At 45.0% G+C, this 288,358-nt stretch overlaps 1 protein-coding gene across 1 annotated transcript; it reads left to right on the plus strand.

Moving 5' to 3' along the window:
* Positions 1–55,158: 55,158 nt before the first annotated feature.
* SLC6A5 (solute carrier family 6 member 5) lies at positions 55,159–197,811 on the plus strand. The gene is made up of 15 exons (XM_088458953.1): positions 55,159–55,644; positions 57,001–57,136; positions 82,590–82,721; positions 112,978–113,151; positions 123,157–123,298; positions 125,837–125,969; positions 134,323–134,457; positions 139,732–139,835; positions 151,360–151,484; positions 156,973–157,085; positions 157,767–157,898; positions 159,893–159,992; positions 193,314–193,414; positions 195,196–195,363; positions 197,435–197,811. The coding sequence occupies exons 1-15, from the start codon at positions 55,168–55,170 to the stop codon at positions 197,588–197,590; spliced, it is 2,328 nt and encodes a 775-aa protein (XP_088315079.1). The 5' UTR covers positions 55,159–55,167; the 3' UTR covers positions 197,591–197,811.
* The last annotated feature ends 90,547 nt before the right edge of the window (positions 197,812–288,358 follow it).

Raw genomic sequence — 288,358 nt, forward strand, 5'->3', positions numbered from 1 at the left:
AGCAGTCTCCCCCTTGTAGTGACCCCAGTAGTGGTCCCCCCCTACCACCACCCACAGCAGACACACACACACGTAATAAAATAAACACTTACCTGAATCCCCGCTCCTGCTGCCGCCGCCGAATCGCCGCTCCTCCGTCCGTCCTCCCGGGCCAGGCCGCTCAACATTATGGGAGAGACGTCATGATGTCTCTCCCATTACCCACTGCAGGAGCCGGAAGATGTAGCGGATCCTGCAGTGGGCGCAGCAGCAGCTAATGAGAGTCTGACAGACTCTCATTGGCTGCTAATTATACCAAACACACAGCTGCTGGCGCCTGTGTGTTTGTGACTGTGTAGTGCTGACCGAACTCCGACCAGGCAGCGCTACACACAGGGCCGGATTAATGGTGGGGCGACAGAGGCGATCGTCCCTGGGCCCCCACACCTCAAGGGCCCCCACACCTGAAGGGGTTAAAGTGAACCGGAGGAGACGGAACCAGTTACGCCTCCTCCGGCCAACCTAACCCCGCCGCCGCAGGGAGGCACCATTTGCCAGACGGCCACTGAGATTGTAACCAGCGGGTGCCCGGCTTTCTCCCCGCAGAGCTCAGTCTCTCCCATGGTGCAGAGGAGCAGCCGAGCGGCCTGGACGTGGACGGCAGTGGGAGCGGGCTTAAGGTAAGTAATAGCTCTTTTTTTTTGTGTGTGTGCAAGCGGCTATTGTACTGGGGGCATTACTCCGGGGGAAGGGGAGCATTACTACTGGGGACATTACTCGTGGGGGGGTGGGGCATTACTACTGGGGGGCATTACTACTGGGGGCATTACTCGGGGGTGTTACTATTGGGGGCCCCACTTCTCGGGGCATTACTATTGGGGGCACCTCTTCTGGGGGCATTGCTATTGGGGGCTCTACTACTTGAAAGCGGGGCATTACTACTGTGGCACTACTACAGAGGGAGAATTACTATTAGGGGCACTAATACAGGGGCATTACTACTGGGGGCATTTATACAGAGGGTACTACTACAGGGGGCATGACTACTGGGGCCACTACCACAGGGGCCATGACTACTGGGGGCATTACTACAGGGGGCAGAATTACAGGGGTATTACTACTGAGGGCATTTAGACAGGGGGCATTACTATAGAGCACACACAGGGGCCATGACTAGTGGAAACATTACTATTGGGGGCACAACTATAGTGGTATTACTACTGGGGGTATTTATACAGGGGGCATTACTATTGTGGACACTACCACAGGGGGCATTACTACTTGGGGCATAACTACAGGGGGCATGACTACTGGGGGCACTACTAATGGGAGAATTGCATAGGGGGCACCACTCCTGGGGGCACTACTAATGGGTGCACTGCATAAAGGGCACCACTATAGTGGGCACTGACACTACTGAGGTCCCCATTAAGCATACGCCCAGCACGTCACATTTAATAGGGGCCCCCACATGTTTGTTGCCCAGGGGCCCCCACAGACCTTAATCCGGCCCTGCCTACACACGAGGCACAGCTGTGTCGCAGAGACACAGACTGCTGCGGCCCCCCGGCCCAGCCCGCCTCTGCCTGCACCCATTATAGATATTGCCCCTGGGCGGGATGCAGAAAAGGTAACAATGCGATCAAACCCCCAAAATGCAGGTGTGATCACATCCAACCCCAGAATGTGATGCACTCCGGGGCTTGGGCTCGGTGGGTGACGCTATCCTCCTGATGGTGTTACCCTATAGAAGCCTATGGGCTTCTATCGGGAAACTGCTGTGAAGGATCCAATCGGATCCCTCCCAGCCCCCCTGCGGCGTGCTTCCTTCATACACCCGGAAGCCCCCTATCGCAAAGGGCGCTCTTACCGAGAGAGTGGTCCTTTGCGGTGTCCGTCATGCAGAGCGGTATTGCTAATGCCGTCATACATGTGAGGGGTGGCGGTAGCATCACATCCCATGTGTCAGGCGTCACGTGTCCCTCCCGGGGACTTTTTCTGAACCATGATTTAAAATAAAAGAATTTCAATGTGTATCTGCTCACACTGCCCGGAGCGTTTCTCAGGGCTCATCCCAGGTGATTGCGATGCTGGCAATGTGCTATGACAGGGTCCCACAACAGCACAGAGTACAACAGGAAATGAGTGATGTGTCACTAAGAGCAATCCCCTCCTGATATACTCTGTGCTGCTGGGAACATTCCAGTGAATTGGTCAGCTACAGGTAATTCCATCCTCACAAATTAATGAGAAGAGCGAATACAATAAATGAGACAGCACACATCACACACAGATAACCGACTAATGCAGAGTAATCATCACACATCACACATCACACACAGATCATCACACACAGATCACACATCACACACAGATCATCACACAGCACACATCACACACAGATCATTGCACATCACACAGCACACACAGATCATCACACATCACACATCACACACAGATAACCGACTAATGCAGAGTAATCATCACACATCACACAGCACACAGCACACATCACACACAGATCATTGCACATCACACAGCACACACAAATCATCACACACAGATAACCGACTAATGCAGAGTAATCATCACACATCACACATAACACATCACACACAGATCATCACACATCACACATCACACAGCACACAGCACACATCACACACAGATCATTGCACATCATCATCACACACACATCATCACACATCACACACAGATAACCGACTAATGCAGAGTAATCATCACACATCACACATCACACAGCACACAGCACACAGCACACACAGATCATCACACACAGATCATCACACACAGATAACCGACTAATGCAGAGTAATCATCACACATCACACAGCACACAGCACACAGCACACACAGATCATCACACACAGATCATCACACATCACACACAGATCATCACACACAGATCATCACACATCACACACAGATCATCACACACAGATCATCACACATCACACATCACACACAGATCATCACACACAGATCATCATACATCACACATCACACATCACACACAGATAACCGACTAATGCAGAGTAATCATCACACAGCACACAGCACACATCACACAGATCATCACACACAGATCATCACACACAGATCATCACACATCACACACAGATCATCACACATCACACACAGATCATCACACATCACACACAGATAACCGACTAATGCAGAGTAATCATCACACAGCACACAGCACACATCACACAGCACACATCACACATCACACACAGATAACCGACTAATGCAGAGTAATCATCACACATCACACAGCACACAGCACACATCACACACAGATCATCACACACAGATCATCACACATCACACACAGATAACCGACTAATGCAGAGTAATCATCACACAGCACACATCACACATCACACATCACACACAGATCATCACACATCACACACAGATCATCACACATCACACAAAGATCATCACACATCACACATCACACACAGATCATCACACATCACACACAGATAACCGACTAATGCAGAGTAATCATCACACAGCACACATCACACAGCACACATCACACACAGATCATCACACATCAGACACAGATCATCACACATCACACACAGATCATCACACATCACACATCACACACAGATAACCGACTAATGCAGAGTAATCATCACACAGCACACATCACACAGCACACAGCACACATCACACACAGATCATCACACATCACACACAGATAACCGACTAATGCAGAGTAATCATCACACATCACACATCACACATCACACATCACACAGCACACAGCACACATCACACAGCACACATCACACATCACACAGCACACATCACACACAGATCATCACACACAGATAACCGACTAATGCAGAGTAATCATCACACAACACACATCACACAGCACACAGCACACATCACACACAGATCATCACACATCACACACAGATCATTGCACATCACACAGCACACACAGATCATCACACATCACACACAGATAACCGACTAATGCAGAGTAATCATCACACATCACACATAACACATCACACACAGATCATCACACATCACACATCACACAGCACACAGCACACATCACACACAGATCATTGCACATCACACAGCACACACAGATCATCACACACAGATCATCACACATCACACACAGATAACCGACTAATGCAGAGTAATCATCACACAGCACACATCACACACAGATCATCACACACAGATAACCGACTAATGCAGAGTAATCATCACACATCACACAGCACACAGCACACAGCACACAGCACACACAGATCATCACACACAGATCATCACACATCACACACAGATCATCACACACAGATCATCACACATCACACACAGATCATCACACACAGATCATCACACATCACACATCACACACAGATCATCACACACAGATCATCATACATCACACATCACACATCACACACAGATAACCGACTAATGCAGAGTAATCATCACACAGCACACAGCACACATCACACAGATCATCACACACAGATCATCACACACAGATCATCACACATCACACACAGATCATCACACATCACACACAGATCATCACACACAGATCATCACACATCACACACAGATAACCGACTAATGCAGAGTAATCATCACACAGCACACAGCACACATCACACAGCACACATCACACATCACACACAGATAACCGACTAATGCAGAGTAATCATCACACATCACACAGCACACATCACACATCACACAGCACACAGCACACATCACACACAGATCATCACACACAGATCATCACACATCACACACAGATAACCGACTAATGCAGAGTAATCATCACACAGCACACATCACACATCACACATCACACACAGATCATCACACATCACACACAGATCATCACACATCACACAAAGATCATCACACATCACACATCACACACAGATCATCACACATCACACACAGATAACCGACTAATGCAGAGTAATCATCACACAGCACACATCACACAGCACACATCACACACAGATCATCACACATCAGACACAGATCATCACACATCACACACAGATCATCACACATCACACATCACACACAGATAACCGACTAATGCAGAGTAATCATCACACAGCACACATCACACAGCACACAGCACACATCACACACAGATCATCACACATCACACACAGATAACCGACTAATGCAGAGTAATCATCACACATCACACATCACACATCACACAGCACACAGCACACATCACACAGCACACATCACACATCACACAGCACACATCACACACAGATCATCACACACAGATAACCGACTAATGCAGAGTAATCATCACACAACACACATCACACAGCACACAGCACACAGCACACATCACACACAGATCATCACACATCACACACAGATCATTGCACATCACACAGCACACACAGATCATCACACATCACACACAGATAACCGACTAATGCAGAGTAATCATCACACATCACACATAACACATCACACACAGATCATCACACATCACACAGCACACAGCACACATCACACACAGATCATTGCACATCACACAGCACACACAGATCATCACACACAGATCATCACACATCACACACAGATAACCGACTAATGCAGAGTAATCATCACACAGCACACATCACACACAGATCATCACACACAGATAACCGACTAATGCAGAGTAATCATCACACATCACACAGCACACAGCACACAGCACACAGCACACACAGATCATCACACACAGATCATCACACATCACACACAGATCATCACACATCACACACAGATCATCACACACAGATCATCACACATCACACACAGATCATCACACACAGATCATCACACATCACACATCACACACAGATAATCACACACAGATCATCATACATCACACATCACACATCACACACAGATAACCGACTAATGCAGAGTAATCATCACACAGCACACAGCACACAGCACACATCACACATAACACATCACACACAGATCATCACACACAGATAACCGACTAATGCAGAGTAATCATCACACAGCACACAGCACACATCACACACAGATCATCACACATCACACATCACACACAGATAACCGACTAATGCAGAGTAATCATCACACATCACACAGCACACATCACACAGATCATCACACATCACACACAGATCATCACACACAGATCATCACACATCACACACAGATCATCACACATCACACACAGATCATCACACACAGATCATCACACATCACACACAGATCATCACACACAGATAACCGACTAATGCAGAGTAATCATCACACATCACACATCACACAGCACACAGCACACATCACACATCACACAGCACACATCACACATCACACACAGATAACCGACTAATGCAGAGTAATCATCACACATCACACAGCACACATCACACATCACACAGCACACAGCACACATCACACACAGATCATCACACACAGATCATCACACATCACACACAGATAACCGACTAATGCAGAGTAATCATCACACAGCACACATCACACATCACACATCACACACAGATCATCACACATCACACACAGATCATCACACATCACACAAAGATCATCACACATCACACATCACACACAGATCATCACACATCACACACAGATAACCGACTAATGCAGAGTAATCATCACACAGCACACATCACACAGCACACATCACACACAGATCATCACACACAGATCATCACACATCACACACAGATCATCACACATCACACACAGATAACCGACTAATGCAGAGTAATCATCACACAGCACACATCACACAGCACACCTCACACACAGATCATCACACATCAGACACAGATCATCACACATCACACACAGATCATCACACATCACACATCACACACAGATAACCGACTAATGCAGAGTAATCATCACACAGCACACATCACACAGCACACAGCACACATCACACACAGATCATCACACATCACACACAGATAACCGACTAATGCAGAGTAATCATCACACAGCACACATCACACATCACACAGCACACAGCACACATCACACAGCACACATCACACATCACACAGCACACATCACACACAGATCATCACACACAGATAACCGACTAATGCAGAGTAATCATCACACAACACACATCACACAGCACACAGCACACATCACACACAGATCATCACACATCACACATCACACACAGATAACCGACTAATGCAGAGTAATCATCACACATCACACAGCACACATCACACAGATCATCACACATCACACACAGATCATCACACATCACACACAGATCATCACACATCACACACAGATCATCACACACAGATCATCACACATCACACACAGATCATCACACACAGATAACCGACTAATGCAGAGTAATCATCACACATCACACATCACACAACACACAGCACACATCACACATCACACACAGATCATCACACACAGATCATCACACATCACACACAGATAACCGACTAATGCAGAGTAATCATCACACAGCACACATCACACATCACACATCACACACAGATCATCACACATCACACACAGATCATCACACATCACACACAGATCATCACACATCACACACAGATAACCGACTAATGCAGAGTAATCATCACACAGCACACAGCACACATCACACACAGATCATCACACACAGATCATCACACATCACACACAGATCATCACACAACACACACAGATAACCGACTAATGCAGAGTAATCATCACACAGCACACATCACACAGCACACATCACACACAGATCATCACATATCACACACAGATCATCACACATCACACACAGATCATCACACATCACACACAGATAACCGACTAATGCAGAGTAATCATCACACAGCACACAGCACACATCACACAGCACACATCACACACAGATCATCACACATCACACATCACACACAGATAACCGACTAATGCAGAGTAATCATCACACATCACACATCACACACAACACATCACACATCACACAGCACACATCACACATCACACAGCACACATCACACACAGATCATCACACACAGATCATCACACATCACACACAGATAACCGACTAATGCAGAGTAATCATCACACAGCACACATCACACAGCACACATCACACAGCACACCATCACACACAGATCATCACACACAGATAACCGACTAATGCAGAGTAATCATCACACATCACACAGCACACATCACACAGCACACATCACACATCACACAGCACACATCACACACAGATCATCACACACAGATCATCACACATCACACACAGATCATCACACATCACACACAGATCATCACACATCACACATCACACACAGATCATCACACATCACACACAGATCATCACACATCACACACAGAACATCACACATCACACATCACACACAGATCATCACACATCACACACAGATCATCACACATCACACATCACACACAGATCATCACACATCACACACAGATCATCACACATCACACATCACACACAGATCATCACACATCACACACAGATCATCACACATCACACATCACACACAGATAACCTACTAATGCAGAGTAATCATCACACAGCACACATCACACACAGATCATCACACAGCACACACAGATCATCACACATCACACATCACACACAGATAACCGACTAATGCAGAGTAATCATCACACAGCACACATCACACACAGATCATCACACATCACACACATCACACAGCACACAGCACACATCACACACAGATCATTGCACATCACACAGATCATCACACATCACACACAGATCATCACACACAGATAACCGACTAATGCAGAATAATCATCACACATCACACAGCACACATCACACACAGATCATCACACATCACACATCACACAGCACACAGCACACTTCACACAGCACACACAGATCATCACACATCACACATCACATAACATTGTTTTTCCCCACAAGCTAAGAGCATTTAATATCATAGGGTACAATTTTGCATATTTGTGTATGTATGTGTGTGTGTGTATGTATGTGTGTATGTATGTGTATGTATGTGTGTATGTGTGTGTGTGTGTGTGTGTGTTACAGCAGCAATGATCAATAGGGATAATGTATGGGAACAATACACGGATGAACCATAATGGTTTTGCTGATGTCATGTTATAATGAGTGACTCGGCTGTTACACGGATGAGTGAGCGACCGATGGAGCAGGAATAGGGCCCAGATGCTCCCCTGCTACATTGTTACCATTAGTACCGGGGGGCCGCATATTACCTCTGTGATGTACACTGCAATATCACCCTATCTCCTCACCCCAGCTATCAGACACTTCCCAGCTTACCAACCTATGGCTCTTCAGCGTCGGCAGAACTGCAAGTACCAGAATGCCCTTATGATGCCAGGTGAAGACTGTGAAATGTAGTGGTGGCCTCTATGGGGGAGATGTAATAAGCCTCGGAAAGTGATATAATGGAGAGTGATAAAGTACCAACCAATCAGCTCCTATCTGCCATGTTACAGGCTGTGTTTAAAAAAATGACAGGAGCTGATTGGTTGGTACTTTATCACATTTCAAGGCTTAGTACATCTCCAGTGCCCTCTCTGAGATGTACCCATAGGAGGATACAATGGGTGCAGCTCACATGTTATTACAGCACACGCATGATGCCAAGCGTGAGAGTTATATAACACACTAAGGGGCCTATTCATCATATTCCGCATTATAAATGCAATGTGAATATGATAATAATGACTAAATTCATGAAAATTCAAATGTTCATGCAAACTTAGCAAAAAAAACTCTTGGTGGAACATGGACTCCGATAAGATCCCGTCCCATAAACGCTGGATCTAGAGGCCGGGTCACCGCGCATACATCAGCCGGGGCAGCCAATAGGAGTTTGGTAGATACCGCAGCTCGGCTGCCCTTATAGAGAATACATTTGCGGTCAGACATGGATGGACTGCTGCAGATATCGGCGATGTTCCTTCATATTGTACATCGGGGGATCCTTTATATTAGCAGGTACGGACCCTCTTTCTCCTTCCCCGATGTGTGTTTTTAGGGGGTTAACACATTATGGCCCTGATTCAGAGCCGGACGCTCTGACAGAGCGCTCGCTCTGAATCAGGGCCGGTCTTTTTTTTTTTTAGAACGGCCTCCTGGCCGCTCGCATAGCTGTGGGAGACCACCCACAGCTATAGCGAGCGGCCAGGAAGATGGTCGCGATGGTCAAGACCATCGTGACCATCGGGCTTGCGACGAGACCGTTGTGGTAGGGTCTCGTGGCCGCAAACCCCAGAGAGATTTCGGCTCTAACATCACGAGTGAAGTCAGTGGGGCCGCCCCCAAACGGAGGCGTTCACATGGGGACGCCTCCGTTTGGGCAGCCACTCCCCCGGCCCGCCCACCAAAGGGGGCGTGCTGTCACTCAACATCGACAGCTCGTCCCCTTTGTTGTGAGGCCCGGAGCGACGACATGCCCGTCGCTATCCGGGTCTCGCGCATGCATAGCGCTTGCGACCGGGTCTGAATCAGGCCCTATGTACACTATGTATTAATCAGTACTGTCATACCACAATTTATCAAGGGGTTTATAATGTTTTTCTTAACACAATTATCCCTCTCACATACGCACGGACAGTAGCTGCGAGAATACGTTGGGCGGCGCCTGCGTCAGAGTTGGACGCTATTGCTGCTGCAGCTGTGATTTTTGTCAGCTGAGGATCTGCAAAGATATACGCTAATGGTGCAGCTGCCGGGACTTGTACTGAGACGCCCCCAGGAGCCATCGCAGCTGTCCGCAACCGCGTACACATACGCAGCATCGGACGCAGATCAGGCAAACATCGACTTCTCAAGTAAGTCTATGGTCACTCAGTATGTGCGCCGTAAGTGAGACACCGGAGCCGTGTTATCTGCGGGATTGCAGATACAGCAGGCTTGCCTACCCTCCCGATTTGGTCCGGAGCCTCCTGAATATCGGGTGCCGCTCCCAACCCCCCGGAAAGGCAGGCAAGCCTCCCGGCCCGTCGGGGGGACTACCTAATAGAAAACCCCGCAACGGAGGGGCCCCGATGACGCTTGTGTCATCATAGCTCCGTACCCTGTTTCACAATGCCTTTATTTTTGGCACTGTGAGGAGGGGGCGGGGCCACGATGACGCGATCGTCCACCTTCACCATTGACCCATTGCCCAGCTATGCCCCCCACTGTTTGCAGGCATTCAGCTCCCTCCTGGAAAGAGGGAGCTGAATGTCGGCAAGTATGAGATACAGGATGTGACACGCCCCCAAAATGGTTGGGACGCCTGCGTTTTTAGCTGACAGTCCCCGTAGCCACCTCCAAACGCTCCCTGCCCGTTACTCACACTGCAAATAATGACTTTTTTTTTTACCTAAGGGGGCGTGGCCATGCCTCCTGCGATTTGGCCACTCCCCTTTTAACCAGGCCCGGCTCGGCTCTTGGTGGGCCTGGGCACAGCACACCACACAGAGAGAGAGAGTGGGGCATTGCGGTGTGACATTGTCATGTAAACTGTGGGTACTGTACATGCTATTGCTGGCAGTGACTCTGCTTATAACAACTGAATAAGGCAGGGAACAAACTAAGGCCCTCATTCAGAGCCACTCGCTAGCGGCAGTACGCTCGTTCCGAGCGATGTTCGCACATCTGCGCATGCGTACGGTTTTTAGTACGCATGCGCGAACCAGTCAGTGCGGCCGAAAATCGTTGGTACGCAATATAGCGAGGGCCTGCTATTTTGAGTGACAGAATGAGGCATATGTGGGTGGTAACAGGGGAAGGTGCTTGAAAACGGGGAGTGGAGATCCGAACGCAGGCGTGCTTAAAGGTCAAAACGGGCGTTTTAAGGGAGTGCATAATTAATACAGCAGCGTCATTGACCACGTCACTTGGTTTTTTTTAACTCAGAACTGCTCGCAAAATAGCGGTTGAAAACACCAACCACAAGAATAGCGAGCAGTTCATACGCTGTACGATGTACTCGATTAATCTAATAAATAGCGGACATGACGTATGGTGCGTGCGGCCAGGGGGCGTTTTTATCAAAAAAACAAGCGTATGTTTTGCTCGCTCGTTCAGACTTAGAGGTGGGAACAGACTGCAATTTGCGAACGGATCATTTGAATAGCCACCCCTTGTTTTTGAACGAACGACCACAAATAGCGAACGGCTCTGAATCAGGCCCTAAGTATGGAGATGTTGCCCATATCAACCAATCAGATTCCAGCTATTATCTGTTACAAGGTGCTAGATAAATGATAAAAACTTCTAAAAACTCTCTCTTTAGTAACTATACCCCTAGGAGTGGTAGGGTGTGCGCTCGCCCACAGTTACTGGCTGTAACAGCTGCAGGAACTAGACAGGAATCTTACTCTCATATTTTATTTATGTAGCAACGGGGGGGGGGGTTCTTGCACTTTGCTACAGCTCATTGAGTTGTTGTGTAGTGTTACTGTCTATGTAACTTTACTTGCAAACTACTTATCAGTAATATTGTAGGAGGGGTGTGGTGCGGTAACTGCGACCGTGCAGGTGTACTTCTGTTCCTTACCTTGCGACGCACTCTGTCACCTTCAGGCCGTAGGTTTAATAGACGGTCCTGGAATCCCCACACAGAACACGGACACGATGACCTAGGAGGAAGTAGATGATGTGAGAACTGTCCTTCCTCACATCGACCGACACGCCCTACCGGAATGAATGGATAGCTTCGGGTGTTCAGTGAAGATCATCACTGGCACTTTTGGCCTCAGAACCCGAGTTTTCACCTATACTGTAGGTACTCGCACACCAGGTGAAGACCTGACCTTGCACCGGGGTGCAAGACCCACTGCATGCCCTGAAGGAAGGTAGACAGAAAAAACCAGACAGACAGTGAGAGACAGTACGTACACAGATATTGCTCACCGTGTTCACTCTTGCTCTTCGTCCGCTCACTCGCATACAGGTCCCTGTAAGGACATACACACCACAGCCGTGCAGGGCCTAAACCTGTGTCACGCTACTACACATATTACGACAACATCGCCCTCAACCTACAGTGTGCGTAGAGCGGCATGTACAACAACAAACAACAAAACGTTTGCCGTGCATGGAACAACATTCACAGACGGTAATCACACAAGAGTAAAACACGGTGCTGTCCCTTTAAATGTTTGTTACCTGCCTAACTAGAGATGGCCAGCTCCTCTTCTAAATGACGGGGGAAACACTATCTTATGGTGGGAGCCTGACAGCTCTCCACTGGGTATTTAGAGGATGAGAGTCGCACAACTGCTCACACCTCTGTAGTTTTACACAGGGGGCTACCTACTTGTTATACCAGTGGTCTGGGCCTACTGCCCACAACCACTCTCAATGGGCTGGCAGCTCAGCTTGTGCCTGCCTACTGCGGGGCACAGGAGGGACTTGGGCCTACTGCCCAGAGTCCCTTTTCATAATGATGGCTCGGGCCTATGGGCCTGCCTGACTGTGGGACTCACTTAGTGGCCTGGGCCTAATACCCAAGCCACCTTATGGTTTGGGTGGCTCTGGCAGGCTGCCCGCCTACTTTATTCCTTAGTGACCTGGGCCTAGTACCCAGGTCACTTGCACCTAATTGAGGCAATTGATCCCTATAGGGCCTAATGCCCGCTACTGCGCCTGGGCCTTGTGCCCGCCTATATGGCCACAGGCCTAATGGCTTAATATGCCCCACGGGCCTAGTGCCAGACAACCCTGGTAGTCTAGGGAGTGGTTAAATATCGGCGGCCCAAGGCCGCATACCGGTACATTGGGAGAGGCTGCGTTAGCTCTTTTTCTTCCCACCGCTGCAGCACTTCTCTGGTCCTCAACATCCTTCTTCTGCCAGCGGTGCTGCCTCCTCTTTTCCGCATCCAGCCGGCCCCTTCTGTCTTCACTCTTGTATAGGGCGTCTTCTGGCCTCTTCCGCGGCTGCTAGACCTGTTGCCGTGACGATCTTCTGTTCTTCGGAAGGTCTTCTCTCCTCCCCCTCCGCCGCCGGACTGAAGATTCCCACTCAGCGGCATCTAATACAAAACGCCATGAGTGGGCGGGGCTATGACGCAGCGAGCTGCAATTGGCTCATCGCGCCTGCCTTCTATTGGCTGCTGACCCGCGAGCCAAACAGCTTCTTGGCTGCCGGGTGGCGAGCTCCGCTTAGCTTGTGCCCGGAGCCAAGCTTCTCCCGCCGACGCTTTATCGCTGCCGCTGGTGGAAGGGACCAGGCGGTCCCTTCAGCAGCTACCCGCTGCGTCTGCTTAGCCAGCGCTGGGAACAAACATACTGTCCCAGAGCCGGCCACGCTGAATCAAGCTCTGAGTTTGAGTCAAGAAACTGTAAGACTGCTACTGTGGTGGAACTACAAATCACAAAATGCCCAATCTACTGCCGACTACTTCACATGCTGGGAAGTTGCTCCACCAAAGATCTGCCCCCAGACTCAGTCATGGGTGGCCCAGGCCCCCGCCTCCCATGCCCTCTTACCCACAGCTCCGTCTGGTGCATCCTTGTTGACATGCAGCTCCTGGAAGATCTGCAGCCGCGCTTATGCTCGAGTCTGCCGCACAGGGAGGAGTGGGACGGGGAGTTGTGGGTGAGAAGGGGGGGGGGGGTGCCAGAGTCACACTGGCATACGAAGCTGCTGAGACCCTCAACAGCGCCCCTCAAGAGACGGCACCCCTAGGCAGCTGCCTAATGGCATCACTGACTATCACCTGACTAAATGCGCCTCCGAGTGTCACTGATGATGAACATGCCACCCAGAGAGGTGTGCGGAGACTCCTGACAACATTATCCACCGCATGCTGGAAGGTGATTGGAGGATTCTTCATCCCAAATATCATCTTCATAAATGCTGACTCCTTAGTCAGGGGCAGAGGCGTATCTATAATGGGTGCAGGGTGAGCGGGGCACACGGGACACTCTGCACCCATATTTTTAATACTTACCACTCCGGAGTCCCACATCTGCGGTATCAGCGCTGTAAAAATCTCTTGGAAAATGGCAGCCGCGGGCATTTTCCTGGCGTTTTGCACATGCACATTAGGAAAATCGCCAGAATAATGGCTGCCGTGTCATTTTCCCGATGACCTGCGCATGCGCTGTAGACTCTGGGCACAGACTAGTGCCCAGAGTCTACTGACGCAGCGCTGTGCTCAGTGCGCTGCCGGCCGCCGGAGTGAGAGGAGGGGGCCCCGGAGGGACATTACATATGGGACCCCTCCTCTCTTACACATTTACTGACAGACAATTTTTTTGTGTGTTAGTAAATGTGTGATTTAGCCCCAGAAACACAACATGGATTTGGATCAAATTAAATAAAATCGCCCTTTAGTAAATACACCTATTATTGTGCTCCACCCAGCTGGTCTACCAGCTCATCAATTCACTGCACAGGGTACACACCGGCCACTGTCATCGCATTTAGCTTCCTGTAATCCACACAGAAACTAGGGGTCCAGAGCTTTTTGGGGGTCCCCAACACTCCAGCTGCACTTGGGATACACGCTCAGACCAGAGCGCTCGCTCTGAATCAGGGCCCTCCTCCATGAAAATGGAGCGGCCTCCTGGTGACCACCCACAGCATATGCGAGCGTCCATGATGATGGTCGCGATGGTCTTGACCATCCCGACCATCGGGCTTGCGAAGGAGACCCTGCGGTAGGGTCTCTCTGCCACAAGCCCTGGAGTGATTTTGGCTCTATTAGAGGCAAAATCACTCCCACTGACATCACTAGTGATGTCAGTGTGGCCGGCTTCAGATGGTAGGCGTTCCCATGGGAACGCCTCCGTCTGGCAGGCACGCCCCTGGCACGCCCATCAATCAACATCGACAGCACGCCCCCTTTGGTGCAAGACCCGGAGCGATGGAGAGCCCGTCGCTCGCCGGGTCTCGCGCATGCGCACGACGGAGCTCCCTCCGTCGTGCGCATGCGCAGTGGGGGAACATCGACCCGCTTGCTAGCGGGTCTGAATGACCCCCACTGGGTGGGACAACGGCTCCTAATTGCAACCTGTCACCTACTGTATTTCTGCCTTGATTTGTTTCTGTACATAAGGGGTCGCTCTATAGGAGACGTTTGGCCTCTCCCGTCTGTACGTAATGTGCAAAATGTTAAATTTTGTTCATGGCTAAAATTATTATTAGTTTTTTTTTCGTTTTTGCTGTAATTTGATCTTAATTGAAATAAGAATTTGTTTAAAGCACATTTATAGAGCAGATCACTTTTATTATGGACGCAGGAATGATCGGTGCAGCGTCTTTGGCCGCAGTGGATCTGACAACCTATATTAATGCAGCACGAGGCGCCTTTTGTAAAAAAAAGATGCTTACTGTCAGCTTCTCGAATCCGCCGCCTGCGTCCAAAGACGCAGCATCGGATCACCATCGTGACCATCGGATATTTTCAGATGCTGAGGCTAGAGAGCTGCGCCCAACGAAACTGTCACTGGCTTTGGTACGACCCTAAAATGCCAGCAACACGCCAGTGCTTTACACGCTTCACTGAGGTGCCGCTCCCAAATGGTCATACTGCGTCTGGAACCGAGGGCATCATTACGGCATATGCTCATTGCGGCTCTAGCGCATGTGTAGTCCTGAAAACATGGGTCAATAGGCCTGGACGTCCAGGGCAGACAACAGTGGGGGGTGATCGCAGGATCCTTTCCCTGGTAAAGAAAAACCCCTTCACAACATCCAAAGTGAAGACCCCTCTCCAGGAGGAAGGATATCATCATCCAGGTCTACTATACAGAGAAGACTTCAGAAGAGCTAATACAGAGGGTGCCCCTCAAGGTACAAACCATTAATAAGCCTAAAAAATATAAAGGCCGGATTAGACTTTGCCAAAAACATCTAATAATAAGCCAGCCCAGCTCTGGAGCGTCAGTCTATGGGCAGATAACACTGAGATCAATATGTACCAGAATGATGGGATGAACAAAGTACGGCGTTGGCTTGGAACGCCCATGGTCCGGAGCATGCCACATCCTCCTTACCACACGGTGGGGGCAGTGTGATGGCATGGGCATGCAAGGCTTCCCGTGGCACTGGGTAACTAGTGGTGATGTGACAGAAGCAGCCGCGAGAATTCTGAAGTGTAATTCAACAAAGTTGATTGGACGACGCTTCACAGTACAGATGGACAATGACCCGAAACATACTGCCGAAACAACCTGGGCGTTTTTGGATGTGGGTTGAAAGATCTACAGTAAAAAGGTATACAATGTCTAGATAGACACCAGATGTTAGACACGCCAAAGGTTGACAGGGACAACAGGTCGACATGTAAGAAGGTCGACAGGTACAAATTGTCAACAGTGTCACAAGGTCGACATGTATATGGTCAACATGAAAATGGTCAACACATGGGTTTTTTTTGTTTTCTAACCCTAATCTTCACCCTAACCCTCCCTCCTGGTGCCTCATCATAACCATCGGGGTAGGTGCCTGACCCTAACCATCCCTTCTAGTGCCTAACACTAAACCTAACCCTAACCCTAACAAAACAAAAAAAATCATGTGTCTACCATTTTCAGGTTGACCTTTTGACCATGTCGACCATTTGTACCTGGCAACCTTCTTACATGTCGACCTTTAGTGTGTCGACCTTTTGTCCCTGTCGACATTTTGTCCCTGTCGACCTATTGCCTGTCTAACACCTGGTATCTATCTAGACATGGTCTGCCTTTTTCCTGTAGATCTTTAGACCGGATCCCGTATTGAATATGAACATGTTATTTATGATTATGTTAATTTGTCCAATTACATTTGAGCCCCTGAAAATAGGGGACTGTATATAAATGGTTTCATACTTCAACCCCTTGAATTAAAGCTTAAAGTCTGCATTTCAAGTATTCTCCTTAGTTTAATTTCAAATCCATCGTGGCGACTACAGAGCCAAAATAATGAAAATGGTGTAAGTGTCCAAATATACATATATATATATATATATATATATATATATGGACCTAACAGTGTATTTGTTTTACCAATAGAGCTTTATAGAAAGTCATTTTTAGTGGCCTATTAATGTTCTATTTTATCACTATTTTATTGTTAATCTCAGGTATTTTATTTTCAGTTATTGTATTTTTATGCTATTGGTTTGTGTTACACAGTGAAAAGTCCCCTCCAGTACTCCCCAGGTGTCACCAGCCCCGGTCCCCAGTCCCTTCTTCCAGCAGAGCTCTTGTCTCTTATCTGTGAGCAGAAAGAGATGGGAAGTGATCAAGGACTGAATCAATTACTATTTTTCATCTTTGACAAAGTAATTAAGACTGCGGCGTCTTGTTCATGTAATGTGAATGGCTGTGCCGGTGATGGATGCATATTAAAGCCAGTTCTGGTGGAGGATTGAAGCAGATTATCACAGATCATGGAGCCGAAATATTATAGAATACAAGAACCCTGGGACTGGGGTAACAGGGTCTCATGGTTGGTTCGCAGGTATTATACGCAGCATTTTCCTGTCCTGCTCAGTGCAGATAGCTCGGGCCTATATGTACCACTATAGCCTATGCTACAATTAAAGGATAATTCCAGAAACACATAAATATTCAGTTTTGGGTGGAAAATCCTGTTTAGAAACACGGTACCAAAATGTAACCCCAGCCCCACTCGCTCCTGCACCCTTCTGCTGGCAGTGCCCTCTTGGTAAGTCCTGTGAGGTCTGGCAAGCAGAACCAGAGACGGGCAAACGTATTACATCGGGGAGACCTACTGGATTGGCTGGAGGAATTTTTGGGATCAAAGGTTTGAATATTCCAACCAAAAATGTATTTCTGTGTTATAATTTATTACTTTCCTATCCTGTAAAACATGGAGGGAAAGTTTATCCGTCTGTAATAAAAAGTTTTTCAGTACTTTACCGCAATAAAACTCAAACCACCATATCTGAGTCTATCCAGCTGTAGGGGCTCATCCTGAGTCACATGATCAATTTGGAAGGACGCAAATAGCGAGTTTTAACATCTAGCGCAGAAGCGAATCTACAGGTTTTTTTTTTGGTGTATCTGTCTGATTTAATGTGATCTTTGCCGGTTCTTTCTTTGCGTGACGTGGATGTGTGCACCTCTGCTATGAGCCCCCAAGGAGCTAGTTATGCCCCTGGTACCTATCATGAGATATGCGCGGTTCTGCGTATATGCGTAAATACATTATTTTTGCATGTTTTTGGTTTTTTTGGTCATTTTACACCCATTTTTCCATCATCTCTGCATTAAGACACAACTGCGTATGGCAAATAAGCGCTAACTCTGCAATTATTACATGTATCAGGAAAGAAAGAGATTTAAATACATTTTACACAAGGTCTCAATTTACTAAGAATGGCCCTGATAAAATGCGCTGCCCCAAATGCCGCTGCCGAAGACGACGGCCTCAATCTGTGGTCACGCAGGTCTGACCCCTGACCCCATGTTATATTATCATTAACATCATCATCTAACCAACATTACTGTCAGCTGTATTATTGTACTTTGGGCACTGGTGGGGTCTGGAGATAATCCCCTCGCACCTTCCTCCAGGGGGTGATTCATTTACACAGTGTCAGATCATTGTCTCTTGTAAACAGTGAATCACTAAATAGTCTCATTATCTCAGCAGTAGCCTGAATTATTACCCCCATCCTAACACTTCTACCTCTGTGTTCTCCCAGGGGTGCTGGGGCCTGGACAGAAGCTGATAACCATGAGCTATAAATTGTGCTAGGAGCCAGAAGATACAGCAGCCGGTTGCGTTATCATTTTACTTCAAATACATTTAGGCTTTATTTGCTGAATATATATTGGCCAGCCTGAGAGCTTTAGGTAATGGACTACAAGTCTCAGCCTTTTGCTACACTGAATATATATTGGCCAGCCTGAGAACTTTAGGTAACGGACTACAAGTCTCAGCCTTTTGCTATACTGAATATATATTAGCCAGCCTGAGAACTTTAGGTAACGGACTACAAGTCTCAGCCTTTTGCTACACTGAATATATATTGGCCAGCTTGAGAGCTTTAGGTAATGGACTACAAGTCTCAGCCTTTTGCTACACTGAATATATATTGGCCAGCCTGAGAACTTTAGGTAATGGACTACAAGTCTCAGCCTTTTGCTACACTGAATATATATTGGCCAGCCTGAGAACTTTAGGTAACGGACTACAAGTCTCAGCCTTTTGCTACACTGAATATATATTGGCCAGCTTGAGAACTTTAGGTAACGGACTACAAGTCTCAGCCTTTTGCTACACTGAATATATATTGGCCAGCCTGAGAACTTCAGGTAATGGACTACAAGTCTCAGCCTTTTGCTACACTGAATATATATTGGCCAGCTTGAGAACTTTAGGTAACGGACTACAAGTCTCAGCCTTTGGCTACACTGAATATATATTGGCCAGCTTGAGAGCTTTAGGTAACGGACTACAAGTCTCAGCCTTTCGCTACACTGAATATATATTGGCCAGCCTGAGAGCTTTAGGTAATGGACTACAAGTCTCAGCCTTTTGCTACACTGAATATATATTGGCCAGCTTGAGAGCTTTAGGTAATGGACTACAAGTCTCAGCCTTTTGCTACACTGAATATATATTGGCCATCTTGAGAGCTTTAGGTAATGGACTACAAGTCTCAGCCTTTCGCTACACTGAATATATATTGGCCAGCTTGAGAACTTTAGGTAATGGACTACAAGTCTCAGCCTTTTGCTACACTGAATATATATTGGCCAGCCTGAGAACTTTAGGTAATGGACTACAAGTCTCAGCCTTTTGCTACACTGAATATATATTGGCCAGCCTGAGAACTTTAGGTAGTGGACTACAAGTCTCAGCCTTTTGCTACACTGAATATATATTGGCCAGCCTGAGAACTTTAGGTAATGGACTACAAGTCTCAGCCTTTTGCCACACTGAATATATATTGGCCAGCCTGAGAACTTTAGGTAACGGACTACAAGTCTCAGCCTTTTACTGATGAGCAATGTTATTTAGCATATCACTGCATAGTATATTAGTTTGATGTTTTTTGTTTCTTTGTTAGTTAACTCAATGAGCCTGATATTAACCGAGTGGTATGTGCTGTTTGTTTGTTTTACTCAATTTATTGCTAACCATGTTAGTGGAGGGTGCTGGGCTTGTTAGCAGTCAGTAATTTCACATGTCAGGTCTCCTACTGTCAGGACTGCAACTATTTCAGTACACAAAGATAGACTACTTTTTCCAAAGTTCCTTTGTGATCGTTGGAGTAGCTATCCTGGTTGCTGGCGTTCTTCACATACAGGGAATAGAGAGTTAAAGTGATCATCTGTTTCCAAGGTGTTGTCAGGCTGTGGGATTCCTAGATTGCTCATTATTTCAAACCTGATTCCATTTGATTCACATGTTCTTAACTTCCTATGGATCACAGACCTCTAGTATAAAGCCTGTTACTAACTGTGTCTCAGTGTCTGTGCAACGTTACTTTCAGGTATTTCTTGGACTCCTGCCAGATCCCTGCTGTGCCTGTGGGTTGCTGTGGAATTTGCTATATCTCCGCTCATGTTCCAGCTAAACTTCTGATGCCAGTTACCAGCCGCACTACAGAGCTCAGCATAGCCATTGCCTAAGTATTGCTTTTGCTCCACTGCTGTGGTTTCACCTTTTGCTGCACTATTTACTTTGCCTGTTGCCTCTCACTCCTGTGGACATCGAACCCATCTTCGTTACAGTTGTCAACTGCACCGTTACAGGTATCATCACCGCATCGCGGGGCTCAACCCCATTCCGGATTCTAGTTACATCACAGGGCTCAACCCTGTTTGGAACCACACCGCTTCACAGGGCTCAACCCTGCTTCAACCTCATTGCTTCACAGGGCTCAACCCTGCTCCGACCTCACCGCATCACAGGGCTCAACCCTGCTCTGAACTCACCGCATCACAGGGCTCAACCCTGCTCCAATCTCACTGCATCACAGGGCTCAACCCTGCTCCGACCTCATCACATCACAGGGCTCAACCCTGCTCCGACCTCACCGCATCACAGGGCTGAACCCTGCTCTGACCTCACTGCATCACAGGGTTCAACCCTGCTCCGACCTCACCGCATCACAGGGCTCAACCCTACTCCGACCTCACCGCATCACAGGGCTGAACCCTGCTCCGACCTCACCGCATCACAGGGCTCAACTCTGCTCCGACCTCACCGCATCACAGGGCTCAACCCTGCTCTGACCTTACCGCATCACAGGGCTCAACCCTGCTCTGACCTCACTGCATCACAGGGCTCAAACCTGCTCCAACCTCACCGCATCACAGGGCTCAAACCTGCTCCGACTTCATTGCATCACAGGGCTCAACCCTGCTCTGACCTCACTGCATCACAGGGCTCAAACCTGCTCCAACCTCACCGCATCACAGGGCTCAAACCTGCTCCGACTTCATTGCATCACAGGGCTCAACCCTAATTCGTCTTTCACCGCATCACAGGGCTCAACCCTGCTCCGACCTCACCTCATCACAGGGCTCAACCCTGCTCCGACCTCATCGCATCACAGGGCTCAACCCTGCTCCATCTTTCACATCACAGGGCTCACTCTGCTCTGGATCTCCATCACTACAGGGTTTCACCCAGGTGAAGCTCCTCTATACCATCCTGAGGTGTTAGCCTCATACTGGACTCGAGGTTCCCTACCATATTAACTCTTCTGTGTTAAAGACTATATGGGAGGTTTTCTCCTATACTCGTTATTGCTTATGTGAACCTCAGTGTTGTTGAGACTGTATGTGAGATGTTGCTATTATATTTCTCCTGTGAATAAATTCTGTTTACTTTTATTCCATGCTATCGAGATTTCATGAAAAGGTCATTCCTAAAGCCACCCCAGTTTATTGTGCTTAGTAGGCCTGCCTCCTCCCAGGAGTCTCAAGTGTGGGCAGCCGTGACACCTACATATGGGTCATTAGTATGCTAGAAAGCCTGGCTGGAAGTGCCCTGTATCAGAAGTGCACAAATCAAAAGTGCTTTTTAAAATTAACACTGGTGTTAGACCGGCGTTGAACCGAAGTAGAACAGAAGGGAAACAACCTATCTACACATCCAAAGCAACCTAATCTAGATCTGGAGTAAATAACATCCGCAAAGGTATCTCCCCTTCTCTCTCTGCCTTCCTCCCCTTCTTCTCCCAGTACTTCTTTTTCTTCCTCTTATACCCCCCAGGATCCTACTACCCCACTGCTAATCTCTCCTCCCTCACTTCTCTCCCTGTCACTTTACCCCACTTCCATCCACGTCTCCTTAATTTCCCTCCCTGCCCACCTCCTACAGGGTCCCCCCCTAGCACAGGAGCACGCATGATCCCTACACTCTATTCATCTCGGTCTCCCAATGTAATCTCATCTTCACGCTATACCAACCCTGATAATCTCATTCACATCTCTCCTATCAACTCTGTCACTCTATCCTGTGCCCTCTGGAATGCCAGATCGGTCTGTAATAAACTGGCCCCCACCCATGACCTTTTCATCTCCAACTCCCAGAATCTACTGGCTATTACTGAAACCTGGATTTTACCCTCTGACACCACTTCTCCTGCAGCTCTCTATTATGGGGGCCTCACCTTCTCCCACACTCCCAGGCCTGGGGGTCATTATAGGGGTGGTGTAGGGGTCCTTCTATCCCCTGGTTACTCATACCAACTCATACCCTCAGAACCATCCCTTACATTCTCCTCATTTGAAGTTCATGTTATACGCCTCTTCCAACCAGTACACCACAGAGTAGCTGTCATCTACCGTCTCCCCGGCCCACCCCCCAAGTTCCTTGACAACTTTGTTTCCTGGCTCCCTCACTTTCTTTCCTCAGACCTTCCCTCTATTATCCTAGGTGACTTCAATATTCCAATTGATATCCCCACAGATTCCTCTGCCTCCAAACTCCTCACCCTCACATATTCACTTGGTCTCTCCCAATGGACCTCCTCACCGTCCCATGTGAGTGGCCATTTGCTTGATCTGGTATTCACTAACCGTTGTGATATTTCTGCCTACTCCAATTCCCCATTTCCCCTCTCTGACCATCACCATTTTCCTTTTAACCTATCCCTCTCTCCTTCCCCTCCTCTACCTCCGATAACCACCATCACTAAGCGTAACATTGAAGCTATCGACACTGCTTTCTTTTCTTTCCTCCTTGACTCACATCTGACCCCTATCCTCTCTTTCTCCTGCGCTGAACAAGCTGCTTCCCTATACAATGCCTCCCTTACTTCTGCTCTTGACTCTGTTGCTCCGGGGATCACTACTCACCTTCGCAAATCTACTTCTCAACCCTGGCATTCCAAATGCACCAGATACCTGCAAAAATGTTCACGAACCACCGAGCGACAGTGGAGAAGATCACGCTCTCAGGCAGATATTCTCCATTTCAAATTCCTCCTGTCATCCTACAGTGCTGCCCTTTCCCTCTCTAAACAGTCATATTTCAAGATTCTCATCTGCTCCTAGTCCTCAAATTCCCAGCATCTCTTTTCCACCCTCAACTCCCTCCTCTGTCCACCCCCTCCTCGTCTCCCCTCCTTGCTCTCTGCCACTGAGTTTGCTACATATTTCACATTTAAAATTGATTCCATATGTCAGGACATCATATCCAACCAGTCCTCCAGCTCTCTACCTCCTCCATTCCCAGATCACCCCTCCCCATCCATTTTACCGACTCTGACATCCTTCTCCCCTGTGACTGGAGAAGAAGTTAAGGCCCTCATCCACTCCTTCCACCTCTCCCCTCGACCCTATCCAGTCCCGCCTCCTCCGCTACCTCTCTCCTTCTGCCTGCTCCCATTTTGCCCACCTCCTTAATCTCCTCTCTTCTGGCACTGTCCCTTCTGAATTCAAAAAACATGCCCTTGTCTCCCCCATTGTTAAAAAAACCTAACCTTGATCCTAACATTCTCTCTAACTACCGTCCAATCTCTCTCCTCCCTTTTGCCTCCAAGCTCCTTCAACATATTGTTTACAACAGCCTCACCACCTTTCTTTCCTTTCACTCCTTCCTTGACCCTTTTCAGTCTGGCTTCCGTTCTCTCCACTCGACTGAAACTGCCCTCACAAAAGTCAGCAACGACCTCCTTGCTGCCAAATCCAAGGGCCACTACTCCTTGACCTCTCTGCTGCTTTTGACACTGTGGACCACCATCTCCTGCTGTATATCCTTCACTCCCTTGGTCTAGGTTACACTGCCCTCTCCTGGCTGTCCTCCTACCTCTCTGACCAATCTTTCTCAGTTTCCTCTAACAACTCCTCTTCCCCCCCACAGCTTCTTACAGTAGGTGTTCCCCAAGGTTCTGTTCTTGGACCTCTCCTATTCTCTCTCTATACTACCTCTCTAGGTGAACTCATCAGCTCTTTTGACCTCCATTATCATCTCTATGCTGATGATACTCAAATCTACCTTTCCACCCCTGATCGCTCCCCCTCTCTTCTGACTCGTATCTCCAACTGTCTCTCTGCTATCTCTTCCTGGATGTCCCAGCGATTTCTTAAACTTAATATATCTAAGACTGAGCTGATTGTCTTCCCACACTCCCACATTACATCATGTCCCACTATTTCTTTGTCAATAGATGGCATAATTATCTCATCTAGTCCCAAAGTGCGCTGTCTTGGAGTCATCCTGGACTCTTCCCTCTCCTTTAAACCTCATATTCAGAACCTCTCGCAGTCCTGTCGTTTCCATCTCAAGAATATTTCCAAGATCAGACCCTTTTTCACCCAGGCTGCCAGCAAAACCCTCATACATTCACTAGTCATATCCAGATTGGACTACTGTAACCTCCTCCTATCTGGTCTCCCCAAATCCCATCTCTCTCCTTTCCAGTCTGTGCTCAATGCTGCTTCTCGGCTCATCTTCCTCTCCAAATGCTCTACATCTGCCTCCCCTCTCCTACAAGCCCTGCACTGGCTCCCCTTCCCTTCAGAACCCAATTCAAGGTTCTTACACTCACTTACAAAGCCCTCACCCATTCCTCTCCATTTTACACATCTGATCTCATCTCCCTTCACTCTTCTGTCCGCCCTCTTCGTTCACTTAATACACGCTGCCTTTCATGCCATCTGATTACTTTCTCCCACTCCCGCCTCCAAGATTTTGCCCGCTCTGCTCCGCACCTTTGGAACTCTCTCCCTCTCCCCATCAGACTCTCCACCTCTTTACTATCATTCAAACGAGCTCTTAAGACCCACTACTTTATTACAGCCTTCCAGCTCTCATCCTAACTTGCTGCTACATCTTCCTTTCTCCCGGCCCACCCCATTCTGTGTCACTCCTTTTTGTCTGCCCCTCCCTTAAAGAATGTCAGCTCTTTCAAGCAGGGCCCTCTACCCCCTTGTGCTTCTCCCTACTGTAATTTAAGTCATCTCTTACTCCCCACTTGGGCAATTAACACCTGGCTGGTTATGTGGGTGTAATGGTTGCTAATATAGCAATGTTTATTATACATGTTAAGAAAAAATATCCAATGGCGCTGATTGGAGTACAAATAAAAATAAAAAATGTGATAAAATAAAATGACCCTCACACAGCTGTCAAAATCAGGTGGCAAGCCAATGAAAAACTACTATAAAAATTACATAGACAGCGCTGAAAAAGGGAACATATAACTTTAATGAAAAATAGATGAGCCCATATATATATATATATTAAAGTGCAATAGCATTTAATAAATATTGAATTGCTAATCTGACAATTATATTACTAAAACATGTGAAATGCGATGTACATAAAAATGGTAACACAACCTTAAGTATAAATCTACATGTATTTAATGTTACATCAAAAGATATTGGCATGTGGAAAAAAATTATTTAAAACATTTTTTTTTGAGATAACCACAACAGTATTCCTAAGAGAGGATTTATAACATCAAGGGAAAAACCCTCAATATAACACTTGTGTACTGAGCTCCCTGCCAGCTCCAGTGATCGGAAATGGTTGAAATAATCAGTCCCACAGTGTGAATTGAGCAATAAAATGTTCCGTATAATTTATGCTGTTTAGCCGGAGAAGCAGAAAATGTTACTAAAATGGTGACAATGTTCCAGCTTATATAAATAGAAACAAGTTGTTTGTTCTTCTCACTACTGATATATAGAGCCAAGCTGTACAGAGAGGTGCTGAACAAACAGATCTGTATTAGCTGATAAACAGTTATTGAATTTTAACCTCCATATTTTTCACGAAGGGACCCGCCTGGGTGAAGTGTTCCGTGCGCCTCCTAATCTCCGTATCTGTGTAATCACAGCAGGACGGAGGCGGAGATCAGAAGTCCCGTCATTATACTGGACATTCCCGACTGGAGTAGTAACCCCCTTCCCTGGAAAAAGACACGGAGACCGGTAGTAAATTGCACTAGGTCTCTCAAAACGGGGCCTTACACCGCGCATTCTCCGATTACACAGATACGGAGATTAGGAGGCGCACGGAGCACTTCAACCAGGCGGGTCCCTTCGTGAAAAAGACGGAGGTAAAAATTCAATAACTGTTTACAGGGTCAGACTGGTCCACAGGAGTACAGGGGAAATCCCCGGTGGGCCCCACTGCCTGTGGGCCCACCCCCTCCTTTAGGTGTCAGCTTTCAGACCTCAAATTATAAATTGTAACTCTATTAGGCAGGCAGTTACCTGGTGGAGCAGGACCACTGATCGACATGGGGGCTTGGTTCCCTTCTATAGAAACTACACCAAGATTTGCATAATGGTTAGACAAGGGACTGTGGTGGCTGGCCACACCCCCTCTGGTGGATGACCATACCTCTTGAGCATGGGCCTCTACCACTGATTCCCCAAGGGGGCCCCTCATGCCCCAGTCCGACACTGACTGTTTATCAGTATAGATTGGCTCTATAGATCAATAGAGAGTAGAACAAACAACTTGTTTCTATTTATATAAGCTGGAACATTGTCACAATTATAGCCACATTCTCTGCTTCTCCGGCTAAACAGCATAAATTATACGGAACATTCCATTGCTCAATTCACACTGTGGGACTGATTATTTCAAACATTTCCGATCACTGGAGCTGGCAGGGAGCTCAGGGCCTGATTCAGAGCTGGACGCTCTGACAGAGCGCTCGCTCTGAATCAGGGCCGGCCCACTGTTTTTTTTAGAGCGGCCTCCTGGCCGCTCGCATAGCTGTGGGTGACCACCCACAGCTATAGCGAACGGCCAGGAAGATGGTCGCGATGGTCAAGACCATCGCGACCATCAGGCTTGCGACAATACCCTTGTGGTAGGGTCTCATTGCCGCAAGCCCTAGAGTGCTTTCGGCTCTAACAGAGCTGAAAGCTCTCCCACTGACATCACTTGTGATATCAGTGGGGCCGGCCCCAGACGGTAGGTGTTCCCATGGGAGTGCCTCCGTCTGGGCAGCCATGCCCCCGGGTGGCCTACCAAAGGGGGCGTGCTGTCACTCAACATCGACAGCACGCCCCTTTTGGTACGAGACCCGGATCGACGGATTGCCCGTCGCTATCCGGGTCTCGCGCATGCGCACGACAGAGCCGGCTCCATCGTGCGCATGTGCACTGGGCCACCATCGACCCGCTTGCGAGCGCATAGCGCTCGTGAGCGGGTCTGCATCAGGCCCTCAGTGCACAAAAGTGTTATATTGAGGGTTTTTCCCTTGATGTTATAAATCCTTTCTTATGCTGGCCATACGCGCTACATTTATCGGGGCGATCCGCCTGATATCGGTGGATTGCCCCGATAATTGTAGTGTGTGGTGGGGTGACCGAGGGTTAAATATTGCTCGGTCGGGCATGCTGGATTGTCCAGCATGCCCGTCCGATGCGATATTTCCCAGTAACTGTCGGCCGCATCGGGCAGTGTATGCCCAGCGCGGCCGACAGACATTTCCTGTGTTCCTTCCTACGGAAGGAACAGGGAAATGTCTCCTCCCCTGGGGGCGGAGCGCAGATGTCGGGCTGATACACTGTGAGAGAAATCTCACAGTGTATGCCGGCGACATCTGCGGCTGGCAGGCTGCCAGATAAAATGTCTGTCGGTCTGACAGACATTTTATCTGGCTGTGTATGCCCAGCATTAGGAATACTGTTGTGGTTATCTCAAAAATATTTTTTTTAAATATTTTTTTTCTACATGCCAATAACTTTTGCTGTAACATTGAATATATGTAGATTTATACTTAAGGTTGTGTTTCCATTTTTATGTACATCGCATTTCACATGTTTTAGTAAAATAATTGTCAGATTATCAATTCAATATTTATTAAATGCTATTGCACTTTAATATATATATGGGCTCATCTATTTTTCATCTAAGTTATATGTTCCCTTTTTCAGCGCTGTCTATGTAATTTTTATAGTATGTTTATTATACAGGCCCATGCCCTGCTTTGTATTGTTTTGTATTGTGTGTCACTGGTTACTTATATGTTTATATATGTTGTAAGATGCTGCGGAACACTTTTGGCGCCATATAAATAAATTATAATAATAATTTGCGGGATCAACATTTTGAACACTACCAAAGCATGTAAGGGGGGGGGGGGGGAGATGGGATGGGGTATTCATATTACAAATGGGGGGAGGTATTGCAATTAGAAATACCTGTATGGATCATATGTAACAGAATTCCCCAGACCCGACCCCTCAATACGTAACATTTGCCAGTGATTATCTACTTGGGGGCTGATTATTTTGTAGCGAAGTGGACGAGCATCTATCATTAACCTATCACCTTGTCTGCTGGAGATTCCATCTAATATATGTCAAGCAAGTTTGACAGGTTAGAAGTCTAACGGCATATTCAGGAAGCACCCGGCCAGGACGGGTGTGGTATATAGGGTCGATATTCATCATTTGGACATGAAATGTGAAATTCTACAATGTTGACAGACAGTCCCCGGTGGTCTATAGGTAACCTACATGCTTCTGGCAGCAGCGGTGGCTTCCGAATCTTGGTGGTCACATATGAAGCATTTCCATTCAACTCAGACATTTGACTGAGTGGTGGTTCCAGTTAATATTCTTCCCCCTACCCCAAAAAACCCTCCCGCTTGTGCCTAATCCTTCCCGCAGAATAAATAAAACATTCCCCTAGTGCCAAACTCTAACCCTCTCCTCCTGCAGCCAAACCCTAACTTTCCCCTAGTGCCTAACTCTAACTCTCTGCTCCTGCAGCCTAACCCTAACATTCCCCAAGTGCCTAACTATAACCCACTCCTCCTACAACCTAACCCTAACATTCCCTAGTGCCTAACCCTAACCCTCTCTTCCTGCAGCCTAACCTTAACATTCCCTAGTGCCTAACTCTAATCCTCTCCTCCTGCAGCCTAACCCTAACATTCTCTAGTGCCTAACTCTAATCCTCTCCTCCTGCAGGCTAACCCTAACATTCCCTAGTGCCTAACTCTAATCCTCTCCTCCTGCAGCCTACCCCTAACATTCCCCTAGTGCCTAACTCTAACCCACTCCTCCTACAGCCTAACCCTAACATTCCCCAAGTGCCTACCTCTAATCCTCTCCTCCTGCAGCCTAACCCTAACATTCCTCTAGTGCCTAACTCTAATCCTCTCCTACTGCAGCCTAACCCTAACATTCCCCTAGTGCCTAACTCTAATCCTCTCCTACTGCAGCCTAACCCTAACATTCCCCTAGTGCCTAAACCTAACCCTGTCCTCCTGCAGCCTAACCCTAACATTCCCCTAGTGCCTAACTCTAACCCTCTCCTCCTGCAGCCTAACCCTAACATTCCCCTAGTGCATAACTATAACCCTCCCCTCCTGCAGTCTAACCCTAACATTCCCTAGTGCATAACTCTAATCCTCTCCTCCTGCAGCCTAACCCTAACATTCCCCAAGTGTCTAACTCTAATCCTCTCCTACTGCTGTCTAACACTAACATTCCCCTAGGGCCTAACTGTAACCCTCTCCTCCTGCAGCCTAACCCTAACATTCCCCAAGTGTCTAACTCTAATCCTCTCCTACTGCTGTCTAACACTAACATACCACTAGTGCCTAACTCTAACCCTCTCCTCCTGCAGCCTAACCCTAACATTCCCCAAGTGTCTAACTCTAATCCTCTCCTACTGCTGTCTAACATTAACATTCCCCTAGTGCCTAACTGTAACCCTCTCCTCCTGCAGACTAACCCTAACATTCCCTAGTGCTTAACTCTAACCCTCTCCTCCTGCAGCCAAACCCTAACATTCCCCTAGTGCAAAACCCTAACACTCTCCTCCTGCAGCCTAACCCTAACATTCCCCTAGTGCCTAACTCTAACCCTCTCCTCCTGCAGCCTAACCCTAACATTCCCCAAGTGCCAAACTCTAATCCTCTCCTCCTGCAGCCTAACCCTAACATTCCTCTAGTGCCTAACTCTAATCCTCTCCTACTGCAGCCTAACCCTAACATTCCCCTAGTGCCTAACTCTAATCCTCTCCTACTGCAGCCTAACCCTAACATTCCCCTAGTGCCTAAACATAACCCTGTCCTCCTGCAGCCTAACCCTAACATTCCCCTAGTGCGAACTCTAACCCTCTCCTCCAGCAGCCTAACCCTAACATTCCCCTAGTGCCAAACTCTAACCCTCTGCTCCTGCAGCCTAACCCTAACATTCCCCTAGTGCCTAACTCTAAACCACTCCTCCAACAACCTAACCCTAACATTCCCTAGTGCCTAACCCTAACCCTCTCCTCCTGCAGCCTAACCTTAACATTCCCTAGTGCCTAAGTCTAATCCTCTCCTCCTGCAACCTAACCCTAACATTCTCCTAGTGCCTAACTCTAATCCTCTCCTCCTGCAGCCTAACCCTAACATTCCCTAGTGCCTAACTCTAATCCTCTCCTCCTGCAGCCTAACCCTAACATTCCCCTAGTGCCTAACTCTAACCCACTCCTCCTACAGCCTAACCCTAACATTCCCTAGTGCCTAAGTCTAACCCTCTCCTCCTGCAGCCTAACCCTAACATTCCTCTAGTGCCTAACTCTAATCCTTTCCTACTGCAGCCTAACCCTAACATTCCCCTAGTGCCTAACTCTAACCCACTCCTCCAACAACCTAACCCAAACATTCCCTAGTGCCTAACCCTAACCCTCTCCTCCTGCAGCCTAACCTTAACATTCCCTAGTGCCTAACTCTAATCCTCTCCTCCTGCAGCCTAACCCTAACATTCTCCTAGTGCCTAACTCTAATCCTCTCCTCCTGCAGCCTAACCCTAACATTCCCTAGTGCCTAACTCTAATCCTCTCCTCCTGCAGCCTAACCCTAACATTCCACTAGTGCCTAACTCTAACCCACTCCTCCTACAGCCTAACCCTAACATTCCCTAGTGCCTAACTCTAACCCTCTCCTCCTGCAGCCTAACCCTAACATTCCCCTAGTGCCTAACTCTAACCCTCTCCTCCTGCAGCCTAACCCTAACATTCCCCTAGTGCATAACTATAACCCTCCCCTCCTGCAGTCTAACCCTAACATTCCCTAGTGCCTAACTCTAATCCTCTCCTCCTACAGCCTAACCCTAACATACCACTAGTGCCTAACTCTAACCCTCTCCTCCTGCAGCTTAACCCAAACATTCCCCAAGTGTCTAACTCTAATCCTCTCCTACTGCTGTCTAACACTAACATTCCCCTAGTGCCTAACTGTAACCCTCTCCTCCTGCAGCCTAACCCTAACATTCCCTAGTGTCTAACTCTAACCCTCTCCTCCTGCAGCCTAACCCTAACAATCCCCTAGTGCAAAACCCTAACACTCTCCTCCTGCAGCCTAACCCTAACATTCCCCTAGTGCCTAACTCTAACCCTCTCCTCCTGCAGCCTAACCCTAACATTCCCCAAGTGCCTAACTCTAATCCTCTCCTCCTGCAGCCTAACCCTAACATTCCTCTAGTGCCTAACTCTAATCCTCTCCTACTGCAGCCTAACCTTAACATTCCCCTAGTGCCTAACTCTAATCCTCTCCTACTGCAGCCTAACCCTAACATTCCCCTAGTGCCTAAACCTAACCCTGTCCTCCTGGAGCCTAACCCTAATATTCCCCTAGTGCCTAACTCTAACCCTCTCCTACTGCAGCCTAACCCTAACATTCCCCTAGTGCATAACTATAACCCTCCCCTCCTGCAGCCTAACCCAAACATTCTCCAAGTGTCTAACTCTAATCCTCTCCTACTGCTGTCTAACACTAACATACCACTAGTGCCTAACTCTAACCCTCTCCTCCTGCAGCCTAACCCTAACATTCCCCAAGTGTCTAACTCTAATCCTCTCCTACTGCTGTCTAACATTAACATTCCCCTAGTGCCTAACTGTAACCCTCTCCTCCTGCAGCCTAACCCTAACATTCCCCTAGTGCCTAAACCTAACCCTGTCCTCCTGCAGCCTAACCCTAACATTCCCCTAGTGCGAACTCTAACCCTCTCCTCCAGCAGCCTAACCCTAACATTCCCCTAGTGCCTAACTCTAACCCTCTGCTCCTGCAGCCTAACCCTAACATTCCCCTAGTGCCTAACTCTAACCCACTCCTCCAACAACCTAACCCTAACATTCCCTAGTGCCTAACCCTAACCCTCTCCTCCTGCAGCCTAACCTTAACATTCCCTAGTGCCTAACTCTAATCCTCTCCTCCTGCAGCCTAACCCTAACATTCTCCTAGTGCCTAACTCTAATCCTCTCCTCCTGCAGCCTAACCCTAACATTCCCTAGTGCCTAACTCTAATCCTCTCCTCCTGCAGCCTAACCCTAACATTCCCCTAGTGCCTAACTCTAACCCACTCCTCCTACAGCCTAACCCTAACATTCCCTAGTGCCGAAGTCTAACCCTCTCCTCCTGCAGCCTAACCCTAACATTCCCCTAGTGCCTAACTCTAATCCTCTCCTACTGCAGCCTAACCCTAACATTCCCCTAGTGCCTAACTCTAACCCACTCCTCCAACAACCTAACCCTAACATTCCCTAGTGCCTAACCCAAACCCTCTCCTCCTGCAGCCTAACCTTAACATTCCCTAGTGCCTAACTCTAATCCTCTCCTCCTGCAGCCTAACCCTAACATTCTCCTTGTGCCTAACTCTAATCCTCTCCTCCTGCAGCCTAACCCTAACATTCCCTAGTGCCTAACTCTAATCCTCTCCTCCTGCAGCCTAACCCTAACATTCCCCTAGTGCCTAACTCTAACCCACTCCTCCTACAGCCTAACCCTAAAATTCCCTAGTGCCTAACTCTAACCCTCTCCTCCTGCAGCCTAACCCTAACATTCCCCTAGTGCCTAACTCTAACCCTCTCCTCCTGCAGCCTAACCCTAACATTCCCCTAGTGCATAACTCTAACCCTCCCCTCCTGCAGTCTAACCCTAACATTCCCTAGTGCCTAACTCTAATCCTCTCCTCCTACAGCCTAACCCTAACATACCACTAGTGCCTAACTCTAACCCTCTCCTCCTGCAGCCTAACCCTAACATTCCCCAAGTGTCTAACTCTAATCCTCTCCTACTGCTGTCTAACACTAACATTCCCCTAGTGCCTAACTGTAACCCTCTCCTCCTGCAGCCTAACCCTAACATTCCCTAGTGTCTAACTCTAACCCTCTCCTCCTGCAGCCTAACCCTAACAATCCCCTAGTGCAAAACCCTAACACTCTCCTCCTGCAGCCTAACCCTAACATTCCCCTAGTGCCTAACTCTAACCCTCTCCTCCTGCAGCCTAACCCTAACATTCCCCAAGTGCCTAACTCTAATCCTCTCCTCCTGCAGCCTAACCCTAACGTTCCTCTAGTGCCTAACTCTAATCCTCTCCTACTGCAGCCTAACCTTAACATTCCCCTAGTGCCTAACTCTAATCCTCTCCTACTGCAGCCTAACCCTAACATTCCCCTAGTGCCTAAACCTATCCCTGTCCTCCTGGAGCCTAACCCTAATTTTCCCCTAGTGCCTAAATCTAACCCTCTCCTACTGCAGCCTAACCCTAACATTCCCCTAGTGCATAACTATAACCCTCCCCTCCTGCAGTCTAACCCTAACATTCCCTAGTGCCTAACTCTAATCCTCTCCTCCTACAGCCTAACCCTAACATACCACTAGTGCCTAACTGTAACCCTCTCCTCCTGCAGCCTAACCCTAACATTCCCCAAGTGCCTAACTCTAATCCTCTCCTACTGCTGTCTAACCCTAACATTCCCCAAGTGCCTAACTGTAACCCTCTCCTCCTGCAGCCTAACCCTAACATTCCCTAGTGACTGACTCTAATTCTCTCCTCCTGCAGCCTAACCCTAACATTCCCTAGTGACTAACTCTAACCGTCTCCTCCTGCAACCTAACCCTAACATTCCCTTAGTGCCTAACCCTAACATTCCCCTAGTGCCTAACTCTAACCCTCTCCTCCTGCAGCCTAACCCTAACATTCCCCTAGTGCCTAACTCTAACCCCCTCCTCCTACAGCCTAACCCTAACATTCCCTAGTGCATTACCCTAACCCTCTCCTCCTGCAGCCTAACCTTAACATTCCCTAGTGCCTAACTCTAATACTCTCCTCCTGCAGCCTAACCCTAACATTCCCTAGTGCCTAACTCTAATCCTCTCCTCCTGCAGCCTAACCCTAACATTCCCCTAGTGCCTAACTCTAACCCTCTCCTCCTGCAGCCTAACTCTAACCCTCTCCTCCTGCAGCCTAACCCTAACATTCCCTAGTGCCTAACTCTAATTCTCTCCTCCTGCAGCCTAACCCTAACATTCCTCTAGTGCCTAACTCTAATCCTCTCCTACTGCAGCCTAACCCTAACATTCCCCTAGTGCCTAACTCTAATCCTCTCCTACTGCAGCCTAACCCTAACATTCCCCTAGTGCCTAAACCTAACCCTCTCCTCCTGCAGCCTAACCCTAACATTCCCCTAGTGCCTAACTCTAACCCTCTCCTCCTGCAGCCTAACCCTAACATTCCCCTAGTGCATAACTATAACCCTCCCCTCCTGCAGTCTAACCCTAACATTCCCTAGTGCCTAACTCTAATCCTGTCCTCCTACAGCCTAACCCTAACATACCACTAGTGCCTAACTCTAATCCTCTCCTACTGCTGTCTAACCCTAACATTCCCCTAGTGCCTAACTGTAACCCTCTCCTCCTTCAGCCTAACCCTAACATTCCCTAGTGACTAACTCTAATCCTCTCCTCCTGCAGCCTAACTCTAACATTCCCTAGTGCTTAAGTCTAATCCTCTCCTCCTGCAGCCTAACCCAAACATTCCCCTAGTGCCTAACCCTAACACTCTCTTCCTGCAGCATAACCCTCACATTCTCTAGTGCCTAACTCTAACCCTCTCCTCCTACAGCCTAATCCTAACATTCCCCTAGTGCCTAACCCTAACCCTCTCCTCCTACAGCCTAACCCTAACAATTCCCTAGTGCCTAACTTTAATCCTCTCCTCCCGCAGCTTAACCCTAACATTCCACTAGTGCCTAACCCTAACCCTCTTCTACTGCAGCCTAACCCTAACATTCCCCTAGTGCCTAACTCTAACCCTCTCCTCCTGCAGCCTAACCCTAACATCCCCTAGTGCCTAACTCTAACCGTCTCCTCCTGCAACCAAACCCTAACATTCCCTTAGTGCCTAACCCTAACATTTCCTTAGTGCCTAACTCTAACCCTCTCCTCCTACAGCCTAACTCTAACATTCCCCTAGTGCCTAACCCTAACCCTCTCCTCCTGGAGCCTAACCCTAACATTCCCCTAGTGGCTAACTCTAACCCTCTCCTCCTGCAGCCTAACCCTCATTCCCTAGTGCCTAACTCTAACCCTCTCCTCCTGCAGCCTAACCCTAACATTCCCCTAGTGCCTAACCCTAACATTCCCCTAGTGCCTAACTCTAACCCTCTCCTCCTACATCCTAAATCTAACAGTCCCCTAGTGCCTAACCCTAACCCTCTCCTCCTGCAGCCTAACCCTAACATTCCCCTAGTGCCTAACCCTAACCCTCTCCTCCTGCAGCCTAACCCTAACATTCCCTTAGTCCCTGACTGTAACCCTCTCCTCCTACAGCCTAACCCTAAGATTCCCCTAGTGCCTACCTCTAATCCTTTCATCCTGCAGCCTAACCCTAACATTCCCCTAGTGCCTAACCCTAACCCTCTCCTCCTGCAGCCTAACAATAACATTCCCCTAGTGCCTAACTCTAACCCTCTCCTCCTACAGCCTAACCCTAACATTCCCCTAGTGCCTAAACCTAACTCTCTCCTTCTACAGCCTAACCCTAACATTCCCCTTGTGCCTTACTCTAATCCTAATGTCCTGCAGCCTAACCCTTTTATTACTAGCTCCAACTTTCATATGTTCCTACTACTATCCCCACTCAGCTGCCATATGTCATCCTACTTCTACCCAGAGCTGTTGTCTCCCTAATTCTGCTATTAGTACCACCACACAGCTATCATATATACCAGCTACTACTGCCACCCAACTGCCATCTGTCATCCTACTTATACTCCAGCTGTTATGTTTTGTATCCCTACTTCTGCTATTACTACCCCCACTTAGCTATCATATTTCCCTGCTACTACCCCCATCCAGCTGTTATCTGTCTCCCTACTTCTACTACCAGATACAGCTTTCATATGTCCCAGCTACTAGTGCCACCCAACTGTCATCTGTCATCCTACTTCAACTACCAGCTATAGTTTTCATATTTCCCTACTACACTACCACCCAACTGCCATCTGTCATCCTACTTCTACTATCAACTACAGCTTTCATATGTTCCAACTACTACTGCCACCCAATTGTCATCTGTCATCCTACTTCTACGACCAGCTACAGCTATCATATGTACCAACTACTACTGCCACCCAACTTCCATCTGTCATCCTACTTCTTCTACTAGCTACATCTTTCATATGTCCCTACTACACCACCACCCAACTGCCATCCTACTTCTACTGTCAGCTACAGCTTTCATATGTCTCTACTACACCGCCACCCAACTGTCATCCTATTTCTACTACCAGCTACAGCTTTCATATGTCCCTAATACACTGCCACCCAACTGCCATCTGTCATCCTACTTCTACTATCAGCTACAGTTTTCATATGTCCCAACTACTACTATCACCCAACTGCCATCTGTCATCCTACTTCTCCTACCATCTACAGCTTTCATATGTCCCTACTACACTACCACCCAACTGCCATCTGTCATACTACTTCTACTATCAGCTACAGCTTTCATATGTCCCTACTACACCGCCACCCAACTTCCATCTATCATCCTACTTCTACTACCAGCTACATCTTTCATATGTCCCTACTACACCGCCACCCAGCTGCCATCTGTCATCCTACTTCTACTATTACTACCCCCATACAGCTATCATATTTCCCGGCTACTATCCCCATGCAGATGTCAAATGTGTTTCTACTTCTATTACTACTATCCCGAGCTTTCATATGTCCTTACTAATACACCCCCAGCTGCCATCTGTCTTTCTACTTCTACTACTACTAACCAAAGCTGTTGTGTTGCTACTTCTATTATCATTCACAGCTGTCATATGTCCCTACTACTACCTACTACTCCACCCAGCTGCCACCAGTCTTCCAACTTCTATTATCATCTCCAGCTATCATATGTCCCTACTACTACCTACTACTCCACCCAGCTGCCACCAGTCTTCCTACTTCTATTATCATTCCCAGCAGAGGAGTAGATTGGAACCACTATGCCCGGAGAATGTGAATGCCATACCAACCCCGTCCCTGTACTGAACTGTGCCAGTGGGATATGGCCAGCCTGCGGAAGAATACTGAAGTGGAGAGAAAAAGAGCAAACAGTGCACTTGGCATTGATATCCCATTGGGGGACCGATGGGACCTGGATGGTGCCCTCTGTCCATTTTGGTGCCCAGAGCTCATGCTCCACTGGAACAAACCTCGCTACTCCCCTGTATGTCCATACTACTACCTACTACCCCACCCAGCTGCCACCTGTCTTCCTACTTCTATTATCATTCCCAGCTATCATATGTCCCTACTACTACCTACTTCTCCACCCAGCTGCCACCAGTCTTCCAACTTCTATTGTCATCTCCAGCTATCATATGTCCCTACTACTACCTACTACTCCACCCAGCTGCCACCAGTCTTCCTACTTCTATTATCATTCCCAGCTATCATATGTCCCTACTACTACCTACCACCCCACCCAGCTGCCACCTGTCTCCCTACTTCTATTATCATTCCCAGCTACCATATGTCCCTACTACTGCCTACTACTCCACCCAGATGCCACCAGTCTTCCTACTTCTATTATCATTCCCAGCTATCATATGTCCCTACTACTACCTACTACTCCACCCAGCTACCACCAGTCTTCCTACTTCTATTATCATTCCCAGCTATCATATGTCCTTACTACTACCTACTACCCCACCCAACTGCCACCTGTCTTCCTACTTGCAAAATTGCAAAAATAGTTCAATGCTCTTTGCAAACAGACATTTTTCCAGAACCACTAAAGGAAGCAATTTTTTCTTAAAAAACCTAATTTAGACCCTGACTGCATGACCAACTATAGACCAGTATCAAACCCTCCTTTTCTAGGAAAGGTCATTGAGAAAGTGGTGGCAATGCAACTGGAAACCCACCTGTCTACCCATGATATTTATGATCCATTCAAGTCAGGATTCAGGAGAAGACATAGCACTGAAACAGCCCTGGTATGTGTGCTTACTGATCTTCTGATGGCAAGAGACAGAGGTGATTGTTCAATCTTAATCCTTCTGGATCTCTCAGCAGCATTTGAGACTGTGGACCATGGGATTCTAATTGAGCGCCTGAAAAATTTCTGTGGACTGGGTGGCACAGTCCTTAGATGGTTCAAATCATTTCTCACTGGCAGGTCACAGAGAGTTTCTTCTGGAGTAAACTCTTCATCACCAGTGTCACTTCCATGCGGTGTCCCACAGGGTTCTATACTATCTCCCATGCTTTTTGCAGTATACATGCTACCATTGGGTGAAATAATCAGACGTCATGGCCTGGTCTACCACTGCTATGCAGATGATACACAACTGTACCTGTCCTTTGCTCCAGGTACAAAGGACCCCATAACAACCCTAAATGGCTGCCTAGCTGAGCTTCAGGAGTGGATGATGCCAGTTGGCTGCGACTGAACCCTGATAAAACAGAGGTCAGTCAGGGTTCAGCCTAGGATCAGCTCTTACCTCTGTGCCGGCTTCCCCTGACTTCCTTGTGGTCAGACGCCTGGTGCAGTGAGGGGTGGGATGCTGAGTATTCTACCTTAGGTGCTTTTGCGGACTTCCATGGTCGGCTGTGTGTTTTGGGGATCGGAGTTCCCATCATGGGCGCCGCCATGACAGTTCCTCTCATCTGACAGTCCTCCTAACCAATGGTAGCATGATCTCAGTCAGCTGACGCTGTGCTCCAATAATCTGCTACCCCTGGGTATAAATCCGCCCCCAGAACTTCAGGAAGATGCTGTTCAACTTCGTTATTCCAAGTGCCTGTGTTACTCCCACTGTTGCTCTGTGCTAAATCCTTCAGCGTGTTGCTTCAGCCTGCTCACAGTTTACCAGTTTCCTGTATTAGCTTCCATGCTAACCCTTACTCTGAGACTTTAGCTTTCTCACAGTACTTCAGTGTTTCATGTCCCTTCCCTGTGTGTCTTTGTATATGTGCTGCTAATTCTATTGCAGCTTTCCGGTGGCTATTACCCTGTGTCACTGAGGTGTCAGATTACCTGCTAGTTCTATTAGCTCACAGCTGGACCTCCAGCCTTTGTCCAATACCAGCATTACTAGCTTCCCCAGTTCATTCCTGTCTTCTCTCTGTGTTTTACTGTGTTTATCAGCTCCAGAATCTGTTGCAGTTCCTGTACATTCTTCTGTGTTTCCAAGCTAGCCTGCGACTGGGATTACTACATGTGCCTGTGTCCACTTCTCTCTGTGTCTTGTTTGTGTAGTCAACACCTACATTTATAACTTTCCAGTGCATGTTTGTGTTCTTTGCTCTGTGTCTTGTCTCTGCAAATCAGCTCCAAACATATCTAGCAATTCCCAATATATGCCTCTGTTTTTCTGTGCAATCAGCACTTGGATTTCTTAGTGATTCTCAGTACACTTTCCAAGTATACCTATGCTAGCCTGTGATTAGGATCCCTAACAGCGTTCAATATCTAAGCATCCAGTTTACCTCCTGTGCTCTAGCATTTGCTTCGTTAAATATAGTTTCCGGTCTTCTGCCATTCCCAGGTACCTGTCCAGGGGGCCGCGACCTGCTCACTTGGTGCAGCGGAAAACCAAATCCCAATTGGAGGGGTCACTGGAGAAAACCACCAAGTGAGTTAGACTCCGCGCCTCTGGGCAGGTCTAGCCAAACCTGTGTTCGGCCGCAACTAGGAGACCTAGTCCAGTCACTTCCCAGGTCACCCGAACCCCCCAGCTTACTGTCCTCCACAGAGGAACATTTGCACCGGATCGTGACAAGGGCCTTATGATAGGTCACAGGACAGGGCTACAGAATAGCCAACCAACAGGACTTATGCTTGGGGGTTCAGAATTACAAAACACTAAACATGTGCAGAATCTTGGTGTTGTCCTGGATAGTGACACTTACACATCAGGTATCAGCCACAATCACAGCCTCATTCTTTCATCTGAGGAACATTGCCAGAATCTAAGATCTTAATTACCTCAGAAGATCTGCCTAAAGTCATACATGCATTTATATCATCACGCCTAGACTACTGCAACGCCCTCTACCTCGGTCTCCCAGCAAAAGAATCGCGCCGCTTGCAGATGGTACAAAATGCATCTGCCAGGCTATTAACCAACCAGCCACGTTCCAGCCACATAACACCCACTCTCTACTCCCTTCACTGGCTGCCTGTCAGATGGCGAATTGCTTTCAAGATTGGATTACTAACTTACAAAGCCCTTCATGACCATGGCCCAGGGTACCTGAAGCAGCTTCTGATTCCTTACTGTCCAACACGATTACTGCAATCCGTTGACAAAGGACTATTAACAGTACCTAGAATCTCCGGGAATTTGTCTGGGGGTTGAGCTTTCAGTTTTGTGGCTCCAACCTTATGGAACTCACTTCCCCGACTCACCTATTCACCCAGCATTTCACTAATGTCCCTTGTTTTAGCTTATTTTGTATTTTGTACTGTAAATGTAAAGCACTTTGAGTCCTTTAGGAGAAAAGCGCTATATAAATAAAATTATTATTATTATTATTATTACTTCTGTTATCATCTCCAGCTATCATATGTCCTTACTACTACCTACTACCCCACCCAGCTGCCACCAGTCTTCCTACTTCTATTATCATTCCCAGCTATCATATGTCCCTACTACTACCTACTACTCCACCCAGCTGCCACCTGCCTTCCAACTTCTATTATCATTCCCAGCTATCATATGTCCCTACTACTACCTACTACCCCACCCAGCTGCCACCTGTCTTCCAACTTCTATTATCATTCCCAGCTATCATATGTCCCTACTACTACCCCACGGAGCTGCCACCAGTCTTCCTACTTCTATTATCATTCCCAGCTATCATATGTCCCTACTACTACCTACTACTCTACCCAGCTGCCACCAGTCTTCCTACTTCTATTATCATTCCCAGCTATCATATGTCCCTACTACTACCCCACGGAGCTGCCACCAGTCTTCCTACTTCTATTATCATTCCCAGCTATCATATGTCCCTACTACTACCTACTACTCCACCCAGCTGCCACCTGTCTTCCAACTTCTATTATCATTCCCAGCTATCATATGTCCCTACTACTACCCCACGGAGCTGCCACCAGTCTTCCTACTATTATTATCATTCCCAGCTATCATATGTCCTTACTACTACCCCACCCAACTGCCACCTGTCTTCCTACTTCTATTATCATTCCCAGCTATCATATGTCCCTACTACTACTCCACCCAGCTGCCACCTGTCTTCCTACTTCTATTATCATTCCCAGCTATCATATGTCCCTACTACTACTTACTACCCCACCCAGCTGCCACCAGTCTTCCTACTTCTATTATCATTCCAAGCTATCATATGTCCCTACTACTACCTACCCAGCTGCCACCTGTCTTCCTACTTCTATTATCATTCCCAGCTATCATATGTCCCTACTACTACCTACTACTCCACCCAGCTGCCACCTGTCTTCCTACTTCTATTATCATTCCCAGCTATCATGTCCCTACTACTACCCCACCCAGCTGCCACCAGTCTTCCTACTTCTATTATCATTCCCAGCTATCATATGTCCCTACTACTACCTACTACTCCACCCAGCTGCCACCAGTCTTCCTACTTCTATTATCATTCCCAGCTATCATATGTCCCTACTACTCCACCCAGCTGCCACCTGTCTTCCTACTTCTATTATCATATGTCCCTACTTCTTCTACTACAACTCCAGCTCTCATGTGTCCCTACTACTAATACAACCCCCACTTAGCTATCATACATCTCTATGCTGCGACCACGGTCACACAGAGGCTTTGCACAACAAGGGAAATGATGGCAGAATGATGCATTGTGTCAGTACCGATACTTCGTGTTACACTGCGCCAGCAACACCCAATATGTGTGCACTAATAAAGTGCTTGGAGCCCACAGCCATGGGGCAGATGGGACTATAGCTCCAGGTCTTCACATAACAATAGGCCCATCAACACGATAGAATGATAATGACCAGCCACCCACCTGGCCACACAGACAGCTCTAAATCATAAGCATTAACATTGTATTGTTCTTTTCCTCACAAAATGATGCAAATTTTCTGCTTTTACGTATTTAAGGAGAGACTTTGGGGCTGTTAGTGTATGGGGTGTACATGCCCACTTGACACTGGCCGCACCCACACAACACTGGCCACACCCACATAGCACTGGCCGCACCTCCTCAACTTCTCACTATAGGTCCTTCATCACTTTCAGTCCCGAGCCCAAGTGGTCCTAAATTTGGCCCTAGCCACAGTTACAGACGTCTGTGCTGATGCGTGTTATACTGCACCAGCATGCTACAATATTGTGCAGGGAGCCCACAGCTGGCGGGCCTGGGTGCTTTACATGGCACACACAGACAACCATTAACCCTTCAGCACACACACACAACCATTAACCCTTTAGCACACACACAAACAACCATTAACCCTTCAGCACACACACACAACCATTAACCCTTCAGCACACACACACAACCATTAACCCTTCAGCACACACACACAAACAACCATTAACTCTTCAGCACACACACAAACAACCATTAACCCTTCAGCACACACACACACACACACACAACCATTAACCCTTCAGCACACACAGACACACAACCATTAACCCTTCAGCACACACAGACACTAACAACCATTAACTCTTCAGCACACACACAAACAACCATTAACCCCTTAGCACACACACAAACATTAACCCCTTAGCACACACACAACCATTAACCCCTTAGCACACACACAAATAACCATTAACTCCTTAGCGCACACACAAACATCCATTAACCCCTTAGCACACATACACACACAAACAATTAACCCTTTAGCACACACACAAGTAACCATTAACCCCTTAGCACACACAACCATTAACTCCTTAGCACACACACAAATAACCATTAACCCCTTAGCACACACAACAATTAACTCCTTAGCACACACACAAATAACCATTAACCCCTTAACACACACACACATACACACACACAACTATTAACCCCTTAGCACACACACAACTAACCATTAACCCCTTAGCACACACACATACACACACAAATAACCATTAACCCCTTAGCACACACACAAGCATCCATTAACTCCTTAGCACACACACAAACGACCATTAACCCCTTAGCACACACACACACACACATAACCATTAACCCCTTAGAGCACACACAAACAGCCTTTAACCCCTAAGCGCACACACAACCAACCATTAAATCCTTAGCACAAACCTGAACAGAGCCATAAATATGATTCATATGATTCGGTCCCAATTAATTTTTTTTTACATATTCATCTTATCATCTTCACAGAGTTTCCCTGAAAAGAAAGATGATAGTAAATCATAAAGTAAAAAGGATTAAAAAACAAACTTATTGTCCAACAGTCCAGGTCTTCAGGATATCCATGTTAATGCACAGGTGCTCAAATCAACAGGAATGAGGCATTACCAATAATGGTGACTTACACCAATGGGCTATTGTGTCCAATTCGCAGGTAGAGCCAGAAGGAAAGTTCCATCAGCCGGCTCTTCAATAATAATCTATATGGTAGATTGTAGGGGTCCTGAGACGATGGGTTTCATGGTGGAAGCGGGAATTGTAAGACAGTAACATGGGGTATGGCGTGTATTTTCACAAATGGATTGTGATAAAAGCACACTGCCCTCCCCTCTATACAATATTGTGTAATGCTTGGGGGGCCCTGGTTGTATCTTTCTGTTCACTGCTGTAAATTCCTCTTTATGGTGCGTACACACGGTACGATAAAAATGCACACTATGAACAATATCTTTATAGTTCATTTTTGGGTGCCTTCCAACCCTCAAACGACCAGCGAGGTGCGGGCATGTATGGACGATAACGATATCGACCATCGCCCGTGCATACAGGCCAACCTGGTCGATATAGACCAGGTTACATAGGGACTCGCGATCGTTCATTGCTGGCCTGTCATTGGTGGGTTGGTGGTGTGCTGGATGATCGATATCGATCATCCAGCACACCAGGAAGGTGCAGCGAGATTAGTCAGCAATATCATTATAACTGACTGATCTACCACACTATTAGTCTTTTAGTGTGTACTCCCCCAACCCAAATAAGGATAGCAGACAGTAATGCTGAGTTTATGTTGGGGAATGGTGAGATTTCATGTAACACTCAGATCATTCATAAGTGAGACAGACATGGCAGCTGGGATAATCACTGACCCTGCAAAATAGGTGTACTCACCTGTGCATGATTAAAGCAATCCAGAAAACCTGTTGGGGGATACTTGAGGACAGGCGTTGGGGATCACTGTTCTATGGGATCTTACAATAGGTTTCTTGTGTGGCGTTTGCACATGTTTTCATGTTTTCTTGTATTAGTGGGAGTCTCTTATACTGTAACTGCACAGATTTTTATTATGGCTGTAAGGAGTACACTTGGCGCCACTTTCTGTGAAGCACCGCTAGCGCCATCTTGGTGCTTTTATAAGGGAAGTCGGAAGTGTATTAATATGCACATGTAACCTAATATTATAAAAACCTACAATGGAAAATTCTAATTAAGTAGCCCTGATATGTTCCCTTACAAACGAGGGGAAAATAAGCAGGAATGTCGTAGAAAGATAAAGGAAATGTTACAGTAACTAAAGGTGACATCAATTATGGGTGAAATAGACACAATTACACTATGCTCCATTACATGTTATAGCATCATCAGCATCTCTATATTCTTCTCTCTCCCTCTCTCGCTCCCCCCTCTCTCTGGGCCTGATTCAGAGCTGAACGCTCTGACCAGAGCGCTCGCTCTGAATCAGTGCCCTCCTACTTGTTTTAGGAGCGTCCTCATGGACGCTCCTATAGCTGTGGGTTACCACCCACAGCTTATGCGAGCGTCCATGATGATGGTCGCGATGGTCAAGACTCAAGACCATCGCGACCATCGGGCTTGCGACGGAGACCCTGCAGTAGGGTCTCGCTGCCGCAAGCCCTGGAGTGATTTTGGCTCTAGCAGAGCCAAAATCACTCCCACTGACATCACTAGTGATGTCACTAGTGATGTCAGGGGGGCCGGCCCCAGACGGTAGGCGTTCCCATGGGAACGCCTCCGTCTGGCAGGCACGCCCCCGGCACGCCCACCAAAGGGGGCGTGCTGTCAATCAACATCGACAGCACGCCCCCTTTGGTGCGAGACCCGGAGCGATGGAGAGCCCGTCGCTCGCCGAGTCTCGCGCATGCGCACGACGGAGCTCCCTCCGTCGTGCGCATGCTCAGTGGGGGAACATCGACCCACTTGTGAGCGTACTGCCGCTCACGAGCGGGTCTGAATGACCCCCTCTGTCTCTCCCCTCTGCCCCTCTCTCTCTCTTCCCCGCTCTCTCTCTATCTCCATCTCCCCTCTATCTTCCCTCTCCCTCTCTCTCCCCCTCTCTCTCTCTCCCCCCTCTCCCCCGCTCTCTCTCTCTTCCCCGCTCTCTCTCTCTTCCCCGCACTCTCTCTCTCCCCTCTCCCTCTCTCTCCCCCATCTATCTCTCCCCTCCTTGCTCTCTCTCCCCCTCCCCCCTCTCTGCCCTCCTCTCTCCCCCTCCCCTCTCTCTCCCCCCCTCTCTCTCTCTCTCTTCTATGCATAGCTCCATCTTCTTTCTTCTTTCAATTCCACTTCCAACAGTATGGGGGAATTCAATTGGCCATGATAAAAAGTTACTGTGCGTTAATGCAATGGACCTATCGCCCATTAATGTCACTTATCGCCTGCATGCGCACTCCCGTTTTACACCAAATTCAATTTGAAAAGTGGTCTTCCAGTATTTGGGCGATAATTCTTGCAGGTGTTACAAGCGTTAAGTATAGGTGAAAATGGGGAAATGAACCTGCAATTTAAGCAAGTCTTTTCAGCAAATGCTGTAGTAGAATAGGGGGTGCATTGCCTGTCAGTTTATTTTCATGTCATTTTAAGCCACTAAACACACCTGTAACTGCCACCTGCAATGTATAAAACACTGACCTGCCCCATCCATACCGCACCCCATATAACTGCCACCTGCAATGTACAAAACACTGACCTGCCCCATCCATATCGCATCCCATATAATTGCCACCTGCAATGTTTAAAACACTGACCTCCCCCATCCATACCGCACCCCATATAACTGCCACCTGCAATGTATAAAACACCGACCTGTCCCATCCATACCGCACCCCATATAACTGCCACCTGCAATGTTTAAAACACCGACCTGCCCCATCCATATCGCATCCCATATAATTGCCACCTGCAATGTTTAAAACACTGACCTCCCCCATCCATACCGCACCCCATATAACTGCCACCTGCAATGTTTATAACACTGACCTGCCCCATCCATACTGCACCCCATATAACTGCCCCACAGGTTTTAACCCATTATTCTGCACTTTGCAGAATTTCACGCAAAAAAGTGGCGTCATTATTGGCCAAATTAAGCTAATTAAAAACATCTACGTGCCTAAGTAATCATTAGGGAGGGTATCCCGGTGGTTCTGAACCAAGTCCGGACATTTTTACATTAAAATAGGGGTTTTCCTCTCACCTCATCGTAGGTATTTGATAGGGTTGGCAGAGGATCACTCCTGTCCCAGATGTGAGTTTTTGAGGGCAGATCTGTTTCACTGTCTCTGGACATGTCCTGTGATACGCTGATTTTGGACTCAAATTTGGAACTATGTTACTCGCCATTTGGTTAATTATTTATCTTTAACGACTGAATGGGCTATATTTGGTATCCTTCCAGATGGTATGTGGCAAAGGGGGTTTGTAAGTTACTGTTGGTGATATCTGCAGCGGCTACGAAATATACCCTCCATTTGTGGATACAGCCCACCATCCCACCGTTTTCACTCTCTTTGGAAAAATTATTTGATGTTTTTAGGGTAGACTGGCTGGAATCTTCCCTTAGAAAAGCAAACTTCACTGAACGACTCTTTAGTACATGGGAGAGTTATATTGACCCTTTCCCCATTACTCAGGGAACAACTTTGGAGATGTTTCCGAGGTACAGCGTGGAAGACCCCCCAATATTCATTGATATGATCTCTACTCAAGGTGATGGTGGTATGCAGGTTCAAGTCTAATTGTTTCAATTACTTTTTGTATTTCTCTATATATGAATATTGTCTATACTAAAGTGTTATTTAATTTTTTCTTTTGCTACATAATGTTGATTTTTATATTCTTACTGTTACTTTTGCTATATTGTTAGTTACAACTTTATTGTACTGTATATACATGCTTCAATAAAGAAAAACTTGTGTAAAAAGAATATATATATATATATATATATATATATATATTGGTTTTCCCCAACTTTTTACCTGCTCTGGTTGTTCCGCTACAAAAGAAGCATTTTCCCCGCTATGCAGAATGAAGGCACTTTAGGGAGAATTAGATTTTTTCCACCAGAAATGCACTTTTACAAGTGAAAACGGATTTTCGCGGCTAATTGAATCCCCCCTTATTTCTCTTTATTATTGCACCCTCCTCTGTGTACTTACAGAACCTGCTTATTACCCAGTGGCTTATACAGAGAGACACGTTTCCATTGCATCCAAATGAACACAAATATTCCAATTAGCCCCCTGGCCCCATGTAAATGACTACACACACTTATAGCATAATCCTTCTGACCAGGAGAACGGACCAGACCAGATGGAGCAGCTCCTCCCGGCAGGCAGAGGGTTAATACATCTCAGTGTAATTATAATAACGAGGGTTCATTGTACATGACGTTATTATTGTCCTTCTAAGCGGCAAAAGATGTGATGGAGTCATTATGCCCGGGGTGAGGAAAGTGACGCAAATCCGCAGTCAGCAAGGACAGATACATTGTAACAGATGCCTCTTACTTATTACATTGTAGCAGATGCCTCTTACTGGTTACATTGTAGCAGATACCACTTACTGGTTACATTGTAGCGGATGCCTCTTACTTATTACATTGTAGCAGATGCCTCTTACTGGTTACATTGTAGCGGATGCCTCTTACTGGTTACATTGTAGCAGATACCTCTTACTGGTTACATTGTAGCGGATGCCTCTTACTGGTTACATTGTAGCAGATACCACTTACTGGTTCCAGTGTAGCAGATGCCTCTTACTGGTTACATTGTAGCGGATACCACTTACTGGTTACATTGTAGCGGATGCCTCTTACTGGTTACAGTGTAGCGGATGCCTCTTACTGGTTACAGTGTAGCGGATGCCTCTTACTGGTTACATTGTAGCGGATGCCTCTTACTGGTTACATTGTAGCAGATGCCTCTTACTGGTTACATTGTAGCGGATGCCTCTTACTGGTTACATTGTAGCGGATGCCTCTTACGGGTTACATTGTAGCGGATGCCTCTTACTGGTTACAGTGTAGCAGATGCCTCTTACAGGTTACATTGTAGCGGATACAACTTACTGGTTACATTGTAGCGGATGCCTCTTACTGGTTACATTGTAGCGGATGCCTCTTACTGGTTACAGTGTAGCGGATGCCTCTTACTGGTTACATTGTAGCGGATACAACTTACTGGTTACAGTGTAGCGGATGCCTCTTACTGGTTACATTGTAGCGGATGCCTCTTACGGGTTACAGTGTAGCAGATACCACTTACGAGTTACATTGTAGCAGATGCCTCTTACGGGTTACATTGTAGCGGATGCCTCTTACGGGTTACAGTGTAGCGGATGCCTCTTACGGGTTACAGTGTAGCAGATGCCTCTTACTGGTTACATTGTAGCGGATGCCTCTTACGGGTTACAGTGTAGCAGATGCCTCTTACTGGTTACATTGTAGCGGATGCCTCTTACGGGTTACAGTGTAGCGGATGCCTCTTACGGGTTACAGTGTAGCAGATGCCTCTTACGGGTTACATTGTAGCAGATACCTCTTACTGGTTACATTGTAGCGGATACAACTTACTGGTTACATTGTAGCGGATGCCTCTTACTGGTTACATTGCGGATGCCTCTTACGGGTTACATTGTAGCAGATACCACTTACGGGTTACATTGTAGCAGATACCTCTTACTGGTTACATTGTAGCGGATGCCACTTACTGGTTACATTGTAGCGGATACCTCTTACTGGTTACATTGCGGATGCCTCTTACGGGTTACATTGTAGCAGATGCCTCTTGCGGGTTACATTGGAGCAGATGCCTCTTACGGGTTACATTGGAGCAGATGCCTCTTACGGGTTACATTGGAGCAGATGCCTCTTACTGGTTACATTGGAGCAGATGCCTCTTACGGGTTACATTGGAGCAGATGCCTCTTACTGGTTACATTGGAGCAGATGCCTCTTAATGGTTACATTGGAGCAGATGCCTCTTACTGTGTACTTTGTAGTAGATATCTAATTGTATATAAGCCCCATGCTCATTGTTGTGTATATATCAGATACATAAATGTACTATATTGATATAGCTCTTTATAACAATAAAATACTTCGACATTATAATAATCCTCAGCAATGACAGCATTATAAGGTCATGTAACACATGTAGAAACCTGACATACTAGACACATAAACGATCACAATTGTATCATTATTGCTGCTTACGGGATATAACGTAACAATAACGGAAAACAGAATATACAATATAATGGGAGTAAATGTGTCTCGCTATTCATATAAATAATATGGATCTTACATTCAGATGTGACCATAATAGCGCTGTGTAATATTATATAATAATTCCGTGTAAAGCACAAAGATCAGACGCAGCACAGAGCAGACGAGGAAGCGGATTTCGTTTCATACATCAGAATAAAATGTGATCAGTGTTTGGTCCAAAGCGTCATTTTCTTCTGATGTTTTTCTTAGCGGATCCGGCTGCGCAAATAGCACCGAATATGCACTAATCCAGGGGGACAGCGATAACATTGGCAATAATTATTTATTTTATATATAATATAATATAAATGTTCTGTGTTCGCAAACTCAGCATCTATCTGTCTTATTCACTGTACTGTACGCATACATATGTGTGTGTGTACAATGTCTGGAATATAAAAGTAAATTTATATATATATATATATATTTATATATATATATATTTATATATACACACACACACACACACACGATATGTGATATTGTGTAAGTATTGTCGCTTTATAACGAATCCCCTGATTCAGGTCCTCTCAGGCCGGTCAGCATTGTCCCTTGGCAGAGAGTGTGGCATTGTCCGATGCCCAGATGTGCCCAGGTGTTATAGAATAATAGCCCCGGTGCCCTGCTCGCTGCAGATCCAACAGAAGACGGAAAGCGCTGAATACAAATAGGAAGTGATCAGGCAGTGTCAGGGTCCTTGTTTGCCCCCTGTAATCACTGCCCCCATATGAGTGACGCTGGATACCCCATCCCCCGTCTGACTGACAGCCTGCGGAGCGCTAGGAGGACGCTGCTGTCCCTTTAACAGCCGAATGTGAGTGTAATGATTTATCAAATTCTTATTATCAAGAAAATGTCAGAGGAAGGGCACCTTGCTCTGTACTGACGCAAAGCCCACTCTGTCCCAGCTAGGTATAGAAGCCAAGCTCCAGCCCCAGCAACTCAGTCTACCCAAACCTCCGCTGGCACCTGGGCATGGTGAGTACAGTGTCATATATATATAGGGGTAAAGTTCTCATGGTGCCATGCCATCTATAGTATATAGTGGGTACAGTATTACATCCATATGGTGCCATCTATCTCATCTCATGTCAAGTATATAGAGGGTACATATAGATTTGTGGTACCATCTCATTTCTAGTATATAGAGGGTAGTGGTATTTACCATTATGGTGCCAACTCATCTCCAGTATATAAAGGGTACATTTATATATGTATGGTGCTATCTCATCTCCAGTATATAGAGGATACAGGTATGTATTAGTATGGTGCTATATCATCTCCAGTATATAGAGGGTACATTTATATATATGTATGGTGCTATCTCATCTCCAGTATATAGAGGGTACAGTAATATATTAGTATGATGCCATCTCATCTCCAGTATATAGAGGGTACAGTAATATACCATAATGGTGCCATCTCGTCTCTAGCATATAGACTAGGGTACAGATTTATGTTCGTATGATGCCATCTCATCTCCAGTATATAGAGGGTATAGTTATATATTAGTATGGTGCCATCGCATCTCCAGTATATAGAGGGTACAGTTATATATTAGTATGGTGCCATCTCATCTCCAGTATATAGAGGGTACAGTTATATATTAGTATGGTGCCATCTCGTCACCAGTATACAGAGGGTACAGTTATATATTAGTATGGTGCCATCTCGTCACCAGTATATAGAGGGTACAGTTATATATTAGTATGGTGCCATCTCGTCACCAGTATATAGAGGGTACAGTTATATATTAGTATGGTGCCATCTCATCTCCAGTATATAGAGGGTACAGTTATATATTAGTATGATGCCATCTCATCTCCAGTATATAGAGGGTACAGTTATATATTAGTATGATGCCATCTCATCTCCAGTATATAGAGGGTACAGTTATATATTAGTATGATGCCATCTCATCTCCAGTATATAGAGGGTACAGTTATATATTAGTATGGTGCCATCTCGTCACCAGTATATAGAGGGTACAGTTATATATTAGTATGGTGCCATCTCGTCACCAGTATATAGAGGGTACAGTTATATATTAGTATGGTGCCATCTCATCTCTAGCATATAGACTAAGGTACACGTTTATATTCGTATGATGCCATCTCATCCCCATTATATAGAGGGTACAGTTTTATGTATATTCGTTTGGTGCCATCTCATCTCCAGTATATAGAGGGTACAGTTATATGTATATTCGTATGGTGCCATCTCATCTCCAGTATATAGGGGGTACAGTTATATGTATATTCGTATGGTGCCATCTCGTCTCCAGTATATAGGGGGTAGAGTTATATACTGGAAGGTGCTGAAATCACTTTACTATAGTGCAATATACTTAGAATCTAACTATAGTGCAATATAGTAGTGATTTCAGCACCTTAGACAGCTCTAACTGATAGATAGATATGAGATAGATTATCTATCTATCTATCGATCGATCGATCGATCGATCTATCTATCTATCTATCTATCTATCTATCTATCTATCTATCTATCTATCTATCTATCTCATATGTATCTATCTATCTATCTATCTATCTATCTATCTATCTATCTATCTATCTATCTATCTATCTATCTATCTATCTCATATGTATCTATCTATCTATCTCATATCTATCTATCTGTAATGTATATGGGTAGGTATTTATAGATTGTCCATCGCTTTACGCGTATATATTTGTAGTATAATTTGATAGTAATTAATTATAAGACTTATCCTATTAATGTAGATAACTGTATAGCTACAGTATGATGGTTGCATACAGTGGTAGAATGCGTGTTTCTCCCTATTTAAATGCTTATACTTTATATACATCACTCAACCCAGACCTCTATTCTGTCTGTACCTGTGTGTGTATAGAAATATAGATTTCTAGTATATACATACATAAATCATACACACATACATATACATATATACATACATCCAGTTGTCTGTGTGTGCATTAGGAGGGATTTGCACTGGGTGAGTGTTATACATGTCAGTACGCACCTGAGGAAGATCACCTGAGAGACGGTTCCAGCAGCTTCTTACCCTGCGGGGAAGCAGCTTGTGTCCATGGAGCCTGAGAATGGTCTGTGCTGAATGACAGAGACTAAATGGGGCGTAAAATTAAAGAATCTTTGTGCAATAAGGAGAGGGGCAGAGAGCCTGCTCCAGCCGTGATATGAAACCCAGAGAGGCTGGAGGAGCCCCCTCACCTAGCACTATCCCGGCTACCCACACCTAGACCCCCCTGGCCCAGGTGCTCCCTCTTCTCCATCCTGTACTCCTCTGATAGACTCATCTGCAACCCCTGGCCCAGGTGCCCCCTCATCTGTACCCTCCAGTCCTCGGATCGCATCACCTGCTCCCTCCTGGCCCAGGTGCCCTCTCATCTCCATCCTGTACTCCTCTGATAGCCTCATCTGCACCCCTCTGGCCTAGGTGCCCCCTCCTCTCCATCCTGTACTCCTCTGATAGCCTCATCTGTATCCCCCTGGCCCAGGTGCCCCCTCACCTGCACCCTGCAGCCCCGCGGATCGCCTCCTCTGCAACCCTCTGCCCTGGCACTCAGTCAGTCTCATCAAGTCATGTACATAGTAAATGATTTGTAGACTCAGACATTGAGCAGGTTGGACGGGGCTATGAGCACATGTTATATTATATGGTATATACTGTATATAGATATTACCTGCTGCCAGAGTAATAGAACCTGTCTGACATCTTGCAGGATTACGGGAACACAATGGACCTGGGGCAGAAGACTATGAACAGCCCAGAAGGTGCTGCACCAGGACTGATCGGAGGAACAGGAGTTACCCGGCACAGTCCAGACAATGATGTCCCTCAACAAGCCTCCTGTAAGCTTGCCAGGCTGCCCCAGTCTACCTCCAGTGACAGCAAAGGTTTTGTGCCCGAGGAGGGCAGGGCCAGCCTGCTGGAGAGGACAAGGACTGGGGGGTCCTGCAAGGGCACCCCCACCCACTGTGCCAGGAGGAAGGATTCTGCCGACACTTTCTCCTTGAAAACCCAGAACATGGCTGAGAGCAACGGGCAAACCACCCCGCTGCCCTGCAGGATCGTGCCCCTTCAGAGCGCAGAAGGAGAGACCGGCCCGGGCACCGGGAATAATGGCAAGGGTGGCTGGGTGCCCATGAACCAGAGCACTGTGGTGCTGGGCACAGATGGGAACACGTCTGTCCTGCCTGGCAGCCTGACTGGGGTGAGTCCCTATTTTTATGCCTATGCTCATATAGTGTGGGTTTGTAGCCTAATATTGTGGCACAGGACTGGCATATACACAGAGGGACATGGTGCTAAACATGTAACAGTGCTGCATCCCCATGGTCCGATTAGGTGTATGGTTGGTGGTCCATGAACTTACACTCTATTTGTTCGATTTTATAAGGAGAAACTGTCACCAGTGAAGTCTGTGTGGTTACATTACTCCGGCAGGTTACGATACATTAGGATTAAATGTTACTATATTATGATAGAATGTTACTAAATATTAGGATAGGAGGTTAATGTACAATAAGATAAAAGGTTACCGTATATTTGGATACAAGGATACTGTATATTAGGGTAGAATGTTACTCTATATTAGGATAGAAGGGTAATGTACAGTAGGATATAAAGTAACTGTATATTAGGATATAAAGTTACTGTATATTAGGGTAGAAGGTTACTGTATATTAGGATATAAAGTTCCTGTATATTAGGGTAGAAGGTTACTGTATATTAGGGTAGAAGGTTACTGTTTGGATAGATGCTGGATGAGTCTTTGCGCTAATTACTGGGTGAGAGAGTTGGGGAGTCGGGGTCCAGACTACACGGTGCAGGAATTGTCCTAGTTCTTAATCTCTAATGACCGATGTGTGCAGGTACTGTACTATGTATGTATGTCGGTCACTTTAATTCTGATACATAAGGAATAATCCGCAATTACATTAATTGCTCTCAGTATTTTGTTGCATTGAAAGAAAATTTTATTAAAGGACTGTACACATGCTGCGCCCACCCCCTTGTACAGGCATGTATCTGTATCTGTTTAATATATATATGTATTTATATATGAATTTACCATTTGTAAGAAATTATACTCAGAGACTGTACAGTGCCTCTATAGGTGGTGGCTTATGGAGGATGGGTACAGTATTTCCCCTCTATGGCGCAGAATTATTTAAGCTTATTGCTGTTATATCAGATTTCTCCTCCCTATAGATAAACACCTGAACAATACGTTTTGTCAGCGCAAACAGGCTTGCCCTATGTGCCTACAGGTGTCGGGGAACTACAAGTCCCAGCCAGTGGAGAAACAACAGCAGCTGTAGACCAATGAGTTGCCCACTTCTGGTTGAGCAGCTATTACCCATCTATTTCTGCCGGATTGTGACTTTGGCCCAACACAGTTCCTGGTGTAATATCCGCTTACTGACACAACTCCTGGTGTAATATCCGCTTACTGACATATGTCAGTCAGTCCTCCTGCACCATGTAGGGCCAGTGGTCGGGGTGGGGGGTATGAGGGGGTCTCAGGAGTTGTGTGATATGTGACATATGATTCTCTTTCCTTTAGGAGGATGATGGTGATGAGAATAAAGCCAGAGGGAACTGGTCCAATAAATTGGACTTTATTCTGTCCATGGTGGGCTATGCGGTGGGACTGGGCAATGTGTGGAGGTTTCCTTACCTAGCATTTAAAAATGGCGGAGGTACAGTATGTGTAATGTGATGTGTTACTGCCACACTGTTATTGTTACCGGGAGATACAATGTCCCATTCAGTGCAGTCATTATCCTGTGTGTGTTACTGTTATTGCTGCCGAGAGATACAATGTCCCTTTCAGTGCAGTGTGTGTGTGTAGTGTTGTGTTGTGTTCATTGTCTACAATTCACATAGTGTTACTGATTGCAGTCACACATTGCTGCATTAAACAATGTTGTGTTACTGAATACAATCACACAGTCCTGCAGTGTACAGTGTTTGTATATATTATCCTATCACACAGTCCTGCAGTGTACAGTGTTAGGATAATATATACAATCACACAGTCCTGCAGTGTACAGTGTTTGTATATATTATCCTATCACACAGTCCTGCAGTGTACAGTGTTAGGATAATATATACAATCACACAGTCCTGCAGTGTACAGTGTTAGGATAATATATACAATCACACAGTCCTGCAGTGTACAGTGTTAGGATAATATATACAATCACACAGTCCTGCAGTATACAGTGTTAGGATAATATATACAATCACACAGTCCTGCAGTGTACAGTGTTAGGATAATATATACAATCACACAGTCCTGCAGTGTACAGTGTTAGGATAATATATACAATCACACAGTCCTGCAGTGTACAGTGTTAGGATAATATATACAATCACACAGTCCTGCAGTGTACAGTGTTACGATACTGCAAAATCTTGCAGTGTTCAATTTAATATTAATAAACAAAATCACACAACGGTAGTGTACGGTACAAGGTCATGCAATTGATACAATTACATCACATAAATACAGTGTACAATTTAGTATTCAACGATACAATCTTGCAGTTTACCTTATTGTGCTAATAGATACAACCATACATTACATATATTTGCGCACTTTTATATTATACTATATTGTTTTAATGAGTGCCATCACACAACCCTTCAGTGTACAATCTACTACAATATATACAGTCACACAGTACTGCAGTGTACAATCTACTATATTATATACAGTCACACCACTGCAGTGTACAATCTACTACAATATATACAGTCACACATCACTGCAGTGTACAATCTACTACAATATATACAGTCACACAGTACTGCAGTGTACAATCTACTACAAAATATACAGTCACACAGTACTGCAGTGTACAATCTACTACATTATATACAGTCACATCACTGCAGTGTACAATCTACTACAAAATATACAGTCACACATCACTGCAGTGTACAATCTACTACAAAATATACAGTCACACATCACTGCAGTGTACAATCTACTACAAAATATACAGTCACACATCACTGCAGTGTACAATCTACTACAAAATATACAGTCACACATCACAGCAGTGTATAATCTACTACATTATATATACAGTCACACATCACTGCAGTGTACAATCTACTACAATATACAGTGTATACAGTCACACATCACTGCAGTGTACAATCTACTACAATATATACAGTCACACATCACTGCAGTGTACAATCTACTACAAAATATACAGTCACACATCACTGCAGTGTACAATCTACTACAAAATATACAGTCACACATCACTGCAGTGTACAATCTACTACAAAATATACAGTCACACATCACAGCAGTGTATAATCTACTACATTATATATACAGTCACACATCACTGCAGTGTACAATCTACTACAATATACAGTGTATACAGTCACACATCACTGCAGTGTACAATCTACTACAATATATACAGTCACACATCACTGCAGTGTACAATCTACTATATTATATACAGTCACACCACTGCAGTGTACAATCTACTACAAAATATACAGTCACATATCACTGCAGTGTATAATCTACTACATTATATATACAGTCACACATCACTGCAGTGTACAATCTACTACAATATACAGTGTATACAGTCACACATCACTGCAGTGTACAATATACTACAATATATACAGTCACACATCACTGCAGTGTACAATCTACTATATTATATACAGTCACACCACTGCAGTGTACAATCTACTACAATATATACTGTCACACAGTACTGCAGTGTATAATCTACTACATTATATATACAGTCACACATCACTGCAGTGTACAATCTACTACAATATACAGTGTATACAGTCACACATCACTGCAGTGTACAATCTACTACAATATATACAGTCACACATCACTGCAGTGTACAATCTACTACAATATACAGTCACACATCACTGCAGTGTACAATCTACTACAATATATACAGTCACACATCACTGCAGTGTACAATCTACTACAATATACAGTCACACATTACTGCAGTCTATAATCTACTACAATATACAGTCACACATCACTGTAGTGTACAATCTACTACAATATATACAATCACACATCACTGCAGTGTACAATCTACTACAATATACAGTCACACATCACTGCAGTGTACAATCTACTACAATATATACAGTCACACATCACTGTAGTGTACAATCTACTACAATATATACAATCACACATCACTGCAGTGTACAATCTACTACAATATACAGTCACACATCACTGCAGTGTATAATCTACTATATTATATACAGTCACACATCACTGCAGTGTACAATCTACTACAATATACAGTCACACATCACTGCAGTGTACAATCTACTACAATATAGATAGTCACATATCACTGCAGTGTACAATCTACTACTATATAGTCACATATCACTACTGTGTACAATATTATGTTATTAGATACAATTACTCAGCTAATTTATATAATTTGTGTTGACAAATGCAATCACACAACCCTGCATTGTACAACTATATTGATTAATACAATCACACACTGTATATATTTTGTTACTAGAATTACACATTACTGCAGTGTATAATATTGTGTTATTAGAATTACAGAACACTTTACTGCAATTTTCAATATTGTGTTACTAGAAATACTACACACATTACTGCAGTGTATAATATTGTGTTACTAGAATTTCACGTTACTGCAGTGTATAATATTGTGTTACTAGAATTACACATTACTGCAGTGTATAATAATGTGTTACTAGATTGACACATTACTGCAGTGTATAATATTTTGTTACTAGAATTACACATTACTGCAGTGTATAACATTGTGTTATTAGAATTACAGTACACTTTACTGCAATTTTCAATATTGTGTTACTATAATTACATGTTACTGCAGAGTATAATATTGTGTTACTATAATTACACATTACTGCAGTGTATAATATTGTGTTACTAGAATTACACGTTACTGCAGTGTATAATATTGTGTTACTAGAATTACACGTTACTGCAGTGTATAATAATGTTTTACTAGATTTACGCATTACTGCAGTGTATAATATTATGTTACTAGAATTACTGTACACATTACTGCAGTGTATAATATTATGTTACTAGAATTACTGTACACATTACTGCAGTGTATAATATTATGTTACTAGAATTACTGTACACATTACTGCAGTGTATAATATTATGTTACTAGAATTACTGTACACATTACTGCAGTGTATAATATTATGTTACTAGAATTACTGTACACATTACTGCAGTGTATAATATTGTGTTACTAGTATTACATATTACTGCAGTGTATAATATTGTGTTACTAAAATTACAAATTTCTGTAGTGTATAATATTGTGTTACTAGAATTACACATTAGGGCAGTGTATAATAGTGTTATAAAATTTACACATCCCTGCAATGTATAATCCTGTGTTACTACAATCTCATGTACAATATATGATACAATACTGCAGAGTATAATATTGTGTTACTACAAATACATTTTACTGCAGTGTATAATATTGTGTTACTTTGTGTTACTATAGGGAAGTGGTTATTATTGTGTTACTAGAATTACAGATCCCTGCAGTGTATAATATTTTGTTTTAGAATTACTGTACACATTACTGCAATGTATAATCTTGTGTTACTAGGACTACAAATTAGGGCAATCAGTGTATAATATTGTGCTACTAGAATCACACGTTACTGCACTGTATAATATTGTGCTACTAGATATAGACATTACTGCAGCATATAATATTGTATTAAGTCATTGACACGTTACTGCTGTGTATAATATTGTGTTACTAGAAATACAAATGACTGTAGTGTATAATATTGTATTAATTGAATGACACGTTACTGGTGTGTGTAATATTGTGTTACCAGAATTACACATTACTGCAGTGTATAATATTACATTATTGGAAGAACACGCTACTGCTGTTTGCATTATTATGTTAGTAGAATTACACATTACTGCAGTGTTTAATATTTTTAATAGAATTAGACTTTACTGCAGTGTATAATATTGTGTTACTATAGTTACAGGTTACTGCAATTACTGCAGTGTATAATATAGTGTTACTAGAGTCACACTTTACTGCAGTGTAAAATATTGTGTTACTAGAATTACACATTACTGCAGTGTATAATATTGTGTTTCTAGAAATACTATACACTTTACTGCAGTGTATAATATTGTGTTACTAGAATTACAGGTTACTGCAGTGTATAATATTGTGTTACTAGAATTACACATTGCGAAAGCGTATAACATTGTGTTATCAGAATTACACCTTTTTGAAGTGTATAATGTGTTACTAGAATTACAGGTTACTGCAGTGTATAATATTGTGTTACTAGAATTACACATTACTGCAGTGTTTAATATTGTGTTACTAGAATTACACATTACTGCAATGTGTAATATTGTGTTGCTAGAATTACACGTTACTGCAGTGTATAATATTGTGTTACTAGAATTACACTTTACTACAGTGTAAAATATTGTGTTACTAGAATCACACATTACTGCAATGTGTAATATTGTGTTACTAGAATTACACATTGTGGAAGTGTTTAACATTGTCTTACTAGAACTACACAATACCATAGTGTATAATATTGTGTTACTAGAATTACACGTTATTGCAGTGTATAATATTGTGTTACTAGAATTACACGTTACTGCAGTGTATAATATTGTGTTACTAGAACTACACCTTATTGAAGTGTATACAGGTTGAGTCTCCCATATCCAGAATGCTTGGGACCAAGGGTATTTTGGATATCGGAATATTCCGTATTTTGGAATATTTGCATACCATAATGAAATGTCTTGGGAATGGGACCCAAATCTAAACACAGAATGCATTTATGTTCTATATACACCTTATATACACAGCCTGCAGGTCATTTTATACAATATTTTTTAATAATTTTGTGCATCAAGAAAAGTTTGTGTACATACATGAAATTCATTTATGTTTCATATACACCTTATATACACAGCCTGAAGTTTATTTTTGTGCTTCAAACAAAGTTTGTGTACATTGAACCATCAGAAAGCAAAGTTTTCACTTTCTCAGTCATGCTAAAAATATTCTGGGTTTCGGAATATTTGGATATGGGAGACTTAACCTGTAATGTGTTACTAGATTTCCTATTACTACAGTGTATAATATTGTGTTACTAGATTTCATATCACTACAGTGTATAATATTGTGTTACTAGATTTCATATTACTACAGTGTATAATATTGTGTTACTAGATTTCCTATTACTACATTGTATAATATTGTGTTACTAGATTTCACATTACTACAGTGTATAATATTGTGTTACTATAATTACACATTACTGCAGTGTATAATATTGTGTTACTAGAATTACACGTTACTGCAGAGTATAATATTGTGTTACTAGATTTCATATCACTACAGTGTATAATATTGTGTTACTAGATTTCATATTACTACAGTGTATAATATTGTGTTACTAGATTTCATATTACTACAGTGTATACTATTGTGTTACTAGAATTACACATTACTGTAGAGTATAATATTGTGTTACTAGAATTACACATTACTGCAGTGTATACTATTGTGTTACTATAATTACACATTACTGCAGTGTATACTATTGTGTTACTAGAATTACACATTACTGTAGAGTATAATATTGTGTTACTAGAATTACAGGTTACTGCAGTGTATAATGTTGTGTTGCTAGAATTACACATTACTGCAATGTATAATCCTATGTTACTACAATCTCATGTACAATTTATGATACAATCACACACAGTATACACTTGTACTAAATATGCAACTCCACAGTGTACAATGTCAAGCAGTGGATAATAGTCACATATTAAAGAAGTGAGAAAGTTAATGTTAAAGCAGTAAATCACACAACCATCACTAATATCAGATACAATTACAGATCTCTTCAGTGTAACATTTTGTGTAAATAGATACAGACCCACAACCCTGCAGTGTTCAGTCCCGTGTTACACAATATTATGTAGTGTATTAGATACAATTACAGTGTATAATTTTGTGTTAATGTGTCTGTATCTAATAATAATACAAGACTGTACACTGCAGGGTTGTGTAATTGTATCTGATACACTGATATATAATGTGTCTGTATCTAATAATGACACAGGACTGTACACTGCAGAGTTGTGTAATTGTGTCTGATACACATATATATAATGTGTCTAATAATAGAATAGGACTGTACACTGCAGAGTTGTGTAATTGTGTAAGATACACTGATATACAATGTGTCTAATAATAACAACATAGAACTATACACTGCAGGATTGTGTAATTGTGTATGATACACTGACATATAATGTGTTTAATTATAATTATATAATATTTACATACTGTAACATAACATAACAGGGTTGTGTAATTGTGTCTGATACACTGATATATAATGTGTCTAATAATAACATAGGACTGTATACTACAGGGTTGTGTAACTGTGTTTAATACAATGATATACAGTATAATGTGTCTACTACTACTACTACTACTACTACTACTACTACTACTACTACTACTACTAATAATAATAATAATAATAATAATAATAATAACAACGCAGGACTGTACACTGCAGGGTTGTGTAACTGTGTATGATACACTGACATATAATGTGTCTAATAATATTAATAACATAATAAAATATTGTAACATAACATAACAAAGTTGTGTAATTGTGTATGATACACTGACATATGTGTCTAATAATAACAACATAATAATTTCAAACTGTAACATAACATAACAGGGTTGTGTAATTGAGTGTGATACACTGACATATATTGTGTTTAATAATAATAACAACATAATACTAACATACTGTAACATAACAACCAGGGTTGTGTAACTGAGAATGATACACTGACATATAATATGTCTAATAAAAACATAATTACATACTGTTACATAACAGGGTTGTGTAATTGTGTATGATACACTGACATATAATGTGTCTAATAATAACAACATACTGTAACATAACATAACACGGTTGTGTAATTGTGTATGATACACTGACATATGTGTCTAATAATAATAACATAATTTCATACTGTAACATAACAGGGTTGTGTAATTGTGTGTGATACACTGACATATAATGTGTCTAATAATAACAACATACTGTAACATAACATAACACGGTTGTGTAATTGTGTATGATACACTGACATACAATGTGTCTAATAATAATAATAATAATAATAATAATAATAATAATAATAATAATAATAATAATAATAACAACAACAACACATGACTATAAACTGCAGGGTTGTGTAATTGTGTATGATACACTGACATATAATCTGTCTAATAATAATAACATAATTACATACTTTAACATAACATAACAGGGTTGTATAATTGTGTATGATACACTGAAATCTAATGTGTCTAATAATAATAACTTAATTACATACTGTAACATAACATAACATAACATGGTTGTGTAATTGTATATGATACACTGACATATAATATGTCTAATAATAACAACATAATAATTTCATACTGTAACATAACAAAAGATAACATGGTTGTGTAATTGTGTATGATACACTGACAAATAATGTGTCTAATAATAACAACATAATAATTACATACTGCTACATAACATAACAAGGTTGTGTAATTGTGCGCGATACACTGACATATAATGTGTCTAATAATAACAACATAATAATTTCATACTGTAACATAACATAAGATAACATGGTTGTGTAATTGTGTATGATACACTGACAAATAATGTGTCTAATAATAACAACATAATAATTACATACTGTAACATAACAGGCTTGTGTAATTGTGTATGATACACTGACAAATAATGTGTCTAATAATAACAACATAATAATTTCATACTGTAACATAACATAACATAACAGGCTTGTGTAATTGTGTATGATACACTGACATATAATGTGTCTAATAATAACAACATAATAATTTCATACTGTAACATAACAAAATAAAAGGGTTGTGTAATTGTGTATTATATACTTACTGTATAATGTGTCTAATAATAACAACATGATAATAACATATGGTAACAATACAACAGTGTTGTGTAATTGTGTATGATACACTGACATATAATGTGTCTAATAATAATAACATAATAATTACATACGTAACATAACATAACAGTATTGTGAAATTGTGTATGATACACTGACATACAATGTGTCTAATAATAATAATAATAATAATAATAATAATAATAATAATAATAACAACAACACATGACTGTACACTGCAGGGTTGTGTAATTTTGTATGATACACTGACATATAATGTGTCTAATAATTATACCATAATAATTACATATGTAACATAACATGACAGAATTGTGTAATTGTGTATGATACACTGACATATAATGTGTCTGATAATAATAACATAATAATTACATACTGTAACATAACATAACAGAGTTGTGTAATTGTGTGTGATATAATGACATATAATGTGTCTGATAATAATAACATAATAATTACGTACTGTAACATAACATAACAGGGTTGTGTAATTGTGTAGGGTACAATGATTTATAAAGTGTCTAATAATAATAACATAATGATTACATACTGTAACATTACATAACATAACAGGGTTGTGAAATTGTGTATGATACACTGACATACAATGTGTCTAATAATAATAATAATAAAAATAATAATAACAACACAATGCTGTACACTGCAGCGTTGTGTAATTGTGTAAGATACACTGACATATAATGTGTCTAATAATTATACCTTAATAATTACATACGTAACATAACATAACATAACAGGATTGTTTAATTGTGTATGATACACTGACATATAATGTGTCTAATAATTATACCATAATAAATACATACGTAACATAACATAACAGGATTGTGTAATTGTGTATGATACACTGACATATAATGTGTCTGATAATAATAACATAATAATTACATACTGTAACATAACATAACAGGGTTGTGTAATTGTGTATGATACAATGACATACAATGTGTCTAATAATAATAATAATAATAACAATAATAATAATAATAATAATAATAATAATAATAATAATAATAATAATAACAACAACAACAGATGACTGTACACTGCAGGGTTGTGTAATTGTGTATGATACACTGACATATAATGTGTCAATAATTATACCATAATAATTACATACGTAACATAACATGATAGGATTGTGTAATTGTGTATGATACACTGACATATAATGTGTCTGATAATAATAATAACATCACAGGACTGTACACTGCAGGGTTGTGTTATTGTGTCAGATAGACTGACATATAATGTGTCTGTGTATAATGTGTCTAATAATAATAAGATACTGTAACATAACAGGGTCTTGTAATTGTGTATGATACACTGATATATAATGTGTCCAATGATAATAACATAATAATAAGATACTGTAACATAACAGGGCTGTGTAATTGTGTATGATACACTGACATATAATGTGTCTAATAATAATAACATAATAATTACATACTGTAACATAACATGACAGGATTGTGTAATTGTGAGAGATACACTGACATATAACATATTAATTACATACTGTAACATAACTTAAAAGGGTTGCGTAATTGTGTTAAATACAATGACATATAATGTGTCTAATAATAATAACATAATACATACTGTAACATAACATAACAGGGTTGTGTAATTGTGTATGCTACTCTGACATATGTGTCTAATAATAACACAATAATTACATACTGTAACATAACAGGGTGGTGTGATTGTGTAAGACACACTGATATATATAATGTGTCTAATAATAACAACATAATAATTACATACTGTAACATAACATAACAGGCTTGTGTAATTGTGTAGGATACACTGATATATAATGTGTCTAATAATAATAACATCATGATAACATACTGTAACATAACATAACAGGCTTGTGTAATTGTGTATGATACACTGACATATAATGTGTCTAATAATTATACCTTAATAATTACACACGAAACATAACATAACAGGATTGTTTAATTGTGTATGATATAATGACATATAATGTGTCTAATAATAATAACATCATGATAACATACTGTAACATAACAGGCTTGTGTAATTGTGTATGATATAATGACATATAATGTCTAATAATAACAACATAATAATTACATACTGTAACATAACATAACAGGCTTGTGTAATTGTGTATGATACACTGAAATAATGTGTCTAATAATAACAACATAATAATTACATACTGTAACATAACATAACAGGCTTGTGTAATTGTGTTTGATACACTGGCATATGTGTCTAATAATAATAACATAAAAATTACATACTGTAAAATAACATAACAGGCTTGTGTAATTGTGTAGGATACACTGATATATAATGTGTCTAATAATAATAACATCATGATAACATACTGTAACATAACATAACAGGCTTGTGTAATTGTGTATGATACACTGACATATAATGTGTCTAATAATAATAATAACATAATAATTACATACTGTAACATAACATAACAGGCTTGTGTAATTGTGTATGATACACTGACATATAATGTGTCTAATAATAATAACATAATAATGACATACTGCAACATAACATAACAGGCTTGTGTAATTGTGTATGATATAATGACATATAATGTGTCTAATAATAATAACATCATGATAACATACTGTAACATAACATAAAAGGGTTGTGTAATTGTGTATGATATAATGACATATAATGTGTCTAATAATTACAACATAATAATTACATACTGTAACATAACATAACAGGGTTGTGTTATTCTGTCTGATACACTGACATATAATGTGTCTCTGCATGTGTGTATAATGTGTCTGATAATAATAGTGTGTCTGATACACTGATATATAAATATTGTGTTTGTGTATAACCAAATATCACATTGCTGTGATCACTGACTTATTGTGTGCACTCCCCATGGTCACATGTAACATATCACTGACTTATTGTGTGCACTCCCCATGGTCACATGTAACATATCACTGACTTATTGTGTGCACTCCCCATGGTCACATGTAAGGTCACAGACTTATTGTGTGCATGCCCCATGGTCACATGTAACATGTCACTGTCTTATTGTGTGCACTCCCCTGTAACATGTCACTGAATTATTGTGTGCACGCCCCATGGTCACATGTAACATGTCACTGTCTTATTGTGTGCACTTCCCTGTAACATGTCACTGACAAATTGTGTGCACTCCCCATGGTAACATGTAACATGTCACTGTCTTATTGTGTGCACTCCCCTGTAACATGTCACAGACTTATTGTGTGCACTCCCCATGGTCACATGTAACATCACTGACTTATTTTGTGCTCTCCCCATGGTGACATGTAACATGTCACTGACTTATTGTGTGCACGCCCCATGGTCACATGAAACATGTCACTGACTTATTGTGTGCACTCCCCATGGTCACATATAACATGTCACACTCCCCATGGTCACATGTAACATGTCACTGTCTTATTGTGTACACTCCCCATGGTCACATGTAACATGTCACTATCTTATTGTGTGCACTCCCCTGTAACATGTCACTGACTTATTGTGTGCACTCCCCATGGTCACATGTAACATGTCACTGTCTTATTGTGTGCACTCCCCTGTAACATGTCAGTGACTTATTGTGTGCACTCCCCATGGTCACATTTAACATGTCACAGACTTATTGTGTGCACTCACCATGGTCACATTATTATTATTATTATTATCCTTTATTTATATGGCGCCACAAGTGTTCCGCAGCGCCTTACATAGTACATAGAACTAATAAGTGAACAAGAAACAAGTAACTTACAGTACATTACAGTGCAGGACAGGGACACAACTTATATACATTGCTGAAATAGTGATTAAAGCACTCACAATAAGCTGCCGGGAGTTGGCGGTCCCGTGTTAGGTGCCCTAATGGGGAGTAGAGAGTAGAAGAAAATGTAAAGAGAAGCACATGAGGGAAGAGGTCCCTGCTCATGAGAGCTTACATTCTAAGGGGAGGGGCAGACAGACAGGCGTGACACAGAAGGGGAAGATAGGAAGGAAAGAGCATGAGGTGGGTTAGGAGGAGTGCTGGAAGGCCTTGATGAAGTAGTGGGTCTTGAGAGCCCGTTTGAAGATTTGTAGAGAGGTGGAGAGTCTGATAGGGAGAGGGAGAGCATTCCAAAGGTAGGGAGCAGCACGGGCAAAATCTCGGATGCGGGAGTGGGAGGAAGTAATCAGTTGGCAAGAGAGGCGGCATGCATTAGTTGAGCGAAGTGGGCGGGTGGGAGTGTGAAGGGAGAGAAGGTCAGAAATGTATGCGGGAGAGGATTTGGTGAGGGCTTTGTAGGTGAATGTAAGAACCTTGAATTGGCATCTGAAGGGGAAGGGGAGCCAGTGTAGGGCTTGAAGGAGAGGGGAAGCAAATATAGAACGTCTGGAGAGGAAGATGAGCCGAGCAGCAGCATTGAGAACAGATTGTAGTGGAGAGAGGTGAGAGACTGGGAGGCCAGCTAGGAGAAGGTTACAGTAGTCCAATCTGGATATGACCAGTGAGTGGATGAGGGTTTTAGTGGCATCCTGGGTGAGGAAGGGTCTAATCCTGGAGATATTTTTTAGGTGAAAACGGCAGGACTGCGAGATGTGCTGAATGTGCGGTTTAAAGGAGAGGGAGGAGTCTAGGATAACTCCAAGACAGCGCACTTTGGGGCTAGAGGAGATAGTTGTGCCATCAATAGATAACGAAATTGAGGAAAGTGATGTAGTGGAAGAGGGTGGGAAGATGATCAGCTCAGTCTTAGACATGTTAAGTTTAAGAAAGCGCTGGGACATCCACGAAGAGACAGCAGAGAGACAGTTGGAGATACGGGTAAGGAGCTCAGGGGTGAGCTCAGGGGTGGAAAGGTAAATTTGAGTATCATCTGCATAGAGATGATATTGGAGGTCAAAGGAGTTAATGAGTTCACCTAAAGAGGATGTATATAGGGAGAAAAGGAGAGGTCCAAGAACAGAACCTTGGGGAACTCCTACCTTTAGTGGAAGTGGAGGGGAAGAGGAGTCATGAGAGGACACAGCGAAGGAACGATCAGAGAGGTAGGAGGAAAGCCAGGAGAGGGCAGTTTCACGTAAACCGAGAGAGTAAAGGATTTGCAGGAGGAGAGGGTGGTCTACAGTGTCAAATGCAGCAGAGAGGTCAAGGAGAATGAGCAGAGAGTAGTGACCCTTGGATTTGGCAGCAAGGAGGTCGTTGCTGACTTTCGTGAGGGCAGTTTCCGTGGAGTGGAGAGATCGGAAGCCAGATTGAAATGAGTCAAGGAGGGAGTGGGAGGAAAGAAAGGTGGTAAGGCGGTTGTAGACAATACGCTCAAGGAGTTTGGAAGCAAAAGGGAGAAGAGAGATGGGTCGATAGTTTGAAAGTATGTTAGGATCAAGGGTAGGTTTTTTAAGAATGGGGGAGACAAGAGCATGTTTGAATGCAGAAGGGACAGTGCCAGATGATAGGGAAAGATTAAGGAGGTGAGCCAGATGGGAACAGGCAGAAGGAGACAAGTGGGAGAGGAGACGGGAAGGGATAGGGTCAAGAGGGGAGGTGGAAGGAGGGGAGGACCGGATGAGGGCCAAGACTTCCTCTCCAGAAGCAGGGGAGAAGGATGTCAGAGTTGGTGAGACAGAAGGGGAGGGGTGGTAAGGGCAAGGAGGGAGAGGAGTGCTAAGGGTCTGATGGGATATGATGTCCTCACGTATGGAGTCAATTTTAGATGTAAAGTAGGTGGCAAAGTCGAGGGCAGAGAGCGAGGAGGGAAGGCGAGGAGGGGAAGGGCAGAGTAGGGAGTTGAAAGTGGCAAAGAGACGCCGGGGGTTTGAGGACTGGGAGGAGATGAGGTTCTTGAAATATGTTTGTTTGGAGAGAGACAGGGAAGCACTGTAGGAGGAGAGAATAAATTTGAAATGGAGGAAGTCAGCCTTAGAGCGTGACTTTCTCCACTGACGCTCCGCAATTCTTGAACACTTTTGTAGGTATCTGGTGCATTTGGAATGCCAGGGTTGTGGTGTGGATCTGCGAGGGTGAGTGGTTATTGCTGGAGCAACAGAATCAAGAGCAGAAGCAAGGGAGGAATTGTACAGGGAAGTAGCTTGTTCAGGACAGGAGAGAGAAGTGATAGGGGAGAGAAGAGAGTCCAGCAGGGAGGAAAAAGCAACAGTGTCAATAGCCTCAATATTACGCTTAGTAATGGTAGCCTTAGGAGTTAGAGGAGGGCAAGGAGAGAGGGATAGGTTAAAAGAGAGAAGGTGATGGTCAGAGAGGGGGAATGGGCAATTGGAGTAATCAGAAATATCACAACGGTGCGTAAAGACCAGGTCAAGTGAGTGCCCACTCACATGGGAGGGTGAGGAGGTCCATTGGGCGAGACCAAATGAAGAGGTGAGGGTAAGGAGTTTAGCTGCAGAGGATTCTGTGGGAATGTCAATAGGAATATTAAAATCACCTAGGATAATGGAGGGAAGATCTGAGGAGAGAAAGTGAGGGAGCCAGGAAGCGAAGTTGTCAAGGAATTTGGAGGGAGAGCCAGGGGGACGGTAAATGACAGCTACTCTGAGGTTTACTGGTTGGAAGAGTCGTATAGCATGAACCTCAAATGTGGGGAATGTAAGGGATGGTTCAGAGGGTATTAGCTGGTATGAGTAACTGGTGGATAGAAGGACCCCAACTCCACCACCATGGCGACCCCCAGGCCGGGGGGTGTGGGAGAAGGCAAAGCCCCCAGAGGATAGAGCAGCAGGAGAAGTGGTGTCAGAGGGTGAGATCCAAGTTTCAGTGATGGCTAGGAGATTCAGAGAGTTGGAGATAAAAAGGTCATGGGTGGGGACCAGTTTATTACAGACTGACCTGGCGTTCCAGAGGGCACAGGATAGAGAGATAGCATTTGTGGGGGAGATGTGAATGAGATTGTCCGGGTTGCTGTAACGTGGAGGTGAGATTAATTTGGGGGGCCGATATGAATAGAGTTTAGTGATGGTGCGGGCACCTGAGCTGGAAAGGGAACCAATAGGAGGTGGGCAGGGAGGGAGATGTGGATGGCAGTGGGGTGAAGTGACAGGGAGAGGAGTGTAGGAGGAGGGTTTGGTGGTGGGGTAGTAGGACAGAGGGGGGGTAGAACAGGAAGAAAGTGGAGTAATGGGTGAGGAGTGAAGAGTAGGCAGACAGAGGAGGGGGGAGAAGGGGAGGAGGAGGTGGAAGAGATAAGGGGGAAAGGATAAAGGTGGAAGCAGGGGGCAGAACAGAGGATTAGGTAGAGACAGAGGGAAGGAGGGAGTTGACGAAAACCTTGTCATGGTGTTTATAAGTAAACAAGAGGAAAGAAATTTGGAAATTTAAATGAGATATGAGTGCAAGAGATTTGTAGGAATGCAAGTAAGAAAACAGTGACGTATCAAAGAACAGTGTATCAATATGTATGCAGATTAACAAGATTGTTATAGGGAGAAATAAAAGTGGGGTTCTAAAGTGTGCAGAATGTGAAAAATAACGCAGATTGTAAGCAGACAGAGGATGTGAGGCTAGGCAAGAGAGCTGAGATAAAGGACAGTGTTTCAAAGTTGATAGATATAAACTGACATGGGGAAAAGTACGATAAGCATTGAATTGTATGCTAGAATCAGTAGGCCAGCATTATTAATAGCATTAGAAGTGTTCTTGCCGTGATTGTACAGGGAGTCCAGTTGTAGTCTGAGTCTTTAGATTGTTGGGGTTTGTTGCGTGATGGACCTTTTTTCTCCTTCTGTTTTTCCTCGGTTTAACGCAGGTCTAACGCTAGTTATGCACTTAAAAACCTGCACTTAGAAAAAAAGCTGCACCCAGCCAAGGCTTCCCCAGCCAAACTACTGACACTTATACAGGGAAGCAGGCAAGTGTGGACACTAATTAATGAAAACCCCCATGTAACATGCCAGTGACTTATTGTGTGCACTCCCCATGGTCACATGTAACATGTTACTGTCTTATTATGTGAACTCACCATGGTCACATGAAACATGTCACTGTCTTATTGTGTGCACTCCCCTGTAACATGTCACTGAATTATTGTGTGCACGCCCCATGGTCACATGTAACATGTCACTGTCTTACTGCATGCACTCCCCTGTAACATGTCACTGAATTATTGTGTGCACGCCCCATGGTCACATGTAAAATGTCACTGTCTTAATGTGTGCACTCCCCTGTAACATGTCACTGACTTATTGTGTGCACTCCCCATGGTCACATGTAACATGTCACTGTCTTATTGTGTGCACTCCCCTGTAACATGTCAGTGACTTATTGTGTGCACTCCCCATGGTCACATGTAACATGCCAGTGACTTATTGTGTGCACTCCCCATGGTCACATGTAACATGCCAGTGACTTATTGTGTGCACTCCCCATGGTCACATGTAACATCCCAGTGACTTATTGTGTGCACTCCCCATGGTCACATGTAACATGTCACAAACTTATTGTGTGCACTCCCCTGTAACATGTCACTGACTTATTGTGTGCACTCCCCATGGTCACATGTAACATGTCACTGTCTTATTGTGTGCACTCCCCTGTAACATGTCACAGACTTATTGTGTGCACTCCCCATGGTCACGTGTAACGTCACTGACTTATTTTGTGCTCTCCCCATGGTGACATGTAACATGTCACTGACTTATTGTGTGCACGCCCCATGGTCACATGTAACATGTCACTGTCTTATTGTGTGCACTCCCCTGTAACATGTCACTGACTTATTGTGTGCACTCCCCATGGTCATTTGAAACATGTCACAGACTTATTGTGTGCACTCCACAAGGTCATTTGAAACATGTCACAGACTTATTGTGTGCACTCCCCATGGTCACATGTAACATGTCACACTCCCCATGGTCACATGTAAAATGTCACTGTCTTATTGTGTGCACTCCCCATGGTCACATGTAACATGTCACTGTCTTATTCTGTGCACTCCCCTGTAACATGCCAGTGACTTATTGTGTGCACTCCCCATGGTCACATGTAACATGCCAGTGACTTATTGTGTGCACTCCCCATGGTCACATGTAACATGTCACAAACTTATTGTGTGCACTCCCAAGTAACATGTCACTGACTTATTGTGTGCACTCCCCATGGCCACATGTAACATGTCACTGTCTTATTGTGTGCACTCCCCTGTAACATGTCAGTGACTTATTGTGTGCACTCCCCATGGTCACATGTAACATGTCACTGACTTATTGTATGCGCTCCCCATGGTCACATGTATCATGTCACAGACTTATTGCGTGCACTCCCCATGGTCACATGTAAAATGTCACCGACTTATTGCGTGCACTCCCCATAGTCACATGTAACATGTCACTGACTTATATTGTGCACTACATAGGGTCACATGTAACATGTCACTGACTTATTGTGTGCACTCCCCTGTAACATGTCACTGTCTTATTGTGTGCACTCCCCATGCTCACATGTAACATGTCACTGTCTTATTGTGTGCACTCCCCATGGTCATATGTAATATGTCACATACATATTGTGTGCACTCCACATGGTCACATGTAACATGCCAGTGACTTATTGGGTGCACTCCCCATGGTCACATGTAACATGCCAGTGACTTATTGTGTGCACTCCCCATGGTCACATGTAACATGTCACTGGCTTATTCTGTGCACTCCCCATGGTCACATGTATCATGTCACTGTCTTATTGTGTGCACTCCCCTGTAACATGTCAGTGACTTATTGTGTGCACTCCCCATGGTCACATGTAACATGTCACTGGCTTATTCTGTGCACTCCCCATGGTCACATGTATCATGTCACTGTCTTATTGTGTGCACTCCCCTGTAACATGTCAGTGACTTATTGTGTGCACTCCCCATGGTCACATGTAACATGTCACTGTCTTATTGTGTGCACTCCCCATGGTCACATGTAACATGTCACTGTCTTATTGTGTGCACTCCCCATGGTCATATGTAATATGTCACATACATATTGTGTGCACTCCCCATGGTCACATGTAACATGTCAGTGACTTATTGTGTGCACTCCACATGGTCACATGTAACATGCCAGTGACTTATTGGGTGCACTCCCCATGGTCACATGTAACATGCCAGTGACTTATTGTGTGCACTCCCCATGGTCACATGTAACATGTCACTGGCTTATTGTTTGCACTCCCCATGGTCACATGTATCATGTCACTGTCTTATTGTGTGCACTCCCCTGTAACATGTCAGTGACTTATTGTGTGCACTCCCCTTGGTCACTTGTAACATGTCACTGTCTTATTGTGTGCACTCCCCATGGTCACATGAAACATGTCACTGTCTTATTGTGTGCACTCCCCTGTAACATGTCACTGACTTATTGTGTGCACTCCCCATGGTCACATGTAACATGTCAGTGACTTATTGTGTGCACTCCCCATGGTCACAGGTAACATGTCACTGAATTATTGTGTGCACGCCCCATGGTCACATGAAACATGTCACTGTCTTATTGTGTGCACTCCCCTGTAACATGTCACTGACTTGTTGTGTGCACTCCCCATGGTCACTTGAAAAATGTCACTGTCTTATTGTGTGCACTCCCCTGTAACATGTCAGTGTCTTATTGTGTGCACTCCCCATGGTCACTTGTAATATGTCACTGTCTTATTGTGTGCACTCCCCATGGTCACTTGTAACATGCCAGTGACTTATTGTGTGCACTCCCCATCGTCACATGTAACATGCCAGTGACTTATTGTGTGCACTCCCCATGGTCACATGTAAAATGTCACTGACTTATTGCATGCACTCCCCATGGTCACATGTAACATGTCACAGACTTATTGTGTGCACTCCCCATGGTCACATTTAACATGTCACTGACTTATTGTGTGCACTCCCCGTGGTCACATGTAACATGTCACTGACATTGTGTGGACACCCCATGGTCACATGTAACATGTCACTGTCTTATTGTGCACACTTCCCGTAGTCACATGTAACATGTCACTGACTTATTGTGTGCACTCCCCATGGTCACATGTAACATGTGACTGTCTTATTGTGCGCACTTCCCGTAGTCACATGTAACATGTCACTGTCTTATTGTGTGCACTCCCCATGGTCATTTGAGACATGTCACTGACTTATTGTGTGCACACCCCATGGTCACATGTAACATGTCACTGTCTTATTGTGCGCACTTCCCGTAGTCACATGTAACATGTCACTGACTTATTGTGTGCACTCCCCATGGTCACATGTAACATGTCACTGTCTTATTGTGCGCACTTCCCGTAGTCACATGTAACATGTCACTGTCTTATTGTGTGCACTCCCCATGGTCATTTGAGACATGTCACTGCCAGGTGTCAGCCATCCTGTAATGTGTCTGACCCTGATATACCCGTCACTCACACACAGACACTACATAGAGTATATGCTGCCCTATGTGTACTGCGGGTAATACACCACCTGCACCGAGCTCCCAGCACACTGCATGGTCCCGTATATAAAACACAACACACACACATAATATATATATATATATATATATATATATATATATATATATATGGGAAGGAAGTTCATACAGTATATAAATTTATTAATTGATTTATATAAGACAGGAACTGTAGAGTGAGGAGTCTCTGGGCCTGATTCAGACCTGGTCGCAAGCGCTGAGCGTTCGCAACCGGGTCGATGGTGGCCCACAGCGCATGCGCACGACGGAGCTGCCTCCGTTGTGCGCATGCGCGAGATCCGGCTAGCGGCGGGCACTCCGTCGCTCCGGGTCTCGCACCAAAGGGGGCGAGCTGTCGATGTTGAGTGACAGCTCACCCCCTTTGGTGGGCGGTCCAGTAGGGTGCTGCCCAAAACTGAGGCGTTCCCATGAGAACGCCTACCGTTTGGGGGCAGCCCCACTGACATCACAAGTGATGTCAGTGGGAGAACTTTCGGCTCTGTTAGAGCTGAAATCTCTCTGGGGCTTGCGGCCACGAGATCCTACCACAAGGGTCTCGTCGCAAGCCCGATGGTCGCGATCGTCTTGACCATCGCGACCATCATTCTGGCCCCTTGCAATAGCTGTGGGTGGTTACCCACAGCTATTCGAGCGGCCAAGAGGCCGCTCCAAAAAAAAAAAAGCCCGGCCCTGATTCAGAGCGAGCAGCTCTGAATCAGGCCCTCTGTCAGAGGGGTTCCAGCACCAGGGACAGCTCTCAGCCCTCTCACACTACACGTCAGACACTTAGGACCTGATTCAGACTTGCTGGCAAGATGCGATCGCTCGCTGGCAAAAAGGGTCCGGATATGTAAAATAAGCGTTCACACAGCGTCGCGTAAGGACGCCCACTGTGTGTTAGCGAGCTATGGCAAAGTGCGATCGCAAGTGTCTGTAGACGCCTCCTTGCCACTTGCAGCACACGTCATCTCCGGGAAATGTATGATTAATTGAAACCAGCATTAGCCATCGGAGCTGCTCGCAGCCCTTGGGGTTGCCTTTCCCCGCCGCAAGCACTGCGATCAGTGCGGCCTGAAATACATGCAAGTGACGTGTACAGTGACACTACTTTGCTAATTATGCATGCCCTTTAAGCGGCGTTATGGTGGGCAGACACGTCTGCGTTCGCACATCCACTCCCCCATTCACATGCACATTCCCCTGTTACCACCAACAAACGGCGCTATCTGTCACTCAAAGCAGCGACCTGATAGTGGCTTACAAGCTAACAAAACCAGATCACGAATGGCTTGCGCACGCGCACTGCAAATTATACGCATGGGCAGATGGGCAAAAATTGCTCACAGCGAGCAATCGCACCTTAATGAGTGGGTCTGCATGAGCTCCTTACAAAAACATGCTGCCTTGTAAAGACACACAGAAAAAATACAGCACATACACGTGTATATATACAGTAAATATATATAACACAAGACTATGGAACTCATTTAGACCCGCTCGCAAGCACTATGCGCTCGCGAGCGGGTCAATGGTGAGGGCCTGCGTACACGCAGCACTCGCTACAAACGGGGCGGCTGTCGATGATGGACTGTCTGTTTTGTAGGTGGGGTGGGGGGGTGGCCAGACAAACTGAGGCGTTTCTAAATATATGTGTGTGTATAAATGTACAGAATCTAGATGCTCCGCTAATACATACAGAATAATACAGTGACTACAGTACATTGCGTGAGATGCTGCGATAATACCTACAGAATAATACAGTGACTACAGTACATTGCGTGAGATGCTGCTCTAATATATACAGAATAATACAGTGGCTACAGCACATTGCGTGAGATGCTCCGCTAATACCTACAGAATAATACAGTGACTACAGTACATTGCGTGAGATGCTGCGCTAATACCTACAGAATAATACAGTGACTACAGCACATTGCGTGAGATGCTGCGCTAATACCTACAGAATAATACAGAGACTACAGTACATTGCGTGAGATGCTGCGCTAATACCTACAGAATAATACAGAGACTACAGTACATTGCGTGAGATGCTGTACTAATACATACAGAATAATACAGTGACTACAGTACATTGCGTGAGATGCTGCACTAATACATACAGAATAATACTGAGTACAGTACATTGCGTGAGATGCTGCGCTAATATATACAGATTAATACAGTGACTACAGTACATTGCGTGAGATACTGCGCTAATACATACAGAATAATACAGTGACTACAGTACATTGCGTGAGATGCTGCACTAATACATACAGAATAATACAGTGACTACAGTACATTGCGTGAGATGCTGCACTAATACATACAGAATAATACTGAGTACTGTACATTGCGTGAGATGCTGCGCTAATATATACAGATTAATACAGTGACTACAGTACATTGCGTGAGATACTGCGCTAATACATACAGAATAACACAGTGACTACAGTACATTGCGTGAGATGCTGCGCTAATACATACAGAATAATACTGAATACAGTACATTGCGTGAGATGCTGCACTAATACATACAGAATACAGTGACTACAGTACATTGCATGAGATGCTGCACTAATACATACAGAATAATACAGTGACTACAGTACATTGCGTGAGATGCTGCGCTAATACCTACAGAATAATACTGAATACAGTACATTGTGTGAGATGCTGCGCTAATACCTACAGAATAATACAGTGACTACAGTACATTGCGTGAGATGCTGCGCTAATACCTACAGAATAATACTGAGTACTGTACATTGCGTGAGATGCTGCGCTAATACATACAGAATACAGTGACAACAGTACATTGCGTGAGATGCTGCACTAATACATACAGAATAATACAGTGACTACAGCACATTGCGTGAGATGCTGCGCTAATACATACAGAATAACACAGTGACTACAGTACATTGCGTGAGATGCTGCGCTAATACATACAGAATAACACAGTGACTACAGTACATTGCGTGAGATGCTGCGCTAATACCTACAGAATAATACTGAATACAGTACATTGCGTGAGATGCTGCGCTAATACCTACAGAATAATACTGAGTACAGTACATTGCGTGAGATGCTGCGCTAACAGTGACTGCAGTACATTGCGTGAGATGCTGCGCTAATACCTACAGAATAATACAGTGACTACAGTACATTGCGTGAGATGCTGCGCTAATACCTACAGAATAATACTGAATACAGTACATTGTGTGAGATGCTGCGCTAATACCTACAGAATAATACTGAGTACAGTACATTGCGTGAGATGCTGCCCTAATACATACAGAATAATACAGTGACTACAGTACATTGCGTGAGATGCTGCGCTAATACATACAGAATAATACAGTGACTACAGTACATTGCGTGAGATGCTGCGCTAATACCTACAGAATAATACTGAATACAGTACATTGCGTGAGATGCTGCACTAATACCTACAGAATAATACTGAGTACAGTACATTGCATGAGATGCTGCGCTAACAGTGACTGCAGTACATTGTGTGAGATGCTGCGCTAATACCTACAGAATAATACAGTGACTACAGTACATTGCGTGACATGCTGCGCTAATACCTACAGAATCATACTGAATACAGTACACTGCGTGAGATGCTGCGCTAACACCTACAGAATAATACAGTGACTACAGTACATTGCGTGAGATGCTGCGCTAATACATACAGAATAATACAGTGACTACAGTACATTGCGTGAGATGCTGCGCTAATACATACAGAATAATACAGTGACTACAATACATTGCATGAGATGCTGCTCTAATACATACAGAATAATGCAGTGACTACAGTACATTGCATGAGATGCTGCCCTAATACCTACAGAATAATACTGAATACAGTACATTGCGTGAGATGCTGCGCTAATACCTACAGAATAATACTGAGTACAGTACATTGCGTGAGATGCTGCCCTAATACATACAGAATAATACAGTGACTACAGTACATTGCGTGAGATGCTGCGCTAATACATACAGAATAATACAGTGACTACAGTACATTGCGTGAGATGCTGCGCTAATACCTACTGAATAATACAGTGACTACAGTACATTGCATGAGATGCTGTGCTAATACATACAGAATAATACAGTGACTACAGTACATTGCTTGAGATGCTGCGCTAATACCTACAGAATAATACAGTGACTACAGTACATTGCGTGAGATGCTGCTCTAATACATACAGAATAATACAGTGACTGCAGTACATTGCATGAGATGCTGCGCTAATACATACAGAATAATACAGTGACTACAGTACATTGCGTGAGATGCTGCGCTAATACATACAGAATAATACAGTGACTACAGTACATTGCTTGAGATACTGCGCTAATACATACAGAATAATACAGTGACTACAGTACATTGCGTGAGATGCTGCGCTAATACATACAGAATAATACAGTGACTACAGTACATTGCGTGAGATGCTGCGCTAATACATACAGAATAATACAGTGACTACAATACATTGCATGAGATGCTGCTCTAATACATACAGAATAATACAGTGACTACAGTACATTGCGTGAGATGCTGCCCTAATACCTACAGAATAATACTGAATACAGTACATTGCGTGAGATGCTGCGCTAATACCTACAGAATAATACTGAGTACAGTACATTGCGTGAGATGCTGCCCTAATACATACAGAATAATACAGTGACTACAGTACATTGCGTGAGATGCTGCGCTAATACATACAGAATAATACAGTGACTACAGTACATTGCGTGAGATGCTGCGCTAATACCTACAGAATAATACAGTGACTACAGTACATTGCATGAGATGCTGTGCTAATACATACAGAATAATACAGAGACTACAGCACATTGCGTGAGATGCTGCGCTAATACATACAGAATAATACAGTGACTACAGTACATTGCGTGAGATGCTGCGCTAATACCTACAGAATAATACAGTGACTACAGTACATTGCGTGAGATGCTGCTCTAATACATACAGAATAATACAGTGACTGCAGTACATTGCGTGAGATGCTGCGCTAATACATACAGAATAATACAGTGACTACAGTACATTGCGTGAGATGCTGCGCTAATACATACAGAATAATACAGTGACTACAGTACATTGCGTGAGATACTGCGCTAATACCTACAGAATAATACAGTGACTACAGTACATTGCGTGAGATGCTGCGCTAATACATACAGAATAATACAGTGACTACAGTACATTGCGTGAGATGCTGCGCTAATACATACAGAATAATACAGTGACTACAGTACATTGCGTGAGATGCTGCGCTAATACATACAGAATAATACAGTGACTACAGTACATTGCGTGAGATGCTGCGCTAATACCTACAGAATAATACAGTGACTACAGTACATTGCGTGAGATGCTGCGCTAATACATACAGAATAATACAGTGACTACAGTACATTGCGTGAGATGCTGCGCTAATACATACAGAATAATACAGTGACTACAGTACATTGATTTTATGTGTTCCGTGTCCTCTCAGGTGCTTTCCTCATCCCCTACCTGATGATGCTGGCTCTGGCTGGGATCCCCATTTTCCTTCTGGAAGTGTCCCTGGGGCAGTTTGCCAGCCAGGGGCCCATCTCTGTGTGGAAGGCCATCCCCGCCTTACAAGGTAACTGTCCTCCTCACTATTACATTACTGTCATATAATAACTTTCCTTATGTACACACGTGTGCGTGTTATGGAGGACAGGAAACATGGACTGTCTGTGTACGTGGGACACACTGATGTACGCTGTAGGATACGTGTGATGTCTTATATGTGTTATCTATGTCACATACAGCATATTGTCATTGCAGATAATCTGCCGTATACATCTGCGGGATTCTCCTGTAATATGTGGGAAATGTTTTGTACATACACTGTCCAAATGTTCTGCCTGTTAAATACATAATGTACCAATATAGTTATATAATAAATGATGTGTTACTCTATAGTGTAGCATGCCCACTGATCTGTGTACTATATTACACATATGGTGATACAGTGGGGGTCATTCAGACCCGGTCGCAAGCACCGATGTGCTCGCAACCGGGTCGATGGGTAGCCCTACGCACGTGCTGCGGCCGCACTGCGCATGCGCAAGCCCTGGAGCGAGAGAGAAACTCTCTCGCTCCGGAGCTTGCTACAAAAGGGGCGGCTGTCGATGTTGATCGACAGCTCGCCCCTTTTTGTAGGTGGGCCGGGGGGGTGGAACGCCTACCGTTTTGTGGGCGGCCGCACTAACATCAGCAGTGATGTCAGTGGGGAGCTTCCTGCACGATCACCATCGCGACCATCACCCTGGTCGCAAGCTAAACTGTGGGTGGTAACGCACAGCTTAGCTTGTGACCAGGAGGCCGCACCAAAAAACCAGAAGCGGCAGCCCTCATTCAGAGAGAGCGATCGCTTATAGCGACCGCCTCTGAATGAGGGCCTGTATGTGTGTAATAATACATATACATATACTCTCTGACCTGTGTTTTACATTACACAGACTATCTGATTTTTGTTCTAGATTCTATACGATCTCAGACATGTGCATTAGACTAATCATACACACTGACACGTGTTAAGAAGATGCCTACACGCGGTCAGATGTGTCAAATTAACAATTTGAACGATTTTTACCAACGATTTGAACGATTTCAGACAGTATTAAAATTAATTAAATCGTCAAAATCTGACTGCAAACACATCAGATGTCAGATATCGTTATCTGACCAGCGGGAATGCACATCGTTCATCGTTGCAGGCTCACATGTCAGATTTTCTTTCAGATATGACGCAAAATCTGACCGTGTGTATGCACCATTAGATTACATATGATCTGATATGCGTTCTAGGTTACACATACTGTATATATTATATCACAAACATAGACATCTGATCTGTTTGCTAGATCACACACACTGATTGACATGTTACATCACATACTGTCTGACTGGCATGTTAGATTACACACAGACTGTCTGACTGGCTGTTAGATTACACACAGACTGTCTGACTGGCATGTTAGATTACACACAGACTGTCTGACTGGCTGTTAGATTACACACAGACTGTCTGACTGGCATGTTATATTACACACAGACTGTCTGACTGGCATGTTATATTACACACAGACTGTCTGACTGGTATGTTATATTACACACAGATTGTCTGACTGGCATGTTATATTACACACAGACTGTCTGACTGGTATGTTATATTACACACAGACTGTCTGACTGGCATGTTAGATTACACACAGACTGTCTGACTGGCATGTTATATTACACACAGACTGTCTGACTGGCATGTTAGATTACACACAGACTGTCTGACTGGCATGTTATATTACACACAGACTGTCTGACTGGAATGTTAGATTACACACAGACTGTCTGACTGGCATGTTAGATTACACACAGACTGTCTGACTGGCATGTTAGATTACACACATACTGTCTGACTGGTATGTTATATTACACACAGACTGTCTGACTGGCATGTTAGATTACACACAGACTGTCTGACTGGCATGTTAGATTACACACAGACTGTCTGATTGGCATGTTAGATTACACACAGACTGTCTGACTGGCATGTTAGATTACACACAGACTGTCTGACTGGCATGTTAGATTACACACAGACTGTCTGACTGGCATGTTAGATTACACACAGACTGTCTGACTAGCATGTTAGATTACACACAGACTGTCTGACTGGCATGTTAGATTACACACAGACTGTCTGACTGGCATGTTATATTACACACAGACTGTCTGACTGGTATGTTATATTACACACAGACTGTCTGACTGGTATGTTATATTACCCACATACTGTCTGACTGGCATGTTAGATTACACACAGACTGTCTGACTGGCATGTTAGATTACACACATACTGTCTGACTGGCATGTTATATTACACACAGACTGTCTGACTGGTATGTTATATTACACACAGACTGTCTGACTGGTATGTTATATTACACACAGACTGTCTGACTGGCATGTTAGATTACACACAGACTGTCTGACTGGCATGTTATATTACACACAGACTGTCTGACTGGCATGTTATATTACACACAGACTGTCTGACTGGTATGTTATATTACACACATACTGTCTGACTGATATGTTATATTACACACATACTGTCTGACTGATATGTTATATTACACACATACTGTCTGACTGGCATGTTAGATTACACACATACTGTCTGACTGATATGTTATATTACACACAGACTGTCTGACTGGCATGTTATATTACACACATACTGTCTGACTGGTATGTTAGGTTCATTACACACATACTGTCTGACTGGCATGTTATATTACACACAGACTGTCTGACTGGCATGTTAGATTACACACAGACTGTCTGACTGGCATGTTAGGTTCATTACACACATACTGTCTGACTGGCATGTTATATTACACACATACTGTCTGACTGGCATGTTAGATTACACACATACTGTCTGACTGATATGTTATATTACACACAGACTGTCTGACTGGCATGTTAGATTACACACATACTGTCTGAGTGATATGTTATATTACACACAGACTGTCTGACTGGCATGTTATATTACACACATACTGTCTGACTGGCATGTTATATTACACACAGACTGTCTGACTGGTATGTTAGATTACACACAGACTGTCTGACTGGCATGTTAGATTACACACAGACTGTCTGACTGGCATGTTAGATTACACACAGACTGTCTGACTGGCATGTTAGATTACACACAGACTGTCTGACTGGCATGGTAGATTACACACAGACTGTCTGACTGGCATGGTAGATTACACAGACTGTCTGACTGGCATGTTATATTACACACATACTGTCTGACTGGCATGTTATATTACACACAGACTGTCTGACTGGCATGTTATATTACATGGGGAGGGGCCCTAGATTGCACACCCTAAGCACAATGTTAGGTGCTACCTGCTGAGACTTGTAGTGCTGCAAGCAGAAAAAAGAGAGACAAATGCAGGTGCACACTGTAACCATGCTGAACCTAATAATATAACTACTAAACAGCATAAGAGGTTCTTAGCATAATAATGGCCATAATTATGGGCCTGCCTACCGCATCCAGGTGACCTCTATCAGGCAGGTCCCTAACACTCCTATGGTCAAATACAGGGCACGGGACCCCCCAGGCCAACCCAGCAGAACCGCCCCATGGCATCACACTAGTGTGAGATTTGAAGTGAGGGTTAAAGAATAATAAAGAAGACTGTCTGACTGGCATGTTAGGTTACACAGACTGTCTGACTGGCATGTTAGATTACACAGACTGTCTGACTGGCATGTTAGATTACACAGACTGTCTGACTGGCATGTTAGATTACACAGACTGTCTGACTGGCATGTTAGATTACACAGACTGTCTGACTGGCATGTTAGGTTACACAGACTGTCTGACTGGCATGTTAGAGTACACAGACTGTCTGACTGGCATGTTAGATTACACAGACTGTCTGACTGGCATGTTAGGTTACACAGACTGTCTGACTGGCATGTTAGATTACACAGACTGTCTGACTGGCATGTTAGATTACACAGACTGTCTGACTGGCATGTTAGATTACACAGACTGTCTGACTGGCATGTTAGGTTACACAGACTGTCTGACTGGCATGTTAGATTACACAGACTGACTGGCATGTTAGATTACACAGACTGACTGGCATGTTAGATTACACAGACTGACTGGCATGTTAGAGTACCCATATTTGAGATTTGTACTAGATTACACAATCTCTCTTCTATCTATGTGATAAGGATTATATGTGCTCTCCCTCACCTGTACATCAGATAGCATGTGTCCTATGTTACATTACTCTTGTCTGTGTAAGGATTATATGTGCTCTCCCTCACCTGTACATCAGATAGCATGTGTCCTATGTTACATTACTCTTGTCTGTGTAAGGATTATATGTGCTCTCCCTCACCTGTACATCAGATAACATGTGTCCTATGTTACATTACTCTTGTCTGTGTAATGATTATATGTGCTCTCCCTCACCTGTACATCAGATAGCATGTGTCCTATGTTACATTACTCTTGTCTGTGTAAGGATTATATGTGCTCTCCCTCACCTGTACATCAGATAACATGTGTCCTATGTTACATTACTCTTGTCTGTGTAAGGATTATATGTGCTCTCCCTCACCTGTACATCAGATAACATGTGTCCTATGTTACATTACTCTTGTCTGTGTAAGGATTATATGTGCTCTCCCTCACCTGTACATCAGATAGCATGTGTCCTATGTTACATTACTCTTGTCTGTGTAAGGATTATATGTGCTCTCCCTCACCTGTACATCAGATAGCATGTGTCCTATGTTACATTACTCTTGTCTGTGTAATGATTATATGTGCTCTCCCTCACCTGTACATCAGATAGCATGTGTCCTATGTTACATTACTCTTGTCTGTGTAAGGATTATATGTGCTCTCCCTCACCTGTACATCAGATAACATGTGTCCTATGTTACATTACTCTTGTCTGTGTAATGATTATATGTGCTCTCCCTCACCTGTACATCAGATAGCATGTGTCCTATGTTACATTACTCTTGTCTGTGTAAGCATTATATGTGCTCTCCCTCACCTGTACATCAGATAGCATGTGTCCTATGTCACATTACTCTTGTCTGTGTAATGATTATATGTGCTCTCCCTCACCTGTACATCAGATAGCATGTGTCCTATGTCACATTACTCTTGTCTATGTAAGGATTATATGTGCTCTCCCTCACCTGTACATCAGATAGCATGTGTCCTATGTCACATTACTCTTGTCTGTGTAAGGATTATATGTGCTCTCCCTCACCTGTACATCAGATAGCATGTGTCCTATGTTACATTACTCTTGTCTGTGTAAGGATTATATGTGCTCTCCCTCACCTGTACATCAGATAGCATGTGTCCTATGTTACATTACTCTTGTCTGTGTAATGATTATATGTGCTCTCCCTCACCTGTACATCAGATAGCATGTGTCCTATGTTACATTACTCTTGTCTGTGTAAGGATTATATGTGCTCTCCCTCACCTGTACATCAGATAACATGTGTCCTATGTTACATTACTCTTGTCTGTGTAAGGATTATATGTGCTCTCCCTCACCTGTACATCAGATAGCATGTGTCCTATTTTACATTACTCTTGTCTGTGTAAGGATTATATGTGCTCTCCCTCACCTGTACATCAGATAACATGTGTCCTATGTTACATTACTCTTGTCTGTGTAAGGGTTATATGTGCTCTCCCTCACCTGTACATCAGATAGCATGTGTCCTATGTTACATTACTCTTCTCTGTGTAAGGATTATATGTGCTCTCCCTCACCTGTACATCAGATAGCATGTGTCCTATGTTACATTACTCTTGTCTGTGTAATGATTATATGTGCTCTCCCTCACCTGTACATCAGATAGCATGTGTCCTATGTTACATTACTCTTGTCTGTGTAAGGATTATATGTGCTCTCCCTCACCTGTACATCAGATAGCATGTGTCCTATGTTACATTACTCTTGTCTGTGTAATGATTATATGTGCTCTCCCTCACCTGTACATCAGATAGCATGTGTCCTATGTTACATTAGTCTTGTCTGTGTAAGGAATATATGTGCTCTCCCTCACCTGTACATCAGATAGCATGTGTCCTATGTTACATTACTCTTGTCTGTGTAAGGATTATATGTGCTCTCCCTCACCTGTACATCAGATAACATGTGTCCTATGTTACATTACTCTTGTCTGTGTAAGGATTATATGTGCTCTCCCTCACCTGTACATCAGATAGCATGTGTCCTATGTTACATTACTCTTGTCTGTGTAAGGATTATATGTGCTCTCCCTCACCTGTACATCAGATAGCATGTGTCCTATGTTACATTACTCTTGTCTGTGTAAGGATTATATGTGCTCTCCCTCACCTGTACATCAGATAGCATGTGTCCTATGTTACATTACTCTTCTCTGTGTAAGGATTATATGTGCTCTCCCTCACCTGTACATCAGATAGCATGTGTCCTATGTTACATTACTCTTGTCTGTGTATGGATTATATGTGCTCTCCCTCACCTGTACATCAGATAGCATGTGTCCTATGTTACATTACTCTTGTCTGTGTAAGGATTATATGTGCTCTCCCTCACCTGTACATCAGATAACATGTGTCCTATGTTACATTACTCTTGTCTGTGTAAGGATTATATGTGCTCTCCCTCACCTGTACATCAGATAGCATGTGTCCTATATTACATTACTCTTGTCTGTGTAAGGATTATATGTGCTCTCCCTCACCTGTACATCAGATAGCATGTGTCCTATGTTACATTACTCTTGTCTGTGTAAGGATTATATGTGCTCTCCCTCACCTGTACATCAGATAACATGTGTCCTATGTTACATTACTCTTGTCTGTGTAATGATTATATGTGCTCTCCCTCACCTGTACATCAGATAGCATGTGTCCTATGTTACATTACTCTTGTCTGTGTAAGGATTATATGTGCTCTCCCTCACCTGTACATCAGATAACATGTGTCCTATGTTACATTACTCTTGTCTGTGTAAGGATTATATGTGCTCTCCCTCACCTGTACATCAGATAGCATGTGTCCTATGTTACATTACTCTTGTCTGTGTAAGGATTATATGTGCTCTCCCTCACCTGTACATCAGATAGCATGTGTCCTATGTTACATTACTCTTGTCTGTGTAATGTTTATATGTGCTCTCCCTCACCTGTACATCAGATAGCATGTGTCCTATGTTACATTACTCTTGTCTGTGTAATGATTATATGTGCTCTCCCTCACCTGTACATCAGATAGCATGTGTCCTATGTTACATTACTATTCTCTGTGTAATGATTATATGTGCTCTCCCTCACCTGTACATCAGATAGCATGTGTCCTATGTTACATTACTCTTGTCTGTGTAATGATTATATGTGCTCTCCCTCACCTGTACATCAGATAACATGTGTCCTATGTTACATTACTCTTGTCTGTGTAATGATTATATGTGCTCTCCCTCACCTGTACATCAGATAGCATGTGTCCTATGTTACATTACTCTTGTCTGTGTAAGGATTATATGTGCTCTCCCTCACCTGTACATCAGATAACATGTGTCCTATGTTACATTACTCTTGTCTGTGTAATGATTATATGTGCTCTCCCTCACCTGTACATCAGATAGCATGTGTCCTATGTTACATATCTCTTGTCTGTGTAAGGATTATATGTGCTCTCCCTCACCTGTACATCAGATAGCATGTGTCCTATGTTACATTTCTCTTGTCTGTGTAAGGATTATATGTGCTCTCCCTCACCTGTACATCAGATAGCATGTGTCCTATGTTACATTACTCTTGTCTGTGTAAGGATTATATGTGCTCTCCCTCACCTGTACATCAGATAGCATGTGTCCTATGTTACATTACTCTTCTCTGTGTAAGGATTATATGTGCTCTCCCTCACCTGTACATCAGATAGCATGTGTCCTATGTTACATTACTCTTGTCTGTGTAAGGATTATATGTGCTCTCCCTCACCTGTACATCAGATAACATGTGTCCTATGTTACATTACTCTTGTCTGTGTAAGGATTATATGTGCTCTCCCTCACCTGTACATCAGATAGCATGTGTCCTATGTTACATTACTCTTGTCTGTGTAAGGATTATATGTGCTCTCCCTCACCTGTACATCAGATAGCATGTGTCCTATGTTACATTACTCTTGTCTGTGTAATGTTTATATGTGCTCTCCCTCACCTGTACATCAGATAGCATGTGTCCTATGTTACATTACTCTTGTCTGTGTAATGATTATATGTGCTCTCCCTCACCTGTACATCAGATAGCATGTGTCCTATGTTACATTACTATTCTCTGTGTAATGATTATATGTGCTCTCCCTCACCTGTACATCAGATAGCATGTGTCCTATGTTACATTACTCTTGTCTGTGTAATGATTATATGTGCTCTCCCTCACCTGTACATCAGATAACATGTGTCCTATGTTACATTACTCTTGTCTGTGTAATGATTATATGTGCTCTCCCTCACCTGTACATCAGATAGCATGTGTCCTATGTTACATTACTCTTGTCTGTGTAAGGATTATATGTGCTCTCCCTCACCTGTACATCAGATAACATGTGTCCTATGTTACATTACTCTTGTCTGTGTAATGATTATATGTGCTCTCCCTCACCTGTACATCAGATAGCATGTGTCCTATGTTACATATCTCTTGTCTGTGTAAGGATTATATGTGCTCTCCCTCACCTGTACATCAGATAGCATGTGTCCTATGTTACATTTCTCTTGTCTGTGTAAGGATTATATGTGCTCTCCCTCACCTGTACATCAGATAGCATGTGTCCTATGTTACATTACTCTTGTCTGTGTAAGGATTATATGTGCTCTCCCTCACCTGTACATCAGATAGCATGTGTCCTATGTTACATTACTCTTCTCTGTGTAAGGATTATATGTGCTCTCCCTCACCTGTACATCAGATAGCATGTGTCCTATGTTACATTACTCTTGTCTGTGTAATGATTATATGTGCTCTCCCTCACCTGTACATCAGATAGCATGTGTCCTATGTCACATTACTCTTGTCTGTGTAAGGATTATATGTGCTCTCCCTCACCTGTACATCAGATAGCATGTGTCCTATGTCACATTACTCTTGTCTGTGTAAGGATTATATGTGCTCTCCCTCACCTGTACATCAGATAGTATGTGTCCTATGTCACATTACTCTTGTCTGTGTAAGGATTATATGTGCTCTCCCTCACCTGTACATCAGATAGCATGTGTCCTATGTCACATTACTCTTGTCTGTGTAAGGATTATATGTGCTCTCCCTCACCTGTACATCAGATAGCATGTGTCCTATGTCACAATACTCTTGTCTGTGTAATGATTATATGTGCTCTCCCTCACCTGTACATCAGATAGCATGTGTCCTATGTCACATTACTCTTGTCTGTGTAAGGATTATATGTGCTCTCCCTCACCTGTACATCAGATAGCATGTGTCCTATGTCACATTACTCTTGTCTGTGTAAGGATTATATGTGCTCTCCCTCACCTGTACATCAGATAGCATGTGTCCTATGTCACATTACTCTTGTCTGTGTAAGGATTATATGTGCTCTCCCTCACCTGTACATCAGATAGCATGTGTCCTATGTCACAATACTCTTGTCTGTGTAAGGATTATATGTGCTCTCCCTCACCTGTACATCAGATAACATGTGTCCTATGTTACATTACTCTTGTCTGTGTAAGGCTTATATGTGCTCTCTCTTGTCTTTGTGCTAGATTACGTGTTTTCCCTCACCTGTATATTTTACTACATGAGCTCTATCTTTGTTGTGGTGAATATTATGTGTTTCTATATAGGTCACGTGTTCAGTCTGTTAGCTCATGTGACCTCTCTGTTGTTGTTAGGCCTGTTCCCTGTTATCTTAGGTCTACACAGTGGGGTTAATGCAGAGTATCATGTATGTCTGTTCTGCAGATGGATCTTGTCATTGTTATTACTGCACAGGCTCTGTAGGCAGGTACATGCAATGAATCTAGTCATACACATCTCAGTTGCATTTCCACCTGCCGCTGAATGGGTGGAAACTGGGTGTTTGCATGTAGATGTCATAGCGGTGTGACGGAAAGGTGTCATAGCGGTGTGACGGAAAGGTGTCATAGCGGTGTGACGGAAAGGTGTCATAGCGGTGTGACGGAAAGGTCTCATAGCGGTGTGACGGAAAGGTCTCATAGCGGTGTGACGGAAAGGTCTCATAGCGGTGTGACGGAGAGGTGTCATAGCGGTGTGACGGAAAGGTGTCATAGCGGTGTGACGGAAAGGTGTCATAGCGGTGTGACGGAAAGGTGTCATAGCGGTGTGACGGAAAGGTCTCATAGCGGTGTTACGGAAAGGTGTCATAGCGATGTGACGGAAAGGTGTCATAGCGGTGTGACGGAAAGGTCTCATAGCGGTGTGACGGAAAGGTCTCATAGCGGTGTGACGGAAAGGTGTCATAGCGGTGTGATGGAAAGGTGGCTCTGCAGGTTTGTGCGTACGCAGAGCTCTATCTGATCCCTTACACCAGGTATAGGGCTGATAGTGATGCTAGCTACTTCCACAAGGATATGGGGCGTGCAAATAAGAATGCATAGATGCACCAAGTCTGACCACAGACGGATACCATATTTATTTCCCAGCATGCAATGCATCTGTGTAGGGGTGTATTTATAATGGGTGCAGGGTGTGCATTTAAAACTTACCTCTCCGAGGTCCCACATTGGGTCTCTCAGTGCTGCTCAAAAAGCTGGAAAATGCCCACCGCAGCCATTTTTCCAGAATTTTGCACATGCGCTGTGAGGAAATCGCCGGGAAAATGGCGGCTGCGCCATTTCCCTGGTGATCTGTGCATGTGCAGTAGACTCTAGGCACACTCTAGGGCCCAGAGTCTACTGATGATGCGACGGCCCGCCAGCCACGACAGTCGGATGCCGGCCGTCGGGGTGAGAGGAGGGGGCTCTTGACGGGGAATGCACACGGACCCCCTCCTCTCTTAAGAAGCCCTTGCGGTGTAAATAAGAGAGCCATGTCCTAGGTGTATGGTAGATGGTGGCCACGGGGGAGAGTTCTCCTGCTGCCGGAAGTGACTATGACAGTATTTCTCCTTTATTTTCAGCAGATTGGAAATGATCTCTCTTATCTTCTATATCGTTTTTGTATATTACAGAAACCAGCATTGTCTGCTTAGTAGATATTGGATCATTGTAGTTTTGAATTACTAGATCACATGTGCTCTCATCTGTTCATTATATTACATGTGCTCTCATCTGTTCATTATATTACATGTGCTCTCATCTGTTCATTATATTACATGTGCTCTCATCTGTTCATTATATTACATGTGCTCTCATCTGTTCATTATATTACATGTGCTCTCATCTGTTCATTAGATTACATGTGCTCTCATCTGTTCATTATATTACATATGCTCTCATCTGTTCATTATATTACATGTGCTCTCGTCTGTTCATTATATTACATGTGCTCTCGTCTGTTCATTATATTACATGTGCTCTCATCTGTTCATTATATTACATATGCTCTCATCTGTTCATTATAGTACATGTGCTCTCATCTGTTCATTAGATTACATGTGCTCTCATCTGTTCATTATATTACATGTGCTCTCATCTGTTCATTAGATTACATGGGCTCTCATCTGTTCATTATATTACATGTGCTCTCATCTGTTCATTATATTACATGTGCTCTCATCTGTTCATTATATTACATGTGCTCTCATCTGTTCATTATATTACATGTGCTCTCATCTGTTCATTAGATTACATGTGCTCTCATCTGTTCATTATATTACATATGCTCTCATCTGTTCATTATATTACATGTGCTCTCGTCTGTTCATTATATTACATGTGCTCTCGTCTGTTCATTATATTACATGTGCTCTCATCTGTTCATTATATTACATATGCTCTCATCTGTTCATTATAGTACATGTGCTCTCGTCTGTTCATTATATTACATGTGCTCTCATCTGTTCATTATATTACATGTGCTCTCATCTGTTCATTATATTACATGTGCTCTCATCTGTTCATTATATTACATGTGCTCTCATCTGTTCATTATATTACATGTGCTCTCATCTGTTCATTAGATTACATGTGCTCTCATCTGTTCATTATATTACATATGCTCTCATCTGTTCATTATATTACATGTGCTCTCGTCTGTTCATTATATTACATGTGCTCTCGTCTGTTCATTATATTACATGTGCTCTCATCTGTTCATTATATTACATATGCTCTCATCTGTTCATTATAGTACATGTGCTCTCATCTGTTCATTAGATTACATGTGCTCTCATCTGTTCATTATATTACATGTGCTCTCATCTGTTCATTAGATTACATGGGCTCTCATCTGTTCATTATATTACATGTGCTCTCATCTGTTCATTATATTACATGTGCTCTCATCTGTTCATTATATTACATGTGCTCTCATCTGTTCATTATATTACATGTGCTCTCATCTGTTCATTAGATTACATGTGCTCTCATCTGTTCATTATATTACATATGCTCTCATCTGTTCATTATATTACATGTGCTCTCGTCTGTTCATTATATTACATGTGCTCTCGTCTGTTCATTATATTACATGTGCTCTCGTCTGTTCATTATATTACATATGCTCTCATCTGTTCATTATAGTACATGTGCTCTCATCTGTTCATTAGATTACATGTGCTCTCATCTGTTCATTATATTACATGTGCTCTCATCTGTTCATTAGATTACATGGGCTCTCATCTGTTCATTATATTACATATGCTCTCATCTGTTCATTAGATTACATGTGCTCTCATCTGTTCATTATATTACATATGCTCTCATCTGTTCATTAGATTACATGTGCTCTCATCTGTTCATTATATTACATATGCTCTCATCTGTTCATTAGATTACATGTGCTCTCATCTGTTCATTATATTACATATGCTCTCATCTGTTCATTAGATTACATGTGCTCTCATCTGTTCATTATATTACATATGCTCTCATCTGTTCATTAGATTACATGTGCTCTCATCTGTTCATTATATTACATATGCTCTCATCTGTTCATTAGATTACATGTGCTCTCATCTGTTCATTATATTACATATGCTCTCATCTGTTCATTAGATTACATGTGCTCTCATCTGTTCATTAGATTACATATGCTCTCATCTGTTCATTATATTACATGTGCTCTCATCTGTTCATTAGATTACATGTGCTCTCACCTGTTAATTATATTACATGTGCTCTCATCTGTTAATTAGATTACATGGGCTCTCATCTGTTCATTATATTACATATGCTCTCATCTGTTCATTAGATTATATGTGCTCTCATCTGTTCATTATATTACATATGCTCTCATCTGTTCATTAGATTACATGTGCTCTCATCTGTTCATTATATTACATGTGCTCTCATCTGTTCATTAGATTACATGTGCTCTCATCTGTTCATTAGATTACATGTGCTCTCATCTGTTCATTAGATTGCATGTGCTCTCATCTGTTCATTATATTACATGTGCTCTCATCTGTTCATTAGATTGCATGTGCTCTCATCTGTTCATTATATTACATGTGCTCTCATCTGTTCATTAGATTACATGGGCTCTCATCTGTTCATTATATTACATGAGCTCTCGTCTGTTCATTATATTACATGTGCTCTCGTCTGTTCATTATATTACATGTGCTCTCGTCTGTTCATTATATTACATGTGCTCTCGTCTGTTCATTATATTACATGTGCTCTCGTCTGTTCATTAGATTACATGTGCTCTCGTCTGTTCATTATATTACATGTGCTCTCGTCTGTTCATTAGATTACATGTGCTCTCGTCTGTTCATTAGATTACATGTGCTCTCATCTGTTCACTAGATTACATGTGCTCTCATCTGTTCACTAGATTACATGTGCTCTCATCTGTTCATTAGATTACATGTGCTCTCATCTGTTCATTAGATTTCATGTGCTCTCATCTGTTCATTAGATTACATGTGCTCTCATCTGTTCATTAGATTACATGTGCTCTCATCTGTTCACTAGATTACATGTGCTCTCATCTGTTCATTATATTACATGTGCTCTCATCTGTTCATTAGATTACATGTGCTCTCATCTGTTCATTATATTACATGTGCTCTCATCTGTTCATTAGATTACATGTGCTCTCATCTGTTCATTAGATTACATGTGCTCTCATCTGTTCATTAGATTGCATGTGCTCTCATCTGTTCATTATATTACATGTGCTCTCATCTGTTCATTAGATTGCATGTGCTCTCATCTGTTCATTATATTACATGTGCTCTCATCTGTTCATTAGATTACATGGGCTCTCATCTGTTCATTATATTACATGAGCTCTCGTCTGTTCATTATATTACATGTGCTCTCGTCTGTTCATTATATTACATGTGCTCTCGTCTGTTCATTATATTACATGTGCTCTCGTCTGTTCATTATATTACATGTGCTCTCGTCTGTTCATTAGATTACATGTGCTCTCGTCTGTTCATTATATTACATGTGCTCTCGTCTGTTCATTAGATTACATGTGCTCTCGTCTGTTCATTAGATTACATGTGCTCTCATCTGTTCACTAGATTACATGTGCTCTCATCTGTTCACTAGATTACATGTGCTCTCATCTGTTCATTAGATTACATGTGCTCTCATCTGTTCATTAGATTTCATGTGCTCTCATCTGTTCATTAGATTACATGTGCTCTCATCTGTTCATTAGATTACATGTGCTCTCATCTGTTCACTAGATTACATGTGCTCTCATCTGTTCATTATATTACATGTGCTCTCATCTGTTCATTAGATTACATGTGCTCTCATCTGTTCATTATATTACATGTGCTCTCATCTGTTCATTAGATTACATGTGCTCTCATCTGTTCATTATATTACATGTGCTCTCATCTGTTCATTAGATTACATGTGCTCTCATCTGTTCATTATATTACATGTGCTCTCATCTGTTCATTAGATTACATGTGCTCTCATCTGTTCATTATATTACATGTGCTCTCATCTGTTCATTATATTACATGTACTCTCATCTGTTCATTAGATTACATATGCTCTCATCTGTTCATTAGATTACATGTGCTCTCATCTGTTCATTAGATTACATATGCTCTCATCTGTTCATTAGATTACATGTGCTCTCATCTGTTCATTAGATTACATGTGCTCTCATCTGTTCATTATATTACATGTGCTCTCATCTGTTCATTATATTACATGTGCTCTCATCTGTTCATTAGATTACATGTGCTCTCATCTGTTCATTATATTACATGTGCTCTCATCTGTTCATTAGATTACATGGGCTCTCATCTGTTCATTATATTACATATGCTCTCATCTGTTCATTAGATTACATGTGCTCTCATCTGTTCATTATATTACATATGCTCTCATCTGTTCATTAGATTACATGTGCTCTCATCTGTTCATTATATTACATGTGCTCTCGTCTGTTCATTAGATTACATGTGCTCTCATCTGTTCATTATATTACATATGCTCTCATCTGTTCATTATATTACATGTGCTCTCGTCTGTTCATTATATTACATGTGCTCTCGTCTGTTCATTATATTACATGTGCTCTCGTCTGTTCATTATATTACATATGCTCTCATCTGTTCATTATAGTACATGTGCTCTCATCTGTTCATTAGATTACATGTGCTCTCATCTGTTCATTATATTACATGTGCTCTCATCTGTTCATTAGATTACATGGGCTCTCATCTGTTCATTATATTACATATGCTCTCATCTGTTCATTAGATTACATGTGCTCTCATCTGTTCATTATATTACATATGCTCTCATCTGTTCATTAGATTACATGTGCTCTCATCTGTTCATTATATTACATATGCTCTCATCTGTTCATTAGATTACATGTGCTCTCATCTGTTCATTATATTACATATGCTCTCATCTGTTCATTAGATTACATGTGCTCTCATCTGTTCATTATATTACATATGCTCTCATCTGTTCATTAGATTACATGTGCTCTCATCTGTTCATTATATTACATATGCTCTCATCTGTTCATTAGATTACATGTGCTCTCATCTGTTCATTATATTACATATGCTCTCATCTGTTCATTAGATTACATGTGCTCTCATCTGTTCATTAGATTACATATGCTCTCATCTGTTCATTATATTACATGTGCTCTCATCTGTTCATTAGATTACATGTGCTCTCACCTGTTAATTATATTACATGTGCTCTCATCTGTTAATTAGATTACATGGGCTCTCATCTGTTCATTATATTACATATGCTCTCATCTGTTCATTAGATTATATGTGCTCTCATCTGTTCATTATATTACATATGCTCTCATCTGTTCATTAGATTACATGTGCTCTCATCTGTTCATTATATTACATGTGCTCTCATCTGTTCATTAGATTACATGTGCTCTCATCTGTTCATTAGATTACATGTGCTCTCATCTGTTCATTAGATTGCATGTGCTCTCATCTGTTCATTATATTACATGTGCTCTCATCTGTTCATTAGATTGCATGTGCTCTCATCTGTTCATTATATTACATATGCTCTCATCTGTTCATTAGATTACATGGGCTCTCATCTGTTCATTATATTACATGAGCTCTCGTCTGTTCATTATATTACATGTGCTCTCGTCTGTTCATTATATTACATGTGCTCTCGTCTGTTCATTATATTACATGTGCTCTCGTCTGTTCATTATATTACATGTGCTCTCGTCTGTTCATTAGATTACATGTGCTCTCGTCTGTTCATTATATTACATGTGCTCTCGTCTGTTCATTAGATTACATGTGCTCTCGTCTGTTCATTAGATTACATGTGCTCTCATCTGTTCACTAGATTACATGTGCTCTCATCTGTTCACTAGATTACATGTGCTCTCATCTGTTCATTAGATTACATGTGCTCTCATCTGTTCATTAGATTTCATGTGCTCTCATCTGTTCATTAGATTACATGTGCTCTCATCTGTTCATTAGATTACATGTGCTCTCATCTGTTCACTAGATTACATGTGCTCTCATCTGTTCATTATATTACATGTGCTCTCATCTGTTCATTAGATTACATGTGCTCTCATCTGTTCATTATATTACATGTGCTCTCATCTGTTCATTAGATTACATGTGCTCTCATCTGTTCATTAGATTACATGTGCTCTCATCTGTTCATTAGATTGCATGTGCTCTCATCTGTTCATTATATTACATGTGCTCTCATCTGTTCATTAGATTGCATGTGCTCTCATCTGTTCATTATATTACATGTGCTCTCATCTGTTCATTAGATTACATGGGCTCTCATCTGTTCATTATATTACATGAGCTCTCGTCTGTTCATTATATTACATGTGCTCTCGTCTGTTCATTATATTACATGTGCTCTCGTCTGTTCATTATATTACATGTGCTCTCGTCTGTTCATTATATTACATGTGCTCTCGTCTGTTCATTAGATTACATGTGCTCTCGTCTGTTCATTATATTACATGTGCTCTCGTCTGTTCATTAGATTACATGTGCTCTCGTCTGTTCATTAGATTACATGTGCTCTCATCTGTTCACTAGATTACATGTGCTCTCATCTGTTCACTAGATTACATGTGCTCTCATCTGTTCATTAGATTACATGTGCTCTCATCTGTTCATTAGATTTCATGTGCTCTCATCTGTTCATTAGATTACATGTGCTCTCATCTGTTCATTAGATTACATGTGCTCTCATCTGTTCACTAGATTACATGTGCTCTCATCTGTTCATTATATTACATGTGCTCTCATCTGTTCATTAGATTACATGTGCTCTCATCTGTTCATTATATTACATGTGCTCTCATCTGTTCATTAGATTACATGTGCTCTCATCTGTTCATTATATTACATGTGCTCTCATCTGTTCATTAGATTACATGTGCTCTCATCTGTTCATTATATTACATGTGCTCTCATCTGTTCATTAGATTACATGTGCTCTCATCTGTTCATTATATTACATGTGCTCTCATCTGTTCATTATATTACATGTACTCTCATCTGTTCATTAGATTACATATGCTCTCATCTGTTCATTAGATTACATGTGCTCTCATCTGTTCATTAGATTACATATGCTCTCATCTGTTCATTAGATTACATGTGCTCTCATCTGTTCATTAGATTACATGTGCTCTCATCTGTTCATTATATTACATGTGCTCTCATCTGTTCATTATATTACATGTGCTCTCATCTGTTCATTAGATTACATGTGCTCTCATCTGTTCATTATATTACATGTGCTCTCATCTGTTCATTAGATTACATGGGCTCTCATCTGTTCATTATATTACATATGCTCTCATCTGTTCATTAGATTACATGTGCTCTCATCTGTTCATTATATTACATATGCTCTCATCTGTTCATTAGATTACATGTGCTCTCATCTGTTCATTATATTACATGTGCTCTCGTCTGTTCATTAGATTACATGTGCTCTCGTCTGTTCATTAGATTACATGTGCTCTCATCTGTTCATTAGATTACATATGCTCTCATCTGTTCATTAGATTACATGAGCTCTCATCTGTTCATTATATTACATGTGCTCTCATCTGTTAATTAGATTACATGTGCTCTCATCTGTTCATTATATTACATGAGCTCTCGTCTGTTCATTATATTACATGTGCTCTCATCTGTTCATTATATTCCATGTGCTCTCGTCTGTTCATTATATTACATGTGCTCTCATCTGTTCATTATATTACATGTGCTCTCATCTGTTCATTATATTACATGTGCTCTCGTCTGTTCATTAGATTACATGTGCTCTCATCTGTTCATTATATTACATGTGCTCTCATCTGTTCATTAGATTACATGTGCTCTCATCTGTTCACTAGATTACATGTGCTCTCATCTGTTCACTAGATTACATGTGCTCTCATCTGTTCATTAGATTACATGTGCTCTCATCTGTTCATTAGATTTCATGTGCTCTCATCTGTTCATTAGATCACATGTGCGCTGTCATGTGTACAATACAATACATGTGCTCTATTATGTTTACACTAGATTACATGTGCTCTATCATGTGTACACTAGATTACATGTGCACTGTCATGTGTACACTAGATTACATATGCACTGTCATGTGTACATTAGAATACATGTGCTCTATCATGTGTAGACTAGATTACATGTGCTATATTATGTGTACACTCGATTGTATGTGCTTTTTCATGTGTACACTAAATTACATGTGCTCTCATCTGTTCACTAGATTTCATGTGCTCTCATCTGTTCATGAGATCACATGTGCGCTGTCATGTGTACAATAAAATACATGTGCTCTATTATGTTTACACTAGATTACATGTGCTCTATCATGTGTACACTAGATTACATGTGCACTGTCATGTGTACACTAGATTACATGTGCACTGTCATGTGTACACTAGATTACATGTGCACTGTCATGTGTACACTAGATTACATGTGCTCTATCATGTGTACACTAGATTACATGTGCTCTATCATGTGTACACTAGATTACATGTGCACTGTCATGTGTACACTAGATCACATGTGCGCTGTCATGTGTACAATACAATACATGTGCTCTATTATGTTTACACTAGATTACATGTGCTCTATCATGTGTAGACTAGATGACATGTGCTTTATAATGTGTACACTAGATTACATGTGCTCTATCATGTGTAGACTAGATTACATGTGTGTTGTTATGTGTACATTACAATACATGTGCTGTGTTATGTTTACACTAGATTACATGTGCTCTATCATGTGTACACTAGATTACATGTGCACTGTCATGTGTACATTAGAATACATGTGCTCTATCATGTGTAGACTAGATGACATGTGCTTTATAATGTGTACACTAGATTACATGTGCTCTATCATGTGTAGACTAGATTTCATGTGTGTTGTCATGTGTACATTACAGTACATGTGCTGTGTTATGTTTACACTAGATTACATGTGCTCTATCATGTGTACACTAGATTACATGTGCTCTATCATGTGTACACTAGATTACATGTGCTCTATCATGTGTACACTAGATTACATGTGCTCTATCATGTGTAGACTAGATTACATGTGTGTTGTCATGTGTACACTAGATTACATGTGCTATATTATGTGTACACTAGATTACATGTGCTCTATCATGTGTACACTAGATTACATGTGCTCTATCATGTGTACACTAGATTACATGTGCTCTATCATGTGTAGACTAGATTACATGTGTGTTGTCATGTGTACACTAGATTACATGTGCTATATTATGTGTACACTAGATTACATGTGCTCTATCATGTGTACACTAGATTACATGTGCTCTATCATGTGTACACTAGATTAAGGGGTCAATTTATTCAAATGTATTTTTGTCTGCATTATGATGGGTCTGGTATGTTTTGTTGACAATCACAATGTTGACATCCAAAATGTTGACTGGTACATAATGTCAACACCCAATTCTAAACCTCACCCTAACCCCAATCCTTACCCTTATCCCAATCCTAACCCCAATTATTGCCCTTACCCCAACCCTAACCCCAATCCTTGCCTTTACCCCAATCCTTGCCCTTACCCCAATCCCAATCCTTGCCCTTACCCCAAACCTTGCCCTTACCCCAACCCTAATCCCAATCCTAACCCCAATCCTTGCCCTTACCCCAACCTCAATCCTTACCCTTATCCCAATCCTAACCCCAATCCTTGCCTTTACCCCAATCCTAACCCCAATCCTTGCCTTTACCCCAACCCTAACCCCAATCCTTACCCTTATCCCAATCCTAATCCTTGCCCTTACCCCAACCCTAACCCCAATCCTTGCCCTTACCCCAACCCTAATCCCACTCCTTGCCCTTACCCCAATCCTAACCCCAATCTTTGCCCTTACCCTAACCCCAATCCTTGCCTTTACCCCAACCCTTGCCCTTACCCCAACCCTAATCCCAATGCTTGCCCTTACCCCAACCCTAATCCTTGCCCTTACCCCAACCCTAAAATTTCTATTGTCAACATTTTTACTTTGTAGACACTTCATGTGTTGACATTTTCCTTGTGTCATCAGGTGTCGACATGTTGGTTGTCGATATTTTTATGTAGACATTATGAGTTCTGACTGTCAACATTGTCGCCAACATGCCTACATCCTGTTTGACACAGTATGTATCACTGATTCTTATTGCAACAATATAGAATGTGTTTTTGTCCCAATTTATGGATATTGCACCCGGCAGAGGGATGGTGTGAAAAACCCTCTCCGGAGATGTAGCTTTACCTTCTACCTCGTGTGGTGCTCTGTGCATGCGCAGCGCGAGCTGAAAAGGGCGTCAGTGCTCATTAAAGATCAGCAGAACCTTTGTGAATAAATCCCCCAATCTGACTGTTTTTCAGCTCCTCTGTGCTGCGTATGCATGATGCAAATGTGTTTTTATATACTATGGTTATCACTGTTTTATAAATTAGAGAACAATTGCATACTCCATAATAGACTATAGGTGTGAGAATAATAGGTTTACGTGTGGCTTACCACCTTGACAAAGGCGGCTCTTTATAGCGAGCATAGTACCCCGGCAACTTGTGAGTCCTAGATCACACAGGAAAGACACAATAGAAAAGATACAATGATACCTTTATATTACATAGCACAAATGTAACAATGTAAAATTGGTAACTTCACCCCCGGACTGTTAGTATTCCCATCTTCATGGAGCATAAAGCTGATAACGGTCTCGTGCTTACCCGCCTTGGCCAACCCTCTAACTTACATGGTAGGGACCAAGGTTCAGTCAGCTACTGTACATTGTAGCTCTTCTGCTATTGCCAATATTTCTTCAGCATCTTGCCACTACCCAGTTTTCAGTTATCTTGCTCATTGAGGATCCGGTGTCTTCTTCACTGTACTCGGCAGAAGTCGCCGACTCAATGCTAAGTATCTTCCCGAGTAATCACCAGCAACCAGTGACCCTCTCAGCCTTCATTTACAGTATCCCCCTTCTTCAAGTTGATATCCATAGGGATGTAAAGGTACTTTTTGGGCTCATTGATTGGGCCTTTCAAACTATTGTCTATATTGGGAGTTTCCCATCTCCCCCTGTCAGGTACTTGTCCACCAGTCTGGTGACGTCATCTCAGCATACCTGACTCATTATGCAAATGATGGCTTGGAAAGAATATTGGATCTTGCTGTTCAGAGGATTACAAAGGTAGAGTTATTTTGGAGGGGATTACTATACAATCACAGAGCTGGATTAAGGCTTTGGGGGGCCTGGGATACTTAAGACTAGGTGGCCCTAAAGACCAACATTTGGGACACAGGGCTCGGGTCATTGGACCTCATTCAGAGTCGGTCGCTAGCGGCCGCTCGGTCGTACGCCTAACGATCGAGAATCAGAAAAAAAAAACAATTGCACAGCTGGGCGATCGCAACCAAACGCCCATACATGAACAAAGCACCTCCTCTAGCAAACGAGTGATAGCAGCTAGCGATCGAGTCGATCGTTGTCAGTCGTTGTCTGTCGCTGTATGTTCATTTTCTTCTGATGGTTACGGCCACTTGTGTTGGGTGCAAATTACACCAAAAATTAACAAAAAAACGCATAGAATAAGCCATCTCCCTGAAATGTATTTATTCTTATTATTCTCTAATGCAAACGCAACTGAATCAATTACAAGCCAATTAGCAGTGTTATTAGCAACAACAAACGATTATTAGCTGCTTGCATTGTGTGGCACAAAATAGAAACATCAAACATAACATCAGTCACATTCGATAGTATCGATTGTAGTCTGAAGAGAGCACGTCGTACCCAACCTCAAGCTGTACAATCAGCCAGGCCTCTAACCTGCTCGCAGAGTGACGTTTTACTACTTCCGGCTTTCTATGTCGGTCGTAGCAGGTAATTTATGTACGTCCCTAAAACGCCCTGAAAACGGTGAGGAACGCCTGCTTTTTCAGACCACCACCCCCGTCACCACCCACAAACGGCCTTTCATGTCAATCAACTCTCGGAAGCCACTTCCTGCTCGTAAGCCGTACGATCGACAGCATTTTGGATCGCAAGGTCTCGTACGCACATGTGCACAACTAACGTACGCATGCGTGGTTTGGAAACATCGATGCGTACGACCGAACGTCCGCTTATGACCGACTCTGAATGAGGTCCATAGTGTACAAGCCTTCGGCGTGCACAAGAACAGGGGCCGAGGTCACACATCCCGTCCCCATTTCACTTCACGTTGGAGACGTGCACATCACTTCCCCAGCGGCACGGTTGCCCTCAGCCTAATGCGCACAGCAGGTGGGAGTGTTCCCTCTCTACCTTTCCTCCAGCCCACAGGTGGGACAGTGTTCAAAAAACAGGGCTGTCCCTCCAAAATCGTGATGGTTGGTTGGGATACGCATACATGCATAGCCCCACACATATACACATACATAGTCACACACATATACACATACATAGTCACACACATACACATACATACATACAGACGCACACATATATTGTACACATACATACATACATACATACAGTCGCACACATATACACACACATACATAGTCACACACATATACTGTACACATACATACATAGTCACACACATATACACATACATACATATCAGTCACACACATATACTGTACACATACATAGTCACACACAAACAGTTGCACACATATACACACACATACAAACAGTCGCACATATATTGTACACATACATACAGTTACACACACATACATAGTCACACACATATACTGTATACATACATAGTCACACACATATACACATACATATCAGTCACACACATATACTGTACACATACAGTCACACACATACTGTACACACACATACATAGGCACATACATATATACAGTCACACACATACTGTACACATATATAGTCACACATATACTGTACACATACATAGGCACTCACATACACATACATACAGTCACACACATATACACATACATACAGTCACACACATATACACATACATACATAGTCACACACATATACACATACATACAGTCGCACACATATATTGTACACATACATAGTCACACACATATACTGTACACATACATAGTCACACACATATACACATACATACATATCAGTCATACACATACTGTACACATACAGTCACACACATAGGCACACACATATACACATACATATATACAGTCACACACATACTGCACACATACATAGTCACACATATACTGTACACATACATAGGCACACACATATACACATATACACATACATACAGTCGCACACATATACACATACATAAAGTCACCCCCATTTAAGTGTACCAAGTGGTGGCCGTCCCCTCCGCAGCTCAGGTAAATGTCAAACAGGCTGGAACTAGCTCCTGACCCCAACATCCATCCTTTCTGCCAGCTGCCCGCCGGCTGGTACACCCCTCTACAGGATGGCTCTGGCTGCTGATCCCATAGTCTGTCCTCTCTGGCAGCATCCCCACCAGATGATTGTCTCTGGCATCCACAGAGGGCTCGCAAAGAGCAGCTGGTGGCGGGGTGTCAGCGCAGCATGCAAACTGCTGGCAAACACCCTCTGCCCCCAGCATCTGGGCATCAATCACTGTGTCAGGTCTTCTTCTGCAGCTCCTCCTCGGGTTCCTCTCCAGCGGGGACTGTCAGCAGCAGTTTGGTGAGTGAAAAAGGTGATAAGAACCTTAGGGGGTGGTCTCATTAGTCCAGTCAGTCAGAATCAGTCAGTCGGTCAGCCAGTCAGTTTGGTAAGACTCAGTCAGTCGGTCAGACAGTCAGACAAAGGCCAGGGAACAAGCTGGAAAGTGTTAAATTCCTTAGTAGTAGTACTTTATATACAGTCAGGTACATAAATATTGGGACATTGACAGAATTTTCATATTTTGGCCTCTATTCACCACCACAATGGCTTTGAAATGAAACAAACAAGATGTGCTTTACCTGCAGACTTTCAGATTTAATTTGAGGGTAATTACATCCAAATCAGGTGAACGGTGTAGGAATTACAACGGTTTCTATATGTGCCTCCCACTTTTTAAGGGGCCAAAAGTAATGGGACAAACTAAACAATCCTAAATCTAACTTTCACTTTTTAATACTTTGTTGCAAATCCTTTGCAGGCAATTACAGCCTGAAGTCTGGAACGCATAGACATCACCAGACGCTGGGTTTCATCCCTGGTGATGCTCTGCCAGGCCTCTACTGCAAATGTCTTCAGTTCCTGCTTGTTCTTGGGGCATTTTCCCTTCAGTTTTGTCTTCATCAAGTGAAATGCATGCTCAATCGGATTCAGGTCAGGGGATTGACTTGGCCATTGCATAACATTCCACTTTTTAGCCTTAAAAAACTCTTTGGTTGCTTTTGCAGTATGCTTCGGGTCATTGTCCATCTGCACTGCTATCTCTCTGATGGGTTTGTTTTCATTTTTCAGCCTAATGATGGCTTCACTGATAGTGACAGCTCTTTGGATCTCATATTGAGAGTCGACAGCAACTGATTCCAAATGCAAATGTCACACCTAGAATCAACTCCAGACCTTTTTACCTGCTTAATTGATAATGAAATAACGAGGGAATAGCCCACACCTGTCCATGAAATAGCTTTTGAGTTGATAGTCCCATTACTTTTGTCCCCTTAAAAAGTGGGAGGCACATATAGACACCGTTGTAATTCCTACACCGTTCACCTGATTTGGATGTAATTACCCTCAAATTAAATCTGAAAGTCTGCAGGTAAAGCTCATCTTGTTTGTTTCATTTCAAAGTCATTGTGGTGGTGAATAGAGGCCAAAATATGAAAATTCTGTCATTGTCCCAATATCTATGCACCTGACTGTATGTTAAATTTCTGTAATCCCATGTCCTGACAAGTTTACTTATGTTCTAAATATGTTTAGTCACATTAAGCCAGTATACCCCATGTTCTGACCTTGAACCTACATATGTACAGTCACACACTTATACACATACATACTGTCAGACACATATGTACAGTCACACACATACATAGTCACACTTATACACATATATACAGTCAGACACATATGTACTGTCACACACATACATAGTCACACACACTTATACACATACACACTGTCAGACACATGTACAGTCACACACATACATATGTACAGTCACACACTTATACACATACATACTGTCAGACACATATGTACAGTCACACACATACATAGTCACACACTTATACACATACATACTGTCAGACACATATGTACATTCACATTCCAACATAGTAACACACTTATACACATACATATTGTACACACACATATGTACAGTCACACACATACATAGTCACACTTATACACATACATACTGTCAGACACATGTACTGTCAAACACACATAGTCACACACACTTATACACATACACACTGTCAGACACATATGTACAGTCATGCACATACATAGTCACACACTTATACACATACATACTGTCACACACATACTGTACAGTCACACACATACATAGTCACACACTTATACACATACATACTGTCAGACACATATGTACAGTCACATACATACATAGTAACACACTTATACACATACATGTTGTACACACACACATATCTACAGTCACACACATACATAGTCACACTTATACACATACATACTATCAGACACATGTACTGTCACACACATACTTAGTCACACACTTATACTGTAATGTGATAAAATATTAACTGGATGGCATTATAATGTTACATTTTAAGAACTGGGACACTGTAATGTGGCATAATATGAGCTGGGGGCACTTTAATGGGGCATAATATGAACTGGAGGGCACTTTAATGGGACATAATATGAACTGGAGGGCACTGTAATGGGGCATAATATGAACTGGAGGGCACTGCAAAGTGGCACAATATAAACTGGATGTACTATAGTGTGGCATAGTATGCACCCGGGGCACCGTAATATGGCATAATATGAACTGCCTCACAGCACTGTGGTCATGGGTTTGATTCCCACCTCGGCCCTACCTGTGTGGAGTTTCTATATTCTCCCTGTGCTTGCGTGGGTTTCCTCCGGGTACTCTGGTTTCCTCCCACACTCCAAAAATATACTGGTAGGGTAATTGGCTCCAAACAAAATTAACCCTACTCTGTACGGGTGTGTACATGTGGTAGTGAATGTAGATTGTAAGCTCCACTGGGGCAAGGACAGATGTGAATGGGCAAATATTCTCTGTAAAGAGCTGCAGAATATGTGTGCACTATATAAATAACTGGTAATAAATAAATACAATAAATAAATAACTGGGGACACAGTATGTCATATTGTGCATTGGGGGTACCCTATGCTGGCAGCTCAGCAATGTGACATAATGTGACCTAGGGCACTACTATGGAGTATACAATGTACTAGGGAATTACTATGGTGTATACTATGTACTAGGGCACTACTATGGGGTATACCATGTACTAGGGCACTACTATGGGGTATACCATGTACTAGGGCACTACAATGGGGTATACCATGTACTAGGGCACTACTATGGGGTACACCATGTCCGAGGGCACTACTATGGGGTACACCATGTACTGGGGCACTACTATGGGGAATACCATGTACTGGGGCACTACTATGGGGCATACCATGTACTGGGGCACTACTCTGGGGCATACTATGTACTAAGGCACTACTATGGAGTATACCATGTACTAAGGCATTACTATGGAGTATACCATGTACTAGGGCACTACTATGGGGTATACCATGTACTAGGGCACTACTATGGGGTATACCATGTACTAGGGCACTACTATGGGGTATACCATGTACTAGGGCACTACTATGGGGTACACCATGTACTAGGGCACTACTATGGGGCATACCATGTACTGGGACACTACTATGGGGCATACCATGTATTAGGGCACTACTATGGGGTATACCATGAACTGGGGCATTACTATGGGGTATACCATGTACTAGGACACTACTGTGGGGTATGCCATGAACTAGGGCACTACTGTGGGGTATACCATGTACTAGGGCTCTACTATGGGGTGTACCATGTAATAGGGCATTACTGTGGGCATACCATGTGCTAGGGCACTATAATGGGGCATACCATGTACTAAGGCACTATTATGGGGCATACCATGTACTAAGGCACTATAATGGGGCATATCATGTACTAAGGCACTATAATGGGGCATACCATGTACTAGGGCACTATTATGGGGCATACAATGTACTAGGGCACTATAATGGGGCATAGAATGTACTAGGGCACTATAATGGGGCATACAATGTACTAGGACACAATAATGGGGCATACAATGTACTAGGGCACTTTAATGGGGCATACAATGTACTAGGACACTATAATGGGGCATACAATTTACTAGGGCACTATTATGGGGCATACAATGTACTAAGGCACTATAATGGGGCATACAATGTACTAGGGCACTATTATGGGGCATACAAGGTACTAAGGCACTATAATGGGGCATACCATGTACTAGGACACTATTATGGGGCATACCATGTACTAGGGCACTATAATGGGGCATACAATGTACTTGCACACTATAATGGGGCATACCATGTACTAGGGCACTATTATGGGGCATACCATGTACTAGGGCACTATTATGGGGCATACAATGTACTAGCACACTATTATGGGGCATACAATGTACAAAGGCACTATTATGGGGCATACCATGTACTAGGGCACTATAATGGGGCATACAATGTACTAGCACACTATTATGGGGCATACAATGTACAAAGGCACTATTATGGGGCATACCATGTACCAGCACACTATAATGGGGCATACAATGTACTAGCACACTATTAATGGGGCATACAATGTACAAAGGCACTATTATGGGGCATACAATGTACTAAGGCACTATTATGGGGCATACAATGTACAAAGGCACTATTATGTGGCATACAATGTACTAAGGCACTATTATGGGGCATACAATGTACAAAGGCACTATTATGGGGCATACTATTTACTAAGGCACTATAATGGGGCATACCATGTACTAGGGCACTATTATGGGGCATACAATGTACTAGGGCACTATTATGGGGCATACAATGTACTAAGACACTATTATGGGGCATACAATGTACTAAGGCACTATTATGGGGCATACCATGTACTAGGGCACTATTATGGGGCATACAATGTACTAGGGCACTATTATGGGGCATACAATGTACTAAGACACTATTATGGGGCATACAATGTACTAAGGCACTATTATGGGGCATACCATGTACTAGGGCACTATTATGGGGCATACCATGTACTAGGGCACTATTATGGGGCATACAATGTACTAGGGCACTATTATGGGGCATACAATGTACTAGGGCACTATTATGGGGCATACAATGTACTAAGACACTATTATGGGGCATACAATGTACTAGGGTACTATTATGGGGCATACAATGTACTAAGGCACTATTATGGGGCATACAAAGTACTAGGGCACTATTATGGGGCATACAATATACTAAGGCACTATTATGGGGCATACAATGTACTAGGGCACTATAATGGGTCATACCATGTACTAAGGCACTATTATGGGGCATACTATCTACTAAGGCACTATAATGAGGCATACAATGTACTAGGGCACTATTATGGGGCATACCATGTACTAGGGCACTATAATGGGGCATATCATGTACTAGGGCACTATTATGGGGCATACAATGTACTAAGGCACTATTATGGGGCATACAATGTACTAAGGCACTATTATGGGGCATATCATGTACTAGGGCACTATAATGGGGCATATCATGTACTAGGGCACTATTATGGGGCATACAATATACTAAGGCACTATTATGGGGCATACAATGTACTAAGGCACTATAATGCAGCATAACAGCTGAGGCAGAGAGGTGTTTCTCTAGAAGCATTGGGACAGGGGCTCCTTCAAAATGTTGCTATGGTGCCCACATAGGGCTGGCTACGTCCCTATTTTTGTGTATTATGTGTTATTAATCAGTATAGCTTCTGTTACTGAGAAAGCAGAGTGTCTGCAATGTTCTATTAATGTCTTTGTCTCCTCCCCAGGCTGCGGTATCGCTATGCTGATTATATCTGTGCTAATAGCCATATACTACAACATCATTATGTGTTACACCATCTTCTATCTCTTCGCCTCTCTCGTGTACACCTTACCGTGGGCGTCTTGCACTAATCCGTGGAACACGCCGGATTGTAAAGATAAAGACAGACTTATGCTGGGTAAGTGCGACACCGGACTGTATTATTATATGATACCCGCTATGTATATGTATATGAGGAAGCCGATGGACGGAATCCCGACCGTCGGCTTCCCGACTGTATAATCCCGGCAAGAGTTAAATGACAGGCATCGAAATCCCCACGCCTGTCATTTTCCATACGCCGGGAACCCGACACCCGGCTTACCGTTCGAAGGTAAGCCGGGCGACGGGTGGGGGCAGCCGTGGCGGGGGGACGGTTAGGTTTAGGGTTCCCAGGGGGGGGACTTAGGGTTAGGCACCCCCCCGGGATGTTAGGTTTAGGCTAGGGGAAGGGAGGGTTAAGTTTAGGCACTTAGAGGGGGGGATTAGAGTTAGGAACTTGTGGGGGAGGTTAGGGTTAGGTGGTAGAATTAGGTTAGTCTCATGTGTATATACTGTACTACCAGCACATGTAGCATGTATGCAGTGTCAATTTCGAAAAGACTGGGGAGGAGAATTGAAGCAGCATGACAGGGATTGCAAAATCCCTCTCCGAAAATGCGTTTAGAGGTATAAGCCAGTTACAGCAATATGAGGCTGCTGCAGCCTTCAGGAACAAGCTCAGACCTACACTTTTATAGCATTGTACATAGAGGTCAGATGGCATGGAATAATATAACCATAACCTACCACTTACCAATCCTAACCTACTGTACCACCCACCTGTTATATCCTACGGTTCCTCTAATGTAACCATAGCATTCCACTTACCTATCCTAACCTACCACCCACCTGTTATATCCTACGGTTCCTCTAATGTAACCATAGCATTCCACTTACCTATCCTGACCTACCACCCACCTGTTATATCCTACTGTTCCTTTAATGTTACCATAACCTGCCACTTACCTATCCTAACCTACCACCCACCTGTTATATCCTATGGTTCCTCTAATGTAACCATAACCTACCACTTACCTATCCTAACCTACCACCCACCTGTTATATCCTACTGTTCCTCTAATGTAACCATAACCTACCACTTACCTATCCTAACCTACCACCCACCTGTTATATCCTACTGTTCCTCTAATGTAACCATAACATTCCACTTACCTATCCTGACCTACCACCCACCTGTTATATCCTACTGTTCCTCTAATGTAACCATAACATTCCACTTACCTATCCTAACCTACCATCCACCTGTTATATCCTGCGGTTCATCTAATGTAACCATAACGTTCCACATACCTATCCTAACCTATCACCCACCTGTTATATCCTACTGTTCCTCTAATGTAACCATAACATTCCACTTACCTATCCTAACCTACCACCGGCACCCACCTGTTATATCCTACGGTTCCTCTAATGTAACCATAACATTCCACTTACCTATCCTAACCTACCACCCACCTGTTATATCCTACTGTTCCTCTAATGTAACCATAACCTACCACTTACCTATCCTAACCTACCACCCACCTGCTATATCCTACTGTTCCTCTAATGTAACCATAACATTCCACTTACCTATCCTGACCTACCACCCACCTGTTATATCCTACTGTTCCTCTAATGTAACCATAACCTGCCACTTACCTATCCTAACCTACCACCCACCTGTTATATCCTACGGTTCCTCTAATGTAACCATAACCTGCCACTTACCTATCCTAACCTACCACCCACCTGTTATATCCTACTGTTCCTTTAATGTTACCATAACCTGCCACTTACCTATCCTAACCTACCACCCACCTGTTATATCCTATGGTTCCTCTAATGTAACCATAACCTACCACTTACCTATCCTAACCTACCACCCACCTGTTATATCCTACTGTTCCTCTAATGTAACCATAACCTACCACTTACCTATCCTAACCTACCACCCACCTGTTATATCCTACTGTTCCTCTAATGTAACCATAACATTCCACTTACCTATCCTGACCTACCACCCACCTGTTATATCCTACTGTTCCTCTAATGTAACCATAACATTCCACTTACCTATCCTAACCTACCATCCACCTGTTATATCCTGCGGTTCATCTAATGTAACCATAACGTTCCACATACCTATCCTAACCTATCACCCACCTGTTATATCCTACTGTTCCTCTAATGTAACCATAACATTCCACTTACCTATCCTAACCTACCACCGGCACCCACCTGTTATATCCTACGGTTCCTCTAATGTAACCATAACATTCCACTTACCTATCCTAACCTACCACCCACCTGTTATATCCTACTGTTCCTCTAATGTAACCATAACCTACCACTTACCTATCCTAACCTACCACCCACCTGCTATATCCTACTGTTCCTCTAATGTAACCATAACATTCCACTTACCTATCCTAACCTACCACCCACCTGTTATATCCTACTGTTCCTCTAATGTAACCATAGCATTCCACTTACCTATCCTGACCTACCACCCACCTGTTATATCCTACTGTTCCTCTAATGTAACCATAACCTGCCACTTACCTATCCTAACCTACCACCCACCTGTTATATCCTACTGTTCCTCTAATGTAACCATAACATTCCACTTACCTATCCTAACCTACCACCCACCTGTTATATCCTACTGTTCCTCTAATGTAACCATAACCTACCACTTACCTATCCTAACCTACCACCCACCTGTTATATCCTACTGTTACTCTAATGTAACCATAACATTCCACTTACCTATCCTGACCTACCACCCACCTGTTATATCCTACTGTTCCTCTAATGTAACCATAACATTCCACTTACCTATCCTAACCTACCATCCACCTGTTATATCCTACGGTTCATCTAATGTAACCATAACGTTCCACATACCTATCCTAACCTATCACCCACCTGTTATATCCTACTGTTCCTCTAATGTAACCATAACATTCCACTTACCTATCCTAACCTACCACCGGCACCCACCTGTTATATCCTACGGTTCCTCTAATGTAACCATAACATTCCACTTACCTATCCTAACCTACCACCCACCTGTTATATCCTACGGTTCCTCTAATGTAACCATAACATTCCACTTACCTATCCTAACCTACCACCCACCTGTTATATCCTACTGTTCCTGCAATGTAACCATAACATTCCACTTACCTATCCTAACCTACCACCCACCTGTTATATCCTACTTTTCCTCTAATGTAACCATAACATTCCACTTACCTATCCTAACCTACCACCCACCTGTTATATCCTACTGTTCCTCTAATGTAACCATAACATTCCACTTACCTATCCTGACCTACCACCCACCTGTTATATCCTATGGTTCCTCTAATGTAACCATAACCTACCACTTACCTATCCTAACCTACCACCCACCTGTTATATCCTACTGTTCCTCTAATGTAACCATAACCTACCACTTACCTATCCTAACCTACCACCCACCTGTTATATCCTACTGTTCCTCTAATGTAACCATAACATTCCACTTACCTATCCTGACCTACCACCCACCTGTTATATCCTACTGTTCCTCTAATGTAACCATAACCTGCCACTTACCTATCCTAACCTACCATCCACCTGTTATATCCTGCGGTTCATCTAATGTAACCATAACGTTCCACATACCTATCCTAACCTATCACCCACCTGTTATATCCTACTGTTCCTCTAATGTAACCATAACATTCCACTTACCTATCCTAACCTACCACCGGCACCCACCTGTTATATCCTACGGTTCCTCTAATGTAACCATAACATTCCACTTACCTATCCTAACCTACCACCCACCTGTTATATCCTACTGTTCCTCTAATGTAACCATAACCTACCACTTACCTATCCTAACCTACCACCCACCTGCTATATCCTACTGTTCCTCTAATGTAACCATAACATTCCACTTACCTATCCTGACCTACCACCCACCTGTTATATCCTACTGTTCCTCTAATGTAACCATAACATTCCACTTACCTATCCTAACCTACCACCCACCTGTTATATCCTACTGTTCCTCTAATGTAACCATAACATTCCACTTACCTATCCTAACCTACCACCCACCTGTTATATCCTACTGTTCCTCTAATGTAACCATAGCATTCCACTTACCTATCCTGACCTACCACCCACCTGTTATATCCTACTGTTCCTCTAATGTAACCATAACCTGCCACTTACCTATCCTAACCTACCGCCCACCTGTTATATCCTATGGTTCCTCTAATGTAACCATAACATTCCACTTACCTATCCTAACCTACCACCCACCTGTTATATCCTACTGTTCCTCTAATGTAACCATAACCTACCACTTACCTATCCTAACCTACCACCCACCTGTTATATCCTACTGTTCCTCTAATGTAACCATAACATTCCACTTACCTATCCTGACCTACCACCCACCTGTTATATCCTACTGTTCCTCTAATGTAACCATAACATTCCACTTACCTATCCTAACCTACCATCCACCTGTTATATCCTACGGTTCATCTAATGTAACCATAACGTTCCACATACCTATCCTAACCTATCACCCACCTGTTATATCCTACTGTTCCTCTAATGTAACCATAACATTCCACTTACCTATCCTAACCTACCACCGGCACCCACCTGTTATATCCTGCGGTTCCTCTAATGTAACCATAACATTCCACTTACCTATCCTAACCTACCACCCACCTGTTATATCCTACGGTTCCTCTAATGTAACCATAACATTCCACTTACCTATCCTAACCTACCACCCACCTGTTATATCCTACTGTTCCTCCAATGTAACCATAACATTCCACTTACCTATCCTAACCTACCACCCACCTGTTATATCCTACTTTTCCTCTAATGTAACCATAACATTCCACTTACCTATCCTAACCTACCACCCACCTGTTATATCCTACTGTTCCTCTAATGTAACCATAACATTCCACTTACCTATCCTAACCTACCACCCACCTGTTATATCCTACTGTTCCTCTAATGTAACCATAACATTCCACTTACCTATCCTAACCTACCACCCACCTGTTATATCCTACTGTTCCTCTAATGTAACCATAACATTCCACTTACCTATCCTAACCTACCACCCACCTGTTATATCCTACTGTTCCTCTAATGTAACCATAACATTCCACTTACCTATCCTAACCTACCACCCACCTGTTATATCCTACTGTTCCTCTAATGTAACCATAACATTCCACTTACCTATCCTAACCTACCACCCACCTGTTATATCCTACTGTTCCTCCAATATAACCATAACATTCCATTTACCTATCCTAACCTACCACCCACCTGTTATATCCTACTTTTCCTCTAATGTAACCATAACATTCCACTTACCTATCCTAACCTACCACCCACCTGTTATATCCTACTGTTCCTCTAATGTAACCATAACATTCCACTTACCTATCCTAACCTACCACCCACCTGTTATATCCTACTGTTCCTCTAATGTAACCATAACATTCCACTTACCTATCCTAACCTACCACCGGCACCCACCTGTTATATCCTACTGTTCCTCTAATGTAACCATAACATTCCACTTACCTATCCTAACCTACAACCGGCACCCACCTGTTATATCCTACTTTTCTTCTAATGCAGGGATGGGGAACCTCTAGACCGGGGGTCGTATAAGGCCCCCAGAGTCATTTGGTCTGGCCTTTGGAGCTTTTTCTCCTAGTCTCATCTGGCTAGCACTGTGCCTAGAATGACTCACTGCAGCCAGAATCTATGCAGCAGTGCCACCTGGAGAGTCCTTAGGACGCTTCAGACGGTCACACAGCTGCCCTTACAGCTCCCCCGAACATCCTCAGGCATTGCTGTAATCATCGGTGATTGTGGCCCCGCCCTCCGTGTGACATCAAATGGAGGGGGAGTGGCCTGCAACGGGCCCGCTTATATATATCAATATGGCCCTCGGCAGAAAAAAGGTTCCCCAACCCTGCTCTAATGTAACCATAACATTCCACTTACCTATCCTAACCTACCACCCACCTGTTATAGCCTACGGTTATAGCCCAGGCAGTTTGGTGGTGATTTGAGGCCGGGTTCTAAACCCCGACTGTTTGGTGATGATTTGGCGGCGGATTTGCTATCCGCAGATTTATGAAGGGCAAAACCGCTGCAAAACTGCAGTCAAAACACATTTTAGAATAGAATAGAACAGGGCTAGGGCTAAAATTACTAACTGGTGGTTTTGGTGTCATTTAGAAACTGCCATGAAAGCGCCGGAGTTTAGAACCAGCAGCTTAGGAAATTTTGCCCGTGTAATCCTACAGTATATGGCAATCCGCCCGATGCTCATATCCTGAGTCCACCACATCTAGGTGATCATACTGCCCCCTGCCCTACACCCGCAGGAGCACCCTTCACCATTAGTAACGGGATACGTTCAGTATCCCGACACCGAGGATGCTGGCACTTAGGATACTGACACCAAAAACCTGACACCTGTCAGAATCCCAGCGCCGGCATCCCGAAGGTAAGTAGCAGGGTTGGGGGGAGGGTTAGGCACTAGGGGGAGGGGTAGGCATTAGGAGGAGAGTTAGGGTTATGCATTAGGGGGAGGGTTAGGCACTAGGGGGAGGGTTAGGGTTAGGCACTAGGGGGAGGGTTAGGCACTAGGGGGAGGGTCAGGGTGGAAGCACTAGGGGAAGGGTTAGGGTTAGGCACTAGGGGGAGGGTTAGGTTTAGGGTACGGGGAGGGGGAGGTTAGGTTTAGACACTAGGGGGGAGGTTAGGTTCAAGTACCGGGGAGGGATAGAGGGGTAGGGAGAGAGGAAGGGTTAGGATACCTACAGACAGGTTTCGGTAACCCAACCCTGTCGGGATGCCGGTGTCAGGATTTTGACCGCCATGATCCTGAGTGCCGGTATCCTGTACCCATTCCTTAGTAACAACTGTGACAAAAACACTGGAAGGGTTGTCAAGGGGCGTTATATATGCAGTGCGGTAACATGGCTCTAATGCCCCCTGTGCCAGCCCCGTCCCCTTTTTTTTTTTTGCTTCTGTCTGGTAGAGAGAAGCTGATTAGCAGTCTTGATTGCAAGACCACATGTGAGAGGCTGATAAAGGGTGTGTCAGTCCATGTAGTCAGTCTCTCACTGTCTGGGGAACAGGTCAGGCCTATTGAGAGACACTGTGATTACTGTGCTGTGCTGAGACTTCTGTTTTGTGAGAGGGATCTTAGGTCCCTCCACTCTGAGAGAGGGAATCATTTTGTTCAGTTAGAGTCGGACAGATCAGGATTAAACTTTTATGTTTTGTTTATTTTTGTGCTGCTAATAAAACTAGCTGTGGGTTCTCTAGTACCAAGACCCTGGACTAGTGTACTATTAGGCTGCTGCATGACAAGTGCTGCTGTTTGAGACGGAACCCTTACCCTGATCTGGCCACACAATGCTCACACCTACCCGATGCTTGGAGCAGAAGATGTGTCTGTGAATGGTGTCAACTTTGGCTACACAGCCACAATCCCCATTGCCGCCCAGTAGAGCCCATTCTGATGTCAGTGAGCAGCGCCTGAGATGCGTACGACTCAGGATTGCTAAAAATCATGAGATGCAAACCTGTGAGTCACTCAGATTGAGCCCCATGATCTGGATGATAAGGTGCCTTATAGCCCTATATATGATACATTGTCTCCATATAGACGTCCCCAGAATAGGACTGATGCTTTGTTTTTGTTTTAATATTCCTTGCTTGCAGCCATTATTGGGTACTGTGGTGAATGATGGAAGTGCCTTGCACTATTTTACCCTTATACAGTATATCTTACCTGAGCACGGCTAGAGGTCCATATATTGCTTGTCACCTATAGCTGTGAGATCCTGTATCTGTGAGATCTATGATAATGTAAATAGTGATCACGGACTTGTCACATGAGAGGGGTCCACTCTACCAGTATAATCCGGCTGTATTCATTGGGGTCCCGTGGTGCGTCCAGGAAACTGTGGCCACTGTGCAGGGTATGATGCAGATGCTGACCGCGTACGGTCTCAGAGCTGTGGACGGCTGATGAGGGTAAGGACCAAAACAGAAAATCCTGATTTCAGAGCCAGAGCAGTGGCAGCTAAACAGGGCTGGAGAGCTCAACAAAGAATGTCCCACTGGCTGCAAGGTGTTGAGAAGATAACCCAATGCATGGGCAATACGGTCAACCAATGTAATAAGAACATTTAAAATATGCAGCAGGAACAGTATAATGCATAGATGAGAGTGGTATATTGAGATAAAATGAAGAGCGTGGTCCAAACGTGGAATCGCAGGATCCACAAATATGCAAACGGTGGGCGAAGATTGAGTTTTAAGAGGCCGGCTCAACACCCACCCATGTGGCCCTGAATCTGCCAATCTCTGGGTGGACAATTACGTTTGTGACAGCAGGAAGTCTGCGCTACATTTACAATCTTTAGTGACTGTAGGAGGCGTTACCTGGTGATCAGGTCTCTGTGTACAACACTATCACCGATTAGCAGCAATTATTTGTGTCACCGTGGGAGTCAGCTGAGGAGTAAAGTGCTGGACACTTTAATATATCAGATGTCTCACAGAGAGTGGAGGCCAGCACGGGATCTCAGGATTGGAGTTTGCTACAGAGACTGAGAATGGGGGACTGGGAGCCGTACAGGACACTGGGATGCTGGGAACTGGGCAATGACACATCTCCTGATTTAGACTGAATTCAGGAATAGGATGGAGATACTGGAGACACTACAAACGTGTAGCAGCATACACAGCATGAAACAGTGACCTGGCAATGGCTGCAGGGCGAGGAAGACTCATAAAGGACAAGAGACAGGTGAGGCTCGATAGGTGCTGGAGAAAGAAGCATGACTGATTATATCTACAGTATATTGCTGCTGGAGCTGCAAAAGTCCAGGAAGCAGCCCCACCTCTGGTAAGATAGAGGTACTACAATAAGCAATGTCTAAATACTGCAGAAACCAGAACTTCAACTTCAGGTCCTTAGTCATAGGCAAACGCAGGGGGGGTTTCCGTCTGCCTGGAAACCCCCCTCCCCAGCCCACACCATGACCACAATAGAAATAGCAATATAATGGCATTTTACTAGCACTGTATGTTCTTCTCAGTATCATAAATTAAATAATTAGCACCACCTGTGGATCTTTTAACATGTATCAGCCAGTAATAAATAACCTGTGCACCAATTAGGGGATTTGGAAAACATGCACTGTTAGGGATGCACTGCTATAAAGCCCAATATTTACATATATGTCCAGGACAGTGCTAGGTTCTTCTGCTGCTCCCCCAGACTTGCTCCCATGCTTTGCAATTGTGCCCATATCTAAAATAAAAACATTCAGCTCAAGCAGGATGGCCCTACTGCCGCATTTAATGACTTACTGTGATCACGGATCCTGTATATGCTGGAATTATGCCACACAATACACTTTGTATGATGCATATTAAAGCTGGATAAGTGGTAATTATGCCCTCTTCATGGACTGGCCATACTCTAAAATCTAGCATTTGGAAACCCCCTTCTAGAAATCCTGCGTTTGCCACTGTTAGTGGTCCCATCTCTATTGGCGATTCAATGATACACTGTACTGGAGACCAGAAAAGGATACAAATAGCTCTTGTGACACTGGGAGAATAGATAAACCTGGAATATGTGAGCCACAGGGTGGGAGGCCGTAACTTCCAGTGAATGGAAAGCCAAAGAGATTGTGGGAATCTGGGGCCCGGAGCTTGTGAAGCAATGAGGGACTCGCAGACTAGTGACTGCAGAATGATCGCTGCATCCAGGAGAAATGATATTATGGTCATTTAAATACAAATTGTGTATCTTCTGATGACTGCTGCCAGAGATAGCACCAGGCCAGACACAAGCCAGGAAACTGAGGATGCAACAAGATCTAGGTACAGACACTAACAGGAGCAGATGTTCAGTTATATAAAAGCGGATGGATGAATAATGATCACTGTATGAGTCTGTTATATGTTATTAAATTAAGGTTTATCAGAGTCTATCTCACCATATATTTACTTCCCACAGACTCCTGTATCCTTGGGGATCAACCAAAAATCCAAATCAAGAACAGCACGTTCTGTATGACCGCCTATCCAAACTTGACGATGGTGAATTACACCAGCCATGCCAACAAGACCTTTGTCAGCGGCAGCGAGGAATACTTCAAGTAAGGCGGCATGTAATGTCCTTATAACCTGAGTGTATTCCTTATAGTAACATCGCTGTAACCATGTTCCCCGTAATCTTCTTTATGGGCCTAATTCCGATATGTACATATACCCGATGGTTGGAGGATTGCGCATGTGCAGAACGGGTCTTACGTGATCACTCGCAGTCCCTCCTTAGCCGCATTTGGGGGTGAAGCAGGGACGACATCCGGGACCATTCTACAAAATGGGGGCGTGTTGCGCCCTGTTTTGCAGGCAAGCCCAGGGTCTGCCTCATTGAACGCAGATTTCCTGGACCTGGCAGAGAAGTTCCGATGGCCAGGCTGCGTCAGCTTTTACATCATTAACTTTTTACACCACTGCTCTGTTACAGCAAAAGTGTTTAATACATTACACAAGTATAAATATGATACAATTTGGTTTTAATTAATCAGTTATGCTCTAAGTTTTAGGGCTGAATTCAATTAGCTGCGAAAAGTGCCGTTTGTAGAAAAGTTTTCGCTGATTTGCGCTTTTCGCCTGTTTTCTGCTTTTCTCCGTATTCCATTCCAGGACGTTTTCGCCTACACAAAAACTTTACATGGAAAAATAGGCAAAAAAGTTTCTCCACATATAAGCAGGTAAATTGGAAGTGCAAAATCGCTATTTTTGGGGTGCAAACGTGGTGATTTGATCCAGAACCCTTTGGACACCCCCACTAATGAGTAATCAGTCAAACACAGTTTTAAAGATAAATGTAAAACACCCTAAAAATTACGTGTTATTTTTGGGGCGAAAATGTAAAAAGTGTTGGAACATGGGTCAAAAGTGGGGGGCCTTGTACTTTGGGGGCTATATGGATGAGACAGGTATTATTGGGATTGCACGAGGCTGCAGCCGGTATATTTTTACATTTTTTTTTTAAATCTTCATTTTAGACATCAAAATATACTAGTCCCCTATTTCATGTACCCCAAATGTAACTACGGTACTTATTTTTCTGAAAGAACATAGCTTTCTAGCATTTTCCCACACATATGCAAATATGTATATAACAGCCCTTTGCCTCAAAATAAGTTCACTAAATACCTTTATTAGGGCTCCTACTACTATTCTATATTTATTCCCAGGGTCACTGAAGCAGTTTATGGGGTACAGACTGATTTCCCCCCCAAAAATATGTCCTTTTCACTAGTTTCGCTTTGTAAAACATTCTCCTATCCGCGATATCGCCTGTTTTACAATTGAATAGGGCGAAAAACGGGGACACGCATGGAAAAAACATTGCGTTAAAACAGGCGACTGAGGGGAATTCATTCCGCTTTTCCCCAGATGGCACTTTTCGAGGCTAATTGAATTCGGCCCTGAATAAGAAAGTAACAATATTAAAAAGTTATAATTGGCTTGAAAGGAAATTCCCACCTTTGTGGACTCTCCCCCCTAATATAGAGTTAGTACATCCTGTGCAAACATTAGGCCTGATACAGACCCGCTCGCGAGCGCATAGCGCTCATAAGCGGGTCAATGTTCCCCCACTGCGCATTCGCCGCCTCCGGCGTGCGCATGCACGAGCCCCAGCGAGCGACGGCAGCTCCATCACTCCGGGGCTCACTACAAGACGGGGCGGCTGTCGATGTTGATTGACAGCTCGCCCCATTTTGTAGGCGGGGAGGGGGTGTGGCTGCGCAAACGCAGGCGTTCCCTTAGGAACAGCTGCCGTTTGTGGGCGGCCCTACTGACATCACTCGTGATGTCAGTAGTGGACTTCCTGCTCTATTAGAGCAGGAAGTCCACTCGGGCTTCCGGGAGCCAAGACCCTCCCGCAGGGTCTCGACGCAAGCCTGATGGTCGCGATAATCGCGCCCATCGCCAGGCCGCTCGCGCTAGCTGTGGGTTGTCACCCACAGCTTTGCGAGCGCCCTGGAGGCCGAAACAAAATGCCCTGATTCCAAGTGAGCCCCCGCAACAGTGAACGCCTCTGAATCAGGCCCATAATTCCTTCCTTAGCTTATTAGTATGGTTAGATACACCCCATAGCAGAATGTATCTAACAGCACCTACAGGGGAAGAATCTGTCTTGTGTTTGCGGGATCGTATGTAATCCTCTGCACACGTCAGGCCCCTAACACCGCGTTACCTGGCCGATAAATACCCAGAATACAATTATTCCAATCTTGACATTAGAGAAATGATATAATGATCACATGTATTCTGTAGTAACTGACAGTGACATCACTACCCGGCTATAATACAGTATATATGGGAGGGATGTGATTTGTCGAAGGGCATAATATTGACAATTACTATGTGGACGGTGTTATGTCGACATGGTACTACGCCAATTAAAGCAATGTTTAAAGCATTATGCTGTCAGCATTACGTGGTGTCAACATTGTAACTATTTCCTGTGTATGTGATCGTTCCAGTAAAATGTCATTAAAGAAAATGCGACAATGTATCAGCAATGAGAAGAGGGAGCCCGAGCAATGGGGTAAAGGAACAAAAATAGGGAGTTGAGGCTGAGACATATTTAGCGTTTAACTGATCCGTCCTCGCAGGTACAATATGCTGAAGATTTCCGCTGGTGTTGAGTATCCCGGTGAGATCCGATGGCCTCTGGTTCTGTGTCTGTTCCTGGCCTGGGTGATCGTCTACGCTTCTCTCGCCAAAGGGATCAAGACATCAGGAAAGGTAAGAGGAGGATTTGTACTGCGATGTGGGGTCAGGAACTAATCGCTCACAGCACCAGTCAGTATTCCCAGCCATGATAATTGTGCTTTATAAGAAAGTGAATTGTGATTGTTTTTCCATTATATTAAAATAATTCAGTCACTCAGATCTTACTACCAGGGCCGGTGCAAAGTTCCTTGGCACCCTAGGCATTTCTTCAGCCTTACCCCCCCCCACCCTCGATAGCTACACAAGCCCTTATACAGTGCCCCCAGTAGTGGCCCCCCAATGCAGTGCCGGCAGTAGTGGTCCCCCCTATGCAATCCCCAGTAGTGGCCCCACCTATGCAATCCCCAGTAGTGGCCCCACCTATGCAATCCCCAGTAGTGGTCCCACCTTATACAGTACCCTCAGTAGTGGCCCCCCTATGCGGTGCCCTCAGTAGTGCCCCTATACAGTGCCCCCAGTAGTAGTCCCCAACCAATGCAGTGCCCCTTATATAGTTCCCCCAGTAGTGGTCCCACCAGTACAGTGCCCCCAGTAGTCTCCCCCCTAGCAGTGCCTCCAGTAGTAATCCCCCCAGTAGCAGCCCTCTCCCAGCAGTGCCCCTCGTAGTAGCCCCCCCCAACAGTGCCCCAGCAGTAATCCCTCCCTATGCAGTGCCCCCAGTAGTGGTCCCACCAGTACAGTGCCCCCAGTAGTAGTCCCCCCAGCAGTGCCCCCAGCAGTGCCCCTAGTAGTCCTCCTCCCAGCAGTGCCCCCAGCAGTAGTGCCCCCAGTAGTAGTCCACCCAGCAGTGCCCCCAGTAGTAGTCCCCACGGTAGCAGTCCCCCCCCGAGAAGTGCCCCCCATAGTAGTCCCCAAAGCAGTACCCCTAGTAGTAATCCCCTCTCTAGGCAGTGCCCCCAGTAGTGGTCCCACCAGTACAGTGCCCCCAGTAGTCTCCCCCCTAGCAGTGCCTCCAGTAGTAATCCCCCCAGTAGCAGCCCTCCCCCAGCAGTGCCCCTAGTAGTAGTCCCCCCCCAACAGTGCCCCAGCAGTAATCCCTCCCTATGCAGTGCCCCCAGTAGTGGTCCCACCAGTACAGTGCCCCCAGTAGCAGTCCCCCCCCAGCAGTGCCCCTAGTAGTCCTCCTCACAGCAGTGCCCCCAGCAGTAATCCCCACCTATGTAGTGCCCCCAGTAGTAGTCTACCCAGCAGTGCCCCCAGTAGTAGTCCCCCCAGTAGCAGTCCCCCCCCAGAAGTGCCCCCCATAGTAGTCCCCAAAGCAGTACCCCTAGTAGTAATCCCCCTCTAGGCAGTGCCCCCAGTAGTGGTCCCACCAGTGTGCAGTGCCCGCAGTAGTCCTCCCAGCAGTGCCCGTAGTATTAGTCCCTCCCCCTGGCCAGACAGACACACACACAGAAAAAAAAAACCCTCCACTTAATCGCCGCTCCGGCATCTGCTCCTCCTTCTGGTGTCCTCCCGGGCCGGCCCGCTCTGCATGATGGGAGAGATGTCATGACGTGTCTCCCATCACCCACTGCGGGAGCCGGAAAATGGAGCTCATGATTGAGCTCCAGCCCGGCTCCGGCAGTGGGCGCAGCAGCCGATGAGAGTCTGTCTGACTCTCATCGGCTGCTAAAACAAACACACAGCTGCCGGCGGCTGTGTGTTTGTTCCTAGTAGTGTAGTGCGCCCTGCACTTATGTGCCATCCACTCTACACATCAATTCAGCGCGCCCTGCAGTGGCCGACACTCTTAGGCAGCTGCCTAAGTTTATAGAAAAGGGGGCCCTAGACTGCACACCCTGAATATATATAATGGGGGGTGCTACCTGTGGAGACCATTGTTGCAAACACAAGAAGAGAAAGTGCAAGTGCACAACTCCTAGTTTTACTGTATACGGTGTGTGTTTTGTCTTTATTTAACTATTTATTTTACAGTGGGGGCACGGATGCTGGCCGCCTGCTGGCACTTGTAGTTCCACAAGTGCCAAAGGACAGGCATGCTTGCACCTGTAGTTCCACTGTAAAATACAATAGTTTTATTTAATTTTCCACTTTATTACCCCCGTACCCACAGTCCAGGGGTTCGGGGACGAGCCCCGGGCTTCAGACCAAGCCCGGGGTTTTGGGGGGGGGTCACCCCTTCTTGGGGGGGTCCTCACTTCCCCTGAGATCCCCGGCTTGGCCTGACCGGCTTGGGCTAATAATGCTTTGGCCACAGAGCCCCGGTAATAGGGTCTCCGGGCTGTGGCATTACAGCCCGGCCATTTTGGTCCAGTGCTGGTTTAAAATATAGGGGGACCCCTACGCAATTTTTTTCCCCATATATTTAAAACCAGGACTGGCCCTGCAGCCTGGTGCTGGTTCCTAAATTATGGTGGATCACTACTCATTTTGTTCCCTGTAATTTTTAGAACTAGGACCGGCTGATAAGTCTTGGGCTGGTTAACCTATTGGGGAGGAACCCACGTCATTTTTATTTAAGAATTTAACCCGTTTTTTACAGGTATAACACACAAGCAGCTTACACATATCTCACTGATATGTGCAGGCTGCTAGCTCAGGAGAGATTTGCAGAGAGAAAACACTGCAATCTCAGGTGAGTAATCTCATCTAAACTCGCAACTCGGCGGAGATATCTCGATTTCCGCTTCACCATCGGAAAACTCACTTTCAGCTAAACTCACTTCTTAGTAAACTTGAGAGATGAAAAACGTGAAAATCAACTGATATTCAACGATGCAAATCGAGATTAAAACAACTAAACTCAACCATTCTCGATTCTTAGTAAATTTACCCCCTAGAATGAGGCAGAGCCAGCGCACCATTACTCTCATGACGTCGGGAAAGCACCAGGCTCCAACAAGTGGAATATTAGTAGAACAGGGAAAAGTTGTAATTAATTAGGAGGAGAGGGTTCCAATAATGATACATACTTGGCACAAGTTTGCAGTGTTATTTTATATTTACCAGCATTTATGTTCCCAACCCCAATGGTCGCATAAAGCGTCTGGGTCCCAAAGGCAGAAAGTAAACTAAATGTAATGTGCATACTTACAGTATATTTTGCCTGTAGTAAATAACCCATACCGTCAGGTTTGCCATTGCTGAATGGTGACGTTCACAGTAAGAATAGAAAGTGTGGGGCACATAGATCAGAACTTTCTTCCACAATTAGTGGAACCCATCATGCTGCTTCAGGTCGACAATGTTCAATCTCTCACGGCCAATCGTAACCACGGAACAGCGTGAAGCCAGCTGACTCGCTACCTAACCAGTCTTCTGTGGAGGAATGAAGCAGGCTCCAGGTTAGGGCCCTGGGGCCCATGATGGTATGCTATACCTGGGTACAACCATACGTTGCTGTATTTCCTGTGACTGTTGGAGTGACGCGTTAGTGTCCGGGGAGTGATGACGTATGTTCCGTGTCTTACTCTGCAGAGATTTAACTTTGCACATTTTTCAGGTCCTCCCCTGGCTGCTATGGAGTGACGGTCTTATTAGTTACTGGGATGTTCTCTACAGAGCATGGTTAGTCTGAAAGGAAGGTGGTCCTCGTATCCCCCCACAGAACCCCAACCAGTGCTCTTACACATACAACACACTACGGTCATACGGGGGGGTTATATGAGCCGTGTACACTGATAGCACCTGGAGGTAGATGGGGAACCACTGAATTACTTTATATGATTACATGATATATATATATATATATATATATATATATATATAATTGGAGCAGATCTCCAGTCTTACACTCTGACATAGATTCAGGCTGTGCCAGTTGTTCCTGGTGGGTAATTCATTCATTACTGAACACAATACCCGTAGAGTAGATATGTCAGGTAGACGTTCCTCAGATGTTGCACATATGGATCTGTTGTTGCACCGTACCTTCCAAGCTGACAATGTACAGGGGACAGACCTCCCGAAAGTGTCAAGATTGTTTACCACCCCAGCCAAAACATTTTTACATTCAGCGGCATCTGTGCCACAAAGTTCCCATTGTTTCAGCTAAGTAGTCTCTTGTCAAAGGCGGCCATGTCCCGATAACTGCAGAAGCCAACAGAGTAAGGAGAGGGACGCAGGGACGGAGTAAGGGCCACGTGGCCCTGGGGCTGAAAATGATCAAGGGCCTATTGTGAGAAGCGGAGGAGGTGTGGCCAATGGTGTGTGGGTGTGGCCAGTGTCATGTGGACGTGACCTGTGCTGTGTGGGTGTGGCCAGTGTCATGTGGAAGTGACCAGTGCTGTGTGGGTGTGGCCAATGTTATGTGGGTGTGGCCAGTGTCATGTGGAAGTGACCAGTGCTGTGTGGGTGTGGCCAATGCTATGTGGGTGTGCCCAGTGCTGTGTGGGTGTGCCCAGTGCCATGTGGGTGTGTACACCCTCATCGCTTCAAGCCCCAATATCTCACTAAATACAGTACGTAGAAAAAAATGGCTTCATCTGATGAAAATAGAAATACAATTTTAAAACGTATGATTTATGGCCGAGCGTGTGACCGGCTGCTCATTATCATGCTGTCATATTTATGGGCCTATTTTTATATTGAGGCCTGGTACCAGACTGTTAATCTGGCATTAAAGGGAAGTCTGCTGAAAATAAACGTGTTGAAAGTCCTGGACAATCTTCCAATCTGCCAGTATTTTTAGAAAAAAAAATAAATAAATAATTTGAAAAATGTTTCGCTTGGGGTGTTAAATACATAATATTTTTTTATGAGGGTAACTTACCCTTTCATTTTAGTGCAATTGCACTTTTTTAACCCTATACACATAGACAGACATCTGTATACAAAGTAACTTAAAATGTATCACACATCAAATTGTCTGCTAACATTGGGTGGCCAATGTTTAGTTAATCTTTAATTAATCTCTCATATGCTGCCAATGTTAATGACACACATGGCATCGCCTCGCGTGCTTCTCAAAGCGTGACTATTGGAATCCCCCATAATACCATTTCAGCCACCAGATGGCAGTGTGAGAAAATGATCAGCATAGGCCTATTTCAGGGGTCCCAATATGGCTGCTTACAGAAGCTCCCATAGCCAGACCCTCCAATAATACCCCTTCCACTAGGTACAAAATGCCCTCTCCCTGCACCTACGGTGCCAGGCCTTGGTCCACGCCCCTCTGTACTCCCCTCTCCTCGACTTACCTGCTGACTGCTTCGTGTTAGTGGCCCCCCTCCATGGTCATGTCCTCCTGGTCGGCTCCGCCTCCTCCCAGCTTCAGTCAAGGAGGAGAGATGGAGTCACCCGGGAGAGGAGATGTGTGCCTGCCGTGCGCAGCGTGACCACGGAGCAGGTAAGTCGAGAGGGTGGGTGCGGACCGAGGGGGGGCTGGGGACCTAGGGGGGCCCGTGAAAATTTTGCTATGGGGCCCCCTAGACATTGGCGGCTCCAGTAGCAGCCGCGCCCTGTGCAGACACATCCGACGCCCCTTAACCCAGCGCATGGTTTCCAAAAACAAGGCACAGCCTAATTACCATATGGCACGCTGCCTAAATGATGCTATTGTGGGGGCATGCCCGTTTGGCACGCCTTACATTTAATGTGTGGGTGGGGGTGATCCCAGCACTCCTTCACCAGCTGGGCTGCCCCCAGCCCTCACCCTGCACTGAATGGATGCCGCGCGCATGCGCGCGGTGTCCATTCCTCTTCTCCAGGGCCGACAGCTGCGGCGGTGGGTGGCAGTGGGGGTGCCCAATCTCCCGACCACTGGCGGAACACTTCGGCCCGCGGGTGCAACAGAGGGGCCGTGCCCAAAAAATGGGACTGTCCCGGTGAAGTTGGGATGGTTGGGAGGGGTGCGCCCTCTATTGGGTCGCGCCCCTGTTCGACCGCACTGGTCAAACGTGCCTTGAGCTGGCCCTGCCCCTAGGTCTAGTTATGCCCCTGCCTTTCTCATCAATTACCTAGTTCAACACAGAGTTGCCCAGAGTTAAAAGACAATTTGATGCCTCATAAATTAGTATACAGAAATCACAAAAGTTATACTTGGAAGGTATGGCGCAGCCCGCACCACATCAGGGGCAGTTACACAGACAGGCCAGTAGGGGGCAGTAGTCACCACCCACGTCCATCTATGTTTCCTAGACAGGTATTAAGGACCTTTTTCCTCTATTGATGTCTCTTTCCATGTCCTGTGCTGTAGCACTGTGCCTCCTGTGTTACTCTGCTTTGTATATACAGTTACTGTGAATCTCTGTGATTGGTGTAATGTCTATTCTATTCCAGGTGCTCACACAGATTGTACGTACAGCCGGTATATCCCTCCCACTGTATTCAGCGCTCAGACGTACTGCGTCCCACCAATGCCACACAATAAATATATTCACACAGTTGACCCAAAAACTATTTTTTTTAGCAGCCGTTTTCATGACCATGTAACAGAAATGCATTGTGGGTATTGGGAGATATTTTTTCATTATTTTGTTTAAAAACCAACTAAATTTAGAAATTCAAAAAATACAAGAAATCATCAACAAAATACACTGCAACGTGGAGCCCGTATTACTGCATATTACTGTATCTATGTGGGGTCACATTCATGTATCAGCAAATGCTTTCTACACTATAGATGCTGAGTCAGTGACTACAATGCAATGTGATATCTGAATATGACAGATTATCCCATTTACAACATCCATTCGCTAATTCCGATTAGATTTGATATAACTTGTGACAGTAAGATAATTGTTATAATGTCACATCTTACAACTGTACGTTTATCATCATCATCCAATAAGACAACACAAGTTCTGCAGCACCCGACAAGCAAGGAAACAATTAAAGCAGAATAAAACAGGGAAAATAAAAGAGACAGGAAGGTACAAGTCAGGTGAGAACAGTTTCACATCCAGAACAGTGCAAATTCCCAGGGCAGGTAATCATACGGTACATGGAATGTGCAAATCATAGACATCATGTCATGTTCATGCAGCTACAGATAGCACAGAAGATGGACAGTGTGCAAATTCCCAGGGCAGGTAATCATATGGTACATGGCATGTGCAAATCATAGACATCATGTCATGTTCATGCAGCTACAGATAGCACAGAAGATGGACAGTGTGCAAATTCCCAGGGCAGGTAATCATACGGTACATGGCATGTGCAAATTATAGACATCATGTCATGTTCATGCAGCTAGGGATAGCATAGAAGATGGACAGTGTGATAATGGGTAGATGTGGGGGTTACAGACAAGAGAAAGGTGCGGAGGGCCCTGCTCATGAGGGCTTTTAGTTTAGAAGGAGGATGCAGAGCCCTGCTAGTCCTGAGGCAAAGGGGTGGAAAGAGATGGGGTGGTGGCAGGTGAGGGAGATTGGGTCAAGAGAGGGTTTCTTGAGGATTTACAGAATTTTATGGGGTTTCTTGAGGATATATATATATGTGAGCTCCCATATAGTATATGTGTCTAGAATGAGCAGAAAGTTTCCCTTATATATATATAGTCACCATGTTCCTATCCTCACCCGCTCAAACACCTCCCGGTCTACCCAGATTCCATCATTACAGTATGGAGCTCTGTAAAATGAAAATGTGTTTTGCACAAACATGTCCACAGGATCTAATACCGCTGCTCGTTATCTCATGGCACAATCATCGTTCAGCCATTCACATACCGGGGCTGAGACTGGTGCCTTGGCCATCGATGGGAGACTGAGACTGGGATCTTTGTGTAGTAACCCTAAAAGTACAGTAATAGTTCTGGTTTATCTATGAACTTATACAATGGAACCTGACAAAATGGTCAAACCGATGATACTTGGAGAGGGGAACAGGGGAAAAATATACATAAAAGCATTTGTTACTGAATTCATGACATGTCGTAATACAGAGTAATTAGTCCACGCTCCTCTCTGCAATGGCCAGAACGTGTTTCTGTTACTATGTTGTGTATGAGAAATATAATCTTCCAGCAATTCAATAGGGTCACTTTTCTGTAATGCAGCCATAGGAATGAAGAGGTGGAGACCGGTGGGTGACTCATTAATAGAAGGTAAAGACATACAAAAAGTATCAAATTCATCCACCAAAATGACCAGAAACAATGCACATAATACTAGTACAATAACTGACTACATACAAACTATTAGTGTAAATATAATTTATAAACCATGGAGATTCCAGGGGTGATCTATATTGTCTGCTAGGAGGAGCCGTGTGATACACTTGGAGGGAGCGTGCCGATGTCCTGTCTCTTTAGGATCTGTGTAATCTCTCCGGGATCTGTCCGGTCTGTTCCCTATCATGGTGGCCTCAGTGCAGTTGTGCAGTCTCTCTCTCTCTCTCTCTCTCTCTCTCTCTCTCTCTCTCTCTCTGTCCCTCTCTCTCTTTTCAAAGTGAATTAATCTTATTTTATTTTATTGTCTAGGTTGTCTATTTTACAGCCACGTTTCCTTATGTCGTCCTTATCATCCTCCTCATCCGTGGGGTAACACTGCCCGGTGCGGGGGCTGGAATGTGGTATTTCATCACCCCGAAATGGGAGAAGCTGAAAGATGCTATGGTGAGAATACAATAATATCCCAGGGTAATGAAAGTCATTAGTAACTCGGGTGTAGTTTGGCCCAATCCCGATGTACAATTATGAGACCTTCTGCACAATTTACCATTATAGGCCATATTCAATTAATTTCGCACCCACGATACTTTTTCGCATGGCGAGGTTTTCACCTACATCGCTGGTTTTGTATGCGGAAAAGTATCGGGCATGCTCATTCTATTCCGCGTATTCAGTGAGAAAGGACACGAAAACGGCACCTGGCGAAACTGAAACATGCGAAAAGTCCTGTCAAAAATGGGGACACAGCCTGACACCCCCCAAAAGATGCTCTAACATTGGGGATCACTATAGATGCCTCCGAGTAGCCCTAATGAAGGTATTTGGGGTACTTAAGTTGTGACAATTGGTGCCAATTGGCGCATTGACAAAAGTGGTGAAGAATAGCATTAAGCAGTATTTTTTTTGAGGAAATAAGTACTCCCAGCAAATTTGGGGTACATGAAAATGGGTGCTAGCATAATTTTAAGTTGCTAAAGTGAAGTTTTAAATGACGTAAAAAATCCATCTGCCGCAAGCACCCGCAATCATAAAAACACCTGCCCCATACTTGGGGATCCCCCAGAAGTTTATTTTACTAGTTTTTAAGTTTGTCCCCCAACTTTGCACTTTTTCGCCCCCAAAATGAAAGTACTTTTTTGGGGTGTTCTAAAAAATTTTTTTGTTTTTTTACACAGTTAATCTTTGGGGGACTGTCCCAAGGGTGCACAGAGGTTTTCCGAAGTTTGCACCACAAAACCCCAATTCTGCACTTTTTTCCACCTGCTATTCATAGGCGAAACTTTTCCGCCGATTACATTGCATTGACTTTCCGCATACGCTAAAAGTCTTTGGAATTGAATATGGGGATAAGTTTTTGCCTGGCGAAACAACGTCATCTGCGATACTTTTCCGCGGATTCGGACTTATTTGTCGGCCAAGGAGGTTCTGGAACATAAAACATACTCTTAGGGCTACATGAGAAGTCGTACAAAAGCCAAACTACAGTAGTAGCACAAAGGTAACAGGTAAAGGGGTCTATTTACCAAGCCTTGGAGAGAGATGACCAACCAATCAGCTCCTAACTGTCATTTTTCAAACACAACATGTACAGTAGGAGCTGATTGGCTGGTACTTTATTTCCATCAACTTTATCTCTGTCTAAGGCTTAGTACATAGGCCCCACAGTCTGTGAAAAGGATTCTGGGTTATAGTTGAGACTGTGGACCAAATGTAATCGCCTGCGAGATGTGGGAAGCGGAGAGATTTCGGCAATGTACTTACTAGATAATAAGCAGCAGGGGGGTTTTTAGGGCAAAACTTGTTTGGGAAATCAAAAATGGCTAAAAAAAATGAGATAATTATTTTAAGTGAGTTCTAAACCAGAACAATCCTAACGGCGCTGAGCAAGAACAGAACTGGTCTAAAGGGGATCGGAATGAATGGCCAAATCCCGACGCTGGAAGACCGGCAGCAGTGAGGATCCCGACATGTAAGTATATTAACTATACCTAACCCTCCCCCCACCCTTACCCTCCTTTAGGGGTGCCTAACTGTAACCTCCCCTCGGGGGTGCCTAACCCTAACCCCCCTTCCCCTAGCCGAACCCTAACCCTCCCGGGGGGGTGCCTAACCCTATATCCCCCCGGGAGCCCCTAACCTAACCCTCCCCCCACCCTTACCCTCCCTTAGGGGTGCCTAACCCTAACCCCCCCCCTTCCCCTAGCCAAACCCTAACCCTCCCGGGGGGGGTGCCTAACCCTATATCCCCCCGGGAGCCCCTAACCTAACCACCCCCTGCGCGGCTGTCTGCGCCCGCCTCCCGGCCTACCTTCGTTCGGTATGCCAGGCGTCAGGCTCCCAGCGTAGGAATAATGATATGCCTCAAGATATAGTCTACAAAGTTCCTTACACTTCTCATCAACCAATACAGGGGCACTGAGTAATGGGATTAACCCCTTAGTGTATAAGAAGTTTTTGAAGATTTAAAATAGATTCAATATATGTGAAATACCTGCACTAACACAAATCACAGCACAAGATTCTGCTTCAGTGTAAAATATCAGTGGAGAGATTCCGGCTGTTAGAGACGAAATCTCTCTGGGGCTTGCAGCCACGAGACCCTACCACAAGGGTCTCGTCGCAAGCCCGATGGTCGTGATGGTCTTGACCATCGCAACCACCATCATGGTCGCTCGCTGTAGCTGTGGGTGGTCACCCACAGCTATGCGAGCGGCCAGGAGGCCGATCCAATAAAAAAAAGCCTGTCCCTGATTCAGAGCGGGCGTTCTGTCAGAGCGAGTGGGTCTGAATTAGGCCCTCTGTACATCTGGGTGCTCAGTGTCCTGGTTCCAGTGCTCAGAAGATGGGACTAAAGTGCCTGAATATAGTATTTTTCAGGTGCTATTTTTTTTGGGGGGGGGGGAGAGAGGGGGTCATGACTCCTATATTTGGCCCCTAATACCAGGGCCCTGGTGAACTCTCAGTGGCTCTGACTGGGATTTTCTCATACTGTACCCAGACTAATCATATCAATGAGTACAGATAGTGACAATCCCACAGAGATGAAATTATTGAGTGGGTCTTCAAACGTCAGCGTACAATTATGGGGTACAATTATTAGACCCAAGAGGCGCCGTCATGCGAGCAAATACCCGATCTGATATCAGAAAGCAGATACGTAAATAAAACACAACTTTAGGAAAATACGTTTCCCTCAACGGAAACCATCAAGAACGAAAGAATAGTAAAAAAAAAAGTCAATATATATAATAATATTTGGTTTGATTGGTTCTCAGTAAATGTAAGAAGCGTAGAGACGACGCTGGTAAGAAAAGTGTCGCATTTACGCAGCACAGCGGGCCCGTATTCCCAGCTGAACACTCCCAGAGCGCACATGTAATCTAGTTTTAAATTGCCTAATCGATCGCTCTGTGTTCTGCAGTCACTCGGCCCCCGATGTGTCAGTTACAAACAGACCAGCACAGGCTCACGTTCTCCATAGGAGGCTCTGCAGATATTTCATGGGCCGACGTGGCACCTAATTACACCCTACAGAGAAGGGCACCTTCATCATGCACAACAGTTGGGATTTCCTTATTGTGATTGTGTTACGGAGAACCTACAGATGATGCTGGGTCATCGCTACCGGTCACCGCTGCCCCCAGATTATATCTCGCCACTGGCACCACCATAGATAATATAGAATCACTTCCCAAATGTATATATGTATTTATGACAGTATATATTTATTTATTGCAGGACTGAGGGGCTGTTTCACAGTCTCACGCTGCTGCCACTGATTTAGCGCATTTTGCTGCAGTCACGCCTGCGACACGGCGGCACAGTACCTGCATCTTTGTACTTGTTTTGAGAGCCAGAAAAAAAAGTTTTGATAAAATAAAACCCAAAATAATAAAAGTATAAGGTCCGGGCAGAGAATGACGCTGAGTATAGTAGATCCCAGAGCAAACGCCATGACTGCTGGCAGCAGGGACTCGGAGGTGGTCGTAATGCAGTTGACAGGGCAGTGTGCCAATTATCTGCTACCGCGCATGCGCAAATAAAATCTGAAAACCCCTCCGGCGCATGCGTTCCACTGAGTGCACGCAGAAATGCACTGTTGCGATACAGAGCACTGGCGTTAGGTACCGTGAGACAAACCACGGGCGTTCCTGGGTGGTGACTGAATTGGACGCAAAAACAGGCTGTTTCATGGGCGTATTATGGGCGAGTCATGGGCTTGTCAATGACGGCGACTGTGTTCTCAGGCGCAGAACCGCAGCCACAGAGGCCAATTAAAGAAGGAGGCACTGCACCTGCCATAAGCTGGTGCAAGGGTACATGGTCACATGACGGTGCGCAGATTGCGTTGAGAACCACCGCTGGAGTTGCACTGGGCATTGAAAGTGGGCGTCCCCGGGCTTGTGCTGTCTTGCGGATGCTAATACACCAGGGGAAGGCTGAAACTGGAGATGTTGCCATAGCGACCAATCAGACTGTATTTATCATCAGTCTAGTTACTAGTACTTTCGATAAAAGCTGATTGGTTGCTATTGGCAATGATTCTACTTGTCCTCTATAGAAAGTTTTTGCTACATCTCCCACAAACTGAGAAGACGCATATTGGATGGAGATTTCTCAGGTGCCTCTGACATATTTGGGGTGCAGGAGTAAGACCATGGGAGAACGTTAATAGACAAACTGAGATTCCCCATCATGGATCGCCAGCTCAAGACCTTAATAGGTGCGTACACACGGTACGATAAAAATGCACGATAATAACGATAATGATCTCAACCATATTGTTATCATTCAGGTGGTCCATTTTTTGGTGCCCAAAGACCAGCGATGCACGGGGGCTGGGGGGGTGGTATCGCCCATGCACACAGGCCATCGTTGATCGCGGCTCGCTGGCCAGCCGTTGGTGGGTTGGTGGTGTACTGGATGAACGATATCGATCATCCAGCACACCGGGAAGGTGCAGGATGATCAGTCAGTGATATCGTTATTGCTAACGCAAGACAACAATCCAGTTATCCAAGAGACCCCTTTGGTGTAACCAAGGACAGCACCGCATTACTGCTAACACTGCAGAGCTTGGTCAGGAATAATATAATTATATTGTAATGGCTGAATACACGTCGCCTCCAGGCTGGAGCTACTGTAAAGGCTGCTGTACATACAATAAAATATCAGGTCACCAAATAGAGTCCGTGTCAGGACAAACCTTCAGGGCTTGTTGGGTTCTACCAATCAATCACTCTTGTAGCATCACAAACACCATTAACATGCCCTGGGCAGGAATAGCTGGTACCCAGGGCCTGGATGGGGCACTTGGAGAAAGCGCGGTACAGCACAAGATGGCGCAGTCTGCTTACAGAGTACACACGAGCAATATTCACCCGGAGCCTCCAGCCCGTGATACAAAATAAATATAAAACCTCTATGATATATGGAGTAATATAATTCTTATTAATGGGATAATTGAAAAGCTTTTGAAAAAATTAATTGAACACATTTATATTACAAGTTCTAATAACCTAGAGTATATGTTCGTGTTACGTCGCAGTTGCTAACATTAGATGCGTTATATCATTTTATTTGTAGACTCGTTTTGATCTCTCTGAGTAATTGGGTGTAATCACAGTGTTTGTCGGATAGGTAACGAGATTGGATGAAGTTAATGATGCGTTACGTTTTCTTCACACAACGATTTCATGGATTTCTCTCATTATTCAGGTTTGGAAAGATGCAGCCACACAGATATTCTTCTCCCTGTCCGCGGCCTGGGGGGGACTGATCACCCTGTCCTCGTACAACAAGTTCCACAACAACCTCTACAGGTATACACATCAAGGGCTGCTATTCTCTGTATATATTTATTTCCAGTTTATCTTTATGCCTGCCATCAGTGACACATACTGTATTTAGGGGTTTATGTAGTAGGTTACGACAGTACGGAACCGGTGTGGTTTAAATTTTGGCGCGTTTGCCACTAAATTTAAAGCGGCAATCAGTAATAAGGCAAAACCAGCCTTCTAACTGATTGCCGCTTTAAATGTAACAGCCAAAATCACTCTGGTTCCATAATCTCAGAGCCTATTACATAAAACCTATAGGGTTGGATTATTCTGTGCTGGGAACCTCCAATACCTGAATACTTCATCTTTATCAGTTTGTGGTGCCAAAATATTATGAAGAATGAGCCAGAGGAGGCCACTTACAAAGCACAAAACATTCAGTGCCACATCAGCTTTGGTGCCGCTGTTTGCCTCCGGCATGCCTTGTTGTGTAGTTGTGTGGTATTATCAGCAGGTCACACTTTGATGAGATAGTTACACTTTTGCACAATGTCAGTAGCAGCGTTTAGTCGGGGAACGCCACAAAACTGCAGCCGTTAGAAATATAATTGCACTTATGAGGCTGACGGAGAAAGTGCAGACATGAGACAGAGGATGGAGGGGTCCTGAGCGTGAGAGCTTACAATCTAAAGGACAGCGCACCATGGAAGATTTTACCAGCTCAAGGCATAGAAGATATGCAAAGGGTAAATAATGCCAGTCCACTATAATGCCAATCCGCTATAATGTCAGTACACTATAATGCCAGTCCACTATAATACCAGTCCACTATAATGCCAGTCCACTATAATGCCAGTCCACTATAATACCAGTCCACTCTAATACCAGTCCACTATAATGCCAGTCCACTATAATGCCAGTCCACTATAATACCAGTCCACTATAATGCCAGTCCACTATAATGTCAGTCCACTATAATACCAGTCCACTATAATACCAGTCCACTATAACGTCAGTCCACTATAACACCAGTCCACTATAATGTCAGTCCACTATAATGCCAGTCCACTATAATACCAGTCCACTATAATGCCAGTCCACTATAATGCCAGTCCACTATAATACCAGTCCACTATAATACCAGTCCACTATAATACCAGTCCACTATAACGTCAGTCCACTATAACACCAGTCCACTATGCCAGTCCACTATAATGCCAGTCCACTATAATACCAGTCCACTATAATACCAGTACACTATAATAACAGTCCACTATAACGTCAGTCCACTATAACACCAGTCCACTATAATGTCAGTCCACTATAATGCCAGTCCACTATAATACCAGTCCACTATAATGCCAGTCCACTATAATGCCAGTCCACTATAATACCAGTCCACTATAATACCAGTCCACTATAATGCCAGTCCACTATAATGCCAGTCCACTATAATACCAGTCCACTATAATGTCAGTCCACTATAATGCCAGTCCACTATAATACCAGTCCACTATAATACCAGTCCACTATAACAACAGTCCACTATGCCAGTCCACTATAATGTCAGTCCACTATAATACCAGTCCACTATAATACCAGTCCACTATAATGCCAGTCCACTATAATGCCAGTCCACTATAATACCAGTCCACTATAATACCAGTCCACTATAATGTCAGTCCACTATAACACCAGTCCACTATGCCAGTCCACTATAATGTCAGTCCACTATAATGTCAGTCCACTATAATGCCAGTCCACTATAAAACCAGTCCACTATAATGCCAGTCCACTATAATGCCAGTCCACTATAATGCCAGTCCACTATAATGCCAGTCCACTATAATGTCAGTCCACTATAATACCAGTCCACTATAATACCAGTACACTATAATACCAGTCCACTATAATACCAGTACACTATAATACCAGTCCACTATAATGTCAGTCCACTATAACACCAGTCCACTATGCCAGTCCACTATAATGTCAGTCCACTATAATGCCAGTCCACTATAATGCCAGTCCACTATAATGTCAGTCCACTATAACACCAGTCCACTATGCCAGTCCACTATAATGTCAGTCCACTATAATGCCAGTCCACTATAATACCAGTCCACTATAATGCCAGTCCACTATAATGCCAGTACACTATAATACCAGTCCACTATAATACCAGTACACTATAATACCAGTCCACTATAATGTCAGTCCACTATAATGTCAGTCCACTATAATGCCAGTCCACTATAATACCAGTCCACTATAATGCCAGTCCACTATAATGTCAGTCCACTATAATGCCAGTCCACTATAATACCAGTCCACTATAATACCAGTACACTATAATACCAGTCCACCATAATGTCAGTCCACTATAATGCCAGTCCACTATAATACCAGTCCACTATAATACCAGTCCAATACAACACCAGTCCACTATGCCAGTCCACTATAATGTCAGTCCACTATAATGCCAGTCCACTATAATACCAGTCCACTATAATGCCAGTCCACTATAACGTCAGCCCACTATAACACCAGTCCACTATGCCAGTCCACTATAATACCAGTCCACTATAATACCAGTACACTATAATACCAGTCCACTATAATGTCAGTCCACTATAACACCAGTCCACTATGCCAGTCCACTATAATGTCAGTCCACTATAATACCAGTCCACTATAATACCAGTCCACTATAATGCCAGTCCACTATAATACCAGTCCACTATAATACCAGTCCACTATAATACCAGTCCACTATAATGTCAGTCCACTATAACACCAGTCCACTATGCCAGTCCACTATAATGTCAGTCCACTATAATGCCAGTCCACTATAAAACCAGTCCACTATAATGCCAGTCCACTATAATGCCAGTCCACTATAATATCAGTCCACTATAGTACCAGTCCACTATAATACCAGTCCACTATAATACCAGTACACTATAATACCAGTCCACTATAATGTCAGTCCACTATAACACCAGTCCACTATGCCAGTCCACTATAATGTCAGTCCACTATAATGCCAGTCCACTATAATACCAGTCCACTATAATGCCAGTCCACTATAATACCAGTACACTATAATACCAGTCCACTATAATGTCAGTCCACTATAACACCAGTCCACTATGCCAGTCCACTATAATTTCAGTCCACTATAATGTCAGTCCACTATAATGCCAGTCCACTATAATGCCAGTCCACTATAATACCAGTACACTATAATGTCAGTCCACTATAATACCAGTCCACTATAATGCCAGTCCACTATAATGCCAGTCCACTATAATGTCAGTCCACTATAATGCCAGTCCACTATAATACCAGTCCACTATAATACCAGTCCCCTATAACACCAGTCCACTATGCCAGTCCACTATAATGTCAGTCCACTATAATACCAGTCCACTATAATACCAGTCCACTATAATGCCAGTCCACTATAATGCCAGTCCACTATAATACCAGTCCACTATAATACCAGTCCACTATGCCAGTCCACTATAATGTCAGTCCACTATAATGTCAGTCCACTATAATGCCAGTCCACTATAAAACCAGTCCACTATAATGCCAGTCCACTATAATGCCAGTCCACTATAATGTCAGTCCACTATAATGTCAGTCCACTATAATACCAGTACACTATAATACCAGTCCACTATAACGTCAGTCCACTATAACACCAGTCCACTATAATACCAGTCCACTATAATACCAGTACACTATAATACCAGTCCACTATAACGTCAGTCCACTATAACACCAGTCCACTATAATGTCAGTCCACTATAATGCCAGTCCACTATAATACCAGTCCACTATAATGCCAGTCCACTATAATACCAGTCCACTATAATACCAGTCCACTATAATGCCAGTCCACTATAATGCCAGTCCACTATAATACCAGTCCACTATAATGCCAGTCCACTATAATACCAGTCCACTATAATACCAGTCCACTATAACACCAGTCCACTATGCCAGTCCACTATAATGTCAGTCCACTATAATACCAGTCCACTATAATACAAGTCCACTATAATGCCAGTCCACTATAATGCCAGTCCACTATAATACCAGTCCACTATAATACCAGTCCACTATAACACCAGTCCACTATGCCTGTCCACTATAATGTCAGTCCACTATAATGTCAGTCCACTATAATGCCAGTCCACTATAAAACCAGTCCACTATAATGCCAGTCCACTATAATGCCAGTCCACTATAATGTCAGTCCACTATAATACCAGTCCACTATAATACCAGTACACTATAATACCAGTCCACTATAATACCAGTACACTATAATACCAGTCCACTATAATGTCAGTCCACTATAACACCAGTCCACTATGCCAGTCCACTATAATGTCAGTCCACTATAATGCCAGTCCACTATAATACCAGTCCACTATAATGTCAGTCCACTATAACACCAGTCCACTATGCCAGTCCACTATAATGTCAGTCCACTATAATGCCAGTCCACTATAATACCAGTCCACTATAATGCCAGTCCACTATAATGCCAGTACACTATAATACCAGTCCACTATAATACCAGTCCACTATAATACCAGTCCACTATAATGTCAGTCCACTATAATACCAGTCCACTATAATGTCAGTCCACTATAATACCAGTCCACTATAATGTCAGTCCACTATAACACCAGTCCACTATGCCAGTCCACTATAATGTCAGTCCACTATAATGCTAGTCCACTATAAAACCAGTCCACTACAATGCCAGTCCACTATAATGCCAGTCCACTATAATATCAGTCCACTATAGTACCAGTCCACTATAATACCAGTCCACTATAATACCAGTCCACTATAATACCAGTCCACTATAATGTCAGTCCACTATAACACCAGTCCACTATGCCAGTCCACTTTAATGTCAGTCCACTATAATGCCAGTCCACTATAATACCAGTCCACTATAATGCCAGTCCACTATAATGCCAGTCCACTATAATACCAGTCCACTATAATACCAGTCCACTATAATGTCAGTCCACTATAACACCAGTCCACTATGCCAGTCCACTATAATTTCAGTCCACTATAATGTCAGTCCACTATAATGCCAGTCCACTATAATACCAGTCCACTATAATACCAGTACACTATAATGTCAGTCCACTATAATGCCAGTCCACTATAATACCAGTCCACTATAATACCAGTCCACTATAACACCAGTCCACTATGCCAGTCCACTATAATGTCTGTCCACTATAATGCCAGTCCACTATAATACCAGTCCACTATAATGCCAGTCCACTATAACGTCAGCCAAATATAACACCAGTCCACTATGCCAGTCCACTATAATGCCAGTCCACTATAATGCCAGTCCACTATAATACCCGTCCACTATAATACCAGTCCACTATAATGTCAGTCCACTATAATGCCAGTCCACTATAATACCAGTCCACTATAAGGCCAGTCCACTATAATACCAGTCCACTATAATACCAGTACACTATAATACCAGTCCACTATAACACCAGTCCACTATAACACCAGTCCACTATAATGTCAGTCCACTATAATGCCAGTCCACTATAATGCCAGTCCACTATAATACCAGTCCACTATAATGCCAGTCCACTATAATGCCAGTCCACTATAATACCAGTCCACTATAATACCAGTCCACTATAATGCCAGTCCACTATAATGTCAGTCCACTATAATGCCAGTCCACTATAATACCAGTCCACTATAATACCAGTACACTATAATATCAGTACACTATAATGCCAGTCCACTATAACGTCAGTCCACTATAACACCAGTCCACTATGCCAGTCCACTATAATGTCAGTCCACTATAATACCAGTCCACTATAATACCAGTCCACTATAATGCCAGTCCACTATAATGCCAGTACACTATAATACCAGTCCACTATAATGTCAGTCCACTATAACACCAGTCCACTATGTCAGTCCACTATAATGTCAGTCCACTATGCCAGTCCACTATAATGCCAGTCCACTATAAAACCAGTCCACTATAATGCCAGTCCACTATAATGCCAGTCCACTATAATGTCAGTCCACTATAATAACAGTCCACTATAATACCAGTCCACTATAATACCAGTACACTATAATACCAGTCCACTATAATGTCAGTCCACTATAACACCAGTCCACTATGCCAGTCCACTATAATTTCAGTCCACTATAATGCCAGTCCACTATAATGCCAGTCCACTATAATGTCAGTCCACTATAACACCAGTCCACTATGCCAGTCCACTATAATGTCAGTCCACTATAATGTCAGTCCACTATAATGCCAGTCCACTATAATACCAGTCCACTATAATGCCAGTCCACTATAATACCTGTCCACTATAATGTCAGTCCACTATAACACCTGTCCACTATGCCAGTCCACTATAATGTCAGTCCACTATAATGCCAGTCCACTATAATACCAGTCCACTATAATGCCAGTCCACTATAATGTCAGTCCACTATAATGCCAGTCCACTATAATATCAGTCCACTATAATACCAGTACACTATAATACCAGTCCACCATAATGTCAGTCCACTATAATGCCAGTCCATTATAATACCAGTCCACTATAATACCAGTCCACTATAATACCAGTCCACTATAATGTCAGTCCACTATAACACCAGTCCACTATGCCAGTCCACTATAATTTCAGTCCACTATAATGCCAGTCCACTATAATGCCAGTCCACTATAATGTTAGTCCACTATAACACCAGTCCACTATGCCAGTCTACTATAATGTCAGTCCACTATAATGCCAGTCCACTATAATACCAGTCCACTATAATGCCAGTCCACTATAATACCAGTCCACTATAATGCCAGTCCACTATAATGCCAGTCCACTATAATGTCAGTCCACTATAACACCAGTCCACTATGCCAGTCCACTATAATGTCAGTCCACTATAATGCCAGTCCACTATAATGCCAGTCCACTATAATGCCAGTCCACTATAATACCAGTCCACCATAATGTCAGTCCACTATAATGCCAGTCCACTATAATACCAGTCCACTAGAATACCAGTCCACTATAATGCCAGTCCACTATAATGCCAGTCCACTATAATACCCGTCCACTATAATACCAGTCCACTATAATGTCAGTCCACTATAATGCCAGTCCACTATAATACCAGTCCACTATAATGCCAGTCCACTATAATGCCAGTCCACTATAATACCAGTCCACTATAATACCAGTACACTATAACACCAGTCCACTATAACACCAGTCCACTATAACACCAGTCCACTATAATGTCAGTCCACTATAATGCCAGTCCACTATAATGCCAGTCCACTATAATGCCAGTCCACTATAATACCAGTCCACTATAATGCCAGTCCACTATAATGTTAGTCCACTATAATACCAGTCCACTATAATGCCAGTCCACTATAATGTCAGTCCACTATAATACCAGTCCACTATAATACCAGTCCACTATAATGCCAGTCCACTATAATACCAGTACACTATAATACCAGTCCACTATAATGTCAGTCCACTATAACACCAGTCCACTATGTCAGTCCACTATAATGTCAGTCCACTATAATGCCAGTCCACTATAATGCCAGTCCACTATAAAACCAGTCCACTATAATGCCAGTCCACTATAATGCCAGTCCACTATAATGTCAGTCCACTATAATAACAGTCCACTATAATACCAGTCCACTATAATACCAGTACACTATAATACCAGTCCACTATAATGTCAGTCCACTATAACACCAGTCCACTATGCCAGTCCACTATAATTTCAGTCCACTATAATGCCAGTCCACTATAATGCCAGTCCACTATAATGTCAGTCCACTATAACACCAGTCCACTATGCCAGTCCACTATAATGTCAGTCCACTATAATGTCAGTCCACTATAATGCCAGTCCACTATAATACCAGTACACTATAATGCCAGTCCACTATAATACCTGTCCACTATAATGTCAGTCCACTATAACACCTGTCCACTATGCCAGTCCACTATAATGCCAGTCCACTATAATGCCAGTCCACTATAATACCAGTCCACTATAATGCCAGTCCACTATAATGTCAGTCCACTATAATGCCAGTCCACTATAATATCAGTCCACTATAATACCAGTACACTATAATACCAGTCCACCATAATGTCAGTCCACTATAATGCCAGTCCACTATAATACCAGTCCACTATAATACCAGTCCACTATAATACCAGTCCACTATAATGTCAGTCCACTATAACACCAGTCCACTATGCCAGTCCACTATAATTTCAGTCCACTATAATGCCAGTCCACTATAATGCCAGTCCACTATAATGTCAGTCCACTATAACACCAGTCCACTATGCCAGTCCACTATAATGTCAGTCCACTATAATGCCAGTCCACTATAATACCAGTCCACTATAATGCCAGTCCACTATAATACCAGTCCACTATAATGCCAGTCCACTATAATACCAGTCCACTATAATGTCAGTCCACTATAACACCAGTCCACTATGCCAGTCCACTATAATGTCAGTCCACTATAATGCCAGTCCACTATAATGCCAGTCCACTATAATGCCAGTCCACTATAATACCAGTCCACCATAATGTCAGTCCACTATAATGCCAGTCCACTATAATACCAGTCCACTATAATACCAGTCCACTATAATGCCAGTCCACTATAATGCCAGTCCACTATAATACCCGTCCACTATAATACCAGTCCACTATAATGTCAGTCCACTATAATGCCAGTCCACTATAATACCAGTCCACTATAATGCCAGTCCACTATAATGCCAGTCCACTATAATACCAGTCCACTATAATACCAGTACACTATAACACCAGTCCACTATAACACCAGTCCACTATAACACCAGTCCACTATAATGTCAGTCCACTATAATGCCAGTCCACTATAATGCCAGTCCACTATAATGCCAGTCCACTATAATACCAGTCCACTATAATGCCAGTCCACTATAATACCAGTCCACTATAATGCCAGTCCACTATAATACCAGTCCACTATAATACCAGTCCACTATAATGTCCGTCCACTATAATGCCAGTCCACTATAATGCCAGTCCACTATAATACCAGTACACTATAATATCAGTACACTATAACGCCAGTCCACTATAACGTCAGTCCACTATAACACCAGTCCACTATGCCAGTCCACTATAATGTCAGTCCACTATAATACCAGTCCACTATAATACCAGTCCACTATAATGCCAGTCCACTATAATACCAGTCTACTATAATACCAGTCCACTATAATGTCAGTCCACTATAACACCAGTCCACTATGCCAGTCCACTATAATGTCAGTCCACTATAATGTCAGTCCACTATAATGCCAGTCCACTATAAAACCAGTCCACTATAATGCCAGTCCACTATAATACCAGTCCACTATAATGTCAGTCCACTATAACACCAGTCCACTATGCCAGTCCACTATAATTTCAGTCCACTATAATGCCAGTCCACTATAATGCCAGTCCACTATAATGTCAGTCCACTATAACACCAGTCCACTGTGCCAGTCCACTATAATGTCAGTCCACTATAATGCCAGTCCACTATAATACCAGTCCACTATAATGTCAGTCCACTATAATGCCAGTCCACTATAATACCAGTCCACTATAATACCAGTACACTATAATACCAGTCCACCATAATGTCAGTCCACTATAATGCCAGTCCACTATAATACCAGTCCACTATAACACCAGTCCACTATGCCAGTCCACTATAATGCCAGTCCTCTATAATACCAGTCCACTATAATGCCAGTCCACTATAACATCAGCCCACTATAACACCAGTCCACTATGCCAGTCCACTATAATGCCAGTCCACCATATTACCAGTCCACTATAATACCAGTCCACTATAATACCAGTCCACTCTAATGCCAGTCCACTATAATGCCAGTCCACTATAATACCCGTCCACTATAATACCAGTCCACTATAATGTCAGTCCACTATAATACCAGTCCACTATAATGCCTGTCCACTATAATACCAGTCCACTATAATACCAGTCCACTATAATACCAGTACACTATAATACCAGTCCACTATAATGTCAGTCCACTATAACACCAGTCCACTATGCCAGTCCACTATAATGTCAGTCCACTATAATGTCAGTCCACTATAATACCAGTCCACTATATTGTCAGTCCACTATAACACCAGTCCACTATGCCAGTCCACTATAATGCCAGTCCACTATAATGCCAGTCCACTATAATACCAGTCCACTATAATGCCAGTCCACTATAATGTCAGTCCACTATAATGCCAGTCCACTATAATACCAGTACGCTATAATACCAGTCCACTATAATACCAGTCCACTATAACACCAGTCCACTATGCCAGTCCACTATAATGTCAGTCCACTATAATGCCAGTCCACTATAATGCCAGTCCACTATAATGTCAGTCCACTATAACACCAGTCCACTATGCCAGTCCACTATAATGTCAGTCCACTATAATGCCAGTCCACTATAATACCAGTCCACTATAATGCCAGTCCACTATAATGCCAGTCCACTATAATACCAGTCCACTATAATACCAGTACACTATAATACCAGTCCACTATAATGTCAGTCCACTATAACACCAGTCCACTATAACACCAGTCCACTGTAATGTCAGTCCACTATAATGTCAGTCCACTATAATGCCAGTCCACTATAATGCCAGTCCACTATAATACCAGTCCACTATAATGCCAGTCCACTATAATGTCAGTCCACTATAATGCCAGTCCACTATAATACCAGTCCACTATAATACCAGTCCACTATAATACCAGTACACTATAATACCAGTCCACCATAATTTCAGTCCACTATAACACCAGTCCACTATAATGCCAGTCCACTATAATGCCAGTTCACTGGTGCCACAAAAGATGTTTCCTGCGTGCTTCATAATTAGGGATAATGAGCCCAACAACACAGGAGTCAAATAACAAGTGATATATTGTGTTTCCACCAAACTGTATCATTCAAAACAGAATATCTCTCAGAAAAGAGAGAGAACTGTGTATATATATATATATATATATATATATATATATATATAGTATATTATACAAATATTTCCACGGATTTCATTTCCAAAACCCCGCTCACCTTTCCATGCTGATTTGGACCTAATGTGGTCATATGAAACTATTTTCCATGGGCTTGAATGTAACAGGCGGCCCTGATGTATATTGATGATACTTTATTTGACAGCGGCTATAAAAGATGCTTCATTAAAGCGTTATAATATTTTCCATGGGCTACATACGCGCTGTAAATGGAACTCACTATAATAAGTGACACAACAAAGGTCATGTATTAAGAATTTGCAACGAATCGTCTTATTTGCAGATATATTAATGGGCTTACACTGACAAACTGCATGAATATATCACATACTGATCTCTCTGTCACAGGGATACGCTGATTGTCACCTGCACCAACAGCGCCACAAGTATCTTCGCTGGCTTCGTCATATTTTCTGTTATCGGCTTCATGGCGAATGAGCTGAAGGTGGACATTGATAAAGTTGCGGATCAAGGTACAAGAAATATTCATCTGGCCGGTCGTTTGGTCGATTTTATATAATATAACCGTATTGTAAGATTCACCAAAGTGTGCAATGTGATGTAAGGATGCTCACCAGGGGCGGGTACATGGGTGTAATACAAATGTAATATGTGTAGCAGCATCTACACCGGATGTTTATTATCCTCACGTTTTGCCAAATGCCGCATTGTTCATATCTGCATGTTATACAGATAATATTCACATATGTTATATGGAAATCCTGCCCTAATGTAATCTACAAAGTACAGTTATATGTGGTTTTGAATGGAAGAACACTGCCACCTAGTGATAGTAATTTGTAATGCAGCCTCTGTAAACTGGACATTGTTTTGGACACTGATCTCTTTCTGTTTCTGGAATTAGTTCATAGGCAAACGCAGGGGGGGTTTCCATCTGCCTGGAAACCCCCCTCCCCAGCACACACATGACCACAGTAGAAATAGTAATATAATAGAATTTTTATAGTGTTGCATGTTCTTCCCAGTATCACAAATGAAATAATTAGCACCAACTGTGGACCTTTTAATATGTATCAGACAGTAATAAATAACCTGTGCACCAACTAGGAGATCTGGAAAACATGCACTATTATGGATGCACTGCTATAAAGCCAAATATGTACATATTAGGGGTGTGCACCGGACACTTTTCGTGTTTTGTGTTTTGGTTTTGGATCTGGATCTTTCTTCGTGTTTTGGATCTGGATTGGTTTTGCCAAAACCACCCTTCCGTGTTTTGGGTTCTGGGTTTTGTGTTTTGGATCTGGATTTTTTCTTAAAAAATAAAAAAAAAACGCTAAAATCACATAAATGGGCCTTTTTTTGTTCCTACGCTATTAATAACCCCAATAACATTAATTTCCACTCATTTCCACTCTATTCTGAACACCTCACACCTCACAATATTGTTTTTAGGCCAAAAGGTTGTACCGAGGAAGCTGGATGACTATGCTAAGCGACACAAGGGGGCGGCACAAACACGTGGCCCATCTAGGAGTGGCACTGCAGTGGCAGACAGGAAGCCAATCAGCGTTATGGTGCCCATTTGCATGTAGCACGAACCCGGGAGATCCATGCTACATGCATCTGTGTGATTGGCACAGAGCAATGACAGGTCCGTGAGACCCATCTGTGCTGCTGTGGTAAAAAAAAAAAAAAAAAACCTGTGTAAAAAAAGAAAAAAATGGCGTGCACCCCCCCAAAAAAGAGCAACCAGCCCCGGGCATTAGTAACCCAGTGCTGGGTGTGCTTAAATACAGGGGACAAACGACGTAGGGGTCCCCTGTACTTAAGCACAACCAGCACCGGGCTAGTCAGAACCAGCGCTGGTTGCCAAAATACGGGGGACAAACGACGTAGGGGTCCCCTGTATTCTGCGCAACCAGCTCTGGGCTCTGATCCGGTCCTGGTTCTGGAAATATAGGGGACAAAAAATGAGTAGGGTTCCCCTGTATGTTCCAGAACCAGCACTGGACTTTTTCTAGCGGGGGGCTGATGCCACAGCCAGGGGAGCCCTTTCACCGGGCCCCCCAGCCGCAGCATCAACCCTGACCGCTAGTCAGCCCAGGCCGGGGATCCCTGGAGAGCTGGGGACCCCCCCAATAAAGGGGTCACCCTCTCCAGGGCACCCCAGGCCCAGGCTGATAGCCCGGGGCTATCCCCGCCACCCCTGGTGGCGGTGGGTGGCGGGTTGATTGTGTGGTGTGGTGTAAATAAAGAATATCAAACATTGTCTTTACAAGTAGAACTGCAAGTCCCAGCTAGCCTGCCCCGCATGCTGGTACTTGGAGAACCACAAGTACCAGCATGCAGGGCATTAAGGGCCCACTAGTACCTGTAGTTCACCTGTAAAAAAAATGTTTAAAAAAACACAGGACACACACACCGTGACAGTATAAGTTTATTAAACATACATACACACACACACATGTACACATACTCACCTATGTAACCTGTAGCATCGGTCCACTTGTCCGGTAAAGTATCCCTAGGGGACCTGTGAAAAAAAACATACTCACCATCTCCTATGCGAGGTTCTGTCCTCTTCGTTCCAAAGTAGGCATCCCCGGACTTGGCAAAAAAAAAAAACGAAAACGCGATCCACGAACTTAGTACCGTTCTATAGAACGGTACTTCCCGAATGAGAGCTTAGCGGCGGGGTATCACCATGGAAACCCCGCTGCTAAGCGTTCATTGGCTGAGAGAGGTCATCTCCCGTCTCTCAGCCAATGAACGGCTCCCTCCATTGTAGTCAATGGTGGGAACCGCAGGGTAAACTTTAATAACCTTGCGGCTCCCACCATTGACTACAATGGAGGGAGCCGTTCATTGGCTGAGAGACGGGAGATGACCTCTCTCAGCCAATGAACGCTTAGCAGCGGGGTTTCCATGGTGATACCCCGCCGCTAAGCTCTCATTCGGGAAGTACCGTTCTATAGAACGGTACTAAGTTCTATAGAACGGTACTAAGTTCGTGGATCGCGTTTTCGTTTTTTTTTTTTGCCAAGTCCGGGGATGCCTACTTTGGAACGAAGAGGACAGAACCTCGCATAGGAGATGGTGAGTATGTTTTTTTTCACAGGTCCCCTAGGGATACTTTACCGGACAAGTGGACCGATGCTACAGGTTACATAGGTGAGTATGTGTACATGTGTGTGTGTGTATGTATGTTTAATAAACTTATACTGTCACAGTGTGTGTGTCCTGTGTTTTTTTTAAACATTTTTTTACAGGTGAACTACAGGTACTAGTGGGCCCTTAATGCCCTGCATGCTGGTACTTGTGGTTCTCCAAGTACCAGCATGCAGGGCAGGCTTGCTGGGACTTGCAGTTCTACTTGTAAAGACAATGTTTGATATTCTTTATTTACACCACACCACACAATCAACCCGCCACCCACCACCACCAGGGGTGGCGGGGATAGCCCCGGGCTATCAGCCTGGGCCTGGGGTGCCCTGGAGAGGGTGACCCCTTTATTGGGGGGGTCCCCAGCTCTCCAGGGATCCCCGGCCTGGGCTGACTAGCGGTCAGGGCTGATGCTGCGGCTGGGGGGCCCGGTGAAAGGGCTCCCCTGGCTGTGGCATCAGCCCCCCGCTAGAAAAAGTCCAGTGCTGGTTCTGGAACATACAGGGGAACCCTACTCATTTTTTTCCCCTGTATTTCCAGAACCAGGACCGGATCAGAGCCCAGAGCTGGTTGCGCAGAATACGGGGGACCCCTACGTCGTTTGTCCCCCGTATTTTGGCAACCAGCTCTGGTTCTGACTAGCCCAGTGCCGGTTGTGTTTAAGTACAGGGGACCCCTATGTCGTTTGTCCCCTGTATTTAAGCACACCCAGCACTGGGTCACTAATGCCCGGGGCTGGTTGCTCTTTTTTTGGGGGGGGGGCACGCCATTTTTTTCTCTTTTTACACAGGTTTTTTTTTTTTTATTTACCACAGCAGCACAGACGGGTCTCACGGACCCGTTAGTGCTCTGTGTCAATGACACAGATGCAAGTAGCACGGATCTCCTGGTCCGTGCGTGCATCTGTGTCATTGAAATACACAGCAGCACAGACGGGTCTCACTGACCCATCTGTGCTCTGTGTCACTGTCAATCACACAGATGCATGTAGCACGGATCTCACGAGTCCGTGCTACATGCAAATGAGCACCATAATGCTGATTGGCTGAGAGCCGTGACAGACGGCTCTGTCAGCCAATCAGCACTTTGCCCATTAAAGGCAAAGGCATTTTTTTTTAAATGGCCGCTCGAGGCAAAACCTCGAGATCCGACAGCAGATCTCGAGGTTTTGCCTCGGGAGAGGGATCCGGGGCAGACAGGGAGATCCGAGCTTGGGCTCGGATCACCCCGGATCCCCGAAGTTCGGGTGGGTTCGGTTCTCAGGGAACCGAACCCGCTCATCCCTAGTACATATATGTCCAGGGCAGTGCTAGGTTCTTCTGCTACTCCTACAGGATCCCAGACTTGCTCCAATAGTCTGGAATGGTGCCCACATCTAAAATATAAACATTCAGCTCACGCAGGATGGCCCTACTGCCGCAGCTGCCGCATCTAATGGCTTATTGTGATCACTGGTCCTGTATATGCTGGAATTACGATACACAATACACTTTGTATGATGCTTATTAAAACTGGTTGAGTACTAATTCTGCCCTCTTCATGGACTGGCCACACTCGCTCTAAAATCAAGCATTTGGAAACCCCCCCTCTAGAAATTCTACGTCTGCCACTGTAGTTATAAATTATAAGAATTAGAAATTACACCAAATAAAAGTATGCCAGTCGCTGCGTCACCCTGAGAGTACTGTATGTAACAGTGCTGCTGATAATGAAACAATTCACATTATTACGTCAGAATATTGCCCGATCACAGCACCTTATAGATTGCCCTGTGGTGGGAGGTTTGGTAAAGGTCTTGACTGAGGTCAGTATATCAGGAAATGATACTGTATATCTCCCAGGGTTTACGTTTTCGGTCACTCCTCCTCCAAACTTGCATTATACCCATGACTGCATTAGGAGTAAGTTATGTCACATTAGGGGCTTAGGCACATGACAGTGGGTTATGGAGGGCCATCAGGAGGGGGCCACTGAATTGTTGCTGCATTGCAGCCATCGGAACATGTCTTGGGATGGCATGTAGCCTCTCAAGGTAACTATTGGATGATTTAACCGTCAATGGTATTCCAGTAGGCACGAACAATTAGCGGCTGAAGTTTGTGCATGCCTGAAGGAACCTCGCTACCAACATAGAGGTTCTCCTGCTTGGTGCACACCCAGGAATGATGTCAGAAGCCATCGGAAAGAAGCATGCGATGAGGGCAACCATCCCTATTCCCAGCATCGAATCTATATCAGATCAGAAACATCGATGGATGCCAACTATTAATATCCAATGGCCATCCCAGCAGTGGGCATGAGCTACCTCTGGTGTACCCTCTTACCATGGCCATGTAACCCCTCATCATTACGAGTGTGGTCATAACTCCCAACTTCCCAGGTTCTCACTGGTCAGTGGGACAGTGGCCCTTTCTGAAGGCAGAGCCCAATTAAGGCTGTCCTAGGCAGGATACTGGTACGTAACCACATCCCCCCTGTGTTTGGGGTGGAACAAAACCACATACAAACTAGTTTGAGTAACGTGGGACCCTTCCGGCTGACTGAGCCCTAAGCAGGAGCCTCTATTACCTAATGGATAATCAGGCAGTATCCGGTCACTGAGCCTCCTGTTGGGCGATCCTGGAATGGGGTGAGGGATAATAGGGAGTCATGTCTATAAGAATGCTGGGAAATCACCGTCCGTTTCTGATATACTGAAAGGAATGTAAATAACAAATTACTAAAGAAATATGTATTTAAATAAAATTACTTTGTTTCCAGGTGACCATATGCCAGCAGGGATAGATCAGGGCGTTTACTAACATTCGCTGACGACCTCTCTGCGCTTCTCCCCAGGTCCTGGCATCGCTTTTGTAGTGTACCCGGAGGCGCTCACCAGGCTCCCACTTTCTCCATTTTGGGCTATAATATTCTTCCTGATGCTTCTGACTCTAGGACTGGACACCATGGTAAGGTTATATATACATTGTTATCCCTCATTGTCCTGTGACCGCCTGTAAATACACCTTGCCTAACCCTGCACGCCCACTTACATGGCTGACGCGTTTTACCTGCATGGTGGTTACGCGTCGTGTGCATGGGGTGCGGTGCATGACTCTCCATGCATTCATTCCTTCAGTCCTCATACATACAGTATGATCCATACAACAATCCATGCAGTCAGCTTACATATATCATGGAGCCACAATGCAGGAAACACGCTTCACACGTGTAACAGATGTTATAGCAAATTCCATATCTCCTCCTGGTGTACAGAAGTTATTACTTCTCTATAAACGTTGATCCATTTCCCACAGAGGGTGGAGTTGGCCGTGTTGTGGGCTAAACCAATAGTCAGTCTTGGAGCTAATGACATCACAGAGGCACGAGGCACCGCCACAGTGATGGGGATAACAGAACAAGTTTTGTGGCAGTAAAAGTACAGCTGGGACGCGTCCTAATGCTTTGCATGGGGGAGGACGGCTGTGGCTGGTGAGGCCTGGCTTGTCCTCCTTTGATAAATATACCCCAGGGTTTTCCTCACTTGGTCAGGACTCTCCCTGAGGGTGACCTGTAATATCCTCGTATCTCACAGTAAGGGCTGCATTATCACACATATAATCTTATTGTTCTCCTTCCTTCGTCCTCAGTTTGCTACGATAGAGACGATAGTGACGTCTGTCTCCGATGAGTTCCCCAAGTACCTGAGGACTCACAAAGCCATCTTCACCTTAGTGTGCTGCCTGGCTTTCTTCATCATGGGATTCCCAATGATCACCCAGGTCAGTGCTGGATTCACGCATCAAATGTTTATTCTATGTTCAGGTACTAACACGGCAGCAGGAACGTACGGCGATAGCTATAGGGAGGGTCGCTAGGCCCCGCCCTTGTACTGGCAGACATTGTGCTGATGACAAGCTTCCTGTGACATCACCTGACCATAGACCATATACTGCACTCTATAGGTGACCACATTACATGACACTGACTGGTCCTGATCTCCTGGAGTTTTGGTAATGGGAAGCTCTGTCATGAATGACTGATACCGGGGTCCATTTATGAAGCAGTGATGACCCCTTTCTCTGGCTCGTATTCCCGCTTCCCCCCTATATATATGACGCAGATAAAGCACTCATTCCTCTTGTGTCCCCTCTTATTTCGGTGGTGACCACATCCCTATAGACGTCTATGGGGACTGTGGGCCTGATTCAGAGCCGTTCGTAAGCGGCCGCTCGTTCGCTCCGAGCGATGTTCGCACATCTGCGCATGCGTATGGGTTTTAGTACGCATGCGCGAACCTGTCAGTACGGTCGAAAATCGTGTGCTCGCAAAATAGCGAATGCCTGCTAATTTGAGTGACAGGAGGAGGCGTATGTGGGTGGTAACAGGGGAAGGTGCTTGAAAACGGGGAGTGGAGATCCGAACGCAGGCGTGCCTAACGGTCAAAACGGGGGTTTTAAGGGTGTGCATAATTAACAAAGCAGCGTCATCGACCACGTCACTTGGTTGTCTTTTAGCCAGAACTGCTCGCATAATTGCGGTAGGAAAATGCAACCACAAGAATAGCGAGCAGTTCATTCGCCTTTCGATGTACTCGATTAATCTAATAAATAGCGGAGATGACGTATGATGCGAGTGGCCAGGGGGCGTTTTAAAAAAAAAACGTCCGCATGTTTTGTTCGCTCGTTCAGACATAGAGGCGTCAACAGACCGCAAAGAGCGAGCGCTCAATTTAAATAGCCAGCCCCTTTTTCTGGACGAGCGAGCGCAAATAGCGTCCGGCTCTGAATCAGGCCCTGTGTTTCACGCTGTATTTAGCAGGCGGTGGAAAGCTTTGTTTTCCGCTTCTAGGCGACACAATCTTACAATGGCGTTACCCCATACTCCTCAGTGCGGCTTTGCAGCGTCCCCTCCTGGCCATGTCACTTTGCGCCTGCACATATTGGAGCTGACTCTGGGTAGCTGTATTTGTGGGTAGTCGCGGAAGCCGGATCTACTACCTTATGCTAATTTCTGTAGGGCTAATGCGGGGATCCGTGCGGCCTTAAGTGGGAATCCGCACTGCATACTGTTTTCCTGTCCGCAGCCACGAGCGTCATCAGTATTGGTACCAGCCCCATGTTAGGCGCAAGAGATCCGCCATAAGATCTCAGAATAGCGCAAAACTCTAGCAACACGCCCATGACACTCCCACAGTCACGCGCAATCACATGGTCGCCGCCCTGAAACGCACACGTCACGGAAAGGCAGATCCGTCCCACTCAGAATTGCCGAATATATGCAAAAAAGTTGCGTCTGCGCATGCGCTGTACGCTAGAACTCGCTATTTGCATCTTCACTGGGAGCGTTACGCTGCCAGCGAGGGTGGCAATACTTCCATATAGCAGCCGGGTGTCCGCCCCGGACCGATAGCTGGATAATGAGAAACATTACGTGTTGTGGCGAGATGGAACGGTAACTTTTGTGGGGACATCGAGGTTATTAATAACTGCGCCCCGCCGTGAATTAGTAAATAGCTGGGCCATTATGTTACATTACAATTTAGCACAAATATTAATGCTGGAGAGTAATAATTGTTATTCTCGCACTAATCACACAGAATGTAAAAGGTGTTTCCTGAATTTTCAGTCCAGATTTTTCTTATTAAAGTAACAGATCTTTACCTTCATTATAAACCGATGGCGTAAAATCAGCTGAAAGTTTGCGCTAAATTTGCATTCTTCGACGATTGTAATAAAATATAAGTGAATTCTTTGGCGCTATTTCCCCTGCACAGGGCGGGATATACATGCTGCAGCTGGTGGACACTTACGCCGCCTCGTACTCGCTAGTTATTATCGCCATCTTCGAGCTGGTCGGGATTTCCTATGTGTACGGTACGGAAATGAAATTATCTAACAATTCATTTGACGTAATCTTGTTTTGCTAGAGATGATCATGTTCTATATCTATAGAAAGATTCATTTTATCATAAGTTATTCTGTAGTTATTGTGGCCGAACATTCTTCTATATCTACCTACAGCCATATATGTACTGTCCCTGTGTACCCCCATACATATGTCTCTGTGTACCTCCATATATCTATTGTCTGTGTACCCCCATACATATGTCTCTGTGTACCTCCATATATCTATTGTCTGTGTACCCCCATACATAGATCTGTGTACCCCATACATATGTCCCTGTGTACCCCATACATATGTCTCTGTGTACCCCCATATATCTACTGTCTGTGTACCTCCATACATAGGTCTGTGTACCCCATACATATGTCCCTGTGTACCCCATACATATGTCTCTGTGTACCCCATATATCTATTGTCTGTGTACCCCCATACATAGGTCTCTGTGTAACCATATATCTATTGTCTGTGTACCCCCATACATAGGTCTCTGTGTACCCCATATATCTATTGTCTGTGTACCCCCATACATAGGTCTCTGTGTAACCATATATCTAATATATGTGTGTACCGCATGCATCTAATGTCTGTTTACCCCCATACTGTACATATGTCTCTGTGTACCCCGTACATCTAATATCTGTGTACCACCATACATATGTCTATGTGTACCCCCCTATTGGTCTGTGTACCCCCATACATAGCTCTCTGTGTACCCCATACGTCTAATATCTGTGAGTGCCCCATACATCTAATGTATGTGTACCCCCATACATGTCTCTGTGTACCCCCATACATATGTCTCTGTGTACCCCCATACATATGACTCTGTGTGCCCCCATACATGGTCTGTGTACCCCCATACATAGCTCTCTGTGTACGCCATACATCTAGTGTCTGTGTACCCCCATACATGACTCTGTGTGCCCACATACATATGTCTCTGTGTACCCCATACATCTAGTGTCTGTGTACCCCCATACATGACTCTGTGTACTCCCATACATGACTCTGTGTACCCCCATACATATGACTCTGTGTACCCCCATAAATGGTCTCTGTACCCCCATACATAGCTCTCTGTGTACCCACATACATATGTCTCTGTGTACCCCATACATCTAGTGCCTGTGTACCCCCATACATGACTCTGTGTACCCCCATACATATGACTCTGTGTACCCCCATACATGGTCTGTGTACCCCCATACATAGCTCTCTGTGTACCACATACATCTAGTGTCTGTGAGCATCACATAAATCTAATGCCTGTGTACCCCCATACTTATGTCTCTGTGTACCCCATACATGACTCTGTGTACTCCCATGCATAGCTCTATGTGTATTCCCGTACATATGTCTCTATGTACCCCCGTACATAGGTATCTGTGTACACCCATATATATGTATCTATGCACCCCCATATATATATATCTGAATACTCCCATACATCTAATAACTGTGTGCACCCCTGTACATATGTATGTGTACCCCATGCATCTGTCTGTGTATCTCCACTCATATGTTTCTATGTACCTCCATTTATATGACTCTGTGTACCCCTATACATAGCTCTGTGTATCCCCCATACATATGACTCTCTGTACCCCCATACATAGGTATCTGCGTACATGGTTCTCCGTGTACCCCATATATGTATATAATACAGCACCAGGACATTCTCTGACAGACCAACACTGAGTGAACCATTGATGTTTAGAAGCTATTGTGCCTTGACAAAGGTCCATATTGGACCGAAACGTTGGCAAATGATGTTGGTTTAATCATTAAATACTGAATAATCTTGCTGAAAATCTGGAGAGTGTTTTTTCTTCTTTCTTGAAGAAGCTAGATTATTATCTATGGGAACCTCTATATGAATTTCCCTAAAAACACCCCAGTATTTTGAACATTACAAATTGAGAGTGCCGGACTACCTATATGTATATATATATATATATACTGTATAATGTCTGTGTACCCCCATACATAGGTCTCTGTGTACCCTATACATCTAACGTCTCTGTTTCCCGGCATGCTAATCACACGGTCCCTATTCTAGGTCAGTCATCCCTACACCAGCAGGAGGCGCTAATATGGAGCAGGGCTGATAGGAGAGGGGCAGACCAGGGCCCATTGTGCTGGTAGCATGGTGCCTGCCCTTTCTATCTGCCCCTCTCCTGGGTAAATCTGGAGCCAGGAGACTATTAGTGGACCGGTCCTGTCTGTATTTTCTGACTGACACATGATGTTGTGCGGTGCTGACTCAGGGGCCTCAGGCCTGTACATACTGTATACTGTGTATATTCCCCTGTAATACCCTAATAAGGGCCACTATTTGGCTGGGAGGGGGGATTACACTTCCTACACCCATCGGGGCATCTCTAAGTATAGCAGGAAGCAGCCGGTCTGCCTGGGAAATAGCTGCTGGTTTAGGTTTACGATCATCACTTCTGCTAAAGACGGAATAATGTTCTGTTTACTGTTCCCAAAAGGAGAATGAAAGCGATGATAACACATATGTGTAGTAACCGCGCAAAGCATCAGACCACTCGCCAGGAGACCCTACAAAAGCAGATTTATGCCGATTAATCCCACATTACATGATTGCAGAGAAGCCATTAGGAGGAGATTGTCCCTCTCTTTATAATCAGGAGGTAGTATGGCTGTAAGTAGAGACATTACGTCCTGTGAGAGTAACGGGATAATGTATACTCAGGAGGCCGCCATCGCTGTCCTGGATCGCCCCCTAGTGGTAGATTAATGCCTGGCTGCATCCAAAAACTAACCTGTAAAGGCCTAGTAACCAGTAGAGCAGTGGTGGGGGAACAGGGGTAAAAATTAAATTCCTGGGGGTAATGGACGGACAGCCGGGCATGCATATGAATCATTATATAATATAGAATATTTCATATGCATGCAGGGCTGTGCCGCAGGGAGGCTCTAAGTCGGACGCCCGCTGAGATGTTATTACCAGAAGGCGCCCGGTTCCTTCCCTGCAGCGCCGCGTTAGCCGGAGGCTGGAGTTCTCTTCTGAACTCCAGCTTCCGCCTCTCTCCATGCGCACTATGGGAGAGACGTCATGACGTATCTCCCATAGTTCTGAGCCCGAGTAGCAGCCGGGCGGACAGGACGGCGGCGGATGCAGGAGCGGGGATTAAGGTAAGTGTTTTTTTTTTTTTTTTGTACAAGCAGCAGTACAGGGGCACTATATGGGGGCACTACTACAGAGGCATTATATGGGGGCACTACTACAGGGGCATTATATGGGGGCACTACTACAGGGGCACCTCTCTGTACCCCCATACATCTAATGACTGTGTACCTCCCTACATCTGAGACCTCTATGTACCCCAATACATCTAATGAATGGGTACCCCCTACATCTGACACCTCTCTGTACCCCCATACATCTAATGACTGTGTACCCCTACATCTGACACCTCTCTGTACCCCATACATCTAATGACTGTGTACCCCTACATCTGACACCTCTCTGTACCCCATACATCTAATGACTGTGTACCCCTACATCTGACACCTCTCTGTACTCCAATATATATAATGTCTGGGTACCCCTTACATCTTCCACCTCTCTGAATCCCCATACATATATATATAATGATTGGGTGCCTCCTTACATCTGACACCTCTCTGTACCCCCATACATATACATCTGACACATCTCTGTACCCCAATACATATAATGACAGGGAGCAACCTCTCTGTACCCCAATACATATAATGACTGTGTACCCCCACTACATTGTCCACCAATCTGTAGCCCCATACATATAATGACTGGGTGCATCCTCTCTGTGCCCCAATACATATAATGTCTGGGTACCCCAATACATATAATGTCTGGGTACCCCAATACATATAATGTCTGGGTACCCCTTAAATCTTCCATCTCTCTGTACCCAATACATATAATGACTGGGGACCCCCCTACATTGTCCACGTCTCTGGACCCAATACATATATTGACAGAGTACCCCATACATCTGGAACATCTCTGTTCCCCAATACATATAATGACTGGGTACCCCCTACATCGGCGACATCTCTATACCCCAATACATATAATGAATGGATATCCCCTACATCAGCCACCTCTCTGTACCAAATACATAAAATGACGGGGTACCCCCCTACATCAGCCACCTCTCTGTACCCCAATACATATAATGACTGGGTACCCCCCTACATCGGCCACCTCTCTGTACCCCAATACATTAGGATATATAACCATTGCTGTACATGGGAAACATTAAGCTATATAACCATTGCTGTACATGGGATACATTAGGCTATATAACCATTGCTGTACATGGGATACATTGGGCTATATAACCATTGCTGTACATGGGATACATTAGGCTATATAACCATTGCTGCACATGGGATACATTGGGCTCTATAACCATTGCTGTACATGGGATACATTAGGCTATATAACCATTGCTGTACATGGGAAACATTAGGCTATATAACCATTGCTGTACATGGGATACATTGGGCTATATAACCATTGCTGCACATGGGATACATTGGGCTATATAACCATTGCTGTACATGGGATACATTAGGCTATATAACCATTGCTGTACATGGGAAACATTAGGCTATATAACCATTGCTGTACATGGGATACATTGGGCTATATAACCATTGCTGTACATGGGATACATTAGGCTATATAACCATTGCTGTACATGGGAAACATTAGACTATATAACCATTGCTGCACATGGGATACATTGGGCTATATAAACAATGCTGTATATGGGATACATTAGGCTATATAACCATTGATGCACATGGGATACATTAGGCTATATAACCATTGCTGTACATGGTATACATTAGGCTATTTAACCATTGCTGTACATGGTATACATTAGGCTATATAACCATTGCTGTACATGGGATACATTAGGCTATATAACCATTGCTGCACATGGGATACATTGGGCTATATAACCATTGCTGCACATGGGATACATTAGGCTATATAACCATTGCTGTACATGGGATACATTGGGCTATATAACCATGGCTGCACATGGGATACATTAGGCTATATAACCATTGCTGTACATGGGATACATTAGGCTATATAACCATTGCTGTACATGGGATACATTAGGCTATATAACCATTGCTGTACATGGGATACATTAGGCTATATAACCATTGCCGTACATGGGATACATTAGGCTATATAACCATTGCCGCACATGGGATACATTAGGCTATATAACCATTGCCGCACATGGGATACATTAGGCTATATAACCATTGCTGTACATGGGATACATTAGGCTATATAACCATTGCTGTACATGGGATACATTAGGCTATATAACCATTGCCGTACATGGGATACATTAGGCTATATAACCATTGCTGCACATGGGATACATTGGGCAATATAACCATTGCTGTACATGGTATACATTAGGCTATATAACCATTGCTGTACATGGGATACATTAGGCTATATAACCATTGCTGTACATGGGATACATTAGGCTATATAACCATTGCTGCACATGGTATACATTAGGCTATTTAACCATTGCTGTACATGGGATACATTAGGCTATATAACCACTGCCGTACATGGGATACATTAGGCTATATAACCATTGCCGTACATGGGATACATTAGGCTATATAACCATTGCTGCACATGGGATACATTAGGCTATATAACCATTGCTGCACATGGTATACATTAGGCTATTTAACCATTGCTGTACATGGGATACATTAGGCTATATAACCACTGCCGTACATGGGATACATTAGGCTATATAACCATTGCTGTACATGGGATACATTAGGCTATATAACCATTGCTGCACATGGGATACATTAGGCTATATAACCATTGCTGCACATGGGATACATTAGGCTATATAACCAATGCTGTACATGGGATACATTAGGCTATATAACCATTGCTGTACATGGGATACATTAGGCTATATAACCATTGCCGTACATGGGATACATTAGGCTATATAACCATTGCCGCACATGGGATACATTAGGCTATATAACCATTGCCGCACATGGGATACATTAGGCTATATAACCATTGCTGTACATGGGATACATTAGGCTATATAACCATTGCTGTACATGGGATACATTAGGCTATATGACCATTGCCGTACATGGGATACATTAGGCTATATAACCATTGCTGTACATGGGATACATTGGGCTATATAACCATTGCTGTACATGGTATACATTAGACTATATAACCATTGCTGTACATGGGATACATTAGGCTATATAACCATTGCTGTACATGGGATACATTAGGCTATATAACCATTGCTGCACATGGTATACATTAGGCTATTTAACCATTGCTGTACATGGGATACATTAGGCTATATAACCATTGCTGTACATGGGATACATTGGGCTATATAACCATTGCTGTACATGGGATACATTAGGCTATATAACCAATGCAGCACATGGGATACATTAGGCTATATAACCATTGCTGCACATGGGATACATTGGGCTATATAACCATTGCTGCACATGGGATACATTGGGCTATATAACCATTGCTGTACATGGGATACATTAGGCTATATAACCATTGCTGTACATGGGATACATTAGGCTATATAACCATTGCTGTACATGGGATACATTGGGCTATATAACCATTGCTGCACATGGGATACATTGGGCTATATAACGATAGCTGTACATGGGATACATTGGGCTATATAACCATTGCTGTCCAAGGGATACATTAGGCTATATAACCATTGCTGCACATTGGATACATTAGGCTATATAACCATTGCCGTCCATGGGATACATTAAGCTATATAACCATTGCCGCACATGGGATACATTGGGCTATATAACCATTGCTGTACATGGGATACATTAGGCTATATAACCATTGCTGCACATGGGATACATTGGGCTATATAACCATTGCTGCACAAGGGATACACTGGGCTATATAACCATTGCTGTACATGGGATACATTAGGCTATATAACCATTGCTGTACATGGGATACATTGGGCTATATAACCAATGCTGTACATGGGACACATTGGGCTATATAACCATTGCTGTACATGGGATACATTAGGCTATATAACCATTGCCGCACATGGGATACATTAGGCTATATAACCATTGCCGCATATGGGATACATTAGGCTATATAACCATTGCTGCACATGGGATACATTAGGCTATATAACCATTGCCGCACATGGGATACATTAGGCTATATAACCATTGCTGCACATGGGATACATTAGGCTATATAACCATTGCCGCACATGGGATACTTTAGGCTATATAACCATTGCTGCACATGGGATACATTAGGCTATATAACCATTGCTGCACATGGGATACATTAGGCTATATAACCATTGCTGCACATGGGATAGATTAGGCTATATAACCATTGCCGCACATGCTGTATAGGACCCACGGTAGCAGCACCGGCTGAACCCAAAGGGGAGGAGATGATGGTATCAGTGAGGGAGGGAAAAGGAGAAACAGGGTCCTACCCATGAGAGTACACTCTATAGGGGTGGGACAGACATACAGGGGAGACACAGATGGGTGAGACAGTGAGTGAGGAGCATAGAGCGGTGGGTTAGGAAGAGAGATTACACTCTATAGGGGAGGGACAGACAGACAGGGGTGACACAGAGTGGAGAGACAGTGAGTGAGGAGCATAGAGCGGTGGGTTAGGATGAGAGCTTACACTCTATAGGGGAGGGATAAACAGACAGGGGTCACACAGAGGGGAGAGACAGTGAGTGAGGAGCATAGAGCGGTGGGTTAGGATGAGAGCTTACACTCTATAGGGGAGGGGCAGACAGACAGGGGTGACACAGCGGGGATAGACAGTGAGTGAGGAGCATAGAGCGGTGGGTTAGGATGAGAGATTAAACTCTATAGATGAGGGGCAGACAGACAGGGGTGACACAGTTGGGAGAGACAGTGAGTGAGGAACATAGAGCGGTGGGTTAGGATGAGAGCTTACACTCTATAGGGGAGGGACAGACAGACAGGAGTGACACAGAGGGGATAGACAGTGAGTGAGGAGCATAGAGTGGTGGGTTAGGATGAGAGCTTAAACTCTATAGGAGACGGGCAGATAGACAGGTGACACACAGAGGGGAGAGACAGTGAGTGAGGAGGATAGAGCGGTTTGTTAGGATGAGAGTAAACTCTATAGGGGTGGGACAGACATACAGGGGTGGGACAGAGGGGGGAGACAGTGAGTGAGGAGCATAGAGCGGTGGATTAGGATGAGAGATTACACTCTATACGGGAGAGGCAGACAGACAGGGGTGACAACGAGGAGAGAGACAGTGAGTGAGGAGAATAGAGCGGTGGGTTAGAATAAGAGATTACACCCTATAGGGGAGGGGCAGACAGACCGGGTGACACAGAGGGGAGAGACAGTGAGTGAGGAGCATAGAGCAGTGGGTTAGGATGAGAGATTACACTCTATAGGGGAGGGGCAGACAAACGGGTGACACAGAGGGGAGAGACAGTGAGTGAGGAGCAAAGAGCGGCGGGTTAGGATGAGAGCTTACACTCTATAGGGGAGGGGCAGACATACAGGGGTGACACAGAGGGGAGAGACAGTGAGTGAGGAGCATAGAGTGGTAGGTTAGGATGAGAGATTACACTCTATAGGGGAGGGACAGACATACAGGGGTGTCACAGAGGGGAGAGACAGTGAGTGAGGAGCATAGAGCGGAGGGTTATGATGAGTGATTACACTCTATAGGGTAGGAGCAGACAGATAGGGTTGACACAGAGGGGAGAGACAGTGAGTGAGGAGTACAGAGCGGTAGGTTAGGATGAAAGCTTACACTCTATAGGGAGAGACAGACAGGGGTGACACAGGGAGAGACAGTGAGTGAGGAGCATAGAGCAGTGGGTTAGGATGAGAGCTTACACTATAGGGGAGAGGCAGACAGACAGGTGACAAAGAGGAGAGAGACAGTGAGTGAGGAGCATAGAGTGATGGGTTAGGATGAGAGGTTACACTATAGGGGAGGGGCAGACAGACAGGGGTGACACAGAGGGGAGAGACAGTGAGTGAGGAGCATAGTTGTGGGTTAGGATGAGAGCTTACACTCTATAAGGGAGGGGCAGAGAGACAGGGGTGACACAGAGGAGAGACAGTGAGTGAGGAGTATAGAGCGGTGGGTTAGGATGAGAGCTTACACTCTATATGGGAGGGACAGACATACAGGGGTGACACAGAGGGGAGAGACAGTGAGTGAGGAGCATAGAGCAGTGGGTTAGGATGAGATCTTACACTCTATAGGGGAGGGACAGACAGACAGGGGTGACACAGAGGGGAGAGACAGTGAGTGAGGAGCATAGAGCGGTGGGTTAGGATGAGAGCTTACACTCTATAGGGCAGGGGCAGACAGACAGGGGTGACACAGAGGGGAGAGACAGTGAGTGAGGAGCATAGTGCGGTGGGTTAGGATGAGAGCTTACACTCTATATGGGCGGGACAGACATCCAGGGGTGACACAGAGGGGAGAGACAGTGAGTGAGGAGCATAGAGCGGTGGGTTAGGATAAGAGCTTACACTATAGGGGAGAAGGCAGACAGACAGAGGTGACACAGAGGGGAGAGACAGTGAGTGAGGAGTATAGAGCGGTGGGTTAGGATGAGAGCTTACACTCTATATGGGCGGGACAGACACACAGGGGTGACACAGAGGCGAGAGACAGTGAGTGAGGAGCATAGAGCGGTGAGTTAGGATGAGAGCTTACACTCTATAGGGGAGGGGCAGACAGACAGGGGTGACACAGAGGAGAGACAGTGAGTGGGGAGTATAGATCGGTGGGTTAGGATGAGAGCTTACACTCTATATGGGCTGGACAGACATACAGGGGTGACACAGAGGGGAGAGACAGTGAGTGAGGAGCATAGAGCGGTGGGTTAGGATGAGAGCTTACACTATAGGGGAGAGGCAGACAGACAGGGGTGACACAGAGGGGAGAGACAGTGAGTGAGGAGCATAGAGCAGTGGGTTAGGATGAGAGCTTACACTCTATAGGGGAGGAGCAGACAGATGGGAGAGACAGTGAGTGAGGAGCATAGAGCGGTGAGTTAGGATGAAAGCTTACACTCTATATGGGCGGGACAGACATACAGCGGTGACACAGAGGGAAGAGACAGTGAGTGAGGAGCATAGAGCGGTGGGTTAGGAAGGATGAGAGCTTACACTCTATAGGGGAGGGGCAGACAGGCCGGGGTGACACAGAGGGGAGAGACAGTGAGTGAGCAGCATAGAGCGGTGGGTTAGGATGAGAGCTTACACTCTATAGGGGAGGGGCAGACAGACAGGGGGACACAGAGGGGAGAGACAGTGAGTGACGAGCATAGAGCGGTGGGTAAGGATGAGAGCTTACACTCTATATGGGCGGCACAGACATACAGGGGTGACACAGAGGGGAGAGACAGTGAGTGAGGAGCATAGAGCGGTGGGTTAGGATAAGAGCTTACACAATAGGAGAGAGAGCAGACAGACAGGGGTGACACAGAGGGGAGAGACAGTGAGTGAGGAGTATAGAGCGGTGGGTTAGGATGAGAGCTTACACTCTATATGGGAGGGACAGACATACAGGGGTGACACAGAGGCGAGAGACAGTGAGTGAGGAGCATAGAGCGGTGGGTTCGGATGAGAGCTTACACTCTATAGGGGAGGGGCAGACAGACAGGGGTGACACAGAGGGGAGAGACAGTGAGTGAGGAGCATAGAGCGGTGGGTTAGGATGAGAGCTTACACTATAGGGGAGAGGCAGACAGACAGGGGTGACACAGAGGGGAGAGACAGTGAGTGAGCAGCATAGAGCGGAGGGATAGGATGAGAGCTTACACTCTATAGGGGAGGGGCAGACAGACAGGGGTGACACAGAGGGGAGAGACAGTGAGTGAGGAGCATAGAGTGGTGGGTTAGGATGAGAGCTTACACTCTATAGGGGAGTGGCAGACAGACAGGGGTGACACAGAGGGGAGAGACAGTGAGTGAGGAGCATAGAGCGGTGGGTTAGGATGAGAGCTTACACTCTATATGGGCGGGACAGACATACAGGGGTGACACAGAGGGGAGAGACAGTGAGTGAGGAGTATAGAGCGGTGGGTTAGGATAAGAGCTTACACTATAGGGGAGAGGGCAGACAGACAGGGGTGACACAGAGGGGAGAGACAGTGAGTGAGGAGTATAGAGCGGTGGGTTAGGATGAGAGCTTACACTCTATAGGGGAGGGGCAGACAGACAGGGGTGACACAGAGGGGAGAGACAGTGAGTGAGGAGCATAGAGGGGAGGGTTAGGATGAGAGCTTACACTCTCTATATGGGCGGGACAGACATACAGGGGTGACACAGAGGGGAGAGACAGTGAGTGAGGAGCATAGAGCGGTGGGTTAGGATAAGAGCTTACACTATAGGGGAGAGGGCAGACAGACAGGGGTGACACAGAGGGGAGAGACAGTGAGTGAGGAGAATAGAGCGGTGGGTTAGGATGAGAGCTTACACTCTATAGGGGAGGGGCAGACAGACAGGGGTGACACAGAGGGGAGAGACAGTGAGTGAGGAGCATAGAGCGGTGGGTTAGGATGAGAGCTTACACTCTCTATATGGGCGGGACAGACATACAGGGGTGACACAGAGGGGAGAGACAGTGAGTGAGGAGCATAGAGCGGTGGGTTAGGATAAGAGCTTACACTATAGGGGAGAGGGCAGACAGACAGGGGTGACACAGAGGGGAGAGACAGAGAGTGAGGAGTATAGAGCGGTGGGTTAGGATGAGAGCTTACACTCTATAGGGGAGGGGCAGACAGATGGGAGAGACAGTGAGTGAGGAGCATAGAGCGGTGGGTTAGGATGAGAGCTTACACTCTATATGGGAGGGACAGACATACAGGGGTGACACAGAGGGGAGAGACAGTGAGTGAGGAGCATAGAGCAGTGGGTTAGGATGAGAGCTTATGCTCTATAGGGGAGAGGCAGACAGATGGGAGAGACAGTGAGTGAGGAGTATAGAGCGGTGAGTTAGGATGAAAGCTTACACTCTATATGGGCGGGACAGACATACAGGGGTGACACAGAGGGGAGAGACAGTGAGTGAGGAGCATAGAGCGGTGGGTTAGGATGAGAGCTTACACTCTATAGGGGAGGGGCAGACAGGCAGGGGTTACACAGAGGGGAGAGACAGTGAGTGAGCAGCATAGAGTGGTGGGTTAGGATGAGAGCTTACACTCTATAGGGGAGGGGCTAACAGACAGGGGGACACAGAGGGGAGAGACAGTGAGTGAGGGGCATAGAGCGGTGGGTTAGGATGAGAGCTTACACTGTATATGGGCGGCATAGACATACAGGGGTGACACAGAGGGGAGAGACAGTGAGTGAGGAGCATAGAGTGGTGGGTTAGGATAAGAGCTTACACTATAGGAGAGAGGGCAGACAGACAGGGGTGACACAGAGGGGAGAGACAGTGAGTGAGGAGTATAGAGCGGTGGGTTAGGATGAGAGCTTACACTCTATATGGGAGGGACAGACATACAGGGGTGACACAGAGGCGAGAGATAGTGAATGAGGAGCATAGAGCGGTGGGTTAGGATGAGAGCTTACACTCTATAGGGGAGGGGCAGACAGACAGGGGTGACACAGAGGGGAGAGACAGTGAGTGAGGAGCATAGAGTGGTGGGTTAGGATGAGAGCTTACACTCTATAGGGGAGGGGCAGACAGACAGGGGTGACACAGAGGGGAGAGACAGTGAGTGAGGAGCATAGAGTGGTGGGTTAGGATGAGAGCTTACACTCTATAGGGGAGTGGCAGACAGACAGAGGTGACACAGAGGGGAGAGACAGTGAGTGAGGAGCATAGAGCGGTGGGTTAGGATGAGAGCTTACACTCTATATGGGCAAGACACACATACAGGGGTGACACACAGGGGAGAGACAGTGAGTGATGAGCATAGAGCGGTGGGTTAGGATAAGAGCTTACCCTATAGGGGAGTGGCAGCAGACAGGGGTGACACAGAGAGGAGAGACAGTGAGTGAGGAGTATAGAGCGGTGGGTTAGGATGAGAGCTTACACTCTATAGGGGAGGGGCAGACAGATGGGAGAGACAGTGAGTGAGGAGCATAGAGCAGTGGGTTAGGATGAGAGCTTACACTCTATAGGGGAGGGATAAACAGACAGCGGTCACACAGAGGGGAGAGACAGTGAGTGAGGAGCATAGAGCGGTGGGTTAGGATGAGAGCTTACACTCTACATGGGAGGGACAGACATACAGGGGTGACACAGAGGGGAGAGACAGTGAGTGAGGAGCATAGAGCAGTGGGTTAGGATGAGAGCTTACACTCTATAGGGGAGGGGCAGACAGATGGGAGAGACAGTGAGTGAGGAGCATAGAGCGGTGGGTTAGGATGAGAGCTTACACTCTATAGGGGAGGGGCAGACAGACAGGGGTGACACAGAGGGGAGAGACAGTGAGTGAGCAGCATAGAGCGGTGGGTTAGGATGAGAGCTTACACTCTATAGGGGAGGGGCAGACATACAGGGGTGACACAGAGGGGAGAGACAGTGAGTGAGGAGCATAGAGTGGTAGGTTAGGATGAGAGATTACACTCTATAGGGGAGGGACAGACATACAGGGGTGTCACAGAGGGGAGAGACAGTGAGTGAGGAGCATAGAGCGGAGGGTTATGATGAGTGATTACACTCTATAGGGTAGGAGCAGACAGATAGGGTTGACACAGAGGGGAGAGACAGTGAGTGAGGAGTACAGAGCGGTAGGTTAGGATGAAAGCTTACACTCTATAGGGAGAGACAGACAGGGGTGACACAGGGAGAGACAGTGAGTGAGGAGCATAGAGCAGTGGGTTAGGATGAGAGCTTACACTATAGGGGAGAGGCAGACAGACAGGTGACAAAGAGGGGAGAGACAGTGAGTGAGGAGCATAGAGTGATGGGTTAGGATGAGAGGTTACACTATAGGGGAGGGGCAGACAGACAGGGGTGACACAGAGGGGAGAGACAGTGAGTGAGGAGCATAGTTGTGGGTTAGGATGAGAGCTTACACTCTATAAGGGAGGGGCAGAGAGACAGGGGTGACACAGAGGAGAGACAGTGAGTGAGGAGTATAGAGCGGTGGGTTAGGATGAGAGCTTACACTCTATATGGGAGGGACAGACATACAGGGGTGACACAGAGGGGAGAGACAGTGAGTGAGGAGCATAGAGCAGTGGGTTAGGATGAGATCTTACACTCTATAGGGGAGGGACAGACAGACAGGGGTGACACAGAGGGGAGAGACAGTGAGTGAGGAGCATAGAGCGGTGGGTTAGGATGAGAGCTTACACTCTATAGGGGAGGGGCAGACAGACAGGGGTGACACAGAGGGGAGAGACAGTGAGTGAGGAGCATAGTGCGGTGGGTTAGGATGAGAGCTTACACTCTATATGGGCGGGACAGACATCCAGGGGTGACACAGAGGGGAGAGACAGTGAGTGAGGAGCATAGAGCGGTGGGTTAGGATAAGAGCTTACACTATAGGGGAGAGGGCAGACAGACAGAGGTGACACAGAGGGGAGAGACAGTGAGTGAGGAGTATAGAGCGGTGGGTTAGGATGAGAGCTTACACTCTATATGGGCGGGACAGACACACAGGGGTGACACAGAGACGAGAGACAGTGAGTGAGGAGCATAGAGCGGTGAGTTAGGATGAGAGCTTACACTCTATAGGGGAGGGGCAGACAGACAGGGGTGACACAGAGGAGAGACAGTGAGTGGGGAGTATAGAGCGGTGGGTTAGGATGAGAGCTTACACTCTATATGGGCTGGACAGACATACAGGGGTGACACAGAGGGGAGAGACAGTGAGTGAGGAGCATAGAGCGGTGGGTTAGGATGAGAGCTTACACTATAGGGGAGAGGCAGACAGACAGGGGTGACACAGAGGGGAGAGACAGTGAGTGAGGAGCATAGAGCAGTGGGTTAGGATGAGAGCTTACACTCTATAGGGGAGGAGCAGACAGATGGGAGAGACAGTGAGTGAGGAGCATAGAGCGGTGAGTTAGGATGAAAGCTTACACTCTATATGGGCGGGACAGACATACAGCGGTGACACAGAGGGAAGAGACAGTGAGTGAGGAGCATAGAGCGGTGGGTTAGGATGAGAGCTTACACTCTATAGGGGAGGGGCAGACAGGCCGGGGTGACACAGAGGGGAGAGACAGTGAGTGAGCAGCATAGAGCGGTGGGTTAGGATGAGAGCTTACACTCTATAGGGGAGGGGCAGACAGACAGGGGGACACAGAGGGGAGAGACAGTGAGTGACGAGCATAGAGCGGTGGGTAAGGATGAGAGCTTACACTCTATATGGGCGGCACAGACATACAGGGGTGACACAGAGGGGAGAGACAGTGAGTGAGGAGCATAGAGCGGTGGGTTAGGATAAGAGCTTACACAATAGGAGAGAGAGCAGACAGACAGGGGTGACACAGAGGGGAGAGACAGTGAGTGAGGAGTATAGAGCGGTGGGTTAGGATGAGAGCTTACACTCTATATGGGAGGGACAGACATACAGGGGTGACACAGAGGCGAGAGACAGTGAGTGAGGAGCATAGAGCGGTGGGTTCGGATGAGAGCTTACACTCTATAGGGGAGGGGCAGACAGACAGGGGTGACACAGAGGGGAGAGACAGTGAGTGAGGAGCATAGAGCGCTGGGTTAGGATGAGAGCTTACACTATAGGGGAGAGGCAGACAGACAGGGGTGACACAGAGGGGAGAGACAGTGAGTGAGCAGCATAGAGCGGAGGGATAGGATGAGAGCTTACACTCTATAGGGGAGGGGCAGACAGACAGGGGTGACACAGAGGGGAGAGACAGTGAGTGAGGAGCATAGAGTGGTGGGTTAGGATGAGAGCTTACACTCTATAGGGGAGTGGCAGACAGACAGGGGTGACACAGAGGGGAGAGACAGTGAGTGAGGAGCATAGAGCGGTGGGTTAGGATGAGAGCTTACACTCTATATGGGCGGGACAGACATACAGGGGTGACACAGAGGGGAGAGACAGTGAGTGAGGAGTATAGAGCGGTGGGTTAGGATAAGAGCTTACACTATAGGGGAGAGGGCAGACAGACAGGGGTGACACAGAGGGGAGAGACAGTGAGTGAGGAGTATAGAGCGGTGGGTTAGGATGAGAGCTTACACTCTATAGGGGAGGGGCAGACAGACAGGGGTGACACAGAGGGGAGAGACAGTGAGTGAGGAGCATAGAGGGGAGGGTTAGGATGAGAGCTTACACTCTCTATATGGGCGGGACAGACATACAGGGGTGACACAGAGGGGAGAGACAGTGAGTGAGGAGCATAGAGCGGTGGGATAGGATAAGAGCTTACACTATAGGGGAGAGGGCAGACAGACAGGGGTGACACAGAGGGGAGAGACAGTGAGTGAGGAGAATAGAGCGGTCGGTTAGGATGAGAACTTACACTCTATAGGGGAGGGGCAGACAGACAGGGGTGACACAGAGGGGAGAGACAGTGAGTGAGGAGCATAGAGCGGTGGGTTAGGATGAGAGCTTACACTCTCTATATGGGCGGGACAGACATACAGGGGTGACACAGAGGGGAGAGACAGTGAGTGAGGAGCATAGAGCGGTGGGTTAGGATAAGAGCTTACACTATAGGGGAGAGGGCAGACAGACAGGGGTGACACAGAGGGGAGAGACAGAGAGTGAGGAGTATAGAGTGGTGGGTTAGGATAAGAGCTTACCCTATAGGGGAGTGGCAGCAGACAGGGGTGACACAGAGAGGAGAGACAGTGAGTGAGGAGTATAGAGCGGTGGGTTAGGATGAGAGCTTACACTCTATAGGGGAGGGGCAGACAGATGGGAGAGACAGTGAGTGAGGAGCATAGAGCAGTGGGTTAGGATGAGAGCTTACACTCTATAGGGGAGGGATAAACAGACAGCGGTCACACAGAGGGGAGAGACAGTGAGTGAGGAGCATAGAGCGGTGGGTTAGGATGAGAGCTTACACTCTACATGGGAGGGACAGACATACAGGGGTGACACAGAGGGGAGAGACAGTGAGTGAGGAGCATAGAGCAGTGGGTTAGGATGAGAGCTTACACTCTATAGGGGAGGGGCAGACAGATGGGAGAGACAGTGAGTGAGGAGCATAGAGCGGTGGGTTAGGATGAGAGCTTACACTCTATAGGGGAGGGGCAGACAGACAGGGGTGACACAGAGGGGAGAGACAGTGAGTGAGCAGCATAGAGCGGTGGGTTAGGATGAGAGCTTACACTCTATAGGGGAGGGGCAGACAGACAGGGGGACACAGAGGGGAGAGACAGTGAGTGAGGAGCATAGAGCGGTGGGTTAGGATGAGAGCTTACACTCTATATGGGCGGGACAGACATACAGGGGTGACACAGAGGGGAGAGACAGTGAGTGAGGAGCATAGATCGGTGGGTTAGGATGAGAGCTTACACTCTCTATATGGGTGGGACAGACATACAGGGGTGACACAGAGGGGAGAGACAGTGAGTGAGGAGCATAGAGCAGTGGGTTAGGATAAGAGCTTACACTATAGGGGAGAGGGCAGACAGACAGGGGTGACACAGAGGGGAGAGACAGTGAGTGAGGAGTTTAGAGCGGTGGGTTAGGATGAGAGCTTACACTCTATAGGGGAGGGGCAAACAGACAGGGGTGACACAGAGGGAAGAGACAGTGAGTGAGGAGCATAGAGCGGTGGGTTAGGATGAGAGCTTACACTCTCTATATGGGCGGGACAGACATACAGGGGTGACACAGAGGGGAGAGACAGTGAGTGAGGTGCATAGAGCGGTGGGTTAGGATAAGACCTTAAACTATAGGGGAGAGGGCAGACAGACAGGGGTGACACAGAGGGGAGAGACAGTGAGTGAGGAGTATAGAGCGGTGGGTTAGGATGAGAGCTTACACTCTATAGGGGAGGGGCAGACAGATGGGAGAGACAGTGAGTGTGGAGCATAGAGCGGTGGGTTAGGATGAGAGCTTACACACTATATGGGAGGGACAGACATACAGGGGTGACACAGAGGGGAGAGACAGTGAGTGAGGAGCATAGTGCAGTGGGTTAGGATGAGAGCTTACGCTCTATAGGGGAGGGGCAGAGAGATGGTAGAGACAGTGAGTGAGAAGTATAGAGCGGTGAGTTAGGATGAAAGCTTACACTCTATATGGGCGGGACAGACATACAGGGGTGACACAGAGGGGAGAGACAGTGAGTGAGGTGCATAGAGCGGTGGGTTAGGATGAGAGCTTACACTCTATAGGGGAGGGGCAGACAGACAGGGGTGACACAGAGGGGAGAGACAGTGAGTGAGGAGCATAGAGCGGTGGGTTAGGATGAGAGCTTACACTCTCTATATGGGCGGGACAGACATACAGGGGTGACACAGAGGGGAGAGACAGTGAGTGAGGAGCATAGAGCAGTGGGTTAGGATAAGAGCTTACACTATAGGGGAGAGGGCAGACAGACAGGGGTGACACAGAGGGGAGAGACAGTGAGTGAGGAGTTTAGAGCGGTGGGTTAGGATGAGAGCTTACACTCTATAGGGGAGGGGCAGACAGACAGGGGGACACAGAGGGGAGAGACAGTGAGTGACGAGCATAGAGCGGTGGGTAAGGATGAGAGCTTACACTCTATATGGGCGGCACAGACATACAGGGGTGACACAGAGGGGAGAGACAGTGAGTGAGGAGCATAGAGCGGTGGGTTAGGATAAGAGCTTACACAATAGGAGAGAGAGCAGACAGACAGGGGTGACACAGAGGGGAGAGACAGTGAGTGAGGAGTATAGAGCGGTGGGTTAGGATGAGAGCTTACACTCTATATGGGAGGGACAGACATACAGGGGTGACACAGAGGCGAGAGACAGTGAGTGAGGAGCATAGAGCGGTGGGTTCGGATGAGAGCTTACACTCTATAGGGAAGGGGCAGACAGACAGGGGTGACACAGAGGGGAGAGACAGTGAGTGAGGAGCATAGAGCGGTGGGTTAGGATGAGAGCTTACACTATAGGGGAGAGGCAGACAGACAGGGGTGACACAGAGGGGAGAGACAGTGAGTGAGCAGCATAGAGCGGAGGGATAGGATGAGAGCTTACACTCTATAGGGGAGGTGCAGACAGACAGGGGTGACACAGAGGGGAGAGACAGTGAGTGAGGAGCATAGAGTGGTGGGTTAGGATGAGAGCTTACACTCTATAGGGGAGTGGCAGACAGACAGGGGTGACACAGAGGGGAGAGACAGTGAGTGAGGAGCATAGAGCGGTGGGTTAGGATGAGAGCTTACACTCTATATGGGCGGGACAGACATACAGGGGTGACACAGAGGGGAGAGACAGTGAGTGAGGAGTATAGAGCGGTGGGTTAGGATAAGAGCTTACACTATAGGGGAGAGGGCAGACAGACAGGGGTGACACAGAGGGGAGAGACAGTGAGTGAGGAGTATAGAGCGGTGGGTTAGGATGAGAGCTTACACTCTATAGGGGAGGGGCAGACAGACAGGGGTGACACAGAGGGGAGAGACAGTGAGTGAGGAGCATAGAGGGGAGGGTTAGGATGAGAGCTTACACTCTCTATATGGGCGGGACAGACATACAGGGGTGACACAGAGGGGAGAGACAGTGAGTGAGGAGCATAGAGCGGTGGGTTAGGATAAGAGCTTACACTATAGGGGAGAGGGCAGACAGACAGGGGTGACACAGAGGGGAGAGACAGTGAGTGAGGAGAATAGAGCGGTGGGTTAGGATGAGAGCTTACACTCTATAGGGGAGGGGCAGACAGACAGGGGTGACACAGAGGGGAGAGACAGTGAGTGAGGAGCATAGAGCGGTGGGTTAGGATGAGAGCTTACACTCTCTATATGGGCGGGACAGACATACAGGGGTGACACAGAGGGGAGAGACAGTGAGTGAGGAGCATAGAGCGGTGGGTTAGGATAAGAGCTTACACTATAGGGGAGAGGGCAGACAGACAGGGGTGACACAGAGGGGAGAGACAGAGAGTGAGGAGTATAGAGCGGTGGGTTAGGATGAGAGCTTACACTCTATAGGGGAGGGGCAGACAGATGGGAGAGACAGTGAGTGAGGAGCATAGAGCGGTGGGTTAGGATGAGAGCTTACACTCTATATGGGAGGGACAGACATACAGGGGTGACACAGAGGGGAGAGACAGTGAGTGAGGAGCATAGAGCAGTGGGTTAGGATGAGAGCTTATGCTCTATAGGGGAGAGGCAGACAGATGGGAGAGACAGTGAGTGAGGAGTATAGAGCGGTGAGTTAGGATGAAAGCTTACACTCTATATGGGCGGGACAGACATACAGGGGTGACACAGAGGGGAGAGACAGTGAGTGAGGAGCATAGAGCGGTGGGTTAGGATGAGAGCTTACACTCTATAGGGGAGGGGCAGACAGGCAGGGGTGACACAGAGGGGAGAGACAGTGAGTGAGCAGCATAGAGTGGTGGGTTAGGATGAGAGCTTACACTCTATAGGGGAGGGGCTAACAGACAGGGGGACACAGAGGGGAGAGACAGTGAGTGAGGAGCATAGAGCGGTGGGTTAGGATGAGAGCTTACACTGTATATGGGCGGCATAGACATACAGGGGTGACACAGAGGGGAGAGACAGTGAGTGAGGAGCATAGAGTGGTGGGTTAGGATAAGAGCTTACACTATAGGAGAGAGGGCAGACAGACAGGGGTGACACAGAGGGGAGAGACAGTGAGTGAGGAGTATAGAGCGGTGGGTTAGGATGAGAGCTTACACTCTATATGGGAGGGACAGACATACAGGGGTGACACAGAGGCGAGAGATAGTGAATGAGGAGCATAGAGCGGTGGGTTAGGATGAGAGCTTACACTCTATAGGGGAGGGGCAGACAGACAGGGGTGACACAGAGGGGAGAGACAGTGAGTGAGGAGCATAGAGTGGTGGGTTAGGATGAGAGCTTACACTCTATAGGGGAGGGGCAGACAGACAGGGGTGACACAGAGGGGAGAGACAGTGAGTGAGGAGCATAGAGTGGTGGGTTAGGATGAGAGCTTACACTCTATAGGGGAGTGGCAGACAGACAGGGGTGACACAGAGGGGAGAGACAGTGAGTGAGGAGCATAGAGCGGTGGGTTAGGATGAGAGCTTACACTCTATATGGGCGAGACACACATACAGGGGTGACACAGAGGGGAGAGACAGTGAGTGAGGAGCATAGAGCGGTGGGTTAGGATAAGAGCTTACCCTATAGGGGAGTGGCAGCAGACAGGGGTGACACAGAGAGGAGAGACAGTGAGTGAGGAGTATAGAGCGGTGGGTTAGGATGAGAGCTTACACTCTATAGGGGAGGGGCAGACAGATGGGAGAGACAGTGAGTGAGGAGCATAGAGCAGTGGGTTAGGATGAGAGCTTACACTCTATAGGGGAGGGATAAACAGACAGCGGTCACACAGAGGGGAGAGACAGTGAGTGAGGAGCATAGAGCGGTGGGTTAGGATGAGAGCTTACACTCTACATGGGAGGGACAGACATACAGGGGTGACACAGAGGGGAGAGACAGTGAGTGAGGAGCATAGAGCAGTGGGTTAGGATGAGAGCTTACACTCTATAGGGGAGGGGCAGACAGATGGGAGAGACAGTGAGTGAGGAGCATAGAGCGGTGGGTTAGGATGAGAGCTTACACTCTATAGGGGAGGGGCAGACAGACAGGGGTGACACAGAGGGGAGAGACAGTGAGTGAGCAGCATAGAGCAGTGGGTTAGGATGAGAGCTTACACTCTATAGGGGAGGGGCAGACAGACAGGGGGACGCAGAGGGGAGAGACAGTGAGTGAGGAGCATAGAGCGGTGGGTTAGGATGAGAGCTTACACTCTATATGGGCGGGACAGACATACAGGGGTGACACAGAGGGGAGAGACAGTGAGTGAGGAGCATAGATCGGTGGGTTAGGATGAGAGCTTACACTCTCTATATGGGTGGGACAGACATACAGGGGTGACACAGAGGGGAGAGACAGTGAGTGAGGAGCATAGAGCAGTGGGTTAGGATAAGAGCTTACACTATAGGGGAGAGGGCAGACAGACAGGGGTGACACAGAGGGGAGAGACAGTGAGTGAGGAGTTTAGAGCGGTGGGTTAGGATGAGAGCTTACACTCTATAGGGGAGGGGCAAACAGACAGGGGTGACACAGAGGGAAGAGACAGTGAGTGAGGAGCATAGAGCGGTGGGTTAGGATGAGAGCTTACACTCTCTATATGGGCGGGACAGACATACAGGGGTGACACAGAGGGGAGAGACAGTGAGTGAGGTGCATAGAGCGGTGGGTTAGGATAAGACCTTAAACTATAGGGGAGAGGGCAGACAGACAGGGGTGACACAGAGGGGAGAGACAGTGAGTGAGGAGTATAGAGCAGTGGGTTAGGATGAGAGCTTACACTCTATAGGGGAGGGGCAGACAGATGGGAGAGACAGTGAGTGTGGAGCATAGAGCGGTGGGTTAGGATGAGAGCTTACACACTATATGGGAGGGACAGACATACAGGGGTGACACAGAGGGGAGAGACAGTGAGTGAGGAGCATAGTGCAGTGGGTTAGGATGAGAGCTTACGCTCTATAGGGGAGGGGCAGAGAGATGGGAGAGACAGTGAGTGAGAAGTATAGAGCGGTGAGTTAGGATGAAAGCTTACACTCTATATGGGCGGGACAGACATACAGGGGTGACACAGAGGGGAGAGACAGTGAGTGAGGTGCATAGAGCGGTGGGTTAGGATGAGAGCTTACACTCTATAGGGGAGGGGCAGACAGACAGGGGTGACACAGAGGGGAGAGACAGTGAGTGAGGAGCATAGAGCGGTGGGTTAGGATGAGAGCTTACACTCTCTATATGGGCGGGACAGACATACAGGGGTGACACAGAGGGGAGAGACAGTGAGTGAGGAGCATAGAGCGGTGGGTTAGGATAAGAGCTTACACTATAGGGGAGAGGGCAGACAGACAGGGGTGACACAGAGGGGAGAGACAGTGAGTGAGGAGTATAGAGCGGTGGGTTAGGATGAGAGCTTACACTCTATAGGGGAGGGGCAGACAGATGGGAGAGACAGTGAGTGAGGAGCATAGAGCGGTGGGTTAGGATGAGAGCTTACACTCTATATGGGAGGGACAGACATACAGGGGTGACACAGAGGGGAGAGACAGTGAGTGAGGAGCATAGAGCAGTGGGTTAGGATGAGAGCTTATGCTCTATAGGGGAGGGGCAGACAGATGGGAGAGACAGTGAGTGAGGAGTATAGAGCGGTGAGTTAGGATGAAAGCTTACACTCTATATGGGCGGGACAGACATACAGGGGTGACACAGAGGGGAGAGACAGTGAGTGAGGAGCATAGAGCGGTGGGTTAGGATGAGAGCTTACACTCTATAGGGGAGGGGCAGACAGGCAGGGGTGACACAGAGGGGAGAGACAGTGAGTGAGCAGCATAGAGTGGTGGGTTAGGATGAGAGCTTACACTCTATAGGGGAGGGGCAGACAGACAGGGGGACACAGAGGGGAGAGACAGTGAGTGAGGAGCATAGAGCGGTGGGTTAGGATGAGAGCTTACACTGTATATGGGCGGCATAGACATACAGGGGTGACACAGAGGGGAGAGACAGTGAGTGAGGAGCATAGAGTGGTGGGTTAGGATAAGAGCTTACACTATAGGAGAGAGGGCAGACAGACAGGGGTGACACAGACGGGAGAGACAGTGAGTGAGGAGTATAGAGCGGTGGGTTAGGATGAGAGCTTACACTCTATATGGGAGGGACAGACATACAGGGGTGACACAGAGGCGAGAGACAGTGAGTGAGGAGCATAGAGCGGTGGGTTAGGATGAGAGCTTACACTCTATAGGGGAGGGGCAGACAGACAGGGGTGACACAGAGGGGAGAGACAGTGAGTGAGGAGCATAGAGTGGTGGGTTAGGATGAGAGCTTACACTCTATAGGGGAGTGGCAGACAGACAGGGGTGACACAGAGGGGAGAGACAGTGAGTGAGGAGCATAGAGCGGTGGGTTAGGATGAGAGCTTACACTCTATATGGGCGAGACACACATACAGGGGTGACACAGAGGGGAGAGACAGTGAGTGAGGAGCATAGAGCGGTGGGTTAGGATAAGAGCTTACCCTATAGGGGAGTGGCAGCAGACAGGGGTGACACAGAGAGGAGAGACAGTGAGTGAGGAGTATAGAGCGGTGGGTTAGGATGAGAGCTTACACTCTATAGGGGAGGGGCAGACAGATGGGACAGACAGTGAGTGAGGAGCATAGAGCAGTGGGTTAGGATGAGATCTTACACTCTATAGGGGAGGGATAAACAGACAGCGGTCACACAGAGGGGAGAGACAGTGAGTGAGGAGCAGAGAGCGGCGGGTTAGGATGAGAGCTTACACTCTACATGGGAGGGACAGACATACAGGGGTGACACAGAAGGGAGAGACAGTGAGTGAGGAGCATAGAGCAGTGGGTTAGGATGAGAGCTTACACTCTATAGGGGAGGGGCAGACAGATGGGAGAGACAGTGAGTGAGGAGCATAGAGCGGTGGGTTAGGATGAGAGCTTACACTCTATAGGGGAGGGGCAGACAGACAGGGGTGACACAGAGGGGAGAGACAGTGAGTGAGCAGCATAGAGCGGTGGGTTAGGATGAGAGCTTACACTCTATAGGGGAGGGGCAGACAGACAGGGGGACACAGAGGGGAGAGACAGTGAGTGAGGAGCATAGAGCGGTGGGTTAGGATGAGAGCTTACTCTCTATATGGGCGGGACAGACATACAGGGGTGACACAGAGGGGAGAGACAGTGAGTGAGGAGCACAGATCGGTGGGTTAGGATGAGAGCTTACACTCTCTATATGGGCGGGACAGACATACAGGGGTGACACAGAGGGGAGAGACAGTGAGTGAGGAGCATAGAGCAGTGGGTTAGGATAAGAGCTTACACTATAGGGGAGAGGGCAGACAGACAGGGGTGACACAGAGGGGAGAGACAGTGAGTGAGGAGTTTAGAGCGGTGGGTTAGGATGAGAGCTTACACTCTATAGGGGAGGGGCAAACAGACAGGGGTGACACAGAGGGGAGAGACAGTGAGTGAGGAGCATAGAGCGGTGGGTTAGGATGAGAGCTTACACTCTCTATATGGGCGGGACAGACATACAGGGGTGACACAGAGGGGAGAGACAGTGAGTGAGGTGCATAGAGCGGTGGGTTAGGATAAGACCTTAAACTATAGGGGAGAGGGCAGACAGACAGGGGTGACACAGAGGGGAGAGACAGTGAGTGAGGAGTATAGAGCGGTGGGTTAGGATGAGAGCTTACACTCTATAGGGGAGGGGCAGACAGATGGGAGAGACAGTGAGTGTGGAGCATAGAGCGGTGGGTTAGGATGAGAGCTTACACACTATATGGGAGGGACAGACATACAGGGGTGACACAGAGGGGAGAGACAGTGAGTGAGGAGCATAGTGCAGTGGGTTAGGATGAGAGCTTACGCTCTATAGGGGAGGGGCAGACAGATGGGAGAGACAGTGAGTGAGAAGTATAGAGCGGTGAGTTAGGATGAATGCTTACACTCTATATGGGCGGGACAGACATACAGGGGTGACACAGAGGGGAGAGACAGTGAGTGAGGAGCATAGAGCGGTGGGTTAGGATGAGAGCTTACACTCTATAGGGGAGGGGCAGACAGGCCGGGGTGACACAGAGGGGAGAGACAGTGAGTGAGCAGCATAGAGCGGTGGGTTAGGATGAGAGCTTACACTCTATAGGGGAGGGGCAGACAGACAGGGGGACACAGAGGGGAGAGACAGTGATTGAGGAGCATAGAGCGGTGGGTTAGGATGAGAGCTTACACTCTATATGGGCGGCATAGACATACAGGGGTGACACAGAGGGGAGAGACAGTGAGTGAGGAGCATAGAGCGGTGGGTTAGGATAAGAGCTTACACTATAGGAGAGAGGGCAGACAGACAGGGGTGACACAGAGGGAAGAGACAGTGAGTGAGGAGTATAGAGCGGTGGGTTAGGATGAGAGCTTACACTCTATATGGGAGGGACAGACATACAGGGGTGACACAGAGGCGAGAGACAGTGAGTGAGGAGCATAGAGCTGTGGGTTAGGATGAGAGCTTACACTCCATAAGGGAGGGGCAGACAGACAGGGGTGACACAGAGGGGAGAGACAGTGAGTGAGAAGCATAGAGCGGTGGGTTAGGATGAGAGCTTACACTATAGGGGAGAGGCAGACAGACAGGGGTGACACAGAGGGGATAGACAGTGAGTGAGCAGCATAGAGCGGAGGGTTAGGATGAGAGCTTACTCTCTATAGGGGAGGGGCAGACAGACAGGGGTGACACAGAGGGGAGAGACAGTGAGTGAGGAGCATAGAGTGGTGGGTTAGGATGAGAGCTTACACTCTATAGGGGAGTGGCAGACAGACAGGGGTGACACAGATGGGAGAGACAGTGAGTGAGGAGCATAGAGCGGTGGGTTAGGATGAGAGCTTACACTCTATATGGGCGGGACAGACATACAGGGGTGACACAGAGGGGAGAGACAGTGAGTGAGGAGCATAGAGCGGTGGGTTAGGATAAGAGCTTACACTATAGGGGAGAGGGCAGACAGACAGGGGTGACACAGAGGGGAGAGACAGTGAGTGAGGAGTATAGAGCGGTGGGTTAGGATGAGAGCTTACACTCTATAGGGGAGGGGCAGACAGATGGGAGAGACAGTTAGTGAGGAGCATAGAGCGTTGGGTTAGGATGAGAGCTTACACTCTATAGGGGAGGGATAAACAGACAGCGGTCACACAGAGGGGAGAGACAGTGAGTGAGGAGCATAGAGCGGTGGGTTAGGATGAGAGCTTACACTCTACATGGATGGGACAGACATACAGGGGTGACAGAGGGGAGAGACAGTGAGTGAGGAGCATAGAGCAGTGGGTTGGATAGGATGAGAGCTTACACTCTATAGGGGAGGGGCAGACAGATGGGAGAGACAGTGAGTGAGAAGTATAGAGCGGTGAGTTAGGATGAAAGCTTACACTGTATATGGGCTGGACAGACATACAGGGGTGACACAGAGGGGAGAGACAGTGAGTGAGGAGCATAGAGCGGTGGGTTAGGATGAGAGCTTACACTCTATAGGGGAGGGGCAGACAGGCAGGGGTGACACAGAGGGGAGAGACAGTGAGTGAGCAGCATAGAGCGGTGGGTTAGGATGAGAGCTTACACTCTATAGGGGAGGGGCAGACAGACAGGGGGACACAGAGGAGAGAGACAGTGAGTGAGGAGCATAGAGCGGTGGGTTAGGATGAGAGCTTACACTCTATATGGGCAGCATAGACATACAGGGGTAACACAGAGGGGAGAGACAGTGAGTGAGGAGCATAGAGCGGTGGGTTAGGATAAGAGCTTACACTATAGGAGAGAGGGCAGACAGACAGGGGTGACACAGAGGGGAGAGACAGTGAGTGAGGAGTATAGAGCGGTGGGTTAGGATGAGAGCTTACACTCTATATGGGAGGGACAGACATACAGGGGTGACACAGAGGCGAGAGACAGTGAGTGAGGAGCATAGAGCGGTGGGTTAGGATGAGAGCTTACACTCTATAGGGGAGGGGCAGACAGACAGGGGTGACACAGAGGGGAGAGACAGTGAGTGAGGAGCATAGAGCGGTGGGTTAGGATGAGAGCTTACACTATAGGGGAGAGGCAGACAGACAGGGGTGACACAGAGGGGATAGACAGTGAGTGAGCAGCATAGAGCGGAGGGTTAGGATGAGAGCTTACTCTCTATAGGGGAGGGGCAGACAGACAGGGGTGACACAGAGGGGAGAGACAGTGAGTGAGGAGCATAGAGCGGTGGGTTAGGATGAGAGTTTACACTCTATATGGGCGGGACAGACATACAGGGGTGACACAGAGGGGAGAGACAGTGAGTGAGGTGCATAGAGCGGTGGGTTAGGATAAGAGCTTACACTATAGGGGAGAGGGCAGACAGACAGGGGTGACACAGAGGGGAGAGACAGTGAGTGAGGAGTATAGAGCGGTGGGTTAGGATGAGAGCTTACACTCTATAGGGGAGGGGCAGACAGATGGGAGAGACAGTGAGTGAGGAGCATAGAGCGGTGGGTTAGGATGAGAGCTTACACTCTATAGGGGAGGGATAAACAGACAGCGGTCACACAGAGGGGAGAGACAGTGAGTGAGGAGCATAGAGCGGTGGGTTAGGATGAGAGCTTACACTCTACATGGGAGGGACAGACATACAGGGGTGACACAGAGGGGAGAGACAGTGAGTGAGGAGCATAGAGCAGTGGGTTAGGATGAGAGCTTACACTCTATAGGGGAGGGGCAGACAGATGGGAGAGACAGTGAGTGAGGAGCATAGAGCGGTGGGTTAGGATGAGAGCTTACACTCTATAGGGGAGGGGCAGACAGACAGGGGTGACACAGAGGGGAGAGACAGTGAGTGAGCAGCATAGAGCGGTGGGTTAGGATGAGAGCTTACACTCTATAGGGGAGGGGCAGACAGACAGGGGGACACAGAGGGGAGAGACAGTGAGTGAGGATCATAGAGCGGTGGGTTAGGATGAGAGCTTACACTCTATATGGGCGGCACAGACATACAGGGGTGACACAGAGGGGAGAGACAGTGAGTGAGGAGCATAGAGCAGTGGGTTAGGATAAAAGCTTACACTATAGGGGAGAGGGCAGACAGTCAGGGGTGACACAGAGGGGAGAGACAGTGAGTGAGGAGTATAGAGCGGTGGGTTAGGATGAGAGCTTACACTCTATAGGGGAGGGGCAGACAGACAGGGGTGACACAGAGGAGAGACAGTGAGTGAGGAGTATAGAGCGGTGGGTTAGGTTGAAAGCGTACACTCTATATGGGCGGGACAGACATACAGGGGTGACACAGAGGGGAGAGACAGTGAGTGAGGAGCATAGAGCGGTGGGTTAGGATGAGAGCTTACACTATAGGGGAGAGGCAGACAGACAGGGGTGACACAGAGGGGAGAGACAGTGAGTGAGCAGCATAGAGCGGAGGGTTAGGATGAGAGCTTACCCTCTATAAGGGAGGGGCAGACAGACAGGGGTGACACAGAGGGGAGAGACAGTGAGTGAGGAGCATAGAGTGGTGGGTTAGGATGAAAGCTTACACTCTATAGGGGAGGGGCAGACAGACAGGGGTGACACAGAGGGGAGAGACAGTGAGTGAGGAGCATAGAGCGGTGGGTTAGGATGAGAGCTTACACTCTATATGGGCGGGGCAGACATACAGGGTTGACACAGAGGGGAGAGACAGTGAGTGAGGAGCATAGAGCGGTGGGTTAGGATAAGAGCTTACACTATAGGGGAGAGGGCTGACAGACAGGGGTGACACAGAGGGGAGAGACAGTGAGTGAGGATTATAGAGCGGTGGGTTAGGATGAGAGCTTACACTCTGTAGGGGAGGGGCAGACAGATGGGAGAGACAGTGAGTGAGGAGTATAGAGCGGTGAGTTAAGATGAGAGGTTACACTCTATAGGGGAGGGACAGACATACAGGGGTGACACAGAGGGGAGAGACGGTAATCCAGGAGCATGGGCAGTGGGTTAGGATGAGAACAATATATAGGATAGGAGACAGATGGTGCTTTAGGATAAGAACTGGATGGATTTACTAATGAAATGGGTTTTGAGAGTCCATTTGAATATTTGGAGAGAGGCTGAGAGTTTGAGAGTGAGAGGGAGAGATATCCAGTGGTAGGTAGGAAGAAGCACAAATATTCTTTGAATAAATAATCTTTCTCCTGTTTTAAGCAGAAAGCGGAGATCCATAATCTTACACATCATATATATATATGAGGATATTTTACACGGTTCTCATATACACATAATATTTGTGCTTGTGATGTGTGATAATAACACACACAGTTCCCAATTTAGTCTGTAGATGATTTCTTCTTTCTGTCACTTCACAAATTTACAGGAAACATATGAGTCCTGCAGCCAAAGGAATGTAACGTCAATTCCCGGCTTTGTACCTTTCCGATGGTCTCAGCATCAGTGTACGGCAGCTACCAGAGCCGTAACTAGACTTTTTGGTGCTCTGTGCCAGAGAGAGCATTGGTGCCCCCCCCCATATTTTAAATCGGTACATAATATAGTGCACCTGAGAGAGGGCCATGTCCTCATGGGGAAGGGCCAGGGAAGAGATAGGGGAGGCCAGGAGATGCTGGGGATAAATAGGGACATAATATAGTGCACCTGAGAGAGGGCCATGTCCTCATGGGGTAGGGCCAGGGAAGAGACAGGGGAGGCCTGGAGATGCTGGGGATATATAGGGACATAATATTGTGCACCTGAGAGAGGGCCGTGGCCTCATGGGGAAGGGCCGGGGAAGAGATAGGGGAGGCCAGGAGATGCTGGGGATAAATAGGGACATAATATAGTGCACCTGAGAGAGGTCCATGGCCTCATGGGGAAGGGCCACTGAAGAGATAGGGGAGGCCAGGAGATGCTGGGGATAAATAGGGACATAATATAGTGCACCTGAGAGAGGGCCATGGCCTCATGGGGAAGAGCCAGGGAAGAGATAGGAGAGGCCAGGAGATGCTGGGGATAAATAGGGACATAATATAGTGCACCTGAGAGAGGGCCATGGCCTCATGGGGAAGGGCCAGTGAAGAGATAGGGGAGGCCAGGAGATGCTGGGGATAAATAGGGACATAATATAGTGCACCTGAGAGAGGGCCATGGCCTCATGGGGAAGAGCCAGGGAAGAGATAGGGGAGGCCGGGAGATGCTGGGGATAAATAGGGACATAGTATAGTGCACCTGAGAGAGGGCCATGGCCTCATGGGGAAGGGCCAGGGAAGAGATAGGGGAGGCCGGGAGATGCTGGGGATAAATAGGGACATAATATAGTGCACCTGAGAGAGGGCCATGGCCTTATGGGGAAGGGCCAGGGAAGAGATAGGATTGGCCAGGAGATGCTGGGGATAAATAGGGACATAATATAGTGCACCTGAGAGAGGGCCATGGCCTCATGGGGACGGGCCAGGGAAGAGGTAGGGGAGGGCAGGAGATGCTGGGGATAAATAGGGACATAATATAGTGCACCTGAGAGAGGGCCATTGCCTCATGGGGAAGGGCCAGGGAAGAGGTAGGGGAGGGCAGGAGATGCTGGGGATAAATAGGGACATAATATAGTGCACCTGAGAGAGGGCCATGGCCTCATGGGGAAGAGCCAGGGAAGAGATAGGGGAGGCCGGGAGATGCTGGGGATAAATAGGGACATAGTATAGTGCACCTGAGAGAGGGCCATGGCCTCATGGGGAAGGGCCAGGGAAGAGATAGGGGAGGCCGGGAGATGCTGGGGATAAATAGGGACATAATATAGTGCACCTGAGAGAGGGCCATGGCCTTATGGGGAAGGGCCAGGGAAGAGATAGGATTGGCCAGGAGATGCTGGGGATAAATAGGGACATAATATAGTGCACCTGAGAGAGGGCCATGGCCTCATGGGGAAGGGCCAGGGAAGAGGTAGGGGAGGGCAGGAGATGCTGGGGATAAATAGGGACATAATATAGTGCACCTGAGAGAGGGCCATTGCCTCATGGGGAAGGGCCAGGGAAGAGATAGGAGAGGCCTGGAAATGCTGGGGATATATAGGGACATAATATTGTGCACCTGAGAGAGGGCCGTGGCCTCATGGGGATGGGCCGGGGAAGAGATAGGGGAGGCCAGGAGATGCTGGGGATAAATAGGGACATAATATAGTGCACCTGAGAGAGGTCCATGGCCTCATGGGGAAGGGCCACTGAAGAGATAGGGGAGGCCAGGAGATGCTGGGGATAAATAGGGACATAATATAGTGCACCTGAGAGAGGGCCATGGCCTCATGGGGAAGAGCCAGGGAAGAGATAGGAGAGGCCAGGAGATGCTGGGGATAAATAGGGACATAATATAGTGCACCTGAGAGAGGGCCATGGCCTCATGGGGAAGGGCCAGTGAAGAGATAGGGGAGGCCAGGAGATGCTGGGGATAAATAGGGACATAATATAGTGCACCTGAGAGAGGGCCATGGCCTCATGGGGAAGAGCCAGGGAAGAGATAGGGGAGGCCGGGAGATGCTGGGGATAAATAGGGACATAGTATAGTGCACCTGAGAGAGGGCCATGGCCTCATGGGGAAGGGCCAGGGAAGAGATAGGGGAGGCCGGGAGATGCTGGGGATAAATAGGGACATAATATAGTGCACCTGAGAGAGGGCCATGGCCTTATGGGGAAGGGCCAGGGAAGAGATAGGAGAGGCCAGGAGATGCTGTGGATAAATAGGGAGATAATATAGTGCACCTGAGAGAGGGCCATGGCCTCATGGGGAAGGGCCAGAGAAGAGATAGGGGAGACCAGGAGATGCTGGGGATTAATAGGGACATAATATAGTGCACCTGAGAGAGGGCCATGGCCTCATGGGGAAGGGCCAGGGAAGAGATAGGATTGGCCAGGAGATGCTGGGGATAAATAGGGACATAATATAGTGCACCTGAGAGAGGGCCATGGCCTCATGGGGAAGGGCCAGGGAAGAGGTAGGGGAGGGCAGGAGATGCTGGGGATAAATAGGGACATAATATAGTGCACCTGAGAGAGGGCCATTGCCTCATGGGGAAGGGCCAGGGAAGAGATAGGAGAGGCCAGGAAATGCTGGGGATAAATAGGGACATAATATAGTGCACCTGATAGAGGGCCATGGCCTCATGGGGAAGGGCCAGGGAAGAGATAGGAGAGGCCAGGAGATGCTGGGGATAAAAGAAGAGGAAGCTACAAGTGAGAATGATAATAAACAGGAAATGGACAGGCCAAAACAGCGCCCCCTGAACCTGTGGTGCCCTGTGCCATGGCACTGGTCGCACTACCCTAGGCACGGCACTGGCAGCTGCACACAGACAATTAGAGGGACAGGCAGAGATACACAGTGGCTGCAAAAACTTTGTATTATGGACTATGTGACACCAGCCTTACTCTAGACACATATAAAATACATCAGTTTTCTGTAATTGTACCACTAGATGGTGCTGTTACCCCCCTTCTTGCTTTCCAGCTACGCTGTCCCTGATGTGCACCAAGTTTATATGTGTTATTAATCCTGTTTCCTCCTGACCTCAGGGCTGCAGAGATTCTGTGAGGACATAGAAATGATGATCGGGTTTCAGCCGAACCGTTTCTGGAAGATATGCTGGGCATTCGTCACACCGACTATTCTAACCGTGAGATTTTTTTTAAAAATTTTTTGTTTATTTGTATTTAAATTTATATTTAAAAAACAATCTAATAGAAATACAGGGGTTTGCTGGCACGGTATAAATGTTTTCTTCTCTGCTATTCTCATTAACAATTTGTCAGTACTGTCAGCTGTGTGCACATAGTGCAGCAACTTTGTCTCAAAAGTAAAGTAAAATGCTAGTGTGTGGCCGCCACGTTCTATTGTAGTGACTAGAGAGAGCACAGAGGCAGCTGAGCGCTGAGGAATTATCTTTATCAGACAGACTCAATGTGCCTGTTCATTCATATGCTATCCACAATTTTTGGTTGCTATATGTAATTCACACATTCAAACACTAGGTGGCAGCAAACCACAAACATTATACAGCAGGTCTGCAGTAATAGAATCAATATCTCCAGTATCTAGAGTATATGCATTGCAATAACCGGTTATTTCATTGTTACATGATCTCCATTTTGCTTCATTAATAAATGATTTATGTATTGTAGCACTTCTACAAATGTATTTACTCAGCTAATGAAAAGAGAAAATGTAATTTCTGATCAACTTGGTCTCTTCACTTCCAAACATTGGTGAAAATAATCATTATTTGCCATATAGACCGTAGCCTGTAAGGGGCCCCTATTGAGCACAAGCTGGTTGAGCCTCATTCTACGCTAGGCCTTTGGCTGTGTGTAATTGCAGTCAGTCCTGGGACATACTAGAAGAAATATTTGCACGGCCAGCGGCCTGAGATTATTAATTTTTATTTATATGGCGCCAAAAGGGATCTGCAGCGCCTTCCTATGTACATAAACAGGAACAGTATGAGTCCCACCAACACAGTGACTTACAGTACAGAACATTGCAGAACAAGGACAAGGTCTATAAACATTGCTGCATCAGCGGTTATAATACCCAAATCAGCAGCGAGATGGCCTAACCCAAAGGTCTTGTGCCATTGTTACCAGTGAGAAGCTGATGGTATAAGTAAGGGAAGGAGAAGCACATGAGGGAAGAGGGCCTTGGTCGTCAGAGCTTACATTCTAAAGGGGAGAGGCAGACAGACGGGGGGGGGACACAGATGGGGGGGATAGTGAGGAATGAGCATGGGGTAGTGGGTTAGGATGAGAGCTGATAGCCCGTGATGAAGTAGTGGGGCCTTGAGAGCCCGTTTGAAGAATTGTAGAGTCTGTGGAGAGTCTGATGGGAAGAGGGAGAGAGTTCCAGAGGTGAGGAGCAGCAGAGGCAAAGGCTTGGAGGCGGGAGAGGGAGGAAGTAGTCAGTTGGCAGGAGAGGCGGCGTGTATTGTGGAGCGAAGGGGGCGGACAGGAGAGTGAGGGGAGATGAGATCAGAGATGTAAATGGGAGAGGAATGGGTGAGGGCTATGTAGGCGAGTGTAAGAACCTTGAATTGGGTTCTGAAAGGGAAGGGGAGCCAGTGTAGGGCTTGTAGGAGAGGGGAGGCAGATGTAGAGCGTTTGTACAGGAAGATGAGCGGTGCAGCACCATTGAGCACAGATTGTAGTATAGAGGTGGGAGTCAGGGAGGCCAGATAGGAGGAGGCTACACAGATAACTGCAAACAACCCCACAGTGACCAATCAGGATGTAATCGCCATTTCCTTGCATAGTATGTATACAAAATGAAAGCAACTGTCTGGTCACTATGGGTTACAGTACCTGGGCACCGTGCACAATTATTCAGAAATGTTCCTCATTTTGTCTATAATGAATGTGTCAGTATTTCGCCCTTTAAATTAATTATTTCCTTCGCTTTTTCCAGTTTATTTTGTGCTTCAGCTTCTGGCAGTGGGAGCCGATGACTTACGGCACCTATCACTACCCGTCGTGGTCCATGGTCCTCGGGTGGCTGATGCTGGCTTGTTCCGTCATCTGGATTCCAATCATGTTTGTCATCAAGATGTACCTCGCACCAGGCAGTTTTATCGAGGTAGCTCCCGCATCTCAATCATTAGCTGCGCTCTTGTTTTGCATACTAAACACGGCTCATTCCTGCCCATCGCTCGGAACGCAGTCGCGGCCATCAATATGCATCAGAACAGCTGGAGTATAAAAAAGGATTCCAATTCACTTTGTCATGGAGAATAGCCGCCAAGCACCGCGCTCCCCGAGCCGGACAGTTTCATCTACTCTTTATAACTGTTCACTTGGGAGGTCGAGGTGTCAACATGGCAATTTAATGGAGATTACAAAATAACGACAATAGAGGCTCCATTTATTTTAATAGCTAATAAACCAATAATTGCTCTTTTAATGTTTGTTTTCGTGCCATGTTATACAGATATTTTCCCCCCATCAAATTACATTTCCAATAAAAAAAGAAAACCGCATAAAAAATGAAGCCCGTTTTCATTCCTCTTTCACCTGCCGCTCGGTTTAGGGGACGATCGTTCGCCAGATAATTAGAATCTCATTTCTAGAACAACTTCTTTTTTTTTTTCTGTTTTGTAAGTTTTTATTGTTACTTTGGGGAATTATCATCAACAGAAATTCAGTTACTCTGATTACCTGCACTGACCGGGACACGGGATTCAGTATAAGAGAAAACAGCCTTTGTTGATCTCAATGTTAAATATTGGTTAGGAATCTTAAATCAGGTGTTATATATATTTCACCCCCTTCTCTTAGGGTGACGACATTTGTTATAGTCAGACTATGAAACCTAGGGGGCGATTCTAAGTCCCACGCTATTGTTATAGCACTGTTATGGCAATGCAGCATTCATTACTGATCCGAGCTGCGTCCATGGAACATCTGCGTGATCCTCTGCTGGCTGAGTGACATTGGGGTCATCAAAGCCGGCGAACACAGTTGCTCAAGAGAGGCCGCAAAATCTACGTTAGCCAACGGAGATCTCGGCCTCTTCCCACCCCCCCCAACGGTGGCGACACGCCTCCATTTGGGGAAACAGAGGCCGTCACCACCCATAAACGGCAGCAGGCTCTCAATCACTGACAGTCTTCTGCGGCTCTGCGTGCGAACACATACACGCACATGCGCAGTACGAATCTTACTCCAGCACGGACTGGCAGAATCCCTGCCTGCCTCTTCCCCTCCACCCCTAATACAGGGCTGCCCAGTGGCAGTGGTAGCTCTGGGGCAGCTTAAGTGTCTGATAAGGAGCCCGGCAGTATAGTGGGCGCAGCGATAATGGTCCATCCGCACATGGAGGCCACAAAAATTAATGTTGTGGAGTAACTTTACCTTGTTTCATAATTACATCACCTTTTCATGTACTTTAAACAAAATAACACATTTCTTTTTGTTAATGTTATAAAAAAAATGGTGTAAAATGAGTATACTGTACAGTGCATTAATGATGACGTTTTGATGCATTTATTTAGTTTATTAATGAATTGGTTAATCTGTTGCAAGAATATCCCCCAATTGTTATCAGGCTTCCTGCAGGCTGCGATCATCTCTCATCCGCTGTTCTAGGCTGCATACTGTGCTCTACACCCCGTCTCCTGGCAGGGAGTCTGTAATTGTGCATATTACTAAAGTTTTCCCCCTTATTTCTGCTCTATTATATGTCATTTCTGGTGATCGCTGACATGTAGGGCTCATCCACCTGAGCAGAACAGTTGTGTTGCATTGCAAACGCCGTTATTACTCTAATAGTTCAGTCACTTTGAGCTGAGAAACCAAAATGTGGGCTGAGATTTTCACGTACGAGACAAAGTTATCATTTTGCTGACACTGTGAGGAGCCGCCCATAGCGTGGCGTCTAAATGCAGCATACAATACCGCAAAGGCACAAGGGCTGTCTAATATCTTGAGCTCTGTCAGAGTACAGGGACGATTAATTATAGATCTGTGTTGTTACACTGCGACATCTCATATTAGATTTATTTATCCTTTATGTTGTCCTTTAAAAGGTAAAAGTTATTCATAAGGTTTATTTTCGCTATATTGTTCTTATAACTGTTTAGTAAAATATATGAACCCAAGTCTCAGCCGGTTCCCACGTCTTCACATATATTTCTGTTTTCACATTACAGAGGCTCAAGTTGGTGTGTACCCCACAGCCGGATTGGGGTCCGTTTTTGTCCAAGCACCGCGGGGAACGTTACAAGAATATGATTGACCCCCTGGGCACCTCCTCACTGGGCCTGAAGCTTCCCCCCAAGGATTTTGAGCTAGGAACACAATGCTAGTACACATGGTGTCTGTACCTCCGTAGTACAGCCTCCACCAATTTCCCATGTCATCCACCGTCTTCTTCTTTCTCCGACGATGCAGGTGGTCTCTTAGATAAACAGTAGGGTCCCTCGTTGCATGCTGTAGCCAACACCTAAACTGACCGCCTTGCACTCTCGTTGCTTCTCTGTTTTTGTTTGACTGCCAAATATCAGCAGTGCCTCTAAAGATGATTGTCCAGCGGCAGTAAATACTATTATTGTATAGGGGGGAGGGGGGATAGAATAGTCATTCCTGTGATTAAAGAGGGTTATTATTGGATATTCATCACTTAATTCCATCATCATTCTCAACATTTGATTATTAATTCTTAAACAGTAAGTAAAAAGTTAGAATATTTTCCACTATTGATATTGAGTGGCAGAATTTTGGGGGAGGTGGTGGTGCCAGGGAAGGAGGGGTGGGGGTTACTTCTGATATCGCTGCCATTCTAGAGATCCAGATCCAAGGTTAGAATGTACCTTTTCCTTTGAGAATTTCACAGTAGATAATGTCTCTCTTAAGAAAATGGATACTCCTAAAAGAATAGCTTTTACCAGACCATCCCACTGGGTCTATGGGCTTAGGCTGTCTGACCAAAGGGTCCTAGAGGTTGTTGCTGCCTGGTTACTCGGGTAGGACTTCGCCCATATACAGTCCTCATCCAGCAAAGACTGGTGGCATCTTGCCATCAGGGCCTGGCCTTACTCTAGACCCAAATCTATTGAGTTAAGGTTGCGGTAAAGTGGTGTTGAGGAGACATCTCCAAAGGTTCTTCCACCGTGAAAATGATTTAAGCTTCATAAGAATGTTCGTGGTTGGAAAGCCGTTAAAATTATTTCATGAACATTTTGACTCATTCTGATACTCAAATTCTAAGCGTGTCCCCCTTTCTTCTCTATCTGCATCTCACTTGTATGCCCATCGTCATAGTAAAAAGATTTCACTTTTTCACTATCGCCTCACCTCACGGGGTCTATCCTGCCAACTATGCAAAGATAAAAAACAGCCCCTCCGCCTTCAAAAAGAGCCATGAAATTATAGAGTCACGTTTGACTGGGACCCTGGGGAATTCAGATTTGTATTATTTTTATTATCCGTTGATTACGAACCAAACGTCCGTATTGTAGCTTTCCAACTTCTAAATTGTAGATGATTACAAGGATCCCATTTAATTTCCAGTACAATTACTGTATTCGTATATCCCAGATGAATGAAGCAGATTTTAAAAAAAAAATTCCCAAAGTCCCAAATTTAGATTTCAAAGTCTTTGCAATGGGCAGCCGTTCCAAGACCAGGGTGCATTGCAGTCGCCACATGTAGTAGAGCTAAGCGGTTTCTCACCTGTTAGTTCAATGCGCGATAATCGTTCGTCTTCCATGAAACGGCTCCAGGCCTTCTGAACTTTTGAACACATTAAACGCGCTCTCAGTGACGGTGTCTTTTAATCTTTACTTGCCACATTTGACATAATTTTGATGTTTCATTATATCCTCCAGAAGCCATTATATAGTTTGTGCCTAATTTTCTATACTCGCTAAAATGTGTAGAGCTGATCGTAGTTTGTAATTGGTGTGTTGTTTAGTATTGACCCCCCCCTGCCCCCCCCCACAATCTGTCGTCTTTATATAGTAACTCCTACGTGTGTTCAGTGAGCAAAAACAATAGCAACCAGCTCTATATATTATATATATAGTATATTAATGTTTATGAACATCTTCTTCCTCTAATGCCAAGCCATATGTGTGTGTGTAAATATATATATATATATAGTGTCTGTACTTGTACCGAATGAGGATAAGTGCGGATATAGAACTAAAGAGCGTTCATTGATTTAAGGAACCAGATAAGAATATTTAGATCAGAAATGGGCGAGTATACGCTTAGGGTGATGGGGTTTAGTTCCTTACAGGATCGTTGTGTTAAATGGGACTTTGACAAGGTCTTATGTCAGGAGTCTCATCATTCCGGGAAAACTCCTGAGTCCTTTATTTAATTCCCCTAAGATAACAGTAGCTTTATCCAAACATCGCAAATTATTTTACGCTTTAATCCTGACTCTGTAGTCAGTTTTTTAGGGCCTAACTGTAAATGCTACACTAAAGCCTACTGCAAATTATAAATATGTAATGAGACATTGTATAGGCCACAAGGAAATTAGGGTTTGCTAGAAACAATCTATGGATTTCTCAGTGCTAATTCCACAACAACAAAAAACACTGTGCAATGAATATATATATATAATTGGAGATGTGCACCCACCCCCGTGTTCTGGGTTTGCCAAAACCACCTCAACGGTTTTGGTTTTCTTTAAAAATTGATAAAAACATCTAAAATCATGTAACTTGTACCTGTTTTTCTGCCTATTGTATTATTAACATCAATAACTTTAATTTTCAATCGTTCCCTGTCAATTTTGATCACCTCACAGCACCTGACTGATATCACGAGGGTGGAACTCACAGGCGATCCAAAACACGCAAGATCTGGTTTTTAAATCCAAGTTCCAAATTGCGAGAAGACCCGGTTCTACTCGGAGCCCCAAAGTGATTCTGAACCGAGAGTAAGTTCGTCTCGGAACCCCAAAGTTTGGGTGTGTTCGTTTTTCTCAAAAACTGAACCGCTCATCTCTATATATAATAGATATAACAATAGTCAGTACGCCTCAGTAAAAGATATGATACGTGTAAGCCGGCAATACCTACCCAGATACTGGTACAATTCCGAATTGAGGCACATTAATTAATATTATGTACTAGGGGACCCTACAAGCTAACCTCTAGTACCAAGGAATTTAGCAACCTCTAGTACCGGGGATTTTAGCAACCTCTAGTACCGGGGATTTTAGCAACCTCAATTCCTGGGGATTTTAGCAACCTCTAGTACCTGGGATTTTAGCAACCTCTAGTACCGGGGATTTTAGCAACCTCTAGTACTGGGGATTTTAGCAACCTCAATTCCTGGGGATTTTAGCAACCTCTTGTACCGGGGATTTTAGCAACCTCAATTCCTGGGGATTTTAGCAACCTCTAGTACCGGGGATTTTAGCAACCTCTAGTACCGGGGATTTTAGCAACCTCTAGTACCTGGGATTTTAGCAACCTCTAGTACCTGGGATTTTAGCAACCTCTAGTACCGGGGATTTTAGCAACCTCTAGTACCGGGGATTTTAGCAACCTCTAGTACTGGGGATTTTAGCAACCTCAATTCCTGGGGATTTTAGCAACCTCTTGTACCGGGGATTTTAGCAACCTCAATTCCTGGGGATTTTAGCAACCTCTAGTACCGGGGATTTTAGCAACCTCTAGTACCGGGGATTTTAGCAACCTCTAGTACCTGGGATTTTAGCAACCTCTAGTACCTGGGATTTTAGCAACCTCTAGTACCGGGGATTTTAGCAACCTCTAGTACTGGGGATTTTAGCAACCTCAATTCCTGGGGATTTTAGCAACCTCTTGTACCGGGGATTTTAGCAACCTCAATTCCTGGGGATTTTAGCAACCTCTAGTACCGGGGATTTTAGCAACCTCTAGTACCGGGGATTTTAGCAACCTCTAGTACCTGGGATTTTAGCAACCTCTAGTACCTGGGATTTTAGCAACCTCTAGTACCGGGGATTTTAGCAACCTCTAGTACCGGGGATTTTAGCAACCTCTAGTACCTGGGATTTTAGCAACCTCTTGTACCGGGGATTTTAGCAACCTCAATTCCTGGAGATTTTAGCAACCTCTTGTACCGGGGATTTTAGCAACCTCAATTCCTGGGGATTTTAGCAACCTCTAGTACCGGGGATTTTAGCAACCTCTAGTACCGGGGATTTTAGCAACCTCTAGTACCGGGGATTTTAGCAACCTCTAGTACCGGGGATTTTAGCAACCTCTAGTACCGGGGATTTTAGCAACCTCTAGTACCGGGGATTTTAGCAACCTCTAGTACCGGGGATTTTAGCAACCTCTAGTACCGGGGATTTTAGCAAGGACCTACTGTTGTCTTAAAGCACCTGTGGTTCAGCAACCTATGCAGCGCCGAAGCTCGTCCCAATTCTAATATAGATATAATTATTTGCTAACGTCTATGGCTCTGTCAGTGTCAAGTAGGGGGTTACGAGAGTAATATTCTGGTTTGGATAATGCACTTTGCTCCATATTACTGTATATTGTTACACAGTACTGCACCGGTCTCTTCCCCGCCAGAGGCCGCAGAAGTCTCTTCCCACCTTCATCTGCTGCACCAGGCGACGGGATTGTAGATGCAGCACAATACAGTCACCTGACAATATTAGATTAGGGTCAGATGCCGACATAAAAATGCAGCCTACTCCTGTATCTCTGCAGTACCTGCTATTAGCGGCACAAAGAGACAGAGGTGACGTAAGAGACTGCACAATAGGATGAAGAGAGCGGCTCGGGTGCTCGTCGCATGCACACTTTTACGTAGCTTATGCCTCCTTGTTAAAGTCGCCTTGTTACGTTCTGTTTTTGATGGATGCCCAGTCGCCGGGGCTGAGCGTTACTTGGCGTAGTCGCTCAGATTACGGCAGAGAGATCCTTACAGCAGATTTAGGAATGGGCCTCATTCTATGGCTCCGCGTGTAGTCCAGTGAGGCGTAGCAGCGAGCCTGGCCACGTGTTAGATAGAGCCGATAAGTGTATACACAACGGGAAAATATCATTCAATTCTAGCGTATATTTTATTAAATGTTCCCCTAGCACAGGTAATGTTCCCTTAGCACAGGTAATGTTCCCCTAGCACAGGTAATGTTCCCTTAGCACAGGTAATGTTCCCTTAGCACAGGTAATGTTCCCTTAGCACGAGTAATGTTCCCTTAGCACAGGTAATGTTCCCTTAGCACAGGTAATGTTCCCTTAGCACAGGTAATGTTCCCTTAGCACAGGTAATGTTCCCCTAGCACAGGTAATGTTCCCTTAGCACAGGTAATGTTCCCTTAGCACGGGTAATGTTCCCTTAGCACAGGTAATGTTCCCCTAGCACGGGTAATGTTCCCCTAGCACGGGTAATGTTCCCCTAGCACGGGTAATGTTCCCTTAGCACAGGTAATGTTCCCCTAGCACAGGTAATGTTCCCTTAGCACAGGTAATGTTCCCCTAGCACAGGTAATGTTCCCTTAGCACAGGTAATGTTCCCTTAGCACAGGTAATGTTCCCCTAGCACAGGTAATGTTCCCCTAGCACAGGTAATGTTCCCTTAGCACAGGTAATGTTCCCTTAGCACAGGTAATGTTCCCTTAGCACAGGTAATGTTCCCTTAGCACAGGTAATGTTCCCTTAGCACAGGTAATGTTCCCCTAGCACAGGTAATGTTCCCTTAGCACAGGTAATGTTCCCTTAGCACAGGTAATGTTCCCCTAGCACAGGTAATGTTCCCCTAGCACAGGTAATGTTCCCTTAGCACAGGTAATGTTCCCTTAGCACAGGTAATGTTCCCTTAGCACAGGTAATGTTCCCCTAGCACAGGTAATGTTCCCTTAGCACAGGTAATGTTCCCTTAGCACAGGTAAGAGCGTGAAACTATATTTTCAGGCTCAGTATCAAGTGGTAATGACTAAATGTAGGATATAAAAGAGTTGTTTAGAGAACAAATTAGTATATTGGGTTAAATGTTATATATACTGTAAATTTGACTTGCCTATATATTTTATTTTCATACTGTACCTGTCCTTAGTAGTGTTGCATGGCCGTCATGTCTGTGTGTTTCCATGTACACCTATCTGTGCGAGCTCAACCGATAACTTTCACAATAGTCGTCTGCTCCTCCCACCCTCACGATGACCTCCAATGCCTGGACGGGGTATGTAGACCTACCTGCCTGGAAAACCATAAGGTTTCATACTTATTGGTACAAGATAGATCTGATGGATCCCCCTCTGTTCCTCTTATAGCCCCAGCAAAAACACAGAATCTGAGTCTACATACAGTGAAAAGATGTCTATATAATTCAGTCAGTGACTAAAAATGTGGGTGGACTTTCAAAGAAATATGGTTGCATGCATTGAGCAACTTCAGATCCACTTTCCTGATTAACCACAGCTCTGGTATTCGAGGAGAGTTCTGATAACACTGTTTGCCCTCCTCTAAAAGATATAAACTGGTTCACATTTAGTTCCACTCACAGAGCCGGCTGAGAGGATCCAAGGGCCACAGGAGGGTCACTGTATAGTACAGTCGCTGAGTGTCGGTGCAGGAGACAGCTACCGGTGGGGGAGGAAACACTCCGCAGTGATTGAATACAGGGCGACAAGCGAGATATTCTTCCAGCAGCTAAGCAGGCCCTGGGGGACACAGCCAGTCCTATCCACATGGTCTACAGCAGGGGTGGCCAACCCCTAACAGTTCATGTTTTCCAGATCTCCTAACTGTTGCACAGGTGTATTCATTACTAACTGACACATTTTAAAAGGTCCATAGGTGCTCTGGAAAACATCAACTGTAAGGGCGATGAGGACAGAATTTGGCTTCCCCTGGTGTTAGTTAGGCCTTGGCCAATGAGGTGTAGGAGACACTTTGGGAGCCGGTATACCTCTGACGTCTGGGAAAGTCATTGGGGGCTAGTGAGAACCGGGAGGGATAATTTGGCCAGGTCACTGTCACAGGTCTCCCTAACTCTCCTAACAAGTACAGGAGTGGGGCCTTCTCCAGCACAATATGTTATGGCAGCCGGCCTGGGAGCAAAGGCCCTCATTCAGACCCACTCGCGAGCGGCTGTACACTCGCAAGTGCGCATGCGCAAGACCCGACGAGCGAAGGACTTTCCTTCGCTCGGAGTGTCTCATCAAAGGGGGCGTGCTGTCGATGGTGACTGACAGCACGCCCCCTTTGGTGGGCGTGCCGGGGGCGTGCCTGCCAGACGTAGGCGTTCCCAAGGGAACGCCTACCGTCTGAAGCCGGCCCCACTGACATCACTAGTGATGTCAGTGGGAGTGATTTTGGCTCTGATAGAGCCAAAATCACTCCTGGCCTTGCGGTTGAAAAACCCAACCGCAGGCTTTTGCTCGCAGTTTCGATGGTCGCGATGGTCAAGACCATCGTGACCATCATCCTGCACGCTCGTATATGCTGTGGGTGGTGACCCACAGCTTTACGAGCGTCCAGGAGGACGCTCCATATTAATGGAGGTGGGCCCTGATTCAGAGCGAGCGCTCTGGTCAGAGCGTCCGGCTCTGAATCAGGGCCAAAATCCCCTGAATGTACCTATGGGGGACGCCAGCAGATATCTGCAGATTTTTTTCAGGAGAGGGATCGTGAAGCCCCCTCCCCTGGAGCTGTACGCTTGCAAATGCGCCCACCGAAGCACGATAGCACAGCAGGGGGGCCGAAGCAGGAAGTAAAGTGGTCGCATGTGCGATCACTTTACGTCTTACTGAGAGCCCCAGTCCCGGAGAGAGATACAGTGGACGGAGATAAAGTACCAACCAATCAGCTCCTGTCATATTTCAAACACTGTGAAGTGTAAAAGTGACAGGAGCTGATTGGTTGGTACTTTATCTCTCTCCAAGGTTTAGTAAATCTCCCGCCCCTGGGTCCTATTGGAGAAAAGTGTTATATAAATAAATATCCTAATTATTAAATTATCATCATTTTAAAATATCATAATGTATTTGGGTGAAGATACACAAGCCCCATCCTCGGGATAGATCCCGTTCCTCCATACACAGATGGGCACCTGCTGAGGTCCTCTACTAATTACATGTAAGGTGATATAGCGGCCTGATCTCAGCCTCGCTCCCTCTCTATACTGAGCCGAGCAGCAATCTCCTCCGCAGCGCTGGGCTATTAGCCTAAGCAGCATTCAGGAGTGAACGGAGCCTTTCTAGCACTGGAAACGAATTGCCGGAACATCTTCCCATGCAATACTTAGCTGCAATCAATTAGAAACCTCTGCAGGGAATGAGATCTTTGTCAGGCTGAGTAATTCCTGGCTCTTCTTCCTATGGCGGAATAGGATCAGAGGAAATCTCCCCCATCCTGCTAATTACTGCCATTGCCTTCCGCTGTTTATAAGGGCCAAACCTCTTTCACGGGTACGTTCCCTGAGTTACTGCACCTCGCTGGTTACGTTACCCTTGCTTGTTGAGCAATGTGTGCTCCTGCCAGAGCTCTGCTCCCGGCTTACCTATGAGACGCCCGGAAATTTTCCACTGATATAGACAATATAGAAAAGTAATAACCAGAAAGGAGACAAAATAGAATTCCTATGGCAAGTAATAGCATTTATATTCCCCCAGCCCTGAGTGCGCAGCATAGATTATGGCAGTGATGTACGTGGTAATTAAATCAATTACTGTCGTTTCTTTATTACGGGGTAATAACTTGGATGTTTTCCAGTCTCTGATTTTCCCATTTATTCGCCACCTGCAATAATCTGGGCTAATTTAGGGCCTGATTCATTACAGATCGCTATTGCGATTACGCACGCAGATGCACGATTGTTATGTACTGTGTATGCGCATGCATCGCAGAGCGCGTGCGCAAGGGCATCATTGCGATCGCAGAGACCGCGCAGATCCATCACAGAGTGATTGACGGGAAGTGAGCGTTTAGGGGTGTTAACGGGGGGTGGTCGGCTAAACGCAGGCGTGCCTGTTCCTTTGAACGCTGTTACAGGGGCGTGCATAAATTAGCCACTGCGATGGCAAACGCAGCTTGAGCTCTCACTACGTACCGGAAGGTTGCCAATTTCTGAGTAAGGTCTGAGTTAAAACGCCGACGACAGCGCTGCAATTCGCACGCTTCGTGGCCCGATCTGAGCCCGTATTGCTTAATTTTACACAGAGCCCTATGAGGCTTTGAGCACTTTTAGGCGTATCCGGGCTGCCGTCAAACGCGCCCATTGTCGCGATGACTCGCACCCGTGAATACTCCACGTACAATAGGGTTAATCCCTCTGTGGCGAGTATCCATGGTTTTCACACGCACAAAATATAAAAACAAAATTCCCTACAGGGTAGAACGTTTATATAACTCTCAGCATCGGGAAACAAAATAACTACCCAAACCACAACCCCTTATTATAAGATATTAATTTCCTCGCGTCCCCTTATGGGTCTCGGGTATAGGCAGCAAATCTGTCACAAAGGTACCCAATCCCTTTAAATGGCAATTTGAAAATAGTAAATAACAATTTGCGCCGGTCAGTGAATGAACTTGATAATATGTTAACTGCAAATTGAAGTAACGCAAGCACAAAAATATTCTAGACTTTTTGTATGGTTTTACTTAAATATAATTATAACACAACAAAGACACAAATGTTCAATTAACATCTAAGGAAGAGGATATGCGGAAATATGAAAAAGGGAATAAAAAATAGGGAAGAAAACAAAAAAAAAAAAAAAAAGAGAAAAGGGCAAAATCAAATGTAAAAAAAAACTTAATAAAAAATATTAATTATTTATATATATGTATATATATATATATATATATGGTCCTTATATCTGTATTTGTACAGCCCCATATTGCTCTGTTCCGCCTTTTCTGGGTCCGTGAATCTGGACAGCTCCCCCCAAATAATAGGAACTACTAATAGGGTGAGGAGCACTTAATGACTCATATTGTACTGAATGAAAGCAATCATATGTCACCTGTATAGTGCAAGTTAGACAATGGACGCACGTGTCTGGTGTCTGGTGTCTGACGGGTTACTGTGGTTCACTAAAGTTTAAAATGCAGAGTCTGAGGGGGCAATCGTCCCTCGATAATGAATAGGAGGGAGAGAGACCAGCTGCTCCCAGGGCCTCAGAGCAGCAGTGTCACATAGTTACTGTTTGCTTTGATCACTTGGTTTATCTGCAGAGTCACCAGGTGGCTGAGATCCGTACAAGAGATTACTTCCAGCTTCTACTCATTCCTAAGTAATGTATCAGGACAAATCTCACCCCTGTTCACCAGAATCTCACCCCTGCCCAGCTGGTCGTGCCCCTTATTTAATGTGACCACACCCCAAATCTGGGTTTCCCCTTTCCTTTTATTCTGTATGCTAGAGCATTGATTGGACACCTGCCATGTTTGCAGGATGGCTCCTGTGGACGCTGCGTGTCTCATTTCCAGGCATGACAGTAGCTGCAGGGAGACCCCCAATACACAGTGCACAGTATGGGCATTTACAAATGACAGTAACGTTATGAATGTTTCATTAGTAGAGCTGGATTCCCAGACAGCATCGCTGAGCAGCCAGATGCAGTGATAACTCCTCTTCCATCTGATAATAACAGGGCAGCGGCCATTTTAGATCACTAATTGTAGCCAGGCGGACATTAGATCCTCGCTGGGCCCTGTGTGATCCACTGATTGTGAATAGGAATGCTGCTTGGAGATCGCAGCCTGGGTTCATTGCGTTGTTGCTATTAGAAGCCATTTGTCTTGTTGTCATCCGTCCCTGTGTACAATTACTAGGCAAACACTAATTATTCCTCCACCCTAGCGAACACTGACTTCTAGGTTGCATTGTGCAGATTTTGTAGCATTTATCGCCGCCCCACCACGGGGACGCTTGGTGTTGTGTCTCATCTATGGTGACTTCTACCCACAGAGGTCTCCGCTTTCTTTGTGTCCTGACGCTCCCGCTAGTATGTTGGTGAAATGATTATTTCAGCCGCCAAATTCAAGTCTTCCACGCTGAAATGCATTTGGTCAGTTTTCATTTACTCAACTGTCAGACAGCAGCTTCCCAAAGAGAGAACACGTGAGAGAGAGATAGAGAGGAGATAAAGGAGTACAGACCGAGACAAAGACTGAGGAAGGGAGATGGTGAGGGGTTAATGATGGTAGATGGAAGATGTGAGGGGTTAATGATGGTGGAAGGAAGATGGTGAGGGGTTAATGATGGTAGATGGAAGATGGTGTGGAATTAATGATGGTGGAAGGAAGATGGCGAGGGGTTAATGATGGTAGACGGAAGATGGTGAGGGATTAATGATGGTAGACGGAAGATGTGAGGGGTTAATGATGGTGGAAGGAAGATGGTGAGGGGTTAATGATGGTGGAAGGAAGATGGTGAGGGGTTAATGATGGTAGATGGAAGATGGTGCGGAATTAATGATGGTGGTAGGAAGATGGCGAGGGGTTAATGATAGTAGAAGGAAGATGATGAGGGATTAATGATGGTAGATGGAAGATGGTGAGGGGTTAATGATGGTGGAAGGAAGATGGTGAGGGGTTAATGATGGTGGAAGGAAGATGGTGAGGGGTTAATGATGGTAGATGGAAGATGATTATTGGTTAATGATGGTGGAAGGAAGATGGTGAGGAGTTAATGATGGTGGAATGAAGATGGTGAGGGGTTAAAGATGGTATAAGGAAGATGGTGAGGGGTTAATGATGGTGGAAGGAAGATGGTGAGGGGTTAATGAGGGTGGTTGGTGGAAGGAAGGAAGATGGTGAGGGGTTAATGATGGTGGAATAAGATGGTGAGGGGTTAATGAGGGTGGTTGGTGGAAGGAAGATGGTGGGTTAATGATAGAGGGAGGTGGAAGATGATGGCGAGGGGTTCATACTGGAGAGAGGATGGTGAGGAGTTAATTATGGTGGGCAATTAAAACAGGTGGTGAGTGGTTAGTGATGGTGGGAGGAAGACAGTAAGAGGTTAATGATTGTAGTGGGTGGAAAAATATGGTGAGAGTTTTAATAATAGTGATGGATGGATGATAAGGAAGGATGAATCAATGGATGGGAAGGATGGATGGAAGAGAAGGAAGAATGGATGGAAGAGAAGGAAGAATGGATGGAAGATATGGAAGAATGGATAGAAGAGAAGGAAGGATGGATGGAAGAGAAGGAAGGATGGATGGATGGAAGAGAAGGAAGAATGGATGGAAGAGAAGGAAGAATGGATGGAAGAGAAGGAAGAATGGATGGATGGATGAGAAGGATGGATGGATGAGAAGGATGGAAGAGAAGGAAGAACGGATGGAAGAGAAGGAAGGATGGATGGAAGAGAAGGAAGGATGGATGGATGGAAGAGAAGGAAGGATGGAAGAGAAGGAAGAATGGATGGAAGAGAAGGAAGAATGGATGGAAGAGACGGAAGAATGGATGGATGAGAAGGATGGATGGATGAGAAGGAAGGATGGATGATGATGGATGGATGAGAAGGAATGATGGAAGAGAAGGAAGGATGGATGGAAGAGAAGGAAGAATGGATGGATGAGGATGGATGGAAGAGAAGGAAGAATGGATGGAAGAGAAGGAAGAATGGATGGATGAGAAGGATGGATGGATGAGAAGGAAGGATGGATGGATGAGAAGGATGGAAGAGAAGGAAGAATGGATGGAAAGGAAGGAAGAATGGATGGAAGAGAAGGAAGGATGAATGGAAGAGAAGGAAGGATGGATGGAAGAGAAGGAAGGATTGATGGAAGAGAAGGAAGGATGGATGGATGGAAGAGAAGGAAGGATGGAAGAGAAGGAAGAATGGATGGAAGAGAAGGAAGAATGGATGGATGAGAAGGAAGGATGGATGGATGGATGGATGGATGGATGAGAAGGATGTATGGATGAGAAGGAAGAATGGATGGAAAGGAAGGAAGAATGGATGGAAGAGAAGGAAGGATGGATGGAAGAGAAGGAAGGATGGATAGAAGAGAAGGAAGGATGGATGGAAGAGAAGGAAGGATGGATGGAAGAGAAGGAAGGATGGATGGATGGAAGAGAAGGAAGGATGGAAGAGAAGGAAGAATGGATGGAAGAGAAGGAAGAATGGATGGAAGAGACGGAAGAATGGATGGAAGAGAAGAAAAAATTAATGGAAGAGAAGGATGGATGGATGGATGAGAAGGATGGATGGAAGAGAAGGAAGAATGGATGGAAGAGACGGAAGAATGGATGGAAGAGAAGGAAGAATGGATGGAAGAGAAGGAAGAATGGATGGAAGAGAAGGAAGAATGGATGGAAGAGAAGGAAGAATGGATGGAAGAGACGGATGGATGGAAGAGAAGGAAGAATGGATGGAAGAGAAGGAAGGATGGATGGAAGATAAGGAAGGATGGATGGAAGAGAAGGAAGGATGGATGGAAGAGAAGTAAGAATGGATGGAAGAGACGGAAGAATGGATGGAAGAGAAGGAAGAATGGATGGAAGAGACGGAAGAATGGATGGAAGAGAAGGAAAAATGGATGGATGAGAAGGAAGGATGGATGGAAGAGAAGGAAGAATGGATGGAAAAGACGGAAGAATGGATGGAAGAGAAGGAAGGATGGATGGAAGAGAAGGAAGAATGGATGGAAGAGATGGAAGAATGGATGGAAGAGACGGAAGAATGGATGGAAGAGAAGGAAGGATGGATGGAAGAGAGGAAGAATGGATGGAAGAGAAAGAAGAATGGATGGAAGAGAAGGAGCAGTGACCGGGGCTGGGGCCAAAAAGAAGAAGAATAAGAGGAAGAGACAGATGATGGGATACGGGGAGAAAAAGATAATGAGAGAGAGAGACAGAAAGAGAGAGACAGAGAGAGAGATACTGTAGACGGTGGTAGAGACAGGCAGAGAGAGATAGACGGATACAGGCAGAGAGAGAGAGAGACGGAGATAGAGATAGACAGTGACAGAGATAGATGGTGATAGAGAGACAGGCAGAGAGATAGACAGTGACAGAGAGAGACACAGGTAGACGGTGATAGAGAGACAGGTAGAGATAGACGGTGACAGAGTGAGACAGAGATAGATGGTGATAGAGAGACAGGCAGAGAGATAGACAGTGACAGAGAGAGACACAGGTAGAGATAGACGGTGACAGATAGAAAGACAGTGATTGGGGCCCATTTATCAAAGTGTATTTGAGGTATAATCTCTGAAAACACTCGACACTAAGTATCCCCGGATGTGTTAAGGAGGGACCGCAGTATACAGTATATCTCTGATACCTGCTGTGATCCCTCCATTCCCGCTGGCAGCCCCCTCCCCTACAGGTATCTATGGGGGATGCGATGCTGCCAGATTTACCAATATTCGGAATGCGATACATCCCTGATATGGGCCCTGGCAGCCAACGCCATATGAAGATGACATTAGTCGCTGTAGCCTATAGGCGACACTGCGCACTATTAGCCAGCAGAGGGATCCGCAGAAACCCTCCCCGCTATGGCGGATGTGCATGCGCAGCACCCCCTGCCCTGGCCGGCAGCTCTCCGGAGACATCGCGGTGAATCCTTTTGGAGCCCATATCCCTGCATGTCCCAGATGATACTTCTGGCCAGTAGGATCGCATTGTGCAATGTGACCATGGGCGTTACTGGTATTGCAAAAGCGATTATTGATAATTGGGGGCCTTGGGGAGAGAATATGACCCTGCTCTCATGACCTATTCGCTTGTCCTGACGTCTGAATGGCAGAATATGGCGAATCTGGGAACACGTGATTGGTCAAATTGTACAAATCTTGTCATTCAGGCAAAAAGTTGATTCACACGGGGCCCAATCACTGCAGTAGGTCAATGAGCCCCTTATGTCTGGGGTCATCGGATAACCAAATTGTGCAGCAAGTCCAGTAAATGTCATCATCTAACCTAATCTTTGACAACATTGTCTGACTGGATTGCTGCATGTGTGACCGGCTATAGATGGAGGGGGAGAGAGTCAGAGGAGGTAGAAGGGAAAAGCATTAGAGTGTTAGAAAGTCTGGGTCTCGGAGAGGAATACACAGAGACGAGTGTGTCCAGGTGCTGACGTATGGCAGCTCCAGCAGCTGAATCCACCGCTGAGAAATTGGTTCTATGTCCTGTTCGGTTAACACATTGTTATATGTCCTTAGTTGGATGCTAATCGTGATCTCCGCTCGCTTATTCCCTTCCCATGATCCTACTTGGGGCCATTTGTCTCTGAAATGGTCTAAGCGGCCGTCAGCATGTAGCCTGTAGGGGGCACTTTAAGAGGAAACAAAGGCAGAGAGACTGACACATGACTGGTTACACAGGGCAAAAACAAAAGGCTGAAGTGAGAGTGGCAGTGACGAGGGAAAGAGAGTGACAGTGACAAAAGGAACAAGAGAGTGACAGGGAGGGAAAGAATAACAGTGAGAGAGAAATACTGAGTGACAGTGACCAGGGAAAGAGTGGCAGTGATAAAGGGAAAGAGAGTGACAGGAAAAGTGAGAGAGACAGTGACAGAGGAAAATAGAGAGTGTAATAGTGACAAAGGGAAAAAGAGTGACAGTGACATACAGAGAGGGAAAAGAACAGTGACAGTGGTAAAGAGATAGCGAAAGTGACAGAGAGGGAGAAGAGAGAGTGACAGTGAGGGGAGAGAGAGAGAGTGACAGAGAGGGAAGAAAGACTGACGGAGAGGAAAGAGAGTGACAGAGAGGAAAGAGAGAGAGAGTGACAGAGAGGGAAGAAAGACTGACAGAGAGGAAAGAGAGTGACAGAGAGGAAAGAGAGAGTGTGACAGAGAGGAAAGAGAGTGACAGAGAGGAAAGAGAGAGTGTGACAGAGAGGGAAGAAAGACTGACAGAGAGGAAAGAGAGTGACAGAGAGGAAAGAGAGAGTGTGACAGAGAGGGAAGAAAGACTGACAGAGAGGAAAGAGAGTGACAGAGAGGAAAGAGAGAGAGAGTGACAGAGAGGGAAAAGAACAGTGACAGTGGTAAAGAGATAGCGATAGTGACAGAGAGGGAGAAAAGAGAGTGACAGTGAGGGAGAAGAGAGAGAGTGTGTTTGAGAGGGACAGATTGAGGAAAACATTTATGATTACAGACCGTTGGGAGACAGATTGTATGAAGCATTATTAGCCAGTAAGTAGCCATTGTCAGGTTAGCCAGTAAGTAGCCATTGTCAGGTTAGCCAGTAAGTAGCCATTGTCAGGTTAGCCAGTAAGTAGCCATTGTCAGGTTAGCCAGTAAGTAGCCATTGTCAGGTTAGCCAGTAAGTAGCCATTGTCAGGTTAGCCATTTGCCTTATAGGTGTGTTTCATTGTTACATCTTTTAACCAGTGTTGTGTGTGTCTCATTTTAACAATTGTGTAATTTTGTGTCTCCTATTTAAGATACATTGTGTCTTTCTGCCACCTTCTCTGTGGACCTATTGCTGAATAGGTTTAATCCTAATTACTTGCGTAATGTCATATTAAAGAACAGACATTCTATATGGGTACTGCTACCTATGGTTATAGATGTGTACCCACATATCAGGTCCCTGTAGTACGTTACCATTAGCTGTACCATGGATAATATATATATATTCTATGTTTTACAAACAAAGATACATCATATATATAAATATCTATATATTAAACATATATAATGTACATTAGTCACATGAGAGATCATTATCCTTGAGGCACTACCTCAGATTTTGTATTTATGTATTATATATATATTGCTTATTATTATATTATGTTACAAATTAGAGTTTATTCTAAAATGTCTGAATCCAAAACATGAAATAAATGTCAGTGTTAAAAAATTGATTCCAGTATTATATTTATTTTGAGTCATAAATCTATTTTGTCTCCAACATGAAAAGAAAAAAAAAAGGTTCATTATTTTCTATTTATGTAGTTTACTGCGGGGATGTTTTAGCTTTATATTATAACATACAAGTGACTTTTATGTCTCACACTAGCCAGGGTGTTGTGGGCTAAGTATAAATGCGGATGCTATACCCAACATGAAGTGCTTAAAGTATACAGTACACTTACAGTATATAGTATGTTTGCCAGGGTTAACATATAGGGCCGTATTCAATTTGGAGCGAAAAGTCCATTGCCGGACTTTTCGCCATCATCGCGGGTCCCCGCGTATCCCCGTATTCAATTGCAAATGTGCAAAAAATGGGACCCGGCGAATTGGAAACCGGCGAAAAGTTCTGATAGTTTTGGGGAAATCAGCCTGACACCCCCCTAAAGATGCTCAGACATAGGGGTTTACTATGGGTACCCCCGAATAGCCCTGCTAATGGTATTTGGGCTTTTCAAATGGTCTCAATAGGCTCTATTTAGCGTCATTGAGCAAGTGGTGAAAAAGTGCATTTTGCAACTTTTTTGGGGGAAATTAAGTAGTCCCATCAAATTTGGGGTACACGAAAATGGGTGCAAGCATAGTTCTAAATCACTAAAAAAAAAGCTTTAAAGTGCACCAAAAAACGCACCTTCAGCAAGCACCTGCAATAAAAAAAAACCCTCCCACATACTTCCATCCCCCCCCAGAGGTTATTTCACTAGTTTTTGAATTTGTACCCCAACTTTTTTTTTCACCCATTTTTCCAAAGTGCTGTTTTTGGGGTGTCTTTTGTGAGTATTTTTGAATTTTTTGATGCAATTAGCATCAAGGGGGGTGTAAAAAGGGTTTAGGGGGTTGCCACAATTTTGTACCCCAAAACCCCGATTCTGCACTTTTTTCCGCTGGGTATCCATAGGCAAAATTTCTTCACCTATTACATTGCATTGCGTTATCGCGCCGGCGAAAAGTCGATGAAATTGAATATGGGGATAAATAAAATCGGCGAAAATTATGTCATTGGCGAAAAAGTTTCGCAGAAAATGGCTTTTCGCTTCTAATTGAATATGGCCCATAATACAGAAGTGTTTATATAAAACAAACATTTATTTTATTACGCATTCAATATATTATAGTGTATTGTATTATTATTGACATATATATTTGATATTTTAGTGCTAACATGCGTTACATATAAGTCTATTACAGTAGGTTTAGCATATACTGTATAGTTAAAGTACATTTATATGGAATCGGTATGAAATACCGCGGCGATTCACGGCAGCGCCTGGCTGACCAAAGCAAAGTTCCCGGCAGCGGAAGCCCGACAGCGCTGGAAATCCTGATCGTCGATAGGTAAGTACTGACTAACCTAACCCCCTAACCCTCCTTAGGGGTGCCTAACCCTAACCTCCCCCCCAAGTGCCTAACCCTAATCCCCCCTCTAAGTGCCTAACCATAAACCCCCTTCCCCGCTGCCTAACCCTAAGTCCCCCTAGCCTAACCCTAACCCTCCCGGGGGGGTGCCTAACCCTAAGTCCCCCCCGGGTGCCCTAAACCTAACTCTACCCCCCTGCGGCTGTCCGCTCACGGCGCCCGGCATCCCTTCGGTCGGGATGCCAGGTGCTGGTCTCCCTGCATTGGGGAAATGTCAGGCGTCTATATATAGGCGCCCGGCATTTCACCCTCGCTGGGATATGACAGTCGGGAAACCGGCTGCCGGTATTAAGGCAGCCGGCTTCCCGATTATATACCATTTATAGAAACCTAAAACTGGACACGTGAAATGAAACCTCCCCTGGCGTTCCTGGGCACGGTGGCTTTACGCTCACCGGTTATCAAAGAATTAAGAACAGAACTTGGAAATGGTGCCGGTACTTTTGCTCTGCAATAACCTAAATCCGCGGCACAGAGACACTTTCCAAGCACCGCAAGCCACACCACTGCCTGTTTATACAGAGACATTGGTGCATTCATTTCAGTGACCATGGGGTCTATTTACTAAGCCTTAGATGCAGACAAAGTGAACAGCGATAAAGTACCAACCAACCAGCTCCTGACTGCCATGTCACAGGCTGTGTTTGAAAAATGACAGGAGCTGATTGGCTGGTACCTTATCTCTGTTCACTTTATCTCCACCCAAAGCTTAGTAAATAGACCCCATAAACGTGTTTGGAGTGCTCTCTGCCACCCCCTGCTGTCTGTATCCTGTCTGTACACTTGGGCATGTAACACATTTATTAAATAACAACTGGGCTTAAATCCCTTGGGGGAAATCGAGGCCACACAAATGTTTCCCCCTGCTGAATAGGCTCTTCCTCGCACTCCTGGGCACCAGGGTAATAGCGGGCACTGGCTGCCAGCAAGGTCAGGCTACAACAGTTTCTCGTTGCCTTTATGTAATTGTCACAGTTCTTTTTCATGTCATATACTGTACTTCAGGGAGGAAGACAGAAGATCCCCACTGGATTTAGCAGTACAATAAAAAGGAAAATGAGGGCAGGAGTGTCTCTATGTAATGTATAATGCCTTTTCTAAGGTGCTTGTGTATTTTTTCTCTATTTGGGTCTATTGTGGAGGTACCCATTCCAAGGAGCATGCTGGTGTTTGTAGTTCCACTGGCAGTGTAATCGGTGGCCGTGGGCATTGCTAGTGCTTTTGATTTCATAAGTGCCACCATGCCCAAGCAGCTAGGCCCTGCATGGACTTGTAGTTCCACAAAGAATATTTATTTTACTGTAATTTCCACTTATTTCACCAGCACGCGCCACACCAGCTGGCCAGGCAGTCAGCACAGGGCTGGTTATTCTTGGCAGTGGGTTGGGCACATGTTCTCTCTAAGCTGGATTCTTTTAGGAGTTTAAGACCCAATGGGGCTGATTTCACTTTACGGCTGGGGGAGCCGAGAATCTCCCTGGTGTAGTGTGAGCAGCTCAGCCTGGCAATCCTGGCCCTCACAGGATCACACGGGCATTGCCCCATTGGTTTAGCAGTAACCAGCCCAGGCTATAGCACTGGTGTTGTCATTTAGGCTGATTCTAACGGACACTGCGGCAGCCCTGTTTAGTATCTTAACCACCAGTCTATGTGAACTATCCATCTGTCTCCATGCAAATGGCCGACCTGCCTCCTGTTTCTCTGTCCACAGCTACAGCTGCCATCATTAATATCAGCACTTACACACACCCCATTGCTGGCTGCAAAATATCCCTCTGACACAGGCTAGGGATGGCCATCGACCATTGATGTTGACAAAACATCGATGGGTAACTGCCAATGTCAGATAGTTTTTTTATTAACTTAATGCCAAAACATGGAGCCTAGCTCCACCCCCTGACGCACCCGTGAAGCCCCACCGCTCAGTTCTGATTGGCCGGCAGCCCAGTAGGTCATAGAGCAGGGATGATCATCAGTGGTTGAATCCATCGATGGTTTCCCTGTGAATGGTTTTATACCATCGATGATATCCAACACTGGTACCATTGATGGTGACCATCAATGGTTAGCCACCGATGGCCATCCTTAACACAGGTGTCTCATTTGTGTGCACAGGCTACAAATAGGCAGTGCAGTTGGCCTACACGCCCACCCATGACACTCCCACGGGAAGGATCAGTTCCGCGGCCGTTTATGGTCGCCAGAGTGATCATACTGTCCTCTTTATCAGTCTCCATCCGTGCGCAGTTTGCGACTGATTTCTACGGTGCATGCGCAGTTTGCAGATTTCCGCATTTCGACTTGTGAATGTCTCAGAATCCGGCCCTTATATAGAGTATTATATAGAGTATTGGGAGACACAAGGTTTTTTTAAATGATTTAATTCATATTTTAAACCTGTAAATATACAGCAGCAGCATCAGCCATGGTGATCATCCAGTATATGCTCTGTACATCATCTATAAAGCTGCCACATCCATACGCTGGATACACGTGTAATACCACAAATCTGGTGTCCGCAGGTTTATAACCGCGTGCAGGCTGCTACTATGCCATGGCATTTGGAAGTGTAAATGGAGCCCTTATGGTCTATTAGGAAGTACAGAATGGTTATCCTTAGCCCATCGCCTCTGGGACTATTCCATATCACCTTTATTATTACAAGTCATCACTTCTGGGGAACGACTGGAACATGATCCATAACCGGCTGAGTGTGTGTTGAGTGCTCGGCCACTGAGAGGATTCCTCCAATCACAGATGCGGTTGAATAACTCTGACCTTTATAGAGCATAGAGCAATAACATTACACGAGGAGTTATCGCTCTACAGCTGGCAGCTAATCCTAGGGATTGTAATAATGGTAAGAACAGATTCCACACTAAACCTGCGCCAATTGCTTCGTTATAGGATGGTCTGTGATTTCTGCCTCACACACGTAGCAAAATAGCAGATCCCCGCAAACTGCGCGTCCCGACGTTGTCTCTACAATTTATGGATTGTCTAAAAGTTCAATAAATGTTTTGTGCTTCTAAATACAGCGAGATATGAGGCTTATTGTGTTCTGCTCATGTGCACGGATTCGCATTTCTCATTTTGTACACCCGCACTAATATGCGCAATTATACCTGTCCGCTTCATCAGACGCGTAACTGCTGGATAATTAGTACCCGGGAATCCCCTCATATCCCAAAGCACAAGGCAAAATGATACAAAGTACCAGGGGGTCTGATACAGAGACGTGCGCTAACGCCGCCGCAGCTACGAATATATGCTCTGCGGCTGTGTGGAAATGTGCAAGTGTCTCAGCTACCGGGAATTTGTTTTGAGGCGACCACCAGCAGCTTCACAAATCCAAGCGACTGCGCACACACACGCCGCTCAGCCGCAGATCATTCAATTACAGTATGATAGTGAGTGACCCTATGGTCGCAGAGAATGGCCACCGGTACTGAGGCGCCAGAAGCCATTTTCACTGTGTACGGGATTGCAGAGGCAGGTAAAGACATGCCCTGAAAATGGTCGCAACACGCCTGCGTTTGAGTCACCACCATCCGTTACAGCCCACAAATGGTCCCTTCGTGTCAATGAATTTGCAAATAAATCTTCACCGCGACCACTATCAGTGATGACATTTGACGCATGCGCAGCGCGAATGAGACACATGCGCAGATCACGATAATCGCTCAACTGTGTAACCATCGGCGCGGCACCATCGGGAGTTGTCCCGTTCTGAGTATTCCGCAGCGACTCCTCTGATGAAGCGGCCAGGAAAGCCCACGAAACGCGCAGCAAGACAGCGACATTTATAATGCAATAAACTGTGTATGTTAGTATACACACACACACACATATATATATATATATATATATATACACACACACATATATATATTATATATATATATACATATATATTTCCTTTCTCATCCCCACGCGCCAGAGAGAGCCTTCCATCGCACGCTCTGTCTGTGGTCGCCCTATAGATCCTATTAGCCAGTCATAAGGCTTACCTCCCAAGCTGCAGCACACAGGGCAGGGCATAAGGCTTACCTCCCAAGCTGTAGCACACAGGGCAGGGCATAAGGCTTACCTCCCAAGCTGCAGCACACAGGGCAGGGCATAAGGCTAACCTCCCAAGCTGTTGCACACAGGGCAGGGCATAAGGCTTACCTCCCAAGCTGCAGCACACAGGGCAGGGCATAAGGCTTACCTCCCAAGCTGTAGCACACAGGGCAGGGCATAAGGCTTACCTCCCAAGCTGCAGCACACAGGGCAGGGCATAAGGCTTACCTCCCAAGCTGCAGCACACAGGGCAGGGCATAAGGCGTACCTCCCAAGCTGTAGCACACAGGGCAGGGCATAAAACTTACCTCCCAAGCTGGCATAAGGCTTACCTCTTGGTAGGGCAGATTTTAATCTATTGGGAACTGCATCTATAAAAACAATCAATGACAATCTCTTACATTAATGATCCTTAGGGTCTAAGGGCCTCATTCAGACCCACTCGCAAGCGGCTGTCCGCTCGCAAGTGGGTCGATGGTGTGCACTGCGCATGCGCACGACGGAGGGAGCTCCGTCGTGCGCATGTGCCAGACGCGACGAGCGAAGGACTTTCCTTCGCTCGTTGTGTCTGATCAAAGGGGGCGTGCTGTCGATGTTGATTGACAGCACGCCCCCTTTGGTGGGCGTGCCGGGGGCATGCCTCCCAGACGGAGGCGTTCCCATGGGAACGCCTACCGTCAGAAGCCGGCCCCACTGACATCACTAGTGATGTCAGTGGGAGTGATTTTGGCTCTGATAGCTATACGAGCTATACGAGCGTCCAGGAGGACGCTCCATTTTTATGGAGGACGGCCCTCATTCAGAGCGAGCGCTCTGCTCAGAGCGTCCGGCTCTGAATGAGGGCCTAAGCTTTTTAAAATCCATACAGTGTATAAAGCAGAGTTAACCTTTAACATTAGCAGCTGGTGATAACACGGCCGACTATTACTCTACAGCGCAGAGACATGGACAGCCATTTATATTTACTGTAATGGGCACATTCACTACATAAAAGACAGGAGATGCGCTAAACCTTGGCGAGAGATAAAGTGGGTGGAGATAAAGTACCAACCAATCAGCTCCAAACTGTCATGTTACAGGCTGTGTTTGAAAACTGACAGGAGCTGCTTGGTTGGTACTTTATCTCCCTCTCTCCAAGGTTTGATACATCTCTTATAATATGGAAAATAGATGCCAAAAGTAATTCCCCTCATAGACATAAAACATCCTATGGCAGAATCTGTCAGTGCTATATTTCATCGTCCATCTCTGACAGCTGGCGGACTACACCTCTCATCATGGCTCTGATTCAGGGGTGGATGGAGAGACGAGACTTTTGGTGGTCGCTCGTCTGCAACTTTATTCAAAAGTCTTTCCCTGGCGCACATCTGTGCCCTGCCTGACGCACATCCGTGCTCTGCCTGACGCACATCCGTGCCCTGCCTGACGCACATCCATGCCCTGCCTGGCGCACATCGGAGCCCTGCCTGATGCACATCCGTGCCCTGCCTGACGCACATCCGTGCCCTGCCTGGCGCACATCGGAGCCCTGCCTGACGCACATCCGTGCACTGCCTGACGCACATCCGTGCCCTGCCCGGCGCACATCTGAGCCCTGCCTGACGCACATCCGTGCCCTGCCCGGCGCACATCTGAGCCCTGCCTGACGCACATCCGTGCCCTGCCTGACGCACATCCGTACCCTGCCTGACGCACATCCGTGCCCTGCCTGACGCACATCCGTGCCCTGCCCGGCGCACATCTGAGCCCTGCCTGACGCACATCCGTGCCCTGCCTGACGCACATCTGTACCCTGCCTGACGCACATCCGTGCCCTGCCTGACGCACATCCGTGCTCTAGAAATTCTTAGGGATTTGCGCACGTGCAGTATCTAAAAACAACTCTGTGAACATTGCGGCATCGTGGGCGACTCAGAATCAGACACTATGTCCAGAAAACCCATATAGACTTTCCGGTTTACCGTCACGCTGGAAGTGACACCACCGGCATTATAACCTGTTACAGGTATATGGGCCAACTGTCTGCAGACCATAGATATAAATATGCTGGATTGCATCACCGCCAGCCAGGGGCTACTCTGCTTCTTACCAGCCTGAGCGATATAAAGTCCCTAAGGGCAGAGAGGACGCCAGAATCCCCTGACCAGGAGGGGAAGTAACTTCCTGCACCAATTCCAGATAAACTTTTTTAAATTATTTAATTTTTAATTTAATGTACATATGTGTATTATGGTATTGATCATTAATGTCATCACTCACACCACTACACTATGCGGCATATTCAATTGGGTGCGAGATTTAACGAGGTAAGAAACCTTGTGCCCCTCGCGGCCAATTTTGGAATAACACGGGTATGCGCGCTCCCGATACCTGTGGTATCCAATTAAAAAAAAGTGGTTGCAGGGTTTTTAGCTCTGAAAAACCCTCGCCGTGTAAAATAATAATAAAAAAAAATCTTCACTTACCTGCCCGGGGGTCTCTGGTGGTCTCTGTGGCTCCCGGTGATTTCCACTCTATCTTCTCACTGGAGAGGGGGCTGCTGGGAGTCCCGGGGGCTGCTGGGAGGCTCCAGGGGCTGCTGGGAGGGGCAAGGGCTGCTGGGAGATGTAGTGCTCCCAGCGCCCAATCTGGGGGGGCCATACGGACACTGGGGGGGGGGACACACATACACACACACACTGACATACTCTCCACTGCTGCAGTAGTCCAGGACCCGATGCTGGATGCAGAAGACAGCACTCCGAAAGCTGAGTAATTACTGACTAATTAAGCTAACTGGAAACTTCCAATTGCTTGATTAGTCCAAATAGGTTCTGACGGGGTGCCAGAGCAAGTCCCGTTGATTTTTCCTAAAATTATTGATTTTAGGAAAAATCACACTTGCTCTGGAGGTGCATGATTTTAATTCTCCCGGCGCGTTATAAAAGAAAAAATCTGCACCTAACTGAATTGCAAAAAACATGCACCTGCAGGAAAAACCTCGCAGGTGCAGGTTTTTTGCTATTCTCACACACAATTGAATATGTGCCTATGGGGGGGTTTATGAACACTTCTAAAGAGGGAAAACGGAAGTGTTCACCAGAGCAACCAATCAGCTTCTAGCGATCATTTATCTAGTACAGTCCAAAAAATTATAGCTAAAGTCTAATTGGTTGCTATTGGCAACAAAAACTCACAGGTGGCTTCAACTCGCAGGTTATTACAATGTAACCAGTGGGTTGAATAGTTAATTTCTACATAGGCATATAAGTAACAAACACATATATACCCTTTGCTAGGCCTCTTTGAGGTTTGAAAGGAGATTGTACTATAGTTGCAGTGTATGGACAGAATTGTTAGTTATAACCTTTTGGGGTCAGATAAGCCATAATTTGAGGGGCCTAGCTCTACCTGCCATTTCTACTACTAGAAGTATAATGAGCCATTCATAGCCTACATGTTCTTATCAGTAGCAGCTACATTCCATTGGAATGACCATCGTAAGCTGTGTAAAGATGCTAAGCATTATGGGTAACTGTTAGTGATGTCCAGACTCTACACACAAAAGAGGTTTTGAAAGAGGTTCATCTCCATACATTAGGATACGTCATTGCTATATCTCTTTGTCTGAGTATATGCTTACAGAGCATGTGCAATAGAGATAAGCATTGTTCATGCTATGCTGGACCAATCAGTGCTTGATACCTAGCACTGTATGTAATTAATATGGGCTTCATATCTGGATAGCCAACACCCCAGACTAAGGTATATAAACCAGAGGTACACAAATGACCCTTTCAGCTCATGCACAGATCCCTAAGTCTGCAGAAAGATGCCTGCAATGTAGATTGAACTACCTGGGCGTTGTGAAACGAGGGCTCCCCAGAAGAAGATAAGATGAAGTACATCTTATGTTGGAGATGATGAATTACCGGTGTCATCTGAATATATAGACAAAAGTTGAGTATACTTTGTATGTTGTTTGTTAATTGTTTGTTTGTTACTTGTAAATAAAGTGTGTTCATTTGTACGCACTCATATTGGTCACATATGTGTAACTATTTCATTTCGATCAGAACGAAACCCACCGTTATGCATACATTTACACCCAATTGTTTTTGGCACACCATTATTACACTCTGCAGCAGAACTACTTTTGTAGAAATGAGGTATCGGGGGTCATTCATTATAAAGGTAACACAGGAGATATCACAATAATACCCTGCTTACCTATCAGCCCCACCTGGCCTGCTGTCCCCATACACCAGGATGGGGACCTAAATTCATCAAGTTCCAAAAATACAACACGTTCGGAGGTTGACTGCGGGAACCTTCACCATCTTCAGATGGCGTTTCCGCAAACGCCATCTTGTGAATCTCCCTCTGCCACTGACCGGCTCCTTCAGCCAGAAGTTGCGCGTGCGTAAACGCAAGTTCACACATGCGAGCCAGACCTGTTAGTGCCAAGGACTCAGGGGGACAGCGGCCCTTCAGATCAGCTATCTCCGCAGCGGGGACAATGCTGAAATGCTCCGGTGCTCGCAGCAAGTTAGAAACGTAATTATTATGTGTTCACTCCCAAATTGATATCGGACCCACAATCAGTCCCATCCCTTCTATAGACCTGAAATAGCGTCCACATGGACGGAGCCTAGTGTTTCCTGATGCATGTGTTTTCGTAATACAGTGATATTGCAGCGAGATCACACTACACAATATGACTTGTTTCTGCTATCTATCTGTAAATGTGTTTGGAACATATTAAACTGCAGCAACAATAGAGCCTATTATAGGGCAGTTACTGGAGCCCCCGCCTGCACCATGTAGAATAGACTGCAGTAGGGAGCTGTCCATTTCAGCACCACAGGCCTGCTCTGCTCTCAGCCATGATTTATCCAGCCTACACATGGAGATGTCACAAAGGGTTTTGCAGCAAAGTGGAAGAAAACATTTGGCTGATAAATGCTGAGCTCCCCCCGAGGATTCCAGCTGCTTCCATTTGCACATGATTTGTGATAACGGTTCAGGGTGTTTAGAAGACAGTACATGGGATTTATTGGAGGCATCGCACAGATTACCTTTGTTCTATCACAAAACCAACACAGATTTAACATGTTGGCGGCATCATATTTCCTATTCGCAATCAATGTGCTGAGTGCCTGATGCTACGTTATGAGGGCTATATCCAATGGCAACTACTTCATGACATCTATTAACCATAAGAAGGAGAATGACCACTTAATATGCGGGAATATGTAACCCTAAGGATAAGGACATTACCAGTAGCAGAGGCGTTGCGTGACAATGCCAAGGGTTTTAGTGAAGTGGAACTAGAGGAAAATAGAATTATGCTGCTGCACTGAATATGTATCATTTACTAAGAATAATTACTTGTGTAGTACTGCACACAGTCAGCTGAGGCTCCAATCATTATTAGTGATTGCCATTTATAGCTTTAACATTTAAACAGAGTTTTACAGCAGTTAGAGACTCTGTGGCTGATTTATTATGGATCGCTACTGCGATAACGCATGCAGACGGACGATTTTTGCATACGGCACATGCATCGGAGTGCGCGAAGGCATCACTGCGATTCCACTGCGATCATGAAGACCATGCAGAGCCATCACAGAGTGATTGACAGGGGAGTGATTGGGGGTGGTGACAGGAGGGTGTTCGGAGAAATGCAGGCATGCGTAACCGTTTGAACACCATTGCATGTGCGTGCATAAATTAGCCACTGCGACGGCATACGCAGCTTGAGTACTCACTGCGTGCGATGAGGTTAGCAATTTCTGAGTAAGGTCTGACCTGTTGTCATTTTGCGTGAGGGGCCAATGTTACTCGATGTTACAGATGTATACACAGGACTGCAAGGTATTACGGATGTGAGACAGCGGTAGTGGGCATCTCTATGCTGGCTGTGCAACGGCATTGCGATAGCATTCATTAGCATATTTTCACAGAGGGTCTGCGTGTGCATTATCACAGTTGCGATCGTAATAGCGATCCGTAGTGAATCAGGCCCTCTGTGACACTTCAGGTGTAGAACTACATGTCCCAGCTATGCCTTATTACATACATTCTATGTGCACAACTGTTAGCAATCATTGGCCCTGATTCAGAGCCGCTCGCAAGCGCTGTGCGCTCGCAAGCGGCCCGATTTTTATGCACTGCGCATGCGCCACGTCCGGCATGCATGAGCCCCACCGAGTGACTGAAGTTCAGTCGCTACGGGGCTCGCAACAAGACTGGGCGGCTGTCGATGGTGAGTGACAGCTCGCCCCGTTTTGTGGGCAGGTAGGAGGGGTGGCTGGACAAAAGCAGGCGTTCCCTTAGGAACTCTTTGCATTTGTAGGAAGGTCTTACTGACATCACTACTGATGTCAGTAGTGGACTTCCTCGGCCTTGTGGCAGCCTAGACCCTACCGTAGGGTCTCGTCGCAAGGTCGAGGGTCGCAATTATCACGATGGTCTCCTGGCCACTCGAACAAGCTGTGGGTGGTCTCCCACAGCTTTGCGAGCGGCTGGAGCACAAAAAAAAAATGCCCACATTCCCAGCGAGCGGCTCTGAATCAGGGCCATAGACACAAACAGAATATCTTTTGAAAATCCTCTAAAATATATCCTTCCATATAAAAATAACTTATCTGAGAGTAGCGATGCCGCTAATGTCACGCGGATCACCATGACGCAATGTATGAATGTGGCCTTGTGGGTTATTTGGTCTAATATCGTATATATATTTTATAGTGAATGGCACATTATTCCCAGTATGTTTTATAGAAAGGTTTAAAGCTGATGTAGGCAACCAATGTGGAACTACATATTGCAGCATGCCCTGCCACCCGGGATACAAGATGAAGGGCTACATTTTGGCGGCTGCTACAGAACCCATCTCTAGTATACAAGCGTTTGCAATTAATCAGCGCAGAACATAACAGAATATCTCTGGACAAAAAGTGATTTCAATATCTGTAGTGAGTGCTCACGTCTTATTAACATTACAAGGCTTATTCCGTAACAGTATCAGAGGTAACCCATAGCAACCAATGTGAGCTTGAGTCTGACACTAATTAGAATAATCATCTCTGATTGGTTGATTATGGCATACTGTCGGTACTTAAGCATTTCACTCAATTTCAATAATTTATGTTCTTGTATTATGATGATTACGGCTTTGACCTCTGACATCAGCGTACAGAGAGATTGTGTAACAACACACACACACACACACATACACACACACAAACACACATATCCCCCCCTGTGTGTAACAACACACACACACACACATACACACACAAACACACACATACACACACACACATATCCCCCCCCTGTGTGTAACAACACACACACACATACACACACACAAACACACATATCCCCCCCCTGTGTGTAACAACACACACACACACACACACACACACACACACATATCCCCCCCCCCCCTGTGTGTAACATCAGGCATTTCAGTCACTGGAATTAATTCCTTCCAGGGTAACATACAAATGTAACACAGTGCAACTAATAGCAATTATCACACATTCTCTTTCACTAGTCCGAGTGTCATTAGACAGGTCAGAGCTGGTTGCTATGAGCTACTGCACATGGTTACTGTGTGGATAAATCTCCCATGGCTGTGGGCGGTGAGACCGTGCTGGAGCCACCCAGGCAGAGCTTACAGCAGGAAAGCTTCTGCATCTGAGAAGAGGCAGACACTTCCCAGTGCTGTAAACTGGCCCTTTATATAATACCCCTTTTACACCGGAGCTAAAACCCGGGTCATTGCAGGGGTAACCCGGGCAGCTCCCTGGTGTAAAAGGGGAGAGAGTTGGATCGCCGTGTCGAGTGACCCGGCAATCCAACCCAGGTAGCCAGCAGGGTTTAACACGGGCGTAGCCCGTGAAACCCTGCTGTGAGAACAGCGCACTCCGGGTCACGATGACCTGGAGTGCGCTGCTAGCCGGCCGATTGGTCCGGCTTCAGTGGCGCTTGGAGATGACGTCATCTCCAAGCGACCACTTTCACTCCGCAAAAGCCGGGTCTATGCAGACCCGACTGCGGTGTGAGCGGCGCTGACTTGGGAATATCCCGAGTCGGCGCCGGCAAAATTCCGGGTCTGATCCGGATAGGAACTTTGGCCCTCATTCAGAGCCGTGCGCTCTGAGCAGAGCGCACGCTCTGAATGAGGGCCGTCCTTCATAACTATGGAGCGTCCACCTGGACGCTCGTATAGCTGTGGGTCACCAACCACAGCCTATACGAGCGTGCAGTTTGATGGCCGCGATGGTCCTGACCATCGCGACCATCGAAACTGCGAGCCGGAGCCTGCGGTTGAGGTTTTCAACCGCAAGGCCCGAAGTGATTTTGGCTCTATCAGAGCCAAAATCACTCCCACTGACATCACTAGTGATGTCAGTGGGCCGGCTTCTGACGGTAGGCGTTCCCTTAGGAACGCCCCCATCAGGGAGGCACGCCCCCGGCATGCCCACCAAAGGGGGCGTGCTGTCAATCAACATCGACAGCACGCCCCCTTTGATCAGACACAACGAGCGAAGGAAAGTCCTTTGCTTGTCGCGTCTGGCGCATGCGCACGACGGAGCTCCCTCTGTCGTGCGCATGCTCAGTGCAGAACATCGACCCACTTGCGAGCGGACAGCCGCTCGCGAGTGGGTCTGAATCAGGCCCTTTGTTCCAACTCCGGGTCAGACCCGGAATTTAGGGGGAAAAGGGGTATTAGCCAAGCTGTAGAGCAGGGCTGTAACTAGGGTGATACGACATGTGCCACCACATTGGGCACCACAGGGCAGGGGGCGCTGACTGGTCCTGTAAATTTTCTGTTTATAATCATTCTCACTTGTAGCTTTCTTTTCTTTTATCCCCAGCATCTCCTGCCCATCCCGTCTCCTAAATGGCCACCCCTATGTTCTCCCTGGCAGACTCCCCTTCCATCTGGCCCCCTCCCTAAGCACCTCCAGTCACATCCTCTATTATTTAACACACATTTCAAAATACTGTCATACCCAGGACTCAAACCTATCACCTCTCACATGGCAGTCAGAAACCTTACACATGGAGGTATCTGCCCAACAATTTGTGATGGCAGCCCTGAACACAGCCACTGATTCCTGACCCAGGTTTTACCAGCACACATCGAATACCCTTGCTGGTGAGTTCAGCTGCCGACACAAGATACATAAACAGACCTCCCCGACACTGATATTTGCTGTATTTACACTACAAGCAGCGCTCTTTCTATATATTCACCGGCGCTGTCAGTCGTAGCGGGTCTCACGCGTGCGCACGAAGGAGCCGGCTCCCTCGTGCGCATGCGCACTAGACAAACATCTAGGCGGCCATGCGGTCGTAGACCGTACGGCCGCCTCTGAATAAAGCCCTGAATGTGTAGGGCAAAGAGAAGTGTAAAGGCAAAGAAGAAGTTATCATATGATCATCCCACCTTAGTGAGGGTCAGCACTAAGGGGGGTATTCAATTATCCCCCGCGGCTAATTGCAGCACCGGAGCTATTCAGTTAGTGGGGATTAGCCCTCGCGCGAGTCCCTGCAGTTGGACGGAACCTCGGAGCTCATGGAGCTGAAAGGTAAAGTCTGCTGAAAAAAAGCACAAAAACCCATTGATTTGGCAGTTTCCACGAAATCAGTGGGTTTCTGCGCCTGAATCCCGATTTTTCCACGCCACGGGGATTTTATTGCCAGCAATTAGCTAAATGAATACACCCCTAAGTTTATATACGCAAACAACAGAGTGTCACATAGGCAGGACCGGCGCTAGGCTTCCATGCGCACAGAGCCGTCCTGTGCTGCATAGCAGCGCCCCTTCCCAACCCCTGAGCGCTTACCCAATAATGCCAGCGGGAGGGTGGAGGGCGGGCGCTTCCACTGCAGCCAGCCGATGGCGAGCTCAAGTAGAGAGCAGGGCTGTGCTCCGGGCAATGGCCCTGCTAGCCCATGCATAGAGTCGCCACTGGTTACACACAGATTGAAACTTAGCAGGGGCCTGTGACAGCATGAAAACTTGCCTCTCTAAAGTGAGTACGGAGCTGAGAACTAGAAAGTTAAAGACTAGTACCCCTTTTCCACAGAAATCCTTGGTCCGACCCAATATTTCGGACCCAGCTCAGACCCCGTTTCCACTGCACCCTCAACCCAGGTTTTTCTCAGGTCGGCCCCGTTTACTATGAACCCAGGTCAATCATGGAGAAATGATGGAAGTAATTAAAAATTGCTTTTTTATGCTCACAAAGATGAGGTCACATCTCCCAGCGTGGACGCGTCTTCTTTCAGGGTCTCTGGCTGAAGACATCACCATCTAGCGTCCATGAACGTCCAAATAGCAGCTTTTGCGGTTACCTGGATCAGATTACCTGGTCACACACAGCTATGCGAGCGGACTGGAGGTGGATTTAAAAAAAAAAAAAATCTGCCCTGATTCAGAGCGAGTGCTCGCAAATAGCGAGCGCCTCTGAATCAGGCCCTGTGTTCCAAATCTTGGGTCAGACCCAGGATTTAGGTGTAAAAGCAGTATTACTGTGTTTTTAATAGGTCTGTATTTTGTTTCTCACTGTAGACTTTATTATATATAACGATTGCCCCAAATAGTTCCAAGCCATGACCATTTATTCATAATTTGGTACTTTCTGTCACCTAGCAACCACAACTTCAAAAAGCATTTCTACATCAGTAATAAAAAGCAGGGCCGCGTACAGTTTGTCTCTCATAGATGGTAAACTAAAAGCATTGTAGCTCCTTAGGGACTCAGGCTCTATCTTAGTAGATCGTTTTTATTTATTTATTTTTCCGAATGGTAGAAATGGATGAATGGCCACTCTGTGTCATGCGGAACTGCGCAGTGTTACCATAAAAACCCCTTCAGCCGCCAGTTCCTGTCACTTAGAGGCCCCTCTGTCACACTGATTCTGACATGATCTGAGAGGCTCAGAGTCTGACTCTTGCGCGGCGCACATTCACGCCTCATCTCGGCTGACATTAGAAAGCCACTGATGTATATTTGAAGACTTCTCCCATTGAGACTGCAGAGCTTCCACACTGTAAACCGCTGCTACTATGAGCATCCAGCAAAAATGTCATTATAGTCTGACACGATCGCATTCATCCTGCTGCAAAACCTGTGGCTCAGCCTGGACACAAACACTTAAATATTTCAAAATAAGCCCCATGCAGAACGCGCTATTACTTATAAAGGGTAAATGTATTAAGATCTGCGATTTCGGTTGAGTGGTTTATGTAAAGCTGGATACGCACTGGAGCGATCTCGGGCCGATTTGCCGTTTCGTTCAGTGTATATGGCTCCCACGATCGCTAGCGGCGGTCGCTAGGATTGATGTGCAGCACATCAATCCTCGCGATATCGTTAGCGACCTGTGGTATGTTAATGAAGGACAGAACAGTTGTCGTTCCGTTGTGTATTAACTCAGTCAAGTGTGTGCGGGCAATCCTCGCTCAAGGGCATTCGTTTCGATATTGGAACGCATGCCCCGCGCTCCAGTGTGTACCCAGCTTTAGTCCTCTAGTTCCTTTCAATGGTAAAATGTAAACTGTGCAGGAGAAATGCACTGTCCGGTACTAACATGACATTGCGTATCTGTACTGCCGTAATGTACCGTGTTACAGACAGCTGACGCTCCTAGCACAGACGTGTGCACTCACAGCAGACCTGGCTGTACAGTCCTCACTAGACAGCTGCTGGTGTCAGATATGATCACAATCTTATAGCAGCAAATGCTGCCACAAAGTATACAGTTGCCAGTAGTGGTGCCTGTCTACTGACTGGAGGGGGCATGCAAGAGCTCCCTCTGCTTTATCTATTCACCCTAAATTCATACATGCTGGCTGATATGTCCAGCTCACAAGTAAATAGGTTAGGAACAAATCAAATATGTGCTAACTGCACCAGAATGCAAACGTATAGCAATAAATCTTTCCCTTACTTATTATGGTTATAATAATTATCGGTGAGGGAATAGGATAGCCTGCCGATGACGATGTTGGTCATGTTAGTCTGCTTTAATCCACCAATCTAAACAGAACATATCTACACTGCACTACCAAGAGGATAAATCTATGCTACATGAGTCTTCTATAGGCCTAATTCAGACCTGCTCGCGAGCGCTGAACGCTCGCAAGCGGGTTGATTTTGGCCAAGTGCGCATGCGCACGAGGGAGCTGGCTCCGTCGTGCGCATGTGCGAGACCCGCATAGCGACGGCCATGCCGTCGCTATGGGTCTCGCTACAAAGGGGGCGTGCTGTCACTGGTGAGTGACAGCACGTCCCCTTTGGTGGTTGTGCCGGGGGTGTGGCTGGCCAGACGGAGGCGTTCCCATGGGAACGCCTACCGTCTGGGGCCGGCCCCACTGACAACACAAGTGATGTCAGTGGGAGTGCTCTCGGCTCTGATAGAGCCGAAAGCACTCCAGGGCTTGCGGCAATGAGACCCTACCACAAGGGTCTCGTCGCAAGCCCGATGGTTGTGATGGTCAAGACCATCGCGACCATCTTTTTGGCCGCTCGCTATAGCTGTGGGTGGTCACCCACAGCTATGTGAGCGGCCAGGAGGCCGCTCTAAAAAACCATGAGGGCTGGCCCTGATTCAGAGCGAGCGCTCTGTCAGAGTGTGGCAACACATCCCATCACTACTGCAGAGTGACAGACCCTAGAGAAGCCTTACACCTTCCTTTTGCCAGAAACGCACTCCATCTGTAGGTAAGGGCATGGGCATAACTACCATAGGTGAATGGGGTGCAGCTGCTATTGGGCTCACATGTTTCACTATTGGGTGGCTGTGTGGTACATAGGGGCCCTTACAAACTTTTGCTATGAGGCCTTCAAAAACCTGGTTATGCCCCTGGGTAAGGGTTAATGAGCACATCAGTTATTTCAGGTAAACTTTAGCTCATTAATTCCTGAACGTTGATACTATGGGGCTGGTGCACAGGGAGTAGTACTGCGATTATATAGCGAATGAATGAACGCATGTCATACTTGCCCACTCTCAGGAGGAACTTATGGAGACTCCCAAATTTTGGGAGAGAGTCTCCCGGCTACTGGTAAAGGTGGCAGATCATTCACATCCCGTCGGCCAACCGCGAAGTAGGGATGGACATCGAAAGCCCGTCATCAAATAGTTGCCGGGCTGCCTACATCAAATCATGCAATGCGATGGCAACCAGCCACCGCTACAATTCGATACAATAACCATCGCAATGGTTATAGTACCGGCAGAAAAAGGGCGGGCCCCTTGGTCCTGTGTCCCCCGCCCACGTCACTGTGGGGGTATGCCCAGCTCTCTCCGAGATGCTGGCCTTCCCCCAGACTCCCCCTACACTGAGAATAGATGTTGTGCGCATGTGTATGGCATCTATTCTCCTACTACACACTCGCTGGTCTGCATAGCAGAGCAGCGGTGTGTGCTCCCCCTCCACAGCCAGCCATCGAATGGGCATCGGAAAGCTGCATCCGATGGCTGGCAACCATCGAATTTCCAGTATTCGATGGAAAAAGTACTTCGATTGAACCGGAAACATCCATGGTTGCTAACCATTGTCTTCTGATGTCCATCCCTACAGCGAGGTAGGCAATATTTGAGTCTTGGTGACGCAATTTGCTATGAGCACCCAGTGCTATGAGCACCCGGGGTCATGATGAAGCGATTTTCAGTGTCCCATACCTGTCACCCCCATGCAAAGACGGGAATTCTGGCATAATGTCACAGGAGCCGGGGTCGTGATGAAGCGATTTTCAGTGTCTCATACCTGTCACCCCCATGCAAAGCCGGGGAATCCTGGTATAATGTCACAAGGAAGGAGCCATGACATTGCTATTCCTGGCACGCTGCCCCCATCCCACCCACTTGCCTCTTCCTCTACCGGGGCCTCACAGACCACGACTTGCCGAAGTCAGCAAGTATGATGGATATGGGGCTATACAGACCCACACACATTTTGCACGCCTTACAACCGGACAGGTGGAACAGTGGCCCTGATTCAGAGCCAGACGCTCTGACAGAGCGCTCACTCTGAATCAGTGCCATCCTTCTTGATTTTTAGAGCGGCCTCCTGGCTGCTCGTATAGCTGTGGGTGACCACCCACAACTATAGCGAGCGGCCAGGAAGATGGTCACGATGGTCAAGACCATCGCGACCATCGGGCTTGCGGCGAGACCCTTGTGGTAGGGTCTCATTGCCACAAGCCCTGGAGTGCTTTCGGCTCAAACAGAGCCGAGAGCACTCCCACTGACATCACTTGTGATGTCAGTGGGACCGGCCCCAGACAGTAGGCGTTCCCATGGGAACGCCTCCGTCTGGGCAGCCACGCCCCCGGCACGTCCACCAAAGGGGGCGTACTGTCACTCAACATCGACCGCACGCCCCCTTTGGTACGAGACCCGGAGCGACGGATTGCCCGTCGCTATCCAGGTCTTGCGCATTCGCACTGGGCCACCATCGACCCGCTTGTGAGCGTTCAACGCTCGCAAGCGGGTCTGAATCAGGCCCAGAGTTGGGAATGGGCCTTCTGATGTACGCAAGGTTCATGTGTTCATGCAAATGTGGCCAGTGCAGACCAGCAATTATATACAGTATATGCCTGTTCGGATGCGTGTCCTTTGCACCTGCTGTAGGGCAGGTATACATGTACGCGGATAACGGATATGCTGATGTGGCAGAAGTGTACACACCTCAGTATACGTGTGCAGGAATACACTATATTACCACACCCTTTTCTTTGCTTCTCTTACACCCATATTACAGCCATCCCTGCACCCGTCCCTGTATGTGCTCATTGGAAACATTCAATCATTCAACACTGTCATTTCCTTTTGTAAGATGCATTCTCCCAGGTTTCCATACAAAAATGCTTTTTAGCAGGAAATATATTCATTTTATCCCATCATTTCCTGCAATCAGCAAATCAGAGCATTACCCCGCAGAAGAAGAGTCAGACAGTTCAGTAAATACACTAAATACTTTATAAATACTGTATTGTGTGCTCAGCAACCTTCCAGCATAATGATCATTATTTTATATCTTAACCAAACTACCAAACAGCAGGAAAATGGGAAAAAATATTTTAATGATCTTCCCTATATAAGTCCTTCTAAGGCTTCATACTCACATTAGTGAAAATATACATATGTACTGTCCTAGAACAAGACTCATCATATTTTTTTTAGTAATTGACAAACTGCAGGTTTAAGACACCTGTGGACAAGAAAATCCCAGCATGCACTGCCAGATATTTTGCTAGGCCGGCCGAGGCACCATTCACCCCTGTGCCTCAGTGACATCACTGGTTCCTCATGATTTTATGGGCAGCATTCTCATTCATATTGGGTCAGCCGCCCGATCCTGCCCACTTCCCCAGTGGCGTCAGCAGTTTTGCGGGGAGTCATGTCATTAAGCCCTGCCCCCCACAGAGTGGCGCCATGTCAGAGTTATGCACACAATCAGCCGATTGTTGCGATCTGAGCATGTATGGCGGAGCGCGAACTAGCCACTGCGATTGGGACTGAGACTACGCAGAACCATCGCAGAGGGATTGACAGGAAGTGCCATTTGTGGGTGGTGACAGGGGGGTGGTCGGCAAAACACAGGCGTGGCAGTGCGTTTGAATGCCGTTACAGGGGTGTACATAAATTAGCCACTGCAATGCCACACGCAGGTTGAGCTACAATAGCGTCCCATCAGCTTAGTAATTTCTGACCATGTGCGAGTGTGCTCGATGTTACCGATGTTGCTCGATGTTACCGATGTTACTCGATGTTACCAATGCTTTCACAGACTTGTATTAGGGAAGTGGGCGTCCTTATGTTTTTCTAAGACTGCATTGTGATCGTGGAGATTAGCATACCTTCACAGTTGAACTGCGTGCGTAATCGCTATAGCGATCTGTAATGAACCAGGCCCAATGTCAGTAGTTTGCATTCTGTCCATCTTACAAAATGGCTGCCTCCACTTTATCTATAAAACAAAACAGTAAACATACGCTGCACTTGGTTGCTGCTAATAAGGGTAATCACACATATAATAAATATACTATGCACAATAAACCCGCTCTCTAGGGTTTGGCGCCATGAACACTCTTGGTGGTCACCAAACAAATAGGTGTTAGACTGCTGATTAGGATAGAACAGCTGGTGATGGCGCCAAACCCAGAGAGCAGCGTTTGAGGCGCACAAGGTCAGCACTGACAGCTTCGATGCGCGCCTGAGAGCGCACGCTACACCAGCCGCTAGTAGCAGTATTGCGCCGGTGGACGACTACACCTAGGGGCGGTAAAGCACCTGAGGCCCTGTGACTCACTAAGAGCGGCTGAACAAGCTATAGGGTATTTGTACTGGGACGCCATCACAGACACCGGGGGCCAAATGTAATAGGGTGAGAGTTTAGCAGTAACCTCTGACACTTTTTAAACTCGCCCAATGTAATAGAGTCCGAGAGTGTGCAAAACTCGCCCAATGTAATAGAGTCCGAGAAAATGGAAACTCCCCAATGTAATAGAGTCTGAGAAAATGGAAACTCCCTAATGTAATAGAGTCTGAGAACATGGAAACTCGCCCAATGTAATAGAGTCTGAGAACATGGAAACTTGGCCAATGTAATAGAGTCAGAGAACATGGAAACTCGGCCAATGTAATAGAGTCTGAGAACATGGAAACTTGGCCAATGTAATAGAGTCAGAGAACATGAAAACTCGCCCAATGTAATAGAGTCTGAGAACATGGAAACTCGCCCAATGTAATAGAGTCTGAGAAAATGGAAACTCGCCCAATGTACTAGAGTCTGAGAACATGGAAACTCACCCAATGTAATAGAGTCTGAGAACATGGAAACTTGGCCAATGTAATAGAGTCTGAGAACATGGAAACTCGGCCAATGTAATAGAGTCTGAGAAAATGGAAACTCCCCAATGTAATAGAGTCTGAGAACATGGAAACTCGCCCAATGTAATAGAGTCTGAGAACATGGAAACTTGGCCAATGTAATAGAGTCTGAGAACATGGAAACTCGGCCAATGTAATAGAGTCTGAGAACATGGAAACTTGGCCAATGTAATAGAGTCAGAGAACATGAAAACTCGCCCAATGTAATAGAGTCTGAGAACATGGAAACTCGCCCAATGTAATAGAGTCTGAGAAAATGGAAACTCGCCCAATGTACTAGAGTCTGAGAACATGGAAACTCACCCAATGTAATAGAGTCTGAGAACATACAAACTCTCCCAATGTAATAGAGTCAGAGAACATACAAACTCGCCCAATGTAATAGAGTCAGAGAACATACAAACTCGCCCAAAGTAATAGAGTCAGAGAACATACAAACTCGCCCAATGTAATAGAGTCAGAGAACATGGAAACTCGCCCAATGTAATAGAGTCTGAGAAAATGGAAACTCGGCCAATGTAATAGAGTCTGAGAAAATGGAAACTCGCCCAATGTAATAGAGTCTGAGAACATGGAAACTCGCCCAATGTAATAGAGTCTGAGAAAATGGAAACTCGGCAAATGTAATAGAGTCCGAGAGTGTGCAAACTCGCCCAATGTACTAGAGTCTGAGAACATGGAAACTCACCCAATGTAATAGAGTCAGAGAACATACAAACTCGCCCAAAGTAATAGAGTCAGAGAACATACAAACTCGCCCAATATAATAGAGTCAGAGAACATGAAAACTCGCCCAAAGTAATAGAGTCAGAGAACATACAAACTTGCCCAATGTAATAGAGTCTGAGAACATACAAACTCGCCCAATGTAATAGAGTCAGAGAACATACAAACTCGCCCAAAGTAATAGAGTCAGAGAACATACATACTCGCCCAATGTAATAGAGTCAGAGAACATGAAAACTCGCCCAAAGTAATAGAGTCAGAGAACATACAAACTTGCCCAATGTAATAGAGTCAGAGAACATACAAACTCGCCCAATGTAATAGAGTGTGAGAACATGGAAACTCGCCCAATGTAATAGAGTCTGAGAAAATAGAAACTCGCCCAATGTAATAGAGTCTGAGAACATGGAAACTCACCCAATGTAATAGAGTCAGAGAACATGAAAACTCGCCCAATGTAATAGAGTCAGAGAACATACAAACTCGCCCAATGTAATAGAGTCTGAGAAAATAGAAACTCCCCCAATGTAATAGAGTCTGAGAACATGGAAACTCACCCAAAGTAATAGAGTCTGAGAACATGGAAACTCGCCCAATGTAATAGAGTCTGAGAACATGGAAACTCACCCAATGTAATAGTCTGAGAACATAGAAACTCGCCCAATGTAATAGAGTCTGAAAACATGGAAACTTGTCCAATGTAATAGAGTCTGAGAACATGGAAACTCGCCCAATGTAATAGAGTCAGAGAAAATACAAACTCGCCCAAAGTAATAGAGTCTGAGAACATGGAAACTCACCCAATGTAATAGACTCAGAGAACATGGAAACTCACCCAATGTAATAGAGTCAGAGAACATGAAAACTCGCCCAATGTAATAGGAGTCAGAGAACATGAAAACTCGCCCAATGTAATAGAGTCAGAGAACATGAAAACTCGCCCAAAGTAATAGAGTCAGAGAACATACAAACTCGCCCAATGTAATAGAGTCAGAGAACATACAAACTCGCCCAATGTAATAGAGTCAGAGAACATACAAACTCGCCCAATGTAATAGAGTCAGAGAACATACAAACTCGCCCAATGTAATAGAGTCAGAGAACATACAAACTCGCCCAATGTAATAGAGTTAGAGAACATACAAACTCGCCCAATGTAATAGAGTTAGAGAACATACAAACTCGCCGAATGTAATAGAGTCAGAGAACATACAAACTCGCCCAATGTAATAGAGTCTGAGAACATGGAAACTTGCCCAATGTAATAGAGTCTGAGAACATGGAAACTCGCCCAATGTAATAGAGTCTGAGAACATGGAAACTCGCCCAATGTAATAGAGTCAGAGAACATACAAACTCGCCCAATGTAATAGAGTCAGAGAACATACAAACTCGCCCAATGTAATAGAGTCTGAGAACATGGAAACTCGCCCAATGTAATAGAGTTAGAGAACATACAAACTCGCCCAATGTAATAGAGTTAGAGAACATACAAACTCGCCCAATGTAATAGAGTCAGAGAACATACAAACTTGCCCAATGTAATAGAGTTAGAGAACATACAAACTCGCCCAATGTAATAGAGTCAGAGAACATACAAACTCGCCCAATGTAATAGAGTCAGAGAACATACAAACTCGCCCAATGTAATAGAGTCTGAGAACATGGAAACTTGCCCAATGTAATAGAGTCTGAGAACATGGAAACTCGCCCAATGTAATAGAGTCTGAGAACATGGAAACTCGCCCAATGTAATAGAGTCAGAGAACATACAAACTCGCCCAATGTAATAGAGTGAGAGAACATACAAACTCGCCCAATGTAATAGAGTCTGAGAACATGGAAACTCGCCCAATGTAATAGAGTTAGAGAACATACAAACTCGCCCAATGTAAAAGAGTTAGAGAACATACAAACTCGCCCAATGTAATAGAGTCAGAGAACATACAAACTTGCACAATGTAATAGAGTCTGAGAACATGGAAACTCGCCCAATGTAATAGAGTTAGAGAACATACAAACTCGCCCAATGTAATAGAGTTAGAGAACATTCAAACTCGCCCAATGTAATAGAGTTAGAGAACATACAAACTCGCCCAATGTAATAGAGTCAGAGAACATACAAACTCGCCCAATGTAATAGAGTTAGAGAACATACAAACTCGCCCAATGTAATAGAGTCAGAGAACATACAAACTTGCCCAATGTAATAGAGTCAGAGAACATACAAACTCGCCCAATGTAATAGAGTTAGAGAACATACAAACTCGCCCAATGTAATAGAGTCAGAGAACATACAAACTCGCCCAATGTAATAGAGTTAGAGAACATACAAACTCGCCCAATGTAATAGAGTTAGAGAACATACAAACTCGCCCAATGTAATAGAGTTAGAGAACATACAAACTCGCCCAATGTAATAGAGTTAGAGAACATAGAAACTCGCCCAAAGTAATAGAGTTAGAGAACATACAAACTCGCCCAAAGTAATAGAGTCAGAGAACATACAAACTCGCCCAAAGTAATAGGAGTCAGAGAACATGGAAACTTGCCCAAAGTAATAGAGTCAGAGAACATGAAAACTCGCCCAATGTAATAGAGTCTGAGAACATGGAAACTTGCCCAAAGTAATAGAGTCCGAGAACATGGAAACTCACCCAATGTAATAGAGTCAGAGAACATACAAACTCGCCCAATGTAATAGAGTTAGAGAACATACAAACTCGCCCAATGTAATAGAGTCAGAGAACATACAAACTCGCCCAATGTAATAGAGTTAGAGAACATACAAACTCGCCCAAAGTAATAGAGTTAGAGAACATACAAACTCGCCCAATGTAATAGAGTCAGAGAACATACAAACTCGCCCAAAGTAATAGAGTCAGAGAACATGGAAACTCACCTGTTTTTAGACTAAAAAGACTCTCATGATGTAAACTATCATCCAGGTGTTTCCCATTTTGAATATAAAACTCGACCTACTGTATGTGAGATGTTACTGCTAAACTCTCACATTTTCTAAACTCTCACCCTATTACATTTGGCCCCAGGACTGATTTCAAATCCAGGTATTATTATTACAGACTGCTATTATTGACCGTAAATATGGATATATTGTGGAGCTATATATACAGAGTGCTAAAACACCTTAAACACACCTGAGAATCTTCACTGAAAGTTATTGTATTATACAATTGGACATCCACATCTAGTGCTAAAGGCTCATCTGAGAACTCGTTTTATTCATGTACAAGGAGACTGTTTGTCCAATTGGCAACATTGTATTTTTATTTTATTTTTTGTATCATATTACTGGGAGTCGTGTAATACTGTTATTGTTTTGTGCATTTTATATGTGTGTATCTCAATCTTATTAGTAAAAGTATTTCTTCTTTACACATATAAGGGTAAATTTACTATAGTGAGAGTTTTTAGAAGTGGAGATGTTGCCCATAGCAACCAATCAGATTCTAGCTATTATATTCTAGAAGATGCTAGTTAAATGTTAAGTAGAATCAGATTGGATGCTATGGGCAACATCTCCACTTCTAAAAACTCTCACATTAGTAAATTTACCCCATATTGTGCATAGTATATTTATTATATGTGTGGATACCCTTATTAGCAGTAACCACGCACAGTGTATGTTTACTGTTTTGTTGTTTAGTTACTTTGATGAAGTTTGCACTGAACACTGGCTGCTAGTTGCCCTTTGCTATATTTCAAATGAACTGTATGAGAGCCGGTTGTTTGGTCGAATTTCTACCACTTGTGGTGTTAATTGCAATTATTTCTCCACTTTATTTATCTGTAAAATGAGCCACCCTATGATAATTACTAACGCATTTATTGACTCATTATGAGTGTGTATTAAGGCAAAATGTATAACACTGAGTTGTGCATAAAAGCAGTATATGGAAACATTACATTAATGCTGGCCACACACTAGACCAACTTACATCCAACCTTCCAACTAGTTGATTGGTTGGAATGAAAATCTGGTAAGGTATGAAAGCAAATGACAATCAGCAATTTGCTCCCAAACACCGGAAAATGGACAAAAAACTGTTGTTTGAACAAATTGTTTAGATCAAACATTTAACAAACTTGTCTGACCGACCATTTTCATCTGTTTTCTGGGATTTAGGAGCAAATTGCTGATCATCATTTACTCCCATACGTTACCAGATTCTCATTCCAACCAATCAGCTAGTTGGCCGGTTGGCTGAAAGTTGGTCTAGTGTGTGGCCGGCTTTACAGATATATGTACTGTATAAACACAGCAATACAAACCCACCGTATATATAAGTGCAGCATTCCACATAAACCACACCTTAAACTATTCAATGAAGACCCATGTTCCAGTAGTCTCCACCTCTTTCCGCCATCAGAAATCGGGACAGTGTGAGGAAAACCAGGACTGTTTACAATTGTTCATGGAGGATATTATTTGTATTATCTCTATGACCTATAAATCGGCCTAGAAATACAGTAATGATTGTGTTGTCACAATGAAGGTCTCTCACCTTTGTGGGAATGCTCGTTACTTTGCAGTTCGCCTTTAAACAACATTATCGCACTATGGGACTTGAAGCCATATTTGATTTCCATTAGCAATGTAGATAGATGTTTGACAAACACGTGCGATGTCGTAGTGAAATTGTGAGACTCCAAATGTGAGACAGAATTAGGCCGAGAGCTTTTATTGACTCATTATGTAAATCTCATAGATTTAATGAAGAAGTGATTAGCATTATGCCTGAGAAATAAAATCAGGAGGTGCTCATTATCTGCATTCCCTTGTTATCATGGGGTTATCATTAGCGCTCTCTAACCACCACAATGTGCGCAATGCTGTCAGCCATGTGGACGTCTGTACTGGAGAGAAAGTGGGTTGAGTTAGTGCACAAACTGGTGACCATGCTGCAAGGCAGGAGGCGGCAGCAGATGCCCGCTACCTGCGACCAAGAGCGTAATAAGGAAATTCTTGTGTTGCCACTAGTGTACATTTACTTGTGTATTATACTACAATATGTACATACTATATATACTATTTGTGTATTATACTATATATACTACTTGTGTATTATACTATATACTATATATACTACTTGTGTATTATACTATATATACTACTTGTGTATTATACTACAATATGTACATACTATATATACTATTTGTGTATTATACTATATATACTACTTGTGTATTATACTATATACTATATATACTACTTGTGTATTATACTATATATACTACTTGTGTATTATACTATATATACTACTTGTGTATTATACTATATACTATATATACTACTTGTGTATTATACTATATACACTACTTGTGTATTATACTATATACTATATATACTACTTGTGTATTATACTATATACTACTTGTGTATTATACTACATATATACTACTTGTGTATTATACTATATATACTACTTGTGTATTATACTATATACACTACTTGTGTATTATACTATATATACTACTTGTGTATTATACTATATACACTACTTGTGTATTATACTATATACTATATATACTACTTGTGTATTATACTATATATACTACTTGTGTATTATACTATATATACTACTTGTGTATTATACTATATACTATATATACTACTTGTGTATTATACTATATACTACTTGTGTATTATACTACATATATACTACTTGTGTATTATACTATATATACTACTTGTGTATTATACTATATACACTACTTGTGTATTATACTATATATACTACTTGTGTATTATACTATATACACTACTTGTGTATTATACTATATACTATATATACTACTTGTGTATTATACTATATATACTACTTGTGTATTATACTATATACACTACTTGTGTATTATACTATATACTATATATACTACTTGTGTATTATACTATATACTACTTGTGTATTATACTACATATATACTACTTGTGTATTATACTATATATACTACTTGTGTATTATACTATATACACTACTTGTGTATTATACTATATATACTACTTGTGTATTATACTATATACACTACTTGTGTATTATACTATATACTATATATACTACTTGTGTATTATACTATATATACTACTTGTGTATTATACTATATACACTACTTGTGTATTATACTATATACTATATATACACACTACTTGTGTATTATACTATGTATACTACTTGTGTATTATACTATATATACACTACTTGTGTATTATACTATATATACACTACTTGTGTATTATACTATATATACTACTTGTGTATTATACTATATACTACTTGTGTATTATACTATATATACTACTTGTGTATTATACTATATACTACTTGTGTATTATACTATATATACTACTTGTGTATTATACTATATATACTACTTGTGTATTATACTATATATACTACTTGTGTATTATACTATATATACTACTTGTGTATTATACTATATATACTACTTGTGTATTATACTATATACACTACTTGTGTATTATACTATATATACTACTTGTGTATTATACTATATACACTACTTGTGTATTATACTATATATACTACTTGTGTATTATACTGTATACTACTTGTGTATTATACTATATATACTACTTGTGTATTATACTATATACTACTTGTGTATTATACTATATATACTACTTGTGTATTATACTATATATACTACTTGTGTATTATACTATATATACTACTTGTGTATTATACTATATATACTACTTGTGTATTATACTATATATACTACTTGTGTATTATACTATATATACTACTTGTGTATTATACTATATACTACTTGTGTACTATAAACAACTTCTATTTTCCTACAAACTCTTCAAAACACTTTACTGACAATTTTATAAACAAAAGATACATTTGAATAAAAATAAATAAATAAAGTGTAGGACGGGAGCTGAATCGGCCATAAAGTCATTTCAGGTAATCTAGGGCCTGATGCAGAATTCTTAGCACAGCAGATGAGTCTATGGACGCAGCAGTGATACTAACATAGGCTAATGCCGCAGGGGGTGTCTTGTGCAAGTAGAAGCCTCCTGCCGCTGTGACCAAGGATGAAGCATCAGATCACCATCGGACATCCGAGTATAAGCTTGCTGAGAATGGGCGCCGGAACGCCTGTGCCAGGAAATCTGCATTGGAAGATGCAGACCCTGGCCTCTGCACTCACAGATAATGAGGGAGAAACGGCGAGCGCCACTGCTCCCGGCCCCGAATCGGCCGCAGCCTGCCTATCAGGCTGCGGCTTAGGGGGCACTGTGTGAGATGACGTAGAAAGTAAACCGTTCTCCACATGTGCAGAACAGGTCATGAGCATGTACAGTCCTAGCGCCAGTACCTACTCCCGAATTTCCGAGGAACCCCCAGCAACCCCGGAGTAGTATCCGGATGTACCGCATCCTGCCCACTTCCTAGTGAAGTGGGCAGGATGGGGAGACAATTGCCAGGAATCGCGGCATAAATGTCGTGAACTGTGGCTCCATATGGAGGGGTGGGGCTAAATGACACGTATACATGCCATTTAGCACCACCCCCAAAGTGGCCAGCTGTGTCTGCTCTCCGGGCAGATAAGAGAAGTCGGTAAGTATGGTGCAGCACAGACTGTTGCATCCTGAGGACGCACCAGTCATCTGCACAAACTGTAGGTCGCACCAGTGGAACCTCAGCAGTGATCCTGACGGCAAGGTGCTGTTCCTGGCACTCTGCTAGCCTGAAGCAAGGGCTGTGGGGTGGCCATGGTGCCTCTCACAGTGCCCAGTGCTCTGTGGGGCAGCACCGGTCGCACACCTCTAGTTACAGCCTTGTAGCTACCAATCAGTTTCTAGCTATCATTTATCTAGAACAGACTTACTGCACCCAGTGTATATGAAACAGCCACAATGGAAGGAATTCTGCATCAATAAAAGAATTGTCAGGTTTGTTTTAGCCACGAATCACACATACATTCCACAGTGACATACAGTCCCCTGTAGATATATAGTCCACAGTGACATACAGTCCGCAGTGACATACAGTCCCCTGTAGATATATAGTCCACAGTGACATACAGTCCCCTGTAGATATATAGTCCACAGTGACATACAGTCCCCTGTAGATATATAGTCCACAGTGACATACAGTCCGCAGTGACATACAGTCCCCTGTAGATATATAGTCCACAGTGACATACAGTCCGCAGTGACATACAGTCCCCTGTAGATATATAGTCCACAGTGACATACAGTCCGCAGTGACATACAGTCCCCTGTAGATATATAGTCCACAGTGACATACAGTCCACAGTGACATACAGTCCCCTGTAGATATATAGTCCACAGTGACATACAGTCCGCAGTGACATACAGTCCCCTGTAGATATATAGTCCACAGTGACATACAGTCCACAGTGACATACAGTCCCCTGTAGATATATAGTCCACAGTGACATACAGTCCGCAGTGACATACAGTCCCCTGTAGATATATAGTCCACAGTGACATACAGTCCGCAGTGACATACAGTCCGCAGTGACATACAGTCCCCTGTAGATATATAGTCCACAGTGACATACAGTCCATAGTGACATACAGTCCCCTGTAGATATATAGTCCACAGTGACATACAGTCCACAGTGACATACAGTCCCCTGTAGATATATAGTCCACAGTGACATACAGTCCGCAGTGACATACAGTCCCCTGTAGATATATAGTCCACAGTGACATACAGTCCGCAGTGACATACAGTCCCCTGTAGATATATAGTCCACAGTGACATACAGTCCGCAGTGACATACAGTCCCCTGTAGATATATAGTCCACAGTGACATACAGTCCGCAGTGACATATAGTCCACAGTGACATACAGTCCGCAGTGACATACAGTCCCCTGTGTTTGTGGCAATTTACATGTTAAACAAACATAAACACACCTTATGTACATTAATGTAGGGCATTAAGAGTAGAATTATATGCTGTTGTGGGACTACACATCCCATCATGCCGTGCCACAATTTTGCTGAGATGTGTAGTTCATCAGCAGCTGGATAGCCACTTATTGCCCAGCCCTGTAGAGAGTGATGATACACCATGATAACATATAAATGTATTAGCTATGTAATTAGCAATGGTTATGCCTGGAGCTATTTCTCTGATAGTCTGACACTAACGAGTTCTCTGCAATCAGCGGGGGCGTTTAAGGACAGGGTTGTTAAAATGGGGTAACAAAAGGTAAACGTGGCCCTACAGTGGCTGCGGAGCTGCAAGTCTTTGTACATAGCAACATGAGAGCGACGTGTAGCCGCCTCTGGTACGCAGGGCGCACATTACGCCTCAGTACTCCGCATTTATAGCTCTCTATGTAACGGACACAGAATAACTACAGTATATTGTGCCTTTATCTGCATTTATTCCATCGGAGAATCTCATATGCTGTAATTCTCCTACAGCCTGGCCGGGTTGAGCCGAAGAGCAGAAGATCTCATTAACATTTGCGGGTCGGGAGATTCGCCGCCTCTGCAATGTCAGCATAGTAATGAAATTACAGCTAAATATGGAATAAGGATTAATCTGTTGTCTTGGAGACATGTTCTTCTTTGTCTTACTGTTAACATTTAATCTGTGCTGTCCTTATTCATAGAAATGACCTCAATCAGATGCAAGAAGCCTTTCTATAATGCACAGCTACAAATTAGGGGGAATTATATTTGACTCAGGGGCCAGCAGCCAGCTCCCTACTCAGCTCCCTACTGCATGGCTGTCCCTTAGGCCAACAGGCCAAAGCTGTTAGGAAGCAATGAGGGCATGGGTGTAAGTACCATATGTACAAGGGGTGCAGCTGTTATTGCTATTGGGCGCAGAGCTGAGGGGCCCATCTTCCTTGTGCAAACCACACGTGTTATATACAGTCTCCACTATTGGGTGGTACATAGGGGCCCTTACAAACGTTTGCTATGGGAACATATATATATATATTTGTATATATATGTTTATATATATATATATATAAATATATATATATATATATATATAAAATCCTTGAACAGGCATGTTCCAAGGACACTGGAGAGATTTCTGTCATAATCCTCTTGGGTTCAGTTACTTACTGTATATACCAATCAGAAAATGATCAATATGTGATCATTACGCTGGCAGATGGCTCCCATCTCAAAATAAGATTGTCTGATCATATACTAGATGCAATCATTATTGTACCTTGCAATGCAAGACATGTTTTCATGATCTATATAAAAAAAGCTGACTGCTGATAGAAATTATGTCATCACATTAGAATGTAATGACAGTTGGTATGACCTCTGACCCCCCCCCCCAGGGTCAGTGAAGTACAGGAGAGAGCAGCTAAAAAAACAAGCAGAGCGGATGTCCTGTGCTGAGCATCCTGGGGGCATTCCGAGTGGCTGCACAGACTGCTGGATGCCTGCCTGGAGCAGCAATACCGGCCGTTTGGTGCTGGTCCGGACCCTTCGCCCTGTGGAATGGTTTATGTCACACACCCCTAGTTACAGCCCTGGGAGAGAGTGGGGAGGTAAGGATAGAGAGACAGCGGGGGTGCGAGGAGGAGAGGGAGAGAGGGAGAGAAAGATCAATAAACGCCGGGCATTACTGCTAGCATACAGTACTTATATTAATGCCTGTAACTAATAGTTATGGATGTTATATCTATAGTAAATGTTACTATAAAGCTCTGCCATATACTGTATATGTATATTTGTTTGTAATTCTTGTAGTCAGTGTTGTATCGGGATGTGCAGGTGGAGCGACAGCTTCTCCTTCTGAAGAAATGGTATAACCTGCGCCTATCAGAGAGGGGATGCCAGTCACTGCAGGATCGCCCGGGGATGCCTATTATGTTTCTTTCTCACAGACAATATTACAGGTCATGGGTGCTGGTCTGGGATGAGAGGAACCAAACAGGGTTGGCCAATGCGGCACATTACACAACCCCTCCCTTTATAGGGGTCATGTAGCCTATAGCAGCAGTGCATGACCACTGCCTCTTCCATGGTGGTAGCGCAGAAGCTAAGGGAGCTATTACCGGAAGCTGTCCTTTAGAAGGCCATCTACTGCTTTTCATGTTTCAGTGACAACATCACACACAGTGTATACAGCAAGTGGGGTTTGGGCCCAGGGTAATAATGTGTATAGTTTAAGGAAGTTAACTCTATGGTGATCACTGCGATGCTGTGTGTACTGTACGGTGACCACTGGGATGCTGTGTGTACTGTACGGTGACCACTGGGATGCTGTGTGTACTGTAAGGTGACCACTGGGATGCTGTGTGTACAGTGTATGGTGATCACTGGGAGGCTGTTACTGTATGGTAGTCACTGGGATGCTGTGTGTACTGTATGGTGATCACTGGGATGCTGTGTGTACCATACGGTGATCACTGGGATGCTGTTACTGTATGGTAGTCACTGGGATGCTGTGTGTACTGTATGGTGATCACTGGGATGCTGTGTATACCATACGGTGATCATTGGGATGCTGTTACTGTATGGTAGTCACTGGGACGCCGTATGTATTGCATGGTAATCACTGGAATAATGTGTGTACTGCATGGTGATCACTGGGATGCTGTGTATACCATACGGTGATCACTGGGAGGCTGTTACTGTATGGTAGTCACTGGGATGCTGTGTGTACTGTATGGTGATCACTGGGTTGCTGTGTATACCATACGGTGATCACTGGGATGCTGTTACTGTATGGTAGTCACTGGGACGCTGTATGTACTGCATGGTAATCACTGGAATAATGTGTGTACTGCATGGTGATCACTGGAATGCTGTGTGTATTGTATGGTGATCACTGGGATGCTGTGCATACTGTGTATGTAACAAGCCGCCGCTACGTCTTGTTGGACAACAGTGCTCCAGGCAGTTCTCAGGTCCGTTGCTAGGAGACATGGACACCGCCCTGCCACTCCGTAAAGTCCTGCTACCTTACTGCTTCGTCACCTTCTCCCTTCACCAAATGGATCTTTTTCCTTTTTTCACCCTGCTGATTCCCTGCTCTGATGCCGGCTATAGCATTCAGTAGCTTCCGGTTTCTGTGAGTAAGTTCATGTTTCTGTATGTTCCAGCTCCTCATGTCCAGCGTGTATCTCAAACTGTCTCTGCAGCACTTCAGCATCTGTGTGGACGATCTGCTAGTAACACCACAGCAGTTCCTGTCACACTGCAGCACCAGTGTGGACTATCAGACAGTACTCCGCAGCCATCTCTGCCGCACTTATGCATCTGTGTGGATTATCTGCCAGTTACATCATGGCAGTATCTATGCCAGTTACATCACGACAGTATCTATGCCAGTTACATCACGGCAGTATCTACCGCACTTCAGCGTCTGTCTATAGTACCTATTATTAACATCACAGCAGTCTTTATTGCACTACAGCGTCTGTGTGGACTTTCAATTATTTACATCACAGCAGTCTCTGCCGCACTTCAGCGTTTGTGTGGATTCTCGTCTACATATCAGTCCTCAAGGCTGGTACCTGCCAAGTATACCTCAGCCCTCAAGGCTGCATCCAGCCAAGTACACATCAGCCCTCAAGGCTGCTACCAGTCAAGTATACCTCAGCCCTCAAGGCTGCATCCAGCCAGATATACATCAGCCCATAAGGCTGCTAACAGCCAAGTATACCTCAGCCCTCGATGCTGCATCCAGCCAAATATACATCAGCCCTCAAGGCTGCTACCAGCCAAGTATACCTCAGCCTTCAAGGCTGCTATCAGCCACGTATAACTCAGCCCTCAAGGCTGCATTTAGCCAAGTACACATCAGCCCTCAAGGCTGCTACCAGTCAAGTATACCTTAGCCTTCAAGGCTGCATCCAGCCAAGTACACGTCAGCCCTCAAGGCTGTTTCCAGCCAAGTATACCTCAGCCCTCAAGGCAGCATCCAGTCAAGTACACATCAGCCCTCAAGGCTGCATCCAGCCAAGTACACATCAGCTCTCAAGGCTGCATCCAGCCAAATACACATCAACCCATAAGGCTGCTACCAGCCAAGTATACCTCAGCCCTCAAGGCTGCATTCAACCAAGTACACATCAGCCCTGAAGGCTGCTACCAGCCAAGTATACCTTAGCCCTCAAGGCTACCAGCCAAGTGCACATCAGCCCTCAAAGTTGCTACCAGCCAAGTATACATCATCCCTCAAGGATGCATCCAGCCAAGTATACATCAGCCCTCAAGGCTGTATCCAGCCAAGTACACATCAGCCCATAGGGCTGCTACCATCCAAGTATACCTCAGCCCTCAAGGTTGCATCCAGCCAAATATACATCAGCCCTCAAGGCTGCTACCAGCCAAGTATACCTCAGCCATCAAGGCTGCATTCAGCTAAGTACACATCAGCCCTCAAGGCTGCTACCAGCCAAGTATACCTCAGCCCTCAAGGCTGCATTTAGACAAGTACACATCAGCCCTCAAGGCTGTATCCAGCCAAATACACATCAGCACATAAGGCTGCTACCAGCCAAGTATACCTCAGCCCTCAAGGCTGCATCCAGCCAAATATACATCAGCCCTCAAGGCTGCTACCAGTCAAGTATACCTCAGCCGTCAAGGCTGCATTCAGCCAAGTACACATCAGCCCTCAAGGCTGCTACCAGCCAAGTATACCTCAGCCCTCAAGGCTGCATTCAGCCAAGTACACATCAGCCCTCAAGACTGCTACCAGCCAAGTACACATCAGCCCTCAAGACTGCCACCAGCCAAGTACACATCAGTCCTCAAGACTGCCACCAGCCAAGTTTATATCAGCCCCCAAGGTCATCAGGCCAAACTCCAAACAAGTACTCTCCAGTCCTCAAAGCTTCTTTATTAAGTGAGTCCTCATCAATCAAACTTCCAAATCTTCTTTATCAATTGACTCCTCAAAGCTTCCTTATCAATAGACTTCTCAAAGCCTCCTTATCAATCGATCCACACCACTTGTAATAATTCTTCTTCCCCTGAATTCTTCCACTGATTCATAACAGTGTGGCCATTACAGGGATACTGTGTGTACTTTATAGTGATTACTGGGATGCTGAGTGTGTTGTATGGTGATGACTAGAATGTTTTGTGTACTGTATGGCGATCACAGGTATGTCGTGCTTACTGTATGGTGATCACTGGGATGCTGTGTGTACTTTATAGTGATTACTGGGATGTTGTGTGTACTGTATAGTGATTACTGGTATGCTGGTATGCTGTGTGTACTGTATAGTGATTACTGGGATGATGTGTGTACTGTATAGTGATTACTGGGATGCTGTGTGTATTGTATAGTGATTACTGGGATGCTGTGTGTACTGAATGGTGATCACTGAGTTCTTGCTATGTTACTCTATACTGTTTCTGTAGTGTGTGTGTGGGGTTATTAATATAATGTCAGGGTAATTATTTATGAAATTTGGATGCAAATAATGTATTTAAATGTTATAATCGGGGCACAGCAAAGACCTATTACTTTTTATGCTGCCAGGGCACAGCTGGTAGGAGCACTAATGAAAGTTGTAGAGAACTCTGTAGAGGTGGCCTGGGGCTTATTCCTTGTGTACTGGCAAATCTATAGTGTTCCAGCGCTTATTCTGCAGGCAACACTTTAGGAAGCTTTACAGTCACACTCAGGTTTTAAATCTTGGACTATGCAAAAATATACTGTATAGATGCAAGTTACATGTAATAAACACGCAGCTCCTGTCAGAAGTGTTAGATACACGCAGCTCCTGGCACACATGTGTTAGATACACGCAGCTCCTGGCACACATGTGTTAGATACACGCAGCTCCTGGCACCCAAGTGTTAGATACACGCAGCTCATGGCACACATGTGTTAGATACATGCAGCTCCTGGCACAAGTGTTAGATACATGCAGCTCCTGACACAAGTGTTAGATACAAGCAGCTCCTGGCACACATGTGTTAGATACACGCAGCTCCTGGCACAAGTGTTAGATACACGCAGCTCCTGACACACAAGTGTTAGATACATGCAGCACAAGTGTTAGGTACATTCAGCTCCTGGCTAAAGTGTTAGATACATGCAGCTCCTGGCACAAGTGTTAGATACATGCAGCTTCTGACACACAAGTGTTAGATACATGCAGCTCCTGGCACACAAGTGTTAGATACATGCAGCTCCTGGCACACAAGTGTTAGATACATGCAGCTCCTGGCACAAGTGTTAGATACACGCAGCTCCTGACACACAAGTGTTAGATACATGCAGCTCCTTGCACAAGTGTTAGATACATGGAGCTCCTGACACATGTTAGATACATGCAGCTCCTGACACACAAGTGTTAGATACATGCAGCTCCTGGCATAAGTGTTAGATACATGCAGCTCCTGGCACAGGTGTTAGATACATGCAGCTCCTGGCACTAGTGTTAGATACACGCAGCTCCTGGCACAAGTGTTAGATACACGCAGCTCCTGGCACAAGTGTTAGATACACGCAGCTCCTGACACACAAGTGTTAGATACATGCAGCTCCTTGCACAAGTGTTAGATACATGGAGCTCCTGACACATGTTAGATACATGCAGCTCCTGGCACACAAGTGTTAGATACACGCAGCTCCTGGCACAAGTGTTAGATTTATGCAGCTCCTGGCACAAGTGTTAGATACACGCAGCTCCTGACACACAAGTGTTAGATACATGCAGCTCCTGGCACAAGTGTTAGATTTATGCAGCTCCTGGCACAAGTGTTAGATACACGCAGCTCCTGACACACAAGTGTTAGATACATGCAGCTCCTGGCACAAGTGTTAGAGACATGCAGCTCCTGACACACAAGTGTTAGATACATGCAGCTCCTGGCACAAGTGTTAGATACATGCAGCTCCTGGCTAAAGTGTTAGATACATGCAGCTCCTGACACACAAGTGTCAGATACACGCAGCTCCTGGCACAAGTGTTAGATACATGCAGCTCCTGACACTCAAGTGTTAGATACACGCAGCTCCTGACACACAAGTGTTAGATACATGCAGCTCCTGGCACAAGTGTTAGATAAATGCAGCTCCTGACACAAGTGTTAGATACACGCAGCTCCTGGCACAAGTGTTAGATACATGCAGCTCCAGACACACAAGTGTTAGATACACGGAGCTCCTGACACATGTTAGATACACGCAGCTCCTGACACACGTGTTAGATACACGCAGCTCCTGACACACAAGTGTTAGATACACGCAGCTCCTGGCACACAAGTGTTAGATACACGCAGCTCCTGGCACACAAGTGTTAGATACACGCATCTCCTGGCACAAGTGTTAGACACACGCAGCTCCTGGCACAATTGTTAGATACACGCAGCTCCTGGCACAAGTGTTAGATACATGCAGCTCCTGGCACAAGTGTTAGAGACATGCAGCTCCTAGCACAAGTGTTAGATACATGCAGCTCCTGGCTAAAGTGTTAGATACATGCAGCTCCTGACACACAAGTGTTAGATTCACGCAGCTCCTGGCACAAGTGTTAGATACATGCAGCTCCTGGCACAAGTGTTAGATACATGCAGCTCCTGGCACAAGTGTTAGATTTCTGAAGCTCCTGGCACAAGTGTTAGATACACGCAGCTCCTGACACACAAGTGTTAGATACACGCAGCTCCTGGCACAAGTGTTAGAGACAGGCAGCATCTGGCACAAGTGTTAGAGACAGGCAGCTCCTGGCACAAGTGTTAGAGACATGCAGCTCCTGGCTAAAGTGTTAGATACATGCAGTTCCTGACATGTGTTAGATACATGCAGCTCCTGACACAAGTGTTAGATATATGCAGCTCCTGACACAAGTGTTAGATACATGCAGCTCCTTGCACAAGTGTTAGAAACATGGAGCTCCTGACACATGTGTTAGATACATGCAGCTCCTGACACAAGTGTTAGATACATGCAGCTCCTAGCACAAGTGTTAGATACATGGAGCTCCTGACACAAGTGTTAGTTACATGCAGCACAAGTGTTAGGTACATGCAGCTCCTGGCACAAGTGTTAGATACATGCAGCTCCTGACACAAGTGTTAGATTAATGCAGCTCCTGGCACAAGTGTTAGATACATGCAGCTCCTGACACGTGTTAGATACATGCAGCTCCTAGCACAAGTGTTAGATACATTCAGCTCCTGACACAAGTGTTAGATACATGCAGCACAAGTGTTAGGTACATTCAGCTCCTGACACAAGTGTTAGATACATGCAGCTCCTGACACACAAGTGTTAGATACACGCAGCTCCAGACACACAAGTGTTAGATACACGCAGCTCCTGACACACAAGTGTTAGATACACGCAGCTCCTGACACACAAGTGTTAGATACACGCAGCTCCTGACACACAAGTGTCAGATACATGCAGCTCCAGGCACAAGTGTTATATACATGCAGCTCCTGACACAAGTGTTATATACACGCAGCTCCTGGCACACAAGTGTTAGATACACGCAGCTCCAGACACACAAGTGTTAGATACAAGCAGCTCCTGACACACAAGTGTTAGATACATGCAGCTCCTGACACAAGTGTTAGATACATGCAGCACAAGTGTTAGGTACATTCAGCTCCTGACACAAGTGTTAGATACATGCAGCTCCTGACACACAAGTGTTAGATACACGCAGCTCCAGACACACAAGTGTTAGATACACGCAGCTCCTGACACACAAGTGTTAGATACACGCAGCTCCTGACACACAAGTGTTAGATACACGCAGCTCCTGACACACAAGTGTCAGATACATGCAGCTCCAGGCACAAGTGTTATATACATGCAGCTCCTGACACAAGTGTTATATACACGCAGCTCCTGGCACACAAGTGTTAGATACACGCAGCTCCAGACACACAAGTGTTAGATACACGCAGCTCCTGACACACAAGTGTTAGATACATGCAGCTCCTGACACAAGTGTTAGATACATGGAGCTCCTGAGACAAGTGTTAGATACATGCAGCTCCTGGAACAAGTGTTAGATACATGCAGTTCCTGACACAAGTGTTAGGTACATGCAGCTCCTGGCACAAGTGTTAGATACATGCAGCTCCTGACACAAGTGTTAGATACATGCAGCTCCTTGCACAACTGTTAGATACATGCAGCTCCTGACACAAGTGTTAGATACATGCAGCTCCTGGCACAAGTGTTAGGTACATGCAGCTCCTGGCACAAGTGTTAGATACATGCAGCTCCTGACACAAGTGTTAGATACATGCAGCTCCTTGCACAACTGTTAGATACATGCAGCTCCTGACACAAGTGTTAGATACATGCAGCTCCTGGCACAAGTGTTAGATACATGTAGCACAAGTGTTAGATACATGCAGCTCCTCACACAAGTGTTAGATACATGTAGCTCCTGACACAAGTGTTAGATACATACAGCTCCTGGCACAAGTGTTATATACATGCAGCACAAGTGCTAGGTACATGCAGCTCCTGGCACAAGTGTTAGATACATGCAGCTTCTGACACACAAGTGTCAGATACACGCAGCTCCTGGCACAAGTGTCAGATACACGCAGCTCCTGGCACAAGTGTGAGATACATGCAGCTCCTGACACAAGTGTTAGATACATGCAGCACAAGTGCTAGGTACATGCAGCTCCTGGCACAAGTGTTAGATACATGCAGCTTCTGACACACAAGTGTCAGATACACGCAGCTCCTGGCACAAGTGTCAGATACACGCAGCTCCTGGCACAAGTGTCAGATACACGCAGCTCCTGGCACAAGTGTTAGAGACATGCTGCTCCTGGCACAAGTGTTAGAGACATGCAGCTCCTGGCACAAGTGTTAGAGACATGCAGCATCTGGCACAAGTGTTAGAGACATGCAGCTCCTGGCACAAGTGTTAGAGACATGCAGCTCCTGGCACAAGTGTTAGATACATGCAGCTCCTGGCACAAGTGTTAGATACATGCAGCTCCTGGCACAAGTGTTAGATACATGAAGCTTCTGACACAAGTGTTAGATACATGGAGCACAAGTGTTAGATACATGCAGCTCCTGGCACAAGTGTTAGATACATGCAGCTCCTGACACATGTGTTAGATACATGCAGCTCCTGGCACAAGTGTTAGATACATGCAGCGCCTGACACAAGTGTTAGATACATGCAGCACAAGTGTTAGGTACATGCAGCTCCTAGCACAAGTGTTAGATACATGCAGCTCCTGGCACAAGTGTTAGATACATGCAGCTCCTGACACAAGTGTTAGATACATGCAGCACAAGTTGTAGGTACATGCAGCTCCTGACACAAGTGTTAGATACACGCAGCTCCTGACACACAAGTGTCAGATACATGCAGCTCCTGGCACAAGTGTTATATACACGCAGCTCCTGCCACAAGTGTTATATACACGCAGCTCCTGGCACACAAGTGTTAGATACACGCAGCTCCTGACACACAAGTGTTAGATACACGCAGCTCCTGACACACAAGTGTTAGATACACGCAGCTCCTGACACACAAGTGTTAGATACACGCAGCTCCTGACACACAAGTGTTAGATACACGCAGCTTCTGGCACAAGTGTTAGATACACGTAGCTCCTGGCACAAGTGTTAGATACACGCAGCACCTGACACACAAGTGTTAGATACACGCAGCTCCTGGCACAAGTGTTAGATACACGCAGCTCCTGGCACAAGTGTTAGATACACGCAGCTCCTGACACACAAGTGTTAGATACACGCAGCTGCTGGTACACAAGTGATAGATACACACAGCTCCTGGCACAAGTGTCAGATACACGCAGCTCCTGGCACAAGTGTCAGATACACGCAGCTCCTGGCACAAGTGTCAGATACACGCAGCTCCTGGCACAAGTGTTAGATACATGCAGCTCCTGACACAAGTGTTAGATACATGGAGCTCCTGAGACAAGTGTTAGATACATGCAGCTCCTGGAACAAGTGTTAGATACATGCAGTTCCTGACACAAGTGTTAGGTACATGCAGCTCCTGGCACAAGTGTTAGATACATGCATCTCCTGACACAAGTGTTAGATTAGTATACGAAGGCGGAATAAGCGTGAGTATAACTAAGAATACTTTGTTTTTTGCTGTATGGCTGTTGATGACAGCCTTGTTGCTGGGCAGATTATAAGGCTGTCTGGTCAGCTGGTTGGGTGAGCCAATGATATTGCTTGAAGGAGTGGTCAGATGATCAGTATATATTGGGCTGTGTGAGCATGGACAGCCTCTTGGTTCCTGGATCTTTGAAACACTATCAGGCTGAGTAGTTTTTCCCTTTTTCTGTGCATTACCTTTCTATTCCAGTTTAATCCTTGCATCCCCCCCTGGTATATATATTCCCACTAGTGCCTCCCTTTTACATTTATCCCCTTTTCAGGCTGTACTGCCCCCCACCCCTTCCTGCCTTCTTTCCCTGTATAGCCCGTTCATGCCATTTCTGCCCCCCCCTCCACCCCCCTGTATTTGGTATTATTAGCATATGGCACCACTCAGCCCCGGCACCATGCACTTTCAGCCCATCCACCTCCACTTTCTCGTGACTCCCCCGTGTCTGTAGGTCTCCAGCCCTTCCCGCAGCAGACCAGCACTTCACTGCACCAGCGGGAGCTTCCGCTTTCGCGCCTCCCGCTGGCGCCTTTTAGTTATCCCCCTAGCCCCCTTTTCCTTCACCCCCCCTGCGGGGGTGTGCGCTCCTGCACCTTCCGTCGGCTTCCAGCCCCGGCAACACAAGCACTTTTGCACCAGCGGGAGCTCCCGCTTCCGCGCCTCCCGCTGGCATGCCGGTCACTGCCCTCCGGTCCCCATTTCACCTTCCCCGCCGGTGGGGGTGAGCTCCTCCCGCCGGTGCCCAGTCCCTGGCGGCGCTTGTTACTCTCTGCGCCAACGGGGGGTCCCATCTCCGCGTCTCCCGCTGGCGTTTCCTGGCTGCCCTCCAGCTTTCACTTCACTTGCGGGTGTCACCGCTCCCGCGCCGCCCGCCGGTTTTCCGGCCACACCGCCGCGAGTGGGGCCCCGCACTCCCCTTCCTACCCCCCCGCGCCGGTTCCACCGCGCTGGGGGGTGTCACTTTGTTTGTCAGCTGCTATACATTTTCCCTGCCCGCGCGGCAGGCCCGGCGGCCATTTCCCATGGCGGCCATTTTGGGTCCCACCTTGGTAGTGGGATCTCAGCCCAGCATCCATTTTTTTTTTTTTTTTTTTTTTTTTCTTTTTTCCCTAGCTGGCTTTGCAGCTTCAGCCCACATATGCCCTCTGCCTGCCCCTGCCTTTCTACCTCCTCTTGCCCGCTGCCCCTGCTTCCCCGCACCTCCTTTCTTCGTTTTTCTGCTCCCCCATTTCCCCACCCCCCGGCCGCAGGTTCATTGTTTCCCTTGCTTTACCCCCCCCCAATTGGTATTATTATCTCTGCCCCTCCTTCCTCTGGCTATCTTTCTTTGCCCCTTCATCCATGCCTTATAATATTTTCCTAGTATGGCTCCCCGCCTCTCCTATGTCTCTGCTTCCTGTACCCCATCTTCCTCTCTACCCATTATCCTTCCACCCCTGTGGGTCCCATGCACCCTCCCTGCCTTCACATCGGTCACCCCCTCCACCCCCGTGCTTGCACCCGCCTTCTCCTGCTCACCTTTCTCCTTTAGTTACAGGTCGGCCTGGCTCTGTTGGCTCCTCAAGTTGAAGCTGAAGTTCATGCAGCTGCTGTCCCATTGCGGTGGCTAGTGATCCCATGCGTTTTGAGATTTTTATGTCGGTCGACATGGTGGCTCCGCTGCGTTAAAACATCGAAGATGGCGCCTCGCAGAAGCATTGTAGAGGAGGTTCTGGGTCCACCTGGTGCTGGCGAGTATGATTGTGTCACAAATTTTGTTATGATTCCATTTTTGTTTCTCATCTACCGTTTGCTCGCCCGCGTAAGATTGACAGGAGGGTTGCGCAGCGGTTAGTCAAGGGGTTTAGGCGATAATTACAGGGTGGTTTATGACGCAGTTATAGGGGTTAGGAAACAAGGGTACTGTACATTGTGTCAATTCAGCTTTTGCTGTGTGCTTTGCGCTGCAGCGAATAAGGATCCGCAGAAGTTAATTTGCTGATTTTTCTTGTTCAGAATCAGACAACATAGGCGAGTGTCGCAATTTTTGTGAATATAATGGATTGGATCATGCTCCCCTTTGCCATGGGCTATTTGGCGGACAGGGTGCATGGGTGGATTTATTATACATCTGTGTTGTAGTTACATGTATGTCTAGTCCAGAAATTTGGTATGGGGTGTTTTTTATGCCCAGTGCAGGCGGAACCATGTCGGTAGGGCTGTTATGCCTTTTGGGTGCAAAAGGTGTTTCAATTTGTTTATAGGTTACGCAGCAGCGTCAACCCTCCTTGGTCACTGGCTGCCTAGCTTTACCTTTTCTAAGCGGGTGTAATAATGGTTTATAAGGCATTTGTTTTGCCGGTTATGACCGCCTATGTTTTGGAGGTTGGGCTTTCGTTTGCCCTCATGCCGCACCTGCGGGGGTAACGCCTATCCGGATATAGCCTAGGTGTATAGGAGGGTTTAACTCCCGACTAAGGGGTAGCTCCAAGGGAGCTAGTTAGGCTCAGTCGACATTTTTTGTTTGGTTTCTTTTCTCTGTGGTTATAGCCCCATGCAGGTTGTGGGTTAGTTTCGGTTTGTGCAGCATGCATCCTATACATGGTAGTATCCAATACATTGTGTAGTTCCGTTATTCTACCATCCCCGTTGGTTCCTCATAGCAGTTTCCACATTTTATGAGTTTTAGTTCGCAGTCTTGTTATGTTGACTTTCTGGTTACGTTTATTCTGGGTCAATTTTTTGGTTTGGTCTTGCACTCGTAGGACGGGCAATGCATGGGGTTTTCAGTGGTGTTCAGTTGAATTAGCAATGATTGTTTGCCTTCGGGCGGTGCGGTTTCCGACACCTAGATCGAGAAATCCAATTTTTCTTACTTTTGTATGTTCAGGCCGGCACTGACCATGTCGGTGTAGCACATCGTCTGGACTGATTTCTCTTCATGGGTGCAGGAAGGAGTGACGTCTTTTTGGACCTCCTCTTTTGGCACAGTCAACTTTTTCCGTGTTTTGGGGGTTCCAGTTGCGCTTGATATGAATGTAGGTTTTGTGTCCAGTTTGTCTGTTGGTGATGGAGATAGCAGGTTATGGTTGTTTGATAGGTTTTTGTAGCGTAGTGGGAAAGGACCGCATATCACACTAGACATTTAAGGTTTTGAGTCTCAGTAGAAACACTATAAAAAACAAAAAAATACAAACAAACAAAAAAAAAAACAAATTTAAATGACTGGGTTTGTAAGTTGTTTGCTTAAAGGCGGCTTGTTTATAGGTTTACGCAGTTTGAGCGGGCACTTCATTGTTGGGTCAGGTTTCTGGTTCAATTTATCGGTGAACTAATTTTGTACTTCAGTGGCAATGAGTTTTTGCTGCAGTTTTTTACCAGTTCGGCTGGCTGGCCGGGTATTTTGAGCTTTCAGTTAGAGGAAAATTTATCTGGGTAGTTTATTACGATGCAGGTCTTATGAGTAATGTTACTGTTGGAGCCGTTCCCAATTTTCATGGCCATATAGGCTGGTCAGTGCGACTGAGGATTAATTCTTTTCTAATCTACAGAATTGGGTGTAGCTCATGCCATCTACATCTGAAACTCGTTCTTTTTGCGTTCCCTTTGTCATTTATTTTTGTGCGTTTAGGTACAGAATATTATATTTCGTCATGTAAATTGCGCTTCGGTCTCTAGTCCCAATTATACCATGGACGTAACCGTCTGCCTGGCAATTTTTGGCGAGATTATGGGCTAAGCCATCTACGGAGGGTGAGTTTTTTACAGTATTTGCTTTACTTCATAGTTTGAAACCATTCGTAGCAGGGTGGGTCCAAAGCCTCTGCGGTGGTGGCGCCAACGGTTATCTCATCTATAGTAATCTTAAAGGTATACATGTACATACCCAGGCATTTATTACATGTTGGGTTAATTGGGTTCCCCGTTCGCAGCGTCTCCGGAGGCCTTTTTGATGTGCAGTTTTTATGCGTTGCTTGTGGTTACGGGTCAGGTGGCTTCTCACGGGTGTTAGGCCTCGTTTTTACATTTTACTTTTCAGCTGCAATTTTGGAGTGTTTAGTTTCATCAGAGATTTTGTTTCAAGATATTGTTTTCCGGAGATCAGTGGTGCTTTGCAATTTTTCATGGGGCAGTGGAGACCATACAGGTGGGGGTGGATAGTTTCCTTTTCTCAACATCCAGAGGTTAATTTGCCCGGTACGCCTTGTGGTGCATTATAGATGTGGCGCCCTGCTTGTTGAGCACAAAGATGGTTTACATTCCAATCTTATCCTGCATACTACAGTTCAATTGGAATGCGAGGTTGGTTTACAGGCCCAATCTTATCCTGCGTACCACATTTTAGTTCTCTGATTTTTTTGGGCAAAGTTTTGATTGGGGCAGTTTCTTTGCTTCAGTTTCTAGTACTCATTTTCTTCAAATTGGCGCAGCGATTGCGGGGACATTCCCTGCAGAGTTTAGGGTGTGCAAACGGCTGCCTAGGAGACATGTGCAGTTGCGACTAGAGCTAGTTGCGCACCTGGCGCCAACCTGAAACATTGTTTACCAACCAATCGTTGAACGGCTAGCATTCAACAATTGGGGGGTGGTGAAGGGATTTTTTAATTTTTCCTCCCGGGAGCCTTGATCCGGCCCAATTTGGTTCACGGGTAGGTTTTTTAGTTTTTCCCCTTCACTCGGGTTACTTGTTTTCCCCTCTTATGCATCCCTGCTAGTTAGTTGCTATGTGTTTTCTTAAAGTTGTGTCGGGATGGTTTGGGTTTGGTGCGATACTCAGGGTACGGAACTTTGTTGCTCACTGGGTTTGCAGCAGTTGATAGTTTGGGTTGTGAATGATGTGCGCGGTTTAGGTGTAGAGTTTCGTGCTTGATTTTCTTGTGTCCTCGGTGACTAACTAGGATGTGTCTGACTAGGAGGTATTGCCTGTCAGGAGCAACGATGTGCGTCAGTGGAAAGGTATGGAGTGATCGTTCGTGGTGAGGGTTTTTGTTGGGTTTAAGGCCAAATTGGAGGATGTGTGATCTGTATGGTGCATAGTTTGACTGGAGAGTGATGTATAAGCATGGTGCTTTAGACAGGACAAGGAAGAAGGTGAATGTGTCAGAAGCCTGTTATGCGGTGTCACTGGGTGGCTTGGGTGTGAGTCATAGCTTTTAGTTGGAGATTTAACTCAGTATTTTTCAATCCTGATTGAGGGCATCTTGATGACTTGGATTCAGTTTCCTTATTTAGGAATTCTTGTTTTGGGCTAGGTCGTGTTGGGTGGCGGGCCAGTTTCCTTTGGAGTCTGGCTTTGGCGGGAGTACGCTGCAGCTCAGTGGCTTTATGTGGCGTAAGATACGTTGTGGGGGCACTTGCCCTCGATGAACCTGGCGAATTTGTCCTGCTCCGCACGGGGGGACCCGGGTGCTTTTTGGTACGGAAGCGCCTCGGATTGGCCCAGGAGGGAAGTGGGACCCTTGCAGCGTTAGTGCGTCTAGAGGGGGGACGTGTCAGTCGTTCCCCGAGTATTTGAGCAAAGAAAAAGCTAGAACTGAGTCTGCAGCGTCTCTTTGCCACCCTGGTTAGGTTAATTCATTATAAATCAAAGCTGTGACCTTTTTTAGCCAAGCTCTTGTTGTCTGTGTCGTTATTTATTAGTTTAAGTTAAGTAAGCTATACAAGGTTGTTAAGGGTTAGAAGCAATAAACCAATGTATTTCTTATAGTATACGAAGGCGGAATAAGCGTGAGTATAACTAAGAATACTATGTTTTTTGCTGTATGGCTGTTGATGACAGCCTTGTTGCTGGGCAGATTATAAGGCTGTCTGGTCAGCTGGTTGGGTGAGCCAATGATATTGCTTGAAGGAGTGGTCAGATGATCAGTATATATTGGGCTGTGTGAGCATGGACAGCCTCTTGGTTCCTGGATCTTTGAAACCCACCATCCCACCCGTTACTGTTTATGTTGTGTCACACTAACTTTTTCTTCCCAATTCAGGGGAGGCGCAGCATGGCAGGAGTACGCTGCAGCTCAGTGGCTTTATGTGGCGTAAGATACGTTGTGGGGGCACTTGCCCTCGATGAACCTGGCGAATTTGTCCTGCTCCGCACGGGGGGACCCGGGCGCTTTTTGGTACGGAAGCGCCTCGGATTGGCCCAGGAGGGAAGTGGGACCCTTGCAGCGTTAGTGCGTCTAGAGGGGGGACGTGTCAGTCGTTCCCCGAGTATTTGAGCAAAGAAAAAGCTAGAACTGAGTCTGCAGCGTCTCTTTGCCACCCTGGTTAGGTTAATTCATTATAAATCAAAGCTGTGACCTTTTTTAGCCAAGCTCTTGTTGTCTGTGTCGTTATTTATTAGTTTAAGTTAAGTAAGCTATACAAGGTTGTTAAGGGTTAGAAGCAATAAACCAATGTATTTCTTAACATGCAGCTCCTGACACAAGTGTTAGATACATGCAGCTCCTGACACAAGTGTTAGATACATGCAGCTCCTGACACAAGTGTTAGATACATGTAGCTCCTGGCACAAGTGTTAGATACATGTAGCACAAGTGTTAGATACATGCAGCTCCTGACACAAGTGTTAGATACATGTAGCTCCTGACACAAGTGTTAGATACATGCAGCTCCTTGCACAACTGTTAGATACATGCAGCTCCTGGCACAAGTGTTAGATACATGTAGCACAAGTGTTAGATACATACAGCTCCTGACACAAGTGTTAGATACATGCAGCACAAGTGCTAGGTACATGCAGCTCCTGGCACAAGTGTTAGATACATGCAGCTCCTGACACAAGTGTTAGATACATGCAGCACAAGTGCTAGGTACATGCAGCTCCTGGCACAAGTGTTAGATACATGCAGCTTCTGACACACAAGTGTCAGATACACGCAGCTCCTGGCACAAGTGTCAGATACACGCAGCTCCTGGCACAAGTGTTAGAGACATGCAGCTCCTGGCACAAGTGTTAGAGACATGCAGCTCCTGGCACAAGTGTTAGAGACATGCAGCTCCTGGCACAAGTGTTAGATACATGCAGCTTCTGACACACAAGTGTCAGATACACGCAGCTCCTGGCACAAGTGTCAGATACACGCAGCTCCTGGCACAAGTGTTAGAGACATGCAGCTCCTGGCACAAGTGTTAGAGACATGCAGCATCTGGCACAAGTGTTAGAGACATGCAGCTCCTGGCACAAGTGTTAGAGACATGCAGCTCCTGGCACAAGTGTTAGAGACATGCAGCTCCTGGCACAAGTGTTAGAGACATGCAGCTCCTGGCACAAGTGTTAGAGACATGCAGCTCCTGGCACAAATGTTAGAGACATGCAGCTCCTGGCACAAGTGTTAGAGACATGCAGCTCCTGGCACAAGTGTTAGAGACATGCAGCTCCTGGCACAAGTGTTAGAGACATGCAGCTCCTGGCACAAGTGTTAGATACATGCAGCTCCTGACACAAGTGTTAGATACATGAAGCTTCTGACACAAGTGTTAGATACATGCAGCTCCTGGCACAAGTGTTAGATACATGCAGCTCCTGACACAAGTGTTAGATACATGCAGCGCCTGACACATGTGTTGGATACATGCAGCTCCTGGCACAAGTGTTAGATACATGCAGCGCCTGACACAAGTGTTAGATACATGCAGCGCCTGACAAAAGTGTTAGATACATGTAGCACAAGTGTTAGATACATGCAGCTCCTGACACAAGTGTTAGATACATGCAGCTCCTGGCACAAGTGTTAGATACATGAAGCTCCTGACACAAGTGTTAGATACACGCAGCTCCTGACACAAGTGTTAGATACACGCAGCTCCTGACACACAAGTGTTAGATACACGCAGCTCCTGACACACAAGTGTTAGATACATGAAGCTCCTGACACACAAGTGTTAGATACATGAAGCTCCTGACACAAGTGTTAGATACACGCAGCTCCTGACACACAAGTGTTAGATACATGAAGCTCCTGACACAAGTGTTAGATACATGCAGCTCCTGACACAAGTGTTAGATACATGCAGCTCCTGACACAAGTGTTAGATACATGCAGCTCCTAACACAATTGTTAGATACATGCAGCTCCTGGCACAAGTGTTAGATACATGCAGCACAAGTGTTAGGTACATGAATCTCCTGACACAAGTGTTAGATACATGCAGCGCCTGACACAAGTGTTAGATACATGCAGCTCCTGACACAAGTGTTAGATACATACAGCTCCTGACACAAGTGTTAGATACATGCAGCTCCTGACACAAGTGTTAGATACATGCAGCTCCTAACACAATTGTTAGATACATGCAGCTCCTGGCACAAGTGTTAGATACATGCAGCACAAGTGTTAGGTACATGAATCTCCTGACACAAGTGTTAGATACATGCAGCGCCTGACACAAGTGTTAGATACATGCAGCTCCTGACACACAAGTGTTATATACATGCAGCTCCTGACACACAAGTGTTAGATACACACATCTGCTGGCACAAGTGTTAGAGACATGCAGCTCCTGGCACAAGTGTTAGAGACATGCAGCTCCTGACACAAGTGTTAGATACATGAAGCTCCTGACACATGTGTTAGATACATGCAGCACAAGTGTTATGTACATGCAGCTCCTGACACAAGTGTTATATACATGCAGCTCCTGACACAAGTGTTAGATACGTGCAGCTCCTGACACAAGTTTTAGATACACGCAGCTCCTGGCACAAGTGTTAGATACATGCAGCTCCTAACACAATTGTTAGATACATGCAGCTCCTGGCACAAGTGTTAGATACACGCAGCTCCTGACACAAGTGCTAGATACATGCACCTCCTGGCACAAGTGTTAGATACACGCAGCTCCTGGCACAAGTGTTAGATACATGCAGCTCCTAACACAATTGTTAGATACATGCAGCTCCTGGCACAAGTGTTAGATACATGCAGCACAAGTGTTAGGTACCTGCAGCTCCTGGCACAAGTGATAGGTACACGCAACTCCTGGTACAAGTGTTAGATACACGCAGCTCCTGGCACAAGTGTTAGATACACGCAGCTCCTGACACACAAGTGTTAGATACACGCAGCTCCTGACACAAGTTTTAGATACACGCAGCTCCTGGCACAAGTGTTAGATACACGCAGCTCCTGACCCAAGTGTTAGATACATGCAGCACAAGTGTTAGATACATACAGCTCCTGACACAAGTGTTAGATACACGCAGCTCCTGACACAAGTGTTAGATACATACAGCTCCTGACACAAGTGTTAGATACATGCAGCACAAGTGTTAGGTACATGCAGCTCCTGGCACAAGTGTTAGATACATGCTACTCCTGACACAAGTGTTAGATACATGCAGCACAAGTGTTAGGTACATGCAGCTCCTTGCACAAGTGCTAGATACATGCAGCTCCTGACACAAGTGTTAGATTCATGCACCTCCTGGCACAAGTGTTAGATACATGCAGCTCCTGACACAATTGTTAGATACATGCACCTCCTGGCACAAGTGTAAGGTACATACAGCTCCTGACACAAGTGTTAGATACATGCACCTCCTGGCACAAGTTTTAGATACATGCACCTCCTGGCACAAGTTTTAGATACATGCACCTCCTGGCACAAGTGTTAGATACATGCAGCACAAGTGTTAGATACATGCACCTCCTGGCACAAGTGTTAGATACATACAGCTCCTGACACAAGTGTTAGATACATACAGCTCCTGACACAAGTGTTAGATACACGCAGCTCCTGACACAAGTGTTAGATACATACAGCTCCTGACACAAGTGTTAGATACATGCAGCACAAGTGTTAGGTACATGCAGCACAAGTGTTAGATACATGCAGCACAAGTGTTAGGTACATGCACATCCTGGCACAAGTGTTAGATACATGCTACTCCTGATACAAGTGTTAGATACATGCAGCACAAGTGTTAGGTACATGCAGCTCCTTGCACAAGTGCTAGATACATGCAGCTCCTGACACAAGTGGTAGGTACATGCAGCTCCTGGCACAAGTGTTAGATACATGCAGCTCCTGGCACAGGTGTTAGGTACATGCAGCACAAGTGTTAGGTACATGCAGCACAAGTGTTAGATACATGCAGCACAAGTGTTAGGTACATGCACCTCCTGGCACAAGTGCTAGATACATGCAGCTCCTGACACAAGTGTTAGATTCATGCACCTCCTGGCACAAGTGTTAGATACATGCAGCTCTTGGCACAAGTGTTAGATACATGCAGCACAAGTGTTAGATACATGCAGCTCCTGGCACAAGTTTTAGATACATGCACCTCCTGGCACAAGTGTTATATACATGCAGCACAAGTGTTAGATACATGCAGCTCCTGGCACAAGTGTTAGATACATGCAGCTTCTGGCACAAGTGTTAGATACATGCAGCTCCTGACACAAGTGTTAGATAAATACACCTCCTGGCACAAGTGTTAGATACATGCAGCTCCTGACACACAAGTGTTAGATACATGCACGTCCTGGCACAAGTGTTAGGTACATACAGCTCCTGACACAAGTGTTAGATACATGCACCTCCTGGCACAAGTTTTAGATACATGCACCTCCTGGCACAAGTGTTAGATACATGCAGCACAAGTGTTAGATACATGCACCTCCTGGCACAAGTGTTAGATACATACAGCTCCTGACACAAGTGTTAGATACATACAGCTCCTGACACAAGTGTTAGATACACGCAGCTCCTGACACAAGTGTTAGATACATACAGCTCCTGACACAAGTGTTAGATACATGCTACTCCTGATACAAGTGTTAGATACATGCAGCACAAGTGTTAGGTACATGCAGCTCCTTGCACAAGTGTTAGATACATGCTACTCCTGATACAAGTGTTAGATACATGCAGCGCAAGTGTTAGATACATGCAGCTCCTGGCACAAGTTTTAGATACATGCACCTCCTGGCACAAGTGTTAGATACATGCAGCACAAGTGTTAGATACATGCAGCTCCTGACACAAATGTTAGATAAATGCAGCTCCTGACACAAGTGTTAGATACATGCAGCTCCTGGCACAAGTGTTAGATACATGCATCTCCTGGCACAAGTGCTAGATACATGCAGCTCCTGACACAAGTGTTAGATTCATGCACCTCCTGGCACAAGTGTTAGATACATGCAGCTCCTGACACAAGTGTTAGATTAATGCACCTCCTGGCACAAGTGTTAGATACATGCAGCACAAGTGTTAGATACATGCAGCTCCTGGCACAAGTTTTAGATACATGCTACTCCTGATACAAGTGTTAGATACATGCAGCACAAGTGTTAGGTACATGCAGCTCCTTGCACAAGTGCTAGATACATGCAGCTCCTGACACAAGTGTTAGATAAATGCAGCTACTGGCACAAGTGTTAGATACATGCACCTCCTGGCACAAGTGGTAGGTACATGCAGCTCCTGGCACAAGTGTTAGATACATGCAGCTCCTGGCACAGGTGTTAGATACATGCAGCACAAGTGTTAGGTACATGCAGCACAAGTGTTAGATACATGCAGCACAAGTGTTAGGTACATGCACCTCCTGGCACAAGTGCTAGATACATGCAGCTCCTGACACAAGTGTTAGATTCATGCACCTCCTGGCACAAGTGTTAGATACATGCAGCTCCTGACACAAGTGTTAGATTAATGCACCTCCTGGCACAAGTGTTAGATACATGCAGCACAAGTGTTAGATACATGCAGCTCCTGGCACAAGTTTTAGATACATGCACCTCCTGGCACAAGTGTTAGATACATGCAGCACAAGTGTTAGATACATGCAGCTCCTGGCACAAGTGTTAGATAAATGCAGCTTCTGGCACAAGTGTTAGATACATGCAGCTCCTGACACAAGTGTTAGATACATGCAGCTCCTGACACAAGTGTTAGATACATGCAGCTTCTGGCACAAGTGTTAGATACATGCAGCTCCTGACACAAGTGTTAGATAAATGCAGCTCCTGACACAAGTGTTAGATACATACAGCTCCTGACACAAGTGTTAGATACACGCAGCTCCTGACACAAGTGTTAGATACATACAGCTCCTGACACAAGTGTTAGATACATGCAGCACAAGTGTTAGGTACATGCAGCTCCTTGCACAAGTGCTAGATACATGCAGCTCCTGACACAAGTGTTAGATAAATGCAGCTCCTGGCACAAGTGTTAGATACATGCACCTCCTGGCACAAGTGGTAGGTACATGCAGCTCCTGGCACAAGTGTTAGATACATGCAGCTCCTGGCACAGGTGTTAGATACATGCAGCACAAGTGTTAGGTACATGCAGCACAAGTGTTAGATACATGCAGCACAAGTGTTAGGTACATGCACCTCCTGGCACAAGTGCTAGATACATGCAGCTCCTGACACAAGTGTTAGATTCATGCACCTCCTGGCACAAGTGTTAGATACATGCAGCTCCTGACACAAGTGTTAGATTAATGCACCTCCTGGCACAAGTGTTAGATACATGCAGCACAAGTGTTAGATACATGCAGCTCCTGGCACAAGTTTTAGATACATGCACCTCCTGGCACAAGTGTTAGATACATGCAGCACAAGTGTTAGATACATGCAGCTCCTGGCACAAGTGTTAGATACATGCAGCTTCTGGCACAAGTGTTAGATACATGCAGCTCCTGACACAAGTGTTAGATACATGCAGCTCCTGACACAAGTGTTAGATTAATGCACCTCCTGGCACAAGTGTTAGATACATGCAGCACAAGTGTTAGATACATGCAGCTCCTGGCACAAGTTTTAGATACATGCACCTCCTGGCACAAGTGTTAGATACATGCAGCACAAGTGTTAGATACATGCAGCTCCTGACACAAGTGTTAGATAAATGCAGCTCCTGACACAAGTGTTAGATACATGCAGCACAAGTGTTAGATAAATGCACCTCCTGACACAAGTGTTAGATAAATGCACCTCCTGACACAAGTGTTAGATACATGCACCTCCTGACACAAGTGTTAGATACATGCACCTCCTGGCACAAGTGTTAGATACATGCAGCACAAGTGTTAGATAAATGCACCTCCTGACACAAGTGTTAGATACATGCACCTCCTGACACAAGTGTTAGATACATGCAGCACAAGTGTTAGATAAATGCACCTCCTGACACAAGTGTTAGATACATGCACCTCCTGACACAAGTGTTAGATACATGCACCTCCTGACACAAGTGTTAGATACATGCAGCTTCTGGTGCAAGTTACGTGCATCTGCAGTGTAACTTTACGTGACATGACAAATTCCTAAAAACAAATGAACTTGCATCAGCGCTAAATCAGACCTTACTGTATTACCACCACAATTGCTTACAGTATGTTATTTGTGCTATTTAAACTTTTTTATTTTAATTCAAGTTTTTTTTTATTGATTTTTACAATAAAATAAACAATACAATTGACCATATATTAATTCTATTGCAAATTATGCCTGACAAAACCATCAATATAGAAAGATGCGTAACAGATTGAGCAGATTGTTAGTAAGGTACATTACACACAGTATATATCAGAGAAAGCAATAAGAAAATATCACATTAAAATAGCTATTCATCTCACCTACAAATATGAGATAAACGATTAGAATATACATATAGCATAAATGTCCTCTGGTGAACAGATTAAAGTCAATCTCACAGAGCAATAATTCGACAACATCGTAAATGGCATAATTCCCAATGGAAAAAAACATAAAATATATATCCAACATCAAATAACAATGGCAGACATAAGAAAGCAACTAATACACAAATAGAAAATACAGTCTGGTGATAAATACTGTATAAGTGAAAGACAAATAGTCATTATAGCAGTATATATAAATCCCCTCACAATATGAGCTCGCACACAGACTATGAAATAGAAATGACTAGTACTAGAGGCACAGAAGTATCCCGCATCTTAAGCCTGATATAAAGGAATCACAATATAATACACAATAACATTAACAATTCTAATAATCTGCCAAAAATCAAAAGAAAATAAAACAAAAGCAAAACCCTCCAAAACAAAAAACCCCCCACCCTGTATGGCCTAACCACAACCCAGATATACTTGGATCCCTGTTCCCCTTACTAATCTACAATACCCTAACCCATAAATCCCCCCCCCACAAACACAAACAGGATAGTAAACACGTAACTGACTGGGCCAATAAATTGTTGACTTTAGCTAGGCCAGGCTAAGCTCAGCTCTCCCGCACTATAAGGATGAAACATCTTTCCCAGATATAATACTTGACAAGATACTGATATATATATATATATATATATATATATATATATATATATATACATATATATACACTAGGGGTGAGCGGGTTCGGATTTCTGAAATCCGAACCCCCCCGAGCCCCCCCGATCCGAGTCCGATCCGAGTCAGGCTCGACTTTTCCCGCCTGACTCGGATTCTGAAATCGAGGCAAAACGTCATCTTCCCGCCTTCCGAGTCTCGCGGGTTTTGGATCCTATATAAGGTACCCACGTCGGCGCCATTTTCTCACTCGGCTGTGGACAGTGAAGAGGGAGGGTGGGAGTTAGGGCTGTGTAGTGTAGTGTAGTGTAGTGCTGCTGTTGTCCACTACTTCAAAGTCCATAGGGGCTGGCTGTGTTGTGCTGTGCTGCTGTTGTTAATAGGGGCTGTGTCCACTACTTCAAAGTCCATAGGGGCTGGCTGGACTGTGTTGTGCAGTCAGTTCTCCATAGGGGCTGTGTCCACTCCAAAGTCCTGTGCAGTGTCCCAGTCCTAAAGAGGTGCTGTAGTGTTGTCCAGGGGGTGCTCTGTCCATCAGGGGTGCTCCCCCCAAGTGCTAAAAATATAATATATTTTCTGTGTTTGTGAATTGTGTGCGCAGTAGCCGCACGTGCATCAACAAAGTAGTGCCAAGCGTGCGCCTGTGTCATAAGTAAAGGGCCGGCTGGCTTGACCGTTAAAGGGTGCTGTAACCCCCGAAAGTACACTCCAGTCCAAACCAAAAAAAAATTATTTTCTGTGTTTGTGAATTGTGTGCGCAGTAGCCGCACGTGCATCAACAAAGTAGTGCCAAGCGTGCGCCTGTGTCATAAGTAAAGGGCCGGCTGGCTTGACCGTTAAGGGTGCTGTAACCCCCGAAAGTACACTCCAGTCCAAACCAAAAAAAAAATATTTTCTGTGTTTGTGAATTGTGTGCGCAGTAGCCGCACGTGCATCAACAAAGTAGTGCCAAGCGTGCGCCTGTGTCATAAGTAAAGGGCCGGCTGGCTTGACCGTTAAGGGTGCTGTAACCCCCGAAAGTACACTCCAGTCCAAACCAAAAAAAAAATTATTTTCTGTGTTTGTGAATTGTGTGCGCAGTAGCCGCACGTGCATCAACAAAGTAGTGCCAAGCGTGCGCCTGTGTCATAAGTAAAGGGCCGGCTGGCTTGACCGTTAAGGGTGCTGTAACCCCCGAAAGTACACTCCAGTCCAAACCAAAAAAAAAATTATTTTCTGTGTTTGTGAATTGTGTGCGCAGTAGCCGCACGTGCATCAACAAAGTAGTGCCAAGCGTGCGCCTGTGTCATAAGTAAAGGGCCGGCTGGCTTGACCGTTAAAGGGTGCTGTAACCCCCGAAAGTACACTCCAGTCCAAACCAAAAAAAAATTATTTTCTGTGTTTGTGAATTGTGTGCGCAGTAGCCGCACGTGCATCAACAAAGTAGTGCCAAGCGTGCGCCTGTGTCATAAGTAAAGGGCCGGCTGGCTTGACCGTTAAGGGTGCTGTAACCCCCGAAAGTACACTCCAGTCCAAACCAAAAAAAAAATTATTTTCTGTGTTTGTGAATTGTGTGCGCAGTAGCCGCACGTGCATCAACAAAGTAGTGCCAAGCGTGCGCCTGTGTCATAAGTAAAGGGCCGGCTGGCTTGACCGTTAAGGGTGCTGTAACCCCCGAAAGTACACTCCAGTCCAAACCAAAAAAAAATTATTTTCTGTGTTTGTGAATTGTGTGCGCAGTAGCCGCACGTGCATCAACAAAGTAGTGCCAAGCGTGCGCCTGTGTCATAAGTAAAGGGCCGGCTGGCTTGACCGTTAAGGGTGCTGTAACCCCCGAAAGTACACTCCAGTCCAAACCAAAAAAAAAATTATTTTCTGTGTTTGTGAATTGTGTGCGCAGTAGCCGCACGTGCATCAACAAAGTAGTGCCAAGCGTGCGCCTGTGTCATAAGTAAAGGGCCGGCTGGCTTGACCGTTAAGGGTGCTGTAACCCCCGAAAGTACACTCCAGTCCAAACCAAAAAAAAAATTATTTTCTGTGTTTGTGAATTGTGTGCGCAGTAGCCGCACGTGCATCAACAAAGTAGTGCCAAGCGTGCGCCTGTGTCATAAGTAAAGGGCCGGCTGGCTTGACCGTTAAAGGGTGCTGTAACCCACAAAGTACACTCCAGTCCAAACCCAAAAAAAAATTATTTTCTGTGTTTAGCCGCACGTATATATCAAATCGATATAACATAAATGGAGGACCAAACTTTCTCCGATAAAAATAAAATAGAGAAAGATCAAGAACCACTTCCTCCTAGTGCTGAAGCTGCTGCCACTAGTCATGACATAGACGATAACATGCCATCAACGTCGTCTGCCAAGGCTGATGCCCAATGTCATAGTAGAGGGCACATACAATCCCAAATGGCAAAGTTCAGGAAAATGACCTTGAAAAAGACATTTAAATCAGCTGAAGAGAAACGTAAACTTGCCAATATGCCATTTACGACACGGAGTGGCAAGGAACGGCTAAGGTCGATCCCTAGTATGTTCATGACTAGTGGTTCAGCTTCACATGACGATGGAAGCCCTCCTCCCACTAAAAAAATCAAAAGAGTTAAGCTGGCAAAAGCACAGCGAAGAACTGTGCTTTCTAAGAAGATATCACAAATCCCCAAGGAGAGTCCAAGTGTGGTGGTGGTTGCGATGCCTGACCTTCCCAGCACTGGACGGGAAGAGGTGGCTCTTTCCACCATTTGCACGCCCCCTGCAAGTGCTGAAAGGAGCACCCACAGTCCACTTGCTGATATGCAAATTGAAGATGTCACTGTTGAAGTACAACAGGATGAGGATACTGGTGTAGCTGGCGCTGAGGAGGAAGTTGGCGAGGAGGATTCTGATGGTGATGTGGTTTGTTTAAATCAGGCTCCGGGGGAGACAGTTGTTGTCCGTGGGATGAAAAAGCCCATCACGGTCATGCCTGGGCAGAAGACCAAACATTCCACCTCTTTGGTCTGGCAATATTTCTATCCAAATCCGGACAACAACTGTCTTGCCATATGTACCATATGTAAAGGTGAAATAAGTAGGGGTAGGGACGTCAACCACCTAGGAACATCCTCCCTTATACGGCACCTGCAGCGCGTTCATAAAAAGTTACTGTCAAGTTCAGAAACTTTGGCTAAGACCGTAAGCAGTCCAGGGACACCTAAATCCCGTTGTCCTGTTGTATCCAAGCGCCTGCAAACCACACCGTCAACTCCCTCCTCGTCAATTTCCTCCTTAGTTAGGATCGGAAGTAGTCCTGCAGGCCATGTCACTGGCATGACTGACTCTCCTATCCGGGATTCCTCCGGAGGATCCTGCATTGCTACGCCTACTGCTGCCGCTGCTGCTGTTGCTGCTGCTGGGAGTCGTTCATCATCCCAGAGAGGAAGTAGGAACACCACTACTTTTACTAAACAATTGACCCTCCAACAGTCCTTAGCGAGGAGGATGAAGTACGACAGCAGTCATCCTGAAGCAAAACGTATAACTGAGGCCTTGACTGCTATGTTGGTGTTAGACGTGCGTCCGGTATCCGCCATTAGTGCAGTGGGATTTAGACAATTGATGGAGGTAGTGTGTCCCCGGTCCCAAATCCCGTCTAGATTCCACTTCACTAGGCAGGCGATACCGAGACTGTACAGAAACGTCAGAAAAAGTGTCCTCAGTGTCCTGAAAAATGCCGTTGTACACAATGTCCACTTAACCACGGACATGTGGACAAGTGGAACAGGGCAGACTAAGGACTATATGACTGTGACAGCCCACTGGGTAGATGTATCACCTTACGCAGCAACAGCAGCAGCGTCACCAGTAGCAGCATCTCAGAAATGCCAGCTCGTTACAAGGCAGGCTACGCTGTGTATCACCGGTTTCAGTAAGAGGCACACCGCCGACAACCTCTTAGAGAAACTGAGGGAAATCATCGCCCAGTGGCTTACCCCACTTAGACTCTCCTGGGGATTTGTGATATCTGACAACGCCACCAATATTGTGCGGGCATTACATCTGGGCAAATTCCAGCACGTCCCATGTTTTGCTCACACAATAAACTTGGTGGTGCAGAATTTTCTGAAAAGCGACAGGGGCGTGCAGGAGACGCTTTGGGTGGCCCGAAAAATTTCTGGCCACTTTCGCCATTCAGCGACTGCGTGCCGAAGACTGGAGCGCCAGCAAACACTCTTGAACCTGCCCCGCCATCACCTGAAGCAAGAGGTTGTGACGCGGTGGAACTCAACCCTCTATATGCTTCAGAGGATGGAGGAGCAGCAAAAGGCCATACAAGCCTATACATCCACCTATGACATAGGCAAAGGAGGGGGTATGCACCTGACTCAAGCGCAGTGGAGAATGATTTCCGTGTTGTGCAAGGTTCTCCAGCCCTTCGAACTTGCCACACGTGAAGTCAGTTCAGACACTGCCAGCTTGAGTCAGGTCATTCCCCTCATCAGGCTTTTGCAGAAGCAGCTGGAGAAAGTGAAGGAGGAGCTAAGACGGAGCGATTCCGCTCGGCATGTGGGACTTGTGGATGAAGCCCTTCATTCGCTTTGCCAGGATTCCAGGGTGGTCAATCTGTTGAAATCAGACCACTACGTTTTGGCCACCGTGCTCGATCCTAGGTTTAAAGCCTATGTGGTGTCTCTCTTTCCGGCCGACACAAGCCTGCAGAGGTGCAAAGACCTGCTGGTGAACACACTGTCAGCTGAAGCGGAACGTGACACGTCAACGGCTCCTTCTTCATTTTCTCCTGCAACTGGGGCTGCCAGGAAAAAACTTAGGTATCCTAAGCAACCCGCTGGCGGTGATGCAGGGCAGGCAGGACCAAGTTTGGACATCTGGTCCGGACTGAAGGACCTGGCAACAATTTCTGACATGTCTACTGTCACTGCATATGATACTGTCACCATTGACAGAATGGTGGAGGATTACATCGGTGACAGCATCCAAGTAGGCATGGCAGACAGTCCATACCTGTACTGGCAGGAAAAAGAGGCAATTTGGAGGCCCCTGTACAAACTGGCTCTATTTTACCTGAGTTGCCCCCCCTCCAGTGTGTACTCCGAAAGAGTGTTTAGTGCAGCCGGGAACCTTGTCAGCGAAAGGCGTAGGAGGTTGCTTCCACAGAATGTGGAGAAGATGATGTTCATCAAAATGAATTATCAGCTCTTCCAGGGAGACCAGCCTCCAGAAGGTACAGAGGGACCTGTGGTGGTGGATTCAAGTGGGGACGAGTTAATACTTTGTGAGGATGAGGATGTACACACTGAAGAGGGTGAGGAATCGGTGGATGAGGAGGATGAGGATGACATCTTGCCTCCATAGAGCCAGTTTGTGCAGGGACACATTAATTGCCAGCTTGTTTTGTGGGGGCCCAAACGAACCAATCATTTCAGCCACAGTTGTGTGGCAGACCCTGGCGCTGAAATGATTGGTTTGTTAAAGTGTGCATGTCCTGTTTATACAACATAAGGGTGGGTGGGAGGGCCCAAGGACAATTCCATCTTGCACCTCTTTTTTTTCTTTGCATTATGTACAGTTTGGGGCCTAGTTTTTCAAACTGCCATCCTGTCTGCCACTGCAGTTTCACGCCTAGATGGGTCACGTGTTTGTGCCGCCCACTCGTGTCGCTTAGCATAGTCATCCAGCTACCTCGGTGCAACGTTTTGGACATAAAAACACTATTGTGAGGTGTGAGGTGTTCAGAATAGACTGGAAATGAGTGGAAATTAAGGTTATTGAGGTTAATAATAGCATAGGAGCAGAAAAACCTACAAATTCTGTGATTTTAGCTGTTTTTATGCTTTTTTTAAAAAAAAATACAGATCCAAAACACAAAACCCAGAACCCAAAACACGGAAGGGTGGTTTTGGCAAAACCAATCCAGATCCAAAACACGAAGAAAGATCCAGATCCAAAACCAAAACACAAAACACGAAAAGTGGCCGGTGCACACCCCTAATATACACACACACAGATATATATATATATATATATATATATATATATACACACACACACAGATATATATATATACACACACACACACACACACACACACAGATATATATATATACACACACACACACACACACTGTATATATATATATATATATATATATACACACACTGTGTATATATATATATATATATATATTATTAATAACAACAAAACATATAAAGTGACGAATCATGAAAGCAAAATGAGGGGCTTCAAATAATGAATCTATAAAGATGTATCCTGAAAGTATCCGTCCTCCCGAGAATACGCCCGGAGCCTCGATCCCTCCATTAGAAATTTAGAACAAGTCTTTGGAAAATACGAAGTGGACTCCAAAACGCCCAGGGTTTGATAGGGTATCCATCACAGGAGTAGACACATCCCGTGGTGAAGATAAACCCAGAAATTGTGCTGTCTTATAAGCCATATGGAAGGTAACCTCATCGTCTGGGGAGGAGGCAGCAATAGCTGGAAGGATCAGCTGCAGGGAACCAGACACCTGGGAGATAAATAACCACCAATATACACAGTGACTATAAGTAGATACAGATAAGACGGTGGTGGCTAGCACACCACCTATGCTCACCAGCAACCACTATGTAATGCAGTCAATGCCAGAGTCTATAATTATAAGCCGACTCCCTCCACTATACACTGAAAGTAAAATAAAATGGCCGCCACCTTCTTCAATTTGTTGACCGGAGACAGGAACCAGGAACAGGGGGCCTGATCCAGACCCGTTCGCAAGCGCTGTACGCTCGCAACCGGGTCGATGGTAGGCCAGTGCGCATGCACGAGACCCGGATAGCGACGGGCACTCCGTCACTCCGGGTCTCGCAACAAAGGGGGTGAGCTGTCGATGTTGAGTGACAGCTCGCCCCCTTTGGTGGGCGGGCCAGGGGAGTGGCTGCCCAAACGGAGGCGTTCCCATGTGAACGCCTCCGTTTGTGGGCGGCCCCATTGACATCACGAGTGATGTCAGTGTGAGAGATTTCGGCTCTGTTAGAGCCGAAATCTCTCTGGGGCTTGCGGCCACGAGACCTTACCACGAGACCTTACCACAAGGGTCTTGTCGCAAGCCCGATGGTCGCGATGGTCTTGACCATCGTGACCATCTTCCTGGCTGCTCGCTATAGCTGTGGGTGGTCACCCACAGCTATGCGAGCGGCCAGGAGGCCGTTCTAAAAAAAAAAAAAAAAAAAGACCGGCCCTGATTCAGAGCGAGCACGCTGTCAGAGCGTCCGTCTCTGAATCAGGGCCAGAGTCCATTAGGGATCGGAGGCACCAACAATAGGGAAAGACCCGCAGAGAAAAGATCAGCAACGGAAAGAACAGCATGTCAGCAAGACCATCAGTGCTGCTACTTCAGGTAAGGAGCAGTCCCAAAATGGCGGCCATCTTCTTCAGCACGCCGGAGCAAGGCAGCTGGGAGTGGAGACAGGACAAGCAGCCGGCGATGGAGGGACCGGAACACCAGGGACCACAGCCCGGGTACCAAGAGAAAACCAATAGTTATGTATTATCCTGAGAGGCAGTAGTGAGAAGCAGAAATGGATACTCCAGGCCACCAGGAAAGGGGCGATAGCCACCTCAAATCGCCGGGAAAGATTGTCAGAAATGACACAGCAGGAGCCAGCCCCGACACTCCAGGACATACAGGAGGGAGTAATCCAGCAGATCTTCCAGTTTGAAGCATAAATATCCAAGAAAACAGGATTTTATCAGGATTTGTACAGGAGAGCTAAAGGAAAGCGGCTTACTCCTGGCTGCTCCAGGCCAGGCCCCGTGCTATTTAAATTTTAAATATTTTCTATATTTATTATATATTCTCCATGAAACTACAACCAGTATTTACCATCGTCTCTATTTATTTTTATAGTAGGGTGTTTTACAGTATTTATCCTAATATTAGGCGTCACTCTCTGCCCCTTTGTAAAGCTGGCATGTACAGTATAGTGACCCATACACGGTGCGATTTTTTTACACGATGTGCATGATCTATCGTAGCGATCAATCGTGCACATCGTGTGTTGTTTCTGTGTGTATACGATGCGGATGCGCGTCCCCGCAGTCGTACAGTTGGATCGTAGATCTTACTGCAAAACATCTTTTCAGTACAATGTGATACACTTCTATGCATCTTATCCTATGATCGTAACGATCAATCATACACCATTTCACCACATCTTATCGTATGATCGTAACGATCAATCGTACACCATTTCACCACATCTTATCCTATGATCGTAACGATCAATCATACACCATTTCACCACATCTTATCCTATGATCGTAACGATCAATCGTACACCATTTCACCACATCTTATCCTATGATCGTAACGATCAATCATACACCATTTCACCACATCTTATCCTATGATCGTAACGATCAATCGTACACCATTTCACCACATCTTATCGTATGATCGTAACGATCAATCGTACACCATTTCACCACATCATATCCTATGATCGTAACGATCAATCATACACCATTTCACCACATCTTATCCTATGATCGTAACGATCAATCGTACACCATTTCACCACATCTTATCCTATGATCGTAACGATCAATCATACACCATTTCACCACATCTTATCGTATGATCGTAACGATCAATCGTACACCATTTCACCACATCTTATCCCATGATCGTAACGATCAATCATACACCATTTCACCACATCTTATCCTATGATCGTAACGATCAATCATACACCATTTCACCACATCTTATCCTATGATCGTAACTATCAATCGTACACCATTCACCACATCTTATCCTATGATCGTAATGATCAATCGTACACCATATCACCACATTTTATCCTATGATTGTAACGATCAATCGTACACCATATCACCACATCTTATCCTATGATCGTAACGATCAATCGTACACCATTTCATCACATCTTATCCTATGATGGTAACAATCATCGTACACCATATCACCACATCTTATCCTATGATCGTAACGATCAATCGTACACCATATCACCACATCTTATCCTATGATCGTAACGATCAATCATACACCATATCACCACATCTTATCCTATGATCGTAACGATCAATCATACACCATTTCACCACATCTTATCCTATGATCATAGTGATCAATCGTACACCATTTCACCACATCTTATCCTATGATCGTAACGATCAATCATACACCATTTCACCACATCTTATCCTATGATCGTAACGACCAATCATACACCATTTCACCACATCTTATCCTATGATCATAGTGATCAATCGTACACCATTTCACCACATCTCATCCTATAATCGTAATGATCAATCATACACCATTTCACCACATCTTATCGTATGATCGTAACGATCAATCATACATCATTTCACCACATCTTATCGTATGATCGTATCGATCAATCATACACCATTTCACCACATCTTATCCTATGATCGTAACGATCAATCATACAAAATTTCACCACATCTTATACTATGATCGTAACGATCAATCATACACCGTTTCCCCACATCTTATCCTATGACCATAGTGATCAATCATACACCATTTCACCACATCTTATCCTATGATCATAACGATCAATCGTACACCATTTCACCACATCTTATCCTATGATCGTAACGATCAATCATACACCATCTCACCACATATTATCCTATGATCATAACGATCAATCGTACACCATTTCACCATATCTTATCCTATGATCATAGTGATCAATCGTACGCCATTTCACCACATCTTATCCTATGATCGTAACGATCAATCATACACCATTTCACCACATCTTATCCTATGATCGTAACGATCAATCATATACCATTTCACCACATCTTATCCGATGATCGTAACGATCAATCATACACCATTTCACCACATCTTATCCTATGATCATAGTGATCAATCGTACACCATTTCACCACATCTTATCCTATGATCGTAACGATCAATCGTACACCATTTCACCACATCTTATCCTATGATCGTAACGATCAATCGTACACCATTTCACCACATCTTATCCTATGATCTTAATGACCAATCATACACCATTTCACCACATCTTATCCTATGATCATAACGATCAGTCTTACACCATTTCACCACATCTTATCCTATGATCGTAACGACCAATCGTACACCATTTCACCACATCTTATCCTATGATGGTAACGATCAATCGTACACCATTTCACCACATCTTATCCTATGACCGTAACGATCAATCGTACACCATTTCACCACATCTTATCCTATGATCGTAACGATCAATCGTACACCATTTCACCACATCTTATCCTATGATCGTAATGATCAATCGTACACCATCTCACCACATCTTATCCTATGATCGTAACGATCAATCATACACCATTTCACCACATCTTATCCTATGATCGTAACGATCAATCGTACACCATTTCACCACATCTTATCCTATGATCGTAACGATCAATCGTACACCATTTCACCACATCTTATCCTATGATCGTAATGATCAATCATACACCATTTCACCACATCTTATCCTATGATCATAATGACCAATCGTACACCATTTCACCACATCTTATCCTATGATCGTAACAATCAATCGTACACCATTTCACCACATTTTATCCTATGATGGTAACAAACAATCGTACACCATTTCACCACATCTTATCCTATGATCGTAACGATCAATCATACACCATTTCACCACATCTTATCCTATGATCGTAACGATCAATCGTACACCATTTCACCACATCTTATCCTATGATCGTAACGACCAATCGTACACCATATCACCACATCTTATCCTATGATGGTAACGATCAATCGTACACCATTTCACCACATCTTATCCTATAATCGTAACGATCAATCATACACCATATCACCACATCTTATCCTATAATCGTAAAGATCAATCGTACACCATTTCACCACATCTTATCCTATAATCGTAACGATCAATCGTACACCATTTCACCACATCTTATCCTATAATAGTAACGATCAATCATACACCATATCACCACATCTTATCCTATGATCGTAACGACCAATCATACACCATATCACCACATCTTATCCTATAATCGTTACGATCAATCATACACCATTTCACCACATCTTATCCTATGATGGTAACGATCAATCGTACACCATTTCACCACATCTTATCCTATGATCGTAACGATCAAGCGTACACCATTTCACCACATCTTATCTTATGATCATAATGATCAATCGTACACCATTTCACCACATCTTATCCTATGATGGTAACGTTGAATCATACACCATATCACCACATCTTATCCTATAATCGTAACGATCAATCGTACACCATTTCACCACATCTTATCCTATGATCGTAACGATCAATCAGAAACCATTTCACCACATCTTATCCTATAATCACAACGACCAATCGTACACCATTTCACCACATCTTATCCTATGATCGTAATGATCAATCGTACACCATTTCACCACATCTCATCCAATGATAGTAATGACCAATCGTACACCATTTCACCACATCTTATCCTATGATCATAACGACCAATCGTACACCATTTCACCACATCTTATCCTATGATCGTAACGACCAATCGTACACCATTTCACCACATCTTATCCTATGATCGTAACGATCAGTCATACACCATTTCACCACATCTTATCCTATGATCGTAACGATCAATCATACACCATTTCACCACATCTTATCCTATGATCGTAATGATCAATCATACACCATTTCACCACATCTTATCCTATGATCGTAATGATCAATCATACACCATATCACCACATCTTATCCTATGATGGTAACGATCAATCGTACACCATATCACCACATCTTATCCTATAATCGTAACGATCAATAGTACACCATTTCACCACATCTTATCCTATGATCGTAACGACCAATCGTACACCATATCACCACATCTTAATCTATAATCGTAACGATCAATCATACACCATTTCACCACATCTTATCCTATGATCGTAACAATCAATCATACACCATTTCACCATATCTTATCCTATGATCGTAACGACCAATCGTACACCATTTCACCACATCTTATCCTATAATCGTAACGATCAATCATACACCATATCACCACATCTTATCCTATGATCGTAACGATCAATCATACACCATTTCACCACATCTTATCCTATGATCGTAATGATCAATCATACACCATTTCACCACATCTTATCCTATGATCGTAACGATCAATCATACACCATATCACCACATCTTATCCTATGATCGTAACGATCAATCATACACCATTTCACCACATCTTATCCTATGATCATAGTGATCAATCGTACACCATTTCACCACATCTTATCCTATGATCGTAACGATCAATCATACACCATATCACATCCTATGATCATAACGATCAATCGTACACCATTTCACCACATCTTATCCTATGATCGTAACGATCAATCATACACCATTTCACCACATCTTATCCTATGATCGTAACGATCAATCATACACCATTTCACCACATCTTATCCTATGATCGTAACGATCAATCATACACCATTTCACCACATCTTATCCTATGATCGTAACGATCAATCATACACCATTTCACCACATCTTATCCTATGATCGTAACGATCAATCATACACCATTTCACCACATCTTATCCTATGATCATAGTGATCAATCGTACATCATTTCACCACATCTTATCCTATGATCGTAACGATAAATCGTACACCATTTCACCACATCTTATCCTATGATCGTAACGAACAATCGTACACCATTTCACCACATCTTATCCTATGATCGTAACGATCAATCGTACACCATTTCACCACATCTTATCCTATGATCGTAACGATCAATCATACACCATTTCACCACATCTTATCCTATGATCGTAACGACCAATCATACACCATTTCACCACATCTTATCCTATGATCATAGTGATCAATCGTACACCATTTCACCACATCTTATCCTATGATCGTAACGATCAATCATACACCATTTCACCACATCTTATCCTATGATCGTAACGATCAATCATACACCATTTCACCACATCTTATCCTATGATCGTAACGACCAATCATACACCATTTCACCACTTCTTATCCTATGATCATAGTGATCAATTGTACACCATCTCACCACATCTTATCCTATGATCATAACGATCAATCGTACACCAGTTCACCACATCTTATCCTATGATCATAGTGATCAATCGTACACCATTTCACCACATCTTATCCTATGATCGTAACGATCAATCATACACCATTTCACCACATCTTATCCTATGATCGTAACGATCAATCATACACCATTTCACCACATCTTATCCTATGATCGTAACGATCAATCATACACCATTTCACCACATCTTATCCTATGATCATAGCGATCAATCGTACACCATTTCACCACATCTTATCCTATGATCGTAACGATCAATCGTACACCATTTCACCACATCTTATCCTATGATCGTAACGATCAATCGTACACCATTTAACCACATCTTATCCTATGATCTTAATGACCAATCATACACCATTTCACCACATCTTATCCTATGATCGTAATGATCAATCGTACACCATTTCACCACATCTTATCCTATGATGGTAACGATCAATCGTACACCATTTCACCACATCTTATCCTATGACCGTAACGATCAATCGTACACCATTTCACCACATCTTATCCTATGATCGTAACGATCAATCATACACCATTTCACCACATCTTATCCTATGATCATAATGACCAATCGTACACCATTTCACCACATCTTATCCTATGATCGTAACAATCAATCGTACACCATTTCACCACATCTTATCCTATGATGGTAACAATCAATCGTACACTATTTCACCACATCTTATCCTATGATCGTAACGATCAATCGTACACCATTTCACCACATCTTATCCTATAATCGTAACGATCAATCATACACCATATCACCACATCTTATCCTATGATCGTAACGACCAATCGTACACCATATCACCACATCTTATCCTATAATCGTAACGATCAATCATACACCATTTCACCACATCTTATCCTATGATGGTAACGATCAATCGTACACCATTTCACCACATCTTATCCTATGATCGTAACGATCAATCGTACACCATTTCACCACATCTTATCTTATGATCATAATGATCAATCGTACACCATTTCACCACATCTTATCCTATGATGGTAACGATGAATCATACACCATATCACCATATCTTATCCTATAATCGTAACGATCAATCGTACACCATTTCACCACATCTTATCCTATGATCGTAACGATCAATCAGAAACCATTTCACCACTTCTTATCCTATGATCATAACGACCAATCGTACACCATTTCACCACATCTTATCCTATGATCGTAATGATCAATCGTACACCATTTCACCACATCTCATCCTATGATCGTAATGACCAATCGTACACCATTTCACCACATCTTATCCTATGATCATAACGACCAATCGTACACCATTTCTCCACATCTTATCCTATGATCGTAACGATCAATCACACACATTTCCCCACATCTTATCCTATGATCATAGTGATCAATCGTACACCATTTCACCACATCTTATCCTATGATCGTAACGATCAATCATACACCATTTCACCACATCTTATCCTATGATCGTAACGATCAATCATACACCATTTCACCACATCTTATCCTATGATCGTAACGATCAATCATACACCATTTCACCACATCTTATCCTATGATCGTAATGATCAATCATACACCATTTCACCACATCTTATCCTATGATCGTAACGATCAATCATACACCATTTCACCACATCTTATCCTATGATCATAGTGATCAATCGAACACCATTTCACCACATCATATCCTATGATCGTAACGATCAATCGTACACCATTTCACCACATCTTATCCTATGCGTAACGATCAATCGTACACCATTTCACCACATCTTATGCTATGATCGTAACGACCAATCGTACACCATTTCACCACATCTTATCCTATGATCGTAACGACCAATCGTACACCATTTCACCACATCTTATCCTATGATCGTAACGACCAATCGTACACCATTTCACCACATCTTATCCTATGATGGTAACGATCAATCGTACACCATTTCACCACATCTTATCCTATGACCGTAACGATCAATCGTACACCATATCACCACATCTTATCCTATGATCGTAACGATCAATCGAACACCATTTCACCACATCTTATCCTATAATCATAACGATCAATCGTACACCATATCACCACATCTTATCCTATAATCGTAACGATCAATCGTACACCATTTCACCACATCTTATCCTATGATCGTAACGACCAATCGTACACCATATCACCACATCTTATCCTATAATCGTAACGATCAATCATACACCATATCACCACATCTTATTCTATGATCGTAACGATCAATCATACACCATTTCACCACATCTTATCCTTTGATCGTAATGATCAATCATACACCATATCACCACATCTTATCCTATGATCGTAACGATCAATCATACACCATTTCACCACATCTTATCCTATGATCATAGTGATCAATCGTACACCATTTCACCACATCTTATCCTATGATCGTAACGATCAATCATACACCATATCACATCCTATGATCGTAACGATCAATCGTACACCATTTCACCACATCTTATCCTATGATCGTAACGATCAATCATACACCATTTCACCACATCTTATCCTATGATCGTAACGATCAATCATACACCATTTCACCACATCTTATCCTATGATCGTAACGATCAATCATACACCATTTCACCACATCTTATCCTATGATCGTAACGATCAATCATACACCATTTCACCACATCTTATCCTATGATCGTAACGATCAATCATACACCATTTCACCACATCTTATCCTATGATCGTAACGATCAATCATACACCTTTTCACCACATCTTATCCTATGATCATAACGATAAATCGTACACCATTTCACCACATCTTATCCTATGATCGTAACGATCAATCGTACACCATTTCACCACATCTTATCCTATGATCGTAATGATCAATCGTACACCATTTCACCACGTCTTATCCTATGATCGTAACGATCAATCGTACACCATTTCACCACATCTTATCCTATTATCGTAATGACCAATCATACACCATTTCACCACATCTTATCCTATTATCGTAATGACCAATCGTACACCATTTCACCACATCTTATCCTATGATCGTAACGACCAATCGTACACCATTTCACCACATCTTATCCTATGATGGTAACGATCAATCGTACACCATTTCACCACATCTTATCCTATGACCGTAACGATCAATCGTACACCATTTCACCACATCTTATCCTATGATCGTAACGATCAATCGTACACCATTTCACCACATCTTATCCTATAATCGTAACGATCAATCGTACACCATATCACCACATCTTATCCTATGATCGTAACGACCAATCGTACACCATATCACCACATCTTATCCTATGATCGTAACGATCAATCATACACTATATCACCACATCTTATCCTATGATCGTAACGATCAATCATACACCATTTCACCACATCTTATCCTATGATCGTAATGACCAATCGTACACCATATAACCACATCTTATCCTATGATCGTAACAACCAATTGTACACCATATCACCACATCTTATCCTATGATCGTAACGA

The sequence above is a fragment of the Taudactylus pleione genome, unplaced genomic scaffold (genome assembly GCF_031769625.1).
Source record: "Taudactylus pleione unplaced genomic scaffold, aTauple2 ptg000875l, whole genome shotgun sequence".
Classification (NCBI taxonomy): domain Eukaryota; kingdom Metazoa; phylum Chordata; class Amphibia; order Anura; family Myobatrachidae; genus Taudactylus; species Taudactylus pleione.

Excerpts from the sequence above, each read along its gene's own strand:
- SLC6A5 (XM_088458953.1), top strand. The coding sequence starts at position 55,168 with ATGGACCTGGGGCAGAAGACTATGAACAGCCCAGAAGGTGCTGCACCA. Across the intron at positions 55,645-57,000 it reads TGCCTGGCAGCCTGACTGGG|GAGGATGATGGTGATGAGAA; the intron begins GTGAGTCCCTAT and ends TCTTTCCTTTAG. Across the intron at positions 57,137-82,589 it reads AGCATTTAAAAATGGCGGAG|GTGCTTTCCTCATCCCCTAC; the intron begins GTACAGTATGTG and ends GTGTCCTCTCAG.